The 288358-nt window shown below is 35.5% G+C and overlaps 1 protein-coding gene across 1 annotated transcript; it reads left to right on the forward strand.

The window, feature by feature from the left end:
- Positions 1 to 53953: 53953 nt before the first annotated feature.
- On the forward strand, positions 53954 to 180496 carry FSIP2 (fibrous sheath interacting protein 2; the record flags this gene model as incomplete). Its single annotated transcript, XM_081241752.1, has 20 exons — positions 53954 to 54052; positions 54390 to 54515; positions 58369 to 58530; positions 59225 to 59314; positions 60587 to 60726; positions 61816 to 61957; positions 62493 to 62603; positions 74543 to 74684; positions 84562 to 84674; positions 85507 to 85552; positions 120644 to 120701; positions 135673 to 135709; positions 137297 to 146312; positions 148165 to 157622; positions 160118 to 160618; positions 162400 to 162500; positions 171698 to 171744; positions 174837 to 174880; positions 178078 to 178147; positions 180360 to 180496. The coding sequence occupies 20 exons, from the start codon at positions 53954 to 53956 to the stop codon at positions 180494 to 180496; spliced, it is 20640 nt and encodes a 6879-aa protein (XP_081097878.1).
- Between the last annotated feature and the right edge of the window lie 107862 nt (positions 180497 to 288358).

The raw sequence follows: 288358 nt of genomic DNA on the forward strand, positions 1-288358 counted from the left end.
GAAGGAAGACTGTGGTGGGAGAATTCTAGGATGGCCCCCATGATTCCCCCAAGAGCTTATTAACTATGTTATACAAAAATTCATAGCTCTTATTATTTGTTTTCTTTATCTAGCAAGTTCTGAGGATGGTGTGTTAAAATCTCCAATGATACATTATATTATATTTCTCCCTGCAGTTATGTCAATAAATATTTGAGGCTATGTTGTTAGGTGCAAATATTTTGAAAACCACAGTAATACTTTTATTTATTTATTTATTTATTTATTTATTTATTTATTTATTTTTGCGGTTTGTGGGCCTCTCACTGTTGTGGCCTCTCCCGTTGCGGAGCACAGGCTTCAGACGCGCAGGCTCAGCGGCCATGGCTCACGGGCCCAGCCGCTCTGCGGCATGTGGGATCTTCCCAGACCAGGGCACGAACCCGTGTCCCCTACATCGGCAGGCAGACTCTCAACCACTGCGCCACCAGGGAAGCCCCACAGTAATACTTTTAAAATTTATGAATCATTTTATCAATATTCTTCACATTCCTTAGGATATTTAGCCTTAAATACTTTTAGACATTTATTAAAATTGCTACTCTGAAGGGTAAGCTGGGATTAAGTGAGAGAGTGGCACGGACATATATACACTACCAAATGTAAAACAGATAGCTAGTGGGAAGCAGCCACATAGCACAGGGACATCAGCTCCGTGCTTTGTGACCACTTAGACGGGTGGGATAGGGAGGGTGGGAGGAAGAAGCAAGAGGGAAGGGATATGGGGATATATGTATACATACAACTGATTCACTTTGTTATACAGCAGAAACTAACACAACATTGTAAAGCAATTATACTCCAATAAAGATGTTTTTAAAAAAAATTGCTACTCTGGCTATCCTCTGGTTCAATTTTTTTTTTTTTTTTTTTTTTTGCCACGCCATGCAGCATGTGGAATCTTAGTTCCCCAACCAGGGATCGAACCCATGCCCCCTGCCTTGGAAGCATGGAGTCTTAACCACTGGACTGCCAGGGTAGTCCTGGTTCAATTTTTATGGTCTTTATTTACCATCCTTGAAATTTTCTGCATAATCATGCCTTTTCATTTTCTACGTATCTGTTATATAATATATATTATTAGATGTTTAAAATTGAATCTGATAATTTGCATTTTCTAATTAACATTATATTAAGTTTTAATTTCATTATCTATTTTCTCTTTACCATTACAATGCTCACTAGAGAATCTCTTCAGTGTCAACCAAATGTTTAAACTGACAAGACAAAAAAGGTCACATCTGGCATCAGAGTTACTTAAAAGTATAGAGGGTAAGAGAAAACCGCTTGTCATCAGGAAAGTATCAGGTTTCCTCTATGTTAAGAATTGTCTTTACAGCATTTATATAGCTATCCAGGAGATATTCTCTGAGGTCTCAAGTAAGTTCAGGTGTCAGGAGACCAGAATCCCACCAGTGGTAATGGATTCATTAGGTTGGAAATTTCAAGTCACACATGAGCTGGTATCTCTTGTAACAAGTCCAGAAGAATAGCTCTTAGAAAGGCATGAGCTCCATCATCAGGAAAACATAAAGTTCAGGTTACCTCTTGATATTTATAGTTCCTCCAAGTTCAGTTTCAATTTACTAACCAGTAGTTAATTTTACCATAAGTAATACTGCCTAGTTGATATTCCAATTTTAGCAGGTTTACAGGCGGAAAAACTAGAAAGTTGAGTCAAATTCTTATGAAGAATAGAAAAATGTTTACTTAATACCTAACCAAAATTACATTTTTATTTTGGTTTTAAATTATATATATCAAAAGATTTATATAATATTTTACTGGTTTGAAAACTTCATTATTTTATTATTCTGATTACTCCTAACATAACCCATTTTAAGTTATTTTTACTTATTCATTTCTTAAGCTTAGCAATGTTTACATTTCATCTGAAAACTATGGATATATCTTCTGTTACTTTACTTTGCCCATTCTCTAGCATTATTTTACTTTAAGGTTTTACTTAGGAATGCTTTAGATATTTTCTTTCTTAATGTCATTGCTTATCATGCCATCGGTAAATTTAATTTAGAATTATTCACCCATCCTTCCCATAATTCTAGTGTTCTCTGTGATTTGTTTCTTCTTTTACCAGAATACTTTCTCCAAGAATTCGTTCAAAGGAGCCTTCATGTGATAAACATTCTGAGGTTGTATATGCCAAGGGATACTTTTATTTCTCCTGTTCATTTAATTAGCAGTTTACCTAGATATAAACATGATTAATCATAGATTTTCTTGAACCTAAGTGTGGTAGTCAGAATTATAATGTTATCTCCAAGATTCCTGCTTCCAGGAGTACATAGTCTATATAATTCCTGAGTTCAGCAGGACCTGTGAACATTATGTGGTGTCATTTCTGTGATTAGATTATGTTGTGTGGCCAAAGTGAAGATGTGATTAGGTCCCTAACCAATTGACTTCAGGCTAATCAAATGTGAATTATCTTGAGTGGTCTTGAACTAATCAAGTGAGCACTTTCAAAGAGAATCTATTGGTTAGAGATTTTCTGCTTGACCTAGAAGAAATTAACTACCATCTTATGAGAGGGGGCCAAATGGCAAAGACTTTAGGGTGGCATCAAAAGAGCTGCAAGCAATCTCTGACCAACAATTAGCAAGAAAATGGAGACCTCAGTCTGGCAATTGCATAGGAGTGAATCCTGTCAACAATCTGAATGAGCTTCAAATAGAAATCTGAGCTCCAGATGAGAACATAGTCTGGATGACAGCTTGAACTTTGTGAGATCCTGAACAGAAGACCCAACAACTTACCCTTGCCCAGACTCCTGACCCCTGGAAACTGCGTGATCATAAGTTTGTGTGATTTTTTAAGGTAGTAGATGTTAGAGATTGATGGTGCCCCCACAAAAGATGTGTTGAAGTCCCAACGCCTAGAATCTGATACTTGTGAATGTGATCTTCTTTGGAAATAGGATCTTCGCAGATGTGATCAAGTTAAGATAAGGTCATTATGGCTGGTGTCCTTATAAGAGAGAAATGTGTACACAGAGAGAGAAGAACACAAAGAAAAGCATGTTCCCTGGAGACAGAGATTGAAGTACTATACCTGCAAGCTCAGGAACACCAAGAATTGCCAGTTAAGCACCAGAAGCTAAGAAGAAGCAAGGAAAGATTCTCCTCTACAAGTTTCAGAAAGCTTGGCCCTGCCAAAACCTTGAGTTCATACTTCTAGCCTTCAGGGCTATGAGACAACACATTTACATGTTTTAAGCTACCCAGTTTATGGTACTTTGTTACAACAGTTCTCGAAAATTATTACAGTAAATTTGTCATAATTTGTTACATCACAATAAGAAACAAATACACCAGGTTTTGTGGAGCTGTCTGATGTCAATTTAATTCTTTCATTATTTTTCTGAAATTTCAGAATATCTCCTTTTCTGATATTTTTAATTTCAAAATATTTCCCATTTTTAACTTAATTATTTGATAACTACAATTATTTTTCAACCTAAAGTACCACAACTGTCTTTAATTCTTGACAATTCTCGCTCATTGTTTATGCAAAATACCCAGTATTACATTCATTTTTTCACTCTTTCTGAAACACGTATACTCATCTCCTAAATATTATATATTTCATATTATGTATTTTTAAGTATGTGTATGTATGTATACACTTTATATCATGGCAATAATATTAATAGTAAAGCACCCATGTATCTCACATCCAGTTTACGACTTAGAACATTAACAATAGTTTTAGAATCTCCTGTGTGCCTCTCCATACCACTTCTTTGATAGAATATCCAATGCTGCTTATTTGAGAGAACAACTCTTTGCTAAGTGTGTCATCCTGTCAGAAACTGAAAGTCCCATATTTAATTTCATAGCTTAATTTAAGCAGTCTACTTCCTCATTCAAAATTAAAATCCCTAATTAACTCTTGGCTACTTCAGATTCTAATTACCAAGGCTTCCTTCTAGGGTTGGAATGTTTCGCTGGTTGGAAGTTTTTTTAAATGCAGGTAACTTCTCTCTCTCTTTTTTTTTTCCTAATGTGCTTAAAGTCTCTTTTTGTGGTAGTCTGAGATTATCTCAAGTGGTTCAATTTCCCTTGTTGGCTCAAATGATAAACAACATTCTATTTTAATAAACCATTTTTCATTTTGATTGCCAACAGTTGCAAATTTTTGGCAAGGGCTGAAGCCAAGCAATTCAAGCAATAGATGGGTTTTATTTACCATTTACCATTTATTTAAAAATTATGTTTGAATACCTTAAGTGGACATAAAACTGTTGGAGGAGGTCATTAATAAGATGTGACTGCCCATTTGACCTGGACCCGGGCAATCAGAGGCTCCTCACCCCCACTCCTGTCCTTGGAATGTATGTTCCACTTGCTTTTGCTGAGCTAGAAGCTGCCCAAGGACACAGCCTTGAGACGGTAATATGGTGTTGAGACCAACCTGACTGTGTATGTGACTGAACCCAGTTAAGGCCTCTATATAAACTTTTAAGATTTGGCAAGCAAGTGCAGAAATCTACACACCTTGCGGCCACCCAAGACATGCCTGATAAGTAAGTTTCCTTGCTTACTAAACCGGCCACTGGGAAGAGATCAAGATGGCAGAGTAGGACATGGCACTCACCTCCCCCCATGAACACATCAAGAATACACCTACACATAGAGCAATTCTCACTGAAAGCAACTGGAGACTGGAAGAAAGACTCTAATACAACCAAAGCTGTGGGAAAGATCCACACAGAGTCAGGTAGGAAGGGAAGAGAAGCAATCATGTTGGGACCTGCACCACTAGCAGGGAGCACAGAAGAGGAAAGGGATTCACTGAGCTCAGATATCCTCCCTGGGGAGTGAGCTGTTCAAACCACACATTGGGCAACCCAGCTCTGGGGTCCAACACTGGATAGACAAGTCCCCTTAGGTGGTTTGAAAACCAGTGGGACCAACAGCAGGGCTGTAAGAAACCTATATTCTACTCATGAAGAGTGTGCACATGCTTGCTTACTCCCAAAACAAGGTGGAGGAAGAATACTGACACTGCTCAGAACTGTGGTCAGTTTCCCATGACCACACTAGTGTATGTCCCAACTCACACCGGGTGCCCATTCCAGCTCCTCGTGCTACACCACACAGCTCCACACTACAGTGAAGGCTGCCGTGTGTGGAGAGTGCACAGTTGTGGACGACAGAGCCAGCTCAGAACTGGTGCAGCATCCTCACAGGTTGAGGGCAACCTTTACTGGTGTTCATGGGGGCAGCATATCAGGAGCAGTCTGGAACACTGGTGCACTGGGACCACCCCAGCATGAGCCCCAACCCACACAAGGGAGCTGATCTGGCCCCTCTTGCTCCACAGTGCAGCTCCCCACTAAGGCAAAGCTGTCATTGCTGAGAATGTGTACTTTTGTGGGGGATGGAGCTGGCTCAGACTCAACATAGCATCTCAGCAGGGTGAGGGTAGCCATTACTGGAATTCGTGGAGGCAGCAGATGGAGAGCAGTCTGGGCCTCTAGTACCCAGACTGCATCAGCACATGCCTTGGCCTGCACCAGCGCCCACTCCAGCCCATCTTGCTACTATCTGCTGCCCTTTGAGGAGAAGGTGCCAATGCTGAGAAGGATAACAGTGCACACTTAGAGGGAACAGAACCAGCTCAGACCTGACTCTCTGGGCTCCAGAAACTTAGGACCCAAACCTGCCCCTGATAGGGTGGTGTTGGCCAATGAGCAGAGGAGGAGCCCTGGCTCATACCTGGCTCAGACTCCAGCCACTCAGTCTCTAGCCCCAACTACCACCAAGGTGATAGCTACCAGCACACCCTAGGGGAAGACATGCTTACTTCAGATCCTGCTCTCCCACCAAAGCTCTGGGCCCATGAACATTCTATAGAAATGCTCTCACACGAGGACACCCCTTCAAGACCAGGATATGTAACTATGTCACCTAATTTCATAGAGACAGACAAAGTTAAGCAAAATAAGACAGAGTAATTTGTTTCAAATGAAAGAACAAGAAAAAAGCCCTGAAAAAATAACTAATGGACAGAGATAAGTAATTTAATAGAGATTCAAAGCACTAGTAATAAGAATGCTAACTGAACTAGGGAAAAGAATAGATGAACACAGTGAGAATTTTAACAAGGAACTAGAAAATGTGAAAAAGAACCAGTCAGAACTGAAGAATACAATAACCGAAATGAAAAACACACTAAAAAAAATTAACAGTAGACCAGCTGATAAAGAAGAACACATGTGAATGGATACAAAAACAAGACCTATATATATGCTGTCTACAAGAGACACACTTCAGACCTAGAGACACATACAGATTGAAAGTAAAGGGATGGAAAAAGATATTCCATGCAAATGGAAATCAAAAGAAAGCTGGAGTAGCAATTCTTATATCAGACAAAATAGACTTTAAAATAAAGACTATTAGAAGAGACAAGGAAGGACACTACATAACGATAAAGGGATCAATCCAAGAAGAAGATATAACAATTGTAAATATTTATGCACCCAACATAGGAGCACCTCAATACATAAGGCAAATACTAACAGCCATAAAAGGGGAAATCGACAGTAACACAATCATAGTAGGGGACTTTAACACCCCACTTTCACCAATGGACAGATCATCCAAAATGAAAATAAATAAGGAAACACAAGCTTTAAATGATACATTAAACGAGATGGACTTAGTTGATATTTATAGGACATTCCATCCAAAAACAACAGAATACACATTTTTCTCAAGTGCTCATGGAACATTCTCCAGGATAGATCATATCTTGGGTCACAAATCAAGCCTCGGTAATTTTAAGAAAATTGAAATTGTATCAAGTACCTTCTCCGACCACAATGCTATGAGACTAGACATCAATTACAGGAAAAGATGTGTAAAAAATACAAACACATGGAGGCTAAACAATACACTACTCAATAACGAAGTGATCACTGAAGAAATCAAAGAGGAAATTAAAAAATACTTAGAAACAAATGACAATGGAGACACGACGACCCAAAACCTATGGGACGCAGCAAAAGCAGTTCTAAGGGGGAAGTTTATAGCAATACAATCCCACCTTAAGAAACAGGAAGCATTTCGAGTAAACAACCTGACCCTGCACCTAAAGCAATTAGAGAAAGAAGAACAAAAATACCCCAAAGCTAGCAGAAGGAAAGAAATCAAAAAGATCAGATCAGAAATAAATGAAAAAGAAATGAAGGAAACGATAGCAAAGATCAACCAAACTAAAAGCTGGTTCTTTGAGAAGATAAACAAAATTGACAAACCATTAGCCAGACTCATCAAGAAAAAAAGGGAGAAGACTCAAATCAATAGAATTAGAAATGAAAAAGGAGAAGTAACAACTGACACTGCAGAAATACAAAAGATTATGAGAGATTACTATAAGCAACTCTATTCCAATAAAATGGACAACCTGGAAGAAATGGACACATTCTTAGAAATGCACAACCTGCCAAGACTGACTCAGGAAGAAATAGAAAATATGAATAGACCAATCACAAGCACTGAAATTGAAACTGTGATTAAAAATCTTCCATCAAACAAAAGCCCAGGACCAGATGGCTTCACAGGTGAATTCTATCAAACATTTAGAGAAGAGCTAACACCTATCCTTCTCAAACTCTTCCAAAATATAGCAGAGGGAGGAACACTCCCAAACTCATTCTACGAGGCCGACATCACCTTGATACCAAAACCAGGCAAGGATGTCACAAAGAAAGAAAACTACAGGCCAATATCACCGATGAACATAGATGCAAAAATCCTCAACAAAATACTAGCAAACAGAATCCAACAGCACATTAAAAGGATCATACACCATGATCAAGTGGGGTTTATCCCAGGAATGCAAGGATTCTTCAATATACGCAAATCAATCAATGTAATACACCATATTAACAAGTTGAAGGAGAAAAACCATATGATCATCTCAATAGATGCAGAGAAAGCTTTCGACAAAATTCAACACCCATTTATGATAAAAACCCTGCAGAAAGTAGGTATAGAGGGATCTTTCCTCAACATAATAAAGGCCATATATGACAAACCCACAGCCAACATTGTCCTCAATGGTGAAAAACTGAAACCATTTCCACTAAGATCAGGAACAAGACAAGGCTGCCCACTCTCACCACTCTTATTCAACCTAGTTTTGGAAGTTTTAGCCACAGCAATCAGAGAAGAAAAGGAAATAAAAGGAATCCAAATTGGAAAAGAAGAAGTAAAGCTGTCACTGTTTGCAGATGACATGATACTATACATAGAGAATCCTAAAGATGCTACCGAAAAACTACTAGAGCTAATCAATGAATTTGGTAAAGTAGCAGGATATAAAATTAATGTACAGAAATCTCTGGCATTCCTGTACACTAATGATGAAAAATCTGAAAATGAAATCAAGAAAACACTCCCATTTACCATCGCAACAAAAAGAATAAAATATCTAGGAATAAACCTACCTAAGGAGACAAAAGACCTGTATGCAGAAAACTATAAGACACTGATGAAAGAAATTAAAGATGATACAAATAGATGGAGAGATATACCATGCTGCTGGATTGGAAGAATCAATATTGTGAAAATGACTCTACTACCCAAAGCAATCTACAGATTCAATGCAATCCCTATCAAACTACCACTGGCATTTTTCACAGAACTAGAACAAAAAATTTCAAAATTTGTTTGGAAAAACAAAAGGCCCCGAATAGCTAAAGCAATCTTGAGAACGAAAAACGGAGCTGGAGGAATCAGGCTCCCTGACTTCAGACTATACTACAAAGCTACAGTAATTAAGACAGTCTGGTACTGGCATAAAAACAGAAAGATAGATCAGTGGATCAGGATAGAAAGCCCAGAGATAAACCCACGCACATATGGCCAACTTATCTTTGATAAAGGAGGCAGGAATGTACAGTGGAGAAAGGACAGCCTCTTCAATAAGTGGTGCTGGGAAAACTGGACAGGGACATGTAAAAGTTTGAGATTAGATCATTCCCTAGCACCATACACAAAAATAAGCTCAAAATGGATTAAAGACTTAAATGTAAGGCCAGAAACTATCAAACTCTTAGAGGAAAACATAGGTAGAACACTCTATGACATAAATCACAGCAAGATCCTTTTGGACCCACCTCCTAGAGAAATGGAAATAAAAACAAAGATAAACAAATGGGACCTAATGAAACTTCAAAGCTTTTGCACAGCAAAGGAAACCATTAAGAAGACCAAAAGACAACCCTCAGAATGGGAGAAAATATTTGCAAATGAAGCAACTGACAAAGGATTAATCTCCAAAATTTATAAACAGCTCATGCAGCTCAATAGCAAAAAAACAGACAACCCAATCCAAAAATGGGCAGAAGACTTAAATAGGCATTTCTCCAAAGAAGATATACAGACTGCCAACAAACACATGAAAGAATGCTCAACATCATTAATCATTAGAGAAATGCAAATCAAAACTACAATGAGATATCATCTCACACCAGTCAGAATGGCCATCATCAAGAAATCTAGAAACAATAAATGCTGGAGAGGGTGTGGAGAAAAGGGAACACTCTTGCACTGCTGGTGGGAATGTGAATTGGTACAGCCACTATGGAGAACGGTATGGAGGTTCCTTAAAAAACTGCAAATAGAACTACCATATGACCCAGCAATCCCACTACTGGGCATATACACTGAGAAAACCATAATTCAAAAAGAGACATGTACCAAAATGTTCATTGCAGCTCTATTCACAATAGCCCGGAGCTGGAAACAACCTAAGTGTCCATCATCGGATGAATGGATAAAGAAGATGTGGCACATATATACAATGGAATATTACTCAGCCATAAAAAGAAACGAAACTGAGCTATTTGTAATGAGGTGGATAGACCTAGAGTCTGTCATACAGAGTGAAGTTAGTCAGAAAGAGAAAGACAAATACCGTATGCTAACACATATATACGGAATTAAAAAAAAAAAAATGTCATGAAGAACCTAGGGGCAAAACGGGAATAAAGACACAGACCTACTTGAGAATGGACTTGAGGATATGGGGAGGGGGAAGGGTAAGCTGTGACAAAGCGAAAGAGAGGCATGGACATATATACACTACCAAACGTAAGGTAGATAGATAGTGGGAAGCAGCCGCAGAGCACAGGGAGATCAGCTCGGTGCTTTGTGACCGCCGGGAGGGGTGGGATGGGGAGGGTGGGAGGGAGGGAGATGCATGAGGGAAGGGATGTGGGAACAGATGTATATGTATGACTGATTCACTTTGTTATAAAGCAGAAACTAATTAAAAAAATAAATAAATAAACTTTACTTTAAAAAAAAAAAAAAAGAACACATGAGTGATCTGAAAAATAGATAATGGAAATCACCCAATTAGGACAGCAAAAAAGGAAAACAAATTTTTTAAAAAGAGAACAGTTTAAGGGACCTCTAGGACAACATCATGCATACTAACATTAGCATTATAGGGGTCCCAGAAAGAAAAGAGGGAGAGAAGGGGGTTAAAAATGTATTTGATGAAATTATGGCTGAAAACTTCCTGAACCTGAAAAAATAAGTAAGAATGTATAGGAAAGGAAAAACTCCACTACTACAGGCAAATATAGAGTAAAAGCTGAGGATCAACCACTTAAATAAGCTAGTATGAAGATTAAAAGACAAACAATTGAAAAATCAACTATAACTATAATAAACAGTGAAGGAATAAATATGAAGATGTAAAATATGACATCAAAACACAAAATATGGGGAGGGGACTAAAAACTATAGAACTCATGGAATGTCTTTAAACTTAAACGACTACCAGTTTAAAACAAGTAGATATAGTTATAGGTTAAAATATATGAACCCCATGGTAACCACAAATCAAAAATGTACAATAGATACACAAAAACTAGAGAGAAAGGAACACAAGCATTAATTAGAGAAAAACCATCAAACCACAAAGAAAGAAATTAGAAGACAAATCAGAGAAGAACTATTTAAAAAATAACAGAAAACAAGTAACAAAATGGCAATAAGTACATACCTATCAATAACTATTTTGGAAAACAGTATGGCGGTTTCTCAAAAAAACTAAAAATAGAAATACCATATGATCCAGCAATTCCCCTCCTGGGTATATATCTGAAGAAAAGGAAACCATTAATTTAAAAAGATACATGCACCCCAATGTTCATAACAGTATTAATTACAGTAGCCAAGATATGGAAGCAATCTAAATGTCCATCAATAGATGAATGAATTAGAGAATGTGGTATAAATAAACATATATATATATATATATATATATGTATATATATATATACACACATACACAATAGAATATTGTTCAGCCACAAAAAAGAATGAAATTTTGCCTCTTGCAAAAACTTGGATATAACTGGAGGGTATTATGCTAGTGAAATTAGTCAGACAGAGAAAGACAAATACTCTATGTTATCATTTATATGTGGAATGTAAAAATAAAACAAATGCATAAATATAACAAAAAAGAAACATACTCACAGATACAGAGAACAAGCTAGTGGTTACCAGTGCTGAGAGAGAAGGGGTGAGGGATAAGATAGAGGTAGAGGATTAAGAGGTACAAACTATGCTGCATAAAATAAATAACCTACAAGGAAATATTGTAAAGCACAGAGAATTTGGTCATATTTTATAATAACTTTAAATGGAGTATAAACTATAAAAATATTGCATCACTATGCTGTACACCTGAAACTAATTTAAAATTGTAAATCAACTATATAATTCAATTTTAAAAAATTAGAAAAAAACCTGACACCTACCAATCTGGAGTACTCTGCCTCTTTCATTGGTCTCTCCTTGCCTTCTGTATATGCAGGCTGGTTTCAGATTACACCCAGGAAGCTCCGGAGGATGTTCAATCCAACAGAAACACAATCCTCTACAAATTTTGCCCCCTTAATATCCACTTGCATTATCTGTTTTGTCCACAAATATAATAGAATTTATACTTTATGTATTAGATAGCAAATCTTAGAGTGTCAGTTTAGAATCCACAAAGGAAGGGGGAACAATAGAATTGTCCCAAGTCTCATAGTGCATTTTAAAGCTCAATTATTTATATCATTCTCATTCTTATTAAGAATTAGGTGGACTACGGATTAATGAGTGAACAAAGACTATATTATTCCTTTAAAATTCAGTTTCAATGTAAACTTAAACTTTTCCTCTTCCACTCCTTTATATCTTGCATCCAGTATAGATTTAGATATCCCTAATATTATTTCCAATTTCCCTGTTTTATGTGTATATATTTTGATTCATAGAAACAGTATTGTGACACACACACACATATGTGCCTTAATTATAACGACACATTCCATATATATATATAGATACAAAATTCTTTTTATATATAAACTTAAAAATATTTATCTATGTTCCTCTGTCCATCTAATCTACTGTTTCTATTTGGGGCACAGAACTCATGTTGTACCTACATGTCATTTAACTATCCTTTAATCCAGTAATAGACACAGACATTTTCTCCATCTTGTTGACAGCACAGATAACACTTTAATAGACATTGTAATGCATGTCCCATTATTGAACTGTAAAAGAAGTTTGGTGGGAGAGGAGAGTAGAGAGTGGAATATATATCTAGGATCACAATTGCTAGGATACAGGGTATCAGTAAAATTAATTAGACTGAGAAGTGCCAGACTATTCACCTGAATGGCTGCCCCATTCTACGTTCTGAAAGGTGAAGGATTATTTTACATATTTCTACATCCAAGAACACTTCGTTAATTTCTACATAAATGCCCTTGTCTCCTGCACTTCACTATTCTGAATGAAACGTCTGTGTGTCGGTAGGAAATAAGTGGACAAAAGGTAAAGTTATAATTACTCTAATGGTGCATACAGGTTCTGTGTGTATATAGGGAGGGCAACACATTTCCACTGGGGAGAGGACAGCTTAGACGCTGGGAGGAATGAGGGAGAGGAAGCATTAATGATCTTTTGTCACTGATAATCTTTTAGTACTGCCCCTGCAGCCTTGTTCATGAAGGGAAATACTCTGTTAGCACTCTCCCACGCTGAATTCCCAAACTTGCAAGCATCATAAATTTAATCAACTGCTTGGTCTGCAATGCTCCTCCAGATAATTCTGGCCATGACTTGCTTGTCATTCCCTTTAACCTTACTGAAAGGGTTATCAAAAAATTCAGGCAATCTCTCCAGCTTCTGTACCTCTTGTGCAAAACACTTCCAGATCTTCCACACTTTCACTCTCCATTATTCCACACATGTGAAAAGAAGGTCACCTAGCTGGTGGCGCGGAGAAACGACACATTAGATTAACTGTTTTCAGGCAGCAAACAAAAACAAGGATTAGACTCAATTATTTAAACTGAATTGGGGGACCCTAAGACTTACCAGCGTGTTGCAAGGCCACATTAGAGACACTTTCCAACTGTGCCCCCTGTCTAATATAGGTCCCATTGGAGGGGGGGAGGCCCAATAATTGTAAACACCACTTTCTAGGAGTATATATGTGCTCCCAGAATTGTACATCTTATGTGGAAGCCAGGCATAAACTGTCCTGTCTTCTGAAACACAGTGACTTTAACCTCAGGGGAGCTCATAAGCAACTTACAAGCAGATTATGTAGCTCTCAAATGACTGAAGAAACTTCTCCGAGATGAGGCTGCCCTTATTTATGTGCATGCTGCAGGCAGTTTTCCCTGCAATAGAAGTCGTTCAATTAAGAAAGTGAACACAAAATTTGTCCCTGATTTTAGCTGAAGAAATCAATGACAGTCTTGGCTGTGGAAGCTATTCAGGTCAGCTTTGATTGCTTAGACAATATAGATAGAGATTATAGTATTGCTCAGATGGCCTCTTTATGGGCCAAGTTAAACCCTGTACAATGACTAATACATCTTGCTCTAACAAGATTAATGCCTTAGGCTAAATGGAAAGGCCAATACAGAAACTTAAAAAGATAATCACCTTTCTCTCTGAGTTAGACCCTAATAGTGTATAGCATTTGTTCAATAAGTTGATACTGGTACTGTGCAGGGCAAGGTTGAAGTCAACATTGCAGGTTGACTCATCTTGCTGGTTCTAGTCTTGTTGATAGTGGCCTTAATTATATACTGCATGAAACAAATTTGGTCCCAATCCTTGTCAATCAGATTAAACAGAGTAATTTACATTCCCATGAAAGATTCACCAGAGGTTAAGACAGTGTAGAAATGTGAGGTGGATATTGCTGAAAGACATTTCTCCAGGGGTCTCTTGCATTTCTGCAGAGACACTGACAACTTCAAAGTACCCTTTCAAGGATGTCCGTATAGCAAAGAATTTTGGAAGATGGAGATATTATCTCCCATTGGAATAAAGGACAGACTTGTCTCCTGTTCAGTATAATAAAGATAATGTCTTTCTCCAGGGCAAAGTTTGGGCAGGATTGCTTGCAGAACCTGATAATGAACTTGGGTTTCCTAAGCTCAGGGTTACTCAGTTTAACACAAACCCACTGTGTATTCAGCATCCACTTTTGTCCTCTTCCACTTCACTTGGGAGACTGGGGCCAAAGTAAACTAATACAAACATAAAATTCATATTGCCTTCTGTGCTGTGAGTAATAAATCCTTCATCTCTGACAAAGGAGTTTCAAGCTATATTCCATGAAGCCAAGTTGTTAACTTACAAGTAGGATAGAACATCAGCCCCATCATAGTACCTGACAGTATTATATGTTTAACAGATGTCCATAAAAAAATATTGCTCTTACATCTACTCTTTCTCCCCATACTACAAGATCTAATTCATTTTTTAAAAGTATAACTTGCATTGCCAAACACAAGCATGCATTGTGCCTCATAATATCTAATGTAATATAAAGTATGCAACTCCTTGTATCAATATGGCTTTATTCTACTGAAAAGATATAATCACATGGAACAATACAAAATTTTTAACAAAGGAAAGTAAATGTTGGTATTTGTATGTTTTACAAACAGTTATACCTTGTATAATTATTCAGTTTGGTTTATTTCAAATTGAATTTTGTTAATTTAACTAAATTTGTGAATTTTGTTAATTTAACCAAATATTTTAGGAATAAGTTGTATATGCTATTGAAGGAATCTTGTAGAAATATTAGAAAAAAGTACATGAACACAGAATCTAAAAGTTTTACATTCTACAGCACTGTCTCTAGAAATCCAACACACTCATTTCAAAGACATTTTTTTCTAATCAATACACAGTGATACCTGAGAAAGAAGCATCCCTTTTCTATGCTCATTTACATATATTTATTCAATGAATATTAAATTAACACAACATGGCTAATTTAGAGCTGTGCAAACAAATGTCCTGTTCAAAGAATGATGATGGCCCACTTCTAAAAAAAGAAAAATACATCTTACTTGTCTTTTATTCCTTATGCTCCTCCTTATGTCATTTTATGAATTGTTTGAAATTATGCTGAATAATATAGTTGTCATATTACTTTGGTTAGTAGATACTGTAATAGATGGAACAGATGCAAACTAGTCTTCTTAAATAAAACACAAACAATTTTTGTATTTTGAATTGAAAACTATAAAACTATTTTATAAACACAGTCACATCATGAAGTAAATATGTAAGCATCCAAACATCAGAATATGCATTTGGAATAATTTTCAATTGTCCCAAAATATGATGATGTCGAGGAAATCAGGATGGCCCTTTTCTATTACTCTAAGTTGATGATTAGCAAGCAATTATGTATAAGCATGAAAACGCTACATATATTTATTCTGTTAATTTTCTGCATCCATTTTTCTTTTCAATACGTTTTATTTTGTCAAACATAAAGTTTAAACCAACCAAAACACACACAAAAAAATAATTTTATGCTATAGATGGAGAAAATCATTTAAGAGCACTGATATACCTTCATATCTGACAAAGAAATGCAGTAATTGCTGATTTCTTCTAAGGCAATACCTATTGAGCCCCTGAGATAATTTAATAAATCAACATATATTTGAGAATATATACTCATGTTTACTAGATACCATGATTGGTAAATGATAAATTTCTGTAATCCTTTCCAAAAAAGAAAATATACATATATAAAATTGTATCTTATAAATGATTCACCACTTTTTAGACAAACATATTAATGAGGAAAAAATAAGAGAGATCAACTCTAGAAGATAGTTCACCATACATAGCTTCAGGCTTCAAATAAATTTCTTTCATATCAAATAAATTGTACAAAATATTCTAGTCTTTACATTCATGGGCAGCTTGTATTGCTATCAAAAATGGCTGTAAATAAACAATGTAATAATTTTGAACTTAGATTTGAAAATAGTTCATTGTAAACAAATGTCATGCAAGAATTAAGGAATTGTCTTTATCATTTGTTTTGTTCTATGTTCACCTCACATTTGAAAAAGAAGAGGGAAAATCAGCATGAGAAAAAAAGTAGTTTAAAAGTGATCCCACACTGAACTCTATGAAAAGCTATTCATCCTGGATTAAAAAGAAAAACAACTGTGTCTCATGACAAACATCAAATTGTTTTAATAATGATGGATAAATACAAAGGTATTTCTAGTGTACAAAAAACAAATGAAAACAAAGATAAAGGGAACGTTTCCTGACTCTAAAAAAACCGACATTGGTAACTATATATTCAATTATAATTTGATTTTCCTTGTTGTTTGTGCTCATGTATAATGCAATGATAATCTTGTGAGAAGTAATTTCAAATATTGAATAAGACTATTAATTAATACAAGTGTTACATTTGACATCCATGACTTCTTTTTTATATTCTGTACAATACTTGTCAGGCCGATAGTAGATATATAGCCCTAATTCCTGCTTTCATCCAATCTTAGGACTGGTTGCTCTATTTTCAGTAAAATAATTTTGGATATGTTAACCATTAGACTATATTTTTGTACATTTATTTGTTCTTGCTCCAAGGGCCCACCATCATTCAACACTTTAACAAAATTGTTTTAATTATATGCACACACACACACACACACACACACATGGGCGACACATACAAGCCAGATGCTGAAAATGTGGTCAGACAGGATTCCTCAGGTCACCTGAATAATCTACATCATATGCATCCTCATATGAAAACACTGTATTTTAAATAGATAATATGTGATGTATTTTCAAAACATAAAACTATATTTTATTAAGAAGAAATAGATATAAAGGGAAAAAAGTGAAAATAAATCAAATAAAGTTTCCCAAATACAAAATAACATAGAAGTTGCTTTAACTGCAGAGGGATATATAAGGGAGACAAGTCGGAAAGAATAAATGGAGAAGGATAAGGATACACTGTAAAATTCCTATGTAACAACCAGCTCTATGAAGAATACATGTTTGAATTATAGTGAAAATTGAGCAGTTGAAACCTTTGGGAGAAAACAATATGAGTTGTATATTACCTATACCTTGATAAGAAATGTAGTGCCCAGAAATGAAGTATCCAGCCCAGATTCACTGAATTGAGAGGCAATAAAATATAAAATATTCAATATACACCTGAGATAAAAATAAAGAGAAACAACCAAGTGCCAAAAAAGAATAAATAAATTCAAAAAAATAGATGTAAGGAGATGCTATAGTTTGAATCAGCTATAGATCTTGGAGAGGGTAGATTTTTTTTTATACCCATGTAGCTCCCCTTTCTGGCTCCATGAAGCAGGAATTGGAATTGCCATGACAGATTTCAAAATATGTTTTAAAGCCATTACTTTAGAATAAATTTTTTCCACATAAACAAAAAGTTGAGCGAGGTTATATCTTTATGAATAAGTAATGCTGATGAGAATGGGGGAAAATGTTTCTACAGGTATACAATTGATTCATTCTAATGGGATAACTGACTAATCTGAGTCTATGGGAATCTACATATCCAACAAGATTGCCAGCTGATTCTTGGTCACACTAGTGTTTAAGTAGCACTGACTTGGGGATATGGTCCAATAAAAATAAAAGTATTCTATTCCAGATAGGTTAGCTCAAAGTGACTTTAAAGGAAAGAGAGTTTACTCCATCTGATTGACCATCAACTCTCAGTTATTTTATATTTAATGCTGAACTAAGATGATATAGAGTATACACTGTATAAGTAGAGACAGGGAAAACATTTTTCTTTCATAAGAATACCTAATAGAGAAATTATCCCAAAAAATCTATTATATTTCAAAAGCTTTTTACTTATATTTTAATGGCCCAAGTAGCTAAGTCAGTGTCCTATTTAAAAGCATGGTACCTTCCAGAAATTTAATACTGAAATAAAATAAACTTCATAATCTATGGCAGATTTTTTTGTTATTTCTGTAGACAATGGAAAAATTGCTTTAAATATTCTCATGGATTCTTTCCTTTCTCCTGGGGATTCTTTAATGAACCAAAGACGTCACTATTTGGGAAACCAGTTTGATCATCAATTGCTTAAATGATATATCAGTTCAAAATGATTTTGTGGATTCTGAATGGGAGAGATTTGACAGCTTGTTATTTTATAATAAATACTCATTAAATGTCATCTACACCAAGTAACTGAAAAATACACTCTGTGCCTCGTTCAATTTACCTTCCAGCATGGAATAGTTATAAATGGTTGAAATCAAGATGTGGGGCTGAAAATTTACTCATTTATCCTCCCCCAAACTGAGAGAAAATGAATATTGCAAATTGGATTATTTTGAAGTATGTGAGTTTATCTTCTGCAGGGAACTTGAATTTTGGTCATAAATGCTTAGAGCACATCTGGCACATAGGATAAGGAAAATAAGTTCATTAGACAAATTGCAAAGGGTCACAATGGAGCATGTGCCCATGCATGAATATGGGGACTGCACCCTGGGGTAGTACTGAGGCATGTTTTGCCGGCTGCTTTAGTTTGTCCTACATGATTTGTTAAGCAAACAAAAGAATATGAGAAGCTTGCTTGCTTGAGTGTGCCAAGGCTGCAATCAGGCACTTCATCCATCCTTTCCAGCTCACCACCCCTGTGAGAGCTGCAGATGCAGAAAAGCTGGCTGCTGCACCAAGGTAAATATGGCACAGTAGCCAGAAAGAACTATGAACTACAAAAATGTTAACTGCAGATGCTGTACCAGAAGAATACACAAACATGAAAAAAACAAAAACAAAAGAAAATTTAAAAGGCATAAAATATTCACTGAAGGCAAAATCTAAAACTCACTTTCTTAGATATCTAGATAAAGTTTGTGTATTTAAATACACTGTAAGGAATTATGCAAATGTTGTCATGAATTGTATGATAATAATATAGAAACTCTAACATGATGGAAACTAAATTTGTAGAGGAGAAAAACAGTCACCTGTGAGGGAAAATTGTGTGTCAACTTATACCATAAATTTGAGGCAGGCCTGAAATTACAACTTGAGCCTCATAATTCCTAGTCTAATCCTCTTTCCATTGAGGAATGCTGCCTATCTCTCATCGTCATCATGCTCTCTATATCACCAATATCACTCACCTTATGTTGCTGTTCAATATGCTATTTGATTATTTATCAAATATTACTGCCTATTAAATTCAAGTTATTACTTGGTGTTTTGATAATATATGAAATGAACAACTTTTGTTAAATTTCTCAGTTTATTGAACAAATTATAATAGTTTAAAATATTTTAATTAATGTAATATATATTATAATTTTTCCTGTGACAATATTGCTATTATTTAACCTTTTTGTTTTCAGGTTTTTTTTTTTTAGTTCCTTAAAAAACTGAACATACTGTACTCTTAATCCTTTTAAGGAATATTAATTACATTTTAAAAAATGTCTCTTCCATTCTTTACATTATCTCAGTATGTTCTGGAATCTCTGGTTCAGTTTTTATATCCTGATCTTTCTCTTTCTGCTCCTGGCTTTCACCCTTGATTAGTATTTCATATTTATGAACAAATAAATATGTTGTTTGGTATTGGTATTGGCGTTTTATTCCTTTGCAGGGGTGAAAGGTTGCAAACAACATGCAAATAGTATAAGGTTTGAAAAATGGGCAGGTTCTAAGTAGAAGCAGCCTTCCATTTAAATTATTTAATAGGGAGATGCTTAAGACTCTCCAACTCACTATAATGACAAGGAAGCTGCTCTGGGGTTGGCATATTTAATACTTATTTCAAAACTAAGTGGCACTGAGCTCCACTACTTTTTTTTTTTCCCTTGTTTATTTTGGGGATTGAAAATTGTCTTAACTTCTGTCTGTTCTCCAATTCCCACACTAGTTCCCTTCTGTGGAATGGTTAATTAGAAAGTATTTCTTGGGTCCAGCTAAGGGCATATGCTACAGCCTGTTGCTCCTTGTACACAGAATGTATATATTTTTGAAGACAGTTCTTTAATTCATTACAGTGATTTCTTCTCCAAAAGCCTATCACTGCATTCAGATTTTCTACTGCATTCCCTTCTGTGCAAAATTAGAGTTACACATTCTACTCCTCAGATGTTTCAGTCAATAAATCATCTGCTCTCTCCCGTCAGGAATTTGTCAGTGTTTCTCTACAGTTGATGGTACTATTTCTTATTTTGATACTGACATACTTTTGTGATTACTATTTTGTATATATCAATTCTTACTTCAATCTGACTTTATGAAAAAGAAAGGATAAATTATGTACTCTGCCATCTTGAATTAGATATGCATTTGCTTTTTATCTTTGTTTTTCATTGTTGTTTTGACCATACATTTTAAAAATTCATATAAATCTTTGTCTATCATTTCCCTTTCTAGTTTCTGTCTTTGTAGTTTGTATTAGGAAGATTTTTCCCTCTCTAACAATACACAGCATTTTCTTACTTAATTTTAATTATCTCAAGGTTTTATCAATTTTTTCTCTTTCTGTATGATGATTAGAAACATAATGGACAAAAAAGAACACCCAACATTATGGACATCAATATACAATTTACCTACCTCTACTCGGAGGAAGAATTAGGGTGTTCTGAACAGGATTGTGTAATGAACAAAGGATAGAACTAAGATTGTGGGGACTTGGATTTTTAAGTAGATTATACTATAATGAGAATGCATTAGAGTACTTATGGAACATCACAACCCTATAGTTTTCCCAACTGGCATGAGTTATAATCAGTGTAAATAAACTAAATATTAAGACATCTATATGTTTACATCCTCTATCTTGCCATTGTTTTCTGGAAGAAAACTTCAGAGCTAGGAAATGATGGTGACATTCCCTGGCTTCAGGTGTGATCTGGAGTGGGCTATTACTATTAAAGCATCTGTAATAAGAAAGCTAACTGAATTAATGAAAAGAGTTGATGAACACAGCGAGAATTTTAACAAGGAATTAGGAAATAGAAAAAAGAGCCCATCAGAACTTAAGAGTAAAATAACTCTTAATAAAATAATGAAATACACAATAGAAAATCTATTCTGAAGATCTTCCTATAATGTTAGGATCTATGTAGAAAGAGCACATTTTTTGTTTTCTGGATGCTATTTTAGTCCTGTAAGTTCACTTTCCTTTCCTCCAAGTAATTTTACCTAGTGGAATAGATAAATTTGAGAACTTGTCTTATTAATGAAAGTAAATATGCAAGAATCAGCTTTTTTCCCCTGAAGATTGCTATTAAGTGAATCTCTACAAGAAATCTAGTTTGACCACAACAAAATTTACCCAGAATGAAGTTCTATAGGGAAGGTAATTACAAAGAAAGAGAATCCAGGAGGTCAAATGCTTTTTGACAAAGAATCAAAAGCAATTTAATTAAGAAAGGATAGTCTTTTTAACAAATGGACACCCATATGCAAAAAACAAACATCTAAACAGAAACCTTTGACCCTTCACAAAATCAACTCAAAATAATCATAGATATAAATGTAAAATACAAAGCTGTAAAACTCCTAGAAGATAACATAAGAGAAAATCTCGATAACATTGGGTCTGGTGATGACTTCTTAGGTACCACACCAAGCGTGAGCCATCAAAGAAAAAATCTGTAAGCTGAAATTTAAAAAAATTAAACACTTCTCCACTGTGAAAGACACTGGAAGAAATATTTGCAAAACACATATATGATAAAGGACTGGTAACCCAAATATGCAAAAAACTCAGTAATATGCATAATTCAAAAAAACACCTCAACAATAAGAACACAAACAACCCAATTAAAAAATGGACAAAAGATCTAAACAGACATCTCACCCAAGAAGATATATAGGTGGTAAGCACACTAATAGATGTCCAACATCATGTATCATTAGGGAATTGCAAATTAAAACAATAAGATACCACTACACACATATTAGAATGGCTAAAATCCAAAACAGTGCCAGCATCAAATCTTGGTGAGGATGTGGAAAAACAGGAACTTCTGTTCATTGCTGTTGGAAATGCAAAATTTTACAGCCACTTTGGAAGACGCTTTGGCAGTTTCTTACAAAACCAAACATACATTTAACCATACGATCCAACAGCTGAGTTGCTTAGTATTTACTCTGCTCAGAAGAATTGAAAATTTATGTCCTCACAAAAGTCTGCACACAAATGTTTATAGCAGCTCTACACACAAATGTTTATAGCAGCTCTATTCATCATTGTCAACCAGGATAAACTTCAATAAGGTGAATAGATAAACAAACTGTAGTATATTCAGAAAATGGAATATCATTCAGCATAAAAAGAAAAGAGCTATCAGGCCATGAAAATACATGAGAAAATCTTAAACAGATATGGCTAAGTGAAACAAGCCAAACTGAAAAGGCTACATGTTTCCAACTATATGACATTCCAGAAAAGGTAAAACTATGGATTAGGTAAAAAATATCAGTGGTTTCCTGGGGTTTAGTGGGGAGGAGATAGAGAAAAGGAGGGATAAATAGGTGGATCCCAAGGGATTTTTAGAGCATTGAATCTATTCTGGATGAGACTGTAATGGTGACTTCATGTCATTACACGTTTGTCAAAACTGGTAGAAAGTGTAACACAGAGTGAGCCTTAATGTGAATTATGTACTTTAGTTAATAATAATGTATCCATATTGGCTCATCTATTTTAACAAATGTACCACAGTAATGCAATGTGTTATAAAAGAGGGATAATAGGGCAAGTGAGAACGTATGTGGGAACTCACTGTACTTTCCACTCAATTTTTTTGCTCTGCATACCTAAATTTGCTCTGAAAAAAAAATAAAGTATATATTTTTTTAAATGGGCAAAGGAATTGAACAGACATTTCTCCAAAGAAAATAAATCAAAGGCCAATAAGCACATGAAAAAATGTTCATCATTACTAGTCATTAAGAACCCTTTAAAACCACAATGAGATACCACTTCACACTCAATAGGACAGCTACTATGAAAAAACAAAAACGAAAAACAAGTATTAATAAAGATATAGAGAAATTGAAGCCTTCATACAGTGCTGGTGGGAACATGAAACGGTCTGTGGAAAACACTTTGGCAATTCCTCACAAAGTTAAACATAGAATTACCATATGACCCCAAAATTCTACTCCTAAGTATGTAACAAAGAGAGCAGAAAATATTTTCACACAATAACTTATGCATCAATTTTCATAGCAGCATTATTCTTAATAGACAATAAGTGGAAAAAACTAAAATGTTCATTAACTGATGAGTGATAAACAAATGAGGCATGCCCATAAAATAGAATATTATGTAGCTATAAAAAGAATGAAGTACAGATACATACTACCATCTGGAGGAGCCTTGAAAATGTTACACTAAGTGAAAGAAGACAAACATGAAATGTCTAATGTTGTATGATGTCAATTATAAATATCTTAAATGGGAAAATCTATAGACAGAGCAAGAGGATTAGTGGTTGAGCAGATTTGAGGAGGGTGAGAGAATAGGGATATGATACCTAAAATATATGGGTTTCTTTTTCAGGTGATGAGACAGTGTTATAATGGACTCTGTGGATGACTGCTCATGTCTGTGACTATACCATAAATCATTGAATTGTTCACTTTGAACAGGTAAATTGTATACTATGTAAATTAATATCTCAATAAAGTTGTTTAAATAATAATGTTGGGAAAATTACTACATGCAAAGCAGCAGCATAAGTAGACTCATAAATAGGAAAAAAATCAGTCAATAAAAATAGAATCAAAATGAGAGAGAAGATGGAATTAGAAGACAAACATTAAAACTGCTATTATAAATATGCTTAAAGAGGGACTTCCCTGGTGGTCCAGTGGGTAAGACTCTGTGCTCCCAATGCAGAGTGCCCAGGTTTGATCCCTGGTTGGGGAACTAGATCCCACATGCATGCCACAACTAAGAGTTTGGATGCTGCAACTAAGAGTTTGCATGCCACAACTAAAGATCCCACATGCTGCAACTAAACATGCTGCAACAAAGATCCCATGTGCCACAACTAAGACCCAGCACAGCCAAAATAAATAAATAAATAAATATTTAAGAATAAATAAATAAACATGCTTTAAGAAATAAAAATATAGATATGAAGAATTAAAAGAAAATATGAAAATAGAAACAAATGATATTAGAAAAGAACCAAATGTTAACTCTATAGCAGAAAAATATAATTTATGAAATATAATTTATGAAACTCTCACTTGGTAGTCAAAAACAAACAATTCTTTTGTTATATGTAGGACAATATCATGAAGTCTATCATATGAATAATAAAGATTAAAAAATGTCTAAAAGTCTTCTGGTGAGAAAAAAAAGAATACCTGGAGAAAATGGAATGACATATTTGTAATATAAAAAGTAAAAGATTTTTAAATAAACTTTTCAACCTAGAATTCCATATTGAGGAAAAACATCCTTCAAAAGTGAAGGCAAACTAATTTTTTACATGGAAAAACAGTTGAAAGAATTCATGGCCACCAAATGTGAACTACAAGAACTATCAAAGTATGTGCTTCGGGAAGAAAGAAAATGACGTTGCATTGAAACTTGGATCTACTCAAAGTAAATACCAAAGTATTATGGATAAGTATAATAAAAGATGCTTTTCAGTTTATGACTTCATTAAAAGGTAATTGACACTTAAAGGAAAAATAACAATCATCATGGGTTTCATAACATATAGGAAAAAACATGACAACAGCAAAAAAAAAAAAGCAAATGAAAATATACCCTTATAAGAATTTACATTATAAATGAAATGATTTAATAGTATTTGTAGGTAGACTGTGTAGGATAAAGATGCAAATTGTATTCTCTAGAGCATGGCGAAAAATAAATCAAAGAGATACAGATAGGAATACACAGAGGAGGTAGCACAGAACACTGAAAATATTCAAAAAGGAGAAAAAACAAATAATAGAGGGGGCAAATGGAAAATCAAAGCAAGATAGTGGGTCCAGATATGCTATGTCCCAAGCCAGTTGCTTCCTTGAGACTTAATGTTGCTTCTTTCAAGATGTGGTCAGTTATCTCAGTTTCAAGAAGTGCTGATCATTTTTTTGGTTAATATTAGTCAACATCTTCACCCCACCCTACTTCTCAAGAACTTAGGATTCAACTCTTTCAGCTGTAAAGGAATAATTTCCTTCTCAATGAAATGGATCTTTATGTTAACACTGAATTATCTCACTCTATGTACAGCTCATCTCATCCAGTTCTTAGATATTTAAAAAAAAATTTTTAGGTTTACATTTCCCTCTAATAAGTATTTACACCATAATTCCCGAGATGAAAGAGGTAAATTTGAAAGTTATTTCTGAGTTATTATTTTAAAACTACTTTCTATTTAGACACATGTGGTATTCTTTTTGTGTTGATTCTTAGAATCATAATTCTGTTTTTCTTAGTCTCTGGAATCCAGACTTTATACTCCCCTTCTTTTTCTGAGGACTTATTTCTGGATATTTGCTCATCCTTTCTTTATCTATTTAGGAATTGGATTTAGCTACACAAAAGAAAGATCTGCCCATAGAAGCTTTAACAAATAGGGGTTTATTTTTCTCATGTAGTTATAAGTCTGGTATAGGCAGTCCAGAGCTTACTTAGCTGCCAAAAAAAGAGTTTCTTCTATATTTCAGTATTTGAGCCTCTCTGACTTTTCCCCTCATGGTACAATAACGCTATTCTGCCTTCAGTCTGTTAGTATGCTATCTATATTCCAAGGAGAAAAAAAGGGCAGGATGAAGCAAAACCTTTCCCAGAAATCCACTTCTACTGACTTTACATCTTTTTGTCCAGAACTGTAATACTTGGCCACACTAGCTGCAGGAGAGTCTGAGGAAGTGAGGATATTTAAATGGACACATTGCCTTTCTCAACAAAATTATGAGTAGTAAAGAACAGAGACACTGGAAATCAGGATGCAAATAGCATAGACTACCTTAGGTCAGAAGGTTTCTTCCGTAACTTCTTTCTGGATTCCTCATTACAATAATTACAGTAAAATCTATTTTTTATCTACATCAATATTTTATTCTTTCCAAAGTAAACAAAGCAACCAATTTCACGTATATGTTATTCTCTCATCAAAATATTTGAAAGGGCACCAAGTGTGCCTCCCTTCCATCTGAGGACATGCATATACTCAGTAGTCCTATAGCACTTTCTTTCTTCAAGAAACCTCAAGGTGATATGAGATCAGAATCCAGATAATTCAATTTCCCAGATCCTTTTTCCTCTAGCCAAATACATTTTGTCCATTCCAGAGCCCTTCCTCACAGATCTGAACTATAAAAAACCCTTTATCTACATCAAAAATGTATTAAGGGAATTCCAGTGGTTAGGACTCCACGCTCTCACTGCTGAGGACCCGGGGTTCAGTCCCTGGTCAGGAAACTAAGATCCCAAAAGCCACATGGTTTGGCCAAAAAAAAAATAAAAAGTATTAAATCTGCCAGTATGCTATATCATGAGGATTTATAAAACTATTTTTACCTTATACATAGATATTTCTAATAATCTGAAGTTATGCTAAGGAAAATTCGTGATATATTTTAATAAATTATTCAAAATGTATAATATTTGTTTTTGATTTTATTACTTATCATTCTCCAGTATCTTATCACCAACTTTTTCTCTTTTTTTGGGGGGGGGGGGCGGGGGGGACTGACACAGCAAACTGCATCAAACTAAAATGAACTTTTGAATCAAATATTTATAGATTTTCTTGTCCACAATTTTTAAATCAATTGGCTATTTGACTGCAGCTCTTTAACTAGTTTTCCCATAATTAATTTCATATTTTTTGATATGTTTCAAAGTAAATGCAAACATTTTTACATTTACCCCGAATACTGCCGTATGGACAGAGTTCAACATTCGTTCAAATTTTTGTTCAAGTTTAGGTTTTTTTTAATGTAATATTCAAATACAATAAAATGCACAAATCTTAAGTGTACATTGGGTGAGTTTTGATGAACGAATAGTCCTATGAAAGCGAAATCCTTACCCAAGATAAAGAACATTATCATCTCTTCAGAAATTGCCTTTCTTTCCCTTCCCATTCAATTCTCACCCACACTCCAAACGTAAGTATTGCTATGATCTTCCCCATAAGCATTCGTTTTATGCATCCTACAAATCCATATAAATTGAATCATTCAATATGCATTCTTTCATATTTCACTCAACAAACGATTTTTACAATGTACCTGTGCTGTAATATATATCACTAGTTTCTTCCTTTTATTTCTGAGTAATTTTATTTTATTTATTCATTTATTTTAATTTAAGCAATTTATTTGAGCAAAAATTCATTCAAGTCAGGCAGCAACCAATATAGCAGATAGAAAGCTCTAAAGAGTTGTACAAAATGAAAGTTTTACAGGCAGAGGGGAATGGAAACAAGTAAGTTATACTAAGCAAAAAAAGTAGGTTGGTTATTACAAAGTTCCTTTCCTTTCCTTTCCTTGAGATAGCAAGAGTAACTCAGGCAGATTCCCTATAACTAGTGCTGATCAGGTGATGCCTGATTGACTGGTTTAAGATTCCATTTCCCAGAGAGCTGAAGCTGTAATTAAGTTTAAGTCTTGGCTGGCTGTGTGTGGCTTAGCATAAGTGTCTCCATTTGGGGTCTGTTGTCTTGTTTTTAACACATTCTATTAATTTTCCTTAGAAACTCGATGATCACCCCCTACAACTGGTTACCATGAAGAATTAGGCTGATGAATATAGTAGCTGTCTTGGGTGGTTTTCCTTTGCTGCTGTAGACCTGTTTTCCTAACAGTCCGTTCCTTTTAATGTAAGGACCAACAGGGTGTTTTTTGGAAGTGGGTCTTGGTGTTGGTGGAACACAGAGGGAGCTAGGCTGTGGATCCCCACAACTACCAAAATAAAGGCTCTTCTAATCTCCAGGGAGAACGCCTGCATTTATTCCTGGGTAAAGTCACCTTCAACACTTTTGTTACACATGTATTTTTTTCAGCATCTAATATAAAGTCCAGAGTTTCCTCAAGCTTTGCTCTTTTATCCTGGGCTTGACAACCCACACTGGTTTGCTACCTAGACAAACGACTTTGAGAATGGTTCTCAAGTTTTATTCAAGAAGTTAAAGCTTTTCTCTACTCTACAGAACCCGGGAATGGGGAGAGGGAGCATCCACATGGCCACCTGTCATGAATAAATGTTGTTAGTAGTTAACCTGCCTGGGGGCCCGAGGTCCACACCTGCTCCTTATATTGGTTGCTTCTCTGCTGCAGTTTGTTCAGAGCTCTTTCAGGAAGAACTACGCTTTCCTCTGCTCTCTTGGGTGAGTGTTTCCCCTGGTTTTTATTTTTTCCGTCAGTCTGTTTTTCAGCATCTTGGACTGTAGTTTTTCCATTTCATATTTTCCAACCTTGTTTAGGTTTTTCTGCTTCCCTTTATGTTTCTTTTTTGCTCTTTCATCAGGACCTTAAGAGATACAGAAGGTAAGCAGACGGACTGGTTGTCGTTGTTTGGTTCACAATATTTATATTGTAGCTTCTTTAGGAAAAAACCAAACTAAAACAAGAGAAAAATCTTGTTAGTCATGCTGACACAGTTTTGCGAAGTGCTGATAAAGTGTTTTAGACTTTAGAGAAATACTTAGCTACTGGAAACTTGTGAAATACTAGTTTGTTCCTTTCCATTTCTGAGTAGTAGTCCACCGTAGGAATGTACCACATTTGTTCAGCAGTTCTCCTGTTGAAGGACACCTGGGATGTTTCCATGTTTTTGCCTATTATGAAATAGAGCTGCTATTAACATTCATCTACACTTATTTTTTTGTGAAAATAAGTTATTTCTTTTTAATAAATACCCAGGAGGAGACTGCTGGGTCAAAGGGTAGTTTATTTTTACTAAAAAAAGAAGGGGAAAAAAAGTTTCCAGATTGTCTTTCGGACTTGTTTTACCATTTTACATTCAACCAACTATATATTGGTTGGTTATTCCAATCAACAACCAGAGACGTCTGGATATTTCACACTGTTGCTGACATTTGATATTCGCAGTTATTTTAACAGACATTCTGATGGATGCGTGTAGTGTCTCACTGCAGTTTTAATTTGCATTTCCTTAGTGGCTAATCACGTTGACTGTGGTGCTTTGAGTCTACCTCATGTATGCATGGTTTCAGAGTCCGTCAGAGATTTCATCAGAATTTGTACATAGAATTTGGAGCTCCTCACCTCTATTTTCAGATCTAACATTTCACTTGAATTTTCTTTCATATTTGCTATTCCTCTACTGATATTTCCTATATTTTCACTCATTACAATCCTTTACTTCAATGAACATAGTCAAGAAAGTTATTTTAAAATCTTGGTCTGAAAATTGCAGCATCTGAGTTAACTAGCAATCGCCATTTGTGGAGAGCTTTTTCTTGATACTAGGTCACATTTTCCTGTGATTAACTTGATTTTTGTCCTGAACATTGTGAATAGTATGTTTGGTGCATTCTAGATTCTGTTATACTTCTCCAAGAATACAAATGTTTCATTTTAGTTTGTTAGACTTAAATTGCTGACTCATGCCTGCACTGAGTGGCAGTTTAGATTTCCACTCGATTCCTTAATCTTCAGTTGCAATCTGCTTTCAATTTGACCTTCATGTGCCTTGTTCAGGGGCCATTCAGTGAACACAGGCTAGGTTAATGAAGGAATCAGGTTTCTCCTGTCTCTTTCCTTACTAGGGACTCCTTCTTCACTTTATAGCAGCTGTGGTTTCCTGGAGTTCCTTCACAAGGTTCCTCTAGCTTCAAAGATTTCACATTTTTCTATTAGGCTTTTGGAACCCAGTGCTGCCACTTTTGCAACTATGGTGGGAATCACTCCATGTTGATCAATTCTCCCAAGTTTTGCCTCCTCTCAAAAGAAAAAAAAAAAAAAAGCCTACTCTTTTAAAGCTATAGTGCCCCCCGGGAGTGTTCTGTTTTTTTTTCCTCCCAAATTATTAATAACTTATTTGTGAAAAGACCAGTGTGTTAAATGCTTAGTCCTCTGTGGCCGACAACATATTCTGGCAGCAATTATGTATAAAGACTTTGCTATGTCAGACTAAAACCCTGTCATTTAAAGTGTCACAAATATCAGTTAGATACTAAAGGGGCTAGCCTTCCTAAAAGTATTTTTGTGGACTTTTCATCTTTCATTTGAACTATATTACTGAACCGGTGTCAAAAGAATTCATGGTATTTGTGTATCTGCTATAGGCAACCATTCTATTAGTCCAACTATTTCAGTAGTCCTTTACATTTCTTCAATTCTTATAAATGTTTAGACAAGTAAGGCATTTTAATAGAGGATAGGTAGGTAGAGAAACTGGAAAAAATGAATATTGTGTCTACTATGTAGTAAATATTTTGCTAGAGAAGTGAATCCTACATATCTAGTCCTGCCTAAGCTTATCCCAGCTACTGTATTTCTCCATGTGGCTCTGATAGCAAAAACCTCAGATTTTAAGTGCTCAAATATAACAAGCAGTATAAGTAAAAAATAGAATCCAGTTACTACGTAATTGTCAAATTTTAAAGTTTTCATGGTAAATTAGTATTTTTTAATCAAGGTAAGTTGGATGTTTAAGATATAATTATGGAGACAGAATGGGAGATGAAATAAGTGCATAAAATAAGTACAATATATAAAATTCCACATGCAAAAAATAGACTTAATGATTTTCTTCATTTGTACATATGGCATCAAGAATAAATATGCCTTAAATTTTGACACAGGTTAATATTTTATGAACCTTTCTCTAACCTGCTGATTAAAATCATTTTCAAGAGTCAATTTTTCTTTCTTTTCATTTTCATATCAAATGGGTTTTATAATTTATGAATTAATAATGGCCCATCTACTACAGATTTTAGAAATACTGTATATTATTTCTACTTAAATAAAATGAATCTTAGGATCCTTGTGATTATTTTATAGGTATATCATTTTTGTTATATATTTTGCAATAGATTGAATTTAAAACTGCAATTCTTTTGAGTTACTTTATTACTATATTGATACATTGAAAATCACACTAAACTTAATACAAATTGATGAAGTCCTTCTGTTTAATGAAATCCAAACATTCTTTACGGTTCAGTCTACTTTCACAAAGTCTTTCACATATCCTTACTGCTTTGATACCACGCAACATCATTCAAGTGGTATTAATCATGTGCTATCCTGTGACCTCAACCATAGCATTAGTTTTATTTTTCACACCCTATGTCCTATTGCCCTAAATAAACAATCTCAGGGAGATTACATTGTACTTTAAATTGTTCCTATAAAGAAACTCAAAAGATATGTATACATAATCTGTTGACTACATACAAAAAAATGAAATATACCTGTTTGAAAACATGAAATATCTATTTTTGTCTTAATAGAATAACATTTAATAGAAATGTTACATTTCTGAAGATATAAACAGTGAAAGATGTCTAGAGCTGAATTTAACTATATATGTATATTTTTTTGTTTCATTATGTGATCCTAGGATTTTATTATGTATACATTTTAGGTTGTTGGCTGTTTTTGATTTGATTTTTTTTGATAAATTTGCCATGTTACATTTTATATATATATAAAGTGCACAGTGTATTACTTTGTTAGCTTCTTGTTCTCTTGACCCTTTATCATTCATTACATAATTACCTTTCTTATTACCATTTTTGGCTTGATCTATTTTGTCTGATGTAAGTATGGCTATACCTGCTTTCTTTCAGTTAACATTTACTTGCAGTATCATCTTCCACCCCTTCATTTTGCATCTGTTTGTCTTTGGAGTTGAAATGAGTCTCCTAAGGCAGCATATAGTTTGCTCTTCAATCCATCCAGCCACTCTGTGCCTTTCGATTGGTGAGTTTAACTCATTTATATTTAGGGTGATTATTGATATATAAGGACTCATTACTGTCATTTTATGTTTTGTGTTCTCATTGTTTTGTATCTCTATTGTTTGTTTTTACTTTGTGTTTCTGTTTGTCTTTTTGGGTTGGTAATTTTCTGTGATGATTTGCTCAGTTTCCCCTTTTGTGCTTTTGTTCTAGACTTTGGTTTTGTGGTTACCATGAGGTTTGAATAAACTCCCATAGATGAAACAGTCCTTTTTTTTACTGATAGCAGCTTATCTTCATTTGCTTATACAGGCTCCATCATTTTTCCCACCCCCTTTTATATTTTTGGTGTCACAAATTATCCTTTTTTATGCTGTGAGTTTGTTACTAAACTGTAGTAGCTACAGTTATTTTTAAAGCTTTTTCCCTTTAAACCTCTATGCTATAATTGTTTAACATCCTATTCTAAAATAGTTACAATTTTCTGATTCTGTCTTTTATCACCTTACTCAAAGTTTTGTGTATTTTTGTCTTACTACTTAAAGGAGAAAAGCTCCCTTCAACATTTCTTGTAAGGCAAGTTTAGTAGTGGTAAAATCCCTCAGTTTTTGTTTATCTGAGAAAGCTTTTATTTCCCTTTCATACCTGAAGGATAACTTTGCTGAATAAATTATTCTTTGCTGGAAGTTTTTATCTTTCAATACTTTCAATATGTCATTCCACTCTCTCCCAGTCTGTAGAATTTCTGCTGAGAAATTTGCTTATGGTCTAATGGGGGTTCATCTGTAGGTTTTTCCCTGCCTTTAATAGGCTTTTATCATTGACTTTTGGCAGATTCATTGTAATGTGTCTTGGAGGGGGTGTTTTCTCATTGAGACAGTGATCTGTTATCTTCATGGACTATATGTCTACTTATTTCCCTTGGTCTGGGAAGTTCTCAGCTATTATTTCCTTGAATAACCTCTCTGCCCTCTTCTCTTCTTCTGGTATACCTGTTACTCTTAAGTTAGCTCTCCTAATGGAGTTTGATAGTTCTCATAAGGTTTCTTTACTTTTTTAAAGTCTTAGTTCTCTCTCCTATTCCACCAGAATCATTTCTAGATTCCTATCTTCCAGATTGTTTACTCTCTCTTCCACCTGATCTGTTTCCATGTGTTCCAATGCATCCTTCATCTCATATGTTGAGTTCTTCAGCTCCAGAATGTTTGTTCTTTATAATTTCAATATTTTTGGCAAATTACATTTGTTCACTAATTTTATTCCTGAGTTAACTGAACTACCTTTCTGAATTACCTTTCTGAGTTTTCTTGTAGCTCACTGAATTTCTTCATAACTGCTATTTTGAATTCTCTATCGGTTAGATGCCAATCTTCCATGACCTTGAGTTTGGCTGCTGGAAAATTGCCATCCTCTTTTCTGTGATACCATATTACTGTGATTTTTCATGGTATTTGATGAGATGTGCCTCTGCTGGCACATCTGAACTAAGGACACCTTTCCCTTTTATTTTTTAAATTTATTTATTTTTATTTATCTATTTTTGGCTGTGTTGGGTCTTCGTTGCTGCATGTGGGCTTTCTCTAGTTGCGGCGAGCGGGGGGCTACTCCTCATCGTGGTGTGCAGGCTTCTCATTGTGGTGGCTTCTCTTGTTGCGGAGCACAGGCTCTAAGCACACGGCCTTCAGTAGTTGTGGCACGAAAGCTCAGTAGTTGTGGCTCACAGGCTCTAGAGCACAGGCTCAGTGGTTGTGTCACAGGGCTTAATTGCTCCACGGCATGTGGCACCTTCACGGACCAGGGCTCAAACTCGTGTCCCCTACGTAGGCAGGGGGATTCTTAACCACTGTGCCACCAGGGAAGTCCCTAGGGACATCTTTCTTATTTAGGTAAAGCTTCTTTACCTTGGGAATTAGAGGCCTTTCTTTTGTTTTCTAGCAAGTGGCACTATACCACATGCCTTCCTTTGCTTGTTTTTAAAGGAGTTGCCTCCGGCTATATTTGTGAGTGCACACTTTCCACCCTCTACTCCTTCTGCCAGAGGGGTTGTGGGTGCCATTGTCCTTGCTTGTACCACAGAGGTCACCAGTTCTGTTGCTGCTAACAAAATTGCCAGGGTCACAGGCACCACCACCATTGCTGGGGTCACCAGGGTTGCAGGCACCACAGCCACTCCTGTGGGAGCTAGGGTTGCAGGTGTTGCCACTGCTGCTAGGGACGCCAGGGTCATGGGTATCACTGCTATTCCTGGAACTGGGATTGTGGGAACCACCACCACTGCTCCTCCAGTTCCACTACTGCTCCTCCAGTTCCACCACTACTCCTCCAGTTCTACCACCTCCATGAGGTCCAATTCACCCACCTTCAGATGTACAGATCAATAGACATATAACATTTTATGTTTAAGGTGTATGTATTGATTTGATAAATTTATATATTGCAATATGATTACCATCAAAGCATTAACTAACACATCTATAATATTACATAAGTATCACTTCTTTTTTGTGGTGAGATCATTTAATATCTAGTCTCTTAGCATCTATGAAGTATATAATGCATTATTGTTGGCTGTAATTACTATGCTATGCATTAGATTTCTAGAACTTATTCACCCTCTAATTGCAATTATGTATCCTTTAACAGTATCTTCTGATTCCCCCGCCCTCTCCAGCCCCCCGGTAATCAACATTCTACTCTCTGTTTCTACAAGTTTGGCTTTTTTAGATTCCATATATAAGTGATATCATACAGACTTTGTCTTTCTCTGACTTATCTCATTTAGCAATATGTTTTGTTAACGCTGAATTGGTAGTAAGCTGAGGTAACAGTTTAGAAGTAAGTCAAGGTCAGATTAGACATGACATAGGGCAAAGAGACAAAAATATGTCATTTCTGGAGAAAAGACTCAAAGAAGGTAAGAACCATATCTAGATCCAGAGATAGATGTTAGTCCTATTCCATAGTATTGCAGCAAGCTCAATATCCAATAGATATTTCCCTGGGAGAGAAATTAGTAGGATAAAGTATAAGGTCATTTTAAGGTTTTTGTCTTTTGAATATCTTACAGACTCAATTTTATTTTCTATTTCAGCATTTTCCAGATGGGTTAATGGTAATTAATGGTAATGGTAATTCAGCAAGAGTTGCATGAATTTATATACATTATAAAATGTATTACTATTCTTGAAATATTAAGTGAATATTTTGGTTAATAAATATATAGTATGTTTAAAGAAATGAATCTATATACTTATTATTCATAATGTGTTCCTTCAATCAGCTGAGTCTGAAAATTCAAATACTAGCATGTTAAATGGCTGAAATATTTTGGTATTTAAAGGGTTCCATGCTCAAAATGTGTGGAAAACAATCATTTTAAGTGAATTTATTTCTTATGTTATTTAGTTACCTATATAAAATTAACACTGTAAAGGAATTTTAGAGATCTCATTGATGGACATTTTGTAAAATATACCTCTTTAAATAACAAAACAAAACATGATGATTTAGACATATTGGTTCTATCTGCTGCCAACCTGAGTACTGTAAAGATATTTGTTCTCTCAAAGTGTCTGATGACATTTTAAGAAAAATGGCTTATCCTTTTGATATTGAGTAATCTTTCTTCTGAAAACCCTTTTCCATCATGAAACAAGGACCCCATTTAGAGACAGTTCCCTACATCAGGTTCTACAAGAGAATGATGATGATCAATATAAATGGAGAGATCTAAATATGGTTTTTCATGAGTATATTCAGTCACTAATTGTTCACAACAGCATTATATATTTTCCAGACTAAGGCATCACTGTTGTTCAGAGAACACAAAAAATAGTTTGTTTTGATCTAACTTCTTAGAAATACAAAGTTTATTTCAAAAAAATCCTTATGAAAATAACTACTAGTTTCATGTACTACCTGGTTAAATTACAGTATGCATAACAGAGAGGTATGTGTGTATTACACAAGATCTGTCCTCATATTTATCCCATTTAGAACTGTGCCATATGTACAAACATAACATAGAGAGCTGTACTCTGAAACTCACAGAAGAACCTTGTTGATTCTTTATAATATGTAAAAACAGCATATTAAGTTCTGAATTATAAGTGTACTGTTAAATATATACTGCTTGCGTTTAAAGTCTTGATAGTTGCTAACTGAAACTTGAATATTATAAAACAGAAGTGTCTTTATCCTATAAAACCTCTCACAGGCTTTGTTTTAATGAAAATATTATTGGAGTTATTCTTCACTGATACTCCTATCTTCTCTTCATCCCACATTTCCATTCTCAGTAATTTAAGCCACATATTTGCTTTTGATTCCTTTCTTTCCTTTATCTACTCTCATGCTAAACAACTACATCATGAAATATTCCTTGTTCTACTTTCTTAATATTTCTGGAATCTATACCTTTTCTTCTTCAAGCCAATAGTTAGCTAAGCCCATGATCTCTAGCTTAGTTTACTTCAACAGCCTATGAGCTGGGCTGTCTCTTGTAAATGAACTCTTCTGATTCACTCTCTGTATTGCATTCATTCACTCATTCATTTATCTAGTATTTAATATATACTATGGGACCAGACACTTTTGTGTGTATGGTTAATCTTTCTAAAACTCAGTTAATCATATTATTATCTTCTTTAAAACTCTTCAATAAGCTCATATTTTTCTATGAAATCCAATTATTTATCTCCTCATTAATTTACTATTTCTCATTACTGGTCCATTGCAAATGTTTAGACACCTTCTCTGGCTAAGATCTCCCTTTTACCTAACGCTTTTTCAAGACTCTTATGTCCTCCCATGGTATTCATGATGAGCACTCATCATACTGTATTGTAAGTACTTGACTAAAATGTCTCATCTCTTGAAAATAAACTCCTTGAAAACAGACAATGTGCATTAGTAGTAATTACATGTAAAGTGTTTAGTAAAAGTATGGGGACAATAGAATCTCAATAAAGAATAATTGAACAGTCCTGATCAACTGAGTATTATAGCATATGCTAAACTTAATTTTCCATCATTTATGTCAAACTTCTGAATCTCAAATACAATATTAAAAATGCAGATCCAAAAACATTGGGAAAAACCTAGTCACTTTTTTCTGGAGTATCTGAAACATTCAGGCAGAACTGTAAACCAAGAGGTACACAAACCTCATAAGAAAGACAAAGGAAAAGTCTTGTGAGTGACAAGATTGCTCACACTTTGGATGTGACCTAGGAAGTCATATGTATTCTGGCAGCATATTATGAAAATTCATTCTTCAATATTCTTATGTTGTAATTTTTATACAACATCTCATATTGTATACTAATAAGCAAATATCGTATCGTTTAATTTTTCTGTACCATATTTATGACCATCTCTTCATTATACCACTGTGAACTCACATAGATTTGTGTCCAGTAAGATTGACACAAAGATCTCAGGTCTAAATTCATATGAGAATTGAATTCTAGAATTCAATTGATTGTTGATTCTAGAATATCAAGGTGACAGCTGGACTCATTCATACAAACTTTGAGGTGAGTAATGGAAAATAAAATGTTTTAGTGAAATGTGTCCTCTCCCCTGTTTTAAGGTGTTTTGGGTGATTGTTTTATGGCTTTATGATGTGTCAACTTGGCTGAACAATATTCCCCAGAATACTCTTCCTAGTATATTTCTAATTATAGTAGGCTACAGGGAATATTTTCTTGACATAGTTAAAAGAAAGGTAATAGTAGTAATTTTTTACCATATGCACACCGTTTCCTGGTTACTCAATCAAACATTACTCTATGTGTCACTGTAAAGGGATTTTATAAATATTAAAGTCCCTAATCAGTTGATTTTAAGTGAATTAAAAGAGAGCATCCTGCACACACCAAACTTAATCTGTTGGTATTTATTTATTTAGTATAATTGAGCTAAAACGCTGTTAGTTCCAGGTGAACAACATAGTGATTTGATATTTCTACACATTACAAAATGATCACCATGATAAGTTTACTTACTACCTGTCACCATACAAAGAGATTAGTATTGACTATATTCTCCTAGCCATACATTTCATCCCTGTGACTCATTTATTTTGTAACTGGAAGTTTGTACCTCTTAATTTTTCTCAAATATTTCCCTCATCCCACCATCCTCCTCACCTCTGGCAACCACCTGTTTTTTCTCTGTATGTACAACTCTGTTTTATTATGTTGGTTCTTTTTTGTTTTGAATTCCACATAAGTGATTTCATACCATATTCGTCTTTCTCTGACTTATTTCACTTAGCATTATGCCCTCCCATCTATCCATATTGTTGCAAAAAGCAAGATTTCATTTTTTTATGGCTAACTGTATAAATATACCACATCTTCCTTATCCATTTATTTATCAAAGGTAGCATCCACATTTTGGCTATTGTAAATAATGCTGTGATAAACACTGGGGTGTCTTTTATCTTTTCAAATTACTGTGTTTGTTCAGAAAAATACCCAGAGGTGGAATTTCTGGATCAATTTTTAAGTTTTTGACGAACCTCTCTATTGTTTTCCATAGTGGCTGCAGCAATTTTGCATTCCTACCAACAGTGCACAAAGATTCCCTTTTCTCCACATCCTCGCCAACACTTATTTATCTTTTTTATAATATCCATTCTGACAGATGTGAGGTATTATTTCATTGAGGCTTTGATGTGCACTTCCCTGATAATTACTAAGGTTGAGCATCTTTTCACATGTCTGTTGGCCACCTGTATCTCTTCTTTGGAAAAAATGTCTATTCAGGTTCTCTGCCCATTTTTTATACAGGTTGTTTTTTAATACTGAGTTGTATGAAGTTTTGTGTATATTTTTGATATTAATCTCCTATCAGATATATCATTTGAAAATATTTTCTCCCATTCAGTAAATCAGAAGGTGTGATACTTCCAGCTTTGTTCTTCTTTCTTAAGATTATTTTGGCTTTTGAGGTTTTTTGTGTTTCCATACAAATTTTAGAATTATTTGTTCTAGGCTTGTGAAAAATGCCATTGGTATTTTGTTAAAGATTGCATTGAATCTATAGATTGCCTTGGGTAATATGGTCATTTTTAACACTATTCTTCTAATCAATGAGCATGGTATGGCTTCACATGTTCTTGTTGTCTGTATTTTTTGAATGTCTTATAGTTTTCTGAACACAAGTCTTTTGCCACCTTGGATAGCTTTATTCCTAGGTATTTTATTTTGATGCAATTGTAAATGAAATTGCTTCTTAATTTCTTTTTCTGATATTTTGTTGGTAGTTTATAGAAATGTGACAGATATCTGTATTTTGTATCCTGTAAATTTACTGAATGCTTCTGCTAGTTCTAATAGTTTTGAGCGGAGGCATATTTGGAATTTCAATATGGCATCCTGTCATCTGCAAACAGTGGCAGTTTTACATCTTCCTTTCCAATTTGAATTCCTTTTATTTTTCTTGTCTATGTTTGGTTCTTCCTCATATTTTCTAACGCTTTTTTAAACTTTCACTGTGTTCATCCATTCTTCTCCTGAATTCATTATGATTATGATGAGCTTTTATTGGGTAGATTACTTATCTCCACTTTGCTTAGTTCTTCTGTGGCTTTATCTTGTTCCTTCATTTGGGACATGTTCCTCTGTTGCCTCTTTTTAACTAATTCTGTTTTATTTCTATGTATTAGGAATGTCAGTAACATTTCTGATCTTGGAGAAGTGGCCTTATGTGGGAGACATCCTATGGAGCCCAGCAACACACTCGACTCTGGTCACCAGAGCCCTGTGCTCTAGGGGTGTTCCCTATATGGATTGTGTGTGGCCTCTTCTTTTGTAGCAGGGATGATTACGGTGGGTGTGCTTATAGGTGGGCTAAGGTCCCAGCGTTAATAGTCTAGAAAGAGGACTCCAAAATGGTGCTTACCAGTACCAATGTCCTCACATTGGAAGAAGCTCCTACAAATGGTTGCCACCAGTGTCTCTGTCCCCAAAGGGTCCCATTGGCCTCTTGCCTCTCCAAGAGGCTTCTCCAAGATCTCCAAGTAGGTCTGAACCAGGCTCCTTTCAAATTACTGCCTCTGCACTAGGCCTCAGAGTGTGAGACTTTGCATATGCCCTTTAACTACAGAGTCTCTGTTTCCTACAGTCCTCTGGCCCTCATGAAAGTAAACCCTGCCAGCCTTCAAAGCCAAACATTCTGGAAGCTAATATTTCCAATGCAGACCCACTGGGCTGGGGAGCCCAATGTTGAGCCAGAACCCCTCAGTCTTTAGAGAAAGCCTCTGGAATTGTAATTATCCTTCTGTTGGTGGGTCGCCTACCTGGGGGTATGGGCCTTGACTGTACTGTGTCTCTACCCCTCCTACCTGCCTTGTTGTGTTTTCTTCTTTTTATCTTTAGTTGTAGAAGATCTTTCCTGCTAGTCTTCAGGTCATTCTCATTGATACTTCCTCTGTAAATCGTTTTAAATTTCATGTGTCCATGGAAGGAGGTAAGATCAGTGTCTTCCTAGTCCACCATCTTGACCACTGCCCTCTGTTGGAAGAACATTAAAAGAGGGCTTAGCACTTCCCTGATCAAAGACTACAGACAGCAGCTGGATCTGCAATTTCTCTCCTTTTCAGTGGATCTTCCTTTCTGGTTGCCCAGCTGTGCACAGTAAGCTTCAGCTCATCTCATGTCATTTCATCCTGCTCATGATCTACCCTTCCTGGCTGCCTGTCCTGTAGACTTTAGGGCTTGTTTAGCCAGCCCCCACAACTGCATACATTAATTCTTCACAATAAACAAACAAATATATATATAGATATAGATATAGATATAGATAGATAGATATAGATATTCACTTTTCTACTGACTGTTTCTCTGGATGAGTCCTGACTAGTACACACTAGCTTAAAAATATGACAACTCAACTGTCCATATCTATAATTACTCGTTAGCTTTAATATATTTTAAGAAACATGCCAGGTATGCTTTTTGCCTCTTAGCAAGAATTTAAAGAGTAAACTATTACATCAGGTGTCTGGCTTACAAGAAGTAGTACTGCAACTGTAGATCTCAAAGTCTAATCTTGGATTTTTTTAAGGAATGGTAAGTAGCTATATGATTTATGTAGCTTCTGTAATATAATGGCCAGAAGTTTCCAGGCCAAAATCTAAGAGCTTCAGTGATTTATATGAAAGAAGAGTAAGAAACAGAACTAAAAAGTGCTTTAACTCTCACTAGGATGACTTGCACTGAAGAAGTGATCTGATATAAGAACTTCCATATAAGAGGAATTATCCTGAAACTTTACAGAATTTGTTTATTTGTTCTAACAGTTTTTTAGTGGAATCTTTAGGGTTTTCCATGTAATAGTATGTCATCTCCAGAGAGAAACAATATTATTTCATCCTTTCTGATTTGGATGTCTTCTTTTGCTTCGCTAATTGCTCTGGCTAGGATTTGCAGCACTATGTTGAATAAAGATGGGCACACTTGTCTTGTACCCATCTTAGAAGAAAAGCTTTCAAACTTTCCCACTGAGTATGATGTTTAGCTGTGGGTTTGTCATATGCAGCTTTTACTGTGTTGAGGTATGTTCTTTCCAATATGTTCAGAGCTTTTATCATGAAAAGGTGTGGAATTTTGTCAAATACTACTTCTGTATCTATTTAGAGAATCATACGATTTTTATACTTCATTCTATTAAGGTGGTGTATGGAGTTTATTGATTTATATAGGTTGAGCCATCCCTGTATTCCATGGATAAATCCTACTTGATCATGGTGTATGCTCATTTACATATGCCGTTGAATTTGGCTTGCTAGTATTTTGTTTGGAATTTTTCCATCTATATTCACCAGGGATATTGGCCAGTGGTCTTCTTTTCTTGTAGTCTTTATGACTTAGGTGTGAGAGAAATTTTGTCTTTGGGGACAGAGAACACTTTGGGAGTATTCTCACCTCTTGAGTTTTGGGGTGGAGTCTGAGAAGAATTGGCATTAATTCTTTAAATGTTTGATAGGATTCACCAGTGAAGCTACCTGGTCCTGGGCTTCTCTTTGTTCGGAGGGTTTTGATTACTGCTCAATCTCCTAAGTCATTGGTATATTCAAATTTTGTATTTTTTATGATTCAGTCTTAGCAAATTTATCCATTTCTTCTAGGTTATACAATTTACTGTCATATAATTGTTCATAGTAGCCTCTTATGATATTTTGTATTTCTGTGGTATAAATTATAATTTTTCTCTTTCATTTTGTATATTTGAGTTCTTTTTTTCTTGGTTATATTTATTTCTGCTCTACTCTTTTATTTCCTTTCTATTGCTAACTTTGGAATTAGTTTCTTTTTCAAAATTCAAATGAGGTATAAAATTTGATCATTTATTTGAGGCATTTATCACTGTAAACTGTCCTTTGAGAACTGATTTTGCTGCATCCCATAAGCAATTTTATTGTTTTCATTTTCATGTGTCTCAAGTTACTTTCTGATTTCCCTTTTGATTCTTTCATTTACCCACTAGTTTTTCAAGATTGTGTTTTAATTTTCATGTATTTGTACGTTTTTCCATTTTCCTGTTATTGACTTCTCGTTTCATATTATGATCAGAAAAAAACAACTGATATGATTACAGTCTTCTTAAATTTATTAATATTTGCTTTGTGGCCTAAAATGTGATCTAGAGAATGTTCTGTGTGCATTGATAAGTATGTGTATTATGGTGCTGTTGGATAGAATGTTCTATATATGTCTGTTAGGTCTATTTGGTGTAAAGTGTTATTCAGGGCCACTGTTTACTCATTACTTTTCTGTCTGGATGATCTATCCAATATTGAAAGAAAGGTATTGAAACCCCTACTACTATTATATTACTGTCTATTTCTTTCTTTAGTTCTGTTAATATTTGCTTTTTATATTTAGATGCTCATTGCATTCTTCAATTCCAGAATTTGCTCTATGGTTTTTACTTCTTTATAAAACTTCTCATTCTATTAGTGCATTTTTTCCTGATTTTATTTAGTTGTCCATCTGCATCCTCTTGCATTTCATTAAGTTTCCTTAAGACGTCTGACAAAAAATTCAAAACAGTTAATTTGTAGATCTCCATTTCTTTAGGATAAGTTACTAAAGCTTAAAAGTTTCCTTTGGCAGTATCATATTTGCCTGTTTCTTCATGATCAATGCACTCTTGCATTGGTGAGCAACTCCTCCCAGGCCCTTAGTAAATAGTGCTAGTGACAGGACCATGGCTAATGGGGCTGTAGCCTACTCCTTAGGGGTACAGAGCTGTTTCTGGGTCTTTAATCGAGACCACAGTTGGCAAGTCAGCCTCTTGGGTGCAGGCATGCATTCTCAAAATGGATTTCCTAAGTTTTGGACTCCACTGAAGTTTCACAACTCCTACCTAGATCCCAAAGCTCCTACAAAGGCACTTTTGCCCATTTATGGTTGCCAAGTTATTGTTGCTGAGGTGAGATATCAATGAGAACCTCTTTTTCCTCCATCTTGCTTACTTCATCTATTTTTCTTTCCTGTCATTTTGTCTTCTACCTTTTCTCTTCAAAAAAGAGAAAACTGTTTCCATTTCTTTCCATTTTCTTTCCTTTTATCAAGGTGACCAAGATAGAAGAGGCAAATATGACTGAGGTAGAAGTAACTGGCAGGATTGGGGAATGGTTAAACAAAGGGGTCATGAGAAAAATAAGTAAATTTATTAAGGATAATGGATACCAGCAGGGAATTAAAACATGAGAAAGATGAAGACAAAAATGAAGCCTGTGGCATTTGATTGGACTTGGATAAATTGGTGTGAGCTGTGTGTTAACAAATGGATATGAATAAACAAAGAAAAAGATATAGGTCTCTTTGTGTATGTGTGTGTATCTTAGCTCTGTCTAATGAAAATACTTGGAAGCTATGAGCACATTTAATGTCTAGGTTTTTTAAATAAAAGTTTCAAAAGCAGTAATAATAAACAGGAACTAGTATTGGGAATTAATAAAGTAGGGAAAGATCATTTTTACAGTATAATCACAACTAAGAAGTTCTACATAAATAGAATGAATTGTAGAATCAGAAACAAATAAAAATTTGGTAAACATAACAGTCCTATTTTTTCAGGAGACTATCCTCAGTGGATACTAACATTCATGGATGAAAATGTGTTGAGAAACATACTATGTAGTCTTAAAATATCTCCCACAATTCCAATCAAAATTATGGCACATTTTTGTTTTTGTAGAAATTTACAAACTTATTCTAAAATTTATATATAAATGGAAAGGGTCCACAAATCTAAGATTGGTTTGAAGATGATAAAGAAAGCTGGATGTTGTACAATGACAGGCAAATCTGTAGTAATTAAGAGAATGTGGTACCACTGCAAGGATAGACAAATAGCTCAGTGGAGCAAAGAGAGAAACATACTGACTCCTGTTGTCACCTGGTTTACGTCCAAGTGACACTGCATGGAAATGAGGAAAGGTGTTCTTTTTTGAATAAGTGGTACTGGATCAGTTGGAATCTGTGTGAAAAATACATCTTTTCCTCCACAACACACAAATAGCAATTCAGATAGATTATAAAACTAAATTTGAAAGTTAAAACAATAAAGCTTTTAGAAGTTAACACAGGCAAATATCTTCAAGACCCTAGGATAGAAAACAATTTATGAGTAAGTATATAAGAAACAAAATATTAAAGAAAAGATAGATTAATTGGATGTCAAAAATTAAGAGATTCTGGGACTTCCCTGGTGGCTCAGTGGTTAAGAATCCGCCTGCCAATGCAGAGGACACAGGTTTGAGCCCTGGTCCAGGAAGATCCCAAATGCCACAGAGCAATTAAGCCCGTGTGCCACAACTACTGAGCTTGCACTCTAGAGCCCGGGAGACACAACTACTGAGCCCAGATGCTGCAACTACTGAGCCCAGATGCTGCAACTACTGAAGCCTGCACGCCTAGAGCCTGTGCTCTGAAACAAGAGAAGCCACCGCAATGAGAAGCCTGCACACCACAATGAAGAGAAGCCCCCACTCGCTGCAACTAGAGAAAGCCCGCACGCAGCAACGATGACCCAACGCAGCCAAAAAATAAATAAATACAATTATTAAAAAAAGATTCTGACCATCAAAAGACATTAAGAAAGTGAAAATTAGGCCACAAAATGACAGATATTTGCAATATGTGAAAATAACAAAGGATGTATGCAAGTCCATAAAAACTGCTACAAATCAATAATAAAAAAGCAGACATGCCAACAAAGTAAAAAACTTCACGAAAGAGGATAAACAAATGACAGCACACGAGAAAATATGTATCATTAGTCACCAGAGAAATGAAAATTAGATACCACTGCACGCCTACCATAGGGCTAAAACAAAATAACAACAACTGATTATACCAATTATTAGTGATGATGTGGAGAGCTAGAATTTTTCTGTCCTACTGGTGGGACTGCAAATTAGAAATCCACTTTGGAAAATAGTTTGCAGTATTTACTAAAGCTGAAAATATTCATGCTACCACTCATCAATTCTATTCCAGAAATGCATACATACATGTACATCAAACAGCATGTATCATTATTTGTAATATCTCCAAACTAGAAACAATCAAAATGCCCATCAATAATGAAATGTAAAAGTACAGTTTGCTATATCCATATAGTGGATACCATTCAATGAACTGCTCCTACAGGCAACAACAGGAATGAATCTCACAGACATAATACTGAATAAAATAAACCAAGCACAAATGATACATGTCGTTAGATTCTATTTATGTAATATATAAAACATTCAAATTTCATCTACAGTGATATATGTCAGGATATTTTGCTTGGAGACATCACTGATAGACTTCTGGTATACTGATAATGATCTAGATCTTGATCTAGGTGACAGTTATATAGGTGAGTTCACTTAGTAAAACTCATAGAAGTATATGCTTAATATTTTTGCATTTTACTGGATATAGAGCATGCGTCAATAGAAAAAATTAAATAGACAAGAAATCAAGTCCCAATCATGCAGTTTGGTCAGCTTCATTGCAATTTGTGGCTCCAAGGAGACTGACAGAACTAAGCCTGTAGAAATCTTCTATTTCTTTTAATAAGTTAAAAAAGCTGTTATAATACTTTTGAAAATAAATATAAAAAAGATAAAACACAAATTGACAGCAGTGTGCGATGCTCAACATTTATTTAAGAAAATAGTTTTAAAATTTTATGTCTCAGAATTTTAAGATTAGCATATTCATATTCAAAGAGAGGCTGTAACCTGGACTGAGTTTTTATACACAAGATAGAAATCCAGGGGGAAACATTGGAAAGGAATCACAGAGTGTCATATTAAAGTTCTGATCACTTACTGTTTGACTGTTTACATTTCATTTTATGATGATACACATAAAAGATCAATTGTTCTAGAAACAGGAAGATAAATGCTTATTTTATCAAATATAAAGAAAACATTATAACTGTGCTAGATTATCTCTTCTATACCTGTCTCTAACATAATCTTGGTAAGGATAAAAACTAATTTTTCTTGTATCTTCTTCCCTGTAAGCTCTAGGTCAGAATTTGCCAATGAAAGTAATTTGTGTGAGATACGGAAGGGAGAAGTGAAGCAAAAGCCATTGTTTTCAGAGATCAGTCACAGTGCCTTAATCAGAGTGAAGCTGCAGATGACTTTACAAGCTCACACTGTCCCGTTGTGGCAGACTTTGCAGAATTCTTCATGAGCTCTCTCTTCATGCTTCCACCTTTTGGCTAGACACATCGCATAACTAGATTTCTATTTGAACACCAGCTTTTCCTCCTGCTCTAGTGCTTTAGGCTCTAGTTGTTATTGTCTCACTGATCATCCAGCTGTAGCATTTCAGATGTTCATACTAGCCCTTCCTGCTTTTGTATAAGCTCTAATTCATTTTATTAAACCCCTCACTCATGTAAAAGTTGAATCGCTCAGTTTTGTTAACTGAGAAGCCACTTTGATATTTTACATATTGAAGTTTTCCAACTTTACTGCCACATTCACATTTTTCAAATTAACAGGATAACTTACTGACATGTTATTTAAGTACTTCAAAACAATTTAAAGAGATGTAATTTATAATAATAAGCACAAGGTACGAATGTTAGCAGTGAAAGCATATTTTCTATATTCTACATGCAAAACTTAGACTTTATTAACTTTTAATTAATGTAACAATCTTCTTATTTATAAAGGTAGAATGCTTCCTTTATCACTCTAAAAGTCTTCGGAAACTTTACCAGGTAGTTAACAAACTTGAGTTACCGAAACAAGAAAGATTTTTTTTAATTCTTGCACTTCGTGAAGGTTAAAGGAATAATTTTGGTTTTAAAATATATTTTATGAAGCATAATGGTTATAGAGACTAAGATTTTGCAATGTTAGCATTTTGCAATGGTAGAAAGATGATAATTAGCAAAGGTCAAAAGCTGTTCTTATTTATGATTAGCTGCAAATAAAGTAGGAATTTAAATGTGTTATCTGAATACCTTTGGACAACCAGATATTCATTGGTAAGAGTTTCCTCCTTAGTGATAAAATAGTCTCCAAATAGATGTGATGAAAATACTATCTTTGAAGTAATTTCTGATGAAATCTGATAAAACTCACTTACAGAAAACTGCATTATTTGAGTAAAAAATTAATGAGGAAAGTGAAAGTTGCCCAAAGACACAGAATATGCATTTGAATCTTATGATCACAGGCAGGCATTATCTATTCAAGTTCTCACAATAATTCTTGTTTCCATAAAGGGAGGAGGAAAAAATTATATAAAGAAGAAGTGGAAACTAACATCTATTGAGGGCTGTCTACAAACCATTGCACAGCTTTTTTACATATGCTATTTCACCTTTTAATAACATAATTATTTAAAATAGATATTATCATTGCCATTTTATGAATTAAGGAATTGTGGTTCATAGCTCATTCAGTTAAGAGTTGGTAAAGGTGAACTTAGGACTACCTTGTACAAAAGCTTGTTGGAATATTTTTAAATTAGTGTGAAAAAGATAAATTTTATTCCTGTGAGCACACTAATATACAGTATGTTCTGGAGTGAAGGAGGAATCACTTTCTAATTCTGTAACTTGAACAAGTTATTAACCCTGAGATAACACAAAGGATTCCATTTCAAAATCAGACTTACATGATTTGAAGATCTTTTCCAATATAAACTCTCCTAATAATTTCAAAATAATTTTATTAGTACTTTCTGTTTAAAGATATCAAAGAAATCTAGAAGCATTAATAGGGCAGTTAAGTAATAAAGTTAAACAAGAAAGGGAGCGAGAAAGTCACCAAAGGAATCTTAGTAAATACAGCATAAAATAATTTGACAGTAGAACATATATTTATATTAATAAGTGAAAATGGGTTTATTAAATTTTTTTAAAAATTTCAAATTGTCCCACAAAACAAAACCCAACTGTTTTCTGTATGTCACAGATATATCTAAAAGTGATTCAGAAGGATTTACAATAAAGAAATAGGTGACTGCATATATCTGTCATGCCACCACTAATAAAACAGAAATGAACTCCTGTATCAGCCAAGGTAAAATTCAGACAGAAAAGTCTCAAATAAAAAAGAATTGAGAGATTTTTTTTTTCTACCAATGTCCTCTACGGTCTTTTTTATTCCCACCTTCATTACTTTTGAAACCATACTAAAGATAAAAGTTTTTTTCAGACTGTTCACTAATTAGGTGAAAATTAACCAAACAAAAAGCCCCGCAACTGATAAGCTGCTTCTTGTGAAATAACCCTGTGATTCCCTGCAACATTAATATAAATGACCAACTGACAGAAGATGATAGGACATAGTAATATTTTTAACTGGTGCTTATTCTGAACACTTATATTAGGATAGTTTTAATACCAACTACATGAAAAGGTGACAATTATTCCATGTTAACAAAAATTTCTCAATTCATTATTACAAGGATAAAAAAGTTAAGAAATTAATAAATTCCCCTAATTGTGGTTATACATTTAAATGAATGTCTATTTTTTAACAAAGTTGAGCAACCACATTTCTATGGTGATTGCACCTAGTATAAAACAAACATGCTTATTGAAAAAAAATTAATCTTAACGATTCCAGTTTCAGTCTGAGTAGAACAGATCCAAAGTTATATTCTCGAATGGTATAAAGCATATTCTCTTAAGCGCCACGATTTGAAAAATTGACAGAAGCCTTGAGTTACAACCTTAAATTTCCCATTAATCTATAGGTAATTTTGGAATATTTCATTTTACTAATTTCCTGTGATTTTATTTGTAAAATAAAAGTTTCATTTAAATGTCTGATACCATTTTCTGTTCTAATATTCTGAAGGATTTTCATGTTTTAGAATCTTTTCATTGAAGTATAAATGCTCATAATCTATTATTTTGTGGCTGTCCTTCCTTAAATTCATAATACACACTTTACATATATAAGGAAAATGTCAATTATAAATCTATAACTAAAGAAAATTTGCATAAAGTAATATTCATGCTAAATCTGAAAAACTACTTTTTGGTCTTTTCTCTTTTGTTTATCTTTAAAAATACTGCCTTGATCCACCGAGTTAATTTCACAAGTAGCTAAGTTTTTGATCCTCCATTTAACACAATAATTATACCTTTACCCAGATCAGTAAGCCCCTGAACTTTGTTTAATCTGCAGATACTGATAGGTTTTATAAGTATCACTGTATGAAAGCTGAACAACTGCAATTAAAATATTCTGATGCAATCGAAGTATGCAAGAAAGTTATTACTATAATTTAATGATGCACCTATTCTTTAAATAAATAATTAAATGTGAGAAAAAGAGGAATGACAGCTATTACAGTTTTTTTTTTTTTTACTACCCTATAGCTCATTTTTTAAAATATATATTGGAGTACAGTTGATTTACAGTGTTGTTTCAGGTGTACAGCACAATGATTCAGCTATACATATATCCTTTTCCAAATTCTTTTCCCATTTAGGTTATTACAGAATACCGAGTACAGTTCCCTGTACTATACAGTAGGTCCTTGTTATCTGTTTTAAATACAGTAGTGTGTATATATCAATCCCAAACTCCCAATTTATCCTTCGCCACCCCTCCCACCCCTGCACCTTTCTCCTTTGGTAACCATAAGTTTATTTTCTAAGTCTGTGAGTCTGTTTCTGTTTCGTAAATAAGTTCATTTGTATCATTTATTTTAGATTCTGCATGTAAGCGATATCATATGATATTTGTCTTTCTCTGTCTGACTTACTTCACTTACTATGATAATCTCCAGGTCCATAGCTCATGTTCTTAACACCATGTAGGAAAACAATAATTTAGGGATTAAAAATGTGGGATGCTATCTAAAGAAGATAGTGTCAATTAGAAAGATCATTGCTCAGAAATGGATGCAATAAAATAAAATGAAAACAAAAGCATAAATATCCTGAAGTAAACACTGGTAATGTCCTTTTAAGCAATAATCAAGAAAAAAAATTTTTCCCTTTTCTTAAATTTACTCATTTACTGAAATGGTGTTTATTGATTACCTCCTACTGTCTTTTCTATTTAATAATAATTACTGAGCACTGATCTAGTTATTGAAGAGCACATTGAACAAGACAGACAAATCTTCCCTAAAGAATTTTCATTGTATCGTGATGAGACAGACCCATGTCTTCATATGATCGTCCCTCTGTACCTGTCTATATCCTAACCTCCCATTCTGATAAGGATATCAGTCATATGAGATTAGGGCCTATTCTGATGATCTCATTTTAACTTAATCACCTATTTAAAGGCCCTCCCTCCAAATATGGCGACATTCTCAGGTACTGAGGGTTAGGATTTCTACATATGAATTTTAGGGGAACACAATTCAGTCCATAACAGAGCCCAAGGTTTTTATGGTGGATGATTAGATAGCACCTGCTCCCTAGCACATATCAAAATCCCAGATGCCCAGATAGAAAGCATGTGTCCAGCATAAACACTGTCTTTACAAACAGTCTAGGCACAGTGAACCCATGTAATCAGTTTGTTGAGTGGTTCAACTGCCAAGTTCCCAGATGCTAGTCATGAGAGAATCTTGCAAGCAGCCTTCTCTAAAAAAGAGAGCAGGCTCAGGTGTAGTGTATTAACCCTTTTGTACACAGGCTGACAAGTTCAAGCTTATTTTTAATTTGTGATATATTTTGGGCTAAATATACACATATGTTTATTATGATTACTAAATGATGCTTTGATTTTTAAAGGAGACAAAAAATATATTTTGCCAGTTAGCCCATAAGAAGCAATTTGGCCACTACTTTCATCTTATTCCCTAAGCTTATATAACTTTAAATACATTAACAGAAAATTATCCAGTGATTTTGCTTAAAGTTAGCAGAGTAAAGGTTTCAAAATACAAGATTAAAAAAAAGTTAATAAGAAGATAAATAAATAAATAAACATACATTAAAAAATAATAATAATACATAAATAAATAAATAAAAAGAAGTCAACATAACATTGGGTTTGCCAAAAAGTTCATTAGGCTTTGTCGTAATGAACCTTTTGGCCAACCCAATATTTGTCTTCTGTGAATATATCAGCTGCTACAGCAGTATTTTACTTAATGTTGACCTGTGGTCTGAAAAATTGTATTGGCTCTCTAAACATCTGATGTCTTACTTATGTCAACCCAGTTCAAAAATTTGCACTTGATATCATCTGAATATAATTTCTCAGAAAAATGGGAAATGTGCTTAGCTTTACCAGCTTACTGGTGACTTTTTGAAAAGGGAATCTTTCTATTTTTACTCTATGAAGAGGCAAATTACTCCACCTGGAATCATCACATATATATTCTGACTTTCAGAGAAGGGCCTATATTATAATAAAAAGTGAATTAAACTTGGTTGAAACTAAAAAAAAAGAAAAAGCATGAAAATTGAGGGAAAAGAATCTATATTGTCTCTGAAACAGAAAAAAATTATAAAAACTAGTTTTAGCCGTTACTTGAAACCACAACCTATGAGAAATATCTACTCAGGACAGAAAGACAATAACATCAGGCACTCAAGGAGTTTCCATTCTATTAAAGGGAGAGTGACAGGTTAAGAGACATTTTTGATGTATTGGGAAAAGTGCTAAAACGGAGGGAAGCACAGAGGAAGTGAATTTGACAAAAGCTTAGAAATGTCAGAAAGGCTTCCTAGAGGAGACAATACTTAAGCAGTCTTAAAGGCTGATTGCAATTAGCCAAGCAATGAAGTGCAAAGGGCTGTCAGGAAGAGGAAACAGCACAGCAAAGACACAGTCAGTCTTGAATCAGCAGGCTCAGAAGGGGAAGTATCTAGAATTTCTCAGCTTCCGGTTTGGGTAGATACTGATATTGTCACTGAGATGGGAAATGCAGGAAGAATAGGGCCTTTGTTTTGTTCTATGGTGGAAGGTGTGGGTTGAGATTTGAATATATTGAATTTGAGATGATTGTGAACATGCGTTCAAATTTAGGGGTCCTTAAGCATCTGCATGGCATTAAAACAAATAGAGCAGATGTAAAAGTACAGTGTACTGATTTAAGAAACTGCCTCGGGGGCCACTATTTAATAGTGATTGTCATTCTTCTTTAATCTTTGAAAAAATGGGGTATTTCTTGACAAGGCTGTTATAAAGGTTAATGTAGAGAGTGTTTAGCACAGAATCTGGAGTTCGCAAATTCTCAATAAATGGTAGGTATTATTACTAATGGCCCCAAAATAAGAGGATAAGAGTGTGCCAAGGAATCTAAGAGACTAAGTCCAAATTCCTGACATCAGATACAGTCTCTGCCCTCAAAGTACTCACAGTCTAGTTAGCTCCTTGAAGAAAGGGACCATATGTTTTTCTCATCACTGTATCCTTTAGTACCCAGCTCAGATGACTGGCCCAAAGGTGTCAGGCACTTTATAAATTTTGGCTGGATGGTTGAGAGGAGGAGAAAGAGGTATATAGGAGAAGAGCAAGAGAGGGAGCGAGGAGGGATTGGGAGAGAGAGAGAAGAGAGCTAGAAATGAAAGGGGAAGACTAGAGGGGGGTCGGAGGACGATATGTCCTGTGGCACCTGGAGCGGGGTGGGGGGAGAGGTTATGGGAACCTGGGGATGTGCTATGGTCACAGTCTACGGGGGGCGGGGGGGGCATGTAGAAAGCCAGGCCTCTGGCCCTAGAATGGGCTGCACAGTCACTCTTTTTTGTTTATTTTCTGCATGGAACCAAACCTTCTCGGAGGCCAGGAGAAATTAGCCAGCTGACACGCCAGCAAAGCTTTATACATTTTGATTCTGAGTTGGTTTGATTGAGGGCTGTAGGGTTCAGAGAGAAAAGATATTTCGACCTTGGCGCTCTGGGACCAGGCCCCTAGCACCGATTTCCTCAGCTCTGAGGCGCCCAGGCCTCGGGCGCAAGGGGCCGGCCCTCGCGGAGGGCACTCCTGTGTGACGCCCGCACATTCGGAGCCTGTGACGCCGCGAGGGTGGGGCCTCCGGAACTCGGGGTACCGGCATTCCGGCCCGGTGGGGACTGAGGGACAACGACGGGAAAGGGGCGCGAGGAGATGCGAGAGGGGAGGGCGGCGGAGGCGCAGAGGGGCCCAGGCCGGCTATGGAGTTGTACCTCAGCGCCTGCTCCAAGGCTGCCAACGTCGCCGCTGCCAAGACGGCCACCAGCAGCCTGGCCGCGGACAGCCAGCAGTGCGGAGACGTGAGTGTCAGAGAAGACTGGCCGTCCTCGTCCTCTTCCAGCCCTCAGGCCTGGTGGGGGCGTGGGGGGGCGCCGCGTACGGTCACGTGCGGTGCGTGTGGACCGTACCCGTCCAGCTTCTGGCGCCCTCGTGCGACGCGGCAGATGGCGGGGCTCCGGCTGCACTGGCCTCAGCTGGCCGTGGCGCGGCGGGAGGGAGCTGGTAACCCGGAAGCGGAGGTCTTTCCGGCTCTCTGGCAGGGCTGGACCCTTCCTTCAGTTCCTTAGGTTGGAGTGACAGTCGGTTGGCCTAAACTAACCTAAAGGAAAGACAAAACTCTCCAATTGTACCTGACAGGGCGCGCACAAAACCCACTTTCCGGGGGTCGGAGCGGCTCAACTACTGGATCTGCCTCTTGGGGTGAAGCTGCCTGTGATCCCAGGAAGCAACCCTTTATACTATACCACGAAATTAAGTGAAAAGGTAAAGTGATGTTTAATTGGCTTACGTTGGTTTCTTTGTACTTTTCGACTACTGTTAAATTCAGGCGCTAGCTACATCACGCGAAGTGCATTGAGGGAATTTGCACTCTCCTAAGGTATTGTTTAGGATGCGTACCAAGCAACGTCATCTAGTATGATTTGGACAGAATCATGGGCTAGAAAGTTTAGATTCTTAGTTCTGTCTTAATATGATTCCATAAATTATAAATTAATTTTATAACACTTCATTTATACCTATTTATTGAGATTTAATTCACTTAGAAGTATGTTTGGTTGAAAGGTGGAAGGTTATCTGTACTGGCTGGCATTTAATGATGTTATGATTTTAACCAATAATAACTTGGACAGAACTCTCATTACAGAACACCTCTCTTTGTTTTGAGCTGAATTCTGTTTCACACACGAAGTGCGAAAAAAAGTAGAGTTGAAATGAATTCAAGTGTTTAGTCCTTTAACCTGACTTTAGGAAAACAAGGCTCTGTCTCCCTGAGGAGACTCCATGATTTGCCCCAGCCTCCCCATCCAGTCTTTTCTCCAGTGCAGAGCCTCTGCTTTTTGGGGTCTTTTATACCTACTCACACAGACCATGTTAATACTTCTGTGACTTTGTTCACCTTGCCTCCCAAGCCTGGCATACCCTTTGCTCTTCTCCCCAACTATGAATTTGGGCCATCTTTCAAGATTCCTTCTCAACCCTTATAGCCCCCCACTTAGCTTATATTTCCTTATAATTTGCATTGCCCTTGGTCTGTGTAATTTTACTCAGCGCTATAATTTTATAATTTAAATCTTACTGGGTTATAGTGTACACTGCCCTCAAACTCTTCCATGTTTTTAGTCCTCAGTGTGACCCCCTCTCTCAAACCTCCGCATTCCTTGATTCAGTACTTAACACTGAAGAAGGTTCAATACATTCTTTTTGAGCAGTTGCTTTGATCAGTATTGCAAAAAATTCTACAAGGAAGAATTCTGAGTTACCCCCTTACTCATCTAGTATTTATGATGTCATCAGAAATGAGTAGGGCCCTTCATATTTGATACTTGCCTAATAAACATGATTTCTTAAAGTAAATTTTGTTTTTGGAAAATACATAATTTCCCTTTTTAAAAAGAAGTCTCTTCTACTAGAATACAGCAAGTTAACTAAAAATATGCCAACCTCACACAATTTGACTATATACAATTTGTCATATACACATAAAGCAGCTTTCCTAAAGCATGCTTGAAACCTATATCACTCCTTTTTATTATGTAAACTTAGCCCTGTCTTCTGTCTGCTTCCTCAAATATTGTTTGCTGTATTACCATTTTCTCTGTCAAATAATACTTCACTTGCCAACTACTTTTTAAAAAGATGTTCTCTGTTCTTTATTACATTCATTTTCCCCCAAACTCTTCATTTAATCATAATTAGGCCCAATTTCCCTGAAGACTGACTTTGTACTGAAAGAAAAAGGATATCAATCTCCTCAATGAAGTAGTGCTTTATATTTATACTTTTAGTTGTTTCTTTCCAATTATTTTAATTGACAACAGATGGGTTACCCTGACACTAGTAAATGGGTTTGTATTGGGTTGCCCAAAAAGTTCATTCAGATTTTTCGGTAAGATGTTACTGAAAAACCCGAATGAACTTTTTGGGCAACCCAATATGAAAGGTGTTCTTTGTTTACAGGTCACTAGTCCAGGGCTGGTTTTGAGAAATATAGGCCATCAAAGATAAAATTCAACATCTAAAAGAAGTTGACAGGTAAACATCAACATCTAAAAGAAACAATCCACTCCTTGACTCATGATTTTTGACTATTTCCCTTACAGGAAAGATACAAACTTCTTATCTGGTCTCACTGAATTTAAGACATTGCCCTATAGAATTCCCTTTTTTTTTTCTTGCCTTCTCAGGGAAGCTTTGGTAATTAGGGAATTCTACTTTACAACTTAGACCGCTTGGAAGAGATTAAAATCTGGTATTAAGCAAGTGGTCAGAAACTTACCAGGAAGCTTTTAAATGGATAAGGAACACTAGCGTCCTATCAGGTTCCCCAGTCTCCCCTTTTGTCCACATAAGAAGAATCCTCATACTTACCTTGAGGGAGTTCTTTTTAGGGTCCCAACCCAGGCTCCTTAGTGTTCAGAATCTAACTGAGGTGGCAACCGCCAGACAGAACACAGACTGAGCACAAATTGGTACCTCCAGACAGTTCTGGATTGATGCACAATGTGTGGGGTCATATAAATTGAATTAGATGCCTGCAGACAGGGCATGTGCTCTCAGGTTTGCCACATCTCCCACACATTCCAATTGCCTTTCACTTGAGCCAATTCCTGCTTTGACATCACTTTAGACTAAAATTTCTGTTGTTCTGGCCAAGAAAACCTAAAGGAAAGCACAAAGATAGGATGCAAAGACAACATTCGGACGACTTCCACACCTGCTTCCATCCTCTACTTTTTCCCTTTCAGAGGTTCTCCCATTACCCATTATCACTATCCTGCTATTGAAAAATTTTTGAAAAATGGACTAAGTACTCACATCCCCCCCAAAATTTTAACCCCCCCTCACTTTGTAATGTTTTAACTTACAGATGAGATTAAATAATTCATCTGCTTCCTCTAAAGTAACAGATATAGCAATATGACTATTAGCTGATATTTTCCTTCTTTTATATGTTAATGACTACTTCATAAGGTTGTATTTGGTCTTTACACATATGGAGAAACCTCGATCCCTATCAATATCCTTTATAATTGGTTCTTCAATATGTTGAACTGTATAATATAGACCTTGAATTTTTTCCTGATTATAGTGCTCAGAAATCATTTGGTTTCTTGTATTAGATAAGAACTCAAAATACATTCTTTAATTCATCATCTTTAATATCTGAGTTTTACTTTTTTTTTTTTTTTTTTTGCGGTATGTGGGCCTCTCAGTGTTGTGGCCTCTCCCGTTGTGGAGCACAGGCTCTGGACACGCAGGCTCAGCGGCCATGGCTCATGGGCCCAGCCGCTCCACGGCATGTGGGATCTTACCGGACTGGGGCATGAACCCGTGTCCCCTGCATCAGCAGGTGGACTCTCAACCACTGCACCACCAGAGAAGCCCTTACTTCTATTTTTTGTCAGAGTTGTTTCAATGAATTTTTGTGAAAGATTTTCTGTTTTCCTTTGTTTTCAGATTATTGAGATATAATCATGATAATTGATATTATCCCTTTATCCTTCTAATGCAGTGCCTTGATCTGGAAGAGGGAGGAGGAAAAGGGAGAATCTTAGTATTAGCTTTATACATTAAAAACAAATTTTATCCTATTCCCTTTCTTTTCCTTTCCTCCTCCGTTTTCTAGCTTTGGGTCAGGAGCTGATGGAGATTGGGGTGGGGGGGCGTGGATTAATTGAGTGAGGGTGGATTTTTAGAATAATTCAGGTCAGTGAAGAAAAGAGGTAGGGATAAGAAATTAACATTGCCCATTCCAAATTCTTCTATTGCTGGTTTTTCCCCACTTCACATTCTTTTTTTTTTTTTTTTTTTTTTTTGCGGTATGCGGGCCTCTCACTGTTGTGGCCTCTCCCGTTGCGGAGCACAGGCTCCGGATGCGCAGGCTCAGCGGCCATGGCTCACGGGCCCAGCCGCTCCGCGGCATATGGGATCCTCCCGGACCGGGGCACGAACCCGTATCCCCTGCATCGGCAGGCGGACTCTCAACCACTGCGCCACCAGGGAGGCCCCACTTCACATTCTTGCATGCTTTATTTTCAGTGAACAATCTGGTATTTTAATAGGTTGATATTACAAGTAAAATTCATTAATTGTATGTTTAAATCCATGTTTGCAGCTTTTCCGACCTTCTTATGGTTTTAACCTGACTGATCCTTATTGTCGACTTTTGGAAAACCAATATAAAAGTCTCCATGATCCACATTTAAGAGCCTACCATACTCGTAAAGACATCTTGATGAGATTAAAGGAAGGTGGCTACATCACCAGCAATAATAAAGTGAGTTGAAGATAATTTTTTTTTAATCATTGAAAACCTCCAAGACTTGGTATAAGCTTGCTTCTGTACCTCACTGGGTGACCTGTATCACCTTTAACTTGGTCAAAAGAGATACTTAATGGAAAAGTCCATAAATTATTCAGTATTTGGATCAAAGGAAATCAGACAGCAGTTGTTTTCTAAGTGAAACTACTTCCTCATTTACCTTTTTTCTTTGTTATATCAAAAGATGATTACCAAATAATTTGAGGATATACAAATAATTTTCCCAACTGTATCATAGTCCTCTTTCTCTGTCTCTAATGGCATATATGCTTGTCAAGGATTATGTCCTGTATACTTTTTAAAAACTTTAGACAAAATAAGAACCTAGCAAAATCAGCCTGATAGAGTCCTGATAGACTCTATTCTTATTGGGGTTGAACATTATTACATTGGTATTTTTTAATAGCTCCAATTGTGTGTACTCAATTCCTTATCATGGCATAAGTCATATTAATAACGTAATGTTATTTGGATAGCAGTTTCCTGTTGATTAACAATTTTAGAGCGATATTACTTACAAAATTGTTAGCAACTTATTACTCGATATCAAAATGTTATTTTTGCTCTGGAAAGTAATTGCTTTGATTATAAAATATTTGTATTTACATATTTTTGTTGTTATTCTTGTTTTGTGTGTGTTTTTTTTTAGATTGTATGTACCTTGAGGGAATTGAATAAGTACAGGCAATATCTTACCAGTTTAAAACTAGACTTTGAAAGAAACTATATAAGAGAACAAGTAAGTTAAATACTTAAATTTGTTTTTTTTTTTTACATAGAGTTTGGAAGAAAGGTTTGTATACAAAGTATTGTCTTATAATATTTTACTTTGAATTTTGATAACTTAATTTTTCCGAGTAAAAATTTAGAGCCATAGCAAATAATATTTTGAGGTTCCTATTTTGTGCCAAGAGAAGGAAAGGGACCAAGTCATCTATTAATATGCCAGTGGTAGCTGACACAATTTAGTAACTAAATTGCTACTGAGATGTGTCCCTTCTACGTGAGCTGGGACCAATGGGAAGAGTCCATTGTAGTAGCAAGATTCTTAAGCTGGAAACCAAAACAGCTTAAGTAACAGGAGAGGAACAGTATGAATAGTTATAACATCCTAAAGGTGACTCAAAGAACATGTACACTGTATGTTTGTAGCCACACACATGTGGCTGTGTTCATACAGTAAAAAATGTCCTTAAAGGTGAAGTGGAATGATTGGTATACAGTGAGTGGGTAAAGTTAGTGACTTCCTTTCACATTTTCACTCAAAGTTCATGTGACAGTGTGTGCACATGTGTGCCTGCGTGAGTGAATTCAGGCGTTAGAGTCAAGAGAGTTGGGTAAAAATGAGAAAGGTGCTCATACGTGTACTTTTACAAGTTTATGTTCTAAGGTCAAGAGAGTTGTATGGAAATGAGGATGACTCCCCAGTACTTTTAAGTGTTCTATATTTCCCCCCATTTCCTCCTCTGTACCTACAGTTTCTCCTCTGCTTCTTCCATTTTTTAAAATTTCTTCAGAATGGGTAGAAAAATAAGCTGAAATATTTATCTTTTACTTTCAGAGAGAGAAATCTTTACTTTGGTTCAGTTGTCCATGTCTGCAGTGGATTCAAAATAGATTTAAATGCAGTTAGGGACTTCCCTGGCAGTCCAGTGGTTAAGACTTCACCTTCCAATGCAGGGGGTGTGGGTTCAATCCCTGGTCCGGGAGCTAGGATCCCACATGCCTCAGGGCCAAAAAACTAAAAACATAAAACAAAAGCAATATTGTAACTAATTCAGTAAAGACTTTAAAAATGGTCCACATCAAAAAAAATCAAAAAAAAAAAAGATTTAAATACAGGTAAACAATGTTAGTTATTTACAAAGTATGGGAATTTTACTAAATGCTAAATATGAAAAGACATATCAAACAACAGTTTTCTGGGAAATGTTTTAAAAAATTTATATATACATATATACACACATATACATACATATACATATATATGATACACACTTTTTCTTAATAGAAAATGCTTGCAAAACAAGTAAATAAACTACAGGAAGACAATCAAATACCTGGACGTTCTGATGTTGCACAGTTCCAAAATTGGTTGTTACAGGAGGGCACCCCATCTATTGAGGACCAGGAACGATTAATAAGTCACAGGTGAGATTGAAGTTAATGCATATTTTATGTATATAATGTGGACCCAAATAAGTTGGAAAATACTACAAATAATTGAAGGTAGGAAATTTGTTAAAGTACTGGATGCTATTTAACTCCACTCTTTCCGTATGGAGAGGAAGGGAGATCAAGAAGTACAGGAATTGGAAACTTGGGTGCCAAGGCTAAAGATGAGTTTCTACTAGAGAAGATAGAGTTTCTGGGAGTTCAAGAGGTAATCCAAGCTGATAACTGAAGAATTAGTCAAATCCAAAATCCTTCCTATAGTAAGAGATGGTGGGAAAGTATCTTTAGCACATGCCTCTAATAATAGTTTTTATGGGTCTTCTTTAAGCTCTGACAGCATTAAGTTTGAGGAAATTAATGCAAAGTCAAAAAAGGAAGTTTGGTATAACTTTATCTAATACTAATATAAACATGCATTATCTCAAAAAAAAAATCTGCAAGCTCTTTAGATATTATCTACTTACATTCAATCATTACCTTTCCATGGTCAAGACCATTTCTTACTATAGTTCTTTCCTCCTCCTCCATTAAGGTGAGAAATGAAGCTGCATTACCTGATTTTATGTTCCATGGCAGTTCCATAATACAGGTTGACATACCAGAGACCCAGACTATATATGGAAGATATGTTCAAGGCCTTATAAATTACAAGGGGCTCAACACACATCTTTCTAAGGAAATTCAAATCTGATTTTTTCCAGATTTGAAGTCAGTGTTTCAGTTATTTCAGTCTTCTTTGCAAACTCATATTCCTAAGCCTATTGTGAATATGTACTGTACAAGATGTTTTTAATCAGTCTGCTCCACATTTTATCATTGTCTTGGCCATAACAACAGATTCTTATATGTATAGTAGGGAGATCTGTATAATGAATAAAATATGTTGAGTTCATGGGTCAGGCTGGCTTAAAGTCCATGAACAGAGCTGATAGAAAAACAGTAAAATTCCTGTAGCTCAAGAAATAAAAAGCAAGAAAGGTGGTAATTTGGGAATATCAAAGCAGATGATGCCATAATAAGGAAAACTCCCAATTCACCTTCACTTACATTTGCATTTTTACTTAGATATTTGGATATGATAAGTAGGGAATTAGAACATCTTGAGTGCACAGCAGAAGAGCAAAGCCTAATACGGATGGATAGAGAAGAAAGACGACAGCGAGAACACACAAGAAGAAAACTTAGTCTTCATAGAAACATTGAAGAGGTGAGAGACAACAAATTTAAAATATTGAGAGAAAAATTGTGTACAGTTATTTCATTTGTAAATAATTTGAGCTGTCCATCATACTTTTTTTTTTTATTAGTTTCTGCTTTATAACAAAGTGAATCAGTCATACCATCATACTTCTTGAAGTCATTTCAAGTCTAAGCATTTTACCCACATTGATCGTTCTTCACAGCTATGATATGCATGTTGTTACATAAAATGAGGATGACACCACAAACTACGTATATGAGCTAATATCTGCTCTTAAAGTGATGATGGTGAAAGTTACTAGATATTGTTTAACTCTCCTATAGCCCTCAGTGTGGAGAGGCAAAAATTTTAAATTTAGCTTTAGTTAAAAATAACCATCCCTGCATTCCTAATAGGAGTGCAGTGAAGGAAGTGCATTCTAAAGCCAACATATGACTTCAGTTACGCTTGACCTGATTTCTGTTAGGCTCTTGACTTGTTCTAACTTGCTTGTTGGTTTATTGTGAATACATACTGAATACAGTAACATCGTGCTCTTTAGGAATGGGAGACAAAAGAGATGTTACTTCTAACAAGGATCGGAGAAGATGTTAAAAGAGAAGCTAGGATAGAGGAACAACTGCGTAAAAGCAGAGAAGAGAGTGACAGGAAGGTAGGGTGAGCTTTAACCTCTAATTGGGGCTGTTTGAGGACAAACTTTTGATAGTTTTGATTTTTGAATGTAGTTCACTTTGTGCGATGATAGAATAGTTACCCCAAATGATTTGTATTATACAGAACTGGAAGTTATAAAAACTTTTGCTATATTTTGGTCATATTGCAACTATAATATAAAAAGTACTTCTCTATTTTTTGATATAACTACTTTAGACTTTATCTCACACCATAAACTACACTTGTAATTCCCATAGAAAAAAATGACATAACTGATTGTTTTTCTTAGAATCAGAATTTCTTGGAGAAAGTTCTCAATTTTTTCCCACCAGTTAATTTTTTTAGAGTAACTGTTTTGAACCTTAAATAATATGTAATATTTTATGATTCAGAGTATAAATCAGTATAAAGAGAAAGAAAATTCATTTGTAATCCCAGCACCACCCTATTTATTGGTATACATACACACACAACTACATACACATACATTGCATAATATTTCTATGAATATTTACATATTGCAATAAATACATGTTATTGTTCCTTATAGGCTATTTTGTAGACTGCTTTTTCATTTAATGAAATAACATTGACAACTCTTCATGTCAATAAATATTAACCTAAAATAATCTAATCTAAATGATTATTTTACGTAGTATGTTGTTGACAAACCTATATGTAAGTATAAGATTAACATAATTTGGTTATACTGCTATCTACTGCTATATAATTTTTTAAATATTGGAAATTGAAATATGTTGGTAATCTTTTATTCTACCCTTCATACATGTACCTTTAAGTATTGTCAGGGATTCATTACCCATATGGCAAGCTCAGCTTATTCTAATTTACTATAATTATTATTTTCTAGTATTTAATTTTTCACCACTTTTTTACTGGAGTATAGTTGACTTACAACATTGTTAGTTTTCAGGTGTACAGCAAAGTGATTCAGTTATACATGTACATATATTCATTCTTTTTTAGATTCTTTTCTCATATAGGTTATCACAGAATATTGAATAGAGTACCCTGTGCTATGCAGTAGGTCCTTGTTGGTTATCTATCTTATATATAGTAGTGTGTGTGTGTTCATCCCAAGCTTCTGATTTATCCCTTCCCCCACCACGTTTCCCCTTTGGTTACCCATAAGTTTGTTTTCGATATCTGTAGGTCTGTTTCTGTTTTGTAAATAAGTTCATTTGTTTCTTATTTTTTTTAAATTAGATTCCACATATGAGTTATATCCCATGATATTTGTCTTTCTCTTTCTGACTTCACTTAGTATGATAATCTCTAGGTCCATCCATGTTGCTGCAAATGGCATTATTTCATTTTTTATGGTAGAGTAATATTCTATTGTATATATGTACCACATCTTCTTTATCAATTCCTCTGTCGATGGATGTTTAGGTTGCTTCCGTGTTTTGTCTACTGTAAATAGTGCTGCAGTGCACACTGGGGTGCATGTATTCTTTTAGATTATAGTTTTCTCTGGATATGTGGCCAGGAGGGGGATTGCTGGATCATATTGGATTGCTGGATCAAAAATAGAATCATAGGGCTTCCCTGGTGGCTCAGTGGTTGAGAGTCTGCCTGCCGATGCAGGGGACATGGGTTCGTGCCCCGGTCCGGGAAGATCCCACATGCCACGGAGCATGGTTATTTATGGTTTCCTCTGCTGTGCAGAAGCATTTAATTAGGTCCCATTTGTTTATTTTTGTTTTTATTTTCATTACTCTAGGAGGTGGATCAAAAAGATATTGCTGCAATTTATGTCAAAGAGTGTTCTGCCTATGATTTCCTGTAAGAGTTTTATATTGTCCGACCTTACATTTAGGTCTTTGATCCATTTTGAGTTTATTTTTGTGTATCGTGTTAGAGAGTGTTCTAATTTCACTCTTTTACGTGTAGCAACAACATGCCCTAGGTTTCCTCTTAATTTTTGCCTGATCACATTTGCTTTTCAAGGAGTCTTGGCCAATTTTAGTGACATCTAGTGCAGTGGATCAAATTATGGCACTGGGAGTGTCCACTAAACATGACCACTGATGGTAGGCATGGTAACACCACAGGCTACCTGAGGCATCTTAATGGCAGGGCTATTTGAATTATTGATATTTCCAATGCAGCTATTCTAAACTGTCTTTTTTGAATCATGTTTTAATATGAGAGGTTTTCAATTCATTTGTATATGTTTCTTAATATATTTATATTTTTTGCTTTCAGATTTGATATTATCTGTATTTTTACTCCAATTTATGTGCTTAAGTTACAGGGTTGTCAAAAACTTTAAAGCTATCTGTCTTGGCTTCTTTGTCAAAAATCAGTTGTATTAGTCTAAATTTACTCCTTTTCTGCTCTTTGCCCTATTTGTCTGTTATACTACCTTGATTATTATACCTTTAATAATTGTTTAAATCAGTAATGTTAGCCTTCCAAGTTTGTTTTTCTATTTTGAAGTTGTTTTGGTTAATCTAAGCCCTTTACATTTCTGTATAAATTTTAAAATCATCTTGTCAATTTCTGCCAAGAAATTTTGCTGAGATTTTGATTGGAATTGTATTGACCCTGTAGGTCAGCTTGGGCAGAATTGATCTTTTGATAATACTGGGTCTTCCAACTCATGAACCAAATACCTCTCTCCATTTATTTAGGTTTTCTTAATTTTTCTTCTCGTGTACTCATGTAATTTGAAGTGTACAGCTCTTACACATCTTTCGCTAGATCCATCTCTATGTATTTCATGATTTATGCTATTGTAATTTGTATTTTTAATTTCAAATTCCAATTGAGGTTAGGATATAGAAAAGTAATTTTTAATATTAATTTCATATCTTGTATTGATAAAAACACTTATTAGTTCTAGTTGTTTTATTCTAGGTACCAATCGATATTCTACATGAATGATCATGTTGCTAGAAATAAAAGTCGTTTAATTTCTCATTGAACATGGATGCCTTTTTATTTTATTTTCTTGCCTGACTGCACTGACTAGAACCTCCAATATTATGTAGAATAGAAGCAATTATAATGGACGTTATTATCAATTTTTTTTGTCCTATCTTGCCTCTCTACAGACATAATAGGCTGCTTGACATTGTACCAGGCTTCACTGATATGCTTTTCATTTTGTAATTTTTAAATTGAAATATAGTCAGTGTACAATATTATGTTAGTTTCAGGTGTATTACATAATGATTTGACATTTGCATACATTATAAAATGATCACCACAATAAGTCTAGTAATCCTCTGTCCCTATACAAAGTTATTATGATATTATTGACCATATTCCCTATGCTATATATTTTGTCCTTGTGATTCATTTATTATATAACTTGAGGCTTGCACCTCTTAATCCCCTACATCTATTTCACCCACTTCCCACCTCCTCCCTTCTGGAAACCACCTGTTTCTTCTCTGTATCTGAATCTGTTTTATTATGTTGTTGTTCATTTTATTTTTTAGATGCTACACATGATATGCAGTATTTGTCTTACTCTGACTCATTTCACTTAGCTATAATATCCTCTAGTCCATCCACATTGTCACAAATGGCAAGATTTCATTTTTAATGGCTGAGTAATATTCCATTGTATGTGTGACCACATCTTCTTTATCCATTTGGCTATGGATGGACACTTAGGTTGCTTCCATATCTTGGCTACTGTTAATAACGCTGCAGTGAACACTGGGGTGCATGTATCTTTTGTATTAGTGTTTGTACTTCCTTTCACCCAGAAGTGAAATTCCTGGGTCATATGGTAGCTCTATTTTTAATTTTTTGAGGAGTTTCCATACTGTTTTCCATAGTGGCTGCTACCATCTAATAATTTACAATCCTACCAACAGTGCCTTGAGGGTTGCCTTTTCTCCACATCCTCACCATTTGTTATTAGTTGTCTTTTTAATGATAGCCATTCTGGCAGGGGTGAGGTGGTAACTCATTGTGATTTTGATTTGCATTTCCCTGAAGAAAAGTCATGTTGAGCAAGTCCTCTGACCATATTTAGGTTGGCTTGTTTTTTTTTGTTTGTTTGTTATTTTGATGAGTTGTAAGATTCCGTTGTGTATTTTGGATATTAACCCTTTATTGGGTGTATCGTTTGCAAATATCTTCTCCCATTCAGTAAGCTGCCTTTTGTTTTGCCAATAGTCTACATGTCTGAAAACGTTTTAGTTTGTTGGAATCCCATTTGTTTATTTTTGCTTTTTTTTTCTTGCCTGAGGAGACAGATCAAAGTAATAATAATAATGCTAACATCGATGTCAAAGAGCATACTGCCTGTTTTCCCCTAGGAGTTTATTGGTTTGGGGTCTTACATTTAAGTCTTTAATCCAATTTTGAATTTGTTTTTTGTATATGGTATGAGAAAGTAAATCAGTTTGATCCTTTCCCTGTAGCTGTCCAGTTTTCCCAGCACCATTTATTGAAGAAGCTGTCTTTTCCCTGTTGTATATTTCCCTGTTGTATATTTATTTATTGTAGATTAATTGACCATATAAGTGTGGGTTTATTTCTGGGCTCTCTTCTGTTCCAGTGATATATGTGTCTGCTTTGGTGCCAGCTCCATACTGCTTTGAACTGTAGCTCTGTAGTATACTTTGAAATCAGGGACCATGATTTTGGTCATCTTTCTCAAGATTGTTTTGGTTCTTTAGGGTCTTTTGTGTTTTCTTACCAATTTTAGAATTATTTGTTCTAGTTCTAAAAAATGCCATTGGTTAGGGTTAAGGATTACATTGAATCTGTATATTGCCTTGGGTAATATGGTCATTTTAACAATATTAATTCTTCCAATTCATGAGCACAGTATATCTTCCTATTTGTCTTCAGTTTATTTTATTAATGTCTTATAGTTTTCAACTGTAAGTCTCTTACCTCCTTTGTTAGAGTTATTCCTAGGTATTCTTTTTGATGCAACTGTAAATGTGATTCTTAATTTCTCTTTCTGATAGCTCATTGTTAGTGTGTAAAAACAAGACAGATTTCTGTATATTAATTTTGTATCCTGCAACTGTACTGAATTCATTTACTAATTCTAATAACTTCGGGGGGCATCTCTAGGATTTTCTATATATAGTATCATGCCATCTGCAAACAGACAGTTTTACATCTTCCTTTCCAATTTGGATGCATTTTATTACTTTTCTTGTCTAATTGCCATGGCTAGGACTTCCAATACTATATTCAAGAAAAGTGGTGAGATGGGGCATCCTTGTCTTATTCCTGATCTTAGAGGAAATGCTTTCAGTTTTTCACCATTGAGTATGATGTTGACTGTAGGTTTGTCACAGAGGGTCTTTATTATGTTGAGGTATGCTTCCTCTGTACCCGCTTTGTGGAGGGTTTTTTTTTTTTATCATAACTGGATGTTGAATTTTGTCAAAACTTTTTACTGCATCTAAGGAGAAAATCATATGATTTTTCTTCAGACTGTTAATGTGGTGTATCACATAGATTGATTTGCAGATATTGAACCATTCTTATATCCCTGGGATAAGTCCCACTTGATTGTGGTGTGTGATCCTTATAATGTATTGTCAAGTTCTGACTTCTAATATTTTGCTGAGGATTTTTACATCTTAGGCTCACCAGTGATAATGGCCTATAATTTCCCTTTTTTGTGGTGTCTTTGTCTTGTTTCAGTATCAGGGTGATGCTGGTCTCCTAGAATGACTTTAGAAGACCCTTCCTTCCTCTTTGATATTTTGGAATAGTTTGAGAAGAATAGGTGTTAACTCTTCTTTAAATATTGGTAGAATTCACCAGTGAAGCCCTCAGGTCCTGCTGGTTAAACTTCATTACTGGTATTTGGTTTGTTCATATTTTCCTCCCAATTCAGTCTTGGGAGAGTGTACATTTCTGGGAATGTATATTTCTTCTAGGTTGTATATTTTTTGGCATATAATTGTTCATAATAATCTCTTATCCTTTGTATTTCTGTGGTGTTGGTTGTAACTTCTTTTTCATTTCTGATTTACTTATTTGGACCCTCTCTTTCTTGATGAGTCTGGCTAAAGGTTTATCAATTCTGTTTATCTTTTCAAAGAACCAGCTCTTACTTTCATCGATCTTTTCCACCTTTTTTTTTAGTCTTTATTCCATTTATTCTGCTCTGATCATTATGACTTCTTTCCTTCTACTAACTCTGAGTTTTGTATGTTCTTCTCTTTCTAATTCTGTTAGGTGTGGGTTAGGTTCTTTATTTGAGAACTTTCTTGTCTCCTGAGGTAAGCTTGTATTGCTATAAACTTCCTTCTTAGAACTGCTTTTGCTCTGTCCCATTGATTTTGGATCATTGTGTTTCTGTTTTCTTTTGTTTCCAGGTATGTTTAGTTTGATTTCTTCAGTGACCCATTGGTTGGTTAGTAGCATGTTGTCTAGCCTCTACATATTTGTGTTTTTTGCAGGTTTTTTTCTAGTGGTGATTTCATTGTGGTCAGAAAAGATGCTTGATATGATTTCAATCTTCTTAAACTTATTTAGACTTGTTTTGTGGCCTAACATGTGATTGATCTGTGTTGGAGAATGTCCCACATGTACTTGAAAAGAATATGTATTCTGCTGCTTTCCAATGGAATGTTATATGTATATATAAAATCCATTGGGTCTAATGTGTTATTTGTTTTGTTTTGTTTTGTTTTGCGGTACTTGGGCCTCTCACTGTTGTGGCCTCTCCCGTTGCGGAGCACAGGCTCTGGACGAGCAGCCTCAGCAGCCATGGCTCACGGGCCCAGCCGCTCCGCGACATGTGGGATCGTCCCAGACCGGGGCACGAACCCATGTCCCCTGCATTGGCAGGCAGACTCTCAACCACTGCTCCACCAGGGAAGCCCCTAATGTGTTATTTAAGGCTAGTGTTTCCGTATTGATTATCTGTCTGAATGATCTATCTATTGATGTAAGTGGAGTGTTATTGTCCCCTACTATTATTTTGTTACTATCAATTTCTCCCTTTATATTTGTTAGCATTTACTTTGTGTATTTAGGTGCTCCTATGTTGGATACATAGATATTTACAATTGTTATATCTTCCTGGATCTATCCTTTTATCATTATGTAATATCCTTCCTTGTTTCTTGTCACAGTCTTTGTTTTAATGTCTATTTTGTCTGATAAAAGTACTGCTACCCCAGATTTTGTATGGAGTACTTTTTTCATCCCCTTAACTTTCGGTTTGTGTGTCTTTAGATCTGAAGTGAGTCACTTGTAAGCAGCATATATATGGGTCTTGTTTTTGTATTCATTCAGCCACTCTGTCATTTGATTGGAACATTTAGTCCATTTACATTTAAAGCAGTTACTGATATGTATGTACTTAATGCCATTTTGTTCATTGATTTGTGGTTGTTTTGTAGTTCTTTTACATTCCTTTAATCTTTTGCTCTCTTCCATTGTGACTTGATGGGTATCTTTAATATTATGCTTGGATTTGTTTCTCTTTTTTGTGTGTTTTATTATACATTTTTGGTTTGTGGTTACTGGGAGGTTCATGTGTAAAAACCCATATATATATATATATATATATATATATATATATATATATATATATATATATATATATAATTATTCTAGTTGATTATCTCTTAGATTCAAATGCATTCTAGCAACCCTACATTTTTACTCTCCCCTCCACTTTTAATGTTTTGATATATTATATTTTACATCTTTCTGTTTTATGTATCCCTTAACTACTTATAGTGGATATAGATGATTTTACTACTTTTGTCTTTTAACTTTCCTACTAACTTTATAAGTGGTTGATCCACTGCCTTTATTGTATGCTTGCCTTTACCAATGAGATTATTCCTTTTGTGTTTTTCATATTTCTAGTTGTGCTATTTTCTGCTTAGAGAAGTCCCTTTCACATTTCTTGTAAAGCCAGTTTAGTAATGCTGAACTCTTAGCTTTTGCTTATCTACAAAACTTATGAGCTGTCCTTCAAATGTGAATGATAGCCTTGCCAGGTATTCTTGGTTATAGTTTTCCCTTTCACACTTTGAATATAATGTGCCACTCTTTTCTAGTCTGCAAAATTTCTGCTGAAAAGTTAGCTCAGAGTCTTATGTGAGTCACCTTGTACATAACTAGTTGCTTTTCTCCTGCTGCTTTTACGATTCTTTCTTTAATTTTTGCCAATTTAATTATAATGTGTCTTGGTGTGGACCTCTTTGGGTTGATCTTGATTGGATTTCTTTGTGCTTCCTGGACCTGAATGTCTATTTTCTCTCCCAGGTTAGACAAGTTTTCATCTATTTCTTCAAATAAGTTCTCAGTCCCTTTCCCTCTCTCTTCTCCTTCTGGGACCCCTATAATGCAAATGATAGTGTGGTTGATGTCCAGAGATGTCTTAAACTCTCCTTATCTTGTTTAACTCCTTTTTTTCTTTTTTCTGTCCAGCTTGGGTCATTCCAACTACTCTGTCTTCCGGTTCACCAATCTGTTCCTCTCTATCAGCTAATCTGTTGATTCCTTCTAGTGTATTTTTTATTTTAGTTATTGTATTATTCAGTTCTGTTTGATTCTTCTTTATGTTTTCTAACTCTTGTTGAACTTCTCACTGGTTCATCCATCTTCTTCTGTGTTCCTTGAGCGTGTTTATGACCATTACCTTGAACTCAATTTTATCAGGTAGATTGTTTATCACCACTTTATTTAGTTCTTTTTCTGAAGTTTTGTTTGGAACATATTGCTCTCTCTCCTCATTTTGCCTAATTCTTTGTGTTTATTTCTGTGTATTAGGTAGATTAGTTACATTTCCCAATCTTGAAGAAGTGTCCTTATGTAGGTACCATCCTGTGACGCCCAGCAGCACACTCCCCACTGGTCATGAGAGCTCTGTGCTCTAGGGGTGTCCTCTCTGGGGGCTGCATGGGCTCTTCTCTTGCTTCTGCAGTTGCAGGGCTGAATACTTTGGTGCACTGGTAGGCAGGGCTGGCCCCTGGTCTGGTTGGCTGCCAGGCTGTGCCTCATGTGATGGCTGCCTACCCACTGGTGGACATAGCTGGGTCCTGATGCAGCTGGTTACAAGGCCCAGGGGGTCCCATGTCTCGTGCCAGCCAACTGGTGGGCAAAGCATGTCCTGGTGAGGCTGGCTGTGGGGCCTATGGTGGCTGGGTTAAGAACTAGTCACCTGTTGGGAGATGGTGGGTCACAGTGAGGCTCGTTGTATGGCCCAGGTGGATCCCAGGACTGGTGCCAGCTCCCTGGTGAGAAGACCATCCCCCAGGGCTAATAAGCTAGAGGGAGGATTCCAAAATGGCACTTGCCAGCACTGGTATCTTCATAGTAGAACAAGCCTCCCAAAATGGCTACCACAAGCATCTCCATCCCCAGAGGGAATGCCAGCTGCCTCCTATCTCTCCAGGAGTCTCTCCAAGATGAACAAGTTGGTCTGACCCAGGCTTCTTTCAACTTACTGCCTCTGTGCTGGGACTTAGAACATGTAAGATTTACATGTGCCCTTTAAGAACAGAGTCACTATTTCCTATAGCCCTCTGGTTCTCCTATACACAAGCCCTGCTGACCTTCAAAGCCAGATGTTCTTGAGGTTCATCTTCTTAGTGCAGGACCCCATGGCTGGGGAGCCTGATGTTGAGCTTGGACCTCTTTCTCCTTGGGAAGAACCTCTGCAATTGTGATTATCCTCTTGTGGGTCACCTACCCCAAGGTGTGGCTCTTGACTATACCTCACCTCTTCCTCTCCTAGCCATCTCATTGTGGTTACTTCTTTATATCTTTAGTTGTGGAAAATCTTTTCTGCCAGTCTTCATGTCATTTTCACAGTTGCTCTGCAGATAGTTTTAATTTCGGTGTGCCCATGGAAGGTGGTGAGCTCAGGGTCGTCCTACTCTGCCATCTTGGCCCCAGCCTCTCATTTTGTGATTTCTTTTTTCTCTCAGTGTTTCTTTTTAGATGGTTTCTTTTTCTGAACACGTATTAATTAATCTCTTTCCCTACAATATCTACTCTGCCATTAATGCATCCATTGCATTACTCATCTCACACATTAAAAAAAAAATTGATTTGGGCCCTTTTTATATCTTCCGTGTCTCTTGTTTACCTTGTAAATATATGGAATGTAGTTATGTTACCTGTTTTTTTTAAATTCAAGTATAGTTAATTTACAAGTCGTGTTAGCTTCAAGTGTGCAACAGTGATTCAGTTGTACATATATAGGTATATATAGATAGATGATTTTTCTGATTCTTTTCCATTATAGGTTATTACAAGATACTGCATATAGTTCCCTGTGCTATAGAGCAGGTCCTTGTTGTTTACCTATTTTATATATAGTAGTGTGTATATGTTAATCCCAGACTCCTAATTTATCTCTCCACCCACTCTCTGCTATCCCCTTTGGTAACTGTAAGTTTGTTTTCTATGTCTGTTGAGTCTATTGCTGCTTTGTAAATAAGTTCATTTGTATCAATTTTTTTTTAGATTCCACATATAAGTGATATATGATATTTGTCTTTCTCTGACTTCACTTATGTGATGATCTCTAGGTCCATCCATGTTGCTGAAAATGGCATTATGTAATTATTTTTTATGGCTGAGTAATATTCCATTGTATGTATGTGTGTGTGTGTATGTATATATATATATATATATATATATATATGCCACATCTTCTTTATCCATTCCTATGTTGATGAACATTTAGGTTGCTTCCATGTCCTGACTGTTGTAAATAGTGCTGCAGTGAACATTGGGGTGCATGTATCCTTTCAAATTAGAGTTTTCTCCAGATACCTGCGCAGAAGTAGGTTTGTAGCATCACATGATAACTCTATTTTTAGTTTATCTATTTTAATGTTGTCTTTAATTCTAACAGCCGTATCATTTCTGGATCATTTTTGATTGATTACTCACTTTATGGGTCATATTTCTGTGCTTCTTTATATGCTTGGTATTCTTTGATTAGATGCCAGATATCGTGAATTTTATATTGTGTGTGCTGAATATTTTCAGCTTTTTATAAATATTCCTTAGCTTTTTTTCTTGAATGTAGATAGGTAGTTTATTTGGAAATGGTTTGATTTTTATAGGTCTTGCTTTTTAATAGTTGTTAGATGGGGCCAGAGCCATGTTTAATCTGGGACTAGTTATTCCCCACTACTGAGGCAACATTTTAGTACTCTACCCAGTGCCCTATGACTTACAAAATTTTTCTGAGGTGGCTGGTGAGAATAGGCATCATAGGGAGGTGCCAAGTACTGTTTTCTTGAATCTTTTGGGATGATCCTGTCTTTGGTCTTGGATTGTTTCCTCACATACACATAGTGGTCCATTCCATTGCTGACTACTTTAGGAAATTCTCTGAGGATTTCTGGGTGTTTTTCTCTGTGCAGCTATCTCTTTTCTGGCACATCCAGTGTCAATATTAGTCCAGAGATTTACAGAGAGAAGTCAAATTTCATGTATGATGTTATGTTTACCTATAATATAATATATATAATTATATATTATTATAATATATTATTATATTATATTATATATTATTATATTTATTATATTATATATATTATCTGTATAATTATATATTGTATATTATATATATAATATATTATTATTATATATAATTATATATTATATATAATATATAATATAATAGGCCTGAGTGACTCTTGGTTAAGGAATCCTCCAACTGAAGATGATTTGAAATTGCCTAAACTCACCAGGAGAGCAATGCATTGAGATGCTATGTGTGTGCACAGTGAGATAAATTGCATCTAAGGGTTAAATATATTCTTCATGTTTGACCATGTGTGGAAATTTACCCCTTACTACCCTCCCAAATTTGTACTCAGAATAACCTCACAAGTCACAAGCCTTGCTCACTTCCAACATACTATCACATTTCAAATATTTATTTGTATTTCTAAACAGCAAGTTGATGTTAACCAATATACTTCTTTAATATTTTAGAAACAAACCCTTCTAGAGAAAAAAATGGCTTATCATTTACAAAAACTGCAAGAAAGTGGCATTAAAAGAGAAGATATGAAGAAAAATACAATTGATTACAGAGAACAAGATGGACCACATTATGAATGTGAGAACATTAAGGGCTGATGTAGCTATGTAGAAAGTGCTTGTCTGTGTATTTATGTAAAAGATCCTTTTACAAAACTCTGTTTGCTCATGTTTGCTACCTGCTTTGTGCCAGGGAAGGGTTCTAGGCATTTCCCTATCAATAGTTCAAGTTGAAAAGTAGACATATATGTAAAAATTAAAATAACCTTATCAAGTGGTTCAGCAGACAGGCTTGCCTATATTGCAGTTCTAACCAACTTCCCTATACTTAATATATTTTTTGCTACTGAAACCTTAAAAATTTGTAAGATAATTGCTATCACATACCAACATGGTGTTCTGCTATTTTGCCAGCCATAAAGAATAGACAGTACCAGAAAAGAACACAGGGGAAGAAGGAAAGGAGGAGGTAGAGAAAGATAGAAAGGAACAAAGAAAGGAAAAAAGGGAAGAAAGGAAAGTTAAAAGGGAAGAAAGGAAAGTTTAAAGGAAGAACATCAAGTCATTACTTTGTTATGCCCAATATCTACCAGCTTCCTTTTATTTTTAACATTTTAAGACTATAGTAGGAGTTATTAAATTAAGTAATGATATTAAAATTTCATGGCTAGAATACAAAAATGTAGACTTGTTTTAATTATCTGTGACTAAATGTATCAGGGAAGAAGATAATAATCTTCCATGAGTTATCATCATAGCATCCCGTCAATCCTATCTCTGTCCCATCAATCCTGTTTCTATGTGAGAGCCTCCATTTGTCACTTAAGTATATTACTAACTAGTCTCCATTGGCTCTTATTTTTACCTACCTCAGATCCATTTTTTACACTGCTACATAATTACAGGTAAAACTCTGTTCTGCTAGTTTTTTCTCCTAGCCTCAAAACAAAGATCCCTATTACCTCTTAAATAAAGCTCAGACTTCTTAGACAACGATTCATCACCATCTAGGGTCAAACCCAATCCTAACTTTATTTCACATTACCTCCTTGAAGAAGGCAGATATGATCTAGGGGTGATATGCTTAGGCTCTAGAGCCAAACTGCTGAAGTCGAAGTCCTGCTTTACCATTGTCTAGCCATGTAAATAGCTTGAACAAATTATTTAACCTCTTTGAATCATAATTTCATCATCTAAGAAGAAAATATTCCTAAATCCCATAAAGATCCCAAGAGTTCTGGCCCATAGTAAGCATTCAATTAATTTCATTGTCTAATCAAACGAGACTGCTGACCGTTCCTAAAACACAAGTGAACTTTTATACTTATGTGTCTCTCTTTATCCAAGTTTCTAGCCTGGAATGACATGCTGACTCTTTATCTCTTTAACTTCTACAATTCTTTAAGCTCCACTGTAAGTGGCACTACAAAAAGTCTTTCTTGATAACTGTAATTGGAAGATACCTGTCCTTCGAATCACTTATAGTACTTTGTATTATTCTTAATACATGTATTCCATACTTCCCACTGTCTTAATTACCTATTATATTGTAACTCCCACCTTTCTGTTTCACAGAGCACCTAGTTATTGTATGTATATATGTATATCTTTGTGTGTGTTTGTATACATGCATGCTCACTGAATGGACTAATTCAGTCTATTCAGCTCATTGAGATAATGATAGCAATTTCATCCTTCAAAAAAGAAATCACTTCAGAAACTATATACATCCCTTCATCAACAACCGTTAACTTTCTCATTTAATAGGAAAAGAGTTTCAAGAAGACATTTTTAAACACTTGTTGCCTCAAATCCCTTTTTTTGAAGAAGTGGGATATAAATCAATTTATTTTATCAAGGTGACAAATGAAATTGAATTATTCCTCTGTAGTAATGTTGTCATCTTCCACCAAGTAGACAGCTTCCAGAGGGACAGAGAGAATAAGAGAGGACAGGAATATTGGGTGAACCTGCTCCAATGAGAAGACAGATCACTCTCACATTGACAGCCTTAATGAAAACACATTGAGCGCACATGCTGTGAGGATCCTTTGCCCTCCTAAATGGTTAGAAACAGGAACTATAATTTCCTTTATCACAAAGGAAGAATATGTATATGGTTGATTATGCTAGGCTGTGAGGTACATTCAAGAGTTGCAATTGTCACTGTGGGCTGGTGGGTCTCCAGCCAGTAGCTATATTGGTATCCACCTCTACAAAGACGAAATGGCGTGTTACAGTTGAGCCAGGTATAGCTTTTCTCTCTGTCAGAGGAAAATTCTGTCCTTCTATCTTTTAACTTGAAGGGATAATATTTGAAGAGTAATCGTTTTTTCGCATTCCTCCATCTTCTCCAATACCTCCCCACAATCCTAAATAGAAATTAGCATATAGGCTCACTTCCTATTGGGCATGAAAAGAGAGCCTGTCTTGGGTAATTCTGTCATCATCATTATTAAAAATAAATGTTTTGTTGTATTTCTTTAAGCTTATTCTCCAAAGAAGAAAAAGAAGAGTAAGGATGACATAAAGATAGTTTATCCTGTTGGTGACCAGGAAGCAAATAAAGGAGCATATGGTAATTTAATATTGTGATAAGAAATACCTTCTTTATTTCTTTCTTTATATCGTTCTGTGTTACTTCATGTTGTCCATTAGCGCTCATTGGATTAGACCAGGAACCCAAACAACAGCATAAATATCCTCCAAATAATATATTATCAAAAGTATAAGACTGTTAGAAATTGAGCAATATGAATTCTTCTCCCATATTAAATTTCCAGGGAAAAATTAAAGTATAAAAATTAAATCCCTTTGTCTTTATCCGTTAAATTCTAAAGAAAAAGTTTAAAATCTTTTCTTCCCTGAATGTGTAATTTGATTAGTCCCATAAAGTCTCTGGGATAAGACAGGGTTGCCTTAGCTGAGGCTGTCTTCCACTCAGGACTACTGAGGTTTACTTAATTCAGCTCTAAGCTTTAAAGACCAAAGATTTTTGAAGTCCAAAGATTTTTTGGTCCCATTTTTAAAGTCCAAAGATTTTTTTTTATAAAATATCAAAGTTACTTACAACACAATTATGACAACACCAGCCACATATCTACTAAATGTAGACAATAAAGCTAAATTCTCAGTCTCTAAAGCAGTTGTCTCATGCAGAATGATCTTCTAAAAGTCTAGTGTTGAATGCAGGCCAGACTGGTCTTACTGATGTCAAAAAAATCTCAGTGTTATTGGAGGAGAGGATGATAGATGGAAAATATGATTTTCAGCCTCACTAAGGTACCAGTCTATCTGTGACAGTTGTCCAGGTATCAAAACTATAAATTTAATTAAGCATAGTTGGGAGACAAAGACAAATTCTAAAACTATATTAATACATATCTTGGGGGGAGAGGATCTATTTCTACCCTCTAAGAGATTAGCAAGTGAATCATTCTTGTTTTGTGTGAATTTTAGAAATGTACAGTAGTGATATCACAATTCATTATATATTAAAAGTGCCCCTCTTTCCCATTCATCATAATCAAACCTCCTTAGTTTCCATCTCATCACTGAACTGAGTATGAACTCCATACAGTGTCACAACCTTTACATTCTTATGGGCAGTTTGCCCCCATGTTTCATAATTGGCAACTATCCAAACAGAGTTCAGAGGCCAGAATTCTCTATAGTTCCTGCTTCTGATCTTGTCTCTGTATTTTTTCATACTCATAAAAAGATCCTGAGGTAATTTATGTTGGTATTTAAATTACACTAAAGCAAAATGGAATTTTTTATATAATTGCATGAATTTTAACACACGTATGAATTTGTATGACCTCTACCACAATCACGTGAGAACATTTACAACATTCCAAAAATGTCCTTTTGCAGTCACACCATATTCCCTCCCACTAATAAGCCCAGGAAACCACTGATATGTTCTCCATCACTATAGTTCTTTTTCCTTTGGAAAATGCCTTGTAAATGGAATCATATGGTATTTGACCTTTTGATAATTGCTCCTTTCAGCATGCCTTTGAAATTCTTTCAAATCATTTCATTTGTCAATAGTTGACTCCTTTTTATTGCTGAGTAGTAGTCCATTGTGTGTATGTACCAGGCTTATTTATGCATACATCAGTTGAAGGAAATTTGGTTGTTTCCAGATTTTGGTGATTATGAATAGAAAGATCAGAAGTATACATTAAGCTTTTTGTGTGAACAAGGAATTGTTGTATATGTTTAAGTTTATAGAGAATTGCCCAACTGTTTTCCAGAGTGGCTATAGCATTTTGCATTCCCTGTTTGCTATGCATCCTTGTAGCTGTTGGGATTATCAGTAGTTTTTATTTTAGTCATTCTAATAGATGTAACGGTATCTCATTGTGGTTTTCATTTGTATTTGCCTGATGGCTAATGATGATGAATATCTTTTCATATGCTGTTTGCCTTTTGTAAATCCTGCCTGTTGAAGCTTTATGCTCTGTTCAGTTTTGGGAGTTATTTGTATATTCTGAGTATAAGTATTTTTCAGGTGTGTGACTTGCAAATATTTTCTCTCAGTCTGTAACTTGCCTTTTAATTTTCTGTTTGTTTCTGATTGATCAGTGTGTCTCCCCCTTTGCCCATATTGCACTGTGTTTGATTACTGTAGCTTGTTATTAAAATGTAGTATAATTCCAGCAACTTTATTTTTCTTCAAAAATTTTATGGATATTTTAATTCATTTACCTAAGTATAAATTTTATACTCAGCTTTACTGCAAAAATTATGCCAGGATTTTTGAATAAAGTATATTAAATCAATCTATAGATCGATTTAAGGGGGAAAGAAATCTTTACAGGGTCCTTCTAATCAAGGACGTTTAGGTCGTCCTTGATTTCTTTCATAAGTGTTTTGTAGTTTTCAGTATAGAAATCTTGTATATGTTGTGTTATATGTATACATAAGTGCTTCATTTTTGGTACTGTTGTACATGGTATTTTCTAAGTTTGATTTCCAATTGTCCATGGCTATTGTTTTTACTATGCCTCTTTGTACAGATTTTTTAGTGGTTGTTCTAAGTAACAGTGTACTTACTTAGCTTATCACAGTCAACCCTAACTAGATATTCTACCTCTTTATGCAGAATGTGGAAACCTTACCACTATGTATATCTCCTTACTCCTCTCCCCTTTGTTATAGTTATCTTATGTATTACATGTACATATACCAAACAGCCACTCAGAGTAATCATCATTTAAGTGACTAAACAGGTGAAGAACGTCCTATCATATTTACTCAAATAATTAACATTTTGGTCGCCTGTTAATTCCTGATGTTTCTGGTCCCACGTTTGTTTCTGGTATCATTTTCCTTCAGTCTGTAGAACTTCCCTTAGCATCTCTTTTAGAACAAATTATCTGGCACTGAATTATCTTAGTTTTCCTTCACCTGAGAGTATTTTTATTTTATCTTCATTCCTGAATTATCCTATTTACCCTTGATATCGAATTATAAGTTGTCAGCCTTTTTTTTTCCCAAAATACACTTTAAAACATGGTTCTGATGGACATAGATAACATTATTAAGGTATTTTAATATAATTGATATGATATTGTATACAGTGTTTTGTGACTTGCTTTTTATACTCAGCATTATATTTCAAAAGTTTTACCTATGTATTGTCTGAAATTTTACTTCCTTTCAGTACTAATCCTATCCCAGTGTGTGAATATCCCATTGTGTAAATATACCACAATTTAATATGTTTTTCTTTTGATGGAAATATCTGTTATTTGAACAATATTTCACCAAACATTCTATACATATATATCTCCTGGTATTCATGGACAGGTGATTCTCTAGGGGTTAAATGCCTCGATATGAGATTTCTGGGTCATGTTCTCTCTTCTGAGAAATTATTTTTTCAAATCTCTTGTCCATTTTCCTATTGGGTTATTTTTCTTTCTTTTACAGATTTGAAAGATTTTTTTGGTCACACACTCTATTATATACATACATATGGTATAGCAATATCTTCTTCCAATTTGTAATTTCTTTCTATTCTTTTTTTATCTTTTGATGTACAGAAGTTCTTAGTTCAGTATAATGAAATTTTACATTTTTCCTTATAGTTTGTATATTTTGTTACTTTTTATTTGAGGTTCATTTCTATGAGTTCTCTTTGATATGGCAAAGACATTAATATTTTGTCTTATTTGTGGCACATATTTCCATAATTTTGTTAATGACATTTTTTAGCCTTATTAAACATTTCAAACATAAGCAAAAGCCAACAGAATCCTTATGTGCCTATCTTTCAACTTCAGCAACTCATGGACAGTTTTGTTTTGTCTATGCCCCCAACTTCTCCCTGCTGCCATATTGTTTTAAAGCACATCCCACACATATTATTTAATCCATCAACATATCAATATGTACCTAAAAGATAAGGATTATTTTTTTAATGTGTAAGCACAATACCATGATCACATTGCACAAATAATAATTCCTTAATGTAATCAAATATGTAATCACAATTCAGCTTTCCAGTAATCTCATAAATGTCACAAAAGTATTTTGACGTTACTTTGAATCTACATTGACACATACTGCGATAGTTTGTATGTCTTTTGAGTCTTTTAATCTATAGGTTCTCCTTCCATATATTCCTCTCCTTCCCTCCCTCCCTCCCTCCTCCTCTTTAAAATTAGTTTATTTGTTGAAGAAATTGAGTTGCTTGTCTTGGTGACTCCTCAGTGACTGAATTTTTGCTGATTGCATCTATATGGTATATGTTATTTCTTCTGTATTTCTTGTAAAGTATTAGTTAAATCTATGCACTTTCAGGTTCAGTTTCTTTAGCAAGACTGATGCATACATGATGGTGTATCTTTCCATCAGGAGGCACATAATATTGCATTGTCTTTCTCTTTGTGATATTAGCAGCCATTTATGTTCAAGGCCTTGATCCACAAATTAATTATGGGTTACAAAATTGGGATAGTTTTCCTTCTTCGTAAACTAGCTAGAAAATTTCTAATAAAAAGAAACTTTCCCCTAACTACTGTTTGGTTACATTGTGATACAGGATACTTGAGAAAAGCAGACTGATGCTTAATATGTTACCATCATTTATTAGTTTTCAAAATAATGAATTGTTTCAGTAGCATCTTCTAACAGTGAGCAATTAGTTTTGTTTTGTTTCATTATGAATTCACAGATTTATATAAATCTTATGTGCTTAAAAATTGCTATTACTGTGCTTACTAATGTTGAAATTGTGACAGCTCTGGCCAGTGAGAGCCCCTTCAAGATAACTCTCGAGTCCTTTTTGACACAACCCTAGTGATTTTTCTTAGCTTCCTTGCTATCTGAGGACTATCCAAGCTTATCTTGTACACATTCAGTTGTTTCAACACCAATGAGTTTCATTGGTATCTTTGAGAAGATGAAGTAATCATATATAGTTGGACCTATTTCTGGACATGCTCTTTTCTTTTATTGGTCTATTTGTCCTTATGTGAGTATATTCAATAGCATTCTCTTAATTACTGTAGCTTTATAATAAGTCTTGAAATTTGGCAGTTTGAGTTCTCCAACATTTGTTATTCTTCTAAGTTGACTTGGTTGTTCTAGGGCCTTTGCATTTCCATAGAAATTTTATTTTTTTTATTGAAGTATAGTAGATTTACAATATTCCAGTAATTTCAGGTGTACAGCATAATGATTCAGGGTTTTTTTGGCAGATTATATTCCATTATAGGTTATTACAAGATACTGAGTATAATTCCCTGTGCTATACAGTAAGTCCTTGTTGCTTATCTATTTTATGAATATAGTTTGTATCCATTAATCCCATACTAATTTGTCCCTTCCTTATTCCTTCTCCCCTTTGGTAATCATCAAGTTTGTTTTCTAAGTCTGTGAGTCCGTTTCTGTTTTGTATAGATTCATTTGTATTATTTTTTAGATTCTACATATAAGTGATATCATACAGTATTTGTCTTTCTGTGTCTGACTTAATGCACTAAGCATAATATTCTCTAGGTCCATCCATGTTACTACAAACAGCAATATTTCATTATTTTTTATGGTTGCATAATATTCTGTGTGTGTGTGTATACACATACATGATACACCACATCTTCTTAAGCCAATCATTTGTTGATGGGCACTTGGGTTATGTCCATGTCTTGACTATTGTAAATAGCAGTGCTGTGAACATTGGCAGGTATGTATCTCTTCAGCTCTCCAATTTCTACAACATAGTCAGCTGGGATTTTATTTGGGTTCACCTTTCATTTCTTCTTCTTGCTGGCCGGGACCTCCAGAACAGTGCTGAACAAAATGGTGATTGTGTACATCCTGATCTTGTTCTAAAATATAAGGCTAAGTGATCAATATAAATTAGAATATAGTTCTGGAGATTTGAAGATAGCTTTTGTCAAAGGAAGGACATACCCTCATACTCCTCATTCACTAAGAAGTTTCATCCTGAATGGGTGTTGAATTTTATCAAGTTTTTCCTTTCATCTTTGAGATAATCGTCTACATTTCCTCCTCTTTTCTCTTACTGTGTTAAGTTACTTTGGCTTATTTTTGAATGATAAACTAACCCTGCATTCTTGGAATAAGCCTCGCTTATTCATTATGTATTATCTGTTATGGTATATTGTTAGATTCAATTTATTTATAGATTTTGCATCTTTATTCATAGGAGGATATTGACTGAGTTTTTCTTTTCTTGTAATACCTTGTAATGATTTTTATATATGAGTGATTCTGGTCTCAAAGTATGAGTTGGGAGAGGAGTGTACTCCTCTTCAATTTTCTGGATGAATTTGTGTAGAATTAGTGTAAATTCTTCCTTTGGTATTTTGTGTAATTCAGAAGTAAAGTCTTTTGAGCCTGGAGTTTTCTTTGTAGAAATGTTTTTAACTATATATTCCATTTCTTTAATAGATATGAGTTGCTTCATATTTTCTGTTTATTCATGAGTGAGATTTGACTGTTTTTGAGGAAAATCTGTCCCTTTCATATAAGTTTAATTTATTGCTATACATTTTCATAATCTGTTATTTTTAGTATTATCTATAGACAGTTATGCTGTTATCTCTAATTTCCCTGATGATGGAAATTTGTGTCTTCTCTTTTTCCTGATCAATCTGGCTTTATCAGTTTTATTGAACTTCTCAAGGAGTCAAATATTAGTTTTTCTCTCTTGTTTTTCTATTTCTTTTTCACTTTGATCTTTACTTATTTCCTTTCTTCTGCTTACTAAGTGTTGACAAGGATGTGGGAGAATTTAAACTCTGACGCACTGCTGAATGGTATGAAATGGTACAGCCACTTGGGAAAACAGTTTGGCATTTCATAAAAGTTAGACATATACGTACCATATGACCCAGCCATTCTACTACTAGGTATTTACCCAATAGAAATGAAAAAGTATGCCCACACAAAAACTTGGGCAGGTAAGTTCATAAATATTTGTAAGTTGCCAAAACTGGAAACAACCCAAACAACAGGTGAATAGATAAAGAATGGTAGCATATCCATACAATGGAATACTTCTCAGAAATTTTTAAAAAAGGAATGAATTATTAAAACATACAATACTGAGTGAAAGAAGACAGGCAAAAAATACTATATATCACATATTATATGATCCCATTCATATAAAATTCTAGAAAATTCAGATTAATCTTGTGTAAGAGGTACAGAGCAGTGTTGTCTGAGGATGGGAAGAAAGAGATAAATGGATTACAAAGGTGGATGAGAAAACTTTCAGGGGTATTAGAAATTTTATTTTGGTTGCAGTGATGGCTTCACAGTTATAGATGTATTTTTAAATTGAGGAAACCATTCAAGTTAAATAATTAAGTTATAATTAAGTTATAATTAAACCACTATAATCAAACCAAACAATTATAATTAAACCATCAAATTATACTTCAGTGAGTTCTTTTAAAAAATACACTGTTTCTTTCATTTACTTTTAGGACCCTTTGTAAACACCATTCATCAGTCTCTAAGTAGTTCAAAGAATATTGCCAAAAAATCAGTACCTTCTGTTGGTCAGCCAGATGTACAAGATAATGATATTGAACAAAAGGTATGAAATTATGTCTCAAGCTTCTGTATGGTGATTATTAATTTATCTAGTTAACTTTTACTTCTGTGAACCGTCTCCCTCTCTAGCATGTTACGGATTGGTTAGGGATATTAGGATCTATTCATGAGAACTGATCCCTTTCCCTACATGTGTTGAGTTACCTTTGTGCTCAACTCACTCACTCTCATTAGCAGAAACTAATCCAAACAAACATTTAGCAATTGCAATATCTAATATTTATTGAGCATCTACTGTTGGCCAAAGCCCTGTGACTTTTTCCTGAAGGAAGGGAAAATGAATAAATTGGTCACATAGGATACAAAGAAGAATAAGACATAATCTTTCCCCTTGAGGACTCATTGTCTAATGGGGCAGACAGATACAAAAATGTAAATTACAATTACAGTAAATTGAGAGTCTGGGATGATAAATTTTATTTTGATTCTAAGCAGTGTGTTTTTAAAGCATTAGATTGGATTAGAATAGGTTGGATTGTATTTCCCTGAAACAAACTGAATGACTAAACGTTTTAGAACCAACCACTAAATAGATTACCATGTCTTTAAACAAAATATGGAGTACTAGAAAAGGGTAAAGTTTGTATGTGGCTGCATATTAAACTCAATTTTGAACTAGTGAAATTTGAGATCCCTGTGGAAGGTGTCCTAGGATGTTGGTAATAAGTATTGTCCCTGAGACAATTTTCATGAGAGAGTTAGAAGATAAAAGGGAAGAAAATCTGTATTAATTTGGTTGATTGGTAGAAGGCAAAATCTCTTTCAGAAGTGAAGTTACTAATGAATGTTTTTATCTTTAATGTTGTACCATATAGAAGGATGGAGAGACAAATGAAAAATCAAGTATTTTTGATAATAGAGGTAAGAAAATAAGAAACATTCATAATTGTTCTGTTGTTTGTTAAGTACCTAATTATGGTTTCACCATATGGTTTCTCAAGTTACTTGTTATACCATGGATTATAAAAACCATGGTTATTTTGGAAAATAAAGCATGGTATAAAACTGTTTATGAATTTTGATGTTATAATTAGCCTATATGTTTGAAAGATTGCTTGATAAGTATGACTTTTGAAATTTGCAAAGTGTGGAAAAGTTAGAGTCTCTGCTGTAGCTGTTTATAGTGATAGGTAGAGTAAGGTACTGACATACTATGGTTCAGTAGGTTATAATACAGAGAAATATCCCCAGGAAGGTCCTCATACTGCACTGCCATCTATTCCCCACAGACAATACATCCTATTTCCCATCTCCCCTTGAGTGGAATATACAATAACTAAGTTTTTCTGCACCTTGTTATATTTTTGGAAGTCACTAAAAACACTCTCATGCAAAACCTATATACACACATAGAAAATACTAGACACCTCCATCCAGTGGCCATTGACCACCTCAAATTCAATACAAAAATCAAAATTTTCAACTTCTTGATCCTTCTGTTTTTACCCAGGCACAAAACTTGACTTATCTTTGACTCTTCCTCTTTCTTGAATTTTGTATGCCAAAGTTGCCACTCTCTGTCTAATCTACCTCCTTCATTCCTCTTTCCCTCTCTTTTGCATTCCCACAGCTGCTGCCTTTCTTTCCTCCATCCTTGACTGTTTCAGTAACCTTCCTCCAACTTCTTCTTCCTCTTTTTAATCCACCCTACATTTTGGTGTAAAGCAATCTTCCTAAAACACAGTTTTGGTTATTCCCCTATTCAAGTTGTGAATGGTTTTCTGTCTCAGACTGAATGAAATGCAGACAGTTAAATCTGCCAGTGGTTTGTTGTTAGTGATAGGGATTAAGCTGGCATAATATTAAATAAATTAGGATCAGAGGTTAAGAATCTCAGACTTGCTCCTGAGGGCAGTGGTGAACCACTGGAAATTTGTAGGCACTAAACATCAAAAAAGGTCATGTTATTCTTAGAGATACTTCCTTAACTCAGGTAAATCCCTGATTGGTGTATTCCAGTGATTGTGGCAGCTCAGCAGGGAGAACATTGGATCAGTTCTATTCATTAACTTTCACCCTTGTTCCAGCAATATTATCTTTTCATATGTAAAAGTATCTCATCTTTCTCCAGGAGAGATACATGTCTCAGCTCAAGATTCAATTATTTCAGCTCAGAATTCAGCTACAAGAAGTTTTCCCAGATCTTCACAGTCTTATGTGTGTCCTTCAAAGGATGAGGTATATATTTCTTTTGACCCAAATGCAAACAATAAATGAAGTACAATCATATGATCATCATTCGTATAAAAATTCACTCATGAAATGACAATACAGAACAACTTCAGTCCCTGAAATTAATCATACCATAATAAAATTTTAATAGCTCTAGGATAGTCTTCCCAAATATAAGCTACAGCATGTTGTTTACAGTACATACGTGCAGCCTTCAGAGGAAGTATCAAATTAGGCTTCTCTGATTGGGCTTTGACTAGTACTGATGGATTGTTCAGAGACAGACATACCGTCTCTCCCCATTTCCTTTTGACCAGTGAACAGTTACTTGCTGCTGAAAAGTTACCAGCAAAAATTCAGGGTGCGGCTTCTGCATATAACATAGATATATAGACATTTTTCTCTGTGCATTGCCAGCTTGCTATTGTAGGAGTCAAAACCACATCTTCCATTCCATTAGTAACACAGTGTTAACTGTATCAACGGTGCTAAAAAGTTAACATGGTTTGAAAGAGATTTCAGTAAACTGGAAATTTATTAAATTCTTTCCAAATGAATTCTATTTGATTAGGGTAGAAAGTGGCATCTTCTGTGTCCTCTAATGCATAATGATTGACAGGCTACATTATACATAGCTCATAAATGTAGTATGTTTACTATAATACGCTTTTCTGTAGCACAGTTTTATTATAAACAAGTATTTTACATTTCAGTGTTCTACTATGTTAATATCCACAGTAAGCATGAAAAAGAAATTTCTTAACAACTCTGACATTTAAAGTCCTCATATTGCCCAACAGATGTCAAAGACTATGTCATATACTAAAAACCAAACCAAAACAACAACAAAAAAAATGAAAAACTTCCTTAAAAACAGTCTATAAATTTTATTATGGACCTTTTTTGAGTAATATGTGTATTCTTAAATTTGCCATCCGTATTTCTCTAAAATGAATATTAAATGCCCACAAATATCTAATTTATTATAATAAATACTATGAGAATTTTATTATGATAAGTCTCACATCCTGTTTCCAACATGTTGTGCAAAGCCTACCACTGTCAGAAAATGTATTTCTGGTGGCCTGTGTTCAGCTCTCAGATCTGGGAATAAAAGAGTCTATTGCAGGAATTCCCTGGTAGTCCAGTGGTTAGGACTTGGCACTTTCACTGCTGGGGGCCTGAGTTCCATCCCTGGTTTAGGAGCTAAGATCCCACAAAGCACGTGGTGCAGCCAAAAGAAAAAAAGTCTATTGCACTGGATTTTCTGCTCTGAAAGCCAAATCCTCATATATTCAGAGAATCTGCTCTCTGCCTTCCAGCTCTGCTTAGCCTTTTATTCTTTTTTTAGCCTTGTTAAAAAATACACCTATTCATTTGTCCCATTGAGTTAACTTCCTTACTAATCAGTGCACTCCAAAGATAATTTAACAATAAATAATATTGTACAGAAAAGAGTTAACATAACAGGCTTGGGACTGCTGTCTTTGTAGAGGCCTGCTTGCAAGATTGGCCTATGGCTAGTGTTTGGGAACTTGGCTTTTCTAACATTCCCTAACCGATATGAAAATTTCCATATCGAATGGGTGGGTGCATGTACGTAGATTCTGCAAACAATGTGATTTTCACTGAACATCTTATTTCCTTTTGGGGGGCTAGAATTTCAGATATGCACTAGGCAGAGGATGTCTTCATGACCAGCCTTCAATAAAAACCTTCAGTGCTGAGTTTCTAATGGATTTCTCAGGCTGAAACATTGCACACATGTTGCTGCATTTTTTATTGCTGGAGAAAAGAGCATGTTCAAATGTGTCTTTTTATAGGAGGGAGAGAACATAAGGAAGACTATGACTGGATTTTTAGAGACTCCTCTTATGTCTTTCCCCCTTATTTATCCTATAGTGTATCCTTTTACCGTAATAAATATTAGATGTGAGTACAACTGTATTCTGAGTCCCATGAGTCTTAGAAAATTACCTTATGTGTGTATAGTCTTGTGGCCCTCCTATAATATAATATAACTGTGAACTTTTGAATTCTGTAAATAATAGATGTAATATAACCATCAAAAATGTGTGCATTTCTAAAAAAAAATGACATTTAAGAGTTCTCAGAATCTTAAATCTCTGTATTTAAAATATATAAATAATAATTGATGTTCAGATCCTGGAAAAAAAAATCCTTTGAGAATGTTTGTTTTGCTGTTTGGATTATGTAGAAGGAGATAAATCCTGATTGGAATGAAAGATCAAAGAGACCAAGCTACTTCTGTGAATCAGGTAAACGTCAGCAACAGCTATTGAGTAAGTTGTGCAGTCTATTAATTCATTCTTTCAACTAACATTTATTGAGCTCCTGATTCATGCCAGGTATGGTGTTAAAGACTGAACAAAGAAAACCCATGGTTCTTACCCAGGGCTGTTACAGTGTAGTAAGGAGATAATCATGCCAATAACCACAACCCAATATGATAAGTACAATAAAGAAAGTAGGTGTGTGTACAAATCAGAAGAAGTATAGGGAAGACAGAGCCTAGGTCTGCCTGGGGTCCTCAGAGAAGCCTTTACAGAATAAGTCATACTTAAGACATGAAGGATGAGAAGGAATTTTCTATTTTAATTTTGGGAAAATTGATAATTTTTAATGTTAATTGTTCTCTTTCTTTGAGTATTGAATGCCTTTCTATTTGTTTAGAAGTTGTCTTGAATATTGTTTTATTATATACATATATATATGACACATAAATATGTGATTCACGATAAATATTGGTTTTGTGCTTAAGTTTATTCCTAAGTAATTTTATCACCTTTGCCACTTTCATAAATATGTTCCCACATTCATGTATAAATAGATTCCTAATGCTAAAGAAACACTGTAAAGTTTTTCATCTTGTATCCAATTACCTTACCAAAATCTCCTGTTAATTTTAATACTTTTGCTAATATCTCTTGTTTTTTCTTAATAAACGATTACATGAGAGAATTTTTTAAATTCCCAAATGTTGGTACTCATTTTAATAATCTGTCTAAATATAGTTACTGGAACTTCCAATATTAAGTGGCATGGTAGTTAACAATATGACTGTTAAATTCTGGGTTTTACTTGAAATAGTTTTGGTGTTTTGCCATTAGGCTATTTGCTGTTGGTTTTGGTAAATAATACTTTATTATCTTTAAATAGTGTTTTCTCCTATCTTATGGCTGAAGATGAAATTACAAATTTTATTTATGAAATAAAATTATTAATTTTTGAAAAATCTTTTCTAGTACCTATTGATATAATCATGATATGTACTTCTTTGATTTATAAGGATTATGTTGATAGATTCTATCATATACTATTTTCCCATTTCAGAAATAAATCACACTCGTCATATTATACTTTTGTGTATTCTCTAAGCTGAAGTAAAACATATAATCAGAAAAGACTACAAAATAATATACAGCTCAGTGAATTCTCACAAAGCAAAACACCCATGAAACCACAATGTAGACCGAGAAATAGAACATTGGAAATACAGGAGAAGGCCTCATTATACTCACTCCCAATCAATATTCTCCTCTGCAGATACTGTCATTATCTTGATTTCTGATATTATAGTTTATATATCCATTTGTGTATATTTGTGCAGTTTCTTATTATCAAGCCAATACTCCACTGTCCTAATTACAAAAGCCTTGTAATAAATCTTGATATCCAGTAGAGCAGCTAGAGTATTGACTACTTGACTATTCTTAGCCCTTTGCCTTTCCATATAAATTTTTAAAAGAGCTTGTTGAGTTCCAAAAAAAAAAAAATCTTAATGAGATTTTTTATTGGAATGCCATTAATCTGGAGATCAGTTTCAGGAGAATTTCATCTTTAAAGTATTAGATCTTCCAGTCCAAGAACATGCGTAACTTTCCATTAATTTCTCTCACTAATGTTTATACTTTTGTGTCTTAAATATTTTTCATTAGATTTATTCCTAGGAACTTGATTTTTTATGATATTTTAAAGAATATCTTTTAAATTTGTATTTTATAATTATTGATGCTCTGATGAAATAAAACTAAGTTTTCTATATTTGTCAGAAACCTGGGTAACCTCAGTTATCATTACTAATAATTTATCTACAGATTATTTTAGACTTTCTACATATATAATAATGTTTTCTACAAATGTCAGCTTTATCTCTTCCTTTCCAATCCTATAGCTATTTTTCTTGACTTCTTAAACTGTCTAGTATCATTAGTGTGTGTTGAATAAGACATTTTTTTGTTCCCAATCTGAGAGAGAATACTTAACATTTTGTAATTAAGAAGAATGCCTGCTGATTATTTTTTATAGGTCTCAACATATTAAGGACATTGTCTTAAATCCTTACCCTGCTAAGATCTTTCATTATGAATGGATGTTGAGTTTTGTTCAATTGGATTTTGTTTTTGTTTCACAATTACTGAGATGATTATATGACTTTTCTCCTTTATTCTGTTAATGAATTATGTTCGTTTTTTAAAATGTTGCTCCAGACTTTTCTTCAAATAATAATCATTTGATCGTTATGTATTATTCTTTTTCTATGCACCTTGATTCAATCTGCTTGTTTTGTTTTACAATTTTTCCTTATATAGTCATAACAGCAATTGGCCTATAATTTTCTCTTCTCATAATATCTTTTTTAACATAAAGGTTGTATTATCTTTATAAGTGTTCCATCCTTTATTTTCTTCTGGAAGACCTAGGTAGAATATTGGGGTAATTTTTTCCTTAAACATTTTGTAGAATTTACTGGTGACACTATCTGGGCTAGGAGTTACTTTGTTAGGTAGCTCTTAATTACAATTAAACAGTTTAAAATATAGGATCATTTAGTTGTTAGTCTAGTAATTTACCATTTTCTAGAAATTTATCAATTTGCCTAAGTTTCCAAATGTATTAGCATAAAATTATTCATATCTTGTGTACATATCTTAATACTAATATTTTAACTTTTTAATTAAAATTAAAAGCATTCAGAAAATACAAATTTGTGTTCAATAAATCATCAAAAAGCACACAAATCTATGTAACCCCTGATATGAACAATAATATCTGCACTGCAAAAACACTCATTCTTTTCCCTCCAAATCAAAACATCCTGCCTCCTTTTCATTCTCTTGATTTCTACCACAATAGATTAGTACTGCCTGTTTTTGAACTTTATATATAAATGAAAGCAAGGTATGCTTTGTTTCTGGCTGCCTCTCTCAATATTATGTTTCTGAGTTTCATACTATTTTTGTGTGTCATTGTAATTCATTTTAATTGTTACATAGTATTCCACTTTATGAACATACAATTTATTCTACTGTTTATGGATATATGGATTTTCCAGATATGAACTGTTAGGAGTAATAATTTATGAACTTTCTAGCACATTTGTGTGTGTGTTCTATGGATATATATCTAAGAATAAAACTGCTTAGCCATTGGATATGTATATACACTAGTAGATAATGCTCCAGAGTCTCCTGAAGGGGTCTCAACAATTTAAAGTTTTACCAGCAGTTAATGAGAATTCTTGTGATTTCATATCCAGCCATCTGAACACTTTGGTATTATACTATTTAGCCATTCCGGTAGATTGTTATGTTATTGAGGTTTTAATTAACATTTCTCTTTTTAGTAATGAATTTTCATATCTTTATTGGCTACTTGGATATCTCATTTTGTGAAGGTTCTACTTAAGCCCCTTACTTGTTTTTCTATGAGATTGTGCCTCTGCTTATTACTAGTTTGTTAGCAGGGTGTTTTTTTTTTTTTTTTTTTTTTTTTTTTTTTTTTACTTTCTGCTTTATAGCAAAGTGAATCAGTTATACATATACATCTGTTCCCATATCCCTTCCCTCTTGTGGCTCCCTCCCTCCCTCCCTCCATATCCCACCCCTCCAGTCTGTCACAAAGCACCGAGCTGATCTCCCTGTGCTATGTGGCTGCTTCCCACTAGCTATCTACCTTAAGTTTGGTAGTGTATATATTTCCATACATCTCTCTCGCTTTGTCACGGCTTACACTTCCCCCTCCCAATATCCTCAAGTCCATTCTTAAGTAGGTCTGTGTCTTTATTTCTGTTTTACCCCTAGGTTCTTCATGACATTTTTTTTTCTTAAATTCCATATATATGTGTTAGCATACGGTATTTGTCTTTCTCTTTCTGAATTACTTCACTCTGTATAACAGACTCTAGGTCTATCCACCACAGTACAAATAGCTCAATTTCGTTTCTTTTTATGGCTGAAAATATTCCGTTGTATATATGTGCCTCATCTTTTTTATCCATTCATGGACACTTAGTTTGTTTCCATCTCCGGGCTATTGTAAATAGAGCTGCAATGAACATTTTGGTACTTGTCTCTTTTTGAATTATGGTTTTCTCAGGGTATATGCCCAGTAGTAGGATTGCTGGGTCATATGGTAGTTCTATTTGTAGTTTTTTTAAGGAACCTCCATATTGTTCTCCATAGTGGCTGTACCAATTCACATTCCCACCAGCAGTGCAAGAGTGTTCCCTTTTCTCCACACCCTCTCCAGCATTTATTGTTTCTAGATTTTTTGATGATGGCCATTCTGACTGGTGTGAGATGATATCTCATTGTAGTTTTCATTTGCATTTCTCTAATGATTAATGATGTTGAGCATTCTTTCATGTGTTTGTTGGCAGTCTGTATATCTTCTTTGGAGAAATGCCTATTTAGGTCTTCTGCCCATTTTTGGATTGGGTTGTTTGTTTTTCTGTTATTGAGCTGCATGAGCTGCTTATAAATTTTGGAGATTAATCCTTTGTCAGTTGCTTAATTTACAAATATTTTCTCCCATTCTGAGGGTTGTCTTTTGGTCTTGTTTATGGTTTCCTTTGCTGTGCAAAAGCTTTGAAGTTTCATTAGGTCCCATTTGTTTATTTTTGTTTTTATTTCCATTTCTCTAGGAGGTGGGTCCAAAAGGATCTTGCTGTGATTTATGTCATAGAGTGTTCTGCCTATGTTTTCCTCTAAGAGTTTGATAGTTTCTGGCCTTACATTTAGTTCTTTAATCCATTTTGAGCTTATTTTTGTGTATGGTGTTAGGGAGTGATCTAATCTCATACTTTTACATGTACCTGTCCAGTTTTCCCAGCACCACCAATTGAAGAGGCTGTCCTTTCTCCACTGTACGTTCCTGCCTCCTTTATCAAAGATACAGTGACCATATGTGCGTGGGCTTATCTCTGGGCATTCTATCCTGTTCCATTGATCTATCTTTCTGTTTATGTGCCTGTTCCCTACTGTCTTGATTACTGTAGCTTTGTAGTATAGTTTGAAGTCAGGGAGCCTGATTCCTCCAGCTCCGTTTTTCATTCTAAAGATTGCTTTGGCTATTCGGGGTCTTTTGTGTTTCCATACAAATTGTGAAATTTTTTGTTCTAGTTCTGTGAAAAATGCCAGTGAGAGTATGATAGGGATTGCATTGAATCTATAGATTGCTTTGGGTAGAAGAGTCATTTTCACAATGTTGATTCTTACAATCCAAGAACATGGTATATCTCTCCATCTATTTGTATCATCTTTAATTTCTTTCATCAGTGTCTTACAATTTTCTGCATACAGGTCTTTTGTCTCCTTAGGTAGGTTTATTCCTAGATATTTTATTCTTTTTGTTGCAATGGTAAATGGGAGTGTTTTCTTGATTTCACTTTCAGATTTTTCATCATTCGTGTATAGGAATGCCAGAGATTTCTGTGCATTAATTTTGTATCCTGCTACTTTACCAAATTCATTGATTAGCTCTAGTAGTTTTCTGGTAGCATCTTTAGGATTCTCTATGTATAGTATCATGTCATCTGCAAACAGTGACAGCTTTATTTCTTCTTTTCCAATTTGGATTCCTTTTCTTCTCTGATTGCTGTGGCTAAAACTTCCAAAACTATATTGAATAAGAGTGGTGAGTGTGGGCAACCTTGTCTTGTTCCTGATCTTAGTGGAAATACTTTCTGTTTTTCATGATTGAGGACGATGTTGGCTGTGGGTTTGTCATATATGGCCTTTATTATGTTGAGGAAAGTTCCCTCTATGCCTACTTTCTGCAGGGTTTTTATCATAAATCGGTGTTGAATTTTGTCAAAAGCTTTCTCTGCATCTATTGAGATGATCATATGGTTTTTGTCTTTGACTTTGTTAATATGGTGTATCACGTTGATTGATTTGCGATATTGAAGAATCCTTGCATTCTTGGAATAAACCCCACTTGATCATGGTGTATGATCCTTTTAATGTGCTGTTGGATTCTGTTTGCTAGTATTTTGTTGAGGATTTTTGCATCTATGTTCATCAGTGATATTAGCCTGTTTTCCTTTTTTGTGACATCCTTGCCTGGTTTTGGTATCAAGGTGATGGTGGCCTCGTAGAATGATTTTGGGAGTGTTCCTCCCTCTGCTATATTTTGGAAGAGTTTGAGAAAGATAGGTGTTAGCTCTTCTCTAAATGTTTGATAGAATTCGCCTGTGGAGCCATCTGGTCCTGGGCTTTTGTTTGTTGGAAGATTTTTAATCACAGTTTCAATTTCAGTGCTTGTGATTAGTCTGTTCATATTTTCTTTTTCTTCCTGATTCAGTCTTGGCAGGTTGTGCATTTCTAAGAATTTGTCCATTTCTTCCAGGTTGTCCATTTTATTGGCATAGAGTTGCTTGTAGCAGTCTCATGATCTTTTGTATTTCTGCAGTGTCAGTTGTTACTTCTCCTTTTTCATTTCTAATTCTATTGATTTGAGTCTTCTCCCTTTTTTCCTTGATGAGTCTGGCTAATGATTTATCAATTTTGTTTATCTTCTCAAAGAACCAGCTTTTAGTTTTATTGATCTTTGCTATCATTTCCTTCATTTCTTTTTCATTTATTTCTGATCTGATTTTTATGATTTCTTTCCTTCTGCTAACTTTGGGGGTTTTTTGTTCTTCTTTGTCTAATTGCTTTAGGTGCAAGGTCAGGTTGTTTACTCGAGATGTTTCCTGTTTCTTAAGGTGGGATTGTATTGCCATAAAATTCCCTCTTAGAAATGCTTTTGCTTCATCCCATAGGTTTTGGGTCGTCGTGTCTCCATTGTCATTTGTTTCTAGGTATTTTTTAATTTCCTCTTTGATTTCTTCAGTGATCACTTCGTTATTGAGTAGTGTATTGTTTAGCCTCCATGTGTTTGTATTTTTTACAGATCTTTTCCTGTAATTGATGTCTAGTCTCATAGCATTGTGGTCGGAAAAGATACTTGATACAATTTCAATTTTCTTAAATTTACCAAGGCTTGATTTGTGACCCAAGATATGATCTATCCTGGAGAATGTTCCATGAGCACTTGAGAAAAATGTGTATTGTGTTGTTTTCGGATGGAATGTCCTATAAATATCAATTAAGTCCATCTTGTTTAATATATCATTTAAAGCTTGTGTTTCCTTATTTATTTTCATTTTGGATGATCTGTCCATTGGTGAAAGTGGGGTGTTAAAGCCCCCTACTATTAATGTGTTACTGTCTATTTCCCCTTTTATGTCTGTTAGTATTTGCCTTATGTATTGAGGTGCTCCTATGTTGGGTGCATAAATATTTAAAATTGTTATGTCTTCTTCTTGGATTGATCCCTTTATCATTTTGTAGTGTCCTTCTTTGTCTCTTCTAATAATCTTTATTTTAAAGTCTTTTTTGTCTGATATGAGAATTGCTACTCCATCTTTCTTTTGGTTTCCATTTGCATGAAATATCTTTTTCCATCCCCTTACTTTCAGTCTGTATGTGTCTCTAGGTCTGAAGTGGGTGTCTTGTAGACAGCATATATACAGGTCTTGTTTTTGTACCCCTTCAGCCAATCTGTGTGTTTTGGTGGGAGCATTTAGTCCATTTACAATTAAGGTAATTATCAATATGTATGTTCCTATTCCCATTTTCTTAATTGTTTTGGGTTCGTTATTGTAGGTCTTTTCCTTCTGTTGTGTTTCTTGCCTAGAGAAGTTCCTTTAGCATTTGTTGTAAAGCTGGTTTGGTGGTGCTGAACTCTCTCAGCTTTTGCTTGTCTGTAAACCTTTTAATTTCTCCATCAAATCTGAATGAGATCCTTGCTGCGTAGAGTAATCTTGGTTGCAGGTTTTTCTCTTTCATCACTTTAAATATATCCTGCCAGTCCCTTCTGACTTGCAGAGTTTCTGCTGAAAGATCAGCTTTTAACCTTATGGGGATTCCCTTGTGTGTTACTTGTTTTTCCCTTGCTGCTTTTAATATGCTTTCTTTGTATTTAATTTTTGACAGTTTGATTAATATGTGTCTTGGCATATTTCTCCTTGGATTTATTGTGTATGGGACTCTCTGTGCCTCCTTGAGTTGATTAACTATTTCCTTTCCCATATTAGGGAAGTTTTCAACTATAATCTCTTCAAATATTTTCTCAGCCCCTTTCTTTTTCTCTTCTTCTGGAACCCCTATAATTTGAATGTTGGTGCATTTAATGTTGTCCCATAGGTCTCTGAGACTGTCCTCAATTCTTTTCATTCTTTTTTCTTTATTTTGCTCTGCAGCAGTTATTTCCACTATTTTATCTTCCACGTCACTTATCCGATCTTCTGCCTCAGTTATTCTGCTATTGATCCCATCTAGAGTATTTTTAATTTCATTTATTGTGTTGCTCATCGTTGCTTGATTCATCTTTTGTTCTTCTGGGTCCTTGTTAAATGTTTCTTGCATTTTGTCTATTCTATTTCCAAGATTTTGGATCATCTTTACTATCATTATTCTGAATTCTTTTTCAGGTAGACTGCCTATTTCCTCTTCATTTTTTAGGTCTGGTGGGTTTTTATCTTGCTCCTTCACCTGCTGTGTGTTTTTCTGTCTTCTCATTTTGCTTATCTTACTGTGTTTGGCATCTCCTTTTTGCAGGCTGCAGGTTCGTAGTTCCCGTTGTTTTTGGTGTCTGTCCCCAGTGGCTATGGTTGGTTCAGTGGGTTTTGTAGGCTTCCTGGTGGAGGGGACTAGTGCCTGTGTTCTGGTGGATGAGGCTGGATCTTGTCTTTCTGTTGGGTAGGTCCATGTCTGGTGGTGTGTTTTGGGGTGTCTGGACTTATTATGATTTTAGGCAGCCTCTCTGCTAATGGGTGGGGTTGTGCTCCTGTCTTGCTAGTTGTTTGGCTTAGGGTGTCCAGCACTGTAGCTTGCTGGTCGTTGAGTGAAGCTGGGTGCTGGTGTTGAGATGGAGATCTCTGGGAGATTTTCGCCATTTGATATTACATGGAGCTGGGAGTTCTCTTGTGGACCAGTGTCCTGAAGTTGGGTCTCCCACCTCAGGGGCACAGCACTGACTCCTGGCTGCAGCCCCAAGAGCCTTTCATCCACACGGCTAAGAGCAAACAAGGGGTAGAGTAGCTAATGTGTCACCTGTGACATGCTTCGTTTCTCTCTAAGGTCTTAGGTTTTCAGTGGGTCATTGGTTTACTTGCAGATAAGTGTCTTTTGTCTTGATTGAGTGTTTGTGGCTGTGGCCAATGACTGACTGGTGTAGGAGTGTACGAACCCAACTCCCTTGCCTGCAGCATCAGTCTGCCATTATTTTTCCTTTCTTTCTCTCTCAACAACTGAGCATGATAACATACACTCTCTTTCTCCTGAACCAGAAGAATCTGAAGGAGAGCTCGTGGGAGCCGGAGCCGCCACAGTCACAGCTGAGGCTTGACTCCAGTGAAGTCAAAACAGCATGAACCACCCTTCTTCTAGGGTTTTCTCTTTATAATATCATGTCATCTGCAAATAGATATTATTACTTCTTTCTTTCTGATTTAGTTATATTTTATTTTTTTTCTTGCCTAATTGCTCTGGCTAGGACTTCCAGTACTGTGTGAATAAAAGTGGCAAAAGTTGGCATCCTTGTCTTGTTCCTGACCTAGAGCAAATGTTTTCCCCTTTTCACCACTGAATATGATATTAGCTGGGGATTTGTATGGTCTTTATTATGTTGAGGAAAATACGTTCTATGCCCAATTTATTGAGAATTTCTGTCAGGAAATGGTGCTAAATTTTGTCAAATACTTTTTATGCATCTAGAGATGATCATATGAGTTTTAGCCTTCATTTTGTTAATGTGGTGTATTACAGTTAACCACTTGCATATGTTGAACCATTCTTGCATCACCGGGATAAATCCCACTTGATCCTGGCATATGATTCTTTTAATGTACTACTGAATAGGTTTGCTAATATTTTGTTTTGAATTTTTGCATTAATGTTCATCAGACATATTGGCCTATAGCTTTTTTTTTTTTTTTCCCTTGTAGTGTCCTTGTCTGGCTTTGATATCTCAGTAATGCTGGCCTTGTGGAATGAATTTGGAACTGATCCCTCATCTTCTGGGTTTGTTTACTTTTTGTGTTTTTTTTTTGGAAGAGTTTGATAAGGATTTGTATTAATGCATCTTTAAATGTTTGGTCAATTCACCAGTGAAACCATCTGGTCCTGCACTTTTCTTTGCTGGAAGGTTTTTATTTTTTTCATTCAACTATAGTTGATTTACAATGTTGTGCCACTCTCTACTGTACAGCAGAGTGACTCAGTTATATATACATTCTTTTTTTATATTATTTTCCATTATGGTTTATCATAGGATATTGAATATAGTTCCCTGTGTGGAAGGTTTTTGATTACTGATTCAATCTCCTTATTAGTAATTGGTCTGTCGGATATTCAACTTCTTTATAATTCCATCTTGGTAGGTTGGATGTTTCTAAGAATTTATCCATTTCTTCTAGGTTATCTAATTTGTTGGGATATAATTATTCATAGTAGTTTTTTATTATCCTTTGACTTTATGTCGTATCAACTGTAATTTCTCCTCTTTCATTTCTAATTTTGAGTCTTTCCTTCTTTTTTTCCTCTTAAGTCAAGCTAAAGGTTTGTCTATTTTGTTAATCTTTTTTAAAAAGTACTTATTTTCATTAATTTTTCCTATTTTCTTTTTAGGCTCTATTTCATTTATTTCCACTCTGATCTTTGTTATTCCCTTCCATCTGTTATCTTTGGGCTTAGTTTGTCTTTCTTTAATTAGTTCCTTGAGATGTTAAAGCTAAGGTGTTTATTTCAGATATTTTTCTTCTCAGAAAATCTGTAACACAATGGAGGTCCTATGTTGACACAGTAGACAAGTTTGACTTAATTGACATCTACAGGATACTACATCCAAAACAAACAAACAAACAAAAAAACCCAGACTACACATTCTTCTCAAGCATGCGTGGAAATTTCTATAACAGACCACATACTAAGGTAACCAAACAACCTCCAACAAATTTGAGAGGATACATATTATTTCAAGCATCTTTTCTGACCACAATAGTATGAAACCAGAAATCAACCCAGAAAGTAAAATGGGAAAAGAATGAACACTATTGGAGACTAAACAACACGATACTAAAAAACCATAGGTCAATGATGAAATCAAAGAAGACATCAGAAAATACATCAAGATAAACAAAAATGAACTCACAACCATACAAAATCTATGGGATACAGCAGAATCACTTCTATATACAAAACTACAACAGTCACACAGGGATAGAAAACAAATATACGGCTTCCAAAGGGGAGACAGGAGGGAAGGAGAGACAAATGAGTATGTGATTAACAGATACAAACTACTATACATAAAATACATAAGCAACAAGGATTTACTGTATAGCATGAAGAATGAAATTCAGTATTTTGTAATCTATAATGGAATATAATCTGAAAATATATATATAACTGAATTACTATACACCTGAAGCTAAGGAAATATTGCAAATCAATTGTAATTTAATTTAAAAAATAAGCAAAAAGTAAATTTAATAAAGTCAATGTCAAACATCCATTTTTCCATAGAGATAAGGACAGAGTATTCCCAGCCAAGCTATTAACTCTGTCTTCCAAAAGTGTGGAATTTTGTTTTGTTTTTTATTCTATTCTAATAATAATACCCTCTATGCTAAACATTTTCCTGTGAGTGTAGCTCACAACTGTAAATTTTGATGTAAATTGTTCTGTTTTTTATTGCTTTACACATAGATTTTACTTCCCCTCTTAAATTCTCTTTCAAAACAGATATCTGTGTATATTTTTAAATTTCTAATAAATAATTTTGGTAACATTCTTATTTTTAATTTCTTTGAATTAGTATCAGAACATATAGCTTTTAAATCTCTCTTCATTGAAGTTAAGTTTTCTTCATGGCCAAATATGTATCAATATTTATTAATGTTCCACAGATATACCAAAAAAATGTTTATTCTTTATTTGAGAGACCTAAGGTTTTAATTCATGTGTTGGCCAGCCATGAAGTGTCTATTGCAACTATTCAACTCTGCCACTGTAGCTGGAAATCAGCCATAGGCAATATGCAGTGAATGGGCATAGCTTGAGTCTTTCATCAGTTTTGCTTTTGACAATGTCACATGTAGTTCTTAGCCCTATGATTGCTGGGTTCCTCTTAAGTGAGTTTTTAATTTTCTCTACTTGGTCATACTTTTTTTTATGACCTTAGCTGTTAGGCCTAGGTATTAGAAGGAAATAAGCAAGTAGCGGAAACCACAATTATTTCTGCATAAGGGGAACAGGATGAATAGAATCATAAATAACCCTCTGTAAAGAGAAAATTCCTGTACCTCACCTCAGGTATAATTTGTAGCCCTTTCTTACCTTAAGGACCTACAGCAAACCAGTCTACCAGTAGAGCTCCCCTTCAGGTCCTCTCAGTGTAAAACTGTTATCTCCCTTGCCTTCCTCCCCACATGAATAACTGTTTGCCTGAGAACTTTTTTTTTCTTTTTTTAATTTTTACTAGAGTATAGTTGATTTAAAATACTGTGTTTCAGGTGTACAGCAGACTGAGTCAGTTATACATATACATATATCCACTTTTTTTAGATTCTCTTCCCCTATAGGCCATTATACATTACAGAGTACTGAGTAGAGTTCCCTGTCATATACAGTATGTCCTTATTTGTTATCTATTATATATATACGTAGTTATCCATATATATATATGTATAGTATGTATATGTCAATCCAAGTCTCTCAATTTATCCCTTCCCCCCCTTTATCCCATAGTAATCACAAGTTTGTTTTCTACATCTGTGACTATTTTTGTTTTGTAAATAAGTTCATTTGTACCTTTTTTTTTAGATCCCACATATAAGTGATATCATATGATATTTGTCTCTCTTTGTCTCACTTCACTCAGTATGACAATCTCTAGGTCCATACATGTTGCTGCAAATGACATTAGTTTGTTCTTTTTTATGGCTGAGAATATTCCATTGTATATATGTACTACACTATTACTTCATTCTTTTTAATAGCTGAGTAATAATCCATTGTATATATGTGCCACGTCCTCTTTATCCATTCCTCTGTCAATGGACATTTAGGTTGCTTCCATGTCTTGGCTGTTGTAAACAGTGCTGCAATGAACATTGGGGTGCATGTATCCTTTCAGACCATGTTTTTCTCCAGATATATGCCCAGCAGTGGGATTGCTGGATCATGTGGTAAATCTATTTTTAGTCTTTTTAAGGAACATCCATACTGTTCTCCATAGTGGCTGTACCAGTTTACATTCCCATCAACAGTGCAAGAGGATTCCCTTTTCTCCACCTCCTCTCCAGCATTTATTGTTTGCAGATTTTTTGATGATGGGCACTCAGACCAGTGTGAGGTGATATCTCATTGTAGTTTTGATTTGCATTCCTCTAATAATTAGTGAGGTTGAGCATATTTCCATGTGCTATTTGGCCATTGACATGTTTTCTTGGAGATATGTCTATTTAGAATGCCCATTTTTTGATTGGGTTGTTCGTGTTTTTGATACTGAGCTGCAAGAGCTGTCTGTATATTTTGGAAATTAACCCCTTGTTGGTCTCATCATTTGCAGATATTTTCTCTTATTCTGTAGGTTGTCATTTCATTTTGTTTACAGTTTCACAGCACCACTTATTGAAAAGACTGTCTTTTCTCCATTGTATATTCTTGCCTCCTTTGCCATAGGTTAGGTGACCACAGGTGTGTGGGTTTATTTCTGGGCTTTCTATCCTGTTCCACTGATCTATATTTCTTTTTTTGTGCCAGTACCAAACTGTTTTGATCACTGTGGCTTTGCAGTATAGCCTGACGTCAGGGAGTGTGATTACTCCAGCTCCATCTTTCTTTCTCAAGATTGCTTTGGCTATTCAGGGTCTTTCTTGTTTCCATACAAATTGTAAAAAATTTTGTTCTAATTTTGTCAAAAAGGTCATTGGTAATTTGATAGGGATTGCATTGAATCTGTAGATTGCTTTGGGTACTATAGTCATTTTCACAATATTGATTCTTCCAATCCAGGAACATGGTATATCTCTCCATCTGTTTGTGTCATCTTTGGTTTCTTTTGTCAGTACCTTACGCTCAGTACTTATTCTGAGTACAAGCATTTGCCTCCTTAGGTAGGTTTATTCCTAGGTATTTTATTTGTCTTGATGTGATGGTAAATGGGATTGTTTCCTTAATTTATCTTTCTGATCTTTCATTATTAGTGTATAGGAATGCAAGAGATTTCTGTGTATTACGTATCATGCAACTTTACAGAATTCATTGGTAAGCTCTAGTACTTTTCTGGTAGAATCTTTAGGGTTTTCTATGTATAATATCATGTTATCTGCAAACAGTGACAGTTTTACTTCTTTTTTTCCAATCTGGATTCCTTTTCTTTCGTTTTCTTCACTGATTGTGTGGCTAGGACTTCCAAAACTATGTTGAATAGTAGTGGCAAGAGTGGACATCCTTGTCTTGTTCCTGATCTTAGAGGAAATGCTTTCAGTTTTTTCCATTGAGAATGATGTTTGCTGTGGGTTTGTTGTATATGACCTTTATTATATTGAAGTAGGTTCCCTCTATGCCCACTTTATGGAGAGTTTTTATCATAAATGGGTGTTGAAATTTGTCAGAAGCTTTTTCTTCATCTATTGAGATGATCATATGGTTTTTGTTCTTCAGTTTGTTAATACAGTGTATCACATTGATTGGTTTGCATATATTGAAGAATCCTTGCATCCCTGAGATAAATCCCACTTGATCATGGTGTATGATCCTTTTAATGTGTTGTTGGATTTGGTTGGCTAGTATTTTGTTGAGGATTTTTGCATCTATGTTCATCAGTGATATTGGCCTGTAATTTTCTTTTTTTGTGATATCTTTGTCTGGTTTTGGTATCAGAGTGATGGTGGCTTCATACAATGAGCTTGGGAAGTATTCCTTCCCTTCCTCTGCAATTTTTTGAAGAGTTCCAGAAGGTAGGTGTTAACTCTTCTCTAAATGTTTTACAGAATTCCCCTTTGAAGCTATCTGTTCCTGGACTTGTGTTCGCTGCAAGTTTTTAAATCATAGTTTCAATTTCAGTACTTGTGATTGGTCTGTTCATATATTCTGTTTCTTTTTGGTTCAGTATTGGAAGGTTGTACCTTTCTAAGAATTTGTCTGTTTCTTCTAGGCTGTCCATTGTATTTCTGTATGGTTGCTTGTAATAGTCTATTATGATCCTTTGTATTCCTGTGCTGTCAGTTGTAACTTCCTTTTTTCATTTCTAATTTTATTAATTGGGGCCCTCTCCCTTTTTTTCTTGATGAGTATAGCTAAAGGTTTATCAGTTTTTTTGTTCCAAAAGAACTAGCTTTTAGTTTCATTGATCTTTGCTGCTGTTTTATTTATCTCCATTTCATTTATTTCTGCTCTGATTTTTATGATTTCTTTTCCTTCTACTAACTTTGGGCTTTGTTCTTGTTTCTCTAAGATTGTATTGCTATAAACTTCCATCTTAGAACTCCCTTTGCTGTATCCCATAGGTTTTGGATTCTCTTTCTTTTGTTGTCATTTGTCTCTAGGTATTATTTGATTTCCTCTTTGATTTCTTCAGTGATCCATTGGTTGTTTAGTAACATATTGTTTAGCCTCCACGTGTTTGTGTTTTTTATAGTTCTTTTTCCTGTAATTGATTTCTAAACTCATAGCATTGTGGTCAGAAAAGATACTTGATATGATTTCAATTTTCTTAAATTTTCCGAGGCTTGATTTGTGACCCAAGGTGTGATCTATCCTGGAGAATGTTCCATGTGCACTTGAGAAGAAAGTGTATTCTGCTGGTTTGGGATGGAATGTTCTATAAATATCAAATCTATCTTGTCTGATGTGTCATTTAAGGCTTGTGTTTCCTTATTAATTTTCTGTCTGGATGATCTGCTATTAGTGTAAGTGGGGTCTTAAAGCCCCCCACTATTATTATGTTACTTTTGATTTCCCTTTTTATGGCCATTAGCATTTGCTTTATATATTGGTGCTCCTATGTTGGGTGCATATATATTTACAATTGTTATATCTTCTTGGAATGATCCTTTATCATTATGTAGTGTCCTTGTCTCTTATTTTAAAGTCTGTTTTGTCTGATATGAGTATTGCTACTGCAGCTTTCTTTGATTTCCATTTGCATGGAGTATCTTTTTCCATCCCCTCACTTTCAGTTTGTGTGTGTCCCAGGTCTGAAGTTGGTCTCTTATAGACAGCATATACACAATTCTTGTTTTGTATCTATTCAGCCATTCTGTGTCTATTGGTTGGAGCATTTAATCCATTTACATTTTAGGTAATTATTGATATGTATGTTCCTATTACCATTTTCTTAATTGTTTTGACTTTGTTTTTGTAAGTCTTTTTTCATCCCTTCCTCTTTTGTTCTCTTCTCTTGTGGTTTGATGACCATCTTTAGTGTTGTGTTTGGGTTGCTCTTTCTTTTTTGTGTGTGTATCTATTTTTTGGTTTGCATTTCCCATGAGGTTTTGATGTAGCCGTCTATATATATACAAGGTTGTTTTAAGTTGCTGGTCTCTCAATTTCAAATGTAATTCCCATTTCCTGTATTTGTACTCTCCACTTCTTATGTTTGCTGGTTTTGATATCATATTTGTGTATGGATGATTTCCTACTTTTACTATAGGTTTGCTTTTACCAGTGCACTTTCCAATTTGTGATTTCCTTGTTTCTAGTGTGGCTTTTTTTTTTTTTTTTTTTTTTTAACCTCACCTGCCTAGAGAAGTTCCTTTAGCATTTGTTGTAAAGCTGGTTTGGTGGTGCTGAATTCTCTTAGCCATTGCTTGTCTGTAAAGCTTTTGAATTCTCCATCGAATCTGAATGAGAGCCTTGCTGGGTAGAGTATTCTTGGCTGTAGGTTTTTCCCTTTCATCACTTTAAACATATCCTGCCACTCTGTTCTGGCTTGCAGAGTTTCCGCTAAAAAGTCAGATGATAACCATTAGGCATACCCTTGTATGTCGTTTGTTGATTTTCCCTTGTTGCTTTCAATAATTTTTCATTGTATTAATTTTTGTTCGCTTGATTAATATGTGTCTCAGCATGTTCCTTCTTGGGTTTATCCTGTATGGGACTCTCTGTGCTTCCTGGACTTGGGTGACTATTTCCTTTCCCATGTTAGGGAAGTTTTCTACTCTAATCTCTTCAAATATTGTCTCAGGCCCTTTCTCTTTCTCTTCTTCTGGCACCACTATAATTCAAATGTTGGTGTGTTTAATGTTGTCCCAGAGGTTTCTGAGACTGTCCTCATTTCTTTCTTTCTTTCTTTCTTTCTTTCTTTCTTTCTTTCTTTCTTTCTTTCTTTCTTTCTTTCTTTCTTTCTTTCTTTCTTTTTGTTTCTTTCTTTTTGTTTCTTTCTTTCATATTTATTTTTATTAGTTTCTGCTATATAACAAAGTGAATCAGTCATACATATACATCGGTTCCCACATCCCTTCCCTCTTGCATCTCCCTCCCTCCCACCCTCTCTATCCCACCCCTCCAGGCGGTCACAAAGCACCGAGCTGATCTCCCTGTGCTATGCGGCTGCTTCCCACTATCTATCTACCTTACCTTTGGTACTGTATATATGTCCATGCCTCTCTTTCGCTTTGTCACAGCTTACCCTTCCCCCTCCCCATATCCTCAAGTCCATTCTCAAGTAGGTCTGTGTCCTTATTCCTGTTTCACCCCTAGGTTCTTCATGACATTTTTTTTTTAATTCCATATATATGTGTTAGCATACGGTATTTGTCTTTCTCTTTCTGACTTACTTCACTCTGTATGACAGACTCTAGGTCTATCCACCTCATTACAAATAGCTCAGCTTCATTTCTTTTTATGGCTAAGTAATATTCCATTGTATATATGTGCCACATCTTCTTTATCCATTCATCCGATGATGGACACTTAGTTTGTTTCCATCTCCGGGCTATTGTGAATAGAGCTGCAATGAACATTTTGGTACATGTCTCTTTTTGAATTATGGTTTTCTCAGGGTATATGCCTAGTAGTAGGATTGCTGGGTCATATGGTAGTTCTATTTTTAGTTTTTTAAGGAACCTCCATACTGTTCTCCATAGTGGCTGTACCAATTCACATTCCCACCAGCAGTGCAAGAGTGTTCCCTTTTCTCCACACCCTCTCCAGCATTTATTGTTTCTAGATTTCTTGATGATGGTCATTCTGACTGGTGTGAGATGATATCTCACTGTAGTTTTGATTTGCATTTCTCTAATGATTAATGATGTTGAGCATTCTTTCATGTGTTTGTTGGCAGTCTGTATATCTTCTTTGGAGAAATGCCTATTTAGGTCTTCTGCCCATTTTTGGATTGGGTTGTTTGTTTTTTTGCTACTGAGCTGCATGAGCTGCTTATAAATTTTGGGGATTAATCCTTTGTCAGTTGCTTCATTTGCAAATATTTTCTCCCATTCTGAGGGTTCTCTTTTGGTCTTGTTTATGGTTTCCTTTGCTGTGCAAAAGCTTTGAAGTTTCATTAGGTCCCATTTGTTTATCTTTGTTTTTATTTCCATTTCTCTAGGAGGTGGGTCCAAAAGGATCTTGCTGGGATTTATGTCATAGAGTGTTCTGCCTATGTTTTCTTCTAAGAGTTTGATAGTTTCTGGCCTTACATTTAGGTCTTCAATCCATTTTGAGCTTATTTTTGTGTATGGTGTTATGGAATGATCTAATCTCATACTTTTACATGTCCCTGTCCAGTTTTCCCAGCACCACTTATTGAAGAGGCTGTCCTTTCTCCACTGTACGTTCCTGCCTCCTTTATCAAAGATAAGTTGACCATATGTGCGTGGGTTTATCTCTGGGCTTTCTATCCTATTCCATTGATCTATCTTTCTGTTTTTGTGCCAGGACCATCCTGTCTTGATTACTGTAGCTTTGTAGTATAGTCTGAAGTCAGGGAGCCTGATTCCTCCAGCTCCGTTTTTCGTTCTCAAGATTGCTTTGGCTATTCGGGGTCTTTTGTGTTTCCATACAAATTGTGAAATTTTTTTTTCTAGTTCTGTGACAAATGCCAGTGGTAGTTTGATAGGGATTGCATTGAATCTATAGATTGCTTTGGGTAGTAGAGTCATTTTCACAATATTGATTCTTCCAATCCAGGAGCATGGTACATCTCTCCATCTATTTGTATCATCTTTAATTTCTTTCATCAGTGTCTTATAATTTTCTGCATACAGGTCTTTTGTCTCCTTAGGTAGGTTTATTCCTAGATATTTTATTCTTTTAGTTGCAATGGTAAATGGGAGTGTTTTCTTGATTTCATTTTCAGATTTCTCATCATTAGTGTACAGGAATGCCAGAGATTTCTGTGCATTAATTTTGTATCCTGCTAGTTTACCAAATTCATTGATTAGCTCTAGTAGTTTTCTGGTAGCATCTTTAGGATTCTCTATGTATAGTATCATGTCATCTGCAAACAGTGACAGCTTTACTACTTCTTTTCCAATTTGGATTCCTTTTATTTCCTTTTCTTCTCTGATTGCTGTGGCTAAAACTTCCAAAACTAAGTAGAATAAGAGTGGTGAGAGTGGGCAGCCTTGTCTTGTTCCTGATCTTAGTGGAAATGGTATCAGTTTTTCACCATTGAAGAGGATGTTGGCTGTGGGTTTGTCATATATGTTCTTTATTATGTTGAGGAAAGTTCCCTCTATGCCTACTTTCTGCAGGGTTTTTATCATAAATCGGTGTTGAATTTTGTCAAAAGCTTTCTCTGCATCTATTGAGATGATCATATGGTTTTTGTCTTTGACTTTGTTAATATGGTGTATCACGTTGATTGATTTGCGATATTGAAGAATCCTTGCATTCCTGGAATAAACCCCACTTGATCATGGTGTATGATCCTTTTAATGTGCTGTTGGATTCTGTTTGCTAGTATTTTGTTGAGGATTTTTGCATCTATGTTCATCAGTGATATTGGCCTATAGTTTTCTTTTTTTGTGACATCCTTGTCTGGTTTTGGTATCAAGGTGATAGTGGCCTCGTAGAATGAGTTTGGGAGTGCTCCTCCCTCTGCTATATTTTGGAAGAGTTTGAGAAGGATAGGTGTTAGCTCTTCTCTAAATGTTTGATAGAATTCACCTGTGAAGCCATCTGGTCCTGGGCTTTTGTTTGTTGGAAGATTTTTTATCAGTTTCAATTTCAGTGCTTGTGATTGGTCTATTCATACTTTCTATTTCTTCCTGATTCAGTCTCGGCAGGTTGTGCATTTCTAAGAAGTTGTCCATTTCTTCCAGGTTGTCCATTTTATTGGCATAGAGTTTCTTGTAGTAGTCTCTCATGATCTTTTGTATTTCTGCAGTGTCAGTTGTTACTTCTCCTTTTTCATTTCTAATTCTATTGATTTGAGTCTTCTCCCTTTTTTTCTTGATGAGTCTGGCTAATGGTTTATCAATTTTGTTTATCTTCTCAAAGAACCAGCTTTTAGTTTTATTGATCTTTGCTATCGTTTCCTTCATTTCTTTTTCATTTATTTCTGATCTGATCTTTATGATTTCTTTCCTTCTGCTAACTTTGGGGTTTTTTTGTTCTTCTTTCTCTAATTGCTTTAGGTGCCGGGTCAGGTTGTTTACTCGAGATGTTTCCTGTTTCTTAAGGTGGGATACTTTTGCTATAAACTTCCCCATTAGAACTGCTTTTGCTGCGTCCCATAGGTTTTGGGTCGTCGTGTCTCCATTGTCATTTGTTTCTAGGTATTTTTTTTTTCCTCTTTGATTTCTTCAGTGATCACTTCGTTATTGAGTAGTGTATTGTTTAGCCTCCATGTGTTTGTATTTTTTACAGATGTTTTCCTGTAATTGATGTCTAGTCTAATAGCATTGTGGTCATTAAAGATACTTGATAAAATTTCAATTTTCTTAAATTTACCAAGGCTTGATTTGTGACCCAAGATATGATCTATCCTGGAGAATGTTCCATGAGCACTTGAGAAAAATGTGTATTGTGTTGTTTTTGGATGGAATGTCCTATAAATATCAATTAAGTCCATCTTGTTTAATGTATCATTTAAAGCTTGTGTTTCCTTATTTATTTTCATTTTGGATGATCTGTCCATTCGTGAAAGTGGGGTGTTAAATTCCCCTACTATGATTGTGTTACTGTCTATTTCCCCTTTTATGTGTGTTAGTATTTGCCTTATGTATTGAGGTGCTCCTATGTTGGGTGCATAAATATTTACAATTGTTATATCTTCTTCTTGGATTGATCCCTTGATCATTATGTAGTGTCCTTTTTTGTCTCTTCTAATAGTCTTTATTTTAAAGTCTATTTTGTCTGATATAAGAATTGCTATTCCACCTTTCTTTTGATTTCCATTTGCATGGAATATCTTTTTCCATCCCCTTTCAAACTGTATGTGTCTCTAGGTCTGAAGTGGTTCTCTTGTAGACAGCATATATATGGGTCTTGTTTTTGTATCCGTTCAGCCAATCTGTGTCTTTTGGTGGGAGCATTTAGTCCATTTACACTTAAGGTAATTATTGATATGTATGTTCCTATTCCCATTTCCTTAATTGCTTTGGGTTCGTTATTGTAGGTATTTTACTTCTGTTGTGTTTCTTGCCTAGAGAAGTTCCTTTAGCATTTGTTGTAAAGCTGGTTTGGTGGTGCTGAACTCTCTCAGCTTTTGCTTGTCTGTAAACGTTTTAATTTCTCCATCAAATCTGAATGAGATCCTTGCTGGGTAGAGTAATCTTGGTTGCAGTTTTCTCTCCTTCATCACTTTAATTATGTCCTGCCACTCCCTTCTGGCCTGTAGAGTTTCTGCTGAGAGATCAGCTGTTAACCTGATGGGGATTCCCTTGTGTGTTATTTGTTGTTTTTCCCTTGCTGCTTTTAATATGATTTGTGTTTAATTTTTGACAGTTTGATTAATATGTGTCTTGGCGTATTTCTCCTTGGATTTATTCTGTATGGGACTCTCTGTGCCTCCTGGACTTGATTAGCTATTTCCTTTCCCATATTAGGGAAGTTTTCCACTATAATCTCTTCAAATATTTTCTCAGTCCCTTTCTTTTTCTCTTCTTCTTCTGGAACCCCTATAATTCGAATGTTGGTGCATTTAATGTCGTCCCAGAGGTCTCTGAGACTGTCCTCTGTTCTTTTCATTCTTTTTTCTTTATTTTGCTCTGCATCAGTTATTTCCACTATTTTATCTTCCACCTCACTTATCCGTTCTTCTGCCTCAGTTATTCTGCTATTGATCCCATCTAGAGTATTTTTCAGTTCATTTATTGTGTTTTTAATCGATGCTTGATTCATCTTTAGTTCTTCTAAGTCCTTTTTAACTGTTTCTTGCATTTTGTCTATTCTATTTCCAAGATTTTGGATCATCTTTACTATCATTATTCTGAGTTCTTTTTCAGGTACACTGCCTATTACCTCTTCATTTGTTAGGTCTGGTAGGTTTTTATCTTGCTCCTTCACCTGCTGTGTGTTTTTCTGTCTTCTCATTTTGCTTATCTTACTGTGTTTGTGGTCTCCTTTTTGCAGGCTGCAGGTTCGTAGTTCCCATTGTTTTTGGTGTCTGTCCCCAGTGGGTAAGGTTGTTTCAGTAGGTTGTGTAGGCTTCCTGGTGGGGGGGGGACTAGTGCCTGTGCTCTGGTGGTTGAGGCTTGATCTTGTCTTTCTGGTGGACAGGTCCACGTCTGGTGGTATGTTTTGGGGTGCCTGTGGCCTTATTATGTTTTTAGGCAACCTCTCTCCTAATGGGTGGGGTTGTGTTCCTGTCTTGCTAGTTGCTTGGCATACGGTGACCAGCACTGTAACTTGCTGGTCGTTGACTGAAGCTGGGTTGTGGTGTTGAGATGGAGGTCTCTGGGAGATTTTTGGCGCTTGATATTATGTGGAGCTGGGAGGTCTCTTGTGGACCCGTGTCCTGAAGTTGGCTCTGCCACCTCAGAGGCACAGCACTGACTCCTGGCTGCAGCACCAAGAGCCTTTCATCTACCCGGCTCAGAATAAAAGGGAGAAAAAGTAGAAAGAAAGAATTAGTAGAAGAAAGAAAGGGAGAGAGAAAGAAAGGAAGAAGGAAAGAAAGGAAGAAAGAAGGAAGAAAGAAAAAAGAAAGAATGAAAGAAAGAAAGGAGGGACGGAGGGACGAAGGAAAGAAAGAAAGGAGGGAGGGAGGAAGGAAAGAAATAGAGTGAAAGGAAGAAGGGAGGGAGGGAGGAAAGAAAGAAGGAAAGAAAGGAGGGAGGGAGGGAGGAAGGAAAGAAAGAGAGAAAGAAAGAAAGGAGTGGAGGGAGGGAGGGAGGAAGGGAAGGTAGGAAAAAAAGGAAGAGCAGATAAAGTAAAATGGAATAAAGTATAAAATATAGTAGGGTTATTAAAATTAAAAAGTGATTACTGAAAAAAAACGGACAGATAGAACCCTGGGACATATGGTGGAAGCAAAGCTATACAGAGAAAATCTCACACAGAAGCATACACATACACATTCACAAAAAGAGAACGGGGGGAAAAAATCGAAAATCTTGCTCTCAAAGTCCACCTCCTCAATTTGGGATAATTCGTTGTAAAAAGAGGAAAAGGGGAAAAGTCTGAAATCTTGCTCTCAAAGTCCACCTCCTTAATTTGGGATAATTCGTTGTAAAGAGAGGAAAAGGGGAAAAAATCTTAAATCTTGTCCTCAAAGTCCACCTCCTCAGTTTGGGATGATTCGCTGTCCATCCATGCACTCCACAGACGCAGGGCACATCAAGCGGACCGTGGAGCTTTAATCCGCTGCCTCTGAGGCTGCACAGAGAGATTTCCCTGTCTCTTCTCTGCTCTCACAGCTCCCGGGTCTCAGCCTTGCACCTGGCCCCGCCTCTGCGTGTAGGTCGCCGGGGGCGTCCGTTCTTCGCTCAGACAGGACGGGTTTAAAGGAGCCGCTGATTCGGGGGCTCTGGCTCACTCAGGCAGAGGGGAGGGAGGGGCACGCAGTGCGGGGAGGGCCTGCGGCGGCAGAGGCCACCATGACGTTGCACCAGCCCGAGGCACTCCGTGCGCTTTCCCGGGGAAGCCGTCCCTGGGTCCCGGCATGCCGGCAGTGGCGGGCTGCACAGGCTCCCCAGAAGGGGGGGTGGACAGTGACCTGCGCTCTCACACAGGCCTTGTGGCGGCGTCAGCAGCAGCCCCAGCGTCCCACGCCCGTCTCCGCAGTCCGCGCCTTTAGCCGTGGCTTGCGCCCGTCTCTGGAGCTTCTTTAAGCAGCGCTCTTAATCCCCTCTCCTCGCGCACCAGGAAACAAAAGGGAAGAAAAAGTCTCTTGTCTCTTTGGCAGCTCTAGACTTTTTCCCCGGACTCCCTCCGGGCTAGTCGTGGTGCACTAACCCCTTCAGGCTCTCTTCCTGCCGCCAGCCCCAGTCCTCTCCCTGCTCTCCGCTCTGACTGAGACCCGATACCCAAGCCTCAGCTCCCAGCCCCGCCCGCCCCGGTGGCTGAGCAGACAAGCCTCTCGGGCTGGTGTGTGCCTGAGGGCACCGATCCTCTGTGTCGGAATCTCTCCACTTTGCCCTCCACACCCCTGTTGCTGTGCTCTCCTCTGCTACTCTGAAGCTTCCCCCTCCGCCACCCGCAGTCTCCGCCCACGAAGGGGCTTCTAGTGTGTGGAAACATTTCCTCCTTCACGGCTCCCTCCCACTGGTGCAGGTCCGGTCCCTGTTCTTTTGTCTCTGTTTTTTCTTTTTTTCTTTTGCCCTACCCAGGTATGTGGGGAGTTTCTTGCCTTTTGTGGGGTCTGAGGTCTTCTGTCAGCGTTCAGTAGGTGTTCTGTAGGAGTTGTTCCACGTGTAGATGAATTTCTGATGTATCTGTGGGGAGGAAGGTGATCTCCGCGTCTTACTCTTCCGCCATCTTCTTGCAGTCCTCATTTCTTTTCATTCTTTTTTCTTTATTCTATTCTACAACAGTGATTTCCACCATTCTATCTTCTAGCTCACTTATCCATTCTTCTTCCTCATTTATTCTCCTATCGATTCCTTCTAGTGTATTTTTCATTTCAGTTATTGTACTGTTCATTTCTGATTGTTCTTTAGTTTTTCTAGGTCTTTGTTAAACATTTCTTGTGTCATCTCGATCTGATTCTCCATTCTTTTTCTGAGATTTTAGATCATCTTTACTATAATTACTCTGAATTCTTTTTCAGGTAGATTTCCTATCTCCTCTTCATTTATTTGGTCTTGTAGGTTTTTATCTTGCTCCTTCTGCAACATATTTCTGTCGTCTCATTCTATCTAAGTTACTGTGTTTGTGGTCTCCTTTCCATGGGCTGCAGGATCATAGTTCCTCTTGCTTCTGGTATCTGCCCCTTGGTGGGTGAGGTTGGTCCAGGCTTCCTGGTGGGGGGGACAGGTGCCTGCCCTCTGGTGGGTGGAGCTCGGTGTTGTTTCTCTTGTGGGCCGGGCCATGTCTGGGGTGTGTTTTGGGGTGTCTGTGAGCTTAGTACAACTTTAGGCAGCTGTCTGCTGATGGGTAGGGCTGTGTTCCTGTCTTGCTGGTTGTTTGGCCTGAGGCATTCCAGCACTGGACCCTGCAGGCTGTTGGGTGGGGTTGGTTCTTGGTGTCAAAATGGGGACCTCCAAGAGAGCTCACGCCAATTAATATTCTCTGGGGCTTCTGCTACCAGTCCCGTTGCCCACACAGTGAGGTACAGCCAACTAACCCCCACCTCCCCAGGAGACCCTCCAAGACCCCTAGGTAGATCTAGCCCAGGTTCCTATGGAGGTACTACTTTATGCTGAGTCCCAATGCACATGAAACCTTGTGTGCACCCTCCAAGAGTGGAGCACCTGCACTCAAGCCCTCCTGGGCTTCAAGGCTAAATGCTCTGGAGGTTCTTCCTCCCCATGCCAGACCCTCATACTGTCTTGGAGTTTGGAGGGCTATTTTTATGTGGGAACATCCCTATGTAGCCTGTTTGGGTTTAATTTTTTTTTTTTTTTTTTTTTTGGTGCAAGGGCTGTTTTTAGTATGGATGACTGCCACCTCTTTTCTCAGTGTATGCCCTGTCTCTTTGATAGAGGGTTTGACTGGTGTTGTGCTGACTATAGCCTGCCCTGGATATTGAGTGGGGCCTCCCCTTTGCTCTCTGGTTGTCACTGCCCTGTCAGGGGCAGGATCTGCTCCCTAGTTGTTCACATAGAGGCCCCCAGATCTCTTTCTTAGCTGTGTTTCTGGTCTATGATATGAGGTAGGTGGGACTGGAGTGCTCCCATGGGGAGAGAAGCCACTGAGTATTCCACCTCTGGAGCTGTTCATCTGTGAGTGTGCTCTGTTGTGTCCCCTTTCGCCTATTGTGCGGGCTCACAAAGTATACTGTTGTTGGTACTGCTCTCAGTCCCAGCTTAACAATGGGTATACCAGCAATTGCTATTGACTCTCTGCCTGAGAACTATTCTTTTGAAAGACCTCTCCTCACCCACTTATCTGGAATGCCAGCTTGCTAATATGCAGATACCATATATGTGTGGATCTGTTTCTGATTTCTCTATTCTGTTCCAAAAGATCAGTTTATCATCGCACTAGTATCACACTGTTGATGATTCACAATGTCTTGACATCAGTAAGGAGAAGACATCTCATCCACCAGCTCCCATCTGCTACCACTTTTACCACTTTGTTCTACTTTTCTGGGAGTGCCTTGGCTAAATCTATCTTCCTCCATATAAATTTTAAATTGACCTGCCAGTCTCAGAAACACACGCAAACACACACAGCTGAGGTGTTGACTGAAACTGCATTGAAACTATAAATTAATAAGGGGAGAACAGATATCTGTACAATACTGATTCTCCCTAACAGCATAAATGGTCTATCACTCCATTTTATGGAAATTTCATGTCTTTAAGTTTAGTATTTTTGCCAGAAACATCTTACACATCTTTTTGTTATATTTGTTCCTAGGTACTAACTATTTCTATTGCTATTAAAAATGGTATATTCTCTAACTATTTGTTACTAATGTATAGAAATGTGATTGATTTTTATATGATTATGTGTCCAACAACCTTTTCAAATTCTCTAATTCTTATTCCTTATTTGTTGATTCTTTTGTTTTTTAATATAAACATATTACCAGTAAATAATGACAGATTAGTTACTTTATTTGCAATCTTAATATTTTTAAATTATTTCTTGTACTCTTCCCATTTCTAGGGCCTTCAGAGAAATGGTGAATATGATGAAAGTGGGCTTTTTGTCTTCTTTCTGATTTAAAATATTTTAAAATTATTCACCATTAAATATGATGCTTACCACAATATTTTGGTAGATACCAGGTTAAGAAAATGCCCTTCTATTTCTAATTTGCTAAGGTATATCAGTGAATGTTGACTTTTTAGTGCATCTCTTGTTGAGATGATCACTTTTTATTCTCAGAACAATCATTCATTCCTTGATTAAATCAAATTTATTCATCATGTATTATATATTTCTAGATTAGATTTTCCAGGATTTTCCAGGATTTTTCTTTTTTTTATTGATTTCTAATTGCTTTGTAGACTGAGAACATGACATTTATGTTACCAGCCTTTTGAAGTATCTGAAGAATTGCTTTATTGGCTTAGAGTACATGATTAAGTTGTTTAATGTCCTGTTTGAAAACAATGAATATTGTCAACTTTGAAATACAGTATTCTAAATATTTCCATTCAAATGAGATGTTTAGTTGTGTAGTTAAAATAGTCTGTATTCTTACTTTTTAAATTCTTTGTTCAAAAAATTATCAGGAATGATAAGATAGTTTTTCAACTCCTCTGTGTAGTTGTATCCATTTTTGCTTTTTTATTTCTTGATTGAGGTTATTAGTCATATCTAGGGTTATCTTGGTAACTTATTACCGAGTTAATAACTTAATATTATTATTATGTAGTGACCTTTGTCCTGAGCCATGCTTTCTGTCTTAAATTCAATTTGCCTGATGTTACTATAGTTGTATCAGCTTTCAATCTTAGAGTCTTTAGATGTTTAATTGTAGCTCTTACAAATACTTGACTTTGGATTTTGCTTTATTTTATTCAGTATTAGAATTTCTGATTTTTAACTGAGTTTAAACCATTTACATTTATGCTAATTACAGATATTTGGAAGATTTTTACTGCCTTATTTTTGCTTTCAGTTTGTTCTCCTTTTAAATATATATATATATATATATATTTTTTTTTTTTTTCCTTTCTTTCTTTCTTTTAAAATATTAAGTGTATTTTTAAATTCAGCTTTCCTTCTACTGTTTTGGAAATTTTTTACTATGTGTATATTTCTTTTGACAATTACCCTTAAATTTTAACATGTATACTTAAAGTAAAAGTCAAAGTTAGAATAATTTACTTCTACTCACTATCTCATATCATATTTAATAGTTTATCTGGTAAAAATTCAAGATTAAATTACTTTTCTATTTTATAGAAATTATGTTTCTATTTTTCTATTAAATTTCTATTTTTCAAGTTTTGTTTATATTTTATCACATGTTAACCATTTATTATTGTTCATCATTCCTTTTTTCATTTCATACTTTATAGAATCATCTTCATTTTTCCTAAAATACATCCATTCTTTAGAAATGTCATTAATATATATTTTGGGAGTAAAGTCTCAGATTTTATTTAATAAAACTGTATTTTATCCATGTTATGGGATATAATTATGGCTAGATATACCAGTTCTCAGGGACAGTTCTTTTTTTCTTAGCATTTTAAAAATACTGTTTTACTTAAATGATCTGCTTTCTGTTCTACTTAATTCCTATGTAAGTGGTCCTTCCTCCCACATCCCCCTCCCCACCTTCTCACCCCTGCCACACACATGCCACAGGCTGCTTTTAAGATCTTTCATCTGCTTTACTTTAGTATCACTATGATGAGCAGTTCTGGCCAAGTCTCAGCTGTTTTTCTCTCCTATGTTGCTTCTCATTTTCTTTATTCTTTTCTTCTGAAACGCCACTTATATACGTGTGTGTGTGTGTGTGTGTGTGTGTGTCTACTTCCACATCGTCTAAAAACCACGTTTTCCATTTCTCTCTATTGCATTCTGGTTAATTTCTTTGAGGTTGTCTTCCATTTCACCAATTCTCTCTTCAGTTGTATCTATTTTACTATTATATAAGTTTAATACACTTTTAAATTTGTTTGATTAAACATATATATATAACATAAAATTTCTCATTATTCAGATTTGATTGGACTTTTTTGATAGGTTCCATTCCTGTGATTTCCAATTACTTTATTTATTTAAACATATAAAATGCACATATTTTATATTCTATATTTGATAATTCCAATATCTGAAATATTTGTGGTCTAATTTTAATTATTTTTCCTAATAACTGGCATGTTGGTTTATTTCTTCATATTTGTCTATGTGTGAGTGGCAGGGATGTGTTGTTATACGTTAGCTTGTTTTTGAGAGAAATGCATCATGTTTGACAGAATTCCATACTTTGATAGGATGTATTACTATGTAGAAACTCAAACTGAACACATTAAATATGTACAGTTTTGCAAATATCAATTATACTTCAATAAAGCTGTTAAGTTTTTTTCATATGCTACTGCTAGGCATCTGGGAGAGCTATAAAAACAGGGTCATTTTAAATTTCTCATTTGGAGTTTTATGGACCATACAGTGAATTTAAACCTAAAAGTCACATAAGTGATAATATATGGTTATGAATTCTTCAGAGATATTATTCTTTTCTGCTGTTCTTCCTGTATCCACAGCTGATGCCAAGGCATAATTTGTTTGTGTCGCTACCTCTGTGGCATGATTTTTTTTAAGACAGCTCTTTCACCAAGGGTGTAGTTTTGTGGGATAAAGTATATTTTCACAAGCTCTAAGGTTTTATTTCCCATCTGGTTTGAGCCTGATATATGGTTTTAAATCCCCTGGCTATCCATTAAGTTTGCAGTTGTGGCCAATGGGTACAGGGCAGGCATCAGCTTCATCATTTGCTTACAATTCCATATGTGTGTTCCCCCCAATTTTTTACTCTCAAATATTTCTCTTACCTCCTTGAAAGCTTAGCTGTTTTTAAGAGGATGGTTTTAATATTTTACATAGAATTATAGGAAAATATTTTTAGAATATTTACTCCAGCATATTAATGAAACCACAGAAGAGTTTGTTTTTTATTTTGCTTTTACAATTATATTATCTTCACACTTAATTTCTCAGGTCTATGAATTCTTAATTTCAGGTACTGCTTCTCCAAATCTGAACACACACACAAAAACATATCTACACAAACAAAGTCAAAAAGTTTCATAGGATTTAAGTAAGACTTTTTTACACATCACTGGTACCTATTGGTTACTCATTTATTGGGAGAAACAAGAGTTACCACTTTAACTTGACTTAACAGGCTCAAATTACTAACACTACTTTCTGTAACCAGGACATTCTTTTGGTCTAAAATTTTTATTCATTTGTGTATTTGCATAATTAACACACCAAATCCAATGTGGAGGTGTTGTGCATAAAAATTTCTATGTCATCTGTATCCAGAATCTTTACTAAAATCCAGTAATGAAATCTAGCTAGATTACATACAAAGTGAGTGAGATGATGTTTGAGTGGGAAGAGATTAATGGCCAACAAATCAATGAATAAATGTTGAGGAAACATATTAATTACGTAGTATTCTCAAAAAATAAATGTTGGAGATATAGTGGGAAATTTACATCATAATCAGGGAGACAGAAGAGTAAACCTTTAATTACAGTATAGCATAATGAGTTTTATAATAGAATGGGTAGAATGCTTTAGGACCACTAGAGAAGAATATTTACTTAGTTTTAAGGAAGTCTTTCTAGAAGAGTTAACACAAGCTGACTGAGACCTAAAAGATAAGTTAAAGAGGGCATAGGGGGCTTCCCTGGTGGTGCAGTGGTTGAGAGTCCACCTGCCGATGCAGGGGGCACGGGTTCGTGTCCCGTTCCAGGAAGATCCCACATGCCGCGGAGCGGCTAGGCCCGTGCGCCATGGCCGCTGAGCCTGCTTGTCCCAAGTCTGTGCTCCGCAACGGGAGAGGCCACAACAGTGAGAGGCCCGCGTACTGCAAAAAAATTTTTAAAAAAGGAGGGCATAGGGTGCTCCAGCCAAAGGAAATGGCATAAACAAGGGCCCAGAGGCATGGAGAAGATGATACATTTAGGAAATAAGTTATTTTGAGCCTCTGATCCATAGAATACACGTGGAAGACTAGCCAGAGAAGACACTAGAGAAGTAGATAAGAACATCAGATTGTATGGTATATTTTATGCTTTGCAAAGAAATTTAGACTTCATTGTCAAGAGTCTCTGGAGGCTTTTAAACAAGACTGTGACAACAGAGAATAAAGAACTATTAGAGGATATTATCATTTTACAAGTTGTTGGGGAAGGATGCAAACTAATTATTTTCTTTTTCTGGTAAATAGGACCTCGGGCTCCTGCCACAGTCCAGGGTATTTTCCCTTCTTGTGTTTTCTCAAATACGTAAGTATCTAAGAAAATTAATGTATAATGATAAATTAATATTCTAATAAGTACGTGGGTCATATTAAAAAGCAAATACTTACATGGGACCCTCCATTTTTGTGCTTCTACTTAGACTTAGTGAAACGTTTGTCTTTTGCAAATTCTCCTCACTAAGCTTAAATTGTAAAGTAGACAAAGTTAATGTTCTTCCTTTCCCTTATTTCCTTACCCCACTGTGGTTCTACACTTACCCTATATTCAGTCTTCATGCCACTTTCAAGTATATCCAACCATGTCTTCTCCTCTTCAGGTAGATTTCCAGGATCTGGACTTGTCTCTTTGCCTTTCTCCCCTTTGAAACATTTACCTTTCCTTAAACCTTTTGAGATTACTGGCATCCTAAGGACAGATTAGTTTAGTTTTACTTTTTAAATTTTTAATTAGTCATTCCTAACCTAAAGTGTATTTGCCATATAATCCAAAATAATAATCTCTAATGATGGAACTTGCAAGTCTCTGGAGAAGAAATTTGGGGAGCCTGAGGGATTTTTATTCCTCAAACTGGTGGCAGCCTATTTCTGTTGGTGTCTATACATGGATTTCTCAACTTTAGAGACTATCATTTTAGACCCAACACCGTTGCCTTTTTTAAAAAATCAATAACTGAGGTCCAGGAAAGACTTTACAAACCCCAAATTCCTATGAAAATGATTGGATAGAGTTAAGTGGTACATGATGGTAAATGCTGTTGACATATTCAAACCAAGCTTTCTTGGAGGAAGGATCTTGACTTTAGGACTGATGAACATCAGTTTAACTGACTTACTGAGAGTTCATAGGATACACAGCACTATAATAGATGCAGAAAGAAGGAAACTGGATTAGTCTGGTTTAAAGAAATAGAACAAGGTGGAAGAATGGTGATCATTTGTACAAAATGGCCATTTTAATTTAGGTATTTGATAAATGTTTATTAAATATAAATACCTGCCTCTTTATAGAAGTGGTTAGAGGAAGATCATAATAAAGTCTTGAGTGCTGCCTCTTTATTTTTCTCCACCCAACATTATAGAACTACAGAGTCACTGAGATCTTCCATAGCAAATACTTTGGATACTTTTTCATTAAAATTCTTAGCTTGGTAAGATGAGTAACTCTGTGTATTACCTGGAGATTCTTCACCACGCCCTCCCAAATTGACAGGGAAAAATACTTTTAGTTGCAGCCAACCAGCCTAACATCCTGTCAGAATACAAACAAAACACAGCTAACAATACTTTCTGGTCTGACTCTGCCCATCATACACATTCACATTCTTCTCATTCTGATTTAATTCCAGATTTCGTAAGACTTTACTGTGGAGTCATTACATGTATTCTACCATCCACCCTATCTCTCCCTCCCTTTCGTCTATTGATTAGTTCTGTTTTTTCTAATGTTAATACAAAGACAGAAACATTTGTAAAATAGACATGGAAATTCAAGACCAAGAGAATGAGGACAAAGCAAGTATGATAGTAGTGGGCATAAACAGTTTCAATAATTATGCATTACACTTAGATAATGAATATATTTATATTATTGGGATGGAAGATGTAGGAAGTAACAGAGTGAAGAAGACAGTAAGTCTGCTTGCTACTTTCAATCTGTGGTCAGAAATTTATAGTTTACTTATTGGGCAATACTCTGATGTTTTGGAAGGGGAATGGTATGGTCAAATTAGCATACATGATGGATAACTCCAACAGAAATATATAAGAAAAATTGATGGCAAGAAACTAGGAACCAGTTCTAGAAGTCCATTAGTGGCCTGCACAAAGGCTTCATTTTGTGTTAGAGCGAGTAGGCCCAAATCCAAATGATTTTAAATGGGAATTTATTTATGTTCAAAGCATAATGCTAGATATTGGGTAGATACCACAAGGAAGAAACCTATGCCACTGTGATTGTGAGCTGTTCTTTTTCAAAGATACCCTGTTGGTGAGAAAGAGGATGGAAATAGGACAAGTTAAAACACCACAACGCTCAGTGTTCTTACCTAGATCATCTATTTTTCTTGAGTAAACACTCTGTGGAATGCTGAAAGCCTTTGGTTAATTTTCAGAGTTCTGAAAACTGAAAAAAATTGACTATGAAAACCATTTACTATAAAATAATGAAAAAATGTGTTAGTTTACCTATTGCTTTTAAGAAGGAGTAAATTTTCAGAGCTCTTTACTCTGCCATTTTCACTGATATCAACCTTTATCTGGTTATCACAGTTGTTTTTTAGTGGTCTTCTTTGAAGTTTTCTCAGTTATTTGATTATTTTTATTCTTAGGTCTTTTCTCTTTGTTTGGATATTTCTGCATGCCTTTGAGACAGAAAGTCTGTTGGAGTCAGGTACAGATATCAGTTAATACAATGGACTCCTTGAGTTCCATTTGGTGCCCACAGTATAATGTGAAGAGAATAGAAAAATGAATCTGGGAGAGTTAGGTTGCAGAATATCAAAAAGAAAGAAAAAAAAAAAACTGTGCTTAGGTTGACCTAAAAAAACAGATCCTGAAAAAATAAAGGAGACCAAAAGATAAAAACATGTCACTGACATTACCTTTCAGGCTCCAGGTTCCATATTGCAAAAAGTACTAGTCTGAGTATGGACTGTTGCTACAAAGCCCATGCCTGAGCTAAAACCAGGGAGGTTTTCATTTTCTGCCAAGATATAGGATATAATTCTCTGTCTTGCTGTTTCTCATAACTGAATTTTAGACTTTGGGAAATTTTTAATTTTATTTGTTTATTTAAAAGAATTTTTTATATTGGATTTACAGTGTTAGTTTCAGGTGTACAGCAAAGTGATTCAGTTATACATATACATATATCTATTTTTTTCAGATTTTTTTCCCATTAGGTTATTATAGAATATTGAGTAGAGTTCCCTGTCCTATACAGTAGGTCCTGTTAATTATCTATTTTATATATAGTAGTTTGTATATGTTAATCCCAAACTCTGAATTTATCCCTCCCGCCCATTTCCCCTTTGGTAACCAGAAGTTTGTTTTCAAAGTCTGTGAGTCTGTTTCTGTTCTGTAAGTAAATTCATTTTTATCACTTTTTAGACTCCACATATAAGTGATATCATATGATATTTGTCTTTGTCTGACTTACTACATTTGGTATGATAATCTCTAGGTTGATTCATGTTTGGCATTATTTCATTCTTTCTTGTGGCCGAGTAATATCCCATTGTATATATGTACCACATCTTCTTTATCCATTCCTCTGTCAGTGGACATTTAGGTTGCTTCTATGTCTTGGCTACTGTAAATAGTGCTGCAATGAATATTGGGGTGCATGTATCTTTTTGAAGTATGGTTTTCTCTGGATACATGTCCAGGAGTGGGATTGCTAAATCATATGGTAGTTGTATTTTTAGTTCTTTAAGGAACCTCCATTGTTCTCCATAGTGGTTGTACCAGTTTATATTCCCACCAACAGTGTAGGAGGGTTCCCTTTTTTCTACACCCTCTCCAGCATTTATTGTTTGTAGACATTGTTCTTTGGCTGCGCTGCAGCTTGTGGGATTCTAGTTCCCCAACCAGGGATCGAACCCATGCACACTGCAGTGGAACCACAAACTCCTAACCACTGGAAAGCCAGGGAATTCCTTGTTTGTAGACTTTTTGATGATGGCCATTCTGACCAGTATTGGTGATACTGGATTGTAGTTTTGATTTGCATTTCTCTAATAATTAGCAAAAATGTTGAACATCTTTTCATGTGCCTCTTGGCCATCTGTATGTCTTCTTTGGAGAAATGTCTGTTTAGATCTTCTGCCCATTTTTTCATTGGGTTATTTGATTTTTTAATATTGAGCTGCATGAGCTGTTCATATATTTTGGAGATTAATCCTTTGTCCATTGATTCATTTGCAAATAATTTCTCCCATTCTGAGGGTTCTCTTTTCGTCTTGTTTATAGTTTCCTTTGCTTTGCAAAAGCTTTTAAGATGCATTAGCTCCCATTTGTTTGTTTTTATTTCCATTACTCTAGGAGGTGAGTCAAAAAAGATCTTGCTGTGATTTATCAAAGAGTGTTCTTTCTATGTTTTACTCTAAGAGTTTTATAATGTCCCATGTTACATTTAGGTCTTTACTCCATTTTGAGTTTATTTTTGTGAACGTTGTTAGGGAGTTTTCTAATTTTATTCTTTTACATGTAGCTGTCCAGTTTTACCAGCACCACTTATTGAAGAGACTTTCTTTTCCATGTATATCCTTGCCTCCTTTGTCATAGATTAGGTGACCATAGATACATGGGTTTATATGTGGGCTTTCTATCCTGTTCCATTGATCTATATTTCTATTTTTGTGCCAGTACCATTCTGTCTTGATTACTGTAGTTTTGTAGTATTGTCTGAAGTCAGGGAGTCTGATTCCTTCAGCTCTGTTTTTTTCCCTCAAGACTGCTTTGGCTATTTGGGGTCCTTTGTGTCTCCACACAAATTTTAAGATTTCTTGTTCTAGTTCTGTGAAAAATGCCACTGGTAGTTTGATAGGGATTGCATTGAATCTGTAGATTGCTTTCTGTAGTATAGTCATTTTCACAATATTCTTCTAATCCAAGAACACGGTATATCGCTCACCATCTGTGTCATCTTTGATTTCTTTCCTCAGTGTCTTATAGTTTTCTGAATACAGGTCTTTTACCTCCTTAGGTAGGTTTATTCCTAGGTATTTTAATATTTTTGTTGCAATGGTGAATGGGATTGCTTCCTTAATTTATTTTTCCAATATTTTGTTGTTAGTGTATAGGAATGCAAGAGATTTCTGTGCATTTATTTTGTAGTCTGAAACGCTACCAAATTCATTGATTAGCTCTAGTAGTTTTCTGGTGGCATCTTTAGGATTATCTATGTATAGTATCATGTCATCTGCAAACAGTGACAGTTTTACTACTTCTTGTCAAATTTGTATTCCTTTTATTTCTTTTTCTTTGCTGATTGTCATGGCTAGGGCTTCCAAAACTATGTTGAATAATAGCAGCGAGAGTGGACATCCTTGTCTTGTTCCTGACCTTAGAGGGAATGCTGTCAGCTTTTCACCATTGAGAATGATGTTTTCTGTGGGTTTGTCATATATGACCTTTATTATGTTGAGGTAGGTTCCCTCTATGCCCACTTTGTGGAGATTTTTTATCATAAATGGGTGTTGAATTTTTCAAAAGCTTTTTCTGCATCTATTGAGATGATCATATGGTTTTTATTCTTCAATTTTTAATGTGGCGTATTACATTGTTTTGCATGTATTGAAGAATCCTTGCATCCCTGGGATAAATCCAACTTCATCATGGTGTATGATCCTTTTAATGTGTTGTTGGATTCTGTTTGCTAGTATTTTGTTGAATATTTTTGCATCTATATTCATCAGTGACACTGGTCTGTAATTTTCTTTTTTTGTGATATCTTTGTCTGCTTTTCATATCAGGGTGATGGTGGCCTTGTAGAATGAGTTTGGGAATTTTCTTTCCTCTGCAGTTTTCTGGAAGAGTTTGAGAAGGATTTGTTTTAGCGCTTCTCTAAATGTTTGATAGAAGTGGCCTGTGAAGCCATCTGGTCCTGGGCTTTTGTTTGTTGGAAGATTTTTAATCACAGTTTCAATTTCATGACTTGTGATTGGTCTGTTCATATTTTCTATTTCTTCCTGGTTCAGGCTTGGAAGGTTATACCTTTCTAAGAGTTTGTCCATTTCTTCCAGGTTGTCCATTTTATCAGCATAGAGTTGCTTGTAGTAGTCTCTTATGATGCTTTGTATTTCTGCAATGTCTGTTTTAACTTGTCCTTTTTCATTTCTAATTTTATTGATTTGAGTCCTCTCCCTCTTTTACTTGATGAGTTTGGCTAAAGGTTCACCAATTTTATCTTCTCAAAGGACCAACTTTTAGTTTTATTGATCTTGCTACTGTTTTCTTTTTTTCTATTTCATTTATTTCTGGTCTGATCTTTATGAATTTTTTCCTTCTACGAACTTTGGGTTTTCTTTGTTCTATTTTCTCTAGTTCCAGTAGGTGTAAGGTTAGATTGTTTATTTGAGACTTTTCTTGTTTCTTGAGATAGGATTGTATTGCTATAAACTTCCTTCTTAGAACTGCTTTTGCTGCATTCCATAGGTTTTGGGTCATGTTTTCATTGTCATTTTCTCTAGGTATTTTTTGATTTCCTCTTTGATTTCTTCAGTGATCTCTTGGTTATTTAGTAATGTATTGTTTAGCCTCCATGTGTTTATGTTTTTTACATTTTTTCCCCATAAAATTTCTAATCTCATAGTGTTGTGGTTGGAAAAGGTGCTTGATATGGTTTCAATTTTCTTAAATTTACTGAGGCTTGATTTGTGACCCAAAATGTGATCTATCCTGGAGAATGTTCCATGTGCACTTGAGCAGAAGGTGTAATCTGCTGTTTTTGGATGGAATGTCCTATAAATATCAATTCAATCTATCTGGTCTAGTGTGTTATTTATAGCTTGTGTATCCTTATTAAGTCTGTGTCTGGATGATCTGTCCATTGGTGTAAGTGTGGTGTCAAAGTCCCTCACTATTATTGTGTTACTTTCGATTTCCTCTTTTATAGCTGTTAGCATTTGCCTTATGTATTGAGGTGCTCCTATGTTGGGTGCATATATATTTATAATTGTTTTATCTTCTTCTTGGATTGATCCCTTGATCATTATGTAGTGTCCTTCCTTGTCTCTTGTAACAGACTTTAAAGTCTATTTTACCTAAAACAAGTATTGCTACTCCAGCTTTCTTTTGATTTACATTTGCATGGAATATCTTTTTCCATCCCCTTATTTTCAGTTTCTATGTGTCCCTAGGTCTGAAGTGGGTCTCTTTTAAACAGCATATATATGGGTCTTGTTTTTGTATCCATTCAGTGAGCCTGTGTCTTTTGGTTGGAGCATTTAATCCATTCACTTTTAAGGTAGTTATTGATATGTATGTTCCTATTACCATTTTCTTAATTGTTTTGGGTTTGTTTTTTTTAGGTCCTTTTCTTCTCTTATGTTTCCCTCTTAGAGGCTTGTGCAAGCTTCATGATGGGAGGGACTGGTGGTGGGTAGAGCTGGGTGTTGCTCTGTTGGGCAGAGCTCCGTAAAACTTTAATCCTTTTGTCTGCTGATGGGTCGGGCTGGCTTCCCTCCCCTGTTGGTTGTTTGGCCTGAGGTGACCCAGCTCTGGAGTCTACCTGGCTCTTTCGTGGGGCTCATGGCGGACTCTGGGAGGGCTCACACCAAGGAGTACTTCCCAAAACTGCTGCCAGTGTCCTTGTCCCTGTGGTGAGCCACAGCCACCCCCCACCTCTACAGGAGACTCGCCAACACTAGCAGGTAGGTCTGGTTCAGTCTCCTATGGGGTCACTGCTCCTTGCCCTGGGACCTGATGCACACACTACTTTGTGTGTGCCCTCCAAGAGTGGAGTCTCTGTTTCCCCAAGTCCTGTCAAAGTCCTGCAATCAAATCCCACTAGCCTTCAATGTCTGATTCTCTGGGAATTCCTCCTCCTGTTGCCAGACCCCCAGGTTGGGAAGCCTGCTATGGGGCTCAGAACCTTCACACCAGTTGGTGGACTTCTGTGGTTTAAGTGTCCTCCAGTTTGTGAGTCACCCACCCAGCAGCTATGGGATTTGATTTTATTGTGATTGCACCACTCCTACCATCTCATTGCAGCTTCTCCTTTGTCTTTGGATGTGGGGTATCTTTTTAAGTGAGTTCTAGTGTCTTCTTGTTGATGATTGTTCAGCAGTTAGTTGTGATTCCGGTGCTCTCGCAAGAGGGAGTTGAGAGCATGTCCTTCCACTCTGCCATCTTGAACCAATCTCCAATATCTGTCTCTAGGTATTTTTTGATTTCCTCTTTGATTTCTTCAGTGATCCCTTTGTCCTTTAGTCACATATTTTTTAGCCCCTACTTGCTTGTGGTTTTTATAATTTTTTTTTCTTGTAGTCAATTTCTAATCTCATAGAGTTATAGTTGGAAAAGATGCTTGATATGGTTTCAATTTTCTTAAATTTAGCAGGGCTCACTTTGTGGCCCCACATATTGTCTATCCTGGATAATGTTCCATATGCACTTAAGAATGTGTATCCTGCTGCTTTTGGATGGAATGTCCTATAAATATCAATTAAGTCTATATGGTTTAATGTGTCATTTAAAGCCTGTGTTTCCTTATTGATTTTCTCTCTGGATGAACTGTCCATTGATGAAAGTGGAGTGTGAAAGTCCCTCACTGTTATTGTGTTACTCATGATTTCTTTTTTCTGAAGTTGGCTAATTCTGATTTTAAATGTCTGAACACTGCCCAGCTAAGAAATTCCACTTCTAAGAATTTATTATAAGAAAATAATGAGAGATGTGCAGAAATGCATATATAAAGGTGTTCATCAAAACATTTGTGTTAATAAAGATTAGGCAAAAGCATAAATGCCCAATAATAAAGAATTTGTTAAATACTTTGATATAGTCATTTTATGGAAAGTGATTTGGTTATTAAATATGGCTGCAGTTTTATCTCTGTCTATATGCCTGTATTTTCTAATTTTTATCTACCACAAATATTTTGTAGTTATATAACTTAATTGAAAAATTTTTAAATCTGCTCAGCTCAATGCTTTGTCCAAAATTGTGTTCCTTGCTTGTTTTTCTTATGCTTTTTTGTCCAATTTGACTTTACAGTTGAATAGCCAAAGTTCAGTATATGTAGACTCTAAGTTTTAATTTTTTAACTTTAGCCTTTACATCTTCTGTTTTTAGTAGTTTAGCTTAACTTCAACACCTGACACTGAGCTGCTATATAGACAGCACACAAGCCAATGGAAAGCTGTCATTTTCATTTTGAACACTGTCCGTCTCCTGCAAGCTCATATCTGAGGCCTGTACATTCTAATTAAGTATCAAGAAGGACAAGCACAACCATAAACTCAAATATCTAGGAAACATTTGAAGATGTAATCAGTTGAAACATTCCTTTTTTCATCTAGACCTGACTGCATCTTAACTCAGATTAGGAATTTTGGCATGGTTTTGCCAGGTTGCAGCCTGTTGGCCTAAAAGCCAGAATGAATAGTATCTTTAGTATTTATAGCTCAAAAGTTGTCTCTTTGAAAGGAAGACAAAGAGGTGCCTGATTACATCATAGCTATGTGTGCCTGTGTGTGTGTGTGTGCATGTGTGTCTGAGAGAGGAGGGATGGGGGAGGGGACAGAATGGAGGAGAGGGAGAGGAGAGACTGAGAAAGTGAGTGGGATTGTGTAAAGGGTTTCTGTTATCTTTGGCACTAGGTTAATTTGCCCTTTTAAAGTTCTTATAGACTCCAATCCTTCTTCCTAGTAGATGTTCTACTTTTAATTAATTGATTAGTTGTTCAATGTCTGACTCTCTTTCTAGAAGGTAAAGAGACATGAGGACAGAAACCATGTCTCCACCCACTCCCCTCTCTCTTTCCCTAGTTCCTACCACGGTGCTTTTTGTATATGTAGTGAGGATTTAATAAATATTAGTTGAATAAATGCATGCAAGGGTCTTAAAAAACCATATTTAAATATATATATATATATATATATATATTTTTTTTTTACCTTATCTAACAGCTTCTGTGGCTGCTGTAGCTTCCCCCACACACACACCCAGCTGCTTCTTAAAGCCATTTTTATAGCAGGAGAGGACCATTTCCTCAAACTGAAGGAGGTGCTTGTTGGCTACTTCTGCAGCGGGAGGGTTGGCCCCCCCTCCATCCGTTGTGAGCTTCCAAAGGTGGGACCTACTCTTCAGCCCTGTTTTACGGCAGTTAGGATCAGTGTTTGCACCTCCCTTCCTAGCTGCCCCTATGCTCTAGATAGTTCTGTGACAAAAACCAAGCATGTGTTTCACAGTCTACAGTAACACAGGGCTGTAGCCTTTTTAGGATGTCTCATTTGGATGCCAGTGTGACTGTGGGAACTCCAGCTCTCTCATAGACAAAGTACACATCCATCTTTAATTTGTGCTACATGCTAGGCTTTGCCTCATGAAAGCTTGGTGAAGGCAGGCATTTTTGTCTGTGTTGTTCACTGGTCTGTCTTCATCCTTAAGGACAGGGCTTGAATGCTCACTCTGGGCACTCAGTAAATGTTTGTGGAATGAGTGAATGAATGATGAAATATCCTCATAGCTGGTGAATGTCATCTTGTGTTTGATGTGGCATTTTGGCTGTAGTTCACTCAGTTAAGAACTTGAAATGTGTACTGTTTATGAAGAGGGCAATCTTTTTCTCACCCCCCTGCCCCTATTTTCTGTCTGGCTGATCTGCCCATTGGTTTCAGTGGGAAACCAAAGTCCCCCACTATTATTGTGTTACTGTCAATTTCCCCTATTACAGCTCTTAGCATTTGCCTTGTGTATTGAGGTGCTCCTATGTTGGGTGCATAAATATTTGATTGTTACATCTTCTTCTTGGATTGAACCCCTTGATCATTATGTAGTGTCCTTCCTTATCTCTTGTAACAGTCTTTATTTTAAAGTCTATTTTTTCTGATATATGAGTATTGCTCCTCCAGCTTTCTTTGATTTCCAATTGCATGGACTGTCTTTTTCCATCCCGTCACTTTCAGTCTGTATGTGTCCCTAGGTCTGAAGTGGGTCTCTTGTAGACAGCATAGATATTGGTCTTTTTTTTTTTTTTTTATTATTTCAGCCAGGCTATATCTTTTGGTTGGAGCATTTAACCCATTTACATTCAAGGTAATTCAAGGTAATTATCAACACGTATGTTCCTATTACCATTTTCTTTATTGTTTTGGGTTTGTTTCTGTAGGTCTTTTTCTTCTCTTGTGTTTCCCGCCTAGAGAAGTTCCTTTAGCATTTGTTGTAAAGCTGTTTTGGTGGTGCTGAATTTTCTTGTCTTTTGCTTGTCTGTAAAGTTTTTGATTTCTCTGTTGAATCTGAATGAGATCCTTCTTGGGTAGAGTAATCTTGGTTGTATGTTTTTCCCTTTCATCACTTTAAGTATTTCCTGCCACTCCCTTCTGGCTGGCAGAGTTTCTGCTGAAAAATCAGCTGATAACTTTATGGGGATTCCCTTGTATGTTATTTGTTGCTTTTCCCTTGCTGCTTTTGTTTTTTCTTTGAATTTAATTTTTGTTAGTTTGATTAATATGTCTTGGTGTGTATCCCCTTGTGTTTATTCTGTATGGGACTCTCTGTGCTTCCTGGACTTGGGTGCCTATTTCCCATGTTAGGGAAGTTTTTGACTATAATCTCTTCAAATATTTTCTCAGGCCCTTTCTCTTTCTCTTCTTCTTCTGGAACCCCTATAATTCAAATGTTGGTGCATTAAATGTTGTCCTACAGGTTTCTGAGACTGTCCTCATTTCTTCTTATTCTTTTTTCTTTATTCTGCTCCTCAGCAGTGATTTCCACCATTCTATCTTCTAGCTCACTTATTTGTTCTTCTGTTATTGATTTCTTCTAGTGTACTTTTCACTTCAGTTATTATGTTGTTCATCACTGTTTGTTTGTTCTTTAGTTCTTCTATGTCCTTGTTAAACATTTTTTGTATTTTCTCAATCCGTACCTCCATTCTATTTCTGAGATTTTGGATCATCTTTACTGTCATTACTCTGAAATATTTTTCAGGTAGCTTGCCTATTTCCTCTTCATTTATTTGGTCTTATAGTTTTTTACCTTGCTCCTTCATCAGTAACATATTTTTTTGTCATCTCATTTTTTTTGATGGGTGGGGCTATGTTCTTCTCTTACTGGTTGTTTGGCCTGAGGCATCCAGCACTGGAGTTTGCAGGCAGTTGGGTAGAGCTGGGTCTTGGTGCCAAGATGAGGACCTCCCGGAGAGCTCACAGCAATTAATATTCCTTGGGGTCTGAGGTTCTCTGTTAGTCCAGCGTTTTGGACTCAGTGCTCCCACCACAGGAGCTAAGGTCTGACCCCTGGCCTGGGAAACCAAGATCCTGTGAGCTGCGTGGCACAGCCCAAAAAAAAAAAAAAAAAAGGCAACAAACAAAGAACAACAAAGAATAAAAAATAAAATTAGAATAAAAAATACATTAGAAAAATTAAAAATATAAATGAAACAACAACAAGGCAAAACCAAACCACAACAGCAACCAAAAATAAAAAAGGGCCAGAAAAGACCTCGGTGGGGGCTCAGGGATTAGGCGAGGGGGACAGGGCATAGGCTCAGGACTGGCATGCTGGAAAAGGCCTTGGGGGATTGGGGGACAGGGCCTAGACTCAGCGCAGCCAGGGGGCGAAGGTTTAGGCTTGGGACCCCAGGGCACTGAGCCAATGGGGAAAACGCTGGCTGTGTTCCTTTCTGATCCCCCCAAACTCTCTCCCCATCCCTGCTGATCCCCTTTCCATGTGTGGGCCCCTCTGAGCATGGGAACTGCCCCCATACCCCAGTCTCTCAGGTGCACGAGTCCTGTCTTGCCTCTACTTGCTATTTTCTTAATTTTGGGGGGTTTGTTTATGTAGGTTTTTTTTCTTCCCTTCCTCTTCTCTTCTCTTGTGATTTAATGACTATCTTTAGTGTTGGATTCCTTTTTCTTTTTTGTCTATCTATTGTAGATACAGTTACCATGAGGTTTTGATAAAGAAGTCTATACATATGCAAGGTTGTTTTAAGTTGCTGGTCTCAATTTCAAATGCATTTCCAATATATCATGCATTTATACTCTCCTCGCGATTGATGGTTTTGATATCATATTTGTGTGTGAATGATTTCCTACTTTTATTGTATGTTTGCCTTTACTGGTGAACTTTTCCATTTGTACTTTTCTTGTTTTTAGTTGTGGCCTTTTCTTTTCCTCCTAGAGAAGCTCCTTTAGCATTTGTCATAAAGCTGTTTTGGTGGTGCTGAATTCTCTTAACTTTTGCTTGTCTGTAAAGCTTTTGATTTCTCTGTCAAATCTGAATGAAAGCCTTGCTGGTTTGAGTATTCTTGGTTGTACATTTTTCCCTTTCTTCACTTTACATATATCATACCACTCCTTTATGGCCTGACTTTCTGTGTTTGTAGTCTCCATTCTGCATGCTGCAGGATTGTAGTTCTTGCTTCTGGTGTCTGCCCCCTGGTGGGCGAGGTCAGTTCAGGGGCTCATGCAGGCTTCTTGGCAGGAGGGACTGGTACCTGCCCACTTTGGGTGGAACTGGGTCATGTCCCTCTGGTGGACAGGCCTGTGTCAAGGGGCTCAGGAGCACTTTAGCCAGCCTGTCTGTTGATGGGTAGGACTGTATTCCCATCCTGTTGGTTTTATGGCCTCAGGCATCCCAGCACTTGAACCTGCAGGCTAATGGGTCAGGTCTCAGTGCCAAAGTGGTGACCTTTGGGAGAGCTCATGCTGAGGAATTTTCCCAGTGGCCTCTGCCACCAGCATTCTTGCCCCCGAGTGGGCCACAGCTGACCCCCAGGAGACACTCCAAGACCCGCAGATAGGTCTGGCCCAGGTTCCTACAGAGTCACTGCTTTGCCCTGGGTCCCTGTGCACATGAAACCTTGTGTGCACCCTCCGAGAGTGAAGTCTCTGTTTCCCCCAGTCCAATGGAGCTCCTGCACTCAAGCCCCGCTAGCCTTCAAACCAAATGCTCTGGGGGCTCCTCCTCCTGATGCCAAACCCCCAGGCTGGGGAACCTGATGTGTGACTCAGAACTCTCAGTCCTGTGGGAGAACCTCTGTGATATAATTAGTTTCCAGTTTGTGGGTTGCCAACCTGGGGGGTATGGGATTTGATTATATTATGAAAGCACCCCTTCTACCATCTTTCTGTGGCTTATTCTTTGCCTTTAGATGTAGAATATCTCTTTTGATAGGTTCCAGTCTTTTCTGTCAATGGTTGTTCAGCCATTAGTTGTGTTTTTGGTGTTTTCATGAGAGAAGGTGAGCTCAAATCCTTCTACTCGGCCATCTTGCCAACCTTCTGAAGGAACCCATTTAACTGTATACATGTTCTTCTGAGATCTTGGGAGAACACAGTTGATGGGTAAGCTATCACTGATTTCAGTCCAAGCTTGTTTCCTCTGCGTGTGGTCTTCTTCACAGGTCAGTGATGCTCGCTGCTATTGGAGCAGGATCCCAGCTCTCATCACTGCACCACACAAACTCAGTGCCTAATTTTATCATGTAAAGTACAGGCCTAGAAAAAGTAAAAAAGGTATATCAATTTTCTCTTAAGAAAGCAGGAAGAAGATAAGCAAAGGGCCTATGTTGAAATTTATGAAAATAAATATCTGAAATATACAAAAATAAATCAGAACTAAAGTCTTAGATCTTGTTTTATTAAATGTATGTTATTCTATATTTTTCATTGAGTTAATTTTTACAATTCAGAAAACTATGTTGTTTATTTCATTAGTATCATGATAAAAAATCTAATTAGAACACATGATAGAATATTGTCATACATAGAAAAGGGCTACATCTAAATTGGTATTTAATATGGCTAGAAATTTATGATTTTAACCCATAGTTATTAAGTAGTCACCACTTAATTCCTTACTACTGTTTGAGGAGAGTGTGGGTAGGACTATGGGGTTTGAAAGGGTAAATTAAGGATTATCCAGAAGCTCTGGTCAGATTGTCTTGCTAACTCATGCTGCCTTTTAGCAAACAGAAAGGACTAGCTCACTGTCTCCCTCCAGGTCTGTGTCCTTCCCCAGAGAACCTCAAAGCAGGAATGGTTAACATGGGTCAGAATCGGAATTTTCAAATAGACATATTTTTTTATGCAGCAGCCACAATTCTACTCCTTTGAGTAATAAATCATGTGGGCCAAAATCAAAGAAGGAAGAGAAATAGGTGGTGGGGGTGGACAATAAAAAAGTTTATTCTTTTGAACTTCTTTTAAAAATCTCTTAGATATAAAGAGAAGAAACTGATTCACTGATTAGAAGTTTTGTAAAAAGCTATATAAATTCTTGACCCTAAGTAATAATTAAATCATCAACCTTTCTTGACTTTACAGACAACAGAATCTCCTACAAAACTGCTTGAAAGAAAAAGTATGTATCATAAAACTCATTGATAAAGCAGCATATTAACAATACTCTTGTATGTGTCATAATAGGAAAAAAACTATGAATCAAACTGAGTAATCATTTATTGATATTAGTGTCCCTCTTTGCCCTTTCTTTCTTCTTTAATACGTTTACTTTAAGTTAATTCTTAGATTTTACAGTAGTCTAAAGTTCTCATCAAAATATAATTTTGGCTCTTCAGGAAGATGTCTCATGGGGATGAGCAGGAAGTCAGGGAAGGGTCATTAAGGGACCTAGCCATCAAATAATCATAAAACCAGTCTGTCATGGGAAGCCATTAACAAAATCACTTCACAGACTTGGCTGATGAGTTGGGATGCCTGGGTTTGTCTCTAGCCAGTTTGGTGGGAAGCACCCCAGTCACATAAAAAGGACCTGGTCACCTATGAGCTGAGACTTGGATAAGAGGGTATTTTTATAAGGCCTAATTCTGGATCCAGTCAGACCAGTTAGGAAAGAGAGAGAGGTTTGAAAACAACATATATTCTGACATACTTTTTTCACATGGACTCAATTCATAGAACATGTAGCAAAATGAAAACTTTGATTCAAAGTTTTGGCTCATTCAATGCAGCCAAAAATAAATAAAATAAATAAATTTAAAAAAATATTTCTTTTCAGTATATAATTTGAGGTATATAGAAACAGATAGATAGATTTTGTTTCTACTGTTGGTCCAGTTTAAATGTAGGACAGCACCACTGACCACTAAGGAAACTGTCATTCAAATCTGGTCCCTGAGTTCTTATTTCCAGCTCAAAATGAGGGATTCTTCAACACCTATTCTTGCTCAGCCCTCCTGACTCTTTGAGACTCAGTTCTAGATTGCCCTTGTCTTCAATCTAGATTCATTTGTTCCCTCAGTGCATCACCGTTTCTCAGCCTTCTTAAGACAGCTTCCACTGATACTTTCTTGTTGGATACAAAGCCATTCAATCTCTGTAAAGCATGAATTTTTTGTTGCCTATCAAATGATTCTTAGCAATTAGCTGTAGTCATTTCCATATATACACATCACAGGCTCACCCCTGCAGCAGGGAAGGGGAGGAGAGATGGCTTCTTTTCCATCCTTACATCTTAGCTAGACAGATGCCTCTGAAGGCACCCAAATGTTTTGACTGCATCTGTTTGAGAAATGCTTTGTTAGAAATAGTCTGGTTCATTTTAAAGTACTTTTGCTGGGTTGTAGACACCATGTTTCTTCTTGCCAAAATACTTGCCTGTAATGTGCCTGGATAGCAAGTTAGTGATTTTTTTTTTTTTACCAGAAATTCATTTATCCTGGCAATAAATGTGTGTGGGGGAACTTCTGAGGGAATGGGAGTCAAATGGAAACTTATACAAAAAGTATTTTACTGTAGCACAGAATAAACCAACTTGAAATTAATTTGAAATTCTAAATAGATTTTCTTTCACTGTGTTCTTTTTATAACGATGATGGTATCAAGTTATGCATTGTTTCACATAAAAAATTAAATGTTATCCTCTGTCCCAGAATAGAGTAAGTTGTTAACATGATTTTCTTTTCATTCCTGCTTGCCTCTTTTCCAGGTAACTTCTGGGGAACTGAATAGCATAATTCAGAATATAATGACCTGGGTTGTGGCTACAGTGACCAGTATATTATACCCAGCCATCACAAAGTATGAAGAAAGGTTGAAAAATAATGCATACCCAGTGTGTGATGACTCCATCCTCTCTTCAGATAGTTTGAGTTTTTGTAGCACATGCAGTGAAGAGTTTACATATGGAAGCTACACATCTGCAACAACTAAAACATTTCAGGGAGAGCCCTGTGCATTTGCAGTTGGCATATCAGTAAGGCGACCAACCACACCTTTAAAACCACCATCTGCCCATGTGGAAAGAACAGTTGTGGGAAAAACATATCACATTAAAGAACAATCTATAACATCTGAACTCAAATATAATAAAACAAGCATGATATATACATACCCTAAGTTCAGAAGTTGTAAATCTGATAGTCACCTTCTAGCATCATTTGAAATGGGCACAAAAAAATTAAAGGATGCTACCACTGAAACAGATGGCACAAAAAAATCAAAGGATGCTACCACTGAAACAGATGGCTTAGAGAGTCCATTGTTTTCTGATCAAAAAACAAAAGCCATGAATGAAATGAAGAGTTTAAAGAATGTTTTTGTTAACTTTAAGTGTCACTTAAAAGGGGAAACTAAATTGATTTTGGAAAGCATTTTTCAAGAAATAATGTCTGTTTTAACACAGGCCATTCCTTCTATCTCTTCTGTTACTGCTGAAGTTTTTGTTGACCAAAGTAAGCCTGAAAAAGGAGACTTGGTTTCTAATGCTGATATCTGCTCAGTAGCTTCAGAGATCGTGGAAAATATGCTTGAGAAGCTACAGTCTGCAGTTGAGAAAAAATGTATCCAGATATTTTCACAAGAAGATTTGTCAGTCAACATTAAACCAAGCTTAACACCCAGTGGAGAATCTCTCACTCCATCATATGGAAAACCTTTAATAGATTCACTGCCTCATACTGTGGAACCCATGTGTGATATTGCAGAGGATATGGTGCATGCCATTTTAGAAAAGCTGATGACTCTTGCATCTTGCAAGCAATATGAATTTCCTCATCTGGAAGATGCAGCTAAACTTTCCTATCAGCAACATATGGCAGACCCAACATATATGCGCCTTATAAAAGCCAAGAAAAAGAAATGTAGTGCTGAACTTGATGCAGCTAATTTAATTGTTAAAGAAGAAATACAAAATTTAATGTCAAATATTTTTTCCCAGTCCTCTTTGGTTGGCTATATAGAGGAAGCAATCAGCACTATACTAGGACATGTACAAACCGAACTTAACAATGAGAGACTTATTCTATCTGATGAAACAGTAGTATTCCTTAAGCTGCTCGATGATATCTTTACTCAGTTACATCAGGAACCAGTACAAGCAGATAATCAAAAATGTAGACATTCTAGACTGAGAAGTCCTTCTGACACTGAAGTAAAGTGCGGACTCACTGGCACTAGATTATCTAATGGTCCTGGGTGTGGAAGACCATTTCCACCTATTAATGTTTCTGGCATGGTCCTTTATTCTGAAGATGATAATGAAGAAATAGACAAAACTGTGGAAAATGTGCTTGATTCATCTTTTAAAGATGAAAAAGCAAAATCACAAGAACAGATTCCTGAGCATTGGTTTACAAAAGGAAACACTTGTCCTGAATACAAAAGAAATAGCAAACAACCTACAAAGCCTGCTTCTTCAAGAAGGAAAATTGCATTTCATGATCGGAGGTTAAAGACTGAGCTACCATTTTTTAAGAATAAAATTTTAAAGGAAAATCCCTGTTTAAATAAAGACATTTTGTTTTTCAGCCAAGATCAAAAGCATCAAATACAAAAGGCTTCAGAAAACATAGTTAAAAGTATTTTAAAGGAAATGCTCAAGGACATATCTTCTATTCTTCCTGGCCATTTAGACAGTAAAACTGGCAAAGAGGCTTCAGTTCTTGTTTCAGAAAAACCTCAAGTACTGTCACATCAAGAATGGATGGACCAGATGTTTTCTGTGTCAGAAATTAGTGCAGTGGCTCAAGAAATAACAGATGCTATATTAAATACACTTCATAAGGCAAGCTGCATTCCCAATACCACCAAAAGTTCCATTTCATCATCAGTTCATCAAACTTCTCTAGAGAGTCCTGACACTCTCCACCTGGTCAAAGAAGCACCAAATCAAAAGCCATTAAAATTATTGTTCGAGAGTGAAAAGAAAATGAAATATTTATCTTCACTCGATGTAGATCCTGCAAAGCCTTCCCTGTTAAAATCTGAAGAAAGTGAACCTAAGCCTATAGATGACATTACTGATAAGATCATTAATGCAGTTTTTAAAAGGCTGAAGTTATTTATTTGTCCAAAATTGCAAATGGGCTTCAAACCTTCACTTGCAGAGCAATCTTCATTACAATCTCAACTTCGTACTTATACAACTAAAGTGGTAAACATTGTTTTGCATGCTATCCAGAATGAACTGGAACTCAATATGAAAAACTTAAATCTTAGGGAAACAGACCATACCAAATCCCTTACAGGTAAAGGATTTTTTACTGACACTGATAAATTAGAATCTCTTGTCTCAAATCTCAGTGATGACATTATGGCATCTCCATTATTAACTTGCATTTGTGAAATATTATCAAGTGGACATTCAGATCAAAGCAATATTTCACTCCCTTCAGATAATCCAAAGCCTATGACGTCATGCAGATCTGATAATGTTGATAAAGGGAACATTTTGCCAAGTGGACAGGATAAAAAAACTTTTTACAGATTTTTAGCTACTCCATGTGCTCTCCATAGTGTCATTAGTGAAAAAGATCTCAAAGAGAATTCCAGATTGCAAGTGTTAGATAATATTGGGGAAACACTCTATGAAATGTTATGCAAGCTCATAGGAATCCACCCTTACTGTCAGCCATCTTGTAGTAAGCTAAGCAGAGAGAAGACAAATGAGAATCAGCAAACAGCCACTGAAATGCAGTCTAATGTTCAGCTCATTTCCACAACAATTTTTGAATATATCCTTGCAAAATTATGTAGTGTTGACATGGATAGTAGTTCTGTAAATTCAGGATTTAAAGCTGTCTCCGAGTCTCTTGATATTGACAGCCTATTGTTTACTTCAATTATTGAGGAAATGGCCAAGTGCACTGACATAATCTCCAGCATAGTTTCCAGGATGGTTCAGAAGGGTAATAAAGAGATGACTAAAAGCAAGGAAAAATCTATTGCTCCTAAGTCTTCCAAAACAGGGAGCACAAAAGAAATTCATTCTAATAAACTGAAAGCTGTGGCTTCAGATATTCTTAATATGGTTTTTGCTAAACTAGAAGGGTTTGCCAATGGAAATTTAGAAACTCTGGAGGCGTCTATCAATGATGGAAATAAAAAAAGCAGTAAGATGGACTTGGAATGTGAAAGTCCCAGTGTCTTCACGGACACACATGAAGAACTATTGCAGTCTGCTTTATACACGCATGCAAAGAAGGTATCAAGTGCTATTTTGAAAGCTATTCAAACAGAATTAAATATGAACTCATTAGATTTGAGGACAAGTATGGAAACACCACCACCTGACAAACAAATGCTTGAGAATATAGTCAGTTTAATTTTAGATGCAGTATCCTCAGATATGCTTAATGAAACTGAAACTGAAGAGAGAGGCATTCAAGCTTATAGATACAGGCCAACCTATGGAAATTTTCTTCCTGGTGGAGTTGAATCAGATTCATTTCTAGAAGATGCTGCAAATACAGAGAGAGAATCCATTGGAGAGAGAAGATCACTTAGAGAAGAAACTAAATCAGATTCTCTTCAACAATGTGTTCTAGAAAGAACCTTAAACAAAATTGAAGTGAAACTCAAAGAACCACAGAAATCTCCAATTGTTCCCATTATAAGAAATATTTTGAATGAAATTTTTCAAAGTGCTTTGGTCAGTCAATTAAATGTGCTTTCTCTCTCCCATTCCTATTTAAGTGGCATCCCTCACAATGTTGAAGAGACAGTTGCTCAAACATCTGTTCAATTTATAGATAAAATGATAATGTCTGAAGCAGATGTAACCATAGTGGCAGGTGATATTGTTAGAACTGTGTTTGATAAACTTTATTCAGCTGCTATAACAGGGAGAAATGCAAGCGAAAACAGGTATAAGACCATCACCTTTTCAACAAATGTTTCTTTTCATGAACACACCAGTGGAGGAGGAAAGCCCTCCATCACTGTGCCAAACAAGAACCCATATACTCTTCATTCCAGATTCAATGTTGACACACAGGCTAAAGTAAACATAGTTGAAGATATTGTACAGGCAATATTAACAAGTTTAGAAACTTTTGCTACTTCCAAAGTACAATCCCTCTTTTGTCCCCAGATCAACTTCACAGTTCCAATGGCTTTACCTATTCAGCAGGATAAGAGTACATTAAGCAAAGCATTATCAGCCAAAGATTTGTATTCTGATGATCAATTTTCCTGTTGCTCAGTGGATCATATTATGTCAGAAAAGACCAATTCATTATGTCAAGTCTCTTTGAATAAATTAAATACATATGCAATAGAAGTGGCCAGAAAAATTTTACAAGGAATCAAACATGAGTTAGATAAAGAAAGGGAAAATTCTTTCTTAACTCATAACATTGTGGTTTCTGGAAGTATTGCAAGTCAGATTGTTAACACAGTGTTAGATATTGTATCATCTAAAGGAAAATGTGACAAAAACAATTCTGACAAAGAGATTAATTCAGATCAGCAAGAAGGTATAATTGAAAAGCTGTTTATTAAGGGTGAGTATCGAAAAGTACTTCAGTTTCAAATACAAGATACCATTGAAAGTATCTTATGTGATATTTATGAAAAAATACTGTATCAGAATAATCTCACATTTGCCACACCTGCTTTGAAATATAGCATAGCTGGCAAAAATTCCAGAGCAAATTCTGAAATGTTCATTGAGGGTGCAAATAAGATTCCTCCAAATTTTTCAGTTCCTAAGTCAGATGTCATTTTGATATCCAATGATATAGTAGATAGTGTTCTTCATAATCTCAGTTCTGTCATACTTAGCATAAATTCAAAGGATCCTACTTCTACAAGATTGCCCCTGACCTTTTGTGATATGTTTCCAAAAGCAGAGTGTCAACAGCCTCTTCTTATGGAGTCAAAAAGTGAAAGAAAAACAGGGCATTTTCCATCTTCAAAAAATCTGAAATCAGCTTATGCTAATGATACTCATATAACTATAGTAGAGAAAGAAGACCCCACGAAATCTGTTCCTGACCCATGTGAGGAAAGTGCTGACTTCATTACTAAAACTATTTTCAATCGGTTAGAATCATTCACCACAGAAAGAATGGATTTGTTAATTACTCTTGATTTCCAGCCTAAAGAAAAGTCATGTCTGAGCCCAGAACTGGAAAACTGTAGACGAGATGACAGCATCTTTCGTGAATCAAGCCAGGTGGAATCAAATGTGAATATTCTGAAAATATCAAATGAAACTGTTCTCAGTGAAGAGCTCACAGATTTCACTTTTGCCAGTTACAGAGAAAAACTTGGATCTACAATTCATCTATCACATGCTAGTCTTAAGGAATATGCTGACATAATTGCCAGTGCCATTTTGAAGCTGATTAAAAATGACTTAGACCTCAAAATCCAAAAGATGCATCCATATCCAAACAACATTTCATTCCAAGAAATCACCACTGTGAGTGAAATTGTCAACAGTATCTTAAAGATATTATATAATAAAAGATCTGTAAAGGAAATCAGTTTTTACTCAAAAGACAATCCTAACTTATTTTCACAACTAACTGCATCAAATGAAATATCACTGGGACAAAGAGCTCAGGAAACACAAACCAAACTGTCTCTGTTTTCAAAGTATCCATTAGAACAAAACCAAATGGCATCGGAAAGGGAAAGCCAGAAAATTGTTCTAGAAGAAATATTTACGAAAAATGAAGAATCAAAACAAAAAGAAAGAACTGCATTATTCAGTGAAGTGGAAGAAATTTTAAGTAAAGTGTATCAAAGAATAATGGAAATCATAGGCCATTTGCCTTCATTTAATGAAATCCCCCACTTTATGTCTAGCTCTAAAATTAAAACATTAGACATAAAACAAAAAAACTTCTTTCAATCCCATATTAACAGTGTAGCAAGTGACATAATTGAAAGCGTTTTGGGGGGAATGTACTCTGTAGTTGTGACATCATTATATGAAAATAATAAAGTACAAGCAACTGACAAAAATATTTTACCAAAGAAATCATCATGCATCAGAGAAGCTACAAAAGCAGGAATAGGAAGTAATCTCACTAACTATATGCTACCACAGGTTTATCCTTATGCAGGCAGTCAAAATGTCTCTCTATTGGAAAAAACTTTTTTACAATGTTCACCATTAAAAGTGGGGAAGGATTTAGTCCAAATGGTTCTCAATAAGATCACAAATTTTGTCTCACTTTATCTAGAAAAGGCCCTGTCCCATAAAGGTTGTTCTGTTGAGTTGCAACCTCTAAGTCTATACAGTTCTAAACTGAGCCCTAAGGGCAACCCTAAGCCAGGTTTTAAAACAAGTTTAAAAGCAAGATCAAAAGTTACTCCTTTGCCTAAATTTAGAGCAAAACCACACCTAGGACCTAGTTATACTAAGGCCAAAAGCAAGACTAAATTAGGTCCTGGAGAGAAGACTCCAAAAGACATCTGGTCCAAGACTTCCATTGGGCTGCCACACATCCTACCAACGGGAGATGCCAAAAACTTACTGGAAGTGAAGTTGCCTACTTCAGAACTAAAAATGTATGCCAAGGATATAATAAGTAATATCCTGAAAACAACTGTTAAAGAATTTGAAAAGGTGACGCAAATTAGAGCAATGGTAAGTGATAAAGCTTTACCATCCGATCAAATCATGGCAGCAAATAAAATAGTTAGTACGGTTTTGCAAGGATTATATGCTACAAATAACCAAAATTTGGCTAATCCTATCATATTCTATCATCTGGATGATCCCAAACTTTCACAGGGGAATAAAGGCGCAGAGTCTCTTGCCAAACCACAAGCACGTTTTTACTTGGAAAATGTTTCTTCACAGTTAGAACAGATTTTTCCTAAAGAAGGTATATTTAAAAAAATGTTTGACAAATGGCAAGCAGAATCAAATGACATGGAAAATGAAAAATGTAAGCTCTTGATGATAGCTGAAAATGGTTTAACTGAAATTTCAATAAAAGCAAAAGAATTAGAATATTCTTTTTCACTTTTAAATTTGCCACATCTTGAGGATTGTGAAAACAGGTTTCATAGTAGTTTTAAGGGAGCTTCTACGAGAGCTGAAGACACCAAAGCACAAATTAATATGTTTGGAAGGGAAATTGTTGAAATGCTATTTGAAAAATTACAGCTGTGCCTTTTATCCCGAATGCCCACTCCACGTGGTAAAGAAACTCCAGCAAGTAGGAAAGAACACATTACTACTAAAAGTAAATATGGTTTTCTAACCAAGGACAGCCTCAGCAATGAATCAATATATAACACTAAAACCGAAGACCAAAGTCCTTTGGGCTCTAGCAACCAAATTGTTCGAGAAATTGTAGAAAGGGTTTTAAACCTGTTAGAGTCATTTGTAGACTTACAGTTTAAATATATCTCTAAATATGAGTTTTCTGAAGTAGTGAAAATGCCTGTAGAAAACCTTTTTCCTGTCCAACAGAGACTATTAAGCAAAAAGGTGTTGCCAAAATTACAACCACTAAAAAAGTTTTCTGATGAATCCAAGTCAAGTACTGTCATTTCCAAGGAAAATGTACAGAATACCCTTCTACAGGTTCATTCATTCCATTCAGAGTTACTTACATATGCCATTAATATTGTCAGCGACATGCTTGGTATAATTAAGAGCAATCTGGACAAAGAAATTAGCCAAGCAGAACCATCTTCAATTAGCATATTGAAAGAAAATATTGCAGCAAGTGAGATCATTGGTACACTGATGGACCAGTGTACTCATTTCAATGAGTCTCTGATCAAAAACCTTCCAAAGGAAAGTTTGTTCCATGGAGTAGAAAATACCTACATTGTTAATCAGGTTGAATTAGCAACTAATACGAAAATGCCCATGTCAAAGTTAAAGGAAGTAAGATTCAGGAATCATCCTCCACAAAGCAGTGTACCAGGTTTAGGGTTTTATTCAGAGGAAGATAAGAAAAAAAAGTATAAGTCTTCATCAAGTTTACCCTTATATTCCAGAGCCTCTGTAGAAGACACAATTAGAAGCTCAGAGCCAATGGAAAGGCCTGATTCAGAAAACATACCATCATGTTCTAGAAACAAAGTACAAGACTTTAGCCCAAAGGAATCTGACTTGGGCTATTTTGCTCAAGCTATGAAAGGAAATAGCTCCCTCCCTGAAGGGAGTGTCTTACAAAAACCGTTAAAGAAAGCAAATGAATCCACAGAAACAGCATTACAGCAAGTCATGTCATTCATGGAAATGAGAAAAGGTGAAAATCCAAGAGTGTTTCATTATGAGATCTCCAAACCAGTTGTTGAGCCAAACCAAATTCAGACAACTGTCTCTCCACTCAAAATTTGTTTAGCCGCAGAAAATATTGTCAGTACTGTGCTGTCAAGCTACGGCTTTCCAAGTCAACCACACATTAATGAGAGCACAGAAACAATGAAACCATTTTTCGTATCAAAGCAAAACCCTTTGTCTGTAATATATGGTCAAAAGAATGAGGAGAAAAGCTTGCATAGAATGTGGGATAAAAGAAGCAGTTGTATACCTGAAGAAGAAAATAAAAAACCTGAAGCCAGCAGGGGAGATTTTTCTTTAATGCAAAAACGGGAAAATAAGAGTTACCTGAAGATAAAGACTCTGAAGGAAGTTGAAGTCATTGCTTTTGCTGATCATGAACTGGGTCCAAATGAAATTCATTTGGTAGCAAGACATGTCACCACATCTGTGGTCACATATTTCAAGAACTTTGAAACTAGAGGTAAGCAAGGGTGGGCATAATTTAGAAAAAAATAGATATATTTAAAAGTGGGCATAATTTAGAAAAAATAGATATATTTAAAAGATATCCAGTCCAAGAAGCTTCATTTACTGTTTTTCTGAAAACAGCCTTAGAAGGAGGGTATTTAATTACTTCTTAATATATCAGGATACTAAAAAAAAAAAAAAAGTAAACATTCATATGGTTTGAATCCGAAAAGGTCTGTCTCTCAATTTTCCATATCTGCAGATGAGAGAAATTGTGACTTTATTAAAGCAGGGGATTTTGGTTGAACATGAGGTACGAGTTCCAAAGATCTTTTAAATTTCTCATGCATGACTTCTTTATAATCATACCAAATGTACAGGTAACTGAAGGTTGTGATTCAACTTTAATGTGTACAGTTGAAGTCGTTGCTATTATTAGTTACAGTGTATAAGAACAGTAGTGTTAAACATCTTATTTTGCTTGTATTCCAGTGTTATTAAATTCCTTTTAAGTATAATACTCTAAACATATATTTAACAATATTTTTTCATTCCCTTTTTAAAAATGCTTATCTGTATATGCTAGAGGTTGAACCATATGTGATAGCTACTTTCATATGTGAAAACCTATTATTGGAAAGTTCATAAAATTCAATCTAATAATCTATTATAGCCTTGAACTGGATCAGTAATTCTAGTTGCCAATAATTAGTTGCTATGTTACCAGTCCAGATACATCACTTGCCCATCATTCAAACTGCAGAACACAAACTATCAGTCCTACGTACCTGCACAATGAGGCCATTTCCTATACTTAAAACTGGTATGATTTCAAGGTGGACAGTTGTGTGTCTGCAATTGCAAGCTTATACGTAGAATTTCTTTAAGCATAGCCTAATTGAACTTAGAGAATAAGAAAAACAAAGCAAAGAAGAGAAGATCCATGATTCCCTCCCACTGGTATTTGGCTCTTTCTATCATATCTCTTCTCTATTCCCAGACATGTCCGGGGTCTTCCAGCGATTTCACTCATGTTCCTTCCACATGGAACACTCTTTCCTCCCTCCCTTCATCTCAACATGGCCACAACCTGTCTAGCTGTCACAGTTCAGCTTAAAGCCTCCCCTCTCCACTGAGTCTTGCCTGATTCCACATGCAGAGGTATAATAGGTTATTACATTCTGAGGAAGTTTTGTGAAAAAGAGTATGTAGCTCTGGCTACCACTCCAAGAAATTGGCCATACCAAGTAGGTATATGATTTGCAGTACTCTGTTGAATAGCAGAATACAGTCCTGTGCCTGGCTGGGTTGGCCCATCATCTTTGTGACAAACTAATCTAGGGGTTAAAGTACTGCTGATGTTACAGTCCATCCCTAACCTTTCTGAAGTGAGCACACTTTTATTTCAGTCAAGTTGTTATTGCAACACAACTCTTTAGCTTCCTAAAAGTAATACATAACATTATATGTTTGACTAAAAATATTTTAAAAATAATTATATGAAGTCTCTAGAGATCACTGCAGACATGTTAAGATGTAACACCACACTTGGAAATCATTTCTCTGCCCCAGGATTTCCAGCTTCTTCAAGCACCTTAACCCATCTAAGCAAGACAGGTATCAGCACTAGACTTAGAGATTTGAATTCTTCAGGGTTATTTTCTCAACTTTATGGCTAAAACTAAGATTCCACAGGTGGGAACATACGTATCTGAAGAAAACCCAATATCTTTCTTGACTAGATTTTTCTTTTTCTTTAGTGAGGTGTTCCAAAGGTGAAATTCATATGTAAATAACTACCAATATATAGAATTTTCCATATGTCTCTTAATGCATGCTAAAATGGTAATGTTTTCTTTTTTAAGTTTCCAGTGAGGAGGTATCTATTGTTTCCCCACTGTCAAGAAAAAACTATGAATCAAAACAGCCTCTAAGAAGCATATACAATGATTCTTCGCTTTGTCAATTTTGTGAACATCTCACTGAGTCCGTCATTTGCCATTTAATTTCAAGCATTTCTGATTGCACCACAGATAGCAGAGAAAAGGAGAAAGATTCCCATGCAGCATTTAACACAATTATTTCAATTGATTCTCAAGTGTTTGAGAGTAGGTCAATTTCTGTTGGAGAACTTGCTTTAAGTATTTCTGAAATCATTGCTGAAATTCTTTTAAATAGTAACATCATAGAGACTGACATTGCACAGCAAATGTTTTCGTTAAAAAGAAAGTACATTTGCTGCCCAGGAGTAGCTGCTGCTGACTTTGATGGTCTCTTTCAGGATCTCTTACTAGGTGTGATTCATGTACTGTCCAAAGAAATAGGGTTAAATCATCACCTGGAAAACAGTGGAAGAAATAGACCATTTTCCATGCTTAGAAGCAACGGTGTGCCCATTTGCAACAAAAAAAATACCATGCAAAGACAGAAAGCTTCCAGAGACTGGGAATTATCTACTCACAAAACTGATCATATCATTCAAAAAAATAAATTAAGTTATCTGGCCCATAACTTAGATAGTCTGGCTGGTAGCCTAAAAACTCATGAATCCAAAGAAGTAGTCAACAAAGTTTTCAGTATTGTTTTGGATTTATTTTTACCAGATGAACAGCCAGATGAGGCTATGGATGCTGATAAAAAAGCAAGAATATTTTTCTCATCATCAAATGATCGGCAATGTAATAACATACTTGGAAATAACTTAGGGCTTACCCCCAAATCAGTTTTCCTTCTCAATGTTGTGTGTGAGAAACTTATTAGAACACTTTTAGAAAAATGCACAAACTCTGTCTTTCTTGATAATAGCCCTCTTTCTGAAGAGATATCAGCAGAAGAATGTCAACTTTTAAAAATACTTCAAAGTGTACAAGATGAAGAATTTGATTACTGTAAGAGAACGATGGACTGTGAACAATTTCAAGGGGATTATATGTCAGACGTTTTGGAAAATCTGGCAGAAATGGATCAAGATTTACTGTCATCAGACTCTATTCTTACTGTTCTTTCCCACAGCTTGGTTAAATCATTGATGGATAAATTATGTCACAGTATACAACTCCCCCAAAGTCCACCTTTTGCAAACAAGCATTTGAAGTATGGAACGAGAGAAATACAGTCTAGTTTCATAAAAACAAAAAGGCCAGAGTTAACAGAATTAGGACAAGGTAAAGGTTCTTTAGGACTCACGAGTTATGATGGCAATGCTTTGACAGGACCCCTGAATAATCTCAGTGTAGTTAACTCCAAAATACAAGCACCATTTGGCAAGAAGTATTCAGTAAATTTTGCTAATGTGTCACCTCTTAAAAGACAGGGAACAAAGGATATGGATACAATAGCCCTCCATAATAAGCTATGTCCAGGAGATATGAATACGGGTGTTTATTCAGCCACATTTTTAGAGGACATAATTTCAGAACTGTTTTTTAACCTCTCTATTTCACTGTGGGGCAAAAGTGAAAATATCACTGACGCCCACCTCAATGAGATGAATGCATTATTTGTCAACAATGTAGTGAATGAGTTTAATAAGGCAAGGGTCACTGTTTTAGGGAATTCTGAAGAAAGGCTGTGTTTTCCACCAATCTATAAAGAAACTTTTAGTAGGATTGTTGACTCAGTTTATTATTATGTTTTACAGCAATATAAGTTGAAAATGACCTGTGGTAGTAATCTGGCATGTGACAGTACTTCAATAGCAGAACAAATAACGAATAGCATATTATTAGAGATTTTGGACTACCAGCTCCCATCTTGCTTCAGGGGAAAGCCCTTACATAATTCATACTACCCTCTCAATGCTGAAATTATATTACAGAAACTTCAAAACAACCTGAGAGAATTTACTTCCCAAGCTAGGTCTTCAGCAGGCTATAGCACCATGTTATCACACTCATTTTTAGAAGATATCATCAGAAGACTTTTATCTCAACTCATTTCTCCACCCAGTAAGGCGTCCTCTTTGGGAAAAAAATATTTCATGAGTTCAGATTTTAATGAAACATCTACCTGTATAATAAATAAGGTTATATCAGCCATTTCAAAACATAAAATTTGGTTCACTATATATGATAATCAATATCTATGTACAGGAAAAAACCTCCAGAAGATGGTGGATTCTGTTTATAGAAATATTATGCAAACATCTGACTCTCTTCTTTCAATACAGAAAAGTATAGTCAGCAGAAGCCCAATTATGGTTGACCAAATAGCCAGTTTTATTATCCAAGAGATTATTGAAAATCATCTTCAACGATTTTTGTGTGGAGAAGGTTTACCTCGTCCAAAGACTCCATTGGATACAATATCAAATATGGTTAAACAGGTTCTCAGTGAAGTCATAGAGTCACACAGACCCCAGACACCATCACCCTCAGGTATTTACCCTAAGACATTTGTAGGGGAAATTGTTGCCAGAGTTTTATCAAAAATTTTCAGTCCAAAGCATAACACTGAAATTGAGCTGGAAAACATGACTCAAAAAATAGTAAGTTCAGTAAATAGCCATTTTGACAAAGCTAAAATTCACATTCTATATAATGACAAAGAACAGTCTTACCCCTCTGAAGATACAGATATTGTGGATGAACTCGTCACCTCAGTTTATAGAAATGTTTTAAAACAGCATGTATTGGACCCTGAGGTTGATAAAGAGTCTGAAGACAGCGATATTTTTGTGGAAAAAATTACCAACTTAGTTGTAGCAGCTATTTCAAATTACCTTCTTCATCCACTGTTTTCTGGGGATTTGTCATCTTCTTCATATTTTATTTCAACAACTGAGAATATCACTCAAGATGTTCTTAGTAACATCAGTAGGTCTACCAAGCCAAGTCAGAGTTTATCTCCATATAACACCTTGCTGCCATACACATTTTTAGAAGACATGATCAGAATACTATTATCTAGAATTTTCCCTTCTGCACCTAGCATTGTTGCAAACAGAGAAACTCCAAAAGATAGATCAAAAGTTAATTTCAATGAAATTGCTTCAAATATAATCAGTGATATTAGGAAGAAAATTTCCCAACATGAAATTCGATTTTCAAAAGATGAAGAAACCAAGTTTGTTTATTCAGAAGACAATGTTCAGCACCTTGTGGACTCAGTATTCAAAAATATTTCAAACTCTGAGTCTCAAGAATCAGTTGAGCAAAATATCACAAGCAGTAATGATGTTTTTATTGACAGAATAGCAGGTTTTATCATTAAACATATCTGTCAACAACATCTTCAGCTATTTGTGGACAGAAAGTCATTACCTTCTTCATCATATACATATTTTGGTGATGAGAAAAGGCAGTGGTTTTATGCCAGTGTTTATTCCTCAACTTTTTTGGAAGGTGTGATTTCTGGGGTTTTAAGCAAGATATTCCACAGGGTGTTAGACATTGTACAAACAAAATCAGTAACAGATTCAGAAGATGAACTGTTTGATAAAGCTGAAAAACTCATACAGTTCATAACAGAGGAATTCTCAAAAGCCCAAGTTAGCATTTTAGAGAATGCTGAGGAAAATTTATGTTTGCCTCCAGTGGAGAGAGGTGTAGTCAAAAACATTATTGACATGGTGTACAGCAAAGTTGTGCAAGCATATGAAATGGATATGATGCCTGATAAAGATTTTCTAAATGACACAAAGACACTGGCTGCAAGGATAACTAAAACCATCCTAGCCGAAACCTTTGATTTCCAAATTCATCCAAATCTTATAGAAAAATTTCCATTTGGATCACAATCCAAACTTAGTACTGATATTTTGATAAAGAAAGTTCAATGTGACATTACTAAATCAAGATTCCAAAGACAGGCTTCAACAATATATACTACTATGTTATCACATATTCATTTGGAAAAAATTGTGTCTCAGCTTATATCTCAGATGAGTCCATTGGCCTCCAGTACAGAACACCCAAATACTTCTCAATCAGACTTAAGTAATACAGTAATAAAACTAATAAATGAAATCATGTCAATAATTTCAAAACATTCAATATGTATTATTAAATATGGGAATGAAAAACATAGTATGATTTCAGAAAAAGATATCCAATCCATGGTTAATTCCATTTATGCTGATCTTTCCTATTCAAATATATTCCAGTCTCTTACAGAAGATAAAAAAGATATAAGTAATATACCTGTTTCAAAAATAGCAAGTTTTATAATAAAAGAAATCTTTAACCATCATCTTCAGTTATTTTTATCTGGAGATAAAACTCTCCTTTCAGCCGCAGTTGATCAAACTTACAAACAGAAAGTAGTAGATCCTAAACAAAAGGAGTTGTCTTTCATTGTGAATTCAGCTGTCTTTTGGGAGGAAGTAATTTCTGAACTTTTATGTAAACTTCTTTATGCATTTTCACATAATGTCTTGGCTGCTGAAAACCCAGATACAGTAAAAGACAAAATTACTGGCATTGTTACAACATCAGTAAAATCAATTGTTCTGGAGTTCACCACATCGGAGATTTTAGTTTCAGATAACTTTGATGATGATATGTGTTTTTCAGAAGGATATAAAGAAATGGTTAAAAAAACAGTCAACCTAATTTATGAAAAAATATTAAATGAATATAAATCTCTGATTCAAATATATAGGGCTATACAAAGTGACGCAGCTTGTTTTGGGAGAAAAATATATAATTTGCTTTTGGAAGAAATATATGATTATCAGGTGCAGTCATTAGTTTCAGGAGAATTAGTATCTTCTTCCTACTCTTCCCCTCAAGCTGATAAAATCATCAGAAATGTGCTCAATGTCATCATGAGAGATAGCCATGCCTTGCCACTATGTATTACTGTGCTGTCACGTTCTCTTTTAGAAGACATGGTTTACAAGCTTCTAGTGCGTATCTTCCTTTCAACTGACACTGAAAGTGAACTACAAGAGGAAGAGGTTTCACCAGATTATGAGTTTGTGGATGCAGCATCAAAATTAACTGATGAAATTATCAAAGAAATTTCTGAACATGAGATCCTTCTTGGTATGGCAGAGGAGAATGCAGAGAGTATGCAATTAGAAGTGATTGAGAATTTGGTTTACTCTATATGTAATAATATTTTGAAAAAATCTGAATTTCAAGCTGAAGTCCAGAAAGATGCAGACAAAAAAGGAGGCTCATTTCCTAGTAAAATAGCTGGCTTCATTATGAAGGAAATCATGGATCATCATCTGAGGCCATTTTTACATGGTGAAGAATCATCTTCCAATAACTTATCTAATTATGACCATGTCTCTGTACATACTAAACCTGGTAAAAAAAAGAGACAGCTTTCTCTATATTCAGCTACATTTTTGGAAGATGCAATTGTTGACCTTGTTCACAGGTTTTACTCTCTTCCAAGTACTACTGAAGATTCTAAGAAAAAAGAAACACCAGAGCCAGACATTGTGAGCTTGGCTATAAAATTTGCAAACTCTCTGATAGGAGAATTTAGGAAAAGTGAAATTAAAGTTCTACCAAATGCTGAAGAAATTTTTTCTTTTCCACCAATTGATAAAGAGACAGTTGATAAGATATCCAATTTTGTGTATGATCAGTTCATAGGAAAGTATGGATCTAATGCTATTCAGAAGGATGATAAAAATAACATTGTTACAGATATGATTGCTGCTTCAGCCCAGAAGGCCATCTCTGCTTTCAAGATTCAACCACTTTTTTCAGGAGACTGGTCTTCCACCTTCTATTCATTTCTAAATCCAGATAACATCACCCAAAGGGTTAAACACCTTCCACAGAAAACCTCTACACAGATAAACAGATGCTTAAAAGGGAACCAACTTACTTTACCAGAACAATCATATAAACACACATCTCTAACCTCAGACCAGAAAAATGTGTTGGACATTTTGGAAATAGATAGAGGTGAAATGAGTAAAAAGAAAAGTTTCAAAACTAAGGAGACATCAATGAAAAAAGGTGACATCCAAGATCCAATAGTTACCTCTGTAACTAGATTTATGAAAAGCAATATGGTTAACCTGTTATCAGAGTCAGCTGCAGATGTGGCAAATAAAAAGAAAGAGAATGAAAATAAAATGGGAATTCCAATTCAAAAATATAATGTATCAGAAGTTACTTCTCCAACTACTAGTGTGAAAAGTAAAGATAAACAGGAGCCGTATTTGAAGGGAACACTTAAAAATAATGAAATTGAGAAGAAAAGCATATCACCTTCAAATAAGGAGGGGCAAGGTAAGGAGGTACACACACAATTTCTAGTAGCTACTGATGGTACAGAATGTGAAAAGGGAATACTTGGACCAGATTTTGCAATAGACATTGAGAAGGAGATGGACAAAACAGGAGAAAATTCATTAAAAAAAGACAAGCCCTTTCAGTTAGCTTCTTTGACAACCAAAGCAAGAAATACAAAGACAACAACAGAGAAAACAGTTGCCCAAAAGCCAAATGATGAGGAGAGGAAAGACTCTCCAGCTCAAATAGATATAAAGGAAGGACAGTGCTCAGATTATAAATGTATTCAAAATGTCATTGAAAATATTTATGATAATATCTTAGGAATAGATCATTCTCAAAAATCAGCAGATGATTCAAAACGACAAAGTCTCCCATTGCCTCTAGTTCAAGAGGTTGGCAAGGATTTTGCACAGTCCATTTCAACAAAGGATTTATACCTGTCAATTAACAAAAATCTCCCTGCCAAAGAGAAAAAAGAAAAAGAGAAAGCAAGAGAAATAGAAAAAGAGAGGGAGAAAGAGAAAGAGAGAGGGGAAAAAAGAGAAAAAGAGAAAATAAAAGTTAAGGATATTAAAAAGGAACCTAGTAAATCAGACAGTCCTCAGTACCCACCAAAAAGTGAACCTGCAATTTTTCCTGCTAAATTTTTAGAAGATGTTATCACCGAAATGGTTAACAAATTGGTCTTTTCTTCCTCACCAGAAACACAAACATATGATAGATGTCAAAATGTAAGTGATGATGAAAATCAAGCTGAACTCTATGACACCGCTATGAGACTTATTGATTCACTGTTGAAGGAGTTTTCAGATGCTCAAATTAAGGTATTTAGGCCAGATAAGGAAAATCAGTTTTTTCTACCCGTAGATAAAGTGTCATCAGTTCCTAAAGAACCTCCCAGTCATAAAGAATCAAATATAGATAAAGCACCATCCAACATCAAGAAAATAACTGTGGATAATATGCATAATATGACTGAAAAACCCTCTTCAAGTAAGATACTTTTCCTAGATAAAATATCAATTGATAAAACATTGGTCAACAAAGTCGTTCACTCCTCTGTGTGCAATATTTTGAAGGAATATAAATCTCAAGACTCCATTTGTAAGAATATAAAGAGTAATGGGGGAAATTTAGCAAGACGACTAACTAGTGCAATGATAAGTGAAATTTTTCAACATAAGCTAAATTTGATACCATGTGATGAGTTTCCACCTTCATCATGTTTGCCTCTGGAAACTAAGGATGTTGTTAAAAAGGTCCAAAAGGTGGCTCAAACAGCCAGCAAAGAATGTCAAACATCATTGCCATATACCATCATGCTGCCTCATGAATTCTTAGAGAATGTGATTTATGCTCTTTCATCTAAAATTTTCCCAACAGTATCCAACACCGAAGCAGAAACATCTGAGGGCAACTGGTTCACAGAACTAGATTTCCTTCAAATGAAGTTATTAACTACAGTTACAACAGAGATCTCCAAAAATGAAAATATGATTATACAGTATGTGGAATCCTTACATCCCAATGATGATGAAATTATTCAATTAGTGGTTCAGTTGCTCTATAATAATCTCTTGTCACAGTTTGGATCACAAGAGATTATACAAAATTGTGCAACCAGTGGATGTAGAATTCTTTCAGAAACCATGGTTGACTTAATTCTACAAGAAGTGACTGGCAATCAGTTGCAGAACTACTTTTCTGGAGAGCTAACTCCATATCAGTGTGCAGAAGTTGACAATGTTGTTGAAAATATTCTTAAAGATGTTATCCAAACTGCTGATGTTCCCCAGCCTCAACCATCACATGCTTGTATACTGCCTTATAGCATAATAGAAGAAATTGCTGTAAAATTTTTATTGAAGCTTTTATCTATGTTTCCAAAAGTAGATAATGAAAGACCCAAATCCCTAGAAACTGAAATTCAAAAAATGATCTCAAAAATATTAAATTCAATACAAGAATTTATCTCCAAAAGTAAGATTAAAGTATCACCAGCGAAGGAATTGCCTACTGTACCTTTAGCTGACAATGAAACCATTGAAAAAGTAGTTAATTCTGTTTATACCAGTATTTTAAAGCACTCTGGCTCACACATTTCTATATTTAAAGATTTAATGGGTAAGAGTAATATCCTCTCTGATATAATAGGTTTTTTATTGGTGAAAGAAATTTCCAATTCTAAATTTCAACCTCAAGTAGAGGAAAAATTATCAAGTTCAGAATTAGCTCTGGAAGCTATCAAAATTACGGAAAAAGTGATCAAAATGATTGATGAATTTAAGTCCCAGGAAAAGTCTTCATCCAAAAAAAGTTGTGTGTTAGATGCCACGCTTTTAGAGGAAGGATTGGCTTTGTTCTTGGCTAAAATAGTAAGGTTGCCAAGTGCCTCAAGCAAACATGCAAAAAACTTATCAAAGCCTGAGTTAAATAAAATTGCATCTCAACTGACAAAATCTGTGACAGCTGAAATTTCTAAGAGTAATATTAATCTTGCTGCTGCTGATTCTGAAGAACACTTTTTAAATCCAGAAAGTATAGAAATGATTTCTCAGGTTATTGATTCTATTTATAGTAATGTACTACAACAACCTGGAACCCATAAAGATCTTTATTATGATATAAAAAGTACAAATGGAGTTTTCCCTAAAAAAGTGGCCAGTTTAATTATTAATGAAGTTTCAAATTTTCCCTTAGATACAGTTAGTCCAAAGAATTCAAATGCTGGTCTCTTCGGAGATCTAGACGTTAACAGAATTGTTCAAAAGGCACAAGAGCATGCTAAAGTGATCCCTGACTTAGATAAAGAAGAGTCAAATAAAGATCCAATTGTAGAGGACTCTACAATTAAAATAGTTCCACATGTTGGGAATAAACCACTCAAAATAGATCCAAACATTATCTCAGAACATTTAGCAGTAATTTCTGTAAAAACTCAACCTCTTGAGAAACTTAAGGTGGAATGTTTAAAAAACACTGGACATAACATAGCAGAACTGAGAAGAGCATCAATAAGTAGAAGTTATTCCTCAGACACATCTACTGTAGGACAGTTAAAGAGAGAAAGACGTACCTCATTGAATAAGACGGGACGACTCAATGTAAAACCCTTTGAGGTAAGTGAAAAAGCAATAGAAAAAAAAAGTGAGCCATGGTTGTTCTGTGATTCCCTTCCTCAAATAGGTATATGGGAATGTATTTGTTGTTGTTGTTGTTATTGCCTAGCCCAATAGGAAAATTGGTTGCATGAGTTCATTCGTATATGACTTACTGGGACTTGCCATATCAGCTCTGTGGCTCACTCTAAAGGTCTCAGGCTAGTTTTCCTAAGACAATGAGTTTAAACTGACTTTTAAAAAATAATGGGAATATAGGGACATACCCTTAACAGTAAAATCAGGCTGACTGAAATTATAATGATAAAACTATCTAAAATAGATTTCTCAAACCTAAGGCTCTATAGGAGTAATACTACTCTTTTTACTTTTAAAAACATTCATCAACACACATCAGACTACTCTGATTACTATTACTCTATAAACTTTTAGGTTATACTTGTTTCTTATTATTTCACTTTAATTATATTAGCCTTCCTCAAGTTCTTCTATACTCTCAAGAAGTGTCAAGTTTCTTTCTTCTTCTATCCTTGCTCTAGATTTAGCTGCTTTAATGCTGCCATATTTATGAACCTGTTTCCTTATGCTTTAGTCCCTAGCTCTGCCCTGCAGCTCCATACTTAGGCCCCAAATATATTAAACTAATTGAGACTTTAAAATGACAAAATGATGTCCTTGTTACAAGGAAACTATACCGCTGAGGACAAAGGGTGGTCTGGCCAATAGTTACACTGATCTACTACACATTTTGATTTTTATCAGAGCCTCTTCTACTGATGGTATTCACTCATAAGAGTACTGAGTGTGCTTAGGGGTATAATCTGTGGCCTGGACAATGAGCAAAGTTTTATAGAACTATTCTCCCTGGAGCATAAACTTGAAGTACATTTTCTTCAGCACTATCCTGCAACCCATTGAACTAGGTCTCAGGGCTGTTAAATATATTAATTGGCACTTTGTGCTTTCATACTCAAATACTGAGATTATTATGGGCTGACATACTAATTTAATCTTCTTTTCCCTAAATTTTTTGAACCAGATGGCAGTCCTTTCAAACCCTAAAATTTATCCTTCCACATCGATTCTCATCGTTTGCATTAGCATATTATTTGGTAGTCTTCATTCATACATAAGTAACCACTTAGGAGTAAAATTTGTTGAACAGACTATAGAATAACATTAGTCAAAAGCAGTTTTTAATTATCTGTAGAATTTTCTGTCACAAATCTTACTTGTAGTTACCAGTTCTCTTTCATTAAGTCATTTATAGACCACAGGAAAGCAGGATGGGAATATTTAAACCAAAATAATTACCGCTGTCCTCTTAAGGGGAAGAAAATCCATCCTCAAAATAAAACACAAAGAAGCAGACCTAGACAACTCTGATAAGACATATGATTTGTACCAATCTGAGTACCACTCTCCTGCATAGGGACAAGAGAAGAAACTAAAGAACAGTAGATAAGATCAGCGAACCTAGACACTTGTTGGCCTCACCCAAGGGCTTTATTTTCTGTTTTGAGATACCATAAATTCCCAACACCCTAGGCATGTACATATGAAAACCATATATAGTCACAAATTCCAAAGCCATATAGAACGATTTTGGATTTTGTAAACCACTGGTCCCCTCCACTAACATAGAAAATCAAAACTGATTGGTTTTAAATTATTAAGGAGGCTGTTTCTATATTTTGTTTCCACAGAAGATATTCTTTTAGGACACCAATATCTGAAAAACTGGCTTACAGTGTTACACAGGGATGTTGAGGTCTAGAATTATTAACTCAAAACAATTTGGAGGTTCTGTGGCATCAAAGGCTACTGAGATGCAGAAGTTCTATTATTTAATTGTAACTGTCTTTTATCTGTCTTAACACATTGAAAATGGAAAGTGAGATTTGACTAGGGAGGTGAGAAAAAAATGAAGATTTATGTTTTCAAGATTCTTTTGGAAAATGTATCCAAAGGATCAGGGGTGGAATTATAGGGATTAAAGAGTCAAAGACCTTCACAATCTTGGTTATTCATCATTTTTAAAAGTCAAGATCAGATAATACCTTGCTTTCTTGTTGAAAATATGTACATTTCAGTTTCTCCATGATAACCCATCTACAATTTTAGAAAAATTTATTTTCATGTCTACTTCTGTCACAAACTTTCAAAGTAACTGAAAAACAAAAAAGTAAATATGATGCAACAAAATATAAAGTTTAACCAAAATAGAAGAAAAGCCTATTTTAGTCCTTCCTTTAAACTCTGAAGTAAAATAAAATAACCTCTGAAGGTAAAAGAAATGATAGATAACAACAAATATTTCTTACAATTTTCATGTTTCTTTTTTAAAATATTGCTAATGTAAGCATGACATCTTAAGATAATACTACTTTAACACTGAAACTAGAAATCATACTAAAATAGCTGTATTATAATAGAATCACAGGAAAAGTGATTGAGGCATTTGTTTTTGATATTCATTATACCTTCAATTCCAGGCTGTTTGCAGAAATTCATTTCTGAATATAAGAAAGCCTGATATCACCAAGGTGGAGCTTTTAAAAGATGTTCAGAACAAAAAAGAACTTATCCTTCGGTTAGTAACTCATGATATTGATCAAGAAGGTTCAGAAAGTACCATAGAAGAGGAACTAATGTCTGATGAAGATGAAGTTGTTTTAAGAGAGATTGTACAAGAAGGACACTTAGGAGAAAAATTTGAAGATCAAGTGAAAGAAGCCACAAAGCCAGTAGAAACGAAAGTTGTTTCTCCCAAGCCAACACGAAGCACAAGTAGCCTGAAAAAGAATTTTTCACTAAGCAAGTATTGTCAGCCCACATCCAATGCAAATGTTGAAAATACTGAAGCAACCTCAAATCATGTAATAGAACCAAAGGAGGGACAAGTTAAAAGAACTGTTGCTAAACTTGACATGGCCACCTGCTCAAGAAGCTTGACTGAAACAGATTCTATTTGGGAGGAAAAGCCACAGAGGAAGGTGAGTGAGAAATATGACTGTCATAACCAGATATCTATGGAAAGAGTAGAGATCTTCAGAAATTCTGTCCAAGAATGTACCTTAATTGGGCAGAAAAAAATACTAAAATGGCTCCAGATAGTCTCTTCCTTAGTCTGGCAACATTTACAGTATGAGAGAAATAACTAACAGATGAAGCCATAAAACACAATTGAGGGAAAGCAGGTAATGGAAAGAGACATATATTAGCTAGAAGTCCAGGGATAACAGAAAATGGAAGCTATTTAAGAGAAATGCAAGCTAATTATTTATATCCATCTTTTAATAGATTCTAGCCCTTTTGTATTTTGGCTGATAAATACCTTTTGAGCAGGTAGGGCGGGACCAGAATATAGGCCAAGGTAGGAAGAGGTAAAAAAGAATCCACACGAATTCAGATTGTCTGAGTTTGAATCTTGACTCTCACTTTCATAGATATATATCTTTTGGGCAGCTACATAGCCAACTTTTTTCTTACAAGTTACTTAGCCAACTTGCCCAAAGTTAACAAGTTAATCAAAATATTTTAAATATCACCCTTACAATCAGCCCATAAACTCCACTCTCATCATGGGGAACAGCTCTTGTCCCTAATACCATACCCCTCACATAACATAATGGTCTAGACTTAAGTGACCCTTTGGGTGGTTCCTATCCAAAAATCCATACCAAAACATGTCTTGGAAAAGTGTATATGATACAGGATTTCCTGGTGAGACAATTATTTTGATTATCCATCTGACATTATTCCTAGGTAACACAAAAGCTGAGATGAACCAGAGAAAAAGAACAGAGATACAACTCTTCAGTTCAGAAGTTTCCCAGGTAAATCATCTTAACACATACTCTGACCTATTTGTTGGGAATCTGTGTGATTACATGACCAAATGCAGTCTGCAGAATAGTTTTCTTGAGCCTCATAGTCAGAAATGCTGGCTTCATAGAAAACTAAAGAATTGTTATAACAATACCAAAAGTCAAAATGGATTTCATATAATGGATTATTGTTCATATACAATAATCCCAATAATAGTAGTCTGTTTATTCAAGATTCTAATAGACATAACAATTAAGGTATTCTTACAAAAGTTATAGCCATAAAATCACACGAGTTCCCAACAAACAGATCAGACTACGGTTAAGATGACTGACTTGACAAGCTTCTGAATTGACCAGAATTATATCTCTGTTCTTTTTCTTTTTGAACTAAGTTTTCATTAAAATATTTGTAGGGGCTTCCCTGGTGGCACAGTGGTTGAGAGTCCGCCTGCCGATGCAGGGGACACGGGTTCGTGCCCCGGTCCGGGAAGATCCCACATGCCACGGAGCGGCTGGGCCCATGAGCCATGGCCGCTGAGCAGCTGGGCCCGTGAGCCATGGTCACTGAGCCTGCGCGTCCGGAGCCTGTGCTCCGCAACGGGAGAGGCCACAACAGTGAGAGGCCCGTGTACCACAAAATATATATATATATATTTGTAAAGTACAGAAATGGAAAGCTATATTCTTCAAAGTTTGTGCTAGGTTAATCTTTAATGTTTATTCAGACTTCAATATTATAATATAGATCATCTTTACTAGCCATTTCCAAAGAATTATATTGGAAAGAGACATTTTAATTAGAATTACAGTGTTCATCCATTTTTAATGTAATCTCTGAAACTTTTTCTAATACTAGTGTAGATTAGAGGGCAGAATATGCCAAGTATATGAGAAAGTGCATATCAAATGCTACTTTATGTAACATATGGTTTGCACTTTTCCAGAAAGAAGAAAGAAACCTTATTACTGAGCCGACACATTACTTCGTACACAGAATTATGAGTTCATCTTCATACAACCAAGAAGATCTGATTTCATCTGCTAGGTACATGAGATTAAAGCAATATAAAAATAGAAATATGAGATGAAAGTAATGCTTATGGGAAGAATGAGGTCTCTGGTAAAACTACGATTGGGCAAGTTTTCAGCCCTAGACCTTCCCTCACTCCTTATCCTTTTCTCCCTTGGCTCCCTACTGTGGACATTCCCTAAACCCTCTCCTTTCTATCTGATTCCCTATTTCTAGTTACCTGGCCTCTATGTTCTTCCTAGTATAGCAGTGTCTTGGATGAAGAATTTGCTAGTGTGTTTTGTTTTTGTTTTTTGTTTTTCTTACCTGGAAGATAGTGCAGATTCTATTGTGACCCAGTGCCTTTCAGCCCAAAGGGTTCCTGCTCAACTCTCTTTAAGTAACAAAATGTTCCAGTGTGTATAACTGCCTCTAAGAAGAATCCAAATAAGAGAGGGAGCAGTGTAAGTCAAAGCATTCAGGGATGAATTCTAGAAAGCAATGGAGTTTCATGTGGGCCTGTAAAGATGGACAGCATTTACATGAGGAGAAGGCAACCCAAGTTCGGATGAATATAGGAGCAAAGTCTGAACTATATGGCATTTATAGAGGACAGAGAGAAAAAGTACACTGTAGACTTGAAATCTAATTAATAACTATATCTAAAACAATAACTATGTAAAACAGTTAGAACTTGTCTAAAATTATTCTTAAGTTTATAAGAATATTCATAACCTAGAAGAGGTAGCATTTCTATTGTGGGAGAAGCAATAGGTATAAATAGGAGAAAAATCTACCTGGTTATAATTTTTTCCCACTCAGCATGATGGAATTGTTTCTTTTTGACACTGACACTATTTTGGGACATATTTTCCTGGCCAATCATTGCCTCTTTTTTCCTGCGTAATGATTATATTAACATACAAAATTAGTAATGCAGGTACGTCTCTATTGTTTATATCAGTGAAGACAGAGGGCACAGATAATACCAAATAAAAGACAATTTAGGGGCTTCCCTGGTGGTGCAGTGGTTGAGAGTCTGCCTGCTAATGCAGGGGACACGGGTTCGAGCCCTGGTCTGGGAGGATCCCACATGCCGCGGAGCAACTAGGTCCGTGAGCCACGACTACTAAGCCTGCGCGTCTGGAGCCTGTGCTCCACAACAAGAGGCCGCGATAGTGAGAGGCCCGCGCACCGCGATGAAGAGTGGCCCCCGCTTGCCACAACTAGAGAAAGCCCTTGCACAGAAACGAAGACGCAACACAGCAAAAATAAATTAATTAATTAATAAAAACTCCTACCCCCAACATCTTCTTTAAAAAAAAAAAAAAAAAAAGACAATTTAGAGCAAGATAGCAGACCAAGAAACTGCACACCCTTATTTTCTTGTAGGAACAAAAAATAAACAACTACAGACTGCTAAAACAACTTTATAGGAGCTCTGGAAACCAGTCAAATAACTGCAGCAACCAAGGGAATGCCCAATCAAAGAAAAGCCACATTCAAAGTGGCAGGAAATTCCACACACTTTTACTCGTTTTTGCCCAACCCCCTTCTGCAACATGATGTGGCACAGTTGGGAAGAAATGGCCTAATTCTCAGTTTTCTCTCTTGAGGTGGAAAGAGCAGATTGGAACTTGTTTGTAATGTTTGGGCCTATCTGTGGGCTGCCTGAGGGAATGTTTTCTGTCTCACCTCAATAGGAGCTCAAATTGGGAATGCTGGCATTGTTTGGGTCTAAGCCTAGAAGCCAAAGAAGTCAGTAGATGGATGCCATGGTGCATGAAAATCACAAGGGACTGCAGATGCGCAAACACCTGAGGGAAAGAGATTACAGGCAGGGGAAAACAACAGGATAGCTAAGGCCCTGAGAAGAAACATGATGAGACCCTTAGGAAATAAAACATTCAAAAGCAGGTCAGGAAAATGGAAGAAGGAAAAAAAAAAGAACATACATAGGCCCAGAAGGACATATACCCAGGAAAAAAAGTAAGATTTGAAGGCTTTACCTCAGATTGTTACCAAGGCTCAGAGTCCTACTAATTAGTGAAGGGCTTCTATAACAATCTCCAAAAACTGGAAGGGGTAGCTATTTCTTTAAATGCTCAAATTTCGACATAAGATCACAATGCATATTAATGAAAATAGGGCACATTTTAAGAAACCAAATAAATTCCCAGAAAATGTCCATGATGAAGCACATGAATTAGACACACATGACAAAGATTTTAAAATAACTGTCTTAAATATGTTCAAAAGCTACAGAAAAACACAGACAAAGAACTAAATGAAATCAGGGGAAAAGTATATGAATAAAATACATATAAATAAAAACAAAGAGATAGAAACTAAAAAGGAACCAGACAGAAATAACAGAAATTCTGGAGCTCAAAAATTCACTAGATGGGTTCAAGAGCAGACTCAATCAAGTGAAAGAAATAATCAGTGAACCTGAACACAAGTCATTTGAAATTATTGAGTCTGAGCTGCAAAAAGAAAAGACTGAAAAAAGAGTGAACAGATTCTGTGGCACTTAATGGACACGATCAAGCAGTGATATATACATATGTAAGTGTGTATATATACATACATATATATATATATATACGTATATATATATGTATATATACACACACACCATGGTGAGTTCCAGAGAAGAGAGAAAGAAAGGGGCAGGGAGATTATTTGAGGAAATAACGGCTAAAACCTCCTCAAATTTGAAAAAGCATGAATATACAAATACAATAAGTTAGGTGAATTCTAAGTAGCATAAGCACACAGAGACTACCCAAGACATCTTATAGTCACAGTCATCAAAAGCCAAAGATAAAAAGAGAATCTTGAAAGTGACAAGACAGAAATGACTTGTACAAGAGATCTCCATAAAATTATCAGTAAAATTTTCAGAAGAAATCTTGCAGGATGGAAGGCAGTAGATTATATACTTAAAGGGCTAAAAGAAAGAAAACTATCAAGTGAGAACTCTATAACCAGCAAAAATACCCTTCAAAAATGAGAAAGAAATCAGAATATTCTAAGACAAAAAATAAAACAAAAAGCTGAGAAAGTTCATTACCATTAGACATGACTGCAAGAAACAGTAAAAACAGTTCTTCAAATTGAAAGTAAAAGATGCTAGACAGTAACTCAAAACCATATGAAAATATAAAACTCTCTAGTAAAGGTAAACACAGGGACAAAAATAAAAACCAGTATTATAATAATTTTAGTTCATAATTCCACTTTTATTTTCTACAGGATTTAAAAAACAAATGCATAAAAAGTAATTATAAATTTATGCTGATGGGCATGGAATATATAAAGCCATAATTTGGGACAGTAATAACTAAGGGATGGGGGTTGATCTATAAAGGAGTAGAGTATTTTTATGAAGTTGAGGTTAAATTGGTATCAATTTAAGATAGACTGTCATAACTTTAGGACATTATATGGAATCTGTGTGGTAACAAAGAAAATATCTATAGAATATAAATGAAAGGAAATAAAAAGGTAATCAAAATGCATCTCTGCAAAACCTCAACTCACACAAAGGAAGGCAGTAGTGGAGGAAATGAGGGATTACACACCTCAATATAATAAAGGCCATATACGACAAACCTACAGCTAACATCATACTCAGTGGTGAAAAGCTGAAAACATTTCCTCTAAGATCAGGAGCAAGACAAGGATGTCCAGTCTTGCACTTTTATTCAACATAGTTTTGGAAGTCCTAGCTATGACAATCAGAGAAGAAAAAGAAATAAAAGGAATTCAAATTGGAAAAGAAGAAGTTAAACTGTCACTCTTTGCAGATGACATGATATTATATATAGAAAATCCTAAAGACACTACCAGAAAACTACTAGAGCTCGTCAGTGAATTTGGTAAAGTTGCAGGTTACAAAATTAATACACAGAAATATCTTGCATTTCTATATACTAACAATGAAAGATCAGAATAAGAAGGAAACAATTCCATTTACCATTGCAGCAAAAAGAATAAAATACCTAGGAATAAACCTACCTAAGGAGACAAAAGACCTGTACTCCAAAAACTATACAACACTGATTGAAAGAAATCAAAGATGACACAAACAGAAGATATACCAGGTTCTTGGATTGGAAGAATCAATATTCTCAAAATGACTATACTACCTAAGGCAATCTACAGATTCAATGCAATCCCTATCAAATTACCAATGGCATTTTTCACAGAACTAGAACAAAAAAATCTGTATGGAGACACAAAAGACCCCAGATAACCAAAGCAACTTGAGAGAGTAAAAGGGAGCTGGAGGAATCAGGCTCCCTCACTTCAGACTATAATACAAAGCTACAGTAATCAAGACAATATGATACTGGCACAAAAACAGAAATACAGATGAATGGAACAGGATAGAAAGCCCAGAGATAAACCCACACACCTGTGGTCACCTAATCTATGACAAAGGAAAGAATATACAATGGTGAAAAGACAGCCTCTTCAATAAGTTATGCTGGGTAAACTGGACAGCTACATGTAAAAAAAAAAAAAAATTAGAACACTCTTTTACACCATACACAAAAATAAACTGAAAATGGATTAAAGACTTAAATGTGAGACTGGACACTATAAAACTCTCAGAGGAAAACATAGGCAGAACACTCTCTGACATAAATTGCAGCAATATCTTTTTCAATCCATCTCCCAGAGTAATAGAAATAAAAACAAAAGTAGGGCTTCCCTGGTGGTGCAGTGGTTGAGAGTCCGCCTGCCAATGCAGGGGACACGGGTTCATGCCCCGGTCTGGGAATATCCCACATGCCGCGGAGCGGCTGGGCCCATGAGCCATGGCTGCTGAGCCTGCGCGTCCGGAGCCTGTGCTCCACAACGGGAGAGGCCACAACAACGAGAGGCCCACGTATCGCAAAAAAAAAGAGTAAACAAATGGGACCGAATTAAACTCAAAAGCTTATGCACAGCAAAGGAAATCATAAACAAAATGAAAAGGAAATGCACAGAATGGGAGAAAATATTTCCAAACGATGTGACAGACAAGTGATTAGTCTCCAAAATTTACAAACAGCTCATGTGGCTTACTATCATAAAAATAAACAACCCAATCAAAAAATGAGCAGACAACCTAAATAGACATTTCTCCAAAGAAGACATACAGATGGGCAAGAGGCCCATGAAAAGATATTCAACATTGCTAATTAGAGATGTGCAAATCAAAACTACAAGGAGATATCACCTCACACCAGTCAAAATAGCTATCATCAAAAAAATCCACAAACATAAATGCTGGAGAGAGTGTGAAAAGAAGGGAACCCTCCTGCACTGTTGGTGGGAATGTAAATTGGTACAGCCACTGTGGAGAACAGTATGGAGGATGCTTAAGAAACCAAAAATAAAGCTACCATATGATTCTGCAATCTCACTCCTGGGCATATATCTGGAGAAAAACATGGTCCGAAAGGATACATGTACCCCAATGTTCACTGCATCACTGTTTATAATAGCCAAGACATGGAAGCAACCTAAAAGTCCATCGACAGAGGAATGGATAAAGAAGATGTGGTACATATATACAATGGAATATTACTCAGCCATAAAAAGGAACAAAATAGTGCCATTTGCAGAGACATGGAAGGACCTAGAGATGGTCATACAGAGTGAAGTAAGTCAGAAAGAGACAAACAAATATCATATAATATCACTTATATGTGGAATCTAGAAAAATGTACAGATGAACTTATTGGCAAAGCAGAAGTAGAGTCACATAGGTAGAGAACAAACGTATGGTTACCAAGAGGAGAAGGGTGGGGTGGGATGAATTGGGATTGACACATATACACTACTATGTATAAAATAGATAACTATTGAGAACATACTGTTTAGCACAGGGAACTCTACTCAATGATCTGTAGTGACCTAAATGGGAAGGAAAGAGTGGATATATGTATACGTATAACTGACTCACTGCTGTACAGCAGAAGCTAACACAACATTGAAAAGCAACTATACTCCAATAAAAAAGAAAAAAGATCTTATAATAACAACCTAACATTACATCTTAAATACCTACCTAGAAAAAGAAAAATAAGCTAAACTCAAAACTATTAGGTGGAAGGAAATAATAAAGATTAAAGTAGAGATAAACAAAATAAGAGAATAGAAAAATAAAATCAGTGAAACCAAGAGTTGGTTCTTCAAAACGTTGATAAAACTGACAAATTTTAGCTACATTACCTAAGGAAAAAAAAGAGAAGACTCAAATAGCTAAAATCATAGGTGAAAGAAGAGACATTATAACTGATTTTACAGAAATAAAAAGAATTATGAGTACTATGATTTTACAGAAATAAAAAGAATTATAAGAGCACTATTAACAATTGTATGCCAACAAATTGGATAATCAAATGAAATAGACAAATTCTTAAAAACATGACCTACCAAGATTGATTCATGAAAAAATGTAAAAATCTGAAGAAACCTATAACTAGTAAAGAAATTGAATCAGTAATTAAGAAGCTCCTAACAAAGAAAAACTCAGGGCCAGATGATTTCACTGGTGAATTGTAGCAAACATTTAAAGGAGAATTAAAACCAATCCTCCTCAAACTATTGATGTAAAGTAAACTTCCTCCAAACAAAACAAGAACAAACCTCTTCAAATTATTGATACAAAAATCTTCAACAAAATACTAGTAAACAGAATTCAATAGCAGGTTAAAATGATTATACACTATGACTAAGGTTGATTTATCCCAGGAATACAAAGGAAGTTCAACATATGAGAATCAGTCAGTGTAACACAAGACATTAACAGGATGAAGGAAAAAGAAACACATTCTTATCTAAAGTAATGCAGGAAAAACCATTTAACAAAATTCAACACCTTTTCATGATGACACTTAACAAACTAGAAATAAGAGAAAATTACCTTGAAATAATAAAAGCCATATATGGAAAAACTACAACTAAAATTATGGTACTCAGGGTGAAATCCTGAAGGATTTTCCTCTAAGCTCAGGAAAAAGACAAGGGTGCCCACTCTTATCATTTCTGTTGAGTATACTACCAGAAGTCCTAGCCATAGCAATTAAGCAAGAAATAAAAGGCATCTAAATTGGATGAGAAGTAAAGTGAGCTCTGTTCACAGATGGCATTATCTTATATGTAGAAAACCCTAAAGATTCCATACAAAAAAGAAAGAAAACTTTTAGAACAAATAAATGAATTCATCAAAGTTGCTGGATATAGAATAAACACAGAAGAAGACAATTGCATTTCTATACAGTACCAATGAACAATCCAAAAACGAAGTTAAGAAAAATTCAATCTGCATTAGTATCAAACAGAAAAAAATATTTAGGAATAGACTTACCAAGCGGCAAAAGATTTGTACACTGAAAACTACAAAACATACCTAAAGGAAATTAAAAGAGGCACAGATTAATGGAAATAGGCCGTTAATATTTCAATATTACCCAAAGGATTCTACAGATTAAATGAATCCTTGTAAAAATACTTAATGACCTTTTTCTGCAGAAAAAGAAAAAAATCATTCTAGAATTTATATAGTATCTCAAAGGACCCCTAACAGCCAAAACAATCTTGAAAAGGAAGAACATACTTGGACTTCCTGATTTCAAAACTTACTACAGAGCTATGATAATCAAAACAGTGTGGTGCTGACATGAAGACAGATATGTAGACCAATGGAATAGAATAAAGAGCCCAGAAACAAATCCTTAATATATGGTCAAATAATTTTTGATAAGCATGCCAAGACCATCCAATGGAGAAAAAACAGTCTTTTCAACAAACAGTGTTGGGAAAACTAGATAACCACACACGAACAAAAATGAAGTTAGACCCTTACCTTATACTGTGTATAAAAACTAATTCAAAATGGATCAAAGACCTACATAAAACTATAGAACTCTTATAAGAAAACATAGGGGGAAAGCCCCATGACACTGGATTTGACAATAGTTTCTTGGATATGATACTAAAATCACAAGCAGTAAAAAAAAATTAGATAAGTTTGACTTAACCAAAATTAAAAACTTCTGTGCTTCAAAGGACAGAGTGAAAAGTCAGCACATAGAATGGGAGAAAATATTTGAAAGTCATATGTCTGATAAGGGATTACTATCCAGAATATATAAAGAACTCCTATAATTCAACAACAGCAAAAAACCAAACAACCTGATTAAAAATTGGTCAAGGGACTTGAATAGATACTTCTACAAAGAGGATGGACAAATGGGCAATAAGCACGTGAAAAGATCCTCAACATCACTAATCATTAGGAAAATGCAAGTCAAAACCATAATGAGATGCTATTGCACACCCATTAGGATAGCTATTATCAAAAATTTTTTCAGAAAATAACACATTGGCAAGAATGTGAAGAAACTGGAACGCTTGTCCAGTGCTGCTGGGAATTTAAAATGGTGCAGTCACTATGGAAAACAGTGTGAGAGTTTCTCTAAAAAGTTAAATATATAGAGTAACCATATGATCCAGCAATTCTACTTCTGGGTATATACCCCAAAGAATTGAAAACGGGGACTCAAGCAGATATTTTTACACTCATATTCATAGCATCATATTCACAATAGCCAAATCATGGAAGCAGCACAAGAGTCCATTGATGGATGAATGGAAAAACAAAATATGGTATATACATTCAGTAGAATATTATTCAGTTTTAGAAAGGAAGGACATCCTGACGCATGCTATATGTCACCCTGAAGACATTATGCTAAGTGAATAAGTCAGTCTCAAAATGACAAATATTATATGATTCCACTTAGATACCTAAGTAGCCAAATCACAGAGGCAGAAGGTAGAAGATTGGTTCCAGGGGATGGAGAGAGAGGAATATGCGGTGTTAGTATTTAGGAGTACAGAGTTTCAACTGGGGAAAATGAAAAAGTTCTATAGACGAATGGTGGTGATGGTTGCACCATAATGTGAATGTACTCAAGAATAGAACTGTACACTGAAAAATGGTTAAGGTGGTAAATTTTATGTTATGTGTATTTAACCAAAATTTTAAAAGTTGGGAGAAAGAGTCAATTTAGAAATAATTTGCATTCAATTTGGAAACTCAGTGATACACTCTTCCAGGTTTACTTCCATATGAAGAATGACTGACAGATTGTTCTTTTACTTAACCAGTAATTTCTTGATTCATTAAATACACAAAAAATTAAATATTGTTTTTTCTTTTGTTTTAGTGAGACTGAAGATTGTATGGCAGACAAAAGTATAAAAATTATGGAAGGTTGGATTTTTGTATTTCTTGATTTAAAATAGAAAGTATTCAAAAGGACACTCTACTGCTTTGATCAGTGTTTTTAATTATCAAACCTGAAGTTGATACTTTTTTTTTTCCTATGAGCTTATCTACTTTTAGAAATGATCCAGTACTACATCACCCAGGAGTTAAAATAAGTCAGCTAGTTTGCCTTATTAATGATTTTGGTCAAGAATATGGTATAATATGAATTTATATTTACCATGCTCCTGTGAGAAATATTCACAAAATCAGGGTATATCATATGATAGTTTCTAGCTGAACCAGAACCCATGATACTAGGATTTAACAATTTATTTGAGAAGTTATCCTTCATTTGTGCTTAACCCTATCAAAATGTACCCCAAAAAAGGCTTTTAAGGCTAAATTTATTTGCTTACATTTAAATATGGACCTCACTTTGTTGTTGTTTTTTTAATCTTTAATTGTACTGACTGCTTAGAACATTAGTGTGAGGACAGTTTGACACTCTGTTGAAACCTCAGATGATTAATGTGGTTCTAACAATGGTAGCATGTCCAAGAGGTTGAGTGTCATGTTTACTATGAAGTGGCCTTGAAATTTGAACCACAGGTTTACCCTGGCTATTTCAAACATACAACTCACTTAGGTTGTTACTTAAGAAACATATTCTTTCAACTTGGAAGTCATTTTTATTAAGATGGGATTCATAGAGTAACAGTAAGCATGCCAAAATTCTATAAATGTACCATAACCAGGGGTCAAAATAATCACTGTATGATTCCTATATTATGGAATCCTAGGCTGCTAGAGTTACACAGAAATCACTTACTATAATGCCCCTCATTGTTTACATGAGGAAACTCAAGCTCAAGGTGAGAAAATGTCCAAGATTACTTTGAGTCAGAGGCAGAACACAGTCTAGATCCCAAGGCTCCTGACCCTAAATTCAGTGTTTTGTTTTTTCCAACTTTGTTGCAATGATCCAGGTTAATTCTTATATCCTTCACTAATATTGCAGCTGTCCAATTCAATCATTTATTCATTCATTCATTCAAAGATTTTACTGAGCACCTCCTTTGTGTTCTAAAATCCCATGTGTGAACAAAACTGACAAAGTCCTTGATCTCAAAGAATTTACATTGTAACTTGAGGCAGGGCATCAAAGATAATTCCAGGTATAAGTATTTCCCATCTCATCTGGGACAAAAGCCAAAGAACTTACAGTGGCTTGCAAAACCTTACATCATCTGGACATCACTCCAAATCCCTATTACGTCTCTAACCTCCTCCTCTGTTTCTCTTTCTGGCTCACCCTGCTCAGGCCTCACTGACCTTCTTGCTGTTCCTCAAATATTCCAGGAATTTAGGGTCTTTGCACTTGCTGATCCTCATGTAGTGCTCTTTCCTCTGTATCTACATTGCTCATTCCTCACCTTCAGAACTTTGCTCCAATATCACCTTCTCAGTGACATCTTCTTTGACCACTTTTTTGAAATTGTAACTTCATTCTCAAGATGGCACTACATATTCCACTTCTTTGCTATTTTTCTCCCTAGCATTTATTACTATATGCCAGACTGTATGTTTTAATTGTTTTTTCACTACCTCCCTCTAGAATGTAAGCTCCATGAAGATCACAGCTATATTCCCAAGAGCCTAAAACAGGCATATAGTAGGAGGAGGCAGTTGGTAAAATAGGAGAGACTATGGGAATCTAAGGAGGGTGCACAAGAATTCTGTTTTGGTTATGTTAAGGTATTAGATATTAGATATTTAAGTTGAGGTGTCACATAAGCAATAGGATATTTCAGTCTGGAGTTCAGTGACAAGCTTAGGGTTGACCACATACATTCCTAATTTTAGTTTATAGTTTTATATAGAATATGGGAGAAAATTTCAAATAAATCTGATTATGTTAGATCCTGAATTAGCAGGAATTTTTCTGTGACTCTTCATTAAAACAAATTCCTAGTATATCCTGGAAAGTTGATAGCCATCTAACCTGGAAACATAAAAACTGGTGTTTGGAATAATAGTCCTGGTAATAAACCCAAATGTCCTCAGTCATTTAAAAGCAAAAGTCAGTTCAGCTATATGCGATATAGAGTCAGACACTTTAGAAATATTATCAACCAACAATGAAAGTTTACCAATTTTCTCAGATAAGTCAGATAATCAGATCTTATCATATTTGAGTTAATTGAGGTTTTACTATTTTTTTCCAGAACCTACATTGACCCAAAGGGTAATTCAGAGTGTAATCACAGGTGTTGACTCTTGATGATCGCATGTCTATAAAATGCATACTTTTTACGTATGAGATCTCATTGTGTCCTCTTGAGATACAGGCAGGAAGATAGTCTTATTCACATTCTACATAGGAGGAAACTGGGAGAGAAGTTAGATTAAATTTGCCAATATTCACACAGCTCTAAGTAGTGAAGCCAAGACTCAAACTCGGGTTTTCTGACTCCCTAACACATTAGCTGGGGTCTTTCTGAGACTTATCTCACAGTACCATTTCTACCTCCTTGGGTTGAATTCTTCTACTGGTGTCTTGACCTCCCCTGAAATTTAGGTAACTTTTAGTTCTGTGCAACTCCACAAGGTTTCTTCTTGGCATTGCCTCAAAATTTTCCTGATTTTCACTCAGAGTATTTCATAAGACTAGCACCTTCTTCTTTGTTCCAATTATCTGCTTTTAATTAGCTATGTAGAATCAAAGAGTGTTAAAGCTAGAAAGGGCCTTAGGAATCACCCACAGGGTAACTTCTCATTTTACATGTAAAATAAATAGGCCCGTAGGGATTGAGTGGCCATGCATAGATGTATACCTACTAAGTTACAGAATCTGCCTTTCCTACTACATCACACTTCATCTTTCATAATTTCTAAAAGAAGGGCTACGATATGCCACAGAATTCTAACGATCTCACCTATTTCAGTTTTGTTCACATTGTCTGTACACTAAAAATAATAATAATTTCTTCTATCAGCCTAAATTCTATGACTTTTTGGTGAAAAACAATAAAAATCAGATTTGTGTCAACACTATTTATGCCTCAGAAAAAATACTATTTTTCCCCCCTCTACAGCAAGTTCTCAGGAACGAAGGCCAGAAAATTCAAACAATTTTAAGGTAAATATTTTTCAGTATCCTCTAATTAGAATGCATGGAGTCCAGGTGAACATAGCCCAATTTTCAAGGTCAAACCAGGGACTACGTGGTGCTATTTGAGAGGCATCAGGAAGCATTCCCCTATTTGCAATTTCTTCACGCTCAGATCTCTCCTCCTGGCTGAGACTTCTTGGTGGTACCCAAGAAATCCATTAATTCTCACCGTAGGGTTAAGTTATCATTCCTTGCTTAAGTGCATAGGATAAGCCACTGTTCCTCCCTAGCACCTAATCGCAATTCCATCCCTTAACTCTGTTACTGCAGTCTCTGGAGGAAGAGGGAGTGAGTCACTTGGCCCTGCCTAGGGCAGGTAGACCGAAGTGAGGGACTTGGTGGAGGCAGGGAGGAAATACAAGCAAAAATGGAAGAGAGCAGTTTATAAGAAATAATTGCTGATTCCATCTATTTCTCTGTATTCCTAAGGACTGACTGTCTAAAGGCAGTTTTCCAAAAGGCCCAGCTGTTCTCCAGTGTAAACTCAGAAAGTGTCCTCTTTGCTAATCCTTTTTAGAAAGCTTCCAATGAGTGCTCAAGCTACAAATCCTCCTCTGTTTTGTTTGTTTCTTGGCTCAATTTAATCCCATTTTTAAGCAAATCTCCCCAACCCCATGACATTACAGTCCATCAATTATCCAGTCACTTCTCATTATCAGAGTAATTTTCAGAACCATATCTTACAACTCATACTTAAGATAACTTTTGCCACATATCTAAAGATGCTGGGTTGGTTCCTCACTCAACCTAATCTTCATTTTTGAACATAAACATCTATTTGATAACCTCAGGCTGCACTTAGGCCATATTTTCCAAGTAAAATCATATGGCACTAAAGGGGAGACAATGAATCTCTAGTCTGATGACAGGCCATTCCTTGTGCCAAAGTGAATTGCAGGCTAACCTGGACCCTTTTGGCTCTTGCCCTTTTCCTTGCTTACTGCTTTTTCCATGGTAAAACTACAACTAAAGTTGTTATTCAGTCCAGTTCTGAGTAAGGTGGAGTAAGCACATTCCACCTGTATCTCTCACTGATTAAAACCAAAAATATTGGACAACTACTGAGGGTTCTGAAAAGTAAATAATAGCAGGAGTTTGAGGAGGGAAATCAAAACTCAAAAAATAATACCATTATGAGTTTCCTGGGTTTTTTCCTCTCACATCTCCTAGCAATGACCCAGGGCAGTTCAAATCCTATAATTATATAGAGGGAATGGATAAAATAAGAAAGCTCCAAGAGAATCCACTGCTCGCTCTCTTACCATAATTAGGAAGAAGTTCCTATGAAATGGAAAATAGGGAAGCCCACTTTTTCACCCTCTTCTGCCCCTGCCACAAGGTAAGTTTCAGCCATAAAACTACTCAACAGTGGCAGCAAAGGCTGTGAGGCACTTAAGACTGAAAGAAAATCCTTCTGACCAGAGGAATTAGGAAAAAGGCTCCAGTAACCTGAAGAACATTAGGGGGAAACGTGCTACTTTTTTCTCTGCTTTGTTAATTTACCCCAGACATGGATACAGTCATGAGATGTGTGAGACAGCACACAGGAAGGCTAGAAGCACACAACATTCTAGGCATAGAACCAGAAAAGGGGACTGCTGAGAGTCAGAGACACTAAAAGAAATCAAAGAGAGGAGGGATATCAAACAAGGAATCTCTCCAAATCTGCTTATAAATTGTCACCTGAGATGTGCATGCCAGGAACTGACCTGAAGTTCTATAGACAAAAGGCTATGAGAACTTGAACTACAGTCTTAATAGTGGTATAGACTAAAAAATACCACCAAGACTTTGAAAACTGAACTTACATTGGAACCACAGCCATAGAAGGCAGAGTAGGATGTGTGGTCTGAAACTTAATGGGTTAATTACGTACTTCAAAAAAATCAACCTTCTACAAAGGATTTTAACAGTTCTTAGAATCACACAAATTGTTTAAAATGCTCAGGATATAATCCAATATTATTTAACATACAAAGAACTAAGACAATGTCTACCACTTTCAAGGGAAAGGACAAGAGATGCCAACTCCAACATAGCCAAGATTTTGAAATTTTCGGACAAAAACCTTAAGTGATTTTAACAAAGTTCCACAAAGTAATAGTAAATACTCCTGAATCTAATGCAACGCTAGATGTTCCTAGCAGAACTTAAGTATATTACTCATCTCATAAGTAGGGAGCATCTGCTCCCTACTTATAAATTAGGGATTATCAACTCTAATTCTCACAAATTAGAGCCATGATTTTTTTTAAATATCAATATCTGCCCCACCCTCAAGGATTTCAATTCCAGTGGTGGTATGGGACCCAGGTATTCATATTTTTAAAAAATTTTCCAGAGATAACTCTACTGTGAAGCCAATGCTGAGAATAAATTCTTTAGGTAGTCTCTGCTCCATTTTATTCTTTAGGCACCCTGTTCAAAATATTTCAATACATAAACTACCTCAAGTCCTTTTGGAGGAATTGTAATAAAACTCATTAATATCTGGTAGTCTTTACATAATCTATATACAGTACATTTTATGTTACATGTATTTAGCCTTACTTCATTGACTTTTTTAAATTGCTAGCATTATAGAATAGTTACAGTGAAGCCCAGGTACCTGTCCCAGGCTATTTTATGCCTTTCTGGGAAAATTGCTCCCTTTGCATTCAAAGATATGATAAAGACCTATAGAGTAAAATCAGTACCTGAGTTATGTTCCCTGCCGTAGCTCCACACACCTACTTTACTTCTCTAGATTCCAAAATCGATAAAATTTCCATAAAAGGAAATTGGGCTTATATAGTAAACATCCATTTTCCTTCTCTTATCTCTATTATCAGAAAAGAATTTATAACTTACTTCTCACTCCAATTCATCCAAAAGGGGAGGGGGGAGAGACAGAGCTGACATATTTTGTCACTTTTAACATGCCTGAACCTTTAATCATCATTTGGTAGCCAAGGCCCATATCTATGATAAGAGTCAATCCTAGCCATCATAATTGGCAAAACGTATGAGGCTAAGTCTCAGAGAATAATTATTTGTGACTGCAGAACACAGAAATTATATAAAATGCTGTAATGATTGTGCTACATCTCTTGAGGATTTCTAGGTATCTCTAGTGTGTAGTATCCAACAAAAGATCGAGTCAATACTTTGTTTTGTCTTGGCAGTTTATCACCATGTTTAAAAGAAACAAGAATATTCTTCATAGTGTGAATTCCTCAAAAGAAGTCATTTCAGGTACAAAATATACTATCCTTTTAACATTACTCCTAGAATGGGTAGTTTCTCCCTTGCAGTATTGACATGTATTATCAATATGACATTGCTATATATAAAAATATAAATAGTAAGATATTATTTCCATTTGCAGTTTTCTATGCAATTCTTAAACCAAAGGAGTAATAGATAACAGAACTAACGTTGAATAGGTATCAGCTATCTTCATTTTACTAAACAGAAAGTGAGAGTAGGTTACTCAAGGTCACCCCAAGCTAGTAAGCTGCAGAGCTGGGATTCAAATACAGATCTGCCCGACTTCAAAGCCTAAGCTCATTCACCATGACCACAGTTCACATAATCAAATGTTCACAGGAGCTAGGTAGGTAAAAAACAAGAGCAGTATTTTGAGCAGGGGTCTGTGGTCCACTGGAGAAGGCATGCCCCATTTAAAGAAGGGAGCTCTTACTCAGGTCCAGTCATTGGCATGTTGGATTGTTGCCATGCCTTCTAATTCAGGTCCTAGCATTTTTCAAAAGAAACTTGAAATGGAAGTTCTATGTGAAAATTCCTGACTTTCAGGTTTTATCAAGTAATGCAAAACACTTTATGGACCAAACCAAACTTGTTCATATCTCCTACACCGTATTACATTCCCTCTGCAAGTCTTAGAGCCCTAATTTACAAATGAGAAAGTGGAGGTAAATAACTGGCTGAGGTTATACAGCCAACAAATGGAGAGCTTTTAGGGCTCAAAAACATATCTTCTGACTCTGACCCAACATTCTTTCTTCCCTCTACATTGTGGTTCCATATAGTTGCCATTGCATCAAAGAATTATGTCCTTAATGACAAAGATAGCTTAAAGTTTTACTGTGAAAAGAGCTATTAACTGATAAACACAAGCGTTCACTATTCTCTCTGGGGATGATGCTATTAACCTAGGACACCAGCAACCCACCAGTCATCTAATAGTGAATGTGGATTTGGGCAATGTCTTCATTGTGTTTCTAGGAACTGCTTTATACTGGAAACCACCCAGAATACTTTTTAACAATGGACCCTCTCTAGCTGGCTAAGTTAGCATCTTAGAGTAATGATGCCCAGGAATCTGCATTTTTAACAAGGCCACCAAGTTTTCAGAACATTAACTCTTACCTCTCCAACGAGAATTTCAGAAGGCTTGTATCAGTGCCTCAGTCGTGTTAGTAAAATTTTTATCTTGCCTTTTCAGAATATACATCTTTCTCTTTCATTCATGCTTTTGTCTTATCTGCTGCAGATTTTGGCTTTTTCCTTTTTATAGCACAGTAAAAACCTAAACATACATTTTTATTCTTTATTCTGTTGGCTTTCTTAGTTTTAAATCTGCTGTTGGCTATCTTAGCTTTAACAATAGAAGATTACCTTGCTAGAAAAGACAAATCTAGGTAACTGCAAGAGGTATAGTCATGAACTTTGGCATGTATTGGAATTAAGAAAAAATGGGCTTTTACTATCATGTGTGTTTTCATGTCCTATCACATCCTATCATAAAGTTTCAGAAAAGTACATATTTGTCTTTATATGTAAAATATTCATTTTGTTAAATTATAATATGATATTCTTAGAGTCCATGCCCTGAAGAAGTGGTATAGAAAAATGAATCCAAATGGAAATTTTTATTATCTATACAGCCTCCTGTCACATGACAAAAAAATAAAAAATACTTGAAGTTAGTCAACTAAAAATTTACCCAAAGTGGTGAGAAATTATAGCAGTTTTAATGCACTTCTGTTTTCAAGTGAGCACTCTGAAATAGACACCCTCACTATATAGCGTTGAAAGTTACTTTCCCATGTGAGTTTAGCTCATCAGACTTTTTCAGAGGTTTTTCTGTTAGAAAAAGAAAGGTATTCTTTGTACACCTGATTAACGAAGTATCAGAGGGCAGCATATAATAATGCCATGAGAGTCAGAAAGCTGTTCCCTGTCCAAGCTTGGCCACTCCTCATGTGACCTTAGGCAAGGTTTCTGACCTCGCCAAGATTCATATACAAAAATGGAGATATTTTTCCTGTTTCCTTCACAGGAGTGTTGGAAGAATCAAATCAAAAGAATCTTTCTTTTTTAATCCCATAAATTATTCTATAAATGTCAGTTTTTGAATTCTAAATCATCAATTGTATAGTATGGCTGCCTCAAATAGAATATCTAATAAATATCTGTACTACTTTTTTTGCTTTGTCCACAGAAACTCCCAAGCCTAGTATTCCTAAACGAGGATCTAAAATGCTGGCAAATGTATCTTCAGTTGTGTCAAAGGTGTTTTCTCGAACTAACACCAATATTTCCAAATCTTCTTCACCACCTCACCAGGACAAGCACTGAAGTTTCTATACCTGATATAACTATGCTTATTTTCCTTAGAAAATAAAATGTTTTTTAAAACATAACATAGTGTCCTGTAAGATGATTCTTATAATGCTGAGCAAAATATTAAAAGCAAGAGAAGTATATTAGAGACCTGGGTGAGAGAAAGTTTTGATAATGCTTTTGATAAGCATTTTGGTATAAGATGATGCTGAGTGCTAGTATTATTCAATACATACTTGCCATGAAGATAAAGAGACCAAAAGTGTACCTAGTAAACCAGTTAGCCCTCATTACCCATCAGAAAATGAACTTGAATTTTTCCTGTTAAATTTTTAGAAGGTATGTTCACCAAAATAGTTAGCAAACTGAGATGAAACTCAAGCTTAATTCTATGACACAGCTATGAAACTGATTGGTTCACTATAAAAGATGTATTTGGATGTTCAAATAAAAGTATCTATACCACCTGCAGATAAAATTTCATCAGTTTATAAAATACCTCCCAAAAAGATCCAACTATGGATAAAGCACCATCAAGAAGTAAAGAATTATTGTGCATAAAATATTATATATATATAAAATGACCCCGTGACTAAAAAACCCTTTTCTGACAAGGTACCTTTTGTGGATAAAATACCATAAATACACAAATTGTTGGTCAATAAAGTCATTAAATCCTTTATATAGATACCTTATATGAATATAGATACAAAGATTCTATTTGTAAGAACATAAAAAGCACTGAGGAAAACTTAACAAGATGGATAGCTAGTGCTATCTATTTTTTCAAAATCAGTTAATTTGCTACTTTGTGACATGGATCCAACTTCGTTCAGCATGTTTGCCTCTGGATTCTAAAAGTCTTGTTTAAAAGATAAAAAAGGTGGACCAAACAGTAAAGAATTTCAGTCATCATCACTATCTACCCTAATGCTGACTCACACATTTTTAGAGAATGTGGTACCTTTTATCTATAATCTTCTTGACAGTAGCCAGTGCTAAAGCAGAAACATCTGAGAAAATTTTGTTTTACAAAATTGGATTTCCTTTAATAAAGTTAGTGACGTTATGACAGATAGCTCCAAAGGGAAAAAATGTAATTATAAAGAATTTTTACATTCCAGTGATGATGAAGCTACTCAGTTAGTAATGTCTATTTATAATAATCTCTTATAAATTATTTGATCTCAAAGATCATACAAAATGATGTACCCTATAGATGTAGACCTTTTCAAAAATGATAGTTGATGAGAAGTGACTGGCAGTCCAGATCAAAACAATTTTCAGGAGAACTAATTCTTCCAGTGTGCATAAATTGACAGTGGTATTGAAAGTATCCTTACAGATGTCGTCCAAACAAACCACTGATGCTCCCCAGCTTCAGAAATCACATACTTTTAGGCTGCCTTTTAACATAACAGAAGATTTTACGGTAAAATTTTTTATCAAGGTTCTCATCCATGTTTTCAAAAGTTGATAAGGAAATAAGCAAATCTTTAGCCCTGAAATGCACTCTGATTTTAAGGCATTCTGGTTCACATATGTCTCTAATTAAAGATTTAACATATAAGAGTAATGTACTCTCTGATAGAAGGTTTTTAATGATAAAGGAGATTTCCAATTTTCTCCAACTCGAGAAAGAAGCATAAAATTCAGAATTCTTGAAGCTGTCAAAATTATGGAAAAAGTCGTTTAAATTATTGATAAATTTAAGTTCTAGAAAAAACCTTAATCCCGAAAAGCTTCTGTTATATGTCATGTGTTAAATGAAACTTTGTGACTGTTTAGATAACTTAGTGGGAAAAAATGCATATTACCTGATAAAGTCTGTAGTAGCTTAAATTTTTATAAGTAACGAGCTTTTGATTCTGAAGAATACCTCTTAATCCATAAGGCATGGGAATGAGTTCTCAGGTTGTTGACTCTGTTTCTGTTACACAGAGGCTGGCGAACCTTTTATGTGAAGGGCTAGATAGTAAACATCATACTTTTGCAGGGCATAATGGTCTCTGTCAAAACTATTTCAGTATGCCTTGCTAGCACAAAAGCAACAATAGACAATACATGAACAAGTGAATGTGGTGGGAATTCAATGAATATTTATGAAAAGTAAAATTTGAGGGTTTTTTTTACATTTTTACACCCAAAAACATCATTTTTTTCCAGTGATTAAAAACTTATAAAACCATTCTTACTTTGCAGGCTTGTCAAAAATAGATGGCAGGCCAGGTTTACCCCATGGGTGGTAGTTTCCTGACTCATGTACTATGAAAATTTGGGACCCATAAACTAACTGAGTTTGATATTAAAGGCACATATATTTCTAAAAACAATGAACTTTGGGAGTTCCCTGGCAGTCCAGTGGTTAGGACTTGGAGCTTTCATTGCTGAGGGCCTGGGTTCAATCCCTGGTCAGGGAACTAAAATCCCACAATCCGTGCAGTGAGGCCAAACAAACAAAAGCAATGAATTTTACTAGGGAAGTTTCAAATTTTATTACAAAAAATTAATACATAAGGTTCAAATATTCATCTTTTTAGTAATTTGGTTATTGAATACATTGCTGAGAAGGCACATGAGCATTCTGCTAAAATATACCTCGAGTTAGGAAAAGAAAGTTGGAAAAAGAAAGTTAGATCAAGACTTAATGTGAGGTTGAATTGCCAGTAAGAATTGTTTACTACCTTAGAAATAGCCAATCAAAATGGATCCAGACATATTTTCAGAACACGTGATAATCACATTTGTGAAAACCTCACCATTAGTCTAGATTGACAGCAAAATAGAGTATACACCTCAAAGTTCCCATACTCCCACAGAAACACTGACAACAAGCAAAAACTGTCAAACCCAACTTTTCAGAACTCTGGAAAACAGTTAAAGGTTTACAGTAACTAATCAAACATTGAATCAAGAAAAAGGTAACTTTCAAATGGTAGCAAAGATTTACGATGTTTTTACTTGTCCTTGCCCCACCCCCTCCCCAGCACAGTAGCAGTCTTAAAGAAAGAAACTTGCATTCCTTGTGTAAGTTCTTGGACCCTGCTTTTGAAGGAAGCAGAGCAGACTTCATTGGAAAATTATTGCGTTTGTCTGTTACAAACTGGGAGCTGCCTGGAATGCAGAAAAGCACTTGTCCCTGTTCAGCTTAACTGGGAACTCAGACCAGAAAAGCAGTAGGCATAGCTCAAAAAAGCTGCAAGCCAAATTAACAACTCACAGATGTTTAGGGGAAAAAAATGTGATGGAAACATAAAACAGATGCCAAAAGCCCTGGAACAAAAGTTAGGGAGTTTCATTAAGAAATTAAGGAATTCAAAAGCACCCATGAGAGGAATTTACAAAGCCATGGACATGCCCAGAACAAAACTCATGCTCAGAAAAGATATGAAACACCCTAAATTTTCACCTCAAACCAATCCTTAGGCTCAGTGTAAGCCTACCTAAGTATTTGAAGTAGTTCCCTTCATAGATCCAATCTTCACAGACTAGGGTGTGTATGTTTTTTAGCTCCTGGTGTTCAAGGGAATCTCTATGAAAACTCTAGCTTAACACAAGGAACAGAGACTTCAGTGACCACAGAAGATGAGGAACACATGCTCTGAAAATATAGTTTGGGGAAGTCACTAAACAAATGGGCTACTATAGCCTTCAAAAATCAAAAACATAAAAAACCCAAAAAACATGGAAAAGAGGCAGATCTGATTTCCAAGTTACCACATTATAATATGCAAATGTCCAGTTTTCAACAACAAAAACAACCCCAAAAACCCCACAAGGAATACAAAGAAACAGGAAAAATATAGCCCCTTTAGAGGAACAAAATAAACATTAAGAAACCCTCCCTGAGGGAGTCCAGACTTTGGAGTAGTTATACAAAGACCATAGAACAATTATATTAAATATCCTCAAAAAGCCAAAGGAAAACATAGACATAGACTGAAGGAAATCAGGAAAACAATATGTGCACTAAATGAGAATATCAATACAGAAGTAGAAATTATAAAAGGGAAACAAACAGCCACCATGGAAAATTTTGACAGTCCCTCAAGAAGTTAAGCATAGAATTGCTACATATTTCATTAATTCCACTTCTAGGTATATACCCAAAAGAACTGAAAGCAGGGATTCAAATACTTGTGCACCAATGTTCATAGGAGCACTATTCACAATAGCCAAAGGTGGAAACAACCCAAATGTTCATCAATAGGTGAATGGATAAACAAGATACAGTATAAATGTACAATAAAATATTATTCAGCCTTAAAAAGGAATAAAATTCTGATATACACTATAACATGGATGAACCTTGAAAACATTGTGCTAAGTGAAATAAACCAGACACAAAAAAAGTTAATGTATGATTTCACTTATCTGAGTTACACAGAACCAGAAAATTCACAGAGAAAAGTCGAATAGATGTTAACAGGAACTGGAGAGAGTGTAGATTGGGAAATTATTGATTAATGGGTGTAGAGTTTCTTTGGGGGATGATGAAAAAGTTCTGGAAATGGATAGAGGTAATGTTTGCAGATCATTGTAAATGTACTTAATGATACTGAATTTCACACTTAAAAATAGTTAAAAGGGTAAATTTTGTTATGTATTTTTATCATAATAATAATAAATAACTTGTAAAAAATGGAACCACACAGATTCTGGAGGTGAAAAGTACAATAACTGAAATAGAAAATTCACTAGAGGGGTTCAACAGAAGATTTAAACACACAGAAGAAATAATCAGTGAACTTGAAGATAGAAAAATTGAAATTATTTAGTCTGAGAAGCAGAAAAAAAAATGAAAATAAACAGAGCCTAAAAAACATATATGAGATAAGGACCTATGTGATACTGTCCAGCAGACTAAAATATGCATTATGTGAATCCCTGAAGGAAAAGAGAAAAAGGACAGAAAGAATATGTGAAGAAATAATGGCCAAAACATCCCAAATTTATCAAAATTCATGAATCTACAAACCTAAGTTTCAAAATTGGATAGACTCACACCAATAAACATTATAATCAACCTGTCAAAAGACAAGCTATCATGAAAACAGTGAGAGAAGTGACACCTCACATTCACTTACAAGGAACCTCAATAAGATTAACAGGTAATTTCTCATCAAACTATGTGTGGCAGAAGACAGTAGGATGACCTGTTTAAAGTGCTGAAAGAAAAAAACTATCAACTAAGAATTCTGTGTCAAAACTGTCCTTAAAATAGGGAGAAATTAAGACATTCCCAGGCAAAAGCTGAGGGAGTGTGTTATCACTAGACCTGCCCTACAAGGATTTATGAAAAGAATCCTTCAAATTGAAATGAAAAGATGCTGGACAGTAACTCAAAGCTTTGTGAAAAAGTAAAGTTCTCTGGTAAAGGTAAATACATAGGCAAATATAAAAGACAATGTTATTAATTTTGGGTTTGTAACTCCATATTTTCCTATAGGATTTAGAAGACAAAAACATTAAAATTATAATTCAATGGTATTGGCCACATCATGTATATATTTTTTACAATACTTATTGTATTCTACATGCAATAAGTACAGGGGAGAAGAGGAGATAAAGCTGTATAAGAAAAGCAATTTTCCATGCCATTAAATTATGTTGACATCAATTCAAATTATGTTATAAATTTGTAAATGTATTCTCTCCATGGTATGGTAATAAAATATTGTTATGTTATTAACATTTTAGATGTTAATAAAACATCTAAAAATATACAGAAAATAAAAAGATAGTCAAATGGTTCACCACAAAAAAAGCAACGACACACAAAAGAAGGCAGTGATGAAGAAAGTGAAGGATAAAAATAGCTGTAAGCACACAGAAATAGTTAAATGGAAAAATCCTTCCCTATCTGTAATTACTTTACATGTAAATGGAATAAATTCTCTAATCAAAAGGTGAGGCATATAGAATAAAAAATAATAATAATAATAATACAACTATATACCGCCTACAGGAGACGCATTTTAGATCCAAAGAAACAAATAGATTTAAAGGATGGAAAAAGATACTCCATGCCAATAATAACCAAAAGAGGCCTAGGTTGCTATATTAATATCAGACAAAATAGACTAGGTCAATGTTATGAGACAAAAAATGGCATTATATATTGATAAAAGGGTCTATTCATTAATAAAACAATTATAAACATATCTGCACCAAACAACAGAGCCCCCAAAATAAATAAAGCAAATAATGACAGAATTCAAAGGAGAAATAGTTTTTCAATATACCACTTCCAATAATGAATAGAACTTCTATAAAGAATATCAATAAGTATTATAGAAGACTAAGGTAAAACTATAAATTGATTAGACCTAACAGACAGGTAGAGCACTCCACCCAGGAAGAGAATCCACAAGGGCACACAGAATATTCTTCAGAATAGACCATGTTAGGCCACAAAACAAATCACAATAAATTCTAGAAGACTGAGTCAAAGTATCTTTTCTGACCACAAGGGAGTAATGCTAGATATCAATAAGGAACACTGGAAAATTCACAAATATGTGGAAATTAAATGACATACTCTTTAACCAATGGGTCAAAGAAGAAATCTCAAGAGTTTAGAAAATACTTTTAAATAAATTAAAATAATGATGCAACATAACAAAACTTACGGGATGCAGCAAAGGCAGTGCTCAGAGGGAAATTTATAGCTATAAACATCTACATTAAAAAAAGAAGAAAGATCTCAAGTCAATAACCTTAACTTCACACCTTGAGGAACTAGAAAGAGGAGAAAAATAAACCCAAAGATAGCAGAGGAAATGAAATAATAAAGATTAGAATTAAGAAAAATAAAATATGAACTAGAAAAATAGAATCTATGAAGCCATATGTTTGTGTTTTTGAAAAAATGAAAATTTACAAACTTTTAGCTAGATTGACCAAAAAATAGGAAACTTTCCACTTTTCACTATTGAGTATGATGTTATTAGCTGTGGGTTTTTAATAAATCCCCTTTATCATGTTGAGGAAGTTCCCTTCTAGTCCTAGTTTTCTGAATGTTTTTATCATGAAGGAATGGTGGATCTTGTCAAATGCCTTTTCTCTGTTCATTGAGATGATCAGGTCACTTTTCTTCTTCAATCTATTAACATAGTCCCAATTACTTACTTAGGGCTACTGTTACAAAGCACCACAAACTGAATGGCTTAAACAACAGAAATGTCTCACAGTTCTAGAAGCTAGAATTCTGAGATCAGAGTTTGTCCTTCCTCTGAAAGCACTAGAACAGGATCTGTTCTAAGCCTGTTTTCTAGCTTTTGGTAGTTCCTTGGCTTTAGGCAGTATAACTCCAGTCTTCACATTGGATTTTCCCTGTGTATGTCTGGGTTTTTACATGATGTTCTTTCTACAATAACATTAGTCATATTGAATTAGGGTCCCACCATACTCCACTACAACTTCATCTCAACAAATAATTACATCCTCAATGACCCTATTTCCAAATAAAGTGACTTTATTTGGTAGAGAGGTTAGAAAATCAATATATGAATTTGGAGGGGGCACAATTCAAACCATAACACAGTGTATCATATTGGTTAGTTTTGTCATGTTGAACCTTCCTTGCATTCTGGGATAAATCCCATTGAGTCATGATGTCTAATCCTTTTAATATGCTATTAAATTCAGTGTGCTAGTTTTCTGTTGAGAATTTTTGCATTTATATTCATAAAAAATACTGGTATTTAATTTTCTTTTCTTGTGATGTCATTACATGGCTTTGGTGTCAGGGTAATGCTGGCCTCATAGTACAGGTTAGGAAATGTTCCTTCCTCTTCAATTTTTGGAAAAGTTTGAGAAATACTGGTGTTAATTCTCATTTAAGTGTTCAGTATAATTCACTACTGAAGCCATCTGGTCCTGGATTTTTCTTTGTTGGGAGATTTTTAGTGCCCTGTTTCATCACTACTATTCAACATCATAGTAGAACTTTTATTTGCCAGAGCAATTAGACAATAAAAAGACATAAAAGCCATCCAAGTGGGAGAGAAAGAAGTAAAACTATCTCTATTTGCAGATGTGAATACACATCCCCAAATATGCAAATCCACAAGAAGGCTACTAGAACTAATAAGTGAACTCAGCAAGGTTACAGAATATAAACACAAAAAGTCAACTTTATTTCTATACACCTAAAATAAATAATCCACCCCCAAAATTAAGAGCAATTCCCACTACAATAGCATACCTAAATAAAATAATAATCAATCAATCAAGGAGGTGAAAGACTTATACAATAAAAAGTTCATAACATTTCTGAAAGAAATTTTAAAAGGAATAAATAAATGGAAAAGACCTTCATGTTCTTATATTTTTGGCAATGGATTATTAGATATGACACCAAAAGTGTGAGCAACATATCTGGACTCCATCAAAATTAAAAACTTTTGTGCATCAAAGGATATTATCATGAAAGTGAAGAGACAACTTGTAGAATGGATGAAAATATTTAAATATTTTCAAATCATGTATCTGATAAAGGTGTAACATCCAGAATATATAAAGAACTCATGCAACTCAAAATAAAAAACAATTAAAATATGGGCAAAGACTTGAATAGGCATTTCTCCAAACAAGATATAAAAATGGCCAATAAGCTTTTGTAGACATGCAGTATCATTAACCATTAGGAAATTGAAATCAAAACCAGAATGAGTTACTGTTTCATACATACTAGGATGTATGAAACAGTAACTTTTCATACATACTAGAATGACATACATAGTATGTATGTTTCATACATACTAGGATGACTTTTTTTTTTTTTTTTTTTTTTAAGGAAAATGACAGGGTTGGCCAGGACATAGAGAAATTAGAATACTCTTAAATTGCTGTTGGGAATTGCAGCTGCTGTGGAAAAGTTTGGTGGTTCCTCAAAAAGCTAAACATAGAATTACCATATGACTCAGCAATTCCACTCTGAAAACAGGAATTCAAATACTTATATAATAACATTCATTGCAGTATAATTTGACAAAAGGTGGAAACAACTATTGTCAACAGACGAATGGACCAAAACAACGTGATATACACATATAGTGGAATATTATTCAGCCATCAAAGAATGAAGCCCTTACACATGCTATAACAGAAATGAACCTCTAAAACATTATACTAAATAAGTGAAGTAATCCAGACACAGGACAAATATTTATTCTACTTAAATTATATATTGTATACAATAGGCAAATGCATAGACCTAAAAAGTAGATTAAAGGTTACCAGGAACAGGGGTTGAAGGTAGGAATGGAGATTACTGCTTACAATTACTACTTAATTGTTGCAGTTTCTACTTGGAGTACTGAGAAATTTTTGGAAATAGTGGTGATGATTCCTCACCACTATACATCAAATAATGGTGATGTAATCCTCACAGTGATTACACTGTGAATGTAATGTCACTGAATTTTACACTTAAAAATGTTTAAAATGAAAAATATTGTATGTTCTATCACAATAAAAGAAATTTAAAACTCTCACCCTTCTAGAGAAACTGAAGATGTTATATCTAACTAGAACTGGACATAGAATAACTGAACCGAGAAAAGCATCAGTAAATGAAAAGAGTTACTTACTAGGCACATCTAATGCAGAAAACAGGAAGACCTATTTCAATAGATAAACCTAGACAACTGGATGTAACGTTTTTAAAGGTAAGTGAAAAAGGCAATGATGAGAAGAAATGAGTGGTCAGTGAGACACAGTTCTTCTGTTACTCTCTTAAACTGGACTCTGGGAATGGAAATGCAGTAAAACTGACTGGCTGAAATTGTAATCCTCATTGACCATTCAGAAGAAATGCAGTCTTTTACAGTTTCTGCAATTCTTTATTATGGATATTCTTTATCATACACTGTAGTGATGCAAAAGGGCCAATAAATAGAATAATGGAAAACTAACCTCTAGTATAGTTTTAAATCCTCAAACTAGTGTTCCACAGTAGCACTGTTCTTATTTTAACAATATTAATTAGACTTTAAATACTAGGTTTCCCTCACTTTTTCTTATATTTGCATTATATAAACCTTTCTCATATATTTTCACATCCTCATAATAAAACTAACTTCTTCCCTCTTTTACCTTGTCCTAAAGCTAGCTATCCCAATGTTGCTAATCTTATGCATCATTTCAATAAGGAGCTTATCAGGTCAATAGTTTTATCTCATACTCTATTTTTTTGGAAAACATAGATATCATGACCAAATGCAATGTGCAGTTTCCCACTGCAGCATGGTCAGAAATGCTGGCCTATAGCATTTCTAAGGAAATTTTGTGGGTTTTTTCCTTAATTTATACCAAACTCTAATACCGGACTTGCATTTTTTCCTAAAGAAGAAAGGAGACCAATTACTGAACTAACACAGTACTTCATACATAGAATTATGAGTTCACCCTCATATATCCAAGAGGATCTAATTTCATTTGCTGCTTACATTCAATTAAAGCAACTAAAAACTACGAATCTGAGATGTAAATTAAGCATATGGCAAGATGGAGCCCTTAATAATACTTTGAGGAAAACAGTGATCAGCTCTCAATCTTTGTTGACTTCTTGACCATTCCTCCATTCCCTATCTTCTATGGTCAGTTCTTAGACCTCCAATTTCCATCTGCTTCCCTACTCCTGTTTCCCTGATTTCTATTTCTTTTTCTTGAGACCATCTTTGTTGTACAGTGATGCAATGGATCAAATTTTTGGAACGTGTTAGATTATTTAATTGGGACACAGGCACTGAGTTAACAATAATACAGTGCCTGTACTTAGGTCCAAAAACTCACTGATTCAAAGCTTTCATTTTTGTTTTTAGTATTCAATTATTCAATTTGTAAATCTAAGTCTCCTTAAACTTGTAACACAACCTGTCACTTATAATAGTCACTTGTAAATATAGTAAATTTGTGTTAAAATTAAAGGCACTCACTTTTACTTGTGTCCTTTGTTCAAATAATACTTAATTAGTTTATCATTTTGACAGTGGAGAATTACCTTAAATATTTACCAGTTTACAAATTTCATTAGGTAAATTCCTTAAGATGGTTCAAGCTATATGAAAAAATTAGTCGATTTTTCTCAAGCATTCAAAATATCTACATCTCAATCTAGACAACAAAGGCTTCCTACCACTTATAAAACTTTTAAATTTAATAAATCAGACTTTTAAATTTAAAAAATCAAACACTCAAGTATTTCAAACAAAGCATGAAGAAAAGCATAGCGATTATAAAATTTGTCACTACGATTCTTAAATATATCAAATAAATTAGCAATGCTATGGATTTTTTATAAACATGCACCCATTCAAGTACACCCACACACATATATGAATATTTAAACATTATTATAATTGTAAGGCAGCTTTAAGCTTTGTGACCAAAAATAAAGTTTGGGGTGATGAATTTCATTGGTGGGTGTCATTAAAGGGCCTGAAACGACTGAAGATTACCAGCATCACCTCACCACTCTAAGGCTAAGAGCAATGATCAGAGAGGACACCCAACTGTCAATATTTGCTCAATTGAAGGAGTCATCCCCAAAAGACTATTTGTCCTCTGATACTGCTTAAATTAACTGAACATGTAACCAAAAGAGATTTAAACAAGAATAACAGGATGTTGTCAATTAAGAAGTTTATTTTTCCATTAGCAGAGTGAGATCCCATGGAAGGCGAAGGGAAGGAATATTAGAACACTTACAGGAGGTTGAAGAAATTGTTTTCTCTGAATACCAAAGTATTGTCTGGGTTAATGTGCAGAAGTTATGGCTGGGACTTTTGGCTATGGCTTTGAGGAGTTTAATAAATCCTCCTCCTCAAAAATACGTATAAAATTAGACAGAATTATCAAAACAAACCATATTAGGAATCTGGAAATAGACCAATGGCAAAAAAAAAAAATGGGAAGGGATTATTCATAATTTCAGGTAAGAACAGAGTCTGTTTTTTGCATGGGCGGTGCGAGGCTGCTCCCTTCCTTCTCTCTTCCCATCTTGATCAGCTAGGACAGTTTTCACAGAGCATGGCTGACCACCATAACCAGAAGTTTTGCTTCCAGAAAGGCACACTTGATTTGGGGTGAAAGCTAAAAACTGTGGTGATTTTTTTTTCATTAATAGTAGGGAACTGAGTGGGAAATAAAGGGCAAACCTGTAACTCTGCTAGGAACAGTTTGTAGTCCTAGTTGGTACAGAGTGCCCTAGCCAGAGAGGCTGGATACTGGCAACTATGTAAGGGTAAGATAAGCTGTCCTGGCTGACACATTCCTGGCTGACAAAGAAATTATGTACATGCATAAGGGATACTTGAGAGATCCTGAGATCTCTCATCCCTGAGATATTTCAGATATCTGAGCAGTGGAAGCCTAGAAAGACTGGAAGACTGGCTGTCTTTTGAATGCATTTCAACATACATGCAGGGAATTAGGCTAAGATTTAAATTCTTAAGGACTTGAGTTGTAGGAGTACGTGCTTTTCCCCTATCACTGGCTGACAGCTTTGCAGTCTTAGCCTCTTAGACACCAGGCTAAAAAATAATTAGAATAAAAAATATGAGAAAAGATATAACCAGATATATTCTTTGAGATGCAGGAAAGTTACAAAAAATAAAGCAGGATTCAGACTTGCTACAACATATTACCTAAAATGCACAATTCTGTCAATAAAATTAGGAAATATGAAAGAATAAGGAAACCATGATCCATACTCTGGAAGAAAAGCAGGCACTATAAATGGACTTTCAGGGGGCCTACATGTTGGATTTAGTAGATAAAAGCTTCAACTATTTTACATATATATATATATATATATATATATATATATATATATATGTTTAAAGAATTAAAATAGGATAAAAATGACTCAAAGGGGATTTTCTAGTTATTTTTCTGTTATTTCTAGTTTAATCCCATTGTGTTCTGAGAGCAGTCACTATATGATTTCCATTCTTTTAAATTCATTAAGGTGTGTTTATTGCTCAGAATGTAGTCAACCTTGATGAATATATTATTGTGCTTGAAAAGAATGTATATGCTGCTGTTGTTGGAGAAAGTGGTTATGGATGTCAGTTACATCCAGTTGATTGTCCTTATTCATTTTCTGCCTACTGAATCTGCCCATTTATAATATGGGATGTTGAAATCTCCAGTGATGATAATTGGTTTATCTATTTCTCTTTGCAACTTTATTAGTTTTTGCCTCATGTAGTTTGTCATTCTCTTATTAAATGCATACATGTTAAGGATTGTTATACTTCTTGGATAATTTATCCTATTATTATGTAATGCCCTTATTTATCTCTGATATCTTTCCTTGCTTTGAAGTCCTTGCTGTCTAAAATTAATATAACTACTCCTGTCTTCTTTTGATTAGTATTAGCATATTATATTTTCTCCATCAATTTACCTTTAACCTATATATGTCTTCATATTAATGCAATTTCTTGTAGACAACATATATTTAGTCTATTTTTTTTACCCATCTGACAACTTGTCTTTTAATTGGTAAATTTAGACAATTGATGTTCAAAGTAATTACTAACTTAAAAGGATATTAGAGAACTACTAATCTTCCCAAATTTCATAGATCATTTGTTATCACTTTAATGTCAGTGCTTTTACTGGCAAAAAAATAAATGGAAAAAATATAGCTATATTACAAATTAATCATGTTATTACAAATTGATCATGTTTTCAAAAGTAACACTAAATTATAACATTTCCAGTATCACAAAGAAAAAATGTGCTTTCAAACATTTCTATGCTATAGCACTTATAAGAATGTTGTTTAGTTTAATAATGCTATTTAAAGCATTTCAAAAGTTGAAAAGCATAGTGAAATATACTTTTGTGAAGGAGATCATTTTTGATAGTACATATAACTTAAGTCTTCATTTTGTTGGAATAAAATCACCTTTGAAATTTCTAAGAAAAATCTTATTTCAAAAATTCTTACTGACTGAAATTCCAAGAAAGTTGTACTAGAGAGGTGATATGTTGAAAATAGAAGAGTTATGAGAATTAAATGATTTGCAATGTGTAAAGCACTTAGAACAGCCTGACACAAAGTAAATTTAAGAGTGCTCAAATGAAATAATTAACATATATTCCCAACTAACCTCTCATTCCTAATTTCTTACCTGGAGAATTAAAACAATCCAGTAAATCATATTGAAAGGTACTTAGTTTACTTTAGACCAAAAGCAGAGTTAACAGTTATAGAATTTTTTCAAAGGCAGTTGGTGACGGCCGAGGGACCTATGGCAAGGAAGTCTTGTGGTACTTTCATGTGAGGTAAAATCTTAGATTTGGAAACGTGCTAAGAGTTCTAGGGATAAAAAATAATAATAAATATACTTAGGAAGTGCTCATATCAGTTAAATTTGGTTCTTGTAAGAGTTAACTAGCTCTTTTTATCCCAATAAACATGTAAAGATGTTATGTTAGTCAGATAAATTGCTCCCAGTGGGCACAGTGGCTTCCTTAGAGAATATTGCCACTTGCATCCAGAAAGATCTGAGTTAAGAGAGACAAGAGGTAATTATGACTTCACCTCAATATATGCAAACTACAAGTGCTATGTTGATGATCTCAAAAGCTAAATTAAATTGCACACAGGATTTTAGATATATATCCTGATGCTCTTGAATGCCACAAAGAGGGATGGCTTCAAATATTTACTGAGCTTCTACTACGTCTCAGGCACTGCTCACATTGGGTAATACAGAAATAAGTAAAACTGTTTGCAGCCTCTGGCTCAGTATAGTATACAAGGCATATATATTAACTGATAATCACAATAATGTAAAATAGGTAGTATGGCTAATATAAACAAAACATGAAAGATAAATGAAAAACTTATCTAAATGTACCAAATAGCATAATTTTAAAATCACTGAACTTTCAGTTCCATAGTAATTACATAAATAAATTTGTAGAAAATGAAAATACAAATATGCCTTCTGTAACAAAAAAAATAACCGTACAACTGATGGAAATATAAGCAATATGAAGAACTGTATTATATCATCATCATAGAAAAGAATCTGGAAGTCAGATATAAAAACATGTAAAGAAACATTTATAAATATGCATGTATATAAGGAGAAGTTTGGAAAGTGATATGGGAAATTGAAACAGTTGTTTTAGCTCTGAGGAGGATTTACTTTTTTCTTTTATAAAATATTCTTGGGGTTAAAATTAATAAGTGAATAGCTATATTGATCTTCCTTTCTGCTATTACATTAATGATCTACTACTTCTGTTATTACATTATCTATTATGGAGTACATGTCAAAACACGTGGGTTTTGGTTAATCCATATTTAAATATTATAATGTGGTGAATAATGACAGAGAGTTGAGAAACAAACACACCTGGGTGCATATTTTCTCTCTGTCACCCAGTACCTGGGACAGGTTACTTATTCTTGCTGTACAAAGGGATACTAAGAATTCCCATTTCACAGAGATGTTGTGAAGAATTATTGAGGCATGTAGATGATGCTCAATTAATGAATTGTATAATTCACAGATAATTTTCATTCAGATCAAATATCCTCAATGCCCTAATATTCCTTCACAGGCCATAAATATTCACTCCACTATTGAGTCTTGTGCAGAAGGTAAAAATCTCACCTAGCCCCACTTCACACCTAGAAGCCCTTTTTGCCTTGCAGTGAGAAAACTATTTCCAGCTAATAATTTGGAAAAAATCACAGGGTCATGTTGTTTGTTTTTCTCTTCTCAAAGGATCACAGACTTACACAGCATTTTGTCCAATGTCCAAAAACAATTATTTCATATTTTGTCTGCCTTCAGATTTTGTTTTTGCCGAAGGAGAAAGGGTAAATCCAGTTCATTACTCTGTCATAGATGGAAAGGGAAGTTATTATTTTATTTTTACTCTTATTTTAAAATTATTTTATTAGAAAAATATTAGGTAGTTTTAGTTGGAAACTTCCTACCAGATCAACTAAAAGATTTTATACACTAGAGTTTAATCAGTTCTGTTCATGATCAAGACAGTTTTATATACATTCCTTGTGGATCACATGAATTTCCTCTGAGCTTAGAACACAAAGTCTAAATATCCCTGACTTTAGAGAACAATTAAGAGTGTATGATTTTAGTTTTTTATTGACTTGAGAAGTGTGGTTTAGATAAATCACTTTTTGACGTTCTAAACAGTTTCATCACATCATTCAGAACAATTATATTTTGTGTTTAAGACTCCCGTTGCTAATATGTGTCAGACTCTGATATTATATATTTATAAAAATTTTACATCTGATCATCTTTTATCGATGATTACACAAAAGATTCCAAAATTCACAAGCTTCAATTTCTCTAAAAGTTTGAAAGAGTATTGTCTTAACTAAGAAATAAGACTTTCAAAATAATACTATAACACAATCAGATAATGGATCATTATCAATGTTTTGCTATAAATTATATACTCATTTTCTGAAAATTATATATTTCTAACTTGCTGAAAGCCTATTTTAAACACTGAATAAACTACTTTACTCTCTAATGTATTTCACTTATGATTTATTTTTTATTGCAGTATAAGGAAAAAGAAAGCAGCTGCATTCTCCAGCTGTGACAAAGTGTTTCAATATATGAGGCAAGCAACATCAGTAATAAATAAAGCAATTTACTTCTTTACAAAAATGACTATCTCTATTTAATATCAAAGCTGTTGCTAGTGGTAGAGACTAGCAGCTGGTATGGCTAAAGTGAATACTCACAGGGAAATTAGGTTGCCACTATATCAGCTATATTATGCTCACAAAGGCATACTAAGATTCCTGTGAAAAACATTTAAGTGCTTTCCTTTTGAATTCACTACCAAGAAACTATCTTATTTCACTTAGGTCACTGATAACAATTGAGTGACAGAATGCAGTCCATTGCTGCTACCACAAAGCAGTTAACTTCCACTTCCCATTGTAGGCAAAGAGTCCAGAGTGTCCTTTAGTAATAAATAAGAAATGTACTAAATTCATAAAATTGATGCAAAAAAATAAAATTATATTGCATCTCCAGAGGTTGCCATGTTTCTAGAACAGCTAGGGGCTGTGGAAATAGAGTATGTTCCAATATGAAGCTTTCAGGTAATTCATCATTTTACACACACACACACACACACACACACTTCCCCAGTTATCAACTATCACAAGTTAGACTACTATGATAAGACTTCCCAAAGGGACTTCAGAACTAGTTGTATTTTCGAGCAACCACTAATCTATAAGGATCTATGGTTAGACTGAATTTTCTAATGTCATTTTCACTAGAGAAACCAGGCAACTACCCAACAGTTATTTTTCAACCATCGACCTGGAATCATATTTTCACACTAATATTTGGATATTAGAGATCAAGGCATAATCTATTCATGGATCCAGGTATATGTCTTGAATTTACATATGTCAACGACTAAGAACTTGCAGTGTTCATATTTCATTGAAATAACTATAGCTTATACTTGGATATCACCTTATAGTTTACATTATATTTTTGTATATTAATATATTTAATAACTATGTAAGGTGGATAGGAGAGTGTAACAGAGAAAAACAAACCTGACTCCATATTGGATCTATTCCTTTAGCTCTAACCCTTGTGCTCTGTTGCCTGTGCTTAGTCATGCTGGCTGTGCGCCTCTGTGAAAGAATGTTACCTATAGACTGAAATATACATGATAGGCTCTGACCTTTAAAGGTATAACACTTTTCCATTTATATAGAGATAAAAAGTTGCAGAACAGAGAATAACATTTGCCTTCTTGGAGGCTTACAAGAACATTGTGATGGACAGCTGCAAGAACAAAGGATTTCTTCACCAAGAAGTCTGCAACCTTTTAGTATAAAAGAAGCCTGAATTGTAACTCGGGTAAGATGGTTCTTTTGGACACTAGTCCACCATCTTTTTGGTTCAGTCTGCTGGCTTTTCAAATAAAGATAATAGTCCTTGCCCCTACAACTTGTCTCTCATTTATTGGCCTGTCATGAGGTTAGCAGTATGATCTTGGACTCAGTAAAAAAAGGAATTATTGCCCCACTTGATATGAGACCATGAATTTCAGAAGGGTAAATAATAGCCTAATGCTACATAGCTACTCATTTGCAATCTGTTTGCTAGACTGAAAAGGGAAAATTCCACAGAATAACTGTCAATGTCATTATCATTACACTAATACACCAAGTTTGGGAAATAAGTTAATGATAGGGAAAAAAGCTTATAATAGATAATTAATGGAGAAAGGAGATGATTACAAAGGAATTTCTGTTAACTTGCATGTTTTCATCCGTATTTTATCCTATATCTTTTTACTGTATCAACTGAAATAGGTTTCTGCATATAAAACCACATTATATATTATTTGTGGAGAAATTCTGTATTCTGAGTGCTGACAATCTTGTCAACTTGCTTGAGCTACTAAATGCCCAGCAGGTACATACTGATAAGAATTTTTACACCTCAAAAGTCTGACACTGAGGACAAATTGGAGAATTTTTCCATAGCTGTCGAATAGTACAACATGATTATAGAAAACTAATAGGTAATTTAAAAGGCCACTTCTTGGTTTTCTATATTTCATAAAATGGTCAGTGAAGTAAAAATTATTTTCTCAATAATAATAACAGTAATATGAAGCAGCAGCAGACTAGAAAGAAGAGGAGGAAGAAGAGGAAGGAGGGAAGGGGGAGTGTGAGGAGAAGAACAAGTTGCCTTTTTCATGCTACTTTCTTAAGTATTCCAGACCACATGATGTATATTACACCTGAATGAATAAGCTCTCTTCTATTGAACAAAACATGAAAGAGATTTCTAAAATGATAAGATGCCACTCTTCTTGCTATTTTTGTGTTTTAAAGTTATTTTTATAGTTATGTAATATATAGAATATTTTATAAATATTTCATAATATATTTGTTTTAATTATATTGTTTTATATTATATACAATACCTATTTTAAATGAATATTCTAAAAGTTCTCCATTTAAATTTCTAATATGAAAAATATAGATAGAATTTACCCACATTAAGGGTCTCCACAATTTTTAAGAATTTTCTAAGTTTCTCAGAGCAAATTTTGAGAGCCACTCCCTTAAATTATGTTTTAGAGTGTGTTACACCAGGTACATAACTAATATATTCATCTTTTCAAATGGGCAAAGAGTTCTGCTTGTGCTACATATAATATAATGAGTTCTTTTTGTCTGGTCTACTAATTTAAAATTTTAGAATAAATATTTTCTATGGAATATTTTTAAAATACTCAAATTATCATTAAGCATAGGTAAATGAAACAAAAATTCATATTAAGGATGTGGGTCAAAATTTGTTATTTAATTTGATAGTTTATCATTATAGGTAAAGAATTTTCCTTTTCATAGTCATGACAATTTATTATTATATTGGTGAGTGTCTATAAAACTTATCTGTATAAGGAGTAGTATATTTTGAAGTAGAGAGAAAACATGTAAACAGTATTCTGGCAATGGTCAAAGTGGATTATGTTAAATGACTTCAGTAATAGCACTCTCTTCTTTGGTGTTCAAAACAATAGATCTAAAAGGTTCCTGACTGCAAATTTTGAGAACCACTCAGAAGCACATGCGTATTAGAAAAAAATTTTTCAATGAATATAATTGTCCCCCCTTATAACACAAAATATTTAAAATAATCAGAAGTTAGAAACAACCTATAAAATAAGAATGCTAAAGTTAAAACTAAAGTAATTTGAAAGTATACTATGAGATGTAGATTGGCATATTTTAGATTACCTGAATAATCCCATAATTCTGTCTTTTACAATTTCTAGATTATGGATATATGACGTTACATTTTCACTTAGAAAACTGATGTAACACATATTATGTGTCACAAATTGTGAGTAAAACTGGAACACGAAGTTAAGATGGATATCTCAGGCCTAGATGTTACAAAATTTCCAGTCTCTTGGTATTAAAAATATATATGTATAGTATTTGTTAAGTTTTATTGATATATATATATATATATATATATACACACATATATAAATATACACACATACACATAGATACAAATATAGGTATAAAAGGGTGTGAAGACAAAATCTTAATCTATGTAGAAGCTGGGAAGACCTGAAATAGACTAAGGGGTTTTATCAGTCTACTGTGGGTCCTGAAGTTCTGATACAATACTATGATGGTTGGTCATTTTGCAAGAACTTTGGGAGGTTCATTTCATTATTAAATTTAATTAAATATTTGATTTGTTTTTTTATTCTTCCAAGGGAATCTAAAAAAACTAGCTTGATCTAAGTTATGCTAGTTCTGCCTATCTTAGTATAAAAGTTAACCTTTATTCTATTTTGGTTTACTTTGTTTCAGCACCAACTTTTGGTCCATACTCAACTGTTTTATTCTTACTGGAAGAAAATTATATATATATATATATTTATCATGGATCATAAGAGTAAAACTAAATTTATCACCACTGCCTAAATTAAAGTTTTTTGGCTACACTACTTTATTAACCTAACCATCTGCTTATGCTTCAATAGTTAAATAAACATCCTAATTTATGAAACTAATTGTATATACAACTGCAATTGTACTAGTTAGTAATTATTACTAGAGCTCATACACTGAAAATCTAGTAATCTAGTTAAACTAGCTAATCCTAGTTGTCTTGCATTGGGAAAGAGTTTAAGCAAACCATGCTAATAATAAAGGATACTTCTCTAACAATAACCAGTGCTCTTCTACTCATTTAGTTGTAAGGATAGATAGGGCTCCATAGCAAAGAAAAGAAAATCATGCATTGAAACATTTTCTTCACTACGTAAAGCAATCTATGAAAATATCAACACTGTGATTCCCTTGCAGGTATGAAGAAGCAACTGCCTCAAATCAACCATCTGAGCTCCTGATGTGGTTAGTTTTATGTCAACTTGACTGGGCCACGGGGTGCCCAGATATTTGGTCAAACATATTTATGGGTCTGTGAGGGTGTTTCTAGATGAGATTAACATTTTTTTTTTTTTTTTTTTTTTTTTTTTTTGCGGTAGGCGGGCCTCTCACTGTTGTGGCCTTTCCCCTTGCAGAGCACAGGCTCCGGATGCGCAGGCTCAGCAGCCATGGCTCACGGGCCTAGCCGCTCTGCGGCATGTGGGATCTTCCCAGACCGGGGCACGAACCCGTGTCCCCTGCATCGGCAGGCGGACTCTCAACCACTGCGCCACCAGGGAAGCCCGAGATTAACATTTGAATTGATAAAAGCAAGTAAAGCAGATTGTCCTCCCCAATGTGAATGGGCCTCAACCAACCCATTGAAGGAATGAATAGACTAAAAGACTGAATAAGAAAACTTATTTCTAACTGCTTGACTGTCTTCAAGCTGGGACATCAGTATTCTCCTGCATTCAAGCTCAGTCTGGAACTTACACCACTGGCTGGCTCTCCTACATCTCCAGTTTGCTAACTACAGATCTTAGATCTTATGTCATAAAACCTCGCCTCACATCACTTCTCTTCACCTCACCTCGCCTCGCGTCTTCGCCTTGCTGCGCCTCAGCCAACGAGTCATGCCGCGCCTGCTGGTTCTCTTCCTACTTCCCAGCCGCCATGTGACCCTGCTGGTCCTGCAGCCTGGTCAGCGTCTGGCCCACTCGGAGCCTCCCCGGCAGCGCCCCGCGTCGACCGTAGAGGTGGCTATTGCCCTCGTGGTGTTTTTTACCACCTTCTTAACCCCCAGTGGGTATGTGCTAAGCAATATGAACCAGTTCTGAAGACGGTAGTGGGAGAAGATGTAGAGCAGCTGTTAACGTCCAACAAACTTTCAGAAAACGCTGTGGCTTCTTTAAATGAGTAAAAGTGCTTAGTTGGGTTAATGATGCAACTGCTGTGGGTATTCACTTTCATAACCACATGCTTATGGTAAATATTTTGCACTTTTTTTGTATTGTATATTATAGAAAGTTGTATAGTCATTTAAAAATGTTAAATAAAATTGAGACACTTGTTCATGCTTGGTAAAAAAAAGAGAGAGAGGTGTCATATTGATACCACACACACACACACACACACACACACACACACACACACACACACACACAGAGTCAAATTCTCAAAAGCAAAGAATACAACAGTGTTTGCCATGGGCTGGGGGGGATGGAGAAAATGGGGAATTGTTATTTAATGGGTATAAAATTTCAGTTACACTGGATGAATAAATTCTAGAATATATGCTGTACAACATAGTACATATAGTTTACAATACAGTATTGTGCTCTTAAAAATTTAAGAGGGTAGATCTCATGTTAAGATCTCACCACAATAAATAAATAAACAAGAAAACTCTGGAAGGTATTGCTATGTATATTACCTTGATTGTGGTGATGGTATCAAAGGTGTATCAAAGGTGTTTGCATATGTCTCAATTCATCAAACTGTACACATTAAATACGTGCAGCATACATATAAATGATAACTCAACAAGGCTGTTAAAAAATAGGGAACTTTCTCAATCTGATCAAATGAATCTAAAAAAAAATCTACAGCCTAGATCTTCAATAATGAAGGAAACCTGAATATTTTCCCTGTGTAATCAGGAAAAGGGTAATGATTCCCATTTTCAACACTCCTGTTCAACATTGTTCTGAAGGCCCTAGCCATCGCAATAAGGCAAAAAAAAAAAATCAATAAAAGATAAAGCCAGGAAAGTAAGAAGTAAACCTTTTGCAGAGAGTATGATTGTTTAAATAGAAAATTCCATGGAATCCACAAAAAAAAACTACTAAAATTTATGAATTAATATGGCAAAATTCAAGGATAAAAGATTAAAATACCCAAATCAGTTGTACTTTTGCTAACTAGTGGCAACAATTTAAAAAATAAAATATTGAAATTTCCATTCACTATACACAAAATAAAATATTCATGAAAATGTCTAACAAAAGATGCACTATTTCTCAACAATGTAAATTATATATCATTAATGACAGAAAATAAAAAAGACCACTAGACGGAGAAATATTCAATACTCATGGACTGAAACATTTAGTATTTTTAAGATAGTAACGCCTCCCATTTCAACTATGCATTAAATACAATTCCAATTATATGAGTCAACAAGCTGATTCAAAAATGATTTTGAATAAAAAGAAAAACCTGGAAGACTTATTCCACCTAATTTTGAGAATAAAGCTACAAAATCAAAACTGGTATTAGTGAAAAGATAATATACATCAATGTAACAAAATGGAACATCCAGAAATAGGCCACATATATAGGGTCAATTTGTTTCTGACAAAGATGCCAAAGCAATTAAATTTAATCTGTATGCATAAAGATTGAGCATTCTCCCTCTTCTCATGCCATGCAGAAAAAATGAACTCAAAATGAAAAGCCTACCTAAATATTCAACTAAACATGATAAAATTTCTTAAAGAAAACAGTTTATTTGTAATCTAACAAAGATTTTTTTAGATAAATTAACAAAACATGGAACATAAAAGAAAAAATTGTAAACTGAGACTTCATTAAAAGAAGTGTTCTTCAAGGACTTCCCCGGTTGTCCAGTGGTTAAGACCCCACACTCCCAATGCAGGGGACCCAGTTCCATCCCTGGTCAGGGAAGTGGATCCCACATGCCTCAATTAAAAGATCCCACATGCCTCAACTAAGATCCGGCACAGCCAAATAAATATATATTTTTTAAAGTGTTCTTCAAAAGACATTATTTATACAATGAAGAGAAAAACTGTTGAGCTGCCAGGTGTCAAGGTGGTAGATTAGGACAATGAGCCAAACCAAAAGTAACAATCAAGGCTTTGTTCACTTATTGTGTGTATTTGTTTGTTAGGACTGCCGTAACAGGCTACCACAGACTGGGTGGTTTAAACTTACAGTTCTAGAGGCTAGAGATCAAGACGTCAGCAGGGTTGTTTCTTCTGAAGCCTCTCTCCTGGGCTTGTAGATAACCATCTTCTCCCTGTGTCTTCACGTGATCTTCCTTCTGTGTGTCTTTGTCCTAAAATTCTCTTCTTATAAGGACACCAGTCATACTGGATTAGAGTCCATGCCAATGACCTCATTTAAAGTTATTACCTCTTTAAGTCCCTATTTCCAAGTACAGTCACATTCTGAGGTACTGGAGGTTAGGGCTTCAACATATGAATTGTTCGGGGACACAATTTTCCCCATGATACTGCGATAGTGCAGACAAGAAGCAAAGAAAAAGAAAAGTACAGGCTAAATAGCCAATGTTCCATTCTTCCCCATGGAAGGGCACCTGCAGAGGGTCAGTCAGATGATATGCAGCACAGTGGGCGAAACCACCTCAAGGCTGAGGATCCTGAAAAATAAGGAAGAAAGAAAACAACCCCCCCGCCCCCTGCCTTTTATAGACCCAGGCGGCCAGGAGCAGGGGGAGGGAGATGTGGTAGGAGTGAAAAAGTGCTGAGTCAGAGTGGAGCAACTATCTTAGCAAGAAGGTTTCAGCTGAGGCACCTAAAATGAGCCTCAGCTGTGGGCTCTGAATGGCGGCACCTACTTTAGGAATGTTGATATGCGTATGAACATGGCTCGCCCAGAAGCGGGGGCCTTTGTCCTTGACTGCCACTCTCTCCATAGTTACAGTCTCAAAAATGGTTGTTCATGAATACAGTGTATAAATACGTGAAAGTCTACATTTTAAATATAAGATTAGGAACACATACTCTAGAAGCAATTAAAATAAATTTGTCAGGGTACTGATAAAGGAACTGTGAAAATAAACTAAGACTACCCAAATGAGAATGAGCAAATGAGATTTATTCAGAGCTTGCTATAGCAAGGGAGTCAGCCATCAACCCTTTTGTTGGCAGAGACTCAAAGGCAGACAGATGAATGGGAAAGCTTTATATGGAAAGAAAAAAAAGGGACGGCTTCAGTATCCTCTGATTGGAGGCTGTTGCCCTGGAGAAGCCGTAAGCAGACTAACTAGAAGTGGAGCATCCTATATGATTGGTTAGGGGAGCACACTTGGCTTTCTCTGGTTGATTCTAACTTGGAAGCAGGGGCAAAAATTAGAGAAGCCTCAGTTACTGATCAAGTCCTGGCTGTTTTGGGTCAATGGCTACTGAGGCTGTTGTTTAGCTTCCTGGACTGGTTGCTGCAGGCTGAGGGTCAGAATTCTACTTTTATATATGGTTTTGACATAGGCTGGGACCGGGACCCTTTACTGGAGTGCTTGCACCTGGACAGATGTCTCCTTCTTGAGCAACAGAATACAAAGAAAGTATAAGGGGTTATAAATAACTGCATGCATGCACAGTTGGGACAAATTATGAACAGTAAGATAGAAAAAGGCCAAAAACCAACTGACACATCTGAGGTTCCGGGAGCAAAAGCAGGGTACTGCACATGATCCCTGCACACAGCACCACCAAGGGGGTACGCAGACCACCTAAGCAGCCCTTCTGGCTGTCCCACCCATCTGCCCCTACTCTCACCACATTTAAGGAACCAGCTTGCCCCACCCTGGGGGAGCAAGGGCACCTGTTACTTGTTTTCACTCCCTCTTGCTGAAGCAGGAGTCCCAGTAAAGCCTTGCTTAAGTTTCTCGTCTGGCCTCTATCAATTTCTACTTGATTAAAGAGTCCAAGGACCTAGGTTGGTAACACTTTGGCTATTGTCCACTTATATATTCGATCTCTCAGTGAGAAGGCAGTAAAACATTAGTGCAGAATTTTATGACCAACATATACTGTCAATTCCTGAATAAAGCCCAAGTAACATATATTCTTTTGCATTTTTTTCTAGAGTTTATACGTGGAATTGAAAGTAACGTTAACATTAAATATGTAATTAGAATTAAAATTACATTGTAAAGTAGGAAAAGTGTTCACAAAGCACAAAATTAAGTGAAATAACCATGAATGTACTATAAGATACCGAGGAGGAAAAATCAAAGCCTGGAGTTTCCCAGAAGACAGTGAATGCAATGCAAGTCACAAATAAGGCATAACACTAGATCAGCAGATTAGAGATCCTAAAGGCAAATTATAATTTTTTAATTTACCACATTTTTTTTTCCAGAAAAAAAACAATAACTTGGAGTAGTATTTAGAACAGGCATATATTCCAAGGCATTGATAAAATTAATGACTGGAGAAGAAACCAAATTTTAAACTGTCTCTCAGCCAGGGTAAAAATAAATGTTAATTGCATTTGCTCTCTTTAATTGAAAGAATGAACAAGACCGAAACCTCAAAGAAGGGAATAATGTTTTAAACACTAAAAGAAATTTCTCATAGTCTGGTAGTTCGATATGATGATAAATAGTGTAGTCTCTAAAATCAGACTGCCTCAGATCAAGTCCTATCTCTGCCACTTATAAGCTGGTTGTTTCTCTCTATAACATGAAATTCTTGTCATGGTTATGTAGCATATATTTAAACCACTTAAACATAACATCTAGCACCTTGTTTAATATCTCTTCAAAGTTAGCTATAAATATATTATTCACATAAGAAATAAGTATTGAGTGCTGAAAACTGTCTAGTCACTATTTTAAACACTGGGGATATAACAGTAAACCAAATAGACACGGTGCCTGGTTTTACAGTTGCATTCTGGAGCCATATAAATGCTATAAAGAAGATTAGGGCAAACTAAGAGTTAGCAATACTGCAGAGAGAAGTGTTCTATATATAGAATAGTCCAAGAAGAACTTCTTCAACACAGTAACCTTTGAACATAGACCTGAAAATAGAGGCGGGAAAAGTCACAGGGAAAGGTAGAAGAGTGTGTTTGATAGAAGGAACTCTGTGAAGTGTCACACACATGTCAATTCATTCTTAGCATGTTCCAGAAACAACAAGGCCATATTGGTGAAATGGAAACCATGACATGCATTGAGTAGAGCAATGATTTGATTTGATTTTGAAAGTATTATACTGGCTACTCTTAGCAGCATGAACTATAGGGAGGCAAGACAGAAGATCATTATCTTTGTCAATGTCTCCCCCACCTTTCCCCCATATATATCATCTATCCATTCATTTATTTATCTATCTAGAGTATATTATATAATATACATATGTTGTATGTATAAAAGAAGACCAGCTATTATATCTGCCTTGTTCATCTAAGGTGATGTAACGAGAACTCTTTTGGAGAGAATTTTTAAAGCAGAAGTAAATAGAGGGTATTGTTTTGCTTTGGTTTTTGTTTTCTGTTTGTCTTGCTATAATTTTAATAAAAGATGAGGGCCTGGTAAAGTGAAATTCAATGAAAACAAAGTTGTAAGGATCTAAGATAAGTATGCCTCACTTTGAATCTTCGTTCTGTGACCTTGGACAAATTACTTAACCTCCCTGTGATTCAGTTTCTTCATCTTTAAGTTGGAATAATGCTAGGACCTACAGCAAAGTTGATTTTTTTGTTGTTGAGAATTAAGTTAATATATGTAAAATGCTTAGGAAAATGCCTGCAATATAACAAGCATTTAATAAATATGAGTTCTTATTATTCTTATTATTATTGAAGAAAAGAAAGAGAAAAATGATTTGATTGACCAAACATCATGTAGCTCTAAAAGAATACTTTAAATTCTAACTTAACTAGTAGAATTGTGTCAGTATAGGTGATTTTGCTCAGCAGCACAGTGGTGAGCCTCTGGGTCAGAGACTCTGAGGGACAGCAGCAGTCTGAGGTATTTTATAGACTGAGGTTTATCATAGAGATGGCTAGCAGGTGTTGAGTGCAGTTTTGCAGGGTATGCAAAGCAGTCTCTAAATGGCCTAATCTAAAAAACCTGAGTTTGGTGCCTGTGGGCTTTGGAGCTAATGGGCCCCAGTCTGCTATGAAGAAATAATCACCATAGGGCCAATAGACAGAGGCCATCTTTGCCTTGTTTATATAACAGAGCCTCCCATGAGTCCCATGTGATGTGGACATGACTGGTTCAGAGTCAAGTCTGTAGACAGGGACCCTGAAATAGCAGGGTCCCAAAAAGCAGGTGCCCGAAGAAAAATCTGACAGAGAAGTAGAGAGGGCTCCTCTTCCACTCAGGATGAAAGGAAGACTGAGAGGGACAAGCGCTGTCAGTGGGCACTTTTTAAGACACGGAGATCAGGTTCTTTGTTACTCTGGCATGGACTTTTGTTGCAAAGGCTATCTGGGCAAACAGTGACCAGAGGATACGAATGACAGAAGTGTTCTGTGCCTCACCTTAATAAGAGATCCCATAAACCATATTTCCACACACCTCTCATCATTTGTAGACAAAGTCTGAGAAGCCTGAGAGACCAAGCATTTTACCTAGAGAGACTGAATGTTTCCTTAAAAGATTCTTGAATCACTTATTTTCTATACTAAGTCTAGCTCTTTTGTTGATTTTCCTTTGCCTGCTATCCAAGATAGGGGTTGGGGAGGGTCTGTGAGGAAAAAGAAACCATTTATACACAAAGAAATCACCTTTCATCTGATCACGGCTGTGGTTGTTTGAGGATTTTGCCAGGCTTTCTACCTACTCATTATTTGAGATTATGGTATTGCGGGGGTGGGGGGGAGGTGTGGTTTCTGTGTTTGGTAAAGAACTTTTATGGTTGCTTGTATTTTCTTTAGTTCTCAATTTATTCAGTTTACAAATTTAAAAATCTATTTTCCTTTTAAACTCCTAAACACTGTTTATAATCTGGTGTATTCAATTATAAATATAGTAATGTGGGTTATCTTTAAATACCTTTATCTGGAAAATTTGTTTTTTTAAGTTTATTGAGGTATACAAAAAACTACACATATTTAAATATGCCATTTGATGGGTTTAGACACAAGCAAACATCTGTGATGCCATCAGTATAATCAAGGTACTAGACATATCCAACACCTCCCAAAGTTTTCTTGTGTCCCTTTATTGTTGTTGTTTAATTTTTTAGTAAGAACACTTAACATGAGGTATACCTTCCTAACAAATTTTGGAGTGCACCATGCCTTATTGTTAGCCATAGGCACTATTATACAGCGGATTTCTAGAATTTACTCACCTAGCATAAGAGAAACTTTGCACCCATTGAACAACAGCTCTCCATTTCCCTCAACCCCCAGCCCCTGGCAACCACTATTCTACTCTGTTTCTATGAGTTTGACTATTTTAGAAATCTTAGATAAGTGGAATCAAATTTAATGCCCAGTTAATTTTCATTTTCATTTCCATGAGTAAATTTCCCTAAATATCTAGCAATGTTTACAAACTTAATTTTATCAATTCTGTAAGACATTTCAAACTACATCTGAAAATTTAATCTATGTCTCTCAACCATTTGCAATACCTACTTCCAAATGTTTGAAAAACTCTTTTACATCTAATAAATCAGACTTTTTTTCAATCTCCTTCAGTGTTTCAAATAAACATACAGACAAGCACAATAATTTTAAAACTTGTCACTACACCTGTTAAATACAACTTAAACCAATTAATGTTATATTTAAATTTAAATCTACTATAATTCTATAAATTCAAACATTAATTTAAACCTATTAATGTTATAGAATTTGATTTAAAAATCACACATACAAACACTCCCATGCAGACATGCATAAATATGGATAATTATAGGCATAGGGGACAGTGTTAAAAATAACTATACCAACTACGTAAACACTGATCCACTTATAGACACCTCCCATCTTCTCTCATTCCCACATACATCATATTCAAACCATCCATACATGTCCATATCCAAAAGCATAAGACCCATTGATGCAAAAGCCTACATAAACTCATATTTACATATACATATTTAAATATAACTGGAATGGACTTATAAATATTGTTGGAATAATATCAATCCTAAAATAATCTTGCCATATTAATATATTCTAATGCTTTAAATACACATGTGGTATAATATATAATACCAAAATTCTTATAAAAATTGAATTGCTTCATTTGGTATTGCAATATAAAATATTCACATAAAGAAATCTTGTAGAATTGGCAACAATATAGCATATCTGTTCCTTTGTGTTTAAAGCACATGATTTCTTAGGTGAAGATTAGCTCCAGATCTCTAAGGAGTCACTTTTACTCCTCAAAGTGAACATTATGAAGAATGGGACATTTTTATATAATAGGTTTCCTTAAATTTGTCACCTATTTCAGCCAGGTTTAAGATTATTTTAGACTTTGCATCTTCTAATCTGAACATCAGAGTTTTCGCTGCAACCTTTGAATAAGCTTATTACTAAGTTATGGAGTTGGAGATGACTAGTTGAGAATGGCCCTTGCAAAAGAGCACCTGAGCTGTATACCCAGCAGTAATAGGATTTGCAAAGTGAAGCAAACAAAAAGTCTAATTCATTATCTTTAGATTTTAAAATAAAAGGGGTTTTACATCATTTCTCAAAATGATAACCCCCTGCTAGTTACCGTCTGAATAAAAAACTACTTTTATGGTTTTGGATATATGTAAAAGTTTTAATGCTTAAAAATATATGCAGATTCCAAAATGAATCTGAGGATACAGTATATTTAAACATACTACAATATTAATGTTGAAATATAATTCATCAATGAGTTTATTTTTGGTTTCAGTATGAATTCATAATTAGACCAAACATGGTTTGAACATAGTATATATTTGCAATGAAGAAAGTGAATATTTTGGGTAATTGAATCATAAATTTTACCCATTATACCTGGACTTTGTCTATATCCTTCAAAAGAGCTCTAACATCCTTAATTGCGTCCTGTATTTTTTTGTAAAATAGCTTTGCACAATTTATTGCACAATTATTTCAGAATATGAGGACACAGAGATATCACATTCATTTTATTTTCTTTCCATTGTGTTTTATGGTTGTGTGAGGAACTGTGGTTCTATAATTTGTATTTTGTTTGAATATTGGATACTACATTAATTTAATTGAAATTTTTAAAAACTTACAATCGTCCACAGTGAAGAAATATTATTTCAACATTTTTGGTAAACATAGAGATTTACCACCAGATCTCCCACCAGGAAGGCTGACTGCCTAACAGTGGAGAGGAAAGTCAGCAGACAGCTTCCAGCTCGTAAGTTCTTCAGAGCCTGCAGCAGCTACAAACACCTAACCCCACCCAACTTCATGCCTTTCCCAGGGCACCTGTATCCAGACTGAAAGAGATAAGGAGACAAGGGCCTTGCTCTTTTGACCCAACTGGGTATCATCTGATGGGCAACACTCCTGAGAGCCCCTTGCCAGGTTGACCAAGGCTTTTCTTTTCTTTTCTTTTCTTTTTTCCTTTAACATCTTTATTGAAGTATAATTACTTTACAATGCTGCATTAGTTTCTGCTCTATAACAGAGTGAATCAGCTATATGTATACATATATCCCCATAACGCCTCCCTCTTGCATCTCCCTCCCATCCTCCTTATCCCACCCCTTTAGGTGGTCCCAAAGCACCAAGCTGATCTCCCTGTGCTATACAGCTGCTTCCCACTAGCTATCTCTTTTACATTTGGTAGTGTATATATGTCAATGTTACTCTCTCACTTCGTCCCAGCTTACCCTTCCCCCTCCCCATGTCCTCAAGTCCATTCTCTACGTCTGTGTCTTTATTCCTGTGCTGCCCCTAGGTTCTTCAGAACTTTTTTTCTTTGTAGATTCCATATATGTGTTAGCATACGGTATTTGTTTTTCTCTGACTTACTTCACTCTGTAAGACAGACTCTAGGTCCATCCACCTCACTAAAAATAACTCAATTTCATTTCTTTTTATGGCTGAGTAATATTCCATTGTATATATATATGCCACATCTTCTTTATCCATTCATCTCTCAACTTAGGTTGCTTCCATGTCCTGGCTATTGTAAATAGTGCTGCAATGAACATTGTGGTACATGACTCTTTGAATTATGGTTTTCTCAGGGTATATGCCCAGTAGTGGGATTGCTCGGTCGTATGGTAGTTCTATTTTCAGTTTTTTAAGGCACCTCCATACTGTTCTCCATAGTGGCTGTATCAATTTACATTCCCACCAACAGTGCAGGAGGGTTCCCTTTTCTCCACACCCCCTCTAGCATTTATAGTTCGTAGATTTGTTGATGATTGCCATTCTGACAGGTGTGAGGTGATACCTCATTGTAGTTTTGATTTGCATTTCTCTAATAAGAGTGATGTTGAGCATCCTTTCATGTGTTTGTTGGCAATCTGTATATCTTCTTTGGAGAAATGTCTATTTAGGTTTTCTACCCACTTATGGATTGGGTTGTTTGTTCTTTTGATATTGAGCTGCATGAGCTGCTTGTATATTTTGGAGATTAATCCTTTGTCAGTTGCTTCATTTGCAAATATTTTCTCCCATTCTGAGGGTTATCTTTTCATCTTGTTTATGGATTCCTTTGCTGTGCAAAAGTTTTTAAGTTTCGTTCAGTCCAATTTGTTTACTTTTGTTTTTATTTCCATTTCTTTAGGAGGTGAGTCAAAAAGGATCTTGCTGTGATTTATGTCGTAGAGTGTTCTGCCTATGTTTTCCTCTAAGAGTTTCATAGTGTCGGGCCTTACATTTAGGTCTTTAATCCATTTTGAGTTTATTTTTGTGTATGGTGTTCCGAAGTGTTCTAATTTCATTCTTTTACATGTAGCTGTCCAGTTTTCCCAGCACCACTTACTGAAGCGGCAGTTTTTCCTCCATTGTATACTTTTGCCTCCTTTATCAAAGATAAGGTGACCATAGGTGTATGGGTTTATCTCTGGGCTTTCTATCCTGTTCCATTGATCTATATTTCTGTTTTTGTGTCAGTACCATACTGTCTTGATTACTGTAGCTTTGTAGTATAGTCTGAAGTCTGGGAGCCTGATTCCTCCAGCTCTGTTTATCTTTCTTAAGATTGCTTTGGCTATTCGAGGTCTTTTGTATTTCCATACAAATTATGAAATTTTTTGTTCTACTTCTGTGAAAAACGTCATTGGTAGTTTGATAGGGATTGCACTGAATCTGTAGATTGCTTTGGGTAGTATAGTCATTTTCACAATGTTGATTCTTCCAATCCAAGAACATGGTATATCTCTCCATCTGTTTGTATCACCTTTAATTTCTTTCATCAGTGTCTTATAGTTTTCTGCATACAGGTCTTTTGTTTCCTTAGGTAGGGTTGCTCCTAGATATTTTATTCTTTTTGTTGCAGTGGTAACTGGGAGTGTTTCCTTAATTTCTCTTACAGATTTTTCATCATTAGTGTATAGGAATGCAAGAGATTTCTGTGCATTAATTTTGCATCCTGCTACTCTACCAAATTCATTGATTAGCTCTAGTAGTTTTCTGATAGTGTCTTTAGGATTCTCTACATATAGTATCATGTCACCTGCAAACAGTGACAGTTTTACTTCTTCTTTTCCAATTTGGATTCCTTTTATTTCTTTTCCTTCTCTGATTGCTGTGGCTAAAACTTCCAAAACTATGTGAATAATAATGGTGAGAGTGGGCAACCTTGTCTTGTTCCTGATCTGAAAGGAAATGGTTTCAGTTTCTCACCACTGAGAACAACCTTGGCTGTGGGTTTGTCACATATGGTTTTTATTATGTTGAGGTAGGTTCCCTCTATGCCTATTTTCTGGAGAGTTTTTATCATAAATGGGTGTTGAATTTTGTCAAAAGCTTTTTCTGCATCTACTGAGATTATCATATGGTTTTTTTTTTTTTTTTTTTTTTTTTTTTTTTTTTTTTTTTTTTTTCTTTCTGCGGTATGCGGGCCTCTCACTCTTGTGGCCTCTCCCGTTGCGGAGCACAGGCTCCGGATGCGCAGGCCCAGCGGCCATAGCTCACGGGCCCAGCCGCTCCGCGGCATATGGGATCCTCCCAGACCGGGGCACGAACCCGTATCCCCTGCATCGGCAGGCGGACTCTCAACCACTGCGCCACCAGGGAGGCCCTATCATATGGTTTTTATCCTTCATTTTGTTGATATTGTGTATCACGTTGATTGATTTGCATTTATTGAAGAGTCCTTGCTTTCCTGGGATAAACCGCACTTGATCATCGTGTATGATCCTTTTAATGTGCTGCTGGATTCTGTTTGCTAGTATTTTGTTGAGGATTTTTGCACCTATGTTCATCAGTGATATTGGCCTGTAGTTTACTTTCTTTGTGACATCTTTGTCTGGTTTTGGTATCAGGGTGATAGCGGCCATGTAGAATGAGCTTGGGAGTGTTCCTCCCTCTGCAGTTTTTGGGAAGAGTTTGAGAAGGATAGGTGTTAGCTCTTCTGTAAATGTTTGATGGAATTCGCCTGTGAAGCCATCTGGTCCTGGCCTTTGTTTGTTGGAAGATTTTTAATCACAGTTTCAATTTCAGTGCTTGTGATTGGTCTGTGTATATTTTCTATTTCTTCCTGGTTCAGTCTCAGAAGGTTGTGCTTTTCTAAGAATTTGTCCATTTCTTCCAGGTTGTCCATTTTATTGACATATAGTTGCTTGTAGTAACCATTTTATCTTCCAGCTCACTTATCTGTTCTTCTGCCTCAGTTATTCTGCTATTGATTCCTTCTAGAGTATTTTAATTTCAGTAATTGTGCTGTTCATCACTGCTGTTTGCTCTTTAGTTCTTCTAGATCCTTGTTAAATAGTTCTTGTATTTTCTCCATTCTGTTTCTGAGATTTTGGATCAATTGCAGACAATTTTGTTATACCACTACTTAAATGAACCAAGGCTCTTAATATCAACCTGAAAATAAACATTATGACATTTTAAGAGCTCACAGAACTTTATCTGCAGTCAGGTCATTATTAACCTCAAAGCACTACACTTTCTGTTAGGGAGCACTTACTGACCTTTAGTTTCTTGGTGTCAAGACTACCCCTCTATCCTCTGCTCAGTGATGCTGGGGTAGGAAATCTGCAAACTATATTTAGCCAATTCCTTTACCAGCTGAAAGTTACTCTCTCCTAGTAGTAATCACTGGTGGAAGATTAGAAAGCTGGAATGAGGAGAAGAGCTTCCAGCTCACTGGTCTGGTTGACCTCTCTCTGGTTAGGATGGTTAAGTCCAGATTCCAGCATCTTTTGACACACCCAGCAGTCATGTGTCACTCCCTCTGGAGTATGCATAACAGCCCAGAAACATGAACGGAGGCGTTAGAGTTTCAGAAGCACCAATTTGCATCCACCTCTCCTCTGCTCTCTGAACTCCATCAATCACAGCCCTTCATCACAGGTGTGAGCATCAGAGTCAGGATTCCTAGACTCAGGTGATATCACTTCTTCCCTTTGGTTTCCCTGCTCAAACAATGGTGGGACCTTTATGCAGTTTTGATTCTCTGGGTTCCCTTAGCATCCTTTTATCCTCTGTTGGGCTCCACCTATGAAAACAGATGTCTGTATTAAATCTCTGTGTTTTTTTTTTACTGGACCCTGACTGATACAGGATGTTTTCTCAGAACTGGGGTGGAGCGGAATATAAATTCTTATACATCAATAAAATTTAGTTTATAAACATGAAAACAACATGAAAAGATGTGACAGCATGAGAGCACAAGCCAAGTATTATTGAAATTCTTACATTGGAAAATCAATACAAAATACATGTTTAATAAAATCACAATGTTTTAAGTAGTGATCTTTTTTCACAGTGCCTACATATACAAAACAAGGCCTAAAGTGAAGTTACCTAAAAAAGATAACATCACCAACATCTAATTAGAGTCTGCTAAATTATAACTTACAAGATACATTGAGAAAATCGTCCATTCATTCAAGATTTGTAATTTCCTCTTTAAGACATAAAGTATATAACATCTTTGGTAAAAATCTTGCAATTGGGGGTAATATTTAACTCAATATTACAGACAATTCCAAATCACTATTTGTATGTATGTATACAAAACTATTGCAGTATGCAGCCTTGAAGATGTTCCCTACCTCATCCCTCCATTGCCACTGCCTATGGGTATTCAAGCCCTTGTGTAATACCCTACCCTTGAATATGGCCTGGACTTACTGGTTCATTTCTAGTGAATATGATATAGTGGACATGAAGAGCTGTAGTCTTTCTTGCTCTGTCTTAGATTGCCCACTCAGAGGGAAACCAGCTGGCAGCCCTGTGGCGAGGCCACATCACTATGCCTACAAACAGCCCTATCAATAATCTTGAAATTATTGATTTCTTCTTCTGAGGCCTGTCAATAATCGTGAAAGTAAGCTTGGAAGTGAATCCTACCCTAGTTGAAATATGAGACAACTGCAGTCCTAGCTGACACTTTGATTGCAGTCTCTTGAGAGGCCATTGAGCAGAAATATGCAGTAAATCTGTGCCTGACTTCCTGACTGACAGAAACCGTGAAATAATAAATGTTTGCTGTTTTCAACCACTAAGTTTTGGAGTAATTTATTAGGCAGAAATAGATTACTAACACAGATTTTGGTGCCTGAATGTGAGGACTGCCATTACAAAAACCTAAAACGTGGGAACAACTTTGAAACTGAGCAGTGGACTTTGAGGAGAGTGTTAGTGAAACCTTAAAATGCCTTCAACATTCTGTCTGTGGAATTTAGGACTTTATGTTGTGGGTGAGGGCTTACAAGAAAGAGAGGAAAATCTTTCTGAAAAATGGAATAAGGAGATTCCTTGTTACTTAGTGGCAGAAAGATTAACAACACTAAACTGATTGTGTAGAAAGTAGAACATATGCCTAATGAGCTGGGTGATCTCCCTAAAGAGATGTATAAGAAAAGAGATACATAAGAAAAAAGATGTATAAGAAAAGTTTTGAAGGTGCAGCCTAGCTTCTTCATGATGCTGATAGTGAACGGAAAGAAAAAAGAGATAAATTGAAAGACAGACTTAAAAAAGAGCCAAAACTTGATGGTTTAAAAGATCTTCAGCCTCTCCAGACAGCACATGATGCTAAAATTAAGAATGTATCGGGCTTCCCTGGTGGCGCAGTGGTTGGGAGTCTGCCTGCCGATGCAGGGGACGCGGGTTCGTGCCCCGGTCCGGGAAGATCCCACATGCCGCGGAGCGGCTGGACCCGTGAGCCGTGGCCGCTGAGCCTGCGCGTCCGGAGCCTGTGCTCCACAATGGGAGAGGCCACAACAGTGAGAGGCCCGTGTACCGCAAAAAAAAAAAAAAAAAAAAAGAATGTACCAAAAGAGAAGAGGCCTTTGGACCTCCAGATTCTACTTGCAAGAAGCAGGCTACTACATCTATTTAGCTACAAAAAAAAAAAAGTGCTACCTTTCATGCAATAGGTAAAATGATGCAGAGGGTGAAAACATGAGCCCACAGATCAGACGTGAGTGCCAAGGAAAATTATTTCCAGGCCTTAAGGCATAATCAAGGAGCTTCTAACATTTCCATATATTTTAGAATTCTTATAAACAAGTGACTACTTGTCTCACTTCCCCCCTTTCCAAACTGAATGTCTATAGCAGTTATCTTATACCTGTCTCACCATTAATGTTAGGTATTTTGAGGGCGGACAGCATGTCCTTTTGGTTTCCAGGCTCTACAGATTCAGAACTATAATTGAGGAGCTGTACTTAGGAAACAAACTTAAAGGGTTTTATCCATGTATGGACCTGAATTAGATGATGAGATTCTGGACTTTGAGCTGATTAAGTAATGGCATAAAGAGCTCTCTAAGGAGAGATACAGGATATATGTCAGAAAATAAAACTGTTTTGAAATGGAAAAGAGTTTTCAAAAATTATCCAAACTTTACTAATTTCTTAAAAGCATAAGGAGGAAAATATAATCAAGAACATAATCTTTTCCTCATTTTTATTAGATTATGTTCTTATTATTGAGTTATAAGTGTTCATTTTATATGTGTGTGTGTGTGTGTGTGTGTGTACAAGTCCTTTATCAGATATGTGTTTTGAAAATATTTCCTTCCATTCTATGGTTTGCCTTTTTATTTTCTTACAATGACTATTGAAGAGCATCACAATTTTAACTTTGATGAAGTCCCATTTACCATTTTTTTGGATTTTATAATTCATGATTTTTTTTGTCCAGTCTAAGAAGTATTTGCCTAACCTACGGTCAGGAAATTTTTTTCTTTGTTCTCTACTAGAAGCTTTACAGTTTTACTTTTTACATTTAGGTCAATGATCAGCTCTGAATTAGGTATTGTAAATGTATAAATTAAGTTTTTAGGTTAAATTTTTTTCCCATGTGGATATTTAACTTTCCCATCATCACTTTTTTTTAAGAGTATTTCTCCCACTGTATTTCTTTTATCAAAACTGAACTGACCATATCTGTGCAGGTGTATTTCTGAACTCTCTATTTTATGCCACCAATATATACGTCTAATACTTAAGTAATAGTACACTATCTTAATTACTGTAGCTTTATGGTAAATCTTGAAACCAAGCAGCTTAAATCCTTTAACTTTGCTGTCCTTTTTCTAAAATGTTTTGGCTTTTCTAGGTCTTTCATATTTTCTTATGAATTTGAGTATCAGCCTGTCAATTTCTGAGAACTCCCAGTGAGGTTTTGATGGAATTAATGTTTGCCATGTTTTACATATGGTTGCTTGCTAAAAATTAGTAGTATACAGAAGAAAATAGCTTAGCTTTCAAAAGTGCTTACTCAAGGAAAATGCAAATGATTAGTTAGATAGTAATATGGAAAACATTTGGCCAATAGGTTTTTAATCAATTAATAATTTTCTTCATTAAAATACATAAATCCAGCAATAACTCTTAAATAAAAGAAATACAATATTGTCTAACTCCCTTTATGTATCTAGTTTTACATCATTAAGATGTCTTTCTCACTAGATTACAGGTGAAAATCAAAATGTTAGTGCAAATTAACAATGCTTGCTATAATAAGCATAGCGTAAACACTTCTTTTATTTTTTAACATCTTTATTGGAGCATAATTGCTTTACAATGGTGTGTTAGCTTCTGCTGTATCACAAAGCGAATCAGCTATATGTATACACATATTCCCATATATCCTCCCTCTTGCATCTCCCTCCCAATCCCACCCCTCTAGGTGGTCACAAAGCACTGAGCTGATCTCCCTGTGCTATGCAGCTGCTTCCCGCTAGCTATCTATTTTACATTTGGTAGTGTATATATGTCCATGACACTCTCTCACTTCATCCCAGCTTACCCTTCCCCCTCCCCCTGTCCTCAAGTCCATCCTCTATGCGTCTTTATTCCTGTTTTTTTTTTTAGATTTTTTTTTTAAATTCCATATATATATATTTTTTAGATTCCATATATATGTGTTAGCATACAGTATCTGTTTTTCTCTTTCTGACTTACTTCACTCTGTATGACAGACTCTAGGTCCATCCACCTCACTACAAATAACTCAATTTCATTTCTTTTTATGACTGAGTAATATTCCATTGTATCTATGTGCCACCATATGACCCAGCAATCCCACTACTGGGCATATACCCTGAGAAAACCATAATTCAAAAAGAGTCATGTACCACAATGTTCACTGCAGCTCTATTTACAATAGCCAGGACATGGAAGCAACCTAAGTGCCCATTGACAGATGAATGGATAAGGATGTGGCGTAAACCCTTCTTAATTTTCTTATTGTTCATTAATGAGACATCAACACATTTTGTTTATATATTATTATATTCATTATAAACATATAGCACTCTTATTCTTCTCAGATGCCCCACTGAATGAATTTGATGATGCAGTTCTCAAGAGAGAGAAATATATAGTGCTGTGTGGCTAAAAGCAAATTTCCTTTAATTAGATTATCTCTTTCATAGACTGAAAAGTACATGCAGTTCTTATAAACATTTAAATTCTGTCTAAGTAATAGAAAACCAATTTGACAATATACTTCAAACATTTTTTAGGTTTAAGTAGATACATTTATAAATAGTCACAACACATCTGTCAGCTCTTTTGGTCTACAATTATAATATATAGCCTTAGTAGAACAGCATCACTGAACACTTGTACCTTTACTGGCTGGAATGACAACAGGAAATCATGTTGAGTGGAACCTAGAGAAACATGCTTAAGTATTCTGCTGTCTAGGAAGCAAAGGCTCTGAAATATCTCAGTCTGGAACTGTTCCCACTGAGTGAGCTGGAAAGGTCAGGCAAGGGTCTTTAGGGAGCTGGAAGGGGTCAGTGTTTATAGGTATGTTGGGTTATCTGTCACTCAGTTTCTCTGGATGATCAGTATGAGATTTCCCGTTGGTTAATCATCTTTCATAGTTAGCATATCTAGACTGACCCATATTATCTGAAACACCGACCATTTCTTACTACATCCACTGTGAGTAACCACCACCATTTCTCAGCTGGGTCATTATTATAGATTCTTAACTGGTCTTTCCTCACATTTCTATGTCTATTCTCTACTCAAAAGCCAGAGTGAGGCTTAGAATCATTATCCAGATCATCTGATTCTATTTTTCAAAACCATTCAGTGCCTCTCCATCTCACTCAAAGCAAAAGCCAAAATTCTCACATGGTCTGAATGACCCTCCAAGGTCTGTGCTTCTCAGTAAAGTTTTGTCCCTGCTTCTCTCAAGACAGTATTAAAGGCCACAAGAATGAGTCAACATAATTCTACAGTCTGACATTTTTCTACTTAGTTCTCTAAACATCTAAACACTGTAGGCATATGATATACGTCTTTCCCCAACACACACACACACACACACACACACACACACAAAGAGATAATTTAACAGGGTGCTTTATTACCAAATAAGGACTGCCAAATGCCCACTTGTTAGTGAATGTATTGGGTTGGTCAAAAAGCTTGTTCATTATGTTATGTAAACGTAACATATTATGGAAAAACCAGAATGAACTTTTTGACTAACCCAATATATTCCCATCCTTCTGACAACTCCAAAAATTTCATACTTTAGAGCTTGTCAGAGGCAACAGCCTACTTGCAAGTATCAGATTAAGTATTAGGAAACTTTTGACTGCAAATGATGCCAATACATCTCAGACTAGTTCTAAGAAAAGAAAATAGAGTGCCTAAATTGAGACTTTGAAAGGGGAAAATGAATTCAGGTGTCTCTTCTCCTATTGACTTGGCTTTGCTTCCTACTGTGCAGGGCTCCTTTTGTGAGCTCTACAGGTGGGCTTCCGCCATTCAAATAGGTGCGATGACCATCAGAGGCCTCAACATCACATCTCATAGTTTAGCAGGTTTAGAGGGTTTTTTTCCCCTCTTTCCTTGTTTCTTAAAGTTAATATCTGAGAGTATATTTCATTGGCACTGTTTAGATTACATGCCTAATTCTTTGACAAACACTGTTAAGAAAGAGAAATCATAATTGGCCTGATCTTGATCTTGTTCCCGTAAAACCTGGAAGTGCCTTACCAGGATGACATAACAGGTAAGACAGTAATTCCCCAAAGGGAAGGATGCTACACACTGGGAAGAGGAAAATTATCTGATATCTTGCTATGATATCATATATTTGCACTTTTGATGATAAGATATGGAAGCTAGTAGCATTTGCCAAATTCTTCATCTTTCACTATAACAAGAATTTCTACTCTGAACAAAAATGCAGTGTCTTCCATCCCAAACCTGAAGAAGGAAACAGATATCCAGGTACGGGAAGCATAAAGAATCCATCAACAGAAGAATGGATAAAGAAGGTGTGGTATATATATGCAATGGAATATTACTCAGCCATAAAAATGAATGAAATATTGCCCTTTGCAGCAATGAGGATGGACCTAGAGAATCTTATGCTTAGTGAAATAAGGCAGACAAAGACAAATACTGTATGTTATCACTTACATGTGAAATGTTGAAAATAAACTAATGAATATAACAAAACAGAAGAAAAGTGCAACATTTTTATAGAAAAAAATAGCAACAGGCTCAGTACTGAAGTTTTGCTCTTAAGAAACTTTATGGGTGACCCATACCAATGAGAAGTTGGGGACTACTGTGCTATTTATGAAAATATTATATGGCTTAAAGCTATACATGGATAAGGTCTCAAAATGTTTAAATTCTATGATACAAATGGAAACAAACTGCTATAACTATTAATAGAAAGAGGAAAGGTTGTTGGATCCAAGAAGAGTTGATAAATTTTTCAATATAAAAAACAATCAATTATAACACAGTGGTAAATAAATAAATTAGGGTTTCCCTGGTGGCGCAGTGGTTGATAGTCTGCCTACCAATGCAGGAGACACGGGTTCGAGCCCCGGTCTGGGAAGATCCCACATGCCGCAAAGCAACTGGGCCCAAGAGCCACAACTACTGAGCCTGTGTGTCTGGAGCCTGCGCTCCGCAACAAGAGAGGCCACGATAGTGAGAGGCCCGCGCACCGCGATGAAGAGTGGCCCCCACTCGCCGTAACTGGAGAAAGCCCTCGCACAGAAATGAAGACCCAACACAACCATAATTAAATAAATAAATTTTTAAAAAAGTAATTAATTCACCTAACAAAAAATACATAATACCTTTATACATATTTTTAAAATTCAATTAAAGAACAGAAAAAAATACCTATATAAATGCAGACATATACCATTTTCATAGTGATGAAAAATATCAATACTCTAAAGATGCCATTCTCTCCAAAATAATTTAAGTATATATTTAAATAAATAAATTTAATTTATAAATGTAAAGAAATATGGACAAAATATGCAATTTCATAAAGGGGTCCTAAAATTTACATGAGAAAATAAATGCCCACAGTGAGCAAAAGCAATTGAAAAGAACACACATAAGGGAAGTCAAGGAAAATGCACCCTAACAGCTATTAAGCTAGCTGAAGCCATTGCAATTAAGACAATAAGGAACTGATATAGACAAACAGACCAAATAAAATCCAGAAATAAGTATGATTTATATAGAGGTATCATCACAAATAAATGTGAAAATAACAGAATGTTCAATAAATTATTTGGGGAAATTTAACTCACTTTAAGAAAAAAAATATGAGGCTATTATCATTAATTCACATCATAAATGAAAATAAGCCCCAAGTGGATTAAATGCCCAGCTATGGCACGCAAAATTATAAAGCCCTGGAAGATAAAGTTAAGATGATTTATGGAGTGGGAAGGATTTCTTATACAGGGCCTAAAACGCAAGCTCTAAGATAATTTTTAATGAATTTTACTACAAAATATAAAGATAAATACATTTTATTTAGCTACTATAGCTTTGATCAAAACAATCTCCATACCCCATATAAATTTATCAATAATAATTAAGTAATTAATAAGTTAAAATATAGAAAATACTATTGGGAATATAAAAAGTAAATAAGACAAAAATCTCTATTTTCAAGTAGTTGACATGTGCATGGATAATAACTAAAATTCCAAGTAGAATCTGATAGATTTTTTTTAAGATAACTCAAATTACTGATCATTTTTCCCACCTTGTATGTTTTAAAGCATAATTTGTATGTGTTATCTTCTCCCTATTTCAGAGAATTCAGCATAAATGATACATTCAATAATTTTTATGTTTTCATTTATGATAGTACCAGTCAAACTTACTAATATGTTTGTAAAACTGCTTCAAAGAATCTATTTCCACTTAACTTTAACCTAACCTAAATAGGTTAGGTTACAATAGCTTTTTGGCTACAAACCTGTGTGTTTTAATTACTGTTGTTAAAAGTGTAAAGGCTTTTCTCCCTCATGATTTTATTATGAAAATATCTACCTAAGCCATATACCATATGGACCACACTAGATAAAGTTTATTTACAATGTTATAAAAGGCTGTACTCCTCTCTTTAATTAGGACTATAATGCCAACAACAACCACTGCATCTTGAGTTAGCCACAAAATTATCAAACGCAATGCTTAGATTTAATTAAACATTTTATAATCCCTTTTAACCTGGCAAAGATGTTCACCCTTTTCCCATGTCCAGTTATAAGAATAGAATGGTAAATAACTAATAAATTAGAATTAGGTTTATAATTTTATTTCCAGAAAAATTACGTGTTTTTAATATGCATTTCAGCTTATCTGTAAATAACCTAAAAGTGATGTCAAAATCTTACCAGGTAATATCCCTTCTGTCATATTCAAGTATAAGCTGGTGGGTGCTGTGTGTCAAATGACCACAATTTTACGAAAACATACAACATAATGAATCACATATTTTAAATGTTCATTAAATACTTATTGTCATTTCTCTTAAGACAAAGATAACATATACTCATCTGTGGAATATTGTAATAACCTTCTGTTATTTTTAAGGCAAAATGAAGCAAGCTCAAAATTATCAAAAAAGATGAGTTTATTTGGGAATAGCAGAGGAATTACAATTCCAGACACGCAAACAGGCGAATCCGCTGAGGGTTTAAGGGTAGGCTCTATATATGGTCAGGGAACATAAAGAAGGGAGAGTGCAGTTGGAGTCCGTTAAAATAAAAAACTAATGGAGACCAGGTGTGAAAATTCCCTGAGCTGACAAAACCAGTCCAGACATATAAACAAAGCTCAATTCAGCTTATTTTTCAAGACCAGTGAGATCTGGCTCATTTCTTGTTCATGCCTCTGGAAACCATAAGCAAACTTTCCCAAGGTTGATATGAGGCAACCCCTAACCAACTCCCTATCATTTAAGAAAATTCCAATATTATCAGTCATCTGTAAATCAGGCATTTAAAGGAAATCAGTCTCTCAGTCCTTAAGTTTTATTTTCCTGAGGGCACATGCATGACATTTTCCATTTTATACTCTCTGGTTCCATTTCAGATTGACATTCCTTCTAACTATACTCTCCACCACCAGCTTCTCTCCTTTGAATTGTCCCAGCATAGCGCTGCTTGCTTATTCTTTCAAAAGCACCCTCAAATTATTTCTCTGTTCAAGAGTCATCAGTTCTCCACTGCCTATAGAAAAATGTCTACACTCATTATCTTACTTAATGTCTTTTATAACCTTGCCCAAATAGTTTTTCAATCAAATTTCCCAATACTATCTTACAGGAAATTTGCATTTAAAGATCAAGAGTCTACTTACCATCACATAACTCACTTGTAATTTAACTCAAATCATTGAGTACCTACTATGTGCCAGGTACCACCTTAGCACCCTTGTTCATCTCTTGTATAATACGACATTGCTTGGTGATTTTAATTATTAAAAGTCTATGGGTCTTTCATGTCCCAGAACAGACACCATCTGTACCATGATACCTGTCCTAACTGCTTAAACTCAGTCATCTCTACTTGAGCCAAGAACCCATATTCTGTACAGTCAGAAATACTGACAAAGCGTACTTCCTTGTGTAGTGTTGTATACTTTCTCATAGTGTTATTTTATGTTTTGATTTTTATTGATTTATTTTACTATAATTCACATGTATACGTCTTGCAGAAAAAGATAATTGGTCCCTACAGTGCAGAGACAAAATATGGAATATGAATAAAATACTGTTCCTGCTTTCAAGTGCTTATCAACCCCAAATAGATATCAGATGACCTCACAAATACTTTCCTCTGCTATAAACATCAATAGACATCCAGCATATCAATACACACACACACACACACGCAACAGTCACATTAACTTCAAGAAAATACTTCTCTATAATTTATTTACATTTCCCTCTTTCACTTTTAAGATGTATGAGAATTGAAACCATTTACCAGTACATGCACAGAGCTTACCATCTATATTAAAATGACTTCTAGTTTTTCACCATCTTCATCAGCACAACCAAGTGGTCATAAAGTAGTTACGGCTTTTGAGCTTTTTTTTGTTGTGTTTTCCAGGAAACTCTTACCCAGGAAGAAAAAAGTTACAAATAATTTTATTATTCATTTCAGGAAAAGTTCCTGAGAGACCTATTTCATTGAACATCAGATTACTGAGCATTTTAATCAATAATCTCAAATGACTGTTTTCTTTCCCAGACTCGTTTTATTTTTATTGAAGTATAATTGACATACAATATTATATTAGTTTCAGGTGTACAACATAGTGATTTGACATTTATGTATACTACAAATTAATCACCACAATAAGTCTAGTTACCATCTGTCACCATACAAAAGTAATAGAGTATTACTGACTATATCTTATATGTTGTACATTACTTCCCCATGACTTATTTATTTTATAACTGGAACTTTGTACCTCTTGATCCCCTTCACCAATTTTGCCCACAACCCAACTGCCCTCTTCTCTGGCAACCACCAATTTGTCTTCTGTATCTATGAGTCTGATTTTGTTTTCTGTTGTTGTTGTTGTTCATTTGTTTTGTTTTTTAGATTCCACATATGAGTGAAATCATATGGTATTTGTCTTTCTCTATCTGACTTATTTCACTTAGCATAATACCATGTTTCCTTTATCCATTCACCTATCAATGGATACTTAGGTTGCCTCCACATCTTGGCTATTATAAATAATAGTGCAATGAAATAGGGGTGCATATGTCTTTTCAAATTAGTTCTTTTGTTTTCTTTGGATAAATACCCAGAAGTGGAATAATTAGAACTACCATATGATCTCCTAAACTCTTTCAATCCCTTTCCTCATAACCCTCACTTTGCTGTATTCATGAGGCCTCAATACCCTCACTTTGCTGTATCCATGAGGCCTAAACTATCATATCATAATCTTTAACCAATCCTAATCAGACTATACTATCAAAAAGTTCATAAATTTCACAACTCTGTGTCTCCCCTTGGAGACCCTAAGACTTTATCTAGGTAGTGCTCACTCTTATCACAGAAAGTAATGGACTCACCTTTGTCTTATTAACAAATTATTTCAGTGGTATTTTGGGGAGGCTAGTATTTAACATTTGTCATCATTATATATTATGTATTCGTTTAGTCTGTGTTCTTAGCTAGAAATTAGAAATTAAAACTAAAATCCCTAAGAGTAATTTGAGAGACTAAAGATTCTTGGTGCATAAGGTATGATGCAGAAAGGAATAGACCATAAGCTTAGGAAAAAATTATATTTGATGTTTGAAACTTATTTTAACACCTGAAGAGAAATTTTATATCTTGGGATTTACTCTCTCTGCATTCTGACATATCTTGATTATAAAAATTATTTTAAAACAAAGTGAAAGGGCTTCCCTGGTGGCGCAGTGGTTGAGAGCCCGCCTGCCGATGCAGGGGACACGGGTTTGTGCCCCGGTCCGGGAAGATCCCACATGCCACGGAGCGGCTGGGTCCGTGAGCCATGGCCACTGAGCCTGAGCGTCCGGAGCCTGTGCTCCGCAACAGGAGAGGCTGCAACAGTGAGAGGCCCGCGTACCGCAAAAGAAAAAAAAAAAAAAACCAAAAAACAAAGTGAAACAAAAGCTCAAAAGGAGTAAGCACTTTGTGTCCACTTAAAGGTAAATAAGGATAGTTAGGAACCAAAATTCTATCTCAATCTCTAATCAAGCCACATGGAGAAAGAAAGCTAACAGGAAATTAATTATTTGGGGGAATCATCATAACTAATCTTAGTAAAAAATGTGAGGATTATTCAAGTGAAAGACCAGGCTCAGAAATGCCACATGGACTGCTACCTTTCGCCTGGTAACAGTTAGGGTTAATGTGAGACGACCACATGCCAACTCTTTACTTTCCATAATTAAGGGTTCAGAAACATTGAAGAAGAGTTCAGAGAGAAACAGGACAGGATTGATGGGACTTCTCCTGGCCTTAGTTCCCTAACAGATGTAAAGTTGCTGGTAATCCTGCCCAAGCATGATAGAGTCCAACCAGATTTGAGGAAAGTCAGTAATTACTGGCATTAGGTCTTTAGTAACTCAAGTGTCCATCCCAGCAGAGGGTGGAGGTTGGGGAGAATATACAAGCTTATTTCGTTCATTTAAGGGAATATGAAACTCATTATTAGGGAGGCCATACCTTCACCAATGGGCTATATATAGAGTTCACAGGTATCCTGAGATCCATGGCTGCTTCTTCCCATCCAATGTCTCAAAAAGCACAACCCTCATGAACATGTACTGACACATATCATCTCTAAAATAAAATGGACTTAGGTTAACTGCATTGCAGTTAATGACTTAGGTTATCATGCAATGAGGACAGGAGAGAAAGCTGTGTGGGAGTGAGAGCTCGAAGTCAGGAAAACTGCAGTTTTACACAAATAACAGAGGAAAATTCGGCACTCTAGGGAAACAATGTTGGGCTTCTGGAAAGCTACGAAAGAAGCTTTAAAAATTGTTAGTTTTTACCAAAAAAGAGAAGAATTATATCTATGGGAGTTTGGGAGTAAAGAAGAAAATTTAAAAGGCATTTGTCTGAATCACTTACTGTCATTTCTAAAGGATGTAAACATTTCTAAAAAAAGTACATATTCACAATTTTAGAATTTGTGGATTAACCCCTTTGTATTGCAGAGAGCCAGAGTTTAAGTGACATATCCAAGGTTATATAGATAGAAACAAAGCTATTCAGGAATAGAATCTCAATTCTCTTACCCTTGAGAAAGGTTTTTTTCCCCCTCTACAATATCGCACTCTCTATTTCAATCAATTAAATTGTGTTCTGAATATTCATTATACAATCAAAAAACATTTTAAAGAATCTACCTGGGCTAAGTACGAATAATGGTGATCAAAATGGGTATGGCTCCTCCCCTCATGATCCTTACGGTTTGATATTATGAGAAGAAAATAATGGTAGAGTACACGTATCAGGTTCCATAGTGCTTCAAATAAAGTTGGGGAAGTGGGACTTCATGACTAAATGCAGACTAAAGGAATACACAGGGGGAGACATAGTTCTTTAAGTCAGCAACACAGATAGTGTTTCCATTTTACACTTAAAGAGAATGGAGAAGGCATTGCTAGCTAGAATGGTAACATGAGCAAAGAAAAGGACAACTGGGTGAAAGAAAGCAATCTCGCATTGCTTTATACTTAAAATTCTTTTTACATATCTACATAATTTAATTTTTAGAAATACCTGTAATTTAGTTTTTAATTTTTTTTGTATTTTATATTTAAATAGCTTAGATTTAGAATGGCGATTAATGTGTTCAAGTCAGCTAAGCTAAAAAATGCCTAAACTTGGACTAGACCATAGTTTTTCTGATTTCAAGTCCAGTGCTTTTCTACTATAGTGTTGCATAAATCACAGCTCAGATACCATTTCCTGAAGCAAACAATCACAGTTGATGCTGTGCCTGATTTGTGTAACAAAAATTGGATCTGGTAATAGAAACGCCAACTCACAATCTTAATAACGTAATCATTCAGATCTGAAATTTGTTTTTCAAAATGTGTGACAAATTAGTTTGACGTAATAATTTATTTGCTTTTTTCCCAAGTTTTCCAATATGTGTTGTAATTCTACCACTATTAATTGGACATTTGATATTAATAACCATTTTGAAAACTTCAGTACATTTGAATTATACAGCTAAAAGATAAATCAATTTTTCTCTACATTTCCCTATTAAATAAATACTTATTACTAGGATAATCTAAGAAGGAATATATTTGAAGACCAGAAATGAGTTATGACATAAAGAAAAAATTATGTAACCTTTATTGCATACATTATCCTATACTATTAATTTTAATCCCTGTATTTATATTATAGACAAAGAAACATATGGAATTAATAAAAAATAAATTTATAAATAGTCAATAATGACTTACAAAGGCTGCTGCTATGAGACGAATGATAGAATTAACCTATTTACCCTTTTTCATACTTTTTAAGTGTTTTATACTTAAGTAGTCATATTCCTATTTACAGAACTATCAATATACACCAGTTCTTAAAAGTAAAATAAGGTTTGCAATAGGGAAGAACGACTCTGACTCCATATGGGTCTGTTTTTTTTTTAATTTCTATTGTTTTTGCTACAAGTTAATCACTAAAGAGATGTTGCCTATTGTTTAAAGTATACATAATGGCCTATCCCTAGGAACCCTGCCTCCCATACAATGAGGTTAAACTAAAATACCTTTGTTTAGCTCACAGAAAACATCTTGACCAGGCTTACCTGTGAATGGCTGCAGGAAAGAAGAAATTAACACATCCCCTCTGGAGTCTGGTGGGAACCAGGAAATATCTGCAACAACTTATCACCTTTTTTTACTCACCTCCCTGCCTTTGTTCTATAAAAGAAACTACCATCCAAACTCAGGCAAGATGGTTACTAGTCCACTATCTTCTTCATCAGCCGGCTTTCAGAATAAAGTCTTTTCTTGCCCCAACAACCCGTCCCTCCATTTACTGGCCAGTCGTGTGGCAAGCAGTATGAGCTTGGACTTGGTAACAAGTTCACTCCCTTCCTCTACTGAAAAATGTGTAATATTTCATACCAATGACCATTGAATAGAGTATAGAAAGTAAGACAGAAAGAGTAAGAAAGGAAGAAAGCAAGCAAGAAAGAAAAAACAAGAAAAAGAAAGGGAAAGAGAGAAAGAAAGTTAGACATCACCAACTCTTGGATTATGAATTTGGTTTTATGAACTTTATGTTTTTAATAATTTGATACCAGGTTATAAATGCTCAGAATGTGAAATGATGAAAGCAGAAAAAATATTAGAGGGTTGTTTATTACATACTTAACATCTGAGAAGCCTATATTTTTAAAAATCCTTACGTAAAGAGTATATATATATATATATATATATATATATAACTAGTTAATGTAGAAAGAAAGAAATAGTTGCTAATTTGTGGCCATTTCTATTATTAAGCTAATGGAGTACTTAACTCAAGCATAAACTAACTTTACTGCTTTATATTTCTAATATAACTTTAGAGCTTGTAGTTTACAATGTTTATAGTCTACTTTTTATCATATGAATGGCCCTGTTAGTACATAAGCATTTACAGTCTTAGTTATAGATGATGAACTGCAGGCTTCAGTGGTTAAGTGATTTTCTTAAGGTTACTTAACTAGTAAATAGTAAAGTCTAGATCCAACCATATCTTCTGAATTTAAAGGCAAGGCATGTTCTATTATAAATAATTCCCCTGAAAATGAGTTTTCGTTACTTAGTAGTCATAATCAAGGCACATATGCTCACTAATTATTAATTCTAAGGATAGAATTCAAAACAGTCTAATGATTACTGAATTAGTTGCTATGAAAAGCAACTTGAGCATACTTGAAAATTTTCAAATGCCTGATTCTGCTCCAGATATCAAGCATGTTACCTACCAGACAAACAGCTCTCTATCCTAGTCCTAGCTATCCTAGTCCTTTTAGTCTTTTATTTTCAAAAAATGGAAAATGAAACCCATTATCAGATAGTAAGTAAATTTATTAAGCTTCCAAGAACTGTACTAATAAGTAAAATATATATAGAATAAAGCACTCTTTCACATATTTTCTTTTGTTTTGTATTAAGTAGTTCAACATTTTAACTGTCATGCTTATTTAAGTTTTCACAATCACTCAAAAATCATGATGGGGGCTTCCCTGGTGGCACAGTGGTTGAGAGTCCACCTGCCGATGCAGGGGACACGGGTTCGGGTCCCGGTCCAGGAAGATCCCACATGCCACGGAGTGGCTGCACCCATGAGCCATGGCTGCTGAGCCTTCGCGTCCGGAGCCTGTGCTCCGCAACGGGAGAGGCCACAACAGTGAGAGGCCCGTGTACCACAAAAAAAAAAAAAAAAAAAATCATGATGATTCTGAAAATATAACAATAATCTTTTTTGTAATAATTTTATAGTCCATAAATAATGTATATTCATTTAATAAAGATTAAATGAATTCAAAGCGAAAAATATCTAGATAATCATGTTACTCACTAAAGTCCATTAGAGAGAAAGTGAGAAACAGAGAGTTAATAAATGAATAACTGCCAAATAGAGAATATTTTGAAACCAACTAGTAGAAAATATCAGAACTGGATATATAAATATATTTACAATTACCATGGAGTGTGTAGAATTTTCTAAGAGAATTTGGCACATCTCTTAGGTATCCAAATAACAAAATCTTGAAGTAAATGTAAGTTTCAAAACAGGTCTGTTGCAGGTGAGATGTGAATCATCCCTAGGTTTCTCATTATAGACTGTATAGTAGTCAGGAAGGAAGAAATAAAGTAGGATATCTGCTCTTAATTTTCTGAGACCTAGTTGTATAAACCAGAACTCTGGACTGAAGATGTTGCAGAATGGAGAAAAAAGGTTGAGAAAGAAGCACCTTTGTAACTACTGGCCCAAGTCACTTGAAACCAGATAAATAAATTTCCACTTGGGAGAACTATGAAAGCAATAAAAACTCCTGCAGATAAAAAAAGGGGACACCAAACCTGAGGGCAGACATGTTACCCCAGGTAGAGGACCCAGCAGATGTGGTGAAAAGTATCCTTATAGAGTACAACCTAACTAAAACTTTCAAATGATTTTTATCATTCTCCCCAAATTTCCCCCACAAATTCTTGATGTAAATATAGACAGTTTTAAAAATGGTCACTGATATGAACAAAGTAGCAGCTTTGTTTTGAAATCTCCCATTCAAAATATTGATGTTCTTTCTTAGTGCATAGGACAACACACTTAACAACAAACACACAAGCACACACAAACAAAAAACACTTTCTCAGGGGAGAAAAACCAAAGAAAGAATAAAAACACTCACACTTGAAATTAGAACACGCTAAGAGGAAATCCTCAAATTCTAAATGCTAACAGAAACAACAGAGAACTTTGGAGATATCAGGCAGCAGCAATGGGAGTGACAGTAGAATGGGGAAAGAGAGAAAGGCATTGAATGGCAGATACCCAAAATCAGAAGCAAAAGTGAGCTTTCACCTCATGGTGCATTTGCACAGGAAGTGAGCATATGTGAAGGGATAGAGAGAAAGTGTAGAAACAACCCAGTGACACAAAGTTGGCAGACCTCATAAGGTATGAGGAATAAACATCTTCTAAAACAGAGGAACATAGCTTACAAGGAGGGGCTAGGAATTTTGGAGATAACAGCCAGGGAAGGAACTAGAGAACACAGGAAGCTCCCCAGAACATGACTGGGTTCATAAAAGTCAGAAGCAGGTTAGCTACCAATTGGCACAGCACTTAAAGAGAATAACTGCCCCCACAAAGTTCCCCAGGGGTGACTTCCTTGCCTTCTCCCCTTATGCAAAAAGCTGGTATAGAAAAATTAAACTTGGAAGCAGATTCTAGGACTAAGTTAACTGTTAAGAAACAGGCAAAACTCAGTTTCTTAGAAAAATAAAACATTTACAGAAACAAGGTCAAAATCTTAAGTCACACGGGGGATGACAGACCTGGTTAATAGTTAAGTAGAGAACATAAAGGGCAGAAATAAAATAGTGAGCAAACTGAAACAAAAATAAACATTAAAAATTACTAGTAAGAAACTGATCACTGAATAGGGAAAGGATAGCCACTGTATGCATACTTGGAGTTTCCAAAGAAAAATGTTAAAACAACTGGAGAGAACAAATGTTAGTAATACAATTCAATAAGTTCCTATAATAATAGACTAGAATCTGATGTTGAAAGGGCACTTTTTGTGATGGAGAAAATTAACCAAGAGTGTTGAACACCAAGTCAAATGTTAGAGAAATATTTAGATTTTTTAAATAAAATAATTTTTGGTTATTAGGCCAAAAGATCAACTCATATATTTTAGAAAAAAAGGACTATGGCTAGTATAAAATTTCTCTGCATTAACATTCAACATACACTAAGACAGGAGTGTGCATACTTTGGGATGAATATGACCATGTTTGCATTTGGGAGGGTAGCCATAGGACTGACTACATAGAAAAATGCTAGAATTAAGAAAATATTAAAATTAAGAAAACAGTTTATAGTTTAACAGTAAAAGAGACATAGCTAAAGAGAGAATTAGTGAACAAGCAGAGAGGTCACAAACAAATATACCAACTAAAACACAGAGCAGGAAAAGAGAATTACAGAAAAAAAATGTTAAGAAATACACAGGCTATGGTGGAAAAGTACAACATAAAGTATAAATAAAACACTAAAAGGAGAGGAGATAGATAATGGGGCAGAAGAAATATTTGAAGGATTTTGGTTAAGAATTTGTAATACCAATAAAAGACATTAACCTATATATTTTGTAAGAACTAGGAACACCAAAGAGGAAAAACATGACAAAAACCATACTTAGGGCATCATAATAAAATTTCTGGAAAAAAAAAAAGAAAAAGATTTTAAATGCAGCAAGGAAAGAAAAGATAGTTCTGCTATAATGAGACATATGTGTTCCTATAAATCATTGTATTATGCAAAATGACATAATAAAATCCACAGGGATTATGGGTCAACAGGGCTGCAGGCACAATATTCAAAAACTGTCAGTGACACATTAAAAAAAAAAACAACCAACATGGGACTCTAATAAAACAGTAGTATAATTTTATACACATTAAATGATTAAGAAACACATAAATATGATAATAAATATGGCACTTTGCCTTGAAAAATGCCCAAAGTTTATTTGTGAAAGAAACTGTGGGAAGAGTTGCAGCTAATACACAATCTTATGAAAATTTAAAAAAGCAAAGTAGCTCTCTCTGATTATCAGTCCTTTCAATACCTACTTTATAGAATTATTTTGAGTATAAAATATAAGCAAATAGCTTAGAAGAATGCCTGGCACTTTATGTGTTCACTAATTGTCATTAGTCATCAAGGAAATACAAATAAAAAACACAGTGTGATAGCACTTCATACCCAACAAAATGGCTGAAATAAAAAGCATTGACTATGCCTAGTGGTGACAAGGATGTGAAGCAACTATAATTCTTATATATTTTAGATGAGAGTGTAAAATGTTACAACTACTTTGGAAAACCTTATACAATTAAACATATATTCATTCCATGTACCAGAGATAGCAATTCATGGATATATACCCAAGAGTACATAATGTATATACTCATAAAAGATTTGTAAACTAATGTTCATAACATTTTTATTCATAATAGCTAAAACTGGAAACAACACAAAAGTCCATTGAAAAGAGAATAAATATGAAAGTTTTGGCATATTCTTACATTGTGATAGTACTCAGTAATAAATGATATAAACTACTGCTTTGTGAAACACCACAGAAAATTCAAAAAAATATATCATGGATGAATTTTTAAAAAAAAAAAAAACCATTGCTGAGTGAAAGAAGCCAGATGAAAAAATTTTACAACACAATTTATATGTAGTTCCAGAACTGAAAAATCAAAGCTCTAGTGATAAAAATCGGATCAACGGTTACCCAGAGGCCAGGGCATTGAAAGCAAAAGTTCAGGAGTACCTTTCAATGATTATAGAAGTAATTTTTATCTTGAGATTGTGGTTCCACAAGTATATAAATTTGTCAAAACTCATCAAATTGTAGTCGTAAAATCTGCTCATTTTAATTTATGTAAACTTTACCTTGGTAAAATTGATTTTAAAAATCTGAAAACAACCCAAATATCCATCAACAAAAGAATGTATAAAACATTTGGAGTATACTCATATAATGGAATACTCCTAGGATATAAAAATGAATGAAGTACTGATTCATGCAACAATTGGATAAATCTGAAAAACATTGTGTTAAGTATAAGAATCCAGAAACAGATCACCTGATGTATAATTGCATTAACATGAATTTCTAAAACCAGCAAACAAAGCTAAGGTGCTAAAAGTCTGAATGGTCATTGCTTTGGGGTGGTTTTGGGAGATTAGATAGAAAAGGGAAAATCATAAATTCCTGAGATGATGGGAATGTTCTATATCTTGATTTGACAAAGCTTGTTAAACATACAATCAAAATTTTAAAATTTTCTTGCATGCTAATTATACTTCAATGATAAACAAGCACATACATATCTATGGATATATGTCTTTGAAAAGAAATACAATAAAAATAAAAGTTCAAACTATGTTTTTAGTAGTCTTAAACTAGTATGTAAACTAACTGATGTTTCTAGTAAACATAGAAGTTGATGTTTACATAGAAATTGATGTTTCTATGTAAACTAACTGATGCATAAAATTCAAGTTCTCTGACAATAAATTCAAAACTGAGGAGAATAGGGAGGAAAAATTCCATTAGTCAAAGAAAACATGAATGATTTGAATTTGGGGATGGAAATATGTAAGTAATACAAAGACAGAAAACCTCTTATAACTGAACATATTGGTTTACTATCTCCCGTAGAAATTAAAAGAAAACAAAATATCAATGTACAATATTTGCTTGACGTTTTCAGAGTCAGCTTCAAAAGGCAACCTATTGTCTTATATATCAAGATCTAATCATGCAGCTCAGTGGCCTGCATCTATGTCTTTGCTGCTTGAGAGTGAATTTTGCCCATAACTATAACTAAAGGCTAAACTGGAGCTCCAATCTATCATTTGTTTAAATTTCTATTACTCATGATGACATAAAAATTACTAGGCAGATAATGTCTATCTCTTCTGTAAGATTCCTGTGCTGCACTTTTCCATTTTATTTAGTAGTTTTGAAAACATGTTTACAAACCAATAATTCCCCTCCAACCTAATGTAACATTTTTCTTTTTCTCTAAATTTAACATTATATTCGTATTTTAAGGTGAAAGACAAAAATCAGTTCAAATATAAGTTGGAAAACCTTAGCTTGACCCCAGAGGAGTGTGCATCAGACCAAATGTTTGTGGGTCCTGTCTCTCCTTCACGTTATTTATCGCCTGTGTTCTACAATTTCAAACTCCCTGAAATATTCTAATTTGCAATATTCTAATTTGTTGCCACCACTCATCTATAATTCAGTCTTCATGTCATCTAATTAGTATCCAGAAATTTACACTGCCTATTTGTAGTTGTAACATAAGCTCAACCCAGACAGAATTCTCTAAATCAGTGGTTTTTAATAATTTTTGGGCTCATGGATGCTTTTGAGAGTGTAAAAAAAGTATGAACTGACTCTCCTAAGGAAATATATGTGTGCACAGAGACACATACATGTGCACATTTACATGTATATGTCCACATATTTATTACATATATGTATATATGTGGATTATTAAATTATATATTCTATTGTCAAAAAAAATTTTTTTAAGTGAAGGACCCTCCATGGATCTTGTAGGTTTTTCTGGACACCCGATTGAAGTAGGTCTCCATATTTGGTTTTACTTATTCTGGGCTCTAGCATTTGGGCAGATACAGATTTCTCTGCATACCATTATCTGATGTAGACTTTTACTCAAGTTTTATGAAATTGGCATAATTTATTAATAATAACTAAACTGAAGAATAAATATCCAGAATAATAAGTGATATAGATTGTGATTCTAAAACCTGTTTCTAGGACACTAACAACAACAAAAGAAGCTATCATATAAATACTGTGAAGGAACTAGGGGAAGTTTTGATAATATTAAGACCATGGAAGGACGAATGTTTTCCTCTCTTCCTGACGCATTAAATGTAATGAAGTCCATTGTTCAGTTTGGTAAAGCCTCCAGCCACTTCTCTATATAAGCAGAAAAAGATGATCATATTGGAACAGATCTTTAATCTTTAGAGAACTTTGAGAAGCTTAGTTTACACAAATTTAAATAAAATAAACACTTTGTGCAAAAAAGGAAAATTCTCAATACAGCATGACCGCACTATGTCTTGTTATTAATATTCAGGAATCTGAAGAGGATGGACCTATGTATACAGGGTAGAAGAAAACTAGAAATCTTGGCAGCAAGATTAAGCAAGGAAGCAAATCACTCAGTCTCCCTCTCCCTAGGCTTCAGAGTTCTGCAAATCTGTCAGATGGATCTCAGTATCTTTGATCGAGGGATCATTTACTGCTATTTACCACCATAAATGACATTAATTGACTGACCATGAGAGAAGAGAGAGTCAGAATTTTGTGACCTTAACAAAAGGACACAGAGGTCCTCTTACAGATGATTTGATTTGGGAAAGATGATGTATAGACTTTGAAGCTTGTGGTTGGGGAATGTTAGTGGTCCAAGGAGGCTCCTCTGTTACCTACTGTTGGTTCCACCTTTCTGACTGAACCTTGATAGACACATACGTTGAGAGTGGTTCCAGAGGATCAGACTCTTAAGGATAAGTTCTATGAATTTGTTCTAAGATTTATGGAATGAGATCTCTGATCTGATTAGATAAAAAAGCATTAATGACTCTGCTTCCAATGGTAAAGGAGGCATGGTAGCCTATGACACGCATAGGAAAACAGTTACTCAAATTATCATGCTAAGATGCTTGTAGTCAAGTGTAGAAAGGCAAGGCTCTGTGTGATTATGTATTCACTCCCATAGAATATTTTAGTGAACATAAACAGAATAGGGCAGATGGTTGGTTGCTTGCTTCTCTGTGGTTGCTTGCTCCAACTGTGCTGGAGCGTTTGAGAAAAGAAAATTATGCACTCGGGCCTTTAAGTTCCTAGTTCAAGGCCTTAAGTAAGGGATGTGAAAGCCTCTATGACTTTCCTGAAGAAAGTTTTATTTCGGTAGCTACAGGGCCAAGACTTCTGAAAACCAAAACAAGCAAATTGAACTCCTAAACTTGTGGGGTCTCTTTTGTTAAAGTTAGGGCATTAATTGGGAAGGAATGAGATTCTGACAGTTGTAATGGGGTTAGAGGACAGATACCAATATGGGAAACTTGGAATTAGGCTGAGAGAACCGCTCAGTTGTGAACATGTGCTACATTTTCTGAGAAAGAAACTTCACTCAAAAGAGCCCAAAAGGTGGAGCTCAAAGCCATGGAGAATTATTCCAAAGCCTTAAGACAATTCAAACTTCCAGTATTATTCAATATGGACTTTAGAAGTTCTATGGACCAGTGATCAACTTTAGCCTCCCATTTCCCACATTTTGAACAGGAATGTCTATAGTGGCTATCCTATATCTGCCCCACCACTGTATGTTAGTTGTATGGGGAACAGATAACACATCTGTTTAGTTTCACAGATCAAAAGGAAGTGTGTTCAAAAAGCTGTAAAGAAATTACACTTGAGGAGCCTCATCCATGCCTGGACCTGATTTAAAGGACAAGACTATGGATTTTGAACTGATGCTATGAGATGAGACTTCGGGCACTCTTGGGAGGAAGAGAGTGTATTTCATATGTGGGAGGGCTGTGAACTATTGGGCCCCAAAGGGCAGATTATGGAAGCCAGCATCCAAGATAGCACAAATCATCTTACCTCCTGGAATTCAGTCTTTGCATGATCCCTTCCCCTTGCGTGTGGACTAGATTTAGTGACTCACATCTAGTACATAAGGTTAAGTGATAATTTACTTCTGAGATTAGGTTATAAATATCTGAGGTGCATTCTTACTTCCTCCAAGATCATTTATTCTGGGTGAAGACAGTAGCCATGTGAGATTCCTGTAGAAAAGTCCACATACAGAGGCCAATGTCCAGGGATGAATTGATGCCCTCAGTCCAAAAGCCCACAAGGAACTGAGGTCTGCCAAAAATCTCTGAGTGACTTTGGAAACAAATTCTACTCTAGTCAAGCCTTCAGATGAGAATGCAGGCCCAGCTCAGAGTGTGACTGAAATAATGAGAAACATTGAGCCAGAGTTACCCACTTAGGCTGCTCCTGAACTCATGATCCACACGAATTATAATATTTGCAGTTTTAAACTGCTAAATTTTGGAGTAATTTGTGGCACAATATATAACTAATATAGTACTGCTAAAATGAATAAACAGAATTGTAAGAGATATAGACTGTGGTTCTGATAGCAGTATCTTAGGTTTTCTACAAAGGAAGTGAAAAGTAAACCTACCAGCCTTTTCAAGGGAAGGATATCTTTTCTGGTCTGGTTTGCATTATATATGTTGTTCACTTTTGCTGATTCTCTTTAGTGGATCTAATATTCTTTTATTTCTTCATATCATCACTATTAGAATTCCACTTATTTGTTACAGTGCCCTTACTATTAAGTTCTCGGCCTTTGTATGCTCAATGCTGCAAGTACCACTTAAGAACTGAATCTTTATCAGTTGATATTCAATGCAGAGTCTATTTCTAATGTGTTCTACAAAATGCCAGCTTTCTGCTTTACTTGTTAACCTTGGGAATGACAGTTATCTGTTTGGCCCTGCAGTTCCTTCTGTAACTAATCAGTCTGTCTTTTTTTTTTTTTTTTTTTTTTTTTTATCTTGAACTCATACTAAAAGTCAGCCGCGTCATCTCTGCATGCTGGGACAAATGTGAGTTTTTATTCTTAATTTTTACCAGTAGTAGGAAAAGGGCGGGAAAATATGCCTGCAATCTTATATAGTTACACAGTAGCTCTTTTACTGAAAATTTATTTGAGAGGAATAGCCTCAATTTATGCCTGTTGTCCTAGCATAATTTTTGGCATATCCTTTTACTCTAGAAAGTGTCTAGATATAAATGATAATTCTTGACAACTGCATTTATAATCCAAAGTGTTCAATCTAAAGAGGCAGTGTTAAATTGTGATAAGGAGTGCCATTTTTGTCACCAGAAAACTGTAATGAAATTCTAATGCTATCTTTTTTCAGCTTTTTTGCTCTGAGGCAAATTATTTACCTGCTCCTCGTTCCCAAAATAGAAAAAAAAAGTAATATGAACTCATAGATTTGTTATGAGTATTTAATATATTAATATAAGTAAAATCCTAAGAAAAGTAACTGTCATACAATAATCAGTAAATATGAATATTGCTATGGTTAATTTTCTGTGTTAACTTGACTGGGTCATGAAGTACTCAGATATTTGGCCAAACATTATTCTGGATGTTTCTAAAAGGGGGTATCTGAATTAGATTAACATTGAAATTGGTAGACTGAGTAAGGCAGATTGCCCTGCCTAATGTGGGTGGGCTTCATCCAATCAGTTGAAGGCCTGAATAGGATAAAAAGGCTGACCCTCCCCTAAGTAACAGAGAATTCTTTCTGAATGACTACCTTCAAACTGGAACACTGGCTTTTTCCTGCCTTTGGACTTGAACTGAAAGATCAGTGCTTCCTGAGCCTTGAGGCTGCAGGTCTTCAGACAGGAACTACACAGTTGGCTCTCCTGGGACTCCAGCGTGCTGACTCACCCTGTAGATCTTGGGAGTTGCTAGCCTCTATAACTGCATGAGCAATTCCTTTAAATAAATAAGCAATCAAACTAATAAACATCTTATTGATTACGCTTCTCTGGAAAACCCTGACTAGTACCCATATTACATAGTCTATGAGAAAATTGCTTAATAACCAGTTGTGTATGCTAGAGAAGGAAAAGGATATATTCTTCAACTTTTCCACCTGTAGCTTTTTAAAAGGGGAGAATTTAACACTGATCCTGAGCAAATCCATTTACAAAATGGTCTGTAGAGAATGTGATTAAATTAGCTTACAATTAAAAAAAATGTAGTATACTATAATTCAGGAATTGGGTTCTCAGAATTTTGATATTGTGGTGAACATGATGACAATGATGACTATGGTTATGGAAAACAAAACAACTATTACAGTCATCATTTACCTTAATACAAAGTGACTAAGACTTGAACCCAGTAGCGAGGCAGACAATATTTAAAAATGTCAAAGAAAAAAAGGTGTTTCTTATCATTAAAATAAAAATTATTCAAATTAAAATAATAATGAAGCACAATTAACCTATTAGAATAGCAAAATATTTTTACTTTTCAAGTAACAATAATTGATTTTGAACAGTATCCTGTGAAATGGGTAGTTTCTTAAGAAAATAATCAGACAGTCACACTCAAAAAACCAAATAAACAAAAAATTACTCTTATTTAAAAGGGTAAATAATTGAGAAAGCAAGGATTATTCAAATTATATCACATTGCTTTAATACAATAGTATGTAAGTATTAAAATTATGTTTATAAAAAATTTGTAATGGCATTCCAAAGTAATGTTAAATGACAAAAAATCAGGATGCAATATGATTGCAACCAAATTTTTTAAACTTCCTAAAGTAGAAAAATAAAGTATAATGTTCATTTCATTTCTGGGTAAGAAGATCATAGTTTTTTAAGATGATATTCTTTAAAATTTTAAATATATTTTCTCAAATTTTCACCCATAAGCAGTAATACTTTAATTATATGGGAAAAGAGAGAAGCAACAGATACTATAAGCAAAATAAACAAACAAAAACTTGGTCTGTTCATTTGTTATATATTTTGTGCTCAGCAGCATGCCTATAAGGAACTTACAATCTAATTGAGGAAATAAATAAAATATTTACTGAACAAAGATGAGCTTGGTATTTGCCATGTTGACTTTAAAGTACAAAGCAATCTCTTGTGTTATACAAGCCAGGAATTACCTGTCACTCTGAGTGCCAATTTTGCAAACAATATGAGCCTTTCACCCTCAGGAGCAAAATCCATAATATGTACACTGTGAGAATATAGCTGACTGACTGCATTAAAGTTTTAGATTATTATAAGTGCATTCTTTCTAACTCTCTACAGTAATGATGCCATTTCATTGAACCTTAATATTATTTGTTGTTTTCCTTGAATATAAATTAATAGAAGAACAAATTCCAACCATTCCAACCTACTATATTGTTCTTAGTGAAGGTCTCCATTAAAATCATCCACAAAGGATAACCATTATTAATAGTTCATGTTTTTTCCTCTAAATGTCTTTCTAGATCGCTTTCTCTCTCTTCATTAGTTTATATCATTGGATCTTGCTATAGAAACTATAAAATGACTTTTTCATTAAAAAATATATATCTATATATCTAAATCTATTTAAAATTCTATTGACATAGCCAATAGCATGGATTTTGTAATTATAAACACTGCATTCAAATTCTACCACATATTGGCTGTGTCACCTAGAAAAATTATGTAAATCTCTCAAAAGCCCAATTTCCTAGTAAATAAAATGCTGATAATGTTTCTGACTCATAGGATTCTAATAAAAATTCAATGAGCCAATACATGTAAAGCTCTTAGCACAATGTTAAATATGTTCAGTTGTTTTTTAGTTGTTGGTATTGTTTATTATTATTATTTTATATTTCACAACAAAATACTATTTTTACATGCATGAAACATTTTCTTCCATCTGTTTCTATTGCAAAATTTTTGTTCTTACAAAATTTATTGTTACAAATATATAATGGATAAAACATACTCATGCAAATATTGCTTGAGGATCAATTTTTATAAGTGAAATTATGGATCTAAATATTTTCATCTTAAAAAGTTTTAGCCAATATAAACTCCTTATAAAAACATATGAGGGCTTCCCTGGTGGCGCAGTGGTTGAGAGTCCGCCTGCCGATGCAGGGGACGCGGGTTCGTGCCCCGGTCTGGGAAGATCCCACATGCCGCGGAGCAGTTAGGCCCGTGAGTCATGGCCACTGAGCCTGTGCGTCCGGAGCCTGTGCTCCACAACGGAAGAGGCCACAACAGTGAGAGGCCTGCATACCGCAAAAAAAAAAAAAAAAGAAAGAGAGAATTACAATGCTTTTTTTTTTTTTACACATACTCATAAACAGTGGCTTTTTTTTTTTTAATTTTCCCAAGATTATTTTCGCCTTATTTTCCAGGTCTTCAAGCACTTCAGTTGAACTTCACTATTTCTTAATGTGTGTGTATTAGAGATTCGAATTTGACAGCATGTAACAGAGAACTCCCAGTACAGTTAAATAAACAAATGAGGAATTTAGATGTTAATTTCTTTGCCATAACAATCAGGAAATAGATAGCTTTATGAAACAAGTTCCTCCTTCAGGTATAAAGAAAAAAGCATGTGTGGCAACTGAAGTGAATCTTTCTCCAAATGCCAAACACTTCTGCTTACGTCTAATTGGCAAGAATTGTCATGTGGTTAACTGACAGGAAGCCTGGGAAAAACATCTAGCTGGGTTCATCACTGCTTGATCTCAGATTTCCAGCCTGCAGAATTGTGAGCAATAAATTCCTGCTATTTATAAGTACCCAGTCTGTGGTATTTTGTTGTATACGCCTGAACAGACTAAGACAAAAATTGGTACCTAGAAGTAGGGTGCTGCTGTAACAAATACCTAAAAACGTAGAAGTAGTTTTGGAACTAGGCAATGGCCAAAGGCTGGAAGAGTTTTGAGCTGCATGTTAGAAAAAGCCTATATTGCTGTGAACAGACCACTAAAGGCAATTCAGGTGAGGACTCAGAAGAGGACACCTGCAGAGGGAGCCTCAGTCTTCTTAGAGAATATCTAAGTGGCTGTGAACAGAATGTTGGTAGGAATGTGGACAGTAAAGGCCATTCTGATGAACTCTCAGATGGAAGTGAGGAACCTATTATTGGAAACTACAGGAAAGGCAATCTTTATTATAAAGTGTCAAAGAACTTGCCTGAATTTTGTCATGACCTAGTGTTTTGTGGAAGGCAGAACTTGTGAGCGGTGAAAAAATTTAGATATTTGACTGAAGCTATTTCTAAGCAAAGTGTTAAAAGTAAAGATTGACTTCTATTGAACACATATAGTAAAATGTGAGGAGAGAAATGACTTAAAGAAGTAATTGTTAATCAAAAGGGAAGCAGAAATTTGAAATTTGGAAAATCCCTATCCTATCGTTTTGCAAAAAAAAAAAAACAAGAAAGCATGTTCTGAAGGGAACACTCTGGGTGTGGCCAAGCGAACCTCTGATAAGGGGATTAGGAACCATGGATTTAATCAGCCACCCCAACAGGAAAACAGCCAGTTTGAATGGAAGGGGAAGGAGACAGGAAGGAATTTGGAAGTTGTTGGATTTCCTAGATTTTACTAGAAGGGACCATGGACTTATTCACCTGCAAACATGCAATATTCTTCAAGACAAGAGAAAAAGGATTCCAAAGGTGATTCAGAAATCATCAGAGCCACCTCCTCAGTTTCAAAAGTAGGAGTCATTGCCTAGGTTTCAACAGACTGGAAGGCCACGGCTGAATCTGTGGGGGTGGTTAACACCCAAGCCATGGGGGCTGGACCCCTGCCCAGGGGTGGGTCTACCCCCACAAACCCAGACCAGTAGAACCACTGGACTGTGTTTCCAGACCAGGAGAGATGCTGCATGGGCTGTGCCCAGCAAAGCCATGGGAACTGGAATGTGTGTCCAGAAGGCAGAATCCCCATCCCAGTAGGTCTGAAAGGCATGGCCTCTGCCCCAGAGGTCAGAGCATCAAGTTAAAGAAGATTTACTCTAAAGCCTTGTCTTGTTGGGTTTGAGATTTGCTTGGGACCTATCACCCCTTCCTTCTGTCCTATGTCTCACTTTTGAATTTGGAATATCTGTCTTATGCTTGCCCCACTATAGTATTTTGAAAGCACATAACTCATAACTTGTTTGATTGCACAAATTCACAACTGGAGAGGAATTTGTCTCAGAATGAATCATAATTTGAGTCCCACCCATATCTGATTTAGGTGATATTTAGATGAGACTTTGGACTTTAGATTTTTAAGCTGATGCTAGAACAAGTTAAGACTTTTGGAGCTGCTGGGGTGGAATGAATGTATTTGTATTTGAGAAGGAAATGAATTGAGGGGGTGGGGCAAAGGCAGAAAGCCATGGCCTGAATGTCTGTGCCCCTCCAAAATTCATTTGTTGAAATCTTAACCCCAAAATGTTATGGTATTAGAAGGTGGGGTCATGAGAGTTGAGCCTTCATGAGTGGGATTAGTGCTTTTAGAAAGGAGACACCACAGAGATCCCTCAGCCCTTGTACCACATAAGGATACAATGAGAAGTCTGCAACCCTGAAGAGGGCCCTCACCCAACCATACTGCCATACCTGATTTCAGACTTTCAGCTTTCAAAACTGTGAGAAATAAATTTCTTTTGTTTATAAGATATCCAGTCTGTGGTATTTTTATATAGCATCACGAACAGACTAAGAAACTGCCCCAAACAAAACTGAAGGTTTGTTACTAAGGAAAAAGGAGAATGGAAATTAGATACGTGAACAATCTCTGTCACATTAGCCTTTTATAATTCTTCTCTTTTTTAGTCTAAATTGCTTCTTTATTTTTTCATCCATTTTTCTGTTCAGCTGCTCTATTTTTTCTGTTGAGATCATTATATAGTTTGATACAATGGTGTGCTGATAAATATTTAACAATTAGTTCTCTGATTAAAATGAAAGATGTTAATTTGTAGCATTTGTCAATATTCGTGGTATAAATTCTCCCATGGAGGCCAATTTCAAGCTACCAAGGTAATATCACTGAACACGAAGTAGAAAGAGATAAGTAGTAATACACCATTATATAGTATTTCTGCCCTAAAGGTACAATAAACATGAACTCAAAAGCATAAATAATAGTAAAGTGTAGTAACTAATTAGAAAGTAATGCGTTTTCAGTTTTTATTACCTTTGTTTTTTAAAATGATTTTACATTTATATATATATATATATTAATAATAGCTGTATTTAACAACTGACTCACAAGATTAATCTAACAATTGATTATTACAATCTATGAGCCAGCCCCAGTACAGCAATCATTTGACATACGTGTCTGTATCTGTGTCTGTGAGTGTGTATGTACTAGGACAACCTTATTAATTAACTTTCCTGCTTATATATTGACTATTTGTACGTATAGGTTTTTTAAAATTTGTCAGGCATCAATATATTAGTGTTAAGATCTCTTCACTACTATTGTAATGCTGTGTAATTCTAGTAATTTTACATGCTATTATTAAATGTGATTTTATTTTGCCTCATGAATGACCATTACATTTTAAAATGACTTTAGTTTTTTTTTTTAGCAGTTTTTGGTTCACAGCAAAATTAAGAAGAAAGAACAGAGAATAGAATAGAAAACAGAGAATAGAATAGAATCTAAAAAAGAGTGGATATATGTATAGGTATAACTGATTCATTTTGCTGTACAACAGAAACTAACAAAACATTGTAAATCAACTATACTCCAATAAAAACTAATTTTAAAAAGAAGATAAAATGGAAATCATCCAATCTTAAAAACAGATAAAAATAAACTGGGGGAAAAGAAAACAAAGTCTCAGGAATATGTCAGACAATAATAAATGATTTAATACTGGTGTAATAGGTGTTTGAGAAGGAAAAGAGAAAGAGGAAGGGGCAGAAAAATTATGAAGAAATAATGGCTGAATATTTCCCAAATTTGGTCCCCCCCAAATTCCCCAGAGAAACCTACAATTTAAAGGATCTGAGTGGGGCTTCCCTGGTGGTGCAGTGGTTGACAGTCCGCCTGCTGATGCAGGGGACACGGGTTCATGCCCTGGTCCGGGAAGATCCCACATGCCGCGGAGCAGCTAGGCCCGTGAGCCATGGCCTCTGAGCCTGCACGTCTGGAGGCTGTGCTCCTCAACGGGAGAGGCCACAACAGTGAGAGGCCCGCTTATCCCCCCCCAAAAAAAAGAATCTGAGTGAACCCCAAACAGGACAATACCAAAAAAATCTATGCCAAGACACATCCTAGTCAAACTTCTGAAATCTAAAGACAAAGGAAAAATTGTTTAACCAGAGAAAGAAATTGACACATTACCTATAAGACAAAAACAATCCTAACGACCATTGCTATCTCATCAGGAACCATGTTAGCTAGAAGGGAGTGACACAACATAATTCAAGTGCTGAAAGAAAAGATCTGTCCACTTAGAATTTGATATTCAGAAAATATATTATTCCAAAATAAAGGAGAAATCAAGTCATTTTCAGATGAATGAAAACTAAGAGAATTTGGTTCTGGCAGGCCTACCCTAAAATAATAACTGAAAGGAGTTGTTTAAGCAAAAATGAAATGATAAAAGAAGGAAACTGGAACAACAGAAGGGAAAAAAGAAAATAGTATGAGCAAAAATATGGGAAAATACAATACCTTTTCTCTTCTTAAGTTATGTTTGTTGGCTGAAGCAAAACTTATTAACATATCTAATGTTCTCAATACATGTAAGGCAAATATTTATGACAACTAAACTACAAGTGAGGGAAAGATGTAATGAGCAGTAGGTTCTATACTTTGGTAAATGTTGACACAAGTAGACTTTGATAAGTTAAATATATATGTTATACCTAGAGCAACCACTAAAGATGCTACACAAAGAAATATACTCAAAAATACTATAGAGACATCAAAATGGAATTATTTAAAAATGTTTGTGTAACCTATAGGAAGGCAAGAAAACAGAGGAACAACACACATACACACACAAAAAAACAGTGAGAACAAACCATAAGAAAACAAAAATTAGAGTGGCAGACTTAGGCACTGACATATCAATAATTACGTTAAATATCAATGGTCTAAATACACCAATTAGAAGACGGAAAAACCTGCCCATGATTGTTCATAGTGGCTTTTTTAAAAAAATGTGGCCAAAAATTGGAAACAACCGAAACACCTCTTGATGAGTGAATGGTTAAACACACTGCAGTACCCCCATACCATACACTCAGCAATATTAAGGGATAAACTACTGATACACACAACACCTTAGATGGATCTCAAGGATATTATGCTGAGTGAAAAAAATCCAATTTCAAAAGTCACATATATTATGATTTCATTTATATAACAGTCTTGAAATACCAATATTAAAGAGTTGGAAAACAGGAATGTTTCCCAGGGGTTGGCAGGGAATACAGGTTAGTGGTTTCCAGGTTTGGAGGATGGAGGGCGGAAATGACTAAAAATGTATGGCATGAGGGAGAACTTTGGAGTGATGGAAGAGTCTGTATCTCTGCTGCAGTGGTTGTTATATAAATCTACCCATGTGATAAAAGGACAAGAACTACACAAACCAACGTCATTGTACCAATGCTAAATTCCTGGTTTTGATATTACTGTACTCTAATTATGTGAGATATAACCATTGGGGGAAGTGGGTAAAGGATACAAGGGGTCTTTCTGTCCTATCTTTACAACTTCCTTTGAATCTACAATTATATCAAAATAAAAGGACTTTAAAAAAAACTAGCAGCATAATGTACATATTTCTTTGCATCTGGAAAAATAATTTGTCTTAGAGATTATACCATGCTACCTACTTCTTTATCATGGCTGTTTACTATATCAATTCTTAAAATTCTGGTATTGTTTGATATTTTGTTTTTTTCTGACTTTTTGGTATGATAAACATTGTTGAAATAAATATAAATAGTATGTGGCATCAGCAAGTGCTTATCACAGCACATTCATAATAGTTGGTTACAGTGGTAATCTATTCTAAAAGACTGGGTATATAATTTGATGAATCAGTTCCATTAAAATACTGGCTCTAAAAGTTTTATGTTATATTAATCTATATGACAAATTTCCAAGAATGAAATTACTGGATAAATCTATTTTTATTAAGCAAAGTTTAAATTAGTTTTAATACTTAGTAGAGATAGTATCTCCTCACTACTTTTTATTTTTACACAATTTCCTGGGAATCTTTGTCTATTTATTTTAATGTGAATTTAGAATAAGTTTTGCTAACTAAAAATTCACACTGATATATTATTGGAAATATGTTAAAATTATAGATTAAAATAGGGAGAGATAGTGCCTTTCTGATAGTGAGTCATCTCAAGATCACACTGTGACTGTAATTATTCAGTTCTTCCTAAATATCCCTTAATTTTTCATATAGATCTAAAACATTTCTTATTAAATTATTTCCATTTTTGAGGCTTTTGTACACTGTATGTTTTTTCTAGTACATTTTCTAGCTCTGCTGAAATTTTTTAATGAGAAAATCATTGATTTGTGTTTAATTTTAAAAGCTCCCTCTATAGAATACAGTTCACTGTATTTAACACTTGTTTTGCTTTCCTCCTGAACACACAGTTAACACCTCCCAGCCACAGTATACCTACACACACACACACACACACACACAAACACACACACACACACACAAACACACACACACACACACTACCTTGGAGTTAGGTATAACCATATGATTCAGTTCTGACAAACAAATGTGGAAGAAGGGATGTAATGCACTTACATGAAAAGTACTTGCATTATCTACACATTATCTCTTTTGTAACCAGATGTGAAGGGTCTAACAGAAGACTCTAAATTCAAAGGGATAGCTTGGTCTTTAAATCATCATGCAGAAGGCAAAGGGATGATCAACTGCTAAACACCAGCACTAAACTTGGAAGAGAAATAAGAAGCCATCAAGGCATTTCTTTGATGACATACTTAAGATCATTTAAAAATCAAATTGGAGTAACTATGGTAAGGCATCCAAAAGGGAGCTGGGTGGCCACTGTGGATGTGGTTTTAGACACATTCCTATATCACTGAGAACTTGAGTTTTCTCTGAACTGTGTCAAATTCTAGGACACCGCTAACCATTTTCAAAACACTATCTGCTAGCAGCTACCAGCTGCAAACTTGTACTTTGACAGTTCCTCCCTTTGAAACTACGTAATAATTTCAGACCCCAACCAATCCTTGCTTAACAAGCTCCCATACTTCTTACCAGCTCCAGTTCTAATTATTGACAAACAACTTATGTAACTGGACAGTTTTTTGCCTTTGTAAGCCTCCCCCATTTTGTAGTCAGGCAGCACACAAACCAAGTGCTTCTTGAATCTGTCTCTCCCAAACAGCAGGCCTAACAAACAGCAAATAAATGCCTCTTTATTTCAATCAGGTACCCATTTCTGAAATTTTTGGTTAACATCTTAAAGCATTATGCATGCAATTGTTTCAGGTTTCATTATCCTTCAACTGCTATGGATTTGGAAAATGTGTTTTTATAAATATCAAGGGATTTTTTAATTTACTATGGAAGTTTTTTCTTTTTGAAGTCAGAAGAAATTATTAAGAGTTTAAATAAAATTATAGATTCAGAGATGTTCGAAATTAGTTATTTTTTAAATCCACAAAAGGAAAAAAATTATGCTGAAAAATATTAATTATCCACTAAAAGTTTTATCTTTTAAAAATAATTTTGCCTGTTATTGAACTACAAGAAATAAAAATGCACTTTTAATTTACTGACATTATGATTAAAATTTTTAAATAGATGTTTCTGTACATTGCAGATTTCACTTAAATAATGTACGGATTCTATTTTGTCTCATAGAGGGGATAGATACAGATACAGAGGCATGGAGATGGGTAGATAGATGATGATGTAGATAGATAGATAGATAATAGAAAAATATATGGATAGAAAAAAATATATTGGTAGATAGAAATATATAAATATATATTATATATATATAAAATTTTAACCTCTCTAAGATGTTATAAAATTAAGCATTTGGAAATTTTGAATAATTTCCAGAAATCTGAGTTTATCCAGAAATAAATGTTCTAGTCCAGATAAAGTGGCTTATTGAAGGGCTCTTAAGTTTTGTGGTACAAGGATAAAATAACAGAAATTTTAAGCACCTTGTTATCTAGTATTCTACTGGATATTAAAAGAATTAATGTAATAGTCCTTCACTTATAGAAATAAAATTTACTTCAATTCCAAGCTAAATCATAGTTTCATAAGTAGAAATATATTTTCTTCTCATAATTCACATTCCTACTGTTCTCATTTTTATGGCATTTATTTTTACTTTATAATGTCTGAGATTATCTTCATTATATTTCTTTTTCAATGTCTTTTGGTAAACAGGCACCTAAGGGTACCTCATATTGCTTTGCTTTGTGTAATGGATAAGCTTGAATTGGCCTGGAGGTTATTGCACAATGATGTTTAGGATACTCTGTAAAAATCATTAACTCATATCTCAATACTGTCAGGAATTCTTGAAACATTTACTTCTCAGTCCCACTGGTTTTCTAGTTCCAGTCTCCTCTAATATTTTGTATTACTTTTAATTAATATCTCTATCTATCCCACTGAGAAAAAATTACACCCTTCTATATTACTTCTAAATGTTTTTCTGAATGGGTTTCTTAAATCTCGTTATTTACTTTTTCTTTCCCTAATGGTAGAATGTTTTGTTCAACTTCCAAAAATATTATTCAGATGAATTTATCACTATCCCAGAATAGTTGCCTGTAGATTATATCTTTGTTTGGTTAGCCTTTCTTTTGAATAGAATTTTCTTTCAGTTTTAAAAACTAAAATATTAGTTATTAAAATGTGTTACATTTCTTTGATTCCTACTATCTCCTTTCCTTGTTAACAATTAAAACACATTGGTGATTTTATATGTCCCACTACAATATTTTTTCAACATTTACAAAACACTGGGAACAAGTCACATAGAAAGTGTAAAAGAATCTTTCATTTTCTCTTTTTCTTTTATGCTAAATATACATATTTTTGGCTTTTCAAAGAATTTAAAAGTGTTTTTCCAATTAAATTCAAGTTTTTTCAAATTTCCATAAGAAATATTTGCAATATTTTATTTATGTATTACTTTTAAGTCCTTGTTTGGAAGGAACATAGGTGTGTGTGTGTGTGTGTGTGTGTATGTGTGTGTGTGTGTCTGTGTACACATATGTGAAAGAGATTGATTCTGCATATGTGCCTTTGCCTGTGCTTTCATTTTTTCTTGATGTATTCTATTTTATTATGTTATAATCAAAATGGTGTCTGTACTGTTGAAGATTCATTAGAATTTCAGATGTTGTCTAACATAAGGTAACCTTTTTTCAATGTTATTCCTATGTAAGTTCAAAGAAACAATGAAAACAGAAGTTACAGATAACATTACTGAAATGTATTGAGATACAACTAGAGTAGTGCAGGGGAAAATTCTCAGTTCTAAATATTTACATTTATAAAAAGGAAAGATGAACATCAATTAAACACTCAATTCAAGAAATTATAAGGAAAACAACAAAAATATTTGATGAAAGGAATTAAAATGAAAAATTCAAATATTAGTAAATTAGAATACAGAAAAAATAATCCTAAAACCAAGTGTTGGTTGTTTACAAATCATAAAATAAACAAACCATTAGCTCACCTAATCAAGAGAAAAAGACAAAAAGCACAAACATGCAAAATAAGAAGGAGCACACATTTTAAATCATATGGGAAAAAACAATCTTAAATTTATCCATTCTCAGTTCAAGGTGAGATGAGATGACAATCTACTGAAAAGAAACTGATTATATTCTATAACCCTCCATAAATTCAAGTAACCGTAGTCTATCCTAAAACTCAGTTGTGTCACATAACTCAAACATTTTCTGAATTATTTGTGTAATCAAGCAGGATCCTATGGGGCCTTCCCTAAGACAGACCCCTCCCCTATATCCTCTGTTTTAGCTCTTCTCTGCAATACCTAGATAATAGTAGCTGAGGCATATATCCTGAGTTTTTCAGATGCTAAAATCACCACCAAATGGAAGAAATTAACTACTTGATGATCAAGAGCACAGAGCCCCCAGACCTTCATAGCCTAAGGATTGATCACGGTCAACCAATCAGAATTGTGCACAAGCTTATCACATACCCTGGGGTGCCCCTCCCTTACTTTCCCTTTAAAAATGCTTTGCTGAAACCCTTTGGGAAGCTTGGGGTTTTCTGGAGCACAAGTCACCTGTTCTCCTTGCTTGGCCCTGCAATAAACCTATCTCTGCTCCAAACTCCATTGTTTGAGTTTGTTTGGCCTTACTGTGCCTCGGGTACCGGAACTTGCATTAGGTAACGTTTATATTCAGGGTCCAAGGCAAAATATAAAGTTGAGACCAGAGAGACAGTATTGGGAATTATAATAAAGTGTGAGTTACAGAATGCTGAAGTAAAAAGTATTAATTTTCCAGACTGCGTAAGAGTCATGGGATTCAACCAAGTGGTATCAAGGAAACAATGAAATTGATCAAAGGCAGCACCAGCTTCCTAACACTGAGTTTGCCTTTATTTAGATAGGCTTAGTCCTGGAAGCTGTTTGTTGTCCTGATGTGTTATTTCCTTGATTAGAAAGAGTACCTTAGTGTCATGAAAAAATAGAATATACCACTATATAACTAAGGACAAGTTTCAAAATGCCCTTAATATGTTCTTCAGCAAACCCCTGGTTTCAAAAGTGAACAATCAGGTGTTGTCAGTGCTTCCATGAATGCCGTAACTGTAAATATTGTGGCATGAAATACTCCAGAACCAATAACTCAAGGCACCTAGGAGTTAACTTGTCTAAACCAACCTAGTTGTCATTAAGCTGTCCATTTTTCTTCACCCTCTGCCAATGGAGAGACTTGAAATTCAATTTTGCTAAGTCCCTCCCATGAGGCTATGGCTGGGTCTACACATATCTTCACCTAAAAATAGTAACAACAGAATAATACAGAAACATTGAGAAATGACTGATAAATATCTAGGGCAGGATCTACAGTAGCAGACCACTGAAGCGTACTGGGAAGTCAGGAACCTGACCCCCTGTTCTATTTCTCTCTGGTGTCCAAGGAATGCTGTCATCAGAGTGGGTAGGCAGGGGAAATAGATACAGAATAGAAAATCATTTTGAGACAGGAGACAGATGGGCCCCCAGGGCATACAGTTTGAGTTTGTTCCTTGTGGACGGACACTCCGAGACGGGAATAACAGGACAGCTGAGAGAGGAAGCTGGGCCCTGCCCAGATAGAAGATAAGAGACCACATATTTCTGCAAAGCCATAGGGCCAGGGCCTTGTCACTGACCACTGGTCTAGCGGCTGGGATTAGGTGCTGTCACCACCGTGACCCGACCTCAATCACTGGCCAGGAACCGAAGCCCTGCTTCAGGCCGCTGCAGGGCGAGGCCACCGGAGATCAATTTCAGATCCTGTTCTCCAGTCATCACAGAACAACCTTCAACACGCACGCGCGCGCGCGCGCACGCACACACACACACACACACAGAGCTGACTCAGGGTAAGGGGTTTCAGAACATTTTGGCCTGTTGCCCTATCAAGTATGGGCTGCAGCAAAGCAGGAGTGTAAAGAGCTTCTTACTTGCCTCAGCAGAGTGTGAACCTAGAAGAAATACTCCATGTGTTGCATAAGAAATGTTTTCAGGTCAAAACTGAGATAAATATTCAAAAAATACGTTGCCAATCATGGGACCTCACAGATTCAAGAAATGGAACCAAAATAGAGGCCAAATCAGATTATGTAAAACCTAGAAGAATACTATATGGAAGCATAGGTACTCCTATTAACTTTTCTATGGTCAAGATGCTATCCATGTGTGCCTGACTCTTCAATAAACTGCAACTAAAGCAGTGGTTTCTAATCTTGACTGCTTGTTGGACTAGTCCTGGGTACCAAATCACCACCCAGCTTTCTGACTTAACTCATTTTAGTGTGGTGTGTGCATCAGATTTTTTAAAAGTTTCTCAGAGATTTCTAACACGCAGCAAATGCTGAAATAGGATATGCTTAGTGAGACAGGCACCCTTAGAATAAAGGCACCTATCCCATCCCCCAAGGTATGCAGCTTCTCAAGTGTCACTACACCTAACCAAGTAACAGGGTAATAAAAATGGGATTCTCTTTTTGGTTTAACTTAGGCTCTAGGAAAGAGAATGGCAAATTGTGTACCTTTGCCTATATTTGTAAATAAAAATTTACTGGAACACAGCCATGCTTTTATTTACTCATTGCCTGGGATTTGTTTTTATACTACTATGGCGGAGTTGAGTGGCTGCGCTAGAGACCATATGTCTGGCAAAGCTGAAAAGAAGACAGTTTACTGACCCTTGACTGAAGGACTGGATGGACCACTCCTGCCCCTTGCTTCTCCTCCCTCTATGCCCCCCTCACTCTAGCCAGTGAGCTAGAAGAAGGCAGCCAGAGAGAAGCTGCCACAAACATTAAAAGAAGTTCATAATTTTTAAATTTTATACTGGAATAGACATAAAACTTACTGAACTGATATTGTTTGAGACTAAAGAGAAAACAAAACTTTTGGTTTACTAGCTGTTATGAGCTGAATGTCTCCCCAAAGTTCACGTGTTGATGACCTGACCCCCAGTGTGACTCTGGGGTGATGGAGCCTCTAAGGAAGTAATTAAGGTTAAGTAATAAGAGTTGGGACCCTGATAGAATTAGTGTCTGTATGAGGGGAGATAGCAGACAGCTTTCTCACCCTCTCCGTGTATATGCAAGGAGGAAAGGCCATGGTAGGACATTGTGAGAAGACGGCCATCTGTAATCCAGGAAGAACCAAATCAACTGGAACCTTGATCTTGGACTTCTGGGCTCCAGAACTGTGAGAAAATTAATTTCTGTTTGTAAGCCTCCTATCCTACAGTGTTTTGTTATGGTAGCCCAAGGAGACTAAGACACCAGCAAAAAGTCAAGAGACAAGCTACATATTTGCTCAAGTTTCAACACAGAGAGAAAGGAAAAATTAGCCTCAACACACAGTTTTGAGAGGTCAATTTGGGGAGAATAAGGTAGTTTTCAATTGAATCCTACCTCTGAGTTTTCTTTGGACATTTGCACAAAGCATTCATTATCAAATTGACAATTTTTGGAAGTTAATTTTAATACAAGATAGATGTTTCCTTTGATAATGAAAGGTTTTGATTCTTCTTCTCTTTTTATGTCTTCTATTTTAGTTTTTGTTGTTATGATAGTTTGTTTCCATACATTGGAGAAAATGCCTTAATTTACTTCTTTATATAAATGTGTAATGTGTGTACAAAATGTGTTGTAAAAATAACTCTTTGTTTAACAATGTAATAAAACCTGATTCCTGTTATGAGGGACCTCCCCTTTTCTTCAATCCACCCCCATCCACACTCCATGAGTGGGATCTTATGGAATCTAATACCCTTCATCTATGACACGGAAGTTGTGTGTCCATGAAACTGTGGCAAGTACACTTGGTAGCTTACAAGTAGGGTAAAATCTCAGACTATTCACAATTTTTGATAACTTTCGTCCTCCAGTAAAGTAGCCTGGTTGTGATGAACAGAGTCTAGAAGCAGCCTCATGATTGCCACCTCCTGCTGTTCACATCCTTGTGGTATTCCCTCCCCTTGGGTATGGGTTGGAACTGTGATTTGCTTCAAAATCCATAGAACATGGCAAAGGGGATGGTATGTATGTAATTATGCATATGAGATTACATGACATAGAATGCAGTACTTATCTTTTGAGTTTCTTTCTCTCTGGTTGGCTTTAAGGTAGCAAGCAAGCAGCCTTACGGAGAAGCCCCACATGGCAAGGAATGACAGTATGCCTCTAGAAGCAAAGAACTGAATTCCTCCATCAACCTGTGTGAGCTTAGGAGTGGATCTTTTCTCTGTCAGACCCCAGATGAGACTGCAGTCCCAGCCAATACTTTTATTTCAGCTGTGTGACACCCTAATCAAGGACTGAACATAGCTGTGCCTGGACTCCTAAACCATAGAAACTGTGATAAACATGTGTGGTTTTAAGCCACCAAGTTTACACTAATATTGTTATGCAACAATAGATAACGGACACACTGTCTTTCTCAAAGAGTAGCCTGGAGGAAGCATTCCAAGGGAATAAAAGGGGAAGCTGCAAGATCTCTTAAGGTCTAGCCTCCAAAATCAAGTAACATCACTCTAATCACATTCTGTTGGTCAAAGAAAGTCAGAAGTCAGCTTAATATTTCAAGGAGTAGAGAAATAAACCCCAAGTCTTGATGGGAGGAGCAGAAAATTACATTGCAGAGGACGTGGGAGGAATTGTTTCAAACACCTTTCAAAGCAATCCAACACAGTCTGCTCTTGGTCTCAATAACTAATATCCACATCACATGCAAAATAAACTCATTCCCCTCTCTCAAGACCTTCAAAGTCTCATCGAGCATGGCTTCAGGCTCAAAGTTTATGAGACGCAGATCAGGCTCCTTGAGCATTATCCTTTGAAAGGTTTTACAAACTGGATTTCTTTTCTTTTTTTTCTTTTTTGCAGCTGAAAGAAGTCTAGAGGGAAATGTTGCCTATCAGTATAAAACTAGTCATATACAATGAAAAAAACAAATAATGAAATAAGAGCCCATCCCTAAAAGTACAGACATTGCTATTTTCCACATCGTCTTACTCTCTCCTCTTTTTCTCAAAATGCTCAGCTCGGTTTTACTTTCTGTCTTCAACTTCTCCTCCCCATGTAACAACTACAACCACCAATGAGATAACCAGCTCACGCATTTTCTTGCCCTTTAGCCAATAAGAGTTGATGAACCATGTTTCTTAAAAGTGTCAGCAATGAAGTTTGGCAGCAAGAAGATGCAACAGGAGTTGTTAGAGCAGGAAGGGAGCATAAATATATTCATCTCAGCCTAGAAACAGAAATTAACAAAGGATAGATTATTGAAGTTTTCTGGTTGATATTATTATCATTGCTTTCTTTTCTTTAAATGAAATAGCTATAATTTAAGGCCCTGGAATGTGTACATTTTTTAAATGATGGGTAGTTTCCCTTACTAAAATAGGATACCTTTCCATTTGCTAGCTTCTATTCTCACCTACAGAGTCTTCTTGTGCAGATGAGAAAAAAGGTAAAGATTAACATTAAATAAATCTGCCCGATTATTCCTTTTACTCTAGAACAGTGGTTGGCAAACTTTTTCTTTAAAGATCCAGGTAGTAAATATTGTAGGTTTTGAAGATCACATGCTCTCTGTTGCAACTACTAAACTCTGCCATTGTAGTCTAAAAGCAGCTATAGCTAATGTGGAAACATATGGGTGTATTGTTGTACAAAAGGGGTCATTGGTTGGATCTGGCCCAAGGCAGTAGTTTGCTGACTGCTGCCTTAGAGCAGCACTGTCACCTAGAAAAGCATGAGCTACGCATCTAATACTACATTTTCTAGTGGCCTCATTTAAAAAAATAAAAAGAAACAGGTAAAATTAAGTTTAATACTATATTTCATTTAATCCATATATCCAACATTTATCATTTCAAATGTAATCAACACATAAAGTTGTTTTAAGTAATTTTCTTATAAAATTACTATATTCTGCATGCTTTTGTGTATCTAAATAATATATTTTTTAAAAATACCTCTAGATATTTCACATTCTTTTCCTTTTCTGTACTAACTTCAGAATTTAGTGTGATCTAATACTTACAGGACATCTCAGTTTGGACTAGCCATATCTCACGTGCTTAATGGCCACATGTGTCTAGTGGCTACCTTACTGGACAGCACAGTCAGAGTATGCAGAAAATGAAAACAACTTGAAATACTACCCAAAACCTATTTCAAGCAACCTTTTTCCAGTTCAATTTCTCTTATTTAAAGGTCTGAATTTAAAGTTTTGGTAGATATTTTAGAGGATCAAAATTTGCCACCCCAGAATGTATGTCTCTGGCAGGAGGATTAATTTAGGCTGATTATTATTAAGAAACAGAAGACCCGGGAAGTCTTTCTTTTTACCTCCCCCTTAGCTGCCTGAAGAATTTAGATAAAGGGACTGTTCCCAGAATACAGTTATTACCAGAAAGATCTGCAAAGGATATGGGCTTGTTGTGGTGGGGGAAACTCCAGGCCTGGCCTAAAGATGAGAGTCCATCCTGTGTCCCAGTGTCTCTGCCTGGCCCAGCAAACATTTGTTTACCAAACCTTTGCTTTTCCATCTCCATGTGAATTGCCTTTCTCCCCTCTGAACTCCCAAACCCCTACCCGCAGTATACTCTTTTGAATTTAGCTGAAGATGATATTTAAGGTGAGGTCTTTGAAAACTGAGTTACTCAGTTTTCCCAAGTCCCTCCCACTTACACAAGTTAATAAATTTTGTTCGATATTCTCCTGTTAATCTATCTCACATAAATTTATTCTTAGACTAGCCAGAAGAACCTAGAAAAGTAGAGAAAAATTTCTTCCTCCCCAACAATATTTAACAAGAAAAATTTTATAGTGTTTTTCCAAAGACATCATAAACTGAGAAGGGGCATACATAGAGAAAAATGTTGCAGTAGTCAAATGATTATTCTAATTTAGTGGTTGAGTAGTTTTATAATAAGTTTTTAAAGTTTTGTGATCACACAAAATAGTCTGGCCTCTTGTTAATCATATAGAATTCTCCTAGAGATTCTATTTCAATGGAACTGGACTTGGGTCTCAAGATTTATATATAGTAAATTTCCCATATGGTTTTTAGAACCCTGACATGTTTATACAAAGTTATGTAGTAAAGATAAAAATATCATGTCCATATTTATTTATACAATAACCTGGAAACTAAGATTAAGTTTATTCTTTAAACACTTACACAAACATAAACAAACAAGACAAAACAGTCCCTTGGTACAGAAGTGGATTTGGAAATTTTTATCATTCCTTCACTCAACAAACAATCCTTATCCATTCTTTATTTTATCTACTTTATCTTCTCATTTCTCCTGTCTCAGTTTTATTTTCCTTTTATTTTCCCATTATCCCTTACAAGTTGAACCTCCCCCTTCCTGTGACCGTTCTCCTACCATCCTCAGGATTTTACTATCAACTTCTCACTAACAGATTTACTCTTTCCTTTATCCTTACTTTTACTTCCACACCTGGTTCTCTTAGTGTTGCTATATTCCTTAAAACATTCCTCCATTTATCTCCGACTACGTCCATGACTTAAATCATCACTTCAGTAACCAGCTTTCACTTCATCCAGTTCAAAATTCTTCTTCAATAAAACTGACTGAAATAGAGCATGAGATTTTGTCAATTTACCATAGATTGTTAAAAATGAAACAGACCTTAGGGGCTTCCCTGGTGGCACAGTGGTTGAGAATCTGCCTGCTAATGCAGGGGACACGGGTTCGAGCCCTGGTCTGGGAGGATCCCGCATGCCGCGGAGCAACTAGGCCTGTGAGGAACAACTACTGAGCCTACACGTCTGGAGCCTGTGCTCCTCAACAAGAGAGGCCACGACAGTGAGAGGCCCACGCACCGCGATGAAGAGTGGCCCCCACTTGCCACAACTGGAGAAAGCCCTCGCTCAGAAACGAAGACCCAACACAGCCAAAAATAAATAAATAGATAAATTTATTTTTTAAAAAATGAAACAGACCTTAAAAATAGTTCCTTCCCTTAGAGGTCCCTGCTCCAGCGATAGAATTTTTCACTTATGTGATACATTCAAGAATGTTTCCAGAGGATAGGTGACTTGCTATTTTCTACATCAGTCTTTAACAGTTATAGTAATAAGGTAAAAATAAAACTAAAAGTGACAAATATGAAATACTGTGGACATTTTAATTAAAGAACAGAAAGGGATCAGCAGAGAAAATAACATAAAAAATAAAGACAGAGATAGGAATCAGAGAAAGGAATGAGGGACAAACATAAACAAAGACAGAGAAAAACAGAGACAAGGAAAGAATAAAGACAAAGAAAGAAACAGGACGGAAGGTACCCAGCAAGACACAAGAGGAAAAAGCCTAACAGGAAATACATTTAAAAAATGATTAAGGGCTTCCCTGGTGGCGCAGTAGTTGAGTGTCCGCCTGCCGATGCAGAGGACATGGATTCGTGCCCCGGTCCGGGAAGATCCCACATGCCGCGGAGCGGCTGGGCCCGTGAGCCATGGCTGCTGAGCCTGCGCGTCCGGAGCCTGTGCTCCACAACGGGAGAGGCCACAACAGTGAGAGGCCCGCGTACCGCAAAAAAAAAAAAAAAAAAAAAATGATTAAGTATCTTTGGATGACATCACTATAAGATATTTTCATTTTCTGTCCTTATTTATTTTTCATGTTTTCTACCCATAAGCATCCATTACTTTTATAATTAAAGATACATTTTATGTCTCAATCAGAAAAATAATATATATTTTTAGTATAATTTAATATAAAGACCAAATAATTTTACCCATCCTCATGTAAAAGTATGGCATATATTCACATTCTTGATCTGAAAAAAAAAAGTTTTTAAATCATAGGTGAACCTAGCGAGTTTTAGTATAAATCTGAGTTTTAATCTCAGAGCAGCCTTAACAAAATAGTAATTAAGTGTTTGCAATTGATCTGAGCTTTCAAAATTCTAAATGCTCTTGTTCTCTAAAAGTGTTAGGTTTTTCATCATTTTTCTAATAAGCAAAGTTATAAGGGCATCTAAAATCTTGACAGTAAAGATCAAAATAAAACTTTAAGTTTACTCCACTGGAAAACTCTCAAATATTATTGAAAGAACAATATATTAGAAATTCTTTTAAAAACAAATTAACAGTAGAAGTTTAATATTGAATTGTGTGAGACATACACAAACTCCCTATATTATATTCAACTCACATATTGTATATAATATGTTCCCACTGTACTTCCTGAATTCTGAGGCATTCTTCTTTCAGGGCTTATCTGTTCTCTTCTAAAATGCTGAATTACCTAAGTCAACTGTTTAGTCATTTGATAAATATATGTTAGCTTATGCTTTATGCCCAGATTTGTTCCAAACCCTTAGTATAAAAAGATAATTTAATAGGGCCCTGCCTCTAGGATCTTGTAAAATAATATTTACAATTTAGTTATAAAGCCTCTAGCAAATATAGTAATGAAGGATTATATTCAACATCCCTATGCATTCAGATGAAATTTCATAAATAGTAGGTGTCCAAAAATATATAATAATACATTTTAGATTAATAGATTGGTAGTATATAGTCAATACATCTGGAATTTACGTAGAATTGATTTGCCCTGTTTCTCACAAACTGAAAAGCAAATTGGCACGACCCAATTCCTTTACATATAACTTGCTAATGCATCTTGGGCAGATCACTGCTTTCTAAAAAGAGGTAAATAATATTACTGGAAAAATAATTTACCAACAAGCACTACGTATAACCGATACAGGATTAGTATACTCTTTGAGGATTCTGTTTGGATTTGTTTTCTTAGAGTTTTATTTATTCTGTATCTGGCCTTATTTTATAAATCCTTTCTACTTAAATCTTCAAATCATATTATTTTCTGTCTTTGCTTTTAACTTAACAGTATTTGAAAACACTGCAACTTAAAATAAAAGATTTAAAACAAAAAAAATAAATGAAAAGTGATTTTTGAGGCATATTAAACTAAAGCTCTGAAACAAAAATAAACTCAGTCTTCAAGTGACAGTAACTTTAGCAAACAGTAATTTGTATAGAAGTACTTCACCTCTTTTTAAAAGCCCCTTAGTATCAAAAGAAGACATGCAAAAAGTAAGAGGGCTTCAGACAGCAGTTTTCATAATGAGAAAACTAATAGGAGGAAGCAGTTCCTTTTGTCTTTCAATTCTTTTTATGTCAAATACTATAATCTAACCTAACTATATGTTAACCAAACTATAATCTAGATTCTGAGCAATCAAGATACAAAGATGTTGGTTTTTACCTTTTACTTATATAATCTGGTGTTGAGCAGATACAGCTATTAAATGATGAGAAGAATCATCTATGAAAATGAATACCATATAATAACAATAAGTAATGAAATAAATGCACAAAAGAAGTTGTACTGATTAACAGCATTCCATTATAATCCTCTAAATATGTAGTATTGGTTTATTACAAGTTGCCTTGGAAACTAATTTAGGAGATTTTGTTTTCAGAGCTAAAATGATTTTCCTAATGAGAACAAAGATCTAGTAAAGGTATGCAATCAATTCTTCTGCCACCTCCCTGCAAAAAGAAGTAAAAAATGAAAATCCCTTGTGTTTGATGTTAGCTGCTTAATGCAACAACAATTTTCAAATTTTAAGCAAATTGCTCAGTTTGCAACAGCAGAGGAGGGTAATCCAGTGTGGCTATTATCAAAAGCTGTGTTTCCATGTTTTGTGGTGAGGGATAAGGCTTTGGAGCCTCATGGCTTGGGTTTGAATCCCAGCTCTGCCATTTATAGCTGGCTGTTCATGGATAAGTTTTTAAAACTCTCTCTGTTTTAATTTCTTCATCAGCAAAACTCAAAAAATGACTTGCACCTGCATCGTAGAACACATAGTATAACCTTATTAAATGTTAATCATCACTGACAAAGAATACTGATAAAAGGCTAACCAACAATACTGTGGAAACACAATCCTCTATGGTACCTATTGTTATTTCCCAGTTTTCAGATAAGCAATATTTCATCTGAACTTAGCCAGTTTTCACATAAGAAAATGAGACAGTTAAGAAACACACCAGCTACATAGTTAGAATCTGGAGGACTAGGATTCCAACTTCGTCTTCTGACTGTAAGTGTACCACCCTAAATGTGCACCTTGGTTCATATCCTCATCAGCGTCTTCCTCTATCTTAGCCTCCTCTGCTACCCTATCCGACCCCAGCCATCTTCGTCATCATCATCATCACCACTACCACCACAGTCAGGACTTACTGGTTATTGATTTCTAACTATGTGCCAGTCACAGTGGGTTTTTTGGGGGGTCTTTTTGTTCTCTTCAGGATTTTTTTTGTTTTTTACAATCATTACCTAATTATTTCTCATAATAACTCTGGAAATTTGGTGCAATTTATCCCCATTATACAGAGAAAGACACTGAAGCTTTAGAGTGGTTAGGTAAATTTTCCAAAGTCTTTGAGTTAAGTGATGAAATGGAGTTGAATCATTTGTTTTTTATGCCAAAGTCCAGACGTTTTTTTAACAGCTTCATTTAGATATAATTCACATACTACATAATCCACACATTAAATTGTACAATTCCATGGCTTAAGTATATTACATTATTCTTTTTAATTGTGGAAAATATATATATAATAAAATTTACCATTTTATCCATTTTTAAGTATATAATTCAATGACATTATATTCACCATGTTATACAACTATTACCAGTCTCTATTTCTAAAATTTTTTTATCACCCCAAATAGAAATTCTGTAACTATTAAACAAAAACTCTACACCTGACCCCCCCCAGCCACTAGTAACCTCTAATGTACTTTCTGTCTCTGAATTTGCCTATTCCAGATGTTTCATATAAATAAAATCATGCAATATTTGTTCTTGTGTGTCTGGCTTGTTTCATTTAGCATAATGTTTTCAAGGCTCAACCATGTTATAGCATGTATAAGAACTTCATTCCTTTTCATGGATGAAAATTATTCCATTTTTTTGTGTATACTACATTTTATCCATTCATATATTGATGAACACTTGGGTTGTTTCCACCTTTTGGCAATTGTGAATAATGCTGCAATGAACACAATTTATATTTTAAAAATTTTGTTGTTTGTGATTGGTGTCATATCTAAGAATCCAGTGCCAAATCCATGGTCATGAAGATTTACTTCTCTGCTTTCTTCTAACAATTTTGTGGTTTTTAACTCTATATTTAGGTTGTTGATCATTTTGAGTTAATTTTTTCATATGGTATGATTTAGGGATCCAACATCATTCTTTTGCATGTGGAAATCTACTTGTCCAACCACCATTTTTTGAAGAGAATATCCTTTCTCCATTGAATGAACTTGGCACCCTTGTCAAAAATTAATTGGCTATGGAGGTATAGATTTATTTCTGAACTCTCAATCCTATTCCACTGATTTATATGTCTTATCTTCATGCCAGTATTACAGTATTTTAATTGCCATAGCTTTGTAGTGAGTTTTAAAATCGGGAAGTATGTGTCCTCCAAATTTGGTCATCTTTTTCAAGATTATTTTAGCTATTTGGAGCCTCATGCAGTTTTATTTGAATTTGAGAATCAATTTTTTCATTTCTGCAAAAAAGTCCATTGAAATTAAAAGGATTTTGTTGAATCTGTAGATCATTTTGAGTAGAATTGACATCTTGATAATATTAAGTCTTTCCATCCTTGAACATAAGAGGTCTTTTCATTATTCCAGTCTTCTTTAATTTCTTTCAGCAACATTTTGGAATTTTTAGTGTACATTCTTTTACCTCCACAATTAAATTTATCCTCAGTATGTTATTCTTTAAAAGGCTATTGTAAATGGAATTTTTTTTCTTGATTTCTTTTTCTGATTGTTCATTACTGGTGTATAGAGACACAACTGATTGTTGTGCATTGATCTCCTACCCTACAACTTTGCTTAATCCATGCATTAGCTCTAATAGCTTTCTTGTGAATTCTTCAGGATATTCAATTTTGGGGTCATGTTATCTGTGAAACGAGTTTATTTCTTCCTCTCTAATTTGAATGCCTTTTATTTCTTTTTCCCTGTTTAAATTTCTTTGTCTAGAATTCCAGTACAATGTCAAATAGTAGGGTGAAAGCAGCCCTCTTTCTCTTGTTCCTGATCTTGAGGGGAAAGCATCCGTCTTTCACCACTGAGTATGATATTAGCTATGGGTTTTTCACAAATGCCTTTTATCTTGTTGAGAAATGTTCCCTTTATTCCTAGTTCTCTGAGAGCTGTTGTTGTTGTTTTTAATGAAAGTGTATTGGATTTGTCAAATGCCATTTCTGAATCAACTGAGATCATTCAAGTAATGTGATTATTAGAATAATTTATTTATTTGCTTATGTTGAACTATCCTTGCATTCCTGGCATGAATCCACTAAAGTTATGGTGTAATCCTTTTAATGTGCTATTGGGACTTCCCTGGCAGTCCAGTGGTTAAGACTTCACCTACCAATGCAGGGGGTGCGGGTTTGATCCCCGGTCAGGGAGCTAAGATCCCAAATGCCTTGTGGCCAAAAAACCAAAAACAAAACAGAAGCAATATTGTAACAAATTCAATAAAGACTTAAAAAATGGTCCACATCAAAAAAAATCTTTAAAAAAATGTTCTATTAAATTTGATTTGCTAATATTTGATTGAAGATTTTTTTCATCTACACTTATAAGAGATATTGGTTTCTAATTTTATTTTTTTGTGATGTCTTATTTTATTGTGATTAAGAATACTCAACATGAGATCTATCCATTAAAAAAAAATTACTGTTGATTATAGGTACAATATTATACAACACATCTCTAGAACTTTTATCTTACTTAACTGAAACTGTATGCCCGTGGATTAGTAACTCATTATTTCCTCCCCCCACAACCCCTGGTAATCACCATTCCAGTCTTTGATTTTATAAATTTGACTATTTTGGGCTTTCCTGGTGGTGCAGTGGTTGAGAGTCTGCCTGCTAATGCAGGGGACATGGGTTCAAGCCCTGGTCTGGGAGGATCCCGCATGCCGCGGAGCAACTAGGCGTGTGAGCCACAACTACTGAGCCTGCGCGTCTGGAGCCTGTGCTCCGCAACGGGAGAGGCCACGACAGTGAGAGGCCCGCACACCACGATGAAGAGTGGACCCCGCTTGCCACAACCAGAGAAAGCCCTCACACAGAAACGAAGACCCAACACAGCAAAAATAAATAAATTAATAAATTTGACTATTTAAGGAACCTCCTATAAGTGGAATCATACAGTACTTATCTATGTCTGGTTTATTTCACTTAACATAGTATCCTCAAGATCCAACCATGTTCCTGCATATTGCAGAATTTCCTTCTCTCTTAAGTCTGGATAGTATCCCACTGTATGTACATACCACACTTTATTTATCTATTTATCAGAAAGTGGTCATTTAAGTTGTTTAAGTTGTTTCCACACCTTGGCTATTGTGAGTAGTGCTGCAATGAACAATGAACATTGAGAGTACTATTTCTTTAAGATCCTGATTTTGATTCTCATAGATATATATATATATATATATATATATATATAGTTGGGATCGCTATATCACATGGTAGCTCTATTTTCAATTTTGGAACTATTAAAAAACTATCTATTTTTAATTTTAATTTTAATTTTAATTTTAATACTGGAATGTCTTCCAGAATCCAGGCTCTCTGGATCTGGACCTAGACTACATCTCTTGTTTTTTATAAAGGCAGTTAATTGGAGGAAATAATAAATGTACCATAGTTTGGCCATATTTGGTGCCATGAGTACAGATGAAGAAGTACAAGTGTTCTTAATCCACATTCTGTCACTGGCCTTACTTATACTTGAATATTTCCAACCTATAAAAAGTATGCAGCTTGTAGCTCTGAGGTAAATAATTTTTATAAAGAAAAAACGTTTTAATTTTCTAAATTGATGGTATTTTATTTTGCTCTAATGTTGTTTGAGTCATTCCCATTCAAAGCTTCATGAATCAGAAATGCATGTTACAAACACTAAATCAATTTCATTTCTAAGTATCTTCTCTTATATGAAAGGGAGGTATTATTATAGAAAAAATATAAAACTTTTCTTAAAAAGCATATATATGAAAGCTAAATGAATACAAAAAATTAATTTAAGCCTTGGTTTCTGGAGCATTTAAAGAAGAATGATTTACAGCACACACACAGAGGCATGCACACACACATACACACACACAGTAAAATTAATGTATATAATATCATACTCCTTGTTAAAAAGTTATCAGGCCTAAAAAATAGTAATCATAAAGATCAATTTGCAAGGAAATGTAAATTATTTATATCACATATTCATAGATTTATTTTAAATTTTTAATTTTTTACTGATGGCACAAAACTAGAAAATTGGACAATTTTTTAAAAGTTGACCATCTTTGATAACATTTGAAGAAAGCAATGGTTATTTAGAAATTGCTCATTTTGAGAAATGAACATTTAATTACTGAGATATACATTAATTCTCCAAGGAAAAAATTTTAAGTTACATATTATTATTATTATTATTATTTTTTTTTTTTTTACGTGGGCCTCTCACTGTTGTGGCTTCTCCCCTTGCGGAGCACAGGCTCAGCGGCCATGGCTCACGGGCCCAGCCGCTCCGCGGCATGTGGGATCTTCCCAGACCGGGGCACGAACTCGTGTCCCCTGCATCGGCAGGTGGACTCTCAACCACTGCGCCACCAGGGAAGCCCTAAGTTACATATTATTAATACATAAAAATCCATTCATGAAAGACTAACAACTGGGGAGAGTTACTGGGATGATTTATTATCAATATACTGATTCAACTAAATTTAATTTGAGTTAAAGTCCATTTCAAAATTTAGGTAAGAGTTTGTGTTACAACTTCTAACTATTTACTTTTGATTTTTAATCTATTACTTTTTTCAGTTCTGTGTAAATAAAAATTGGTCGTTAAAAATTGCCTCTAATATATTGAAATCTGTAAATATTCGTTGGATAAAATTATTGAGAGTCAATCATTTTTAGAATAATACATGAGATATATTTTTACTAATATTAATAATGGAAAAACATGAATCTTGGACAGCTTTCCTTTGTATCTCACTTAATACTTGCAACACTGCTATTTAATTGCTGCTGTTCAACTTTCAATTTCACTTCCCTTACCATGATGATTGTGGAAGCACAGTCTCAGTTAATTACTTCCATCTGTAAGTGGAACAGATCACTCATGTTCACGTTTTATTGGTCAAAGCAAGTGATATGATCATGTCTAATCTCAAGGAAACAGAGTGATGTAATTCTCCCAAGTAGCCAGAAGTCTATCCTTCTGGTGACCAAACATTAGGTCACTCTTTTACCTATACTCAGTATGCATTCTACTCCTGCTCAAAAGAAATACTCCCAAAGGTTATTCCAATACTGCAATCATTTTCAGGGTCCAGAATCCTTTGGTGAAAGTTGACGATCTCTATCTCAGATGAAAGTTGCAACTTTTGATTCATTATCTTATGAACTAAAAGACAAGTTATCTGACCCATGGACCCTCAATAATCAATGGGAAAGAATGAGTGACACATATCAGGCAATAGCTGTGATGGATAATTTTATGTGGCAAGTTGACTAGACTAAATACTGAATAATATTAAATAATATTTAGTCAAACATTATTCTGATTGTGTCTGTAGGAGTGTTTCTGGATGAGATTAACACATGAAGCCATAGACTGGGTAAAGCAGGCTGCCCTCCATAATGTGGGTGGACACCTTTTAATCAGTTGAAGGTCTGGATAGAGAAAAAGGCCAATTCTCCCACAAGTAAGGGGGAATTCCCTCCTGCCTGACAGCCATGAGCTGGAACATAGGTTTTATTTCTGCCTTTGTGAAGCATAAGTTTTTTTGGTTCTTAAGCTTCCTGCCCTTCAGACTGGGACTACACCATCTACTTTCTTGAGTATACAGCTTGTCAACAGCAAATCATAGGATTGTTAGCCTCCATAATCATGTGAGTCAATTCCCATTTCTATTTAAGAAGGAGTTTTTAGAGAAGTCCAAAGACAACAGGAGAGACAAAAATAAAAACACTAGAAGAATTCAAATCCTCTGGCAACTGCAGGTACAGCAACCACTAGACATAGTACAACTCCTAGTAAGAATAACATACAATTTCACAATAAAGGCCTTTACCTCTGCTCTAATTATTTAATACATCATATCTGCTTTCAACCAAAAATTACAAGGCATGAATAAGGCAAGAGAAAACACTATCTGAAGACATAAAGTAAGCATTAAAATAACTATGATTAATATGTTAAGGACGCTAATGGAAAAAGTGGAAAACACAAAAGATCAGGTACATTACCCAATGTAGGCAGAGATATAAATTTTTTTAATGAATCCAAAAATGGTAAAAATGTAGGGCTTCCCTAGTGGTGCATGGTTAAGAATCCGCCTGCCAATGCAGGGGACACTGGTTCGAGCCCTGGTTCAGAAAGATCCCACATGCCACAGAGCAACTAAGCCCGTGAACCACAACTACTGAGCCTGCGCTCTAGAGCCCGCGAGCCACAACTACTGAGCCCATGCGCCTAGAGGCAATGCTCCACAACAAGAGAAGGCACTGCAATGAGAAGCCTATGAACTGCAATGAAGAGTAGCTCCACTCGCCACAACTAGAGAAAGACTGTGCACAGCAACGAAGACCCAATGCAGCCAAAAATAAATAAGTAAAATAAATAAATTTTTTATATGGTAAAAATTTAAAATATTGTAACAGAAATAAAGAACTCTTTTGATGAGTTCATCAGTAGACTGGATATGGCTAAGGAAAGAATCAATAGACTTGAAGATATGTCAATATAAACTTCCCAAATCAAAATGCAGTGAGAAAAAGAGTAAAGAAAAAACAGTTACAAAAGGTGTAACATAATGGAAATGCCAGAAGGAGAAGAAAGAGAAAAAAGAACAGAAGAAATATTTAAGTAATAATGACTGAGAATTTTCCAAAATTAATGACAGACACCAAACCCAAGATCCTAGAAACTCAGAGAATACTGAGTGAGTTAAAATTTTTTTTAAATTAAAAAATACAGGTAAGCATATCACATTCAAACTGCAGAAAATCAAAACAGAGAAACCTTGGAAGAAGCCAGAGGAAAATAGCACCTGACTTATAGAAGAACAAGAATAAGAAATAGATCACACCTCTCTTCAGAAACCATGCAAGCAAGAAGAAAGAGGAGTAAAATACTTAAAGCACTGAAATAAAAAAAAAAATCAAACTAGAATTCTGACCAAATTAAATTCTCTTCAAAAGTGAAAGAGAAATGTTTTTTGAAGAAAGCAAAAATAGAGAGAATTTGTCACTAGTAGACCTGAATTGTAAGATATATTAAAACAAGTTTTCAGAGAGAAATCATATTGTTACAATATCAAATCTTCCAACTTCTCTTCATATTGGATGCATTCCCAATCAAAATTCTAGCAAGTTACTTTGTGGACATCAACAGACTGATTTTAAAGTTTATGTGGAAAGGCAAAAGATCCAGAATGGCCAATACAATATTTAAGAAAAAAAACAAAGTCAGAGGACAGATGCCACAAGACTTCATGACTTATTATACAGCTACAACAATCAAGGCAATGCAGTACTGGTGAAAGAAGAGATAGATCAAGGTGACAGAACAGATAGCCCAGAAAGCGACCTACACAAATATAGTCAACTAATCTTTGAAAAAGGGGCAGAGGCAATGGCAATAGAAAAAGAATAGTTCTTTTCAACAAATAGAGCTGGAACAACTGGATATTTATGTGCAAGATGACCTTACAACTCTCACAAAAATTGACTCAAAGTGGGGCACAGACCTCAAGGTAAAACACAGAACTATAAAGCTTATAGAAGATAACAGAGAATATCTAGGTGACTATCTCTTTGGAAAAATGTTTTTAGGTAAAACAGCAAAAGTATGATCCTTAAAAAAAAGTATGTATTGGATCCCATTAAAAGTAAAACTACTCTCTGCAAAAGACTATTAAGAGGGTGAAAAGACAAGCCACAGACTGAGAGGAAATATTAGCAAAATAATATCTGATAAAGGACATGTATCCGAAATACACAAAGAACACTCAAAAATCAACAATAAATAATGCAACCCAGGGCTTCCCTGGTGGCGCAGTGGTTGAGAGTCTGCCTGCTAATGCAGGGGACACGGGTTCGAGACCTGGTCTGGGAAGATCCCACATGCCACGGAGCAACTAGGCCCGTGAGCCACAACTACTGAGCCTGCGCATCTGGAGCCTGTGCTCCGCAACGGGAGGCCACGACAGTGAGAGGCCCGCGCACCGTGATGAAGAGTGGCCCCCGCTTGCCACAACTAGAGAAAGCCCTCGCACAGAAACGAAGACCCAACACAGCCAAAAATAAAAATAAATAAAAATAAGGCTCAACGTTAAAAAAATAATAATAATGCAACCCAATCAGAAAAGTGAGGAAAAGGTTAGAACAGACACTTCACCTGAAGATACAAGGATGGCAAAAAAAAAAAAAAAGCATACAAAAAGATGTTCCACATCATATGTCATTAAGGAATTGTGAACTAAAACAAAAATGAGATATAACTATACACTTACTAGAATGGCTAAAATCCAAAACACTGACAATACCAAATGTTATCAAGGTTATAGAGAACCAAGAACTCTCATGCATTGCTGGTAGAAATGCAAAAAGGTACAGCCACTTAGGAAGACAGTTCTGCAGTTTCTTAAAAATAATAAATATAATCTTACCATATGATCCAATAATCATGCTCCTTGGTAGTTACACAAATGAGCTGAAAACTTATCTCCACACAAAAACTTACACACGGATATTTACAGCAGCTTTATTCATAATTGCCAACACTTGGAAGTAAACAAGGTCTTCAATAGCTGAATGATAAACAAACCATGATAATACATTCAATGGAATAAAGAGAAACTATCAAGCTATGAAGAGACATGAGAGAACCTAAAATGCATATTACTAAGTGATAAAAGCCACTCTGTAAAGGTTACAAAGTGTATGATTCCAACTATAGGACATTCTGGAAAAGGCAAAATTACGAACAGTAAATCGATTAGTAATTTCCAGACATTAGGGAAGATGGGAGAGAGAAAAATGGAATTATATAAAATGTTGAATGAAAACTAGAAAAGGCAGAAAAAGAGGGAAAGGAAAAAGAAACGAAGAACAAATGCAGTGATTAGAAAACAGTTACAAATATGGTAGATATTAATGTAACTCTATCAATAATGCAAACAGTCTAAATATGCCAATGAAAAGACAGATTGTCAGAGTAGACTAGAAAAAAGAGACCCAATCATAAGTTGTCTACAGAAACCTACTTTAAATATAAGGACTCTGACAGATTAAAAGTAAAGAGATGGGGGAAAATATATAATGCTAATAATAATCAAAAGAAAGCTGAAGTAAGCAAAATAGATCTCAGAACAAGGAATATTATCAGGAATAAAGAGGCATTTCAGAATGACAAAGAAGTCAATTTTTCATAAAGATGTAACAGCCCTTAATGTGTGTATTTAAAAAGTGTCAAAACACTAGAAACAAAAACTGATAGAACTGCAAGGAGAAATCGACAATTCACCATTATAGTTGTAGACCCACTGTAGTCAGCAATCCTCTCTCAGTAATTGATAAATCAAGAAGGCAGAAAATCAGTAGGGATATAGATGATCTGATCAGAACTATCAATCAACTTGATCTCATTGACATTTACAGAATACTCCATTAAACAACAGAAGAGTACACATCTTTCTCAAACTCACATGGAACAGTCACTAAAACAGACCAAATTATAGGCAATAAAATACCCCTTTACCAGTTTAAAAGGACAGAAATCATGCAAAATATATTCTCAGACCACAATGAAAATGAATTATAAATCAATAACAATCAATAAAAGAAAGGTGGAAAATTCTCCAAATATTTGGACATTAAATGACACACTTCTAAGCAAAACACGGGTCAATGAAGAAGTCTCAGGAGACAAATTTTTTAAATCTATTTATTTTATTTATTTTATTTTCGGCTGTGTTGGGCCTTCATTGCTGTGCGCGGGCTTTCTCTAGTTGCGGTGAGTGGGTGCTACGCTTCGTTGCAGTGCACGGGCTTCTCATTGTTGTGGCTTCTCTTGTGGAGCATGGGCTCTAAGCGCACGAGCTTCAGTAGTTGTGGCATGTGGGCGCAGTAGTTGTGGCTTGTGGGATCTAGAGTGCAGACTCAGTAGTTGTGGTGCACGGGCTTTGTTGCTCGGTGGCATGTGGGATCTTCCCAGACCAGGGCTTGAACCCATGTCCCCTGAATTGGCAGGAGGATTCTTAACCACTGTGCCACCAGGGAAGCCCTCTCATGAGAAATTTAAAAAATTTTTTAAACTACATTTAAATCAAAATTTAAAACTAAATTTTTTTAGTTTAAAAATTAAAACTAGGGCTTCCCTGGTGGCTCAGTGGTTGAGAGTCCACCTGCCGATGCAGGGGACACGGGTTCGTGCCCCAGTCTGGGAGGATCCCACATGCTGCGGAGAGGCTGGGCCCGTGAGCCATGGCCGCTGAGCCTGCACGTCCGGAGCCTGTGCTCCGCAACAGGAGAGGCCACAACAGTGAGAGGCCCGCGTACTGCAAAAAAATAAATAAATAAAAATAAAACTAGGGCCTCCCTGGTGGCGCAGTGGTTGAGAGTCCGCCTGCCGATGCAGGGGATACGGGTTCGTGCCCCGGTCTGGGAGGATCCCATATGCCGCGGAGCGGCTGGGCCCGTGAGCCGTGGCCGCTGGGCCTGCGCGTCCGGAGCCTGTGCTCCGCAACGGGAGAGGCCACAACAGTGAGAGGCCCGCATACCACAAAAAGAAAAAAAAAAAACTAAAAAAAACTAAATTTCTTTTTATTTCAGTTAAATTGATAAACCTCTAGCCAGGCTAACAAAGAAAAAATGAAAGAAGACAAGATTATCAATATTAAAATGAAAGAGATGCCATCACTGATGATCCCATGTACTTTAAAAGGATAATATAGGAATATTATTGCTGATTCTAGGACTGGGGAAAAAATAAACAAGATGAACATGCAACATCTTGTAGTGTCATAAAGTGAAAAAGTGTTAAAAACAACAACAATAACAGCAACACATTGACGGGGGATTTGTCAAAGGGACATAAAAGCTAATTTAAAGTGCTTCCAATGGCCAAAGCTAAAACTATTTGAGCAAGAAAGTAATGAATTATTGGTTACAACTCAAAGTATAAATTAAATACCCATGATTCCATAATGACATGCATAAGTGGCTGAATTAATAAATAAATGGGGGATAAGACCCCATGTAAGAGAACTGCAAATAATTTATGTAGATACTCCCCCTTCAAGGAAGTTGAGTGACCTCCTCACTCAGGCGTGAGCTATGCAGAGTGACTTCCTTCCCATTACTACAATATGGAAAGTAGGTGGAAAAAAGAGTAACTCTACAGTGAAGAAAGCTGAAAAACTACTAGCTCAGCCAGGTGATCAAGGTCAAGATCAACAGTGATAAATCTTGTTGATAACATGTACTCTTGACATGATGTGATAAAAATAGTGCTTTACTTCTGTGGATTCCTCCTCAAAACCTATAACCCCAGTCTAACCATCAGAAAAATATCAGACAAATTCCAATAGAGGGGCATTCTACAAAATATCTGATCAGTGTGGGTGGGAGAGGGAGACTACAAAGGTGTGAATTCTGGAAGGTTAAAATCACGATGCCATCTTGGAGGCTGTCTTCTATAATCTAGCCTCTGACTTTCAGTGGTTCATATCCACTCCACACGCAAAATACATGAATACCTTCTCAAGACCCCTAAATATCTCAACCCATGACCCATGACAGTCAGCTCACGGTCTGGAATCTCATCATCTAAATCAAATCTGAGTGGGAATGAGATCCTGTAGGTGTTGTTCCTTAATACAGCTACTTGCGTATGGTTCCTCTTTATCTGAAGTCTTGAAAACTAAAGAGAAAGTTCTATGTCTCATACACTCAACATGTTGAGACAGGAACAGGATAAATGTTATGGACATTCTTCCTCAAAGATGGAAAATAACTGGCATACAATGGATACTGGTAAATTTGATCTTTGCTTAGAAACCATTTATTAATTTTAGCTTTCTTTGCCACCTGAAAAGGTTGGTAACCTTCAAAATCAGCAAGTCCCAGCTTCATTATTTAATGATCCTTCTATTAGCTTATCTTTCTCTTCTTCCATTTTGCTACAATCTGCCAGAAGAAACAAGATGACATTTTCAACCCTATAGTTACAAAGTTCTTTAGCTATATCACACAGTTCACTGGGCACATTGTCTAATTTGCACATTACTACAGGCAACAGGGTTGATAAACTTTATGCCACAACATAACAAGGATCCCCTTTCTTCCAATATCCAGTAGTATTTTTCTCACTTTAAGACCTCACCAGCAGCCTCCTCAGAGTTCAAAATTCTATAAACAGTGTTCAAGACATTTAATGATTTAACTAACAGTCTTCTCAAAATCCTTACAGCTTTCCCCAATTCCATTCCCCGCATGATTCCAAATCATTCCTATATTTTAGGTTTTTGTTATGATAGTACCCAACTTTGGTACCAAATCTACTTTGTAATTGTTGTGCAAAAATCACTCCCAAACTTAGATTAAAACAACAAATACTTATTACTTTACATAGTCTTCGAGGTACAGGAATCGAGGAGCATGCTTTTCTGGGATTCTCTGGCTCAGTGTCTCTTATGAGGTCGCAGTCAAGCTGTCAGCCAGGGATACAGTCTCTAAAGAAGAATTTATTCTGAGCATACTCACGTTTGTTTGTAGGAGAAGCTGCAGTTCCTCACAGTGCAGGTCATTTCATAAGGCTGTTCGTGAGCTGGCTTTCTCTAGAACAAGTGCAGAGAGAAAGAAGAAAGTAATCTTTTATAACTCAATCTTGAAAGTGTATTCTATTGGTCACATAGAACAATCCTGGTACAATTTGGGCAGGGACTATACAAAAGGTGTAATGACAGAAGTTAGAATCATTGGGGACCATTTTTGGAGGCTACCCACCTCAGCAAGATGTGTGAGTTTCCATATGCAGGTAGAACAGTAGAGTTTGTTGTAAAGAGTAGCTCACCTTTTTCCTCGACATAAAGCAGAGTCACCAGCTGAGATTGAGTAAGGCAAGTAAGTTATTAGATTTCTGTGGGAAGGAGTGAATATATGTGATATTCTTGGAGAATGGGAAGAAAACAGAGTAAGGATATATGGTAGGATTGCCATGCTATATTAAGCAACCACTTATTCTTAGTTATAAATTTAAAGTGCAACCAGTCAGCATAATATGTTTTCTCATAATGTTCTATTGCTTGTTAGGTAGGCTCAGTGTAGATGAACTGTTTAATTTTAATAAGGTGGGAGTTTTGCAACAAAAGTGCAATGGATTTTTTAAAAAGTTGCAGGAAACAGAAGTGTTTGACAAGAAATTATTAAATGCAATTAATGAACCTCTGTAATGGGTAAATATTGATACTAGGGAGCAGAGCTCAGACCAGAGTAATGGTTAGAGAGTAAACTACCTGAAAGAAAACACTTGTAAGTCTTCAGGAATGTATTAATGCTTTTCTGAAGAAAGAATTGCTGATATGTGAGTCATTAGATGGTATTTGCTATTATGCTTTGAGGAACTACCTAGAGGAATTATTTTCTTAAGGAAAAAGAAATAAATTTAAATAAAAATTATTACAAGAAAAGGATTACATCACAAAATAATTTTAACACAAAATTAGTAAATGTATAATTTATGTTATATATACATACTGACCACAATTGTCTTTATATTCTACCTGTCATACAACTGACAGATCAGAAACAATAAAGACCTCCTTATTTCAATTTAATCTATTGTTTATAAATATATCACAAATTCAAATGACTTACCTTACTTAATTTCCTTTAAGCCTATCTTTGACATTGAGAAATGCATGTCTATTTGGAATGAAAAATTATTCCTCACTAAGATTATAAATTTGGTATAATAAAATTCTTTTCCTATCACTTAGTAAATTTAGTCTAACCAAGATTGAGAAGATCTCAGAGAAAAAATAAATTTTCATATTATCATATTTAATTTGTGAATGAGGAAGAGGCTATTACTTGTCTTCATATTGATGGAAATTATCTTCTCTTGATTGACTTCAACACAGGACAAATATTTTTAACAAATACTTTAAATTTTAAAAATGATTCAGTAGAAAACGAATCATGTTTAGCCATGCTTTTTTAAACACAACAATTTCTTATAAGTAGCTCAGGTGAGAATAACAGATTTTAGTCTCCTATTTGTTAAATAGCTCAGCTTCAAAAAGAAAAGTATTACTTTAGCTACTTAGAGGAAAAGCTGAGTGCTGAATTCTACGTCATCCTCTTTCCCTCTGAAAAGAATAACATTTTTTTTTTTTTTTTTTTTTTTTTTTTTTTTTTTTTTTTCTTTTTGCGGTATGCGGGCCTCTCACTGTTGTGGCCTCTCCCGTTGCGGAGCACAGGCTCCGGATGCGCAGGCCCAGCGGCCATGGCTCACGGGCCCAGCCGCTCCGCGGCATATGGGATCCTCCCAGACCGGGGCACGAACCCGTATCCCCTGCATCGGCAGGCGGACTCTCAACCACTGCGCCACCAGGGAGGCCCAAGAATAACATTTTTAAATTATAAAAACCATTCAGTAAATGAAGAAAGAAGTTATATCAGTAGAATATCTATTTTTAATGTTCTATTTTTTATTTTATAGATTTTTTCTATTTAAAATAATAAGAGGGAGAAAAAGAATGATTCCTTTAAATTCTTGTATTTATCATTAATTGCACAGAGTTTTAATACATAATTGTCATAACTGGAGGAAGGGTTCTGGTTAGACACGCTTTTTATTCAGATTTGTTTTTGTGTAGATATGTTTAACTGGTCCATTTCCTACTTTTCTTCTTTTGTGATGTCAGCATTTAATATTATAAATTTCTCCTCAAATATCCCTTTTTATGTATACCACAAATGTGGGAAAAGTATTTTCATTAGCACTCAGTACTAAATATTTCTAATTTTCATGTTTCATTTCATTCATAATATTTTATTTTCATTTTTATTTGGCACATGTGTTATAAAAAAGTGAGGATTTACATTTCCAACTTTAAGGGGATTTTCAGTTATCTTTTTATTATTATTGTGGCCAGCAAATTGGTCTCAATTTTTCTGAGAAATTTTTAGGGCCCAATAGATAGTCAATTTTTAAATGTTACATGTTTGTTTGGAAAGAATATGTGTTCTCCAGTTCTATGGTAGAGAGAGAGAGAGAGATACATACACAGATGGTAGATCAATGTAAGTATAGATACATACAGATACAGAGATAGATATGTACATAATATGTATATACTGGACTAGTTATGTTTGAAGTTTTCTTAAAATTTTCTATATTCATACTGATTTTGAGTCTAAATAATCCATAAACTAGTGAGAAAAGTGTGTGAAAATCTATTCTAAGAAATTGATTTCTTCTGTTTAATTCTGTCAGGTTTTGCTTTACATATTTTCAGTCTATATAATTAAATGCATACAACTTTATGGTTGTTACATATTCCTGGAAATTTGGATCTTTCAAAAGCATAAAATGGATTTTTAAAAAATTTCTAGCAATAATTTTTTCTTTTGTTTGTCAAAAAGTCTATAGGTGTACAAACTTCTTTTCAGTTAGTCTTTTCCTTGTATATATGTGTGTGTATGTATGTATGTGTGTATATATATATATATATATATATATATATATATATATATATACAAATTTTTTCCCATGCCTTCACTTTCAAGTTTTCTCTGTCTATATTCCAGGTATGATTTTAGTAAATTGTGCAAAAATCACATTTTTGTCTCATCCAATTTGGCAATTTTTATCTTCATTGGAGGGTTAGTCCATTTGGATTGACAGTTGATGGATGTATTTGAATTCATTTCTAATATCTTGTGTTTTTTATTTAATCTCCTTTGTACATTGGGTTGTTTTTTTCTGTTCAGTATACTTTATACCTCTTTTTTCTTTTCTCCTGACTTCTTTTGTATTACTGAATTTATATTTCTTTTCTCTGAATCCAGGTTTTCCCTCCTTGCTTTATGTGAGATTTTCTTATATAACCTCCCAAATTCATCCTGACCCTTAGAGAATAGTTCACTAAAATCAAGACTTTGTTTCCTGGTCCCCAAGGAAGTGGCTCATTAAAACTAAGGGGTTATGGGGGCTTCCCTGGTGGCACAGTGGTTGAGAGTCCGCCTGCCTGCCGATGCAGGGGACACGGGTTCGTGTCCCAGTCCTGGAAGATCCCACATGCCACAGAGTGGCTGGGCCTGTGAGCCATGGCCGCTGAGCCTGCGCATCCGGAGCCTGTGCTCCGCAACGGGAGAGGCCACAACAGTGAGAGGACCGTGTACCGCAAAAAACAAACAAACAAACAAACAAAAAAACTAAGGGGCTAGGCCATCAAAAATAAACATCAAGAGGAAAGATGCCAGATCTAAAGATTTTTTTCTTTAAGAGCATCAGATTATCTTGTGTGGTTAATACCATTGAAGTACCTGACTAGCATAGCAAGAGGAAATCCAACCCAGGCTCCATGTAACAAACATTTCCCTGGAGAAAAGGGTAACCCTTATAATTCTACCCAAAGACCATGTTTGTTTTTTGCAACTCCTTCACCTAGATTTGTTGCCTTTTCGCAATGTCTACACAATCCCCACATGTGCTAGCATGTATCCATGCTTCTTACTCTGGATTAATGCTTCCTTGTTGAATTGTTTAGTATCCTATCAAGAAAAGTGAAACCTCTCTAGATATTTCAAGCATGAGAGACTTAATGCAGGGAATTGGATAAAGAACTGGAGGAGCAAAAGGAAAAGGAGAAAATGCACAAGGGACAGGAGGAACAAAAGGAAAAAAGATATCTAGAAGCTGTTTCCTCTTTCAGGTAGGAAGCTATGAGACTGCACGTGTCACTGAAATGACAGAAGTGATGCTTTTGTTTTGTCTGCATTTAAAACTGGACTGCTGACGATTCAGAAGCCCGCAATCTTATTGATGTTGCTGGAATTGCCCCTGACCCTGAGGCAATGTGGGTCTATTTTCAGTCAACTGCTGCTCTCGTTGCCAGCAATCACTGATAGAAGCAGAATATAAATAGCTCCTGCTTTCTTTCTGCCTTTCAATCTTTCATCTATACTTTCCCACTGGCAAAAGCTAACATGAAGTCAAGTATTAAGCAACTCTGGAAAGTGTAATTTGAGGCTTCCAGCCCCAATGAAGAAGAAAGTACAGGTTTCCCCCACTATCGGAAAGTAGAGCATTCCCATGAAAATGTTTCATAATGGCCTAAAGTGAAGAAGCAATTAACTTGGGACACATCTTGCTAACAGATGCACAAAATAAAATGAGATAAAGCATAGACACAGTTCAAAGTTACAGCGGCTTGATGCTGAAATGCTGAGTGAATTTCCAGGGGAAGGAGCTTGGTGGTGCCACTCCTGCTGCTTAGGGTGCAGGCTGCCTTTATAACAGCTGGCTGCAAAACAAACACTGAATGCTATTTTCACTTTTTACCTTATTTGTAAAAGTGAAAATCCTCTTTGAATTTCTTTCAGTTAGTGAAAACTAATGTAGGTACTACATGTAGGTACCATTGTAGGTCTTTTGTAAAAACAAAGCATAAGGCAAACTTTCAAAAAGTGGGGGACACCTGTATAGGTGTACCAACGTGGGACGGAGACTAGATGTTACAGTCTACCCCTTCCACAACTCAGCATCCATATACATTTCTCTACTTGCTAAAGACTGAATGTTTGTGTCCCCCCTCAAAATTCACACATTGACGCCTAATCTCCAATGTGTTGGTATCTGAAGGTGGGGCCTTTTGGATGTGACTAGGTCATGACAGCAGAGCACACATGAATGTGCCTTAATAAGAGACCCCAGAGAGTTCCTTTGCCTCTTCCACTATGTGAGGAAACAGCACAAAACCACCATCTACGAACCAGGAAGAAGGCTCCCACCAGACACTGAAATTTCCTGTGCCTTGATTTTGGCCTTTTCAGCCTCCAGAACCATGGGACATAAATTTCTGCTGCTTACAGTCTACCCAGTCTATGGTATTCTGTTACAGCAGCCCAACTAGACTAAGACACTACTCATATTTAAATTTCTATTCAACAACAATAAAAACAGTATAAATAATATTTTAACTAGCAAAATGCAACAATAGCTCATACAAGTGAAAATAAGTTCATCCTCTCCTCAAAAAGGGGAAACAAAATTTCATCAGTCATTGTACTCAACTATGAAAGATGTTAGTTCTTCTTTCGGTCCATTTGGATATTCTAGAATTAAAGATTACATTTTAAATTTATCTATCAACAATGCACTTTATACAAAATGTTAGGAAAACAGGAAAATAATTATGATATTCAAATATGGAAATAATAAGTGCATACAATTCTATTTGTATAATTTGTTGATCATACATGATAGTTATAATTTCCATGAGATATTACAGGTTTGTTTTTCTTAACCTGAGCAAGAACCTCATATGGCCAAGGATCTTTACTAATGGACTGTCCTAATCCTCACTGAATCATTAATTGTCCTGTCTTACTGTGTTGCCTTAATCCTCCATGACCTTGTAATAGATTATTTTAACTGTTCGTTGAAGCAAAATATGTATACACAAAGGTACTCATATAATAAATGTGCAGATCAAATTATTTTTCAAAATTGAACACAACTATATAATCAGCACAGATAAAAATCAACATTACCAGCAGTCTGGAAGCTTCTCTCATGCTCCCTTCCATTCACTATCTTCCCCTCTGAGAGTACTCATTATCTTGCATTCAATTTTTACTTGCTTTTACGCTTCAAACCTTTTTACTTTTACCTACTTTAAACCGTTACATGAATAGAATCAATTTAGTATAAATCTGTATTAGTCAGAGTTCTCCAGAGAAACCAGTAAGATGATAGATAGATAGATAGATAGATAGACAGATAGATAATGATGAATTGGTTCATGTAATTATGGAGACTGAGAAGTCTCACAGTCTTTCATCTTCAAGCTGGAGACTCAGGAAAGCCAACAGTGTGATTCAGTCTGAGAAGCAAGGAAGCCAATGATGTAGATTCCAGTCTGAGTCTGAAGGACTGAGAACCAGGTACATCAAGAGCAGGAGAAGACAGAATGCCCCAGCTGAAGCAATCAGGCAGGAAGGGGATAATTCCTCCTCCCTACACCTTTTTTTTTTTTTTTCCTTCACCTTTTGTTTTATTCAAGCCTTCAATGATTTAGATGATGTCCATCCACATTGGGGAGGCCAATCTACTTTACTGAATCCACCAATTCAAATGCTAATCTTATCCAGAACACACTCACAAAAACACCCTCTTTAATCTGGGTCCCCAGCAGCCAGTCAAGTTGACAGGTAAAATTAACCATCACAGTATTCTTTTGTGCCTGCATCTTTTCCTCAACATTGTGTTTGTGAGATTCATCAGTATTATTCATGTAGTTTTAGATTGTTCACTTTTCTATTCTATGGTGATAGAAATTTGGGTAATTTCTAATTTTTACCTATTAAAATAGTACTTATATATACATTCTAGTATATTGCTTTTGATAAACATACGTATTCATTTCAGTTGAATATGTATAAGAAGTAGAATTGCTGGATCTTGGAAAACACATTTAATTATAGTAGATACTGCCAAACCATTTAATCTTCTACTAACTTTTACAGCCGGACATGGAATCACTGAAGTGACACACCAGAGAATGCCTTGAATTCCATTCATAGCCTTCCCTACTTGTATTATGTAGCAGGAACCTCACTGAGTACAGGCGTACCTCAGAAATATTGCAGTTTGGTTCCAGACCATCACAACAAAGTGAATATGGCAATAAAGTGAGTCAAACAAATTTTTTGGTTTCCCAGTGCATATAAAAGTTATGTTTACACTATACTACAGTGTATTAACTGTGAAAATAATAGTATTATTTCTTTAAAAATGTACATATCTTAATTTAAAAATTCTCTATTGCTAAAAAATGCTAACCATCTTCTGAGCCTTCAGCGAGTTGTAATCTGTTTGCTGGTGGAGGGTCTTGCCTCGATGAAGATGGATGCTGACTGTTCAGGGGGTGATTGCTGAAGTGTTGGTGTGGCTGTGGCAATTTCTTTTTTTTTTAAATAAATTTATTTATTTATTTTTATTTTTGGCTGTGTTGGGTCTTTGTTGCTACACACGGGCTTTCTCTAGTTGCAGCAAGCAGGGTCTACTCTTCATTGTGGTTTGCAGGCTTCACATTGTGGTGGCTTCTCTTGTCGTGGAGCACGGGCTCTAGGCACGCGGGCTTCAGTAATTGTGGCACGTGGGCTTAGTAGTTGTGGCTCGCAGGATCTAGAGCGCAGGCTCAGTAGTTGTGGCGCATGGGCTTAGTTGCTCCATGGCATGTGGGATCTTCCTGGACCAGGGATCAAACCGTGTCCCCTGCATTGGCAGGCAGATTCTTAACCACTGTGTCAGCAGGGAAGTCCCTGTGGCAATTTCTTAAAATAAAACAACAATGAAGTTTGTCACATTGACTGACTCTTCCTTTCACGAATGATTTCTCAGTAGCATGCAACGCTGTTTGATAGCATTCTTCCCACAGTAGAACATCTTTCAAAACTGGAGTCAATCCTCTCCAACTCCGCTGCTGCTCTATCAACTAAGTTTAGGTAATATTCTAAATCCTTTATTGTCATTTCAATCATCTCCACAGCATCCTCACCAGGAGTAGATTCAATCTCAAGAAACCACTTTCTTTGTTCATCCATAAGAAGCAACTCCTCATCTGTTTACAATGAGATTGCAGCAATTCAATCACATCTTCAGGCTCCACTTGCAATTCTAATTCTCCTACTATTTCCACCACATCTGCAGTTTACTTCCTCCACTAAAGTCTTGAACCCCTCAAAGTCATCCATGAGAGTTGGAATCAGCTCCTTCTAAACTCCTCTCTGGTTGATATTTTGATCTCTTCCCACAAAGCATGAATATTCTTCATGGTATTTAGAATGGTGAATCCTTTCTAGAGGGTTTTCTATTGGCTTTGCCCAGATCCATCAAAGAATTCACTATCTATGGCAGCTATAATCTTATGAAATCTTTCCTAAATAATAAGGCTTGAAAGTTGAAATTACTTCTTGACCCATAGGCTACAAAATGGATGCTGTGTTATGCAATGCCAGCTGCTTTTTTTTTAATAATTTATTTTTATTTTTATCTTTATTTTTATTTATTTTTTTGGCCGTGCCACACAGCTTGCGGGATCTTAGTTCCCTGCTCAGGCATTGAACCCACACCCTCAGCAGTGAAAGTGCGGGGTCCTAAACACTGGACGGCCCAGGAATTCCCCCAGCTGCTTTTCCATAATAGAGTATGTGGCAAGACCAGCGAACTCAATCAACATAAGCTTATTGTAAAATATATTTTGCTGATGTGTTAACCATTATCAGAAGAAAGGCTGTGTGAAGCAACATGGTAGTAAATAAGTACTTTATAAGTTATTGAATGGTGCTGCTAGCTGAAGCACTGTAGCCAAAAAGGGCAATACTCTCTCTAGGATAAATTTCTTTTTCAGTGAAACAAATGACTGCTTCTTTTTAATTAAGGTGAATTCAACTGGCATTTAAATTCTACAAGTAGCAGTAGAGTTTTGAATTTGATATTTCAACTGTTACAGCCCTTTAGCTTTTGTTATCTTCCTATGTCTTAGCTGTATGAGGGACTGGCTAGAAATTTAAATACATGAACTAGTCATTTTCTTCCTGCAAGTTATCTGATGTAGTCAGAAGATGGTGGCTGCTGAGTGTTATGGAGGCTGTGAAGGAAGTCCCAGGATAGTGGAGGGTAATTAATCACAAATACAGGGCAAAGTGTGAAAGCTAGAGGGCCTCTTTAGCAGCATTGAAAAATATCTCATCTTCAGTTCTGTACCTTCTCAGGAATCTCCTCCAACCATCCTTTTCTGGTTACCATAGAAATAAGAGGATAAAGTCAAAAATTAACCAAACTAAGGAAGTGTTAGACCTCCTAAGGGAGGAAAGGGGTTATACTTTGAAATATCTGCAGAATCTAGACAGCATGAACCCAAGGAATCCAGTAGTATGTGTACAATTGGACCCTGGTAGACCATAAAGCTCTATAAGGCCAGAAAAAAGAAAGCCTATAGATATGGCAGCATTCTTCCATAAAACAAGATTAAACACCCTGAAAAGGAGCCTGGTGAATGGTGCTGGCTAGAAAGGATCCTGGAAACTTGAAGAAAGTGATATTCCACATCAAGTAAAGTAGAAATGCCAGTATACTCTTGAGAGATGGAGGAAGAAGGGGTGAAAAGATGCAGAGAAGGGAATAAAGTACACAAGACTGGAAAACCCACCAGATGGTTATGTTCTTCAGGAAAGACTAGAGAAAGTCACAATAACTCCAATTATCAAGCAATAAGAATGTGCTGGTGAGAGGGGCATCAGTACCTCCAACAAGGTCAGTGTTAGCTACACTCTTTGGACAAGGGGTGACTATGAAAGATGCTCTTACCTACCAAACTGCCTTACTTGAATGCAACATGGAGGATAGAATCCTGAAATAATAGAGATCAGGTGGCAGCACTGAACAGTCAGAAACAAAGTGGTTGTAATTACAATAATAGCAGCAAGATTTGAATGGCAACAAGGTGGACCTGGATGGTCAAGAGCTACAGAGAAGGTTAACAGAACATGACATCTGTAGTGTCAATATAGATGGCAGCCAACAAGTATATTTCTCACTCTTTACTACAAAAGGAATGAAGGATCAATAATCAGAAGGCTTGGAAAAACCACCAAAATAAAAAGTCATGATGCCTTGCCTAATTTCTGGATCCAAGCTTACTTTTAAGCCCCAGTAAAAGGAACCCTATAAAATCATAAAAAGCATATTTGGTAAGTATTCCCCCTGCCTTCTCCAAAGGGTAAGTGTACTAGGAGAAAAGAAAATACCTGGAGATGTTGAGAACTGTTGGACAATGGGTCCAAGTTGACATCAATACCCAGAGACCCAAAATTTCAGTTATAATGGAGACTTACTGGGAGCATGTCTTAAATGTAATCTTGACTCAGGATCAGTACAGAATGTAGCCACAGGGTCTACAGACCCACCCAGTGGCCATATAATCAATTCACAAATGTGTGATTGGAATAGATATACTTGGTGTTTGTCAGAATATCCACATGGATACCTGGCCTGTGGGGGAAGTTCTATTATAGTGCACAAGGCCAGTATGCACCTTTGAAACTGCCCTCCTGTCAAGTTAGTAAACCAAAAATATCACCACCTTGTGAAAACAGCAGAAATTAATGCAACTCTTAAAGATCTAAAAGAATGCAGTGGTGGTGGTCCCCATATTGTCCCCCATTAAATTCATGCACCTTTCTCCAGTAAAAGTCAGAAAGATCCTGGAGGATAACAATGTGTTACCACAAACTCAACTAAGAAGTATTCTCAATGGCAGATGCTTTCCAGATGTAAAATGTTTGCTAGAGCATATTAACACAAGTACATGGTGATTCAGAACTTTCAAAGATGAGGGTATGTATTACCCCACCAAGTGAGACATATAGTCCAGCAGAGGTATTAGCTTATGCAAGGCAGTAGAGGGAGTGTCCTCATAGCCCAGAAACCACATAGTAGTGACAAGGGCTGTAGTTACTCCCACTAATGTTTCTACATTTCCCTAAGAAAAGAAACCAACTAGAATAATGGAAGAGCTGTTCCTAGATGTATTGAAGTTAATTTATGGATCTGAAAGACACAAGTGTGGTCAGGAGCAGATGTTGCCATGTGCTAACCAGGTTCTGCTTAAGACCAAGGCACTAATTCCCCCAGCTGC

This window comes from Mesoplodon bidens (genome assembly GCF_964165515.1).
Source record: "Mesoplodon bidens genome assembly, chromosome: 8".
Taxonomy (NCBI): Eukaryota; Metazoa; Chordata; class Mammalia; order Artiodactyla; family Ziphiidae; genus Mesoplodon; species Mesoplodon bidens.